The following is a 243875-nucleotide window of genomic DNA, read 5'->3' as shown; positions in this document are numbered from 1 at the left end:
TGCTTTTCAGAGACCACAACGATGTTTAAGAGATGCTTTCACATGAGCTCATGCCGGCTCCTCCTCACTCCCAGTTTGCAGATGAAGTAACTGGCTGGGCGTTAGGTTAAGTCTGGGCTGTAGCTGACCACTTCCGGGGCCACCTGGGTTAAAGTAAGTCACCCAAGAACTTCTTTTAAAAAACTGCTAATGAGACTATCACGCATGGTTATAATTGGCCTAACTTTCCAGAAACCTTTCTTCCAAGCTGGAACTTGATGTAGGTTGTCTGATCTTCCTCCTTCGACTCTGGGACAGACCACAGTGACTGGGGAAGGGGTTGAGTGGACAGACCTAGCTCCCCAGCCTGCTGGGAAACCCTGACCACCTTCCTCTATAGAGCATTCCCCACTGGACAGTACTCTGTCCACTGCGTCCCCATGTCACCCAGAGAAAAACTCCAAGTCCCATAGAGTCACCTTCCGGATGGTCCCATCTTCCTCGGACCCATCACCTGGTCTCCTCACTTCTGAAACACTGAAATATTCTTCCAGACAATCCCCAGGACCCTTTTCCTTCTTGTCCAAAGGTCACCTTCTCAATGAGGTCATCTCTCAGGACCACTTAAAACACCCTCTCTAGAATGCCAGTTTACTTTTCCTCTGTCGTTACTTTGAATTACTCTGATGAATTCTACCTAATTATTTGTTCCACTCCCATCCCTAACTTTTTATCTGTTTGCTCTCACTACTATTCAGGGCTTAGACTAGTACCTAGCCTACAGGAATGTAGCCTCGTGGTAGAATGCTCATCTAGCATGCACAAAAAACCCTGGGTTTGATTCCTCCATACCACATACAGAAAAAGCCAGAAGTGGTGCTGTGACTCAAGTGGTAGAGCCTGAGCCTTGAGAAAGCCCAAGGACAGCCCTGAGTTCAAGCCCCAGGACTGGGAAAACAAATAGCACCTGGCCCATTGTGCTTCATGCATGTAATACATGGGCTATCTTCATCCTCAGGACCACATCCCCCCTCCATGGCCCATAATTTTTCTACCACCCATGCATTCTGGCAGCTGGGCACATTTTGAAAGATCATGTTAATGCATAGCTCTGCCTCTCTGAAACTCAGGCCTGCCTTCTTATGACCCCTGTACACAGAGGTACACATGACAAGATCATCCTACTTGTCCAGTTGTATCACAGCACCAATTCCTATGTTTGGGAAATAGTTACCGTTTCTTGGAAACTGGGGTAGATTTACATTCCTTAGACTACTCTTACTTCTCTCTTAGCTTCATGTATCCTAATGTTCTTCTTGAATCTAAGGAGGGTGAATATCCTGCTGGTGTGGACTGCAGATGTCAGATGTGATGACACTGTAGTCTGCAGGGTAGAACAGTATTCGACATGGACGTAGGGCACCAGTGCATTAGGCAAAGTGCTTATGAGGACTGAATCTTTGCCCTACTTTCTTTTTTTATGTTCTCAGCTGTAGTCTGGCTCTCTGTAACAACCTTATGACCCAGACAACCCCTTTCTGGGCACTGATTCCAAGGGCATGATTTAAAAGAAGAAGAAAAAGCTATATGTACACAGATATTTATAGCTATTTTATTTATCATGACAAAAATACTGAAATCACCCAGCAACAGAAAAGTGGCTAAATATGGTATGGCTGTATGAAGAAATTGTATGCAGCATGAACATAAAAATGAAAACTATGAGGCAACTGAGGGAAATATTTCCAGAACATGTAAGAAAAGGGCCAGGGTGGAGCTCTGTATGGTAGAGCATTTGTCTAGTGTGTTGAGTTTAAGCCCCGGGGGTATGGGGGATGGGTAAGAGGGGCTGAGAGGGAGGTGGGAGGAAGAGAGAGGGGAGGAGGGGGGAGGGAGGGAGAGAGGGAAACAGGCTACAATATGTGAAAATCATTTGTATACCATGTTTGTTTTTTTTTAAGTATAGCTAACTACTGACTTAAAATTAGGAAAAGTACAAAAACTAACTTTGCATTTGGAGATGGTTTTGAGGAGAATTTTTAAAGCCTATTTTCTCTAATGATAATATAAAGTTTCAGAGTGAAAATTAGCAAATGATCTCAGCGACTAAAGATGGAGAATAAATGTGAGTCTTTTGCCAAGATGAGGACTTACCTATCTAATGTTCCCTTTCTTCCCCACACAGCTGACTCTGAGCTGGGCACACCGCACATGCTCAGAAATTGACAACTGACAACTCTCACCCTAAAACACAGCAATATTACCTCCAAAGCCACACTCTCTTTTAGCCACACTTTCCAATTCCCTCAGGCCCTTGATTCCTGCCCAGTGCTAGTAAAATGGCCCTAAGCAACCTCTGCACTTGTTTGCCTTGTTATTGTAATGCATTCCATGAAGTTTGTTGACCTAAACATCCTCATCAAACATCTGGGTGCTAGGGAGAAAGCAGAATGCTCAAAGATTGGAAGTAAGGGGCAGGAAAAGGCCAGAGTATCAGTGTTCCCGGAAGCCAGGAAGGTCAGTGGGTCCCCTCACTTTCACAATGCCGACTGGACAAGAAGCAGCTGCTGTTGGGGTTCCCAAGGGCCTCAGCCCCAGGCCTCCATAGAGCTGGCCACACCCGTACCCATGGTGCCTAGAAGGTCCTGACCCAGTAGGTGGAGGCTGTTTTCTGAAAGGACAGCCCCATTTCTTCCTTTCTCTTTTATGTTTTAAGAATTATTATTAAGCACCCTTGGTTATCTCATATTGGTATAGTATCTCACTTTGTTATCTGATATATTGAATTTATTTGTATTTGGTTATTTGAAATTTGATAGGGAAGGGGGGAAAACCAAGATGGGTGGGGGGTGAGGGGGGGAGGGAAATGGGTACCAAGACATGTGAAAGGGTATCAATGTATGTGAATTAATGCACCTTCTATCTGGCAAATATCATGTAACCCTTTTACTAATTACAATAAAAATAAATAAAAAAAGGAAGAAGAAAAAAAGAATTATTATTAAGCAATTGTACAGAGGGGTTTCCACCCAATCTGCCAGTTTATGAGTGCAATACTTCTAGATCAATGTCACTCCTTCTGTCCTCCCCCTCTTCCCCAATGTCTTTCCCAAAGCCTCATCTCTTTTTATTTTGTCAGTCCTGGGCCTTGAACTCAGGGCATGAGCACTCTCCTTGGACATTTTTTTTTTTTTTCTGGCCAGTCCTGGCCTTGAGCTCAGGGCCTGAGCACTATCCTTGGACTTTCTCAAGGCTAGAGCTCTACTACTTGAGCCTCAGCACCACTAGTTTTTTTCTATGTATGTGGTACCGAGGAATCGAACCTGGGTCTTCGTGCATGCTAGGCAAGCACTCTACCACACCCTGCATGCCCACCCCCTCTCCGTGAGGCTGAGTGCTTCTAGGTGGTACGTGAGACTTCTGGTAGGGACCAGAAGCTAGGGGCCCACCTGTGCTGGGCTACTGGATGATCTGGTGAGCGCTGGTCACCCAGCACCTCCCCTGTCCCCAAAGGATTGGTGATTGGTACCTGTGGTGGCTCCTGGCCAAAGCAAGTGGCAAGTGCCTTTCCTCTTGCTATAAAAAGAAACCGACACCCCTCCCCCCCCCCGTAAAACAAACCCATCTTTGCCCTAGGGCTGCTGTTCCCAGATTTGCTTGTCCTTTGCCCACCTGGCATTCCACAGAGAAATGAGAGGTGCTGAGGCAGTGCCAGCACCTGTGTGGAGAACTAAATTGTAAGTTCTTTTCTCCTCTTCACTGTTCTCTCTATTTCTCTTGATGGGGCCCCTTGGGATTGGGCACCTCTCAGATCAGAACTCCCTGATCCTCGGGCAGGGACACACATAGCCCAAACGTCAGCAACACAGCTAGACAAGGTCTTCTGGAGGCCTTTTGTCCTTGGATGAGGCAGAATTTAAGATAAGCTTTAAAAGTATGGGCAAGAGACAGGGACGGGTGGCTCACATCTGTGATCCTAGCTACTCAGAAGGCTGAGATCTGAGGATCAGGGTTCAAAGCTAGCCTGGGCAGAAATGTCCTTGCAGCTCTTATCTCCAATTAATCACAGAAAAAGCCAGAAGTGTAGCTGTGGCTCAGTGGTAGAGTGCTAGCCTTGAGCAAAAGGAGCTCAGAGACAGCATCCAAAGCCAGAGTTCCAACCCCAGAACGAAAAAAAAAAAAAGGCTTATAGGAAGGCCATTCTGAGTAGCAGAAACAATGCCCAAAGTTGTAAAAAGGAGAGAAGACAGTTTAGTCGAATAGCATAGTGGGTAATGGGAAAACTGGAAAGTCTGATGGGAGGATTCTGAATGCCAGTGATGAGGTATGGTGTACAGAGGCTTTCTTTAGTCCCACCTCGTTCCACTCATCCCTGCTTTCTCTGTAACTCTACCCTCCCTGGCCAAATCCATTTCCTCTCAGCATTGGCCTATGCTGCTGGCCTGGTCTGGCCATAGCTGATACCAAAGCTGACTATTTATAGCATTTGAGGACAGATAGAGTGGCAGAACCAGTTTCCATGACGCCAGAGCTCCTAAAGGGTGGCTTCCTCTCTGCTGGGTTCCTCCCCCACCCCGAGTCCATCTTTTCTCCTATGACTTTCAAAACCCTGCTTCTCTGTGTCATTCGTTGGGAAGCATCCCTTGGCTCTCTGTGGGAACAGAGCCAGAGGCCATCTAGCAGTGACAACATAGACTCTTAAGTATGACTGTCCAGGCTGGGAAGAGAGATCAACCATCAACAAAGGTGATATGGGCCTAAGGTCCTCTTCTCCCAGCCCCAGGCCTAGCTACCTAACCTCTGCCTTCAGTCACGACTACCTAAGGTTATGAACTCCAGAGGGAATGAAGACAGGACCGCAAAGGTCTGACAGTAGAAGAAAGTAGGAAAAAAACATTAAAATGGTAAAAAGATAGATTGGCTCTGCAAAACACCGAATAGGCTGTCATTTGTAAGTTGGGGAACTCTTGCAAGTTGGCCTATTAGGACTATTTCTTTCTTGTCCATTCATCTATGATTATTTATTGAACATTTGTTTATCGAACAACAAATGAAATAAAATTGTCCTTCCTCATGGAGTTTACATTTTGGTATGTTGGATAAATAACCAAATAATTACTTTGTATGTATATTTTGTGTATGTGTGTTTATGTAGGAATGTGCATGTGTGCATGTGTGCGTGCCTCTGTGTGTGTGTGTGTGTGTGTGTGTGTGTGTGTGTGTGTTACTCCCAAAAGCAGTGTCCAGATGTTGGTTTCTAAGTTAAAAGGAAATAGACTCCTCAGAGAAAGTCCCAGGGCTGTGTTGGGATGGCTTCAAGATGAGCCTGGAGTAATTTGCAAACCAACACAGTGCTCAAAAAAGTGATAGGATCACATACAACAAAGGAAACAGAAGTCTGCTTAAAAGCATTCCCACAGCCATAACTTGAACACTAAAATGTAATTCAATGGAAATTATAACTCACTCGGGTAAAAAAAAGAATCCACAAATCCATACAGATTGAGTGTGGATAGATGGAAGGATGGATGGATGGATGGATGGATGGATGGATGGATGGATTAGGAGAGTTCTTGTTTATAGTATAACTTGAATGCCAAGTAGAAAATATAGAGGAAATGTAGAAGTTTCTAAAACATTTTTTTCAACTTTCAGAGTAATTATCACTGGGTTGAAGAGGACTGAGATTTGCTAAGGACAGGATGCTGGTGTGGTCTCAGCATGTTGCTTATTAATGCAAAGGAAAGCCCAAAGACGAGGTAGTTTTTGTTTTTCTTTGGGTTTTTTTTGTTGTTGTTGTTTTTTTCCAGTCATAGAGATTGAACTCAGGGCCTGGGCATTATCCTTAGACACCTTTTGCTCAAGGCTAGCACTCTGCCACTTGAGCCACAGCACCACTTCCAGCTTTTTCTATGTATGTGGTACTGAGGAATCGAGCCCAGGGCTTTGTGCATGCCAGGCGAGCACTCTACCACTAGGCCAAACTCCCAGCCCTAGGTAGTTTATTTTTAAAAATAGAAATTTATTTCTCATATTTTGGAGGCAACTGGTAGCAATAGATGACACCTGTGTGCTGTTTCTTTACATGCTGACAAGGACAAACAAGCTCCCTTTGGGCTTCTTGGATAAGGTCATAAATCCCATTATAACATGGAGTCCTTGTTATCTAATCACTTCTCAAAGTAAGTGTCCACTTTAATATCATCACGCTAGGGCAGGTGTCAGTATATGAACTTAAGGGGCACATATTCTTTCTCATAGTCTGTTCCTGCTGTAATAACAGAATACTTGGAGGTTCAAAATCAAAGTACCAGCAGGTTGTATATCTGATGAAGATTAAGACAGTACCTTAATACTCCGTTTCCTGGAAGGAGGAATGCTAAGCTTTCACATGCCAGGAGGACAAAAGAACAGAAGTCTTTTTTAAGAACTGTAATCCTGAGCCAAGTGCTGGTGGCTTACACCTCTAGTTGTAGCTACTCAGAAGGCTGAGATCTGAGTTTAAAGTCAGTCTGGACAAATAAGTCTCCAACTAACCATCAACCAAAAAGCCAGAAATAGAGCTGTGACTCAAGTGGTAGAGTACTAACGTTGAGAAAAACAAAAGGCTCAGGGCAGTGCCGAGGCTCTCAGTCCAAGCCCCAGGACCAATGCATGCACACACACGCACACACACACACACACGCACGCGCACCTTTAATCCTATTCATAGTAGAGCAGCTCTCATGAACTACTCACCTCACAAAGGCCTTACTTATTAACATCATCACATTGGCACTTATGTTTACACACCTGAATTTTGGAAGGGATGCATCAAACCAAAACTGAGACCTGCTCAGGTAAAAAATTAGCATCACAAGTAAGGGACAGAAGTTGTGTGACCCAGATATGACACCCTTAGTATACAAGGTTTTATATGGAGCACTCCATTTCAGAATGCAAAACTTAAACCCCAGACCTAAACCCAATCATAAGAAATAGGGTATAACTTCCTATGAAATAAAACTGAAACTGAGAACAAGGGAAGGAGTGACTGTCAAAAAAATGTACTGACTGTAATCCCTCCAAACACCACCTTTATAATAATAATTTTAAAACATTTTAAATAAAAATGAGGCAGGGAGTTTGGCATAGTGGTAGAGTGCTTGCCTAGCAAGCACAAAGACCTGGGTTCTATTCCTTGGTACTACATACATAGAAAAAAGCCGGAAGTGGTACTGAGGCTCAAGTGGTAGAGCTCTAGCCTTGAAAAAGCCCAAGGACAGTACTCAGACCCTGAGCTCAAGCCTAGGACTGGCAATAAATAAATACATACATACATAATAAAAATGAATGGAGAGGGGGTACAACATTTTTCAAAAAAGCAGTGTCCTAAGGCAAAGACTGTGGAAATGTTTAAAGAAAAGAAAACACTCAGATAACCCATATGTAATATTTAATGCTGAACTTTACTCCTGGTTAGAAGGGGGAACGCTACAGAGGGTGTTATTAGGTCAGTTGACAAAATTGGATACAGATGGTAAAGTATCCTATCACGAATAAATCTGCATGGTAATAAGACTGTGATTATGTAAGAGAATATCTCTAGCCCTTAGGAAATTGAAGTCTTTAGGGGTAAAGGGTCAAAATATATGTATGTAACTTATCCTCAAATGCTTGAGAAGTTATGTGCAGCTGGATGTGGTCATACATGCTTGCAATCATAATACTCAGGAGGTGGAGACAAGAAAGTCAAGAGTTCAAAACCAGACTGAGATATGAAACAAGACCCTATCACAAAAGCAAACCTGTATATCTATCTATATAAATAGAGAGTCAGACAGACAGACAGATAAACAGACAGACAGATAGATAGATAGATAGATATATATGGATTGGAGTCAAGAAGCAAATGAAGCAAGTGGAATTACATAAGTGTTAATAATAGTGATCTTTAAATTTGGGTTAAAAGATACATGGGTGTATTTTCTTTTTGGTTGTAACTTTTTTGGTGGTGGTGGTTGTAACTTTTTGTCATCTTGAATTTATTTACAAATACAATCTCTTTTTTTGTTGTTGTTTTAAAGAGAAGATGATGTGGTATGGCAGATGTGTTAGGTCCTATGGGGGAAAAATAGAGCAAAGTTCTTCATGTCACCTGAGCAGAGAGATAAGGGGAGATTTCTGCAGGAGAGTGATTTCAGTAAAGACCCAAGCAAGGTGTTACTCAATCTATGCAGATATCTGCAGATAGACTGTCCAAGGCAGGGGAAAGAATAAGCTCAAGATGGGAACAAACCTGGCCTGGTACTGTTTCCCCCCACAAGGAGGGCAGTGGTTTTGGGGCTGAGCCAGGAGATGATGTCAGAGAAATCACAGCCTGTCTGGCAGTGCTTAAGGAGGCATTTGAGAAGGGGAGACTGAGGGAAGCTACGAGGGCTTTGTGCAGAGGATTAACACGATATGACATGTTTCAACACTCCGATGGCTGTGCTGAAAACGGATGGATGGGGAGTTGGGAAACCCAAGCAGGGAGCTGTAAGTGGGCTGTAGTAATCCAGGTGAGAGGTGACCACTGGCTTACACCCAGCATGGGGGCAGAGGCTTCTAACCTTGCCAGGATTCTGGCTGTATTTTAAAGCATTTGCTGATGGATGGGAGGTGAGGCACAGGCTGTATGTGGAGGATGACTCAGAGTCTTTGGCCTGACAAGCAGCTTCAGGCTGGAATTGCCATTAACTGAAATGAGAGGAAGCCTTCGGGAGAAGCAGCTTTGTGAGAGCATGGATGCTGAGGAATTTCAGGAAAATAATTAACTCTCAGATACCCTTTAGGTATTTTCAGTGGCCGTGTGGAATGAGTGAGTGAGTGGTTGTAGATAAGCACCTGGGTGGAGGGGAGAGGGCCTAGCAAGACATCAGCATGGAGAGGAGATTTTAAAGATATATGAGAGTGGATGGGGCAATCATAGTGGACAGGGAGAAAGGTCCAAAGATTGGGCCTGGGAAATGTGGAGCAACTCATTCACTAAGGGACTGACAAGGAACCTGGAGGTAGCTTGAGAGCCCAGGAGTCATTTAGTTTGAGTAAAGAAAGTGTGTGACAAAGAAGGAATAATCCTCCAGTATACTCAATGCTGCTGAAAGGTCAAGGACTGAGAATCAATCACAGGGTTCACTTGGGGCCCTGAAAAGAAGCCTGACTGCACTGGTCTCAAGAGGAACTGAGAGGAGAAACGTCCCACACAAATAGGCATAGGCTGCCCTTTGAGGGGAGTTCTGCTGTAAAGGGGTCAAGAGGAATTTGACAGGAGCTGATGGAGAATCAGGAATGAAAGAGCTCTTTAACTGAAAAGGGGCCTAGCTCCTCTGAAGGGTCATGGCAAATTAGCCGCATTATCTAGGGACACTTCGTTGGTTTTTGGTAAACTTGGCACCTTTGTTCCTCTTCTCTTTGACCTGACCCTGCTGTAGGTTGACCCTTCAACCTAGAGATTTAAGCTTAATTTCCAGTCTGTCATTTGTCTTAAAAATTGTATTTAAAATAAAAATCTTCCTGGGGGCTGGGAGTTTGGCTTAGTGGTAGAGTGCTTGCCTAGCATGCATGAAGACTCAGGTTCGATTCCATGCTACCATATACATAGAAAATGCTGGAAGTGGTGCTGTGACTCAAGTGGTAGAGAGATAGCCTTAAGAAAGATCAAGGACAGTGCCCAAGGCCCTGAGTTCAAGCCCTGGGACTGGCAATAAATAAATAAATAAATAAATAAATAAAAAAAAATCTTCCCAGAATCTTTCCTTTTGCTTGCCCCTGGCCTTTTTCTCCTGTCATTTTCCTGCAGGAGTTTTCTAGCTCGGTACCAACTGCTCCCATTCTTCCATACCATGTTTCTTCCCTGCTTCCCAATTCCTTTTCTTAATGAACCTCTTTTTAATTCTTTGGAATCTTTTCAAAAAATATTTAATTCATTTCCAATAGGACTGGCATATTTGACTGGCCTGTCATTTTGAGAGTGGGAAGATTTCGGGGGATGCTACCAGGTGAAAGAGGTAAAATGACAATTTTTTTTTTGCCAGTCCTGGGGCTTGAACTCAGGGCCTTGGGCACTGTCCTTGATCTTTCTTAAGGCTATCTCTCTACCACTTGAGCCACAGCAGCACTTCTGGCTTTTTCTATGTATGAGGTACCCAGGAATCGAATCCAGGGCTTCGTGCATGCTAAGCAAGCACTTTACCACTAGGTCACACTCCTGGCCCCAAGGTGATGACATTTTAAAACACAGGAAAGGCCAACCCCACAGTTTTGAATGAACAACTGATAGGTCTGGTCCTTAGTCAGATAATAAATATGAATGTGTTGAAATGCTTAAATGTAGTCTATCTTTGACCTAACCAGTCTGCTACTAGAAATTTATCTAAAGAAAGAAAGAAAAAAAGTAGTCATTGGAGATACTAAAACTTTGTAAAGGGATAGTCATTAACGAATTCTCCACAATGACAAAACATTGGACACATCTCAAGTGTCAATACAGAGTCTTTTTAAGCATGCTATGGCACAATTACACCTTAGAATAACATGAAATCATCAGAATGAAGAGGTAGAGATCAATAAGAGTGATAGGACTGATACACTGTGAAAAAAATGGCAGGTGTCCGCTTACAGCCTAGGTATATGTAGATATACGGAGGCTAGAAGATGACAACAGTGATTATGCACATTTACCTAAGTTTGCATCTGCTGGCGCCAGAGGGAGGGTTTAGGAAAGCAGCAGAGCTGGCATCCAGGAGGGGCTCATCGAGTGTTGTGTGGTCATTCCACACTTCCTTATGTTGTTGCATCTATGGGTTTATCTTGAGCTTTGTTGAGTAAGGTAGTCCCCTCATTGTGCTTCCACTCTCTAGTGTACCAGTTACCTACAGTCAAGACGGGGCTGTTCAATATGGGTATTCTGAGGCTACATGCACAAAACGTTTATTATAGTATGTTAGTTATAGTGATTGTTTCCTTAGTTACTGTGAATTTTTCTGTGCCTTTTTTTGCCAGTCCTGGGCTTGGGCTCAGGACCTGAGCACTGTCCTTGGGCTTTCTCAAGGCTAGAGTTCCACAACTCTACTTCTGCCACAGCACCACATCTGGCTTTTTTTTTTTTTCTATGTATGTGGTACTGAGGAATTAAACCCGGGTCTTCGCGCATGCTAGGCAAACACTCTACCACTAGGCCAAACTCCCAGCCCTCTGTGCCTAACTTTTGAATCACAATTTATGATGTAATCAATTTCACCTTTTCTATTACTCTCCCTTCTTCTCTCCCCCCAACACAATTGCAACCACTTTCATTGTTCTATGTAATCAATTCCACTCATATTCATTCAACTTCCTTATTCTTCTTGGCAGCCTACCCCCTTCCCTCTAGTACTCATTGACAGTCATTTTCTTTTCCTGTCCCTATAAGCTTTTAGTGAAGTTTTCTGTGTCATTTTCATATATACTTGCAATGTATGACAAGATTTTTCCTCTACATTTCTTTTTTACCTACCCCTTCCTCTTCTCCTTGTAAGCCCTCTCTTCTATAAATTGCTATCTATCCTAGTTATGCATAAATAGGAAGAAACTACAGTATAGATAGAAGTAGACCTATTACTAGCCTGGAACATCTACTGATCTTGGCATGTATCCCTCACAGATTAAAGGGAAGAAGTCTGCTGTTTTTTTTTCAATCCAGACCAATTTTCTCAGCTAATTCAGTCTACAATTACAAGACTGCAATGACTTCTTTCCCTAGTCCTGAAATACACAGGCTAAATGCTCCTGAGCCGGTCTTGAATTCTACATGCTAAGACTTGGCCAGTATACTCATTTACAACTCATCTAGACACTGTTGTTCCCTTTCAGAAGAGACCTGATATTTTTAGCATGGAATACAGTTGTGCTGTGCCCTTGTGGTCACATTGGCTCTATCCACTGAATTTCTGGATTTGCTCCTGTCTGAGGCGAATTCTAACTCCCTTCAGTATGTCTCCACAAATGCCAGTTGTGTTGGATTTCTACTACTTAATCATTCCAAGTACCTTCAAATGGAAGTCTCTGGGTAATAGTTACATTGTGATGAATCCACTCCCTGAAAGGAACGTGTGTTGGGAGAGAAGAAAGTGCTGAGAGTTTGAGAAACTGGATTGAGAAGGGGTTTGCTAGAGCCAAGGAACAGCATTTCATGGAAGTTGACAATGGGGTTGTTTTAATTGGGAGGTGGGAAATATTTCTGTGGACTTGGTGAGAGGTTCATTTGGTACTTTTAAAATAGTAACTAGACTTGCCCTGCTTCTGGAGCCAACAATCTGACACAAAGCAGCACTGTTTGCTGTGGTAGACTGTGATAATCTCACATATTGGCATCACCAATAGGCAACTGGTTAAAGAGATTTTTGGAATAATCTCCAAGTTCTGCTGCAGAGAAAAAGTATAAGACTAGGGAGAGAATTTGTTTTGAGATGGGTGTGTTTAATGTGCAGAAAGGCCAGCTCTGAGTACTGTACATGGGGAGTCAGCAAAGAACTCTGTGGGAAAGGACTTAATGACAATTCTTTCAATTCTTAGGTCTGTACAAGACAGCCTGAGACTAATTTTTGATGTTTCTGTTGCCATAAAAATGATATGTTTCTTTTTTTTGCCAGTTGTGAGACTTGAACTCAGAGCCTGAGTATTGTCCTTAGACATTTTTTCCCTCAAGGCTAGAGCCTACCACTTGAGCCACGGCATCACTTCCAGTTTTCTATGTACGTGGTACTGAGGAATTGAACCCAGGTCTTTGTGCATGCTAGGCAAGCACTCTACCACTAGGCCAAATTCCCGGCTGTTTTCTTCATTAATATAAAGTATTCTGAGTTCTTAGCTGGATATGATGGCATGTGCTTGTTAGCTAGTTAAAGTGTAACTGGGGGAAGCTGAGGCTGAAGAATCATGGGTTCAAGGCTAGTCTGGGATACCTAGTGAGATCCTATCTCAAAAAAACAAAGAATTTCTTCTCCTAAAGTCTAGCTTCTCTAGCCTTATGGGTTTGCTCACTCTTTCACTTGATTATTTGATTATCCAAAGGACTATAATCCATTGAACCTTCTTTTTGGTACAAATGGAATCCCCTCACAGATGCTACATGATAGTTTGAAAGACAAATATCAGGCAATGTTTATGCAGAAACAGGAGCATAGAATGTACCAGGCAAACTGTAGGCCCCTACTGTGTGCAATGTAGAGATAGCTTCATTGAACAGACAGAAGACCTAGAGGAAAGAAGCCAGGCAGCTCCCAGTACATGGAATAGTAAGCTTAAAGCCCCCAAAACTTCCATGTGCTTGATGAGTCTGGGACCACAGGAAGGCCTGAGGGCTAGAACAAGTGATGAGAAACTAGCACATCAGTCAGATAATGGACCATTATGTGATTGCAAGGAGAAACTTGTAGAGTTTTAGACCAAGGATAAAATGACGACTCTGGTTTCTCTGTCAAGATTGTTGGAGACGAGACAAGGTAGAAGCAGGGAGAGCAGTGTACCTAGGTGAGAGGACATGGTTCTGACTACGATGGCCTAAGTGGCTGGGTTCCACATAGTCTGAGGGATTTGTTGGATGCGATGGAGATACCAGAGAAAGGTTGGCAGTGCTTCCGATGCAGGTTTCAGGATGAAGATCAACAGATAACAGAAGACAACCCCATCCAAGGCCCATCTGAGGCCTAGGTCCCCTGTCCCCGAAGCCCACTGCCCAGAGGCAGTGTAGCAAACCATGCTTAGAGGAAGTGGCGGTCAGAACAAGAGAAACAGGATGGAAGCTTGGGCTTTCATCTTTATGGACAGTCTCAAGCTCCATGAGTGGCAGACCCTACCCCAGCACAAGACAGTGTGGCAGCTGTAAGATGCCAGGGGAGATGGATGCTGAGTGAGTTGAGGTAAAAAATAAATAAATAAAGCAGAGTAGCTCATGCCTATAATCCTAGCTACTCAGAAGGGCTGAGATCTAAGGATTGCAGTTCAAAGCCATCCCAGGCACAAAAGGCTGTGAGACTTTTATCTCCAATAAACCAAAAGAAAACTGAAAGTGGTACTGTGGTTCAAGGGATAGCCTTGAGCTGAAGAGCTCAGGGATAGCACCCAGGCCCAGAGTTCAAGTCTCATGACAGATTAAAAAAAAAACAACTCATAGATTTGCCTGCTCAAGCTGGCTTCAAAACCATGATCCTCAAATTTCAGCCTCCTGAGTAGCTAGGATTACTCATTACTCTGGCTTCCCTCATGCTCTGAGAAACAAACTAGAACCCCTTTCTCAGTCTCTCTATCTCTTCTGTCTGTCTGTCTGTCTGTCTGTCTCTCTCTCTCTCACACACACACATCATGCTTTATTAAAGATGCACACATTATTTTTATTATTTGTTATCAAAACAAATAATACATTTTAGAAAGGCAAAATGGTCAATAGTAGCCCATTTAGAGAGCGTCAATGAGTAAGGAAAAGAAGTAGTGCCTTCAAGGGAGAGGGGTGGGGATCAGAGTATGAGCAACTGAGAACAGATCATGAAAACCAAGCCTGACCAGAAGTCTCACTTGGGAAACTTGACAAAGGAAGTAAAGAATCAGTGAATGCCAAGAACATATGCCACACAATTCTGAACAAAGTTTATTAAATAATATGTACAGCAAAGGTAGTGATTCAACACATCTATTTATCAAATCAATCCACTGCAATAAAGAAAAATAAATGAACAGAAAAATCCGTGCCTGTAGAATACATGCACTCGGTGTGAAATTTTAAATGGTAATGCTTTAAATTAATTGGTTATATATATAATGTAATTTCTTTTAGAATATCTTTTTTTTTGGTAGTAGTCTATTCCAGCAACAGGATTTAATTCTACTGCAGAAAAAAAAAAGTTGTTTTTTTTTTAAACTGCAACTGAGATAATAGTTACCTTCCCTTTCCAGAAGAATTACTGTAAATGTTAAGTTTCTAATGGCAAATTAGAAACCAAAAGTGAATGTTCTGAAATTCCTTCATTTAAATAAAAATGCAAAAAACCTTCTGTGACTCCTTTATTTTACTCCCTTCAATTCAAACTTTTTAAAATTCTTTTTCTATACAAGGTAGGTACATGGACTATACAAAGTTAAATATACATATTTACACTCCCAGTTCTCAAGCATGATTTATTTTTTCCTTTTACTGATCCCAGAGAGATTGCAAAAGATACGTAGTTTGGGGCTGGCCTTTACCTGGAAGCATGGCTAATATATCAAAACCTGTTGCAAGACATGTCACCAGGTAGTTATACTTGCTATTAATAAACCTGTATAAACATTTCAGCATAAAAAATAGGTTAATTTATTAAATGTCTGAAGACAAAAGTGTAGGTGGGAACCTGTGTTCCTTGTTTTGTCACACCGAGTCATAGGAAGCTGAGGGATTAACATGATTTTATTAAAGAAGGGCAAGTTAGCGAGGCAACCCCTGCATTTGGGGAGATAGATAGACGCTGTGTGATGCTGGCATCAGGTGCAAAGGTGGCTTTACAAGTTGGTTTTACTTTCTAGCTGTATTTAAAGAGGTGTTCAAAATTACCTATTAATCAAGAAGCACCCCTCCAAAAAAGGTTAAATAAGATTGCATTATTAATCATCTGTACTTAAGAAAGACCAAGAAATACATTAGCCAATGTAAGAATTACATTCCAAAAGGGGAGAAATGCTGCCTGGCAAAATGCATGCGCACATGCATTTTTAATTCCTTCAGAGACAAAAGTAAAACAATCAGACTCTGGGCTCTGGTATGGTGGAGCAGAGCTTCCAAAGCGATAGGCCATACAGGTATGAGGTCCTAGAAAAACACCAAGAAGCTTCCTTCTACCACAAAACCTGCTGTACACTTTTCCTTTGAGGTTAAGGCTCCAATCTGTCTTAATTCCATACAAATGTTTCTAGAGAAGAGGCAACACAGTGCCTCTTATCAGTCATTTACAGCCCAGAAAGCCTCCTTGAAAGAATGTTAGGTAGAAAGTGAGGGTTCTGGAGCTGATTGGCAGGCGATGGGAAGCTGGCGGAACCCCTAAGATGGGTGTCTGGGACAGCTACTTAAGTAGAGGTACTAAAGAGCAGTTTTACCTACTTGTAAAAGATTCTAGATTTTGGGGCTGTAGTCTTAGGGTTATACTGACCTAACTGTAGAGAGCCAGGGTTTCAGTATACACCACTACCCCTTAGGATTGCTACTCCTATTTGTCACCTTGGAGGATGTGGATTTGTGGGGAGGATGAGAGTTTGGAAACTCTGGAAAAAATTCCAAGTGCTTCTACCCAGAATGACCCTGAGACGAGAGTTGTCTCGGTGTCGTCAGAAGTGAGGTATGGAGACAGAAACGCAGCGATACCTTCCAGGGTCCCTCCAGGGGAAACTCCTCTCTTCTCTCATACCTTTCTTAGCACGTACCACAACCTCTCTTTCCAGTCAGTTCTTTTTCTGTCTCCACACTCACCTCCAGTTTCTGGTGGGCAGGAAATTGGGGTGCTTCTATCTGAAAAGTCTAACAGAGAAACTGAAACATCTTTGTCATCGGTGGGTCAGAGTTGTGGCGAAGCAGCCACATGGCCCAGAGAGGTTCCCGCCTCAGATCCAGTACCCACACAGGGCAGGCTTCTGGTCACTGCTGGCTGTAGAAAGTTGCTGCTTACACTCAGGAAAGCTTCTGTAGGTGCATGAAGACTCACAACCTGGAAGGCCAACATTTTGAGTGGTTCTCGAACCACGTGGGGGAATAACAATGGAGACCTGGCATCCCCCTTCTCAGACCAGGGCCTCACAGGTAACCTAGTAACCAGAGCATGTCACTGCATGTTAAATAAACTCTGGATGCCATTCCAGGATTCTTGTGAAAATGGGTCTAGCAATCTCAGACTTTCCCCAGCCAAACCCAAGCCAGAAAAGAAGGCTAACTAAAAGAAGGCTAACAGAGCTTGGGTAAGTGCAGCTGCCCTGCCCTGAAGGCAGCTGTTTATAAAGTGAGAGAGAGATATGGGGAAGGAATAAGCTAAAGCACCACTGCCAGTGGCCTCTGAGGCTGCAGGGCTTCTTGACTTAAGTTACTTGGAAATAACAACCTCCTCTATTGGCCTTGGCCATCTGCTTTCCAATCTCACACAGGGCAGTCAAGGGCAATGCAGGCTGAATGCCAGGGTGCCTGGTTTGCCTCCATATCCTTACCTGGACCTCAGAAGGTCCCATAGCAAAGGGGGACAGTCTTGGCCAATTAGCCTGCCAAAGCAGTCTCAGCTTAGTTGCTCCAGGACAGGCTGGGGCAGTCAGTGGGTGCCCAGACTTGGGGCCTCCAGAACATGGCTAGGGATCCACCTGCCTAGTTCCCTGAAGGTTGTTCTAGGCTCAAGGACCTCTTTGAGATGACAGGGGGTAAAGGCTGGGAAGCAGGAAGCATTTCTGGCTAGTCTGTTCCTAGACTCCACTCCAGGTCATATTACCCAAGAGGCAAAAGGGAAAGGGAAGGGGGGGAGGGGAGGGGAAGGGAAGGGTGGAGCGGCTCCAGAAGCAGCTAAGTAAATACGATTTGCCTCAATTCATTTTGCCCAGCACACTGTTCAGCCCTGATACACAGTAAGTTCAGATAGGCTTGAGTTAATCATCACACTTCTCTGTTCCTTTTTTTTTTTTTTTACTTCTTAACTTTATCCACTGCATTCATTTTCCTATCAACTCAACATTTAAATAAACACCAGTTCATGAATTATGCTTCATCCTCAATAAAAATAATCTCTATGGTTATCAGTCTCCTTATAGATACAAAGGTTTTACATAGTTTCCTGGAAAAGTACCAAACTGCCTTGTTCTTCTTGAAGTACCTATAAAACAAACAAACAAACAGAAGCATGAGTGAGAAGACCCAGCCATTGAGCTCTTCAGAGATTTCTGCTCAAACATTCTTTGATAAGGACCTCACTGTTCATGAAATTATGTGCTCTCCAAAGCCCTTCTCCCCTAGCTTACTTAGGCTCCAAAATGATGGGGAATAAGCAAAGTAGGAGTTTGTATGATTCTCCCTATTCAGTGGAAGAACCCAGCCCTGGAGAGAATAAATGACACTTCTGAGGTTTCTCTGCTTTCATGAGTGTCAGAAGCGGAATCTACCCTGAGTCTTCTGAATTCCCGCTCGCTGTTCTTGCCTATACTTCCTATTCTGGAAGAATTAATTAGCACAGACAGCCAACACAAGAGGACACCGGATAACTGCAGGATTCTAACAGCCCATAACTATGACTATCTACAAAAAAGGGAAAGCCTGGGCCTTGAGGTCCCCTAAGCCATCTGGGAACAAAGCCTTTCCTAGATTGTTCCTCATCTGAACTGCTGGTCTGTAGCCAAGAAAGAAGTCCAGGAAAAGTTAGTGAGACCCACCATCTCAAAAATAAGAACAAAAGAGCTGAGGTTACTGGAGACATGGTTCAAATGGTGAAACACTTGTCTAGTATATGTGATGTCCTGTGTTCAAACCCCAGGACTACATACACAATTTAAAAAAAAGAAAAAAGTCTCTACCACTTAACTGTATTTCCAATCTTCTAAATTAAACTTTGATACAAACTTTTTCAAATTAAGCTTTAATAAAAGCCTACAATAACTAAGGTCTTTGGAATAGCCACATATAAATGTTTAATAGTAGAGACCTAGTCTTAAGTCAAAATTGTCTTGTGTTATTTGATAAAAGCTAATAAATTTTCCAAATTTGAACTAGACCTTGACACAACAGAAATGCAAGCGGAAACCCAGCTAATAACAATCATGAATTTGACAACTGCCTTTTTAGCATATTTGCTTTTTTTAGGCCCAGCATTGGTTAACATATACACTTAGTGGTCCAGCATTCCCAGTGGTGGAACAGAGTTTAAGACTGGGTTCTGTGCAGAGAACACTGATGGCTCACCATTCCATACCTACTGTTCCCTTCCATACACAGGATGAAAAACGCAAGGTGAGTCTTACCAACGAACCATCCGTCATCACATTTCTCCATGACATCAACGATATCACCATCACGGAGCTCCAGCTCATCATCATTTTGTGGTGTATAGCTATATAATGCTTGGTAGCTAAATCTATAAATGAGAAGCATGAAGGTAAGAGACTCAGATGTGAACAGGAATTAATAATGAGGGGTTTCGTTGCTGTTTTGTTTGGCTGGTTCTGGGGCTTGAACTCTGTGCCTAAGCACTGTCCCTGGACTTCTTTTGCTCAAGGTTAGTGTTTTACAACTTGAACCATAATACCATGTCTGGCTTTTTTGCATAGTTTATTGGACATAAGAGTCTTACAGACTTTCCCTCAAAACTGTGATCTTCAGGATGATGGATGTGATGCTGGGTGTAGTAGCTCACGCCTGTAATCCTAGCTAACTCAGGAGCTGAGATCTGAGGATTGCAGTTCAAAGCCAGTCCAGGCACTAAGGTCTGTGAGATTCTTATCTCTAATTAACCACTAGAAAATGGGAAATAGGACTGTGGCTCAAGAGGCAGGGTGGTAGCCTTGAACTGAAATGCTCAGGGACAGCTCCCAGGCCCAGAGTTCAAGCCCCACAACTGACAAAAAAAAAAAAATTACAGGTGTGAGCCACAGGCACCCGGCTAATAATGAGTTTTTAATCACATTTCTGTTAATATTTAAGAAATATTTCTTACTTGTTAGTATGCCAGGACTTGGATTTCAACTTATAGATATCAGACTCTTGCTTGGCTTTTTTCTTGAGGGTGGGGCTCTACCACTTGCACCAAACTTCCTTCCTTCCCCCCCATCTCTCTCCCTCTCTCTCTCCCCCTCTCTCCCTCTCTCTCTATCTCTCTATATATGGTAATTAACAGAGGAGTTAGTTATATTTGCCAGATAGAAGGAGCATTACTTCATACACAATGATACCCCGTCTCATGTTTTTGTCCCCATTTCCCTAGCCCCATCCCCTCCCCAAACCTCCACTTTGAACTTTTTGCTAGTCACAGATTTTTTCTGCCCCAGCTGGCTTCAGACCTCGGTCATCATCTCTCAGCTTCCTGAGTAGCTAGGATTACAGGCATTAGCCACCAAAGCAGTACATTTTTGAATGAATAAATGAACAAATCAACCTTTCCATTCACTTCCACTCAAAATTAACCACTTTTTTTCTGTAGTTCTCACAGCACTAGGATTGAAACCTATCAGCATAGCTCTCACTTTCTCACGTATGCCGTTTTCTCCTAGTAGTTCACAGCATTCTTCATTCACCTACCACCTGCCTTCGTAAGAAACATGAACTTCAACAGAAATCCTTAAAGAAGCAGGACTCATTCGCGTCAAGTGGCTGTAGTCCATGATCCACTTTCTAAGGCCATCTACTCAAAGTCTACCAAGAAATGTGAGAAGTGAAGTTAGCCAAGTGTACTTACAAATCTTGTGAGGTTTGACTCCTGTCTGGGGCGACTCTTCGCTGCTGGGCTTGAGGTTGCTGAGAAATGATTAAAGATGATTTATCAGAAGGGGATACCTTGTGATGCAAGTCAAGGGGATGAGAGACAGTGCTGCAGTAATGAACAGATTTCTCAGCAATGTTTATGATCTCATTGCAAACCGCTTCCTGTGAGGTGGCCCCGAGATTTCCAGAAACCCCCATAAAACAGTCAATGTGGGGACAGAGAAAAAAAAAAAAAAAGGAAGAAAGGAAGAGATGTAACATTCCAGACGAGGCACATTAAGTCCAAGGAAAAAACAGAGTTGAAGATCCAGGTTAAAAAAACAGAGATTCCAGTAGTGGAGTGCAGGAGGGATCCAGGCGAAAGCATGGAAAAACAGGTAAGATACAGAAGAATTTGGGATTTAGTATGAATATTAAATATAAAAAAGGGCAGCAGCATAAAAGCCTTTAATTAGTGAATATCCGTTACAAAGGGAATAATCTCAGGATTGAAATGCAAGTATGTATCCCCAGTCATGCATTAACAAATTAATATATTAATTTAACCCCACATGTAGGCAGAGTGGAAAAATTGTCTCTCAATCCCTCTGCTTCTTTAGAGGGGAGAGAGGGTGTGACCACCTGGCTCTACTACAATAGCCATGGAATCTTGTAAATTATGGCTCTCTGTGTCTCCCAGGCATCACTCTGGTCTAGACTTGAGTCAATAAGGATTCTCTTTAAGGAAGCTACAGTCTTAGTCAACAGGCATCTTACCACATAGCTCTTTTCAGATTCTGTGAGATCAGGTCCTGCTCTCAATGAATGATGAGAAGGCTGTGATCACCAAGCAAATCATAAGGGAGACATTTTTAGCAGATGTCACGTTGGGAAGGATTCAAAATAAAAGCATGAGCAAGTACACGTACCACACCATTGCACTCAGATGACACTGGATACTCACGGCCCGTGGCCACTGAGTTCCCACATGAGAAACTCACAAAACATGTTGGATGCACAGGAGAAAATGCAGATGTAACAAAGTTAGAAGCAAGCATTCGGGCAATGAAATGGAAACTTGGAAACATGGCTGCAGTAAAAGAATGAACAACATAAGATCACCAGATTGGCAGGAGAGACACATGACAGGGCTGTCTTTAGGACGAGACACGTATGTGTACGTTATGTGTACTGTTCCCCTTACTCTCAGCTAATAACTTTCTGAGGAAGGGAACCAGTTTCAGTTTTTGTTGACTGGGGGCTGATGAGAGAGTTGGCTCAGAAACTCGTCTACTCTATTTGAGTACCTAGTTGTAAATGCAGAATGCTTTTGAAATATTCCTGGGTAATAAAGTCTCAGAGAAGGCCATTCTCCTATAATAGCATCACCTGACATACTCCAGTGAGGTACAAAGCAAGGTGAGAGGGCACACGGGGCAGAGCTTGCTTTCAGAAACAGGACAGTGTCCTGACACAGATGTCCCTACCTTCATTAGCCCTAGGTGTGGAGACAGGTGCAATCACGCCCCTGTCTCCTGAGTGGGGCTCCCATTGTAGAAGGCCAGGCCCCTACTGGAAAACACTTTCCAAACAATTCCAAACTCCAAGAAATCTCCCTGAATAAACATCTGAAGACACCCAGGTAAAATGCAATTATTTTGTTAGGCCACAGCAACTCCAAGGCCTTCTAGAATGGCATTTAGAAATCTTTGGTATGGGACCCACCTCTTTCATACAGATGAAGAGAAGGAGGGAGGGAGGGAGGAAGGGAGGGGGAAGGAGAGAGGGAGGGAGGGAAGGAGAGAGGGAGGGAGGGAAGGAGAGAGGAAGGGAGGGAGGAGAAGTGGGGGAGGAGGAGGGGGGAGAGAGAGGGAGAGAGAGAGACACAGAGAGAGACAGTGTTAGGGCCTCCTCTGAGGTCACCCAAGGATTAAATATAGACCTGTCCCCTGGCTTGGCTTATTTTACTATCCTCCTCCTGGACCTCCTTTATCCTCAGACCATCCTCCTCCTTATCAAGTATGATTACTGCCAGTCATCAGAAACCACTGGAGTTAGCAGGGGTTAGTCAGCCTGTTTTCTTAAAAACCCAGAAAGCTGATGTTTGGAGGGGTTCAGTGCATTCTTTACTGTCACATAGCTGGTGAGAGGTGAACTGCTTAGTTGCTCTTTGTACCCTACCCACCTCCCCAGTCCCTTCCTGTTTATCTCCTGGTGGGTCCTGTATGTCCAATTTCCATCCTAGCCATCACTTCCATGCTCTTGTCCTTCCAGTTTTCCATCCCCTTTTTCCAGCCACAGCTACTCAAGTCATTCCCCTTGAGTTCTACCAGTAGTGAAGGAGATGACAGAATTGAAGGGTCATTTCATGCTCTTTCTTCAGTGTCTGAGGATCTCTAGACCTTTGCCAGCCTATAACCTGGCATCATAGGCTTTCTTTTCTGAAAAACGAATGGCACCTTGAATACCTCGGCAATAGACAGATTCTTACTTGACTGACAGAAGGAATAACCTAGAAGTGAACACTGTCCAACAAAAGTGGCTGCCGGAGAAGAAATGAGTTGCTGTTAGAGTGGCTGCTGGAGCTGAGGCAGCATTCGCTATTGTGTAGCAGCATTTGGGGATCTATAGATGACTGTGTCTGAAGGGCAAGCATAGATAGGGAAGTATCATCTAGCACCTTGCTAAGTGCAGAGTCTCTGCTTCAACTGAGGTATGGCAGACTACATTTCTAGTTGGTGCTGAGGCTGCTGGTTCTCAGTCTAACTTTGGGAACCACAGGACTAGAGAGATACCGATGGCCTCTTCAGGACCTTATTTACCATACCCAAGCAGAAAATAATCACCATCATGGCCTTAGCATCTGGATAATACAAACAACCACATTCCTAAGAGGTAGGGATGATGGAGTCCTCACTTCACATTTGCTGGATAAGTGAAGGAAGAAGGCAAAATAAACATTTATCTTATTACCTCAGATTCAGCTTCTCCATGTTTAGATTCAACTGAAACAACTTGTAGAGCTAGAATGTAAATCTGGACTTTTTGGAAGAGAGAAGAGTGGCATGGAGTGGACATGGAAATGGACATCTATGAATAAGGATGAGCCTTTCACTTCAAACACAATGGTTCCCTTGAGGGCTTTATTTCCCCCCAGTCTAGGGCTTGAACTCAGGCCCTAGGTACTGTCTCTTTGTGCTTAAGGCTAGCACTCTGTCACATGAGCCACAGTCCCACTTCTGGGTTTTTTTGGTGCTTAACTGGAGATAAGAGTCTCATGGCCTGGCTTTGAACTGAGAACCTCAGAGTTCTGCCTCTTGAGTAGCTAGGATTACAGGTATAAGCCACCAGCACCTCGCTACAAGGATTTCCCTTGAGAATTTGTTTTCTCTTCAAATAGATATTCCTCCTTCTCCTTCCTCTTCCATCTCTACTTTCTCCTCCTCTTCTTTTTTTTCTCCCTACCCCCCTTTTTTTTGGTTTAGTGTCATTTGGTGGTATTGGGATTTGAACTCTGAATCTTAGGCTTACTAAGCTGGCACTCTTCCATTTGAGCCAGACTTCCAGCCCGCACCATTTTCTAACCACTTAACAGCATCATCCAGCTCTTCTAGTTCTCTGTCCAGTAGCCACATGTGTCTGTTAAACATTTAAGATATGACAAATATGAAAAGAAATGGCATAGGTGTAAACATGTGCCCTGGACTGGAAACTTAGTACACAATAATGAATGTAAATGAACTTATTGAATAATGTTTGAATGTATTGGGTGAAATAAAATGTATGATGAAAATTAATTTCACCTCTTCCACTTTACTGTGGCTACTGGGAAATACTGAATTACATATGTGGATCAGATTCTCTTTCGATTGGCAGTGCTCCTCTGAACCCACCCAGGGCCTCCACACTTGTCCTTTTTTAAGCCTAAGAGAATAGACACAAGTTCTCACCAGCACTCATCCAGGGCTAAGAATAAAGGGAACGTTAGCTCATGCTAAGCACATTTTGGATGCTGCAGATGCATTCCATTTTTCCCACGTGTTTGGAAAAACAGTGACTAGTCCAATGTGTATGGGTGCATCCAGGCACACATACAAATCAACACACACTACATTCTTTTTGCCTCCCCCACCAATGGTAATCAGGGAATAGTTACTGACTCGAAGCTGATTTCTTGTGTGTTCACACTCAAGTTGCCCCTCCTGCCTATGGTGCTTGTTTTATTTCCCCAAGTGAGTAACTCTGCATGTGCCCTTGCTCAGCTATCCCATGTCCTTTATCTTCAGTTCTCCTTGGGTCAGAAATTTGATCTTAGCTTTGCTGGTGCTGTTAATCCCTCTGGATCCACAAAACACTTGGTGCTACTGCAGTTACTGAGTATCCTCTTCCAGCTTTGGGGGTATGCCAAAGCCTTGAAGCCCCAAATAAATGACAAAAGCTCAAACAGGAGGAAGCCTCAGAGATGAGGAAGGATAGAGACACCATTGTCTACATGGTCCCAGATTCCCTTCTAGAAACACCGTAAATCTCTGCCACTTTCCTGATTGGCAGAAGGCAGCATCCTTCTGTTCATCTTATGCCCCACCCCTAATGACTTCACAGACTCCCACCTCACTTTTTTGGTCTTCTCAGTGGAACAGTTAAAAACAATCTGGGTTCCAGGACAATTTCTACTACTAATTGATTTTCTTCTTGAGCAAAACATTTAACATTTTAAGAAGCAAGTTCTATGATAAATAAGAGGGTTGGATGTGGGCCTTGAACTGCAATTTCCCAACTTCCATCTCCTGAGTAGGTGTGATGACAGATATGAGTCATGGAGCCCATTTTATCTAATTCTTATACTGACTCAAGAAGGTGGTCAATATATACCACATTTATAAATGAGAAAACAAAGAGCCAGCATGCCTGAGTTGGAAATATGAAAAGGCAAGATTTAAGCACAGACTCCAAATTCTATGCATTCATTCTGCTGCATTTTTATCTTCTAGGAACTCTAGCAGGGAGAGATTTAAGACCAGCAGGGAACATGTGCTGATGGAGGGATCACCTAAACCTGTCCAGTACTGTGAAGCTGGCACTTGAGTTTATTCTGATAAGTACCATTTTTTCCTAACATCATTTTAGGGATTGATACTGAAGCATCAGATCTTGGTTCTTTAATATTTAATACTTTTGGGTTATTTTGGAAAAACTGCAGCCAGTGTTTCTCCTCATCCTGTAAATTGTTAACACCCTCTGTTTGTTTGGAGATTTCCCTTCTGAGTGAGTCAAAGGAAAATATTTCCCATTTTTGAGCATCCTAAGATTTCCAATTTCCTCCCCTCCCCCCCACCAATTACGTGTTTTCCTCTTCTACTCCAGATCTCAATCCTCCAACCTGGCCTCTGTCTTTGTTCTGATCTTTCTGGGAACTACTCCACTTTCCATCCCGTGAGGGAATTACCCTCTGACATCACCAAAGCACAGCTTTCTGTCTTCAGGCGAGTCCCTCCTCAGCGTTGTCTAATGCAGTATTGCAATAAGTGTTTCAGAAATAGCTGCACTTGGACAGACCTAGCTGTTGTGAGTACTTTCATTTGATAGTGCATGCCCTTAATACGTTATTGTTTGATTGGCTTCCTCCATGCTAGGAATTAAATTTATAACACAAAAGCCACTATTCTAGGAGCCAGTTTTCCTATTTCCTTGGACATGCTGAATGAGTTGGGAGCTCTTGACCTTGTGATCCATGGACAACATAGGAGCTCTCAGGCAGACTCAGGCATAGCTCTCTATAAACTTGATATAGAACTGTGTGTGCATGCCAGCTCCCTACAATATACTGTCCTCAGATCCTCTGAGGGTCCACGATACAGGAAATGTTATGAGTCACTGGGACAAATGATCTCTAAAAGATGAATTTTCATTCAGAAATCTATGGATGTATAGTGGCATCACAAATTTCATCCTACAGAAGCCTATGGATTCTATAAATTCTGCAGATTCTTAGATAACAAGCCTAGAAGGCAGGCAAGACAATATTTCTGTCTTGGGAAATTCAGAAAACACTTGAAGATGGAGATTTCCAAGATGATCTCTTTTCTTTTCTTGATTTATTTTTACCAACTTTGTTGGTGAAAATGAGACCCAACAGAATTCCAAGAGTGCTGTATATAATTCTGAACTCTTGTATATGTTTGTATGGGTTTGTATATGCTCTTGTCCAAACAAGTTGCACCCCCCCAAAAAAGAGGAAAGTTTCCCTTTTTCAATGGCAAAGGTCCGAAGGACCCAGCTGTTATATATGTTATATATGTGCTTTTCTTTCTTATTTTACCTGCAATTTATATGAGACTTTTTCCTAATCCTAGAATAACAAAGTTAAAAGAATTTCAGTGCCCATGGCCAGCTAAGTCTTTTGTTTGTGAACAAGGAAGGTGCTAGGAAAGAGAAGTGACTCATCCAAAGGCACCCGGCAACCTATTTCTTCCCATCTTGAACTTCCAGAAAGCACAGTTTGTGATTCTTTTTCTTCTTTACATTAAAACTGTTTACAAACAGGTCTCCTTTCTCCATTGGACATAATAAATTCTTTTAGCTGTGGTCAGTTACTTTTTGTTTTCTTTCATTCAACAAGTATTTACTTCTAGATATCAAATGTTATAGTCCCTAACTGTGGGACTTTATTTAGTTATTTTTGATAGTCCTGGGGCTTGAACTCAGGGCCTGGGCACTGTCCTTGAGCTTTTGTCAAGGCTAGTGCTCTCACACTTGAGCTACAGCACCACTCGGGCTTTTTCTATATATGTGGTACTGAGCAATGAACCCAGGGTTTCAAACATGCAAGGCAAGCACTCTACCACTAGGCTACACTCCCTGTCCAAACTGTGCAACTTTAATATTCTGAAGGGACATAGGCAGGCAAAGGGGCAAATACATGCTCATAGTTGGGGCTATGGTATGTAGGGGGTAAAGGGGTTGTCAGGAATGGATTCCTGGGAGAAGCTACATCTAAATGGAGATAGGAAGGGCAGGTGGGAACTTATCTAGACCAGCATGCCAGGGAGGCTTTAGCAGATGCATGTCGCTGGTTATCTAAATGACTAGATCGCATGGGGCCTTCTGAGCCCAAGTAAAGAGACTTTCTTGGGAAGAAGAGGAAATCTCTGGCATTCGGCCCTCTCACCCTCTTATAGCACATAGCACAGTGCTTGGACCACAGCAGAGAAGGAGTGAATGATCTTAGCATTTCAGATTATCTTTCCTTTGAGAGGTTCTCATGTAAAATCTGTCTCATTGATCACATACTCAACCAAGTTCCCTGCAAAATTAAACCACAATAAAAAAATTTTTTTGCTTTAGTAAGAAGAATAATGGCTGGCACTCTCCCTGATAAGCAAACAGATCTTGTCTGCATTTATCCAAACAGGTAACACAGCCTGAGAGCAAGTTGTCCTGACAGGGCAACTACAGAACAGCTGCCATGTTAAGTTCCTTTCTATCTTAGAAGGCCCAAGAGGCAGACAGGAGCCCCTTGTGAAGTTCCTACTTCCAGGGCTGCTTTGGGAGGGAAGGGGGTATCACTGGGGAGAAGGTGTGTGCACCACTACCTTTCCCTCACACCCCTAACTCTCCTAAAGAGAAAGCAGGGTCACAGCCTAAGCACACCCATGAGGAAGGGGGCTTGTGCCAAGAAAGCAGGAGGAAGGGAGGAGGCAGGAAATGGACATGGGTCCAGAGGGCCACCAGGAAAGGAAAATTGATTTCCAACAAGCCTGACTTTCCAGTTAACATGTTCTCGGTGGTTGCCAGCTACTCCACTCCTGTCCTTGTTAGGAAGCACGAAGTGTGTGCCCCAAAGCTCACTCAGCGCTCCGGCACTGTGCACAGTCATGACTCCCCACAGATAAGGATGCTTCAGGCATGTTGGATTGACTTGTAAGTTGTCCTATGTCAAAGGCGTTAAGTCCCACCCCCCCTCTATGCCAGTCCTAGGGCTTGAACACAGGGCCTGGCTACTGTCCTTCAGGTAGTGCTCTACAACTTAAGCCACAGCACCACTTCCAACTTTTTCTGTGTATGTGATACCAAGGAATCAAACCCAGGGCTTCATGCGTGTTAGGCAGGCACTCTTATCACTAGGCTACGCTCCCAGAGCAGAATCAATGTCCTTCAGACCTCCCTGAGACTGGTACCAGTGAGTCTTGAATTCATGCTTATAGATTAAGTACAGCTTCAAAGGTAAACTGGGTGGCTTATGTAAGGACAGAGCATAGTCCAACTGTGGGCATCATATGTAACAGATAATAAATGGTTTAAATGGCTAGAAAAACCATCTGGCTAGAGATTCTAGTTCCAACAACTCCAGATCTAAGACCTAAGACATAGCTTCCCTTTACCTCATTTTACAGATGAAGATGTGTTCAGAGAAGGCAAAAATTCAGAGAAGGCAAAAATTCTTATCATCACACAGTTCAGTAAGATGGAACTGGGTTCTCAATTCTGGCTACTTTGTAAAAGTTGCCCAGATTAACTTTCTGGGTAGTAAACAACATAGCCAAAATTAGAATCATGATCTGTGCAGTTGGAAATCTTTGGAGCTCAGAGAGAAGATAGGGACAGTCACTCAAATGTGGGGTACTCTATGACCTCAAGTACATCCTGGGGGCATATCTTGCATGCTCTCCCCAGAATCAGAATGCCTTTGGTTATGCTGAACAACAAGGCTCCAAACTTCCACACAAACATAAGACAGGATGAAGACCTGACAGAACTGAGCACCAGGAACACATCAGGGTTATGGGAACAAAGTGCATCTCACAAAAAAAAAAAAAAAAAAAAAAATCACACACCACACCAAAGCCTGGTGTTCGCAGCTGTGTTAGTCAGAGCAAAGCAAAGACAATCTCCATAGGCTTTTGTACCAGGCCAGGAGGTACCCGATGGGGGAATGCTTCTGAATCACTTCAAAGGACCAGAATATCGCTTGACCTTTCCCTCCAACTGTCCCCAACCCTAACATCTTCATTGATGTCCCCCCTCCATTCCTCCCGGGCCATTTCTTGTTACCAAGACAAACAAATCTCACAGGTTTGCACTTGGCCTCAATTGACAAATCCAGATGTCAATTGGTAGGTGAGATGCTTGAGCCACCCTGCCAAGTGAGACGCCAAGGCACCCAGTCATGCTGCAGGCCTACCTGACTCATACCACTCTGAGCGGCCTTCCTCTCAGCCTCGCCACCTCTGTGCAGCTCTGTGGGACCAGCCTCCCTTCCTGGAAAGGGGCTGCCCAGAGGCTTGCTGGGCCGGATCTCCTCAGGGGCATGGAGCTCTGGGAGTCTCTGCTCAGTACTCAGGCACCTGACCACGTCTGAAGGTTTCAAGCAGCTCTTCTTAGAGATCTTGGATCCACCAGGGCATCTCTCACCTGCCTCACTCTCTGTTTTCCTCTCATATTGTCCATTTTCTTCTTGCCAGCGCTGCCTCTTGCTCTGGCTGCTAAAGGCATCACTAAGCTCTGAGATGACCCTATCAGGGCTTCCAAGCAGAGGCTGGGAGAAGCTGTCTTGGTGGGAGTGGATCCCACCATCTCCATTGATGTGAACAGGGACCTGGGTACTAGGTGCCAGGGAGTAGGTTTTGTGGGGTGGAGGCAGGGCTAGTGGGGAAACCATTGAGCGGGGATTAGAACGATCTGACCAACTTGAATAGGGGAGGCTGAGAGGGAAGGAGGGAGGAGCCCTTGATGGCAGGGAGAGGAAGTTCATGTCATAGACAGAAGTCTCAGGCAGAGGAGGCAAGGGTGGAGTCAGGGCCAAAGAACGCCTGCCTGGGACCCCTACAGTCAGTGAGATCCATTCAGAGGTGATGGCATGCATCTCGGGGGACAAAGCCCGGCGAGGGTTGGGTAGAGATGAAGGGGCTGGCATGATGAGCTTGCTGTGACTAGGACACTTAAAAAGAAAAGGAGAGAGAAGAAAACAAAAGAAAGAAGCAAAAGATACAAGTGTCAGCATAAAGGAGAAAGGAGGAAAATAATTACAAGGGGTCATAAAGAAGAATGAAATGGAGAGGACGATTAAGACACTCTGGTGTCCAAAAAAGAAATCATCTGGTGATGCTTGAGAGAAACTGGGGTGTGAGAATGTGCATGAGTGCATGCAGGTATGATTAGGAGGGGAGTAACAGGTGAGTAGAAATAGAAGGGGCTCCCACCAGACGGCTGCAGATGGCACCAGACTGCTTTGTAGAATTGGATTTCCAGCCCTCAATTAGCTTTGTAACCAGAACCCTGAACCAGATCTATGGGGAGAGGTAGCCCAACACTGTCCAACATCTTCCTTTAGCTATTATTCTCTAGGGGCTCAGGTAAGTCTTCCAGGAAAATGTGGTCATTCTGTGTTACAATCACTCTTGGGTATAGTCAAGTGAAAACATTTTCCTGAGTATCCCTCATTCCTACAAAGCAGAATGTCTTGATCCAATCTCACACTTTCTCCTGTGAGATGACAATTATGGATCTCATTATGTAGAAAGAGCTCATTTAGGTGGGGTGTGGTGGCTCACGCCTGTAATCCTAGATACTCAGAGGTTGAGATCCTTGAGATCTGAGGATCGCAGTTCAAAGACAGCTGGGCGCTAGAACAAACATGAGAATCTAATCTCCAATTAACCACTAGAAAATGGGAAGTGGCGCTGTGGCTCAGGGGAAGGGCAGTAGCCTTGAGCTGAAGAGCTCAGGGACAGCGCCCAGCCACAGAGTTCAAGCCCCAGACTGATTTAAAAAAAAAAAAAAAAAAGAGCTAATTTAGTGCACTATGCCAGAACCCTCTATGGAGGTCAGAGGCAAGCAGGTGAGAGAGGAGGAAATAATTAGAAGAAGAAAAATAAAGAGGCATTACCCTGGCCCCCAGCTCCTTCCCACAATTTATACAGTGGTGAGGTTACTTTCTTCCACAGGATGTCTCTCCTATTGTGCCTCTCCTGCACTGATTTTTCTCTTGGCTCTGGGCATGTTTGTATTAAATTTTTGTTGTTGGAACTGGAGCTTGAACTCAGTGCCTGGGCGCTGTCCCTGAGCTCTTTTGCTCAAGCCAATAGTACTCTACCAAGTTAGTCCCAGCTCCACTTCCTTTTTTCTGGTTCATTGGAGATAAGAGTCTCAAGAACTTTCCTACCTGGGCTGGTTTATTAAAACAGGCCCATTTTAAAACAAGTTTGTTCATCTGGGCATTGGTGGCTCATGCCTTATAATCCTAGCTACTCATGAGGCTGAGATCTGAGGATCACAGTTCAAAGCTAGCCCAGGCAAGAAAGTCCAAGGGAGTCTTATCTACAGTTAACCCCACCAGAAAACCTAAAGTGGAGCTGTGGCTCAAAATGATAGAACACTAGCCTTGAGGGAAAAAGCTCAGGAACAGCATTCAGGCCCTGAGTTCAAACCCCATGATGACCACCACCACCAACAACCAAAAAGTTTGTTCATAATTAATGTTTATGCCTATTGGCTATGTCATTTTAACCCATCTATCTATAAGGTTCCTTTCTGACCTGATTCCAGTAATTGCTTGCAACAGTACTTTGGACCTGATCTACATGCCTGAAGATAAGAATGCAAAATACTCTTTCAGCTTTGGTCATCTGCAAGTCAATCTTGACAGATACAATTATAGAAAGGATTTTATGGTATAAGAGAGGTTTTCACACCACCATCTTCAATTTATAAAGGCTCTTGTTTCTCTTTTTCTACTCAACCTCACATCCTTAAGTTCCTCCTTTCCCCTCCCTTTCCCTTGTTACTTGTACACATGAAAACAAACTCAGGGGCTGCCAACAGTTCTTAATCACAGTGTTCAAGAACCAGGCCAGAGGAGCCATGTGCCACTGGCACATGGGCACTGCTGAGCACTGAAACTCCTGTGCTGAGTATTAAGAAAAGCAGTGATGAGAAGCTGAGATACCTGTGGGCTCGCTGTGGTGCTGCGACTTGGGGAAGATGAATAAGGCAGGTCGATGTAATCCACGGGGTTTTTCACCAGGGGCCTCTTGAGCACATCCACATAGGTGATGGGGAAGATGCCCTGACGGGATGTTCCTGGAATCCTCCCTTCGTACCAGTTCTCATCCACCTGTCGAAGCAGTGTGATCCTCTCACCCTGAAAGACACAGCAAGATAAGGGTGCTTGTCCCACACCTCAGCATACCCGAGGCCCCAGCCTGCACTCTGCACATCTTTTGCTCAGGTGAAACTGTCCCTGCTAGCTCTGGATGGAGTTAATACCATGGCATGGGGATGCAAATAGCATTAGACCTTTCTGAATGATACAAAGTTAAGCTTGATTTTCAAGGATTTCAGGAAAAAGCAGCAGAAAACCAGATCCCTATTCTAGAGTAGAAAATGTAATGTTTTTGAGTATCTTAAAGCAAAACAGACATTTAGTATTCGTCCATTAGGTAAAAAATTAGAGGATTATCTTTTTCTTTCTTCCTATACCTTTTTATTTTCATGCATTATTATAGAAAACTTAGAACACATACATAAAGCAGAAAATAATCCTCTATTAGATCATAATTTGGGGATGCTGGCTGATAAATGTTTTGGCTTATGAGCCCCCCAGATTTAACTCAACACATGTGAATTAAACTTACTAATATTTTTATTACTTATTTATTTCATATTATATTGTTCCTATGAAAAATGAGTACATATATATGCTATATTTTGCCTTTTCTATGTACTTTTTGGTACTTAACAATATATAGTGAATCTCCTTAGCTTTGTTTTTAGGTTATATATAATGTAATATAGTATGTATACACATATACCCCCCCCAAGCTGCACTTTAACTTGTGATGCTCTCGTGCTTCCCTCCAGATTGCTATTACAGGCATGTGCCACAATATCCAGTATAACCATACATTTATAAAGTGTACATTCTAATGGACTACTGTAAGACATTGTATGGTTTATACATATGATCCCCTGGTACTGGGAAATTAGGTTGCTTCCAGAATCTGCACCTCCTCCCCTTTTTGGAGGTGTGGGTAGGAAGCACCAGGGTTGAACTGAGGGCCTCACAGTTGTTTAGCTGGTGCTTTATCACTTGACCTCCTTCAGTCTGGCTTTTTGCTGATTACTTGGGAGATGGAGTCTTACAGATTTTTCTGCCCAGGCTGGCTTTGGCACATCTTTTTCAAGCCATGAATTGACTTCTCTTAATCCCCAATAAAATCAGCAATCTTTTTGTTTTTTGGTGGGTCATGGAGCTTGAAGTTGGCCTGGGTGCTGTCCCTGAGCACTTCAGCTCAAGGATACCAACCTACCCTTGAACCAAGCCCCACTTCCCATTCTCTAGAAGTTAATTAGTAGAGATAAGAGTCTCAGGTCCTTTTGTGCCCAGGCTGGCTTTGAACCTTGATCCTCAGATGTCAGCCTCCTGAGTAGCTAGGATTACAGGCATGAGCTACCATGCTCGGCAAAACCAGCAATCTTGATAACTCCAGCACCCCAGAGAATCGAAACAAAGTATTTGAATCACTGGCAAGCAGCAACCCTCTGCACAGACTACCCATGTGCACAATAAGCATGCTGAGCCCTCAGAGGCAATAACAAGTAATAATACTAGCATCTGCTGCTTACGCAGTAACAACCAGATGCCACATGTCATGCTGGTGGTTTCATATGTGTTGTTTAATTGAAGCCTCTTCCAAGTACCATGGGAGAAGGCCATTTATCTCCAAGTCTTTCCTCTATGAGACAATGGGGGCTCAGATCAAGTATTTAATTCCTCACAAGCTGCATCGCTGATAGTATGTGAATGTTGGCTTCCAAGCTTTTCAAACTCTTCCTGGTTCTTGGGTTTTATTTCCTGTCACCCTATCAATACCTTGGAAAGGTAATAGTCATCAACACAGTACAATAGGTACTCACTAAGTGTTGACTGGATAAGTTTGTAAAACATGACTGGAGCTTTACTCAGTAAACTCAATGTAGTTCAACCCCGACTACTCTAATCTTTGTTTAAAATATGTCATCTCAGAAAATTCTCCAAATGTTCTTATTGCAATTTCTTTTCTTTTCTTTTTCTTTCTTTTTTTTTTGGGGGGGGGGTAATCAGTCATGGGGCTTGAACTTTGGGCCTGGGCGCTGTCCCTGAGCTCTTCAGCTCAAAGCTAGCACTCCGCTGCTTTGAGCTACAGTGCCACTTCCAGTATTCTAATGGTTAATTGGAGATAAGTCTCATGGATGGGGCCAGGAGTATGGCATAGTGGTAGAGTGCTTGCCTTAGCACGCACAAAACCCTGGGTTCGATTTCTTGGTACCACATGAACAGAAAAAGTTGGAAATCGTATTGCAGCTCAAGTAGTAGAGTGCTAGCCTTGAGCAAAAGAAGCTCACAGACAGTGCCAAGGACCTAAGTTCAAGCCCCAGGACTGGAAAAACAAAGAAACAAACAAAAACAACAACAACAAAAAAAACCCCAGAGTCTCATGGATGTTTTTGTGGAGACTGGCTTTGAGCCATGATCCTCAGATAGCAGCCCCTGAGTAACTAGGATTACTGGCATGATCTACTGCCTCATTGCAATATCTATCTATCTATCTATCTATCTATCTATCTATCTATCTATCTATCTATCTATCTATCTATCTATCTTAAGACTATAGACTGGCACTCAATAGCAACATCACATTCCACAAAAAAAAGGGCACCATCCAAAAGCGCCAAAGAATAGCATGAGAAACGAAGCTTACCTTTCTGAAAGACATTTCTACTTGAGTATCACCATTAAAGTTATACTTAGCAACAGCTTCTCCATATTCCAACACCTGCACGGGTGTCAACTTTTTGGGCTGGGCTTTTTCAGCAGGTGGAAGTAGCTGAGAAAAGAAAAGAGGCAAAGAGAAAGAAGAAAGACAACAAGAGGAAAAGGAAGGAATACAACACACAAGTATTCAGTGAACACAGTATTTGGGAAATGGCTGGGATTTTTCTCAGAAAGACAAAGGGTTGCAGTACCTCGATATAGGTGCACGGGAAGATTCCCACCCGGCCATGGTGTTCACCTTCGTACCAGTTCTGATCAATCTGCTTGTAAATGTAAACAATGTCTCCCTTCTGCAGAGGAAGCTCCCTGTTGACAGAGGGTGGCTGGATTTTAGCAGATGGCTCTATATGTGCAAGATTAAGACGCTTATGTTTCTTATCAGGAGACTTCAAGTGGGGTTAAGGGAGACAGATTACAGAAGAAGGTGGCTCCATATTTGGTAGTGAGAAATGCACTCGTAAGGAAATTACATCACATCGGGCATTTTTCCAGTCTTCTGTGGGATGGGTGTTAACATTCAAACTGAATAGCATTCCAGATTGCTCAGAGGCCTAGATGGTTTGCTGGAGTTTTCTCAATGAATGTTTTGTGAATGCTATCTGAATGCTTTGAATTGACAAACCACAGAACCATGCTCCCAGCAGTCTTAACTGATGTTTATTTGAGGATGGAAAAATATCTCCTTTTGGATACATTTACTACCCTTTATGTGCTCCTGCAATAATGCCTGCATTGCTCTAAATTACTTGTGAATAATCTACAACATACCAATATCCTTCAATCATTTCACCATCAGCCAGCTGTCCACCCACTCATATCACCTCCATCTCTTAACACATCACAGTAGGGAAGATTCTAAAGTTAGGCAAGTTTGGGATTAAACTCCATTCTATGATTTACACACTCTCTGTCTCTAGAAAAGACAGTTATACTTAACTGAGGAATCAAACTCAGGGCTTCATGCATTCTAGGCAATCACTGTACTGTTAGACCACACTCCAGGCCCCCAAACACTGTTTCTTTATCTGATCACATTCGCTAATTCAAATTCGCACCCACCAATGCAAATGAAACACTTAGCCTGTTCTGGATATTCAATAAATACTCATTTCCTTCCATTTGAATATAGAGAAGGGCTCTTGGAAAGAAAAGGAGATTTTTTTCTCAAAAGGTCGTCATGCCTTTCTTGCATTTCTCCAAATCCATGCCTTGCCTCAATAATGACGATATTAACATCTAACTAGGACTCTTCCTTAAAAACAATGAGACATAAAAAGAAATTAACTCTTGGGGCCGGGAGTTTGGCCTAGTGGTTAAAGTGCTTGCCTAGCATGCACGAAGACCCGGGTTCGATTCCTTGGTACCACATACATAGACAAAAGCCGGAAATGGTGCTGAGGCTCAAGTGGTAGAGTGCTAGCCTTGAGAAAGTCCAAGGACAGTGCTCAGGCCCTGAGCTCAAGCCCAGGACTGGCAAAAAAAAAAAAGAAATTAACTCTTTACCTGACTTACGTAAGTGTAACCCCTCAACACATCACCTTTATATAAATGAGACAGAAAGTTAAATTATACATAAAATGAAAACTTCAGAGGGTAAAAATTATGGCTTAAAATTTTCTTGGGTGAAGAAAAATCTTTTTCACTTGCATCAAAGTAATACCATGGGAAAAAAGGTCTCTGGTTGTAATTTGGGAGGGATGTGCTGCCAGTTTTGTGTGTGCCAGAAAAGTCCCATAGTACCTGAAGGATGCCAGCTAAAGAATAGGGCACATCTGGAAAAACTTGCACTCAGCACAACACAAAGTTGGCTTTGTGCTGAATGAAAGCACAAGGCAACTGACTTCTGACTCCTGCACTGGGAACTAAGGTTCTAATCCTAAGCAGGCCTGTGAAGAGGATCTGGAGATTTTTATCTTTGAGAAAGAAATGTCTCTGATTATATTTTTTGCTATAGCACTCTGTGAGGTGTTCCCAGTTCTCCTTCTTTTACCCTTAACTGAAGGCAAAAAACATGAGCAAGACCCTTGACATGTCTACCTATGCTGGGTATATACAATAAGCTCCTAAGTCAGTGCTCCTGAAGGTTTCACAGCACAGAAGGCAAGTAGGAACCAAAACAACCCTACTACTAATACTAAGCAAACGAAGAAGAGAGAGGATCAAAAGTGAGATAAACAATGAGGTCTCTGGGGTGGCCATACTCCAGATATGAACAGATATGATGGTAACTATTGGGAAATAACAGCATGATACAGTTTTGGTCTTTTCTGGACTGTCACTGTCTACATGAACACAGCACAGCATGGAACCTGGCTGACTTTTTTTTGTTGTTGAACCATGTGGCTCAGCACATTTTCTTTTAAAGTAACATATGTAACTTTAAAGGATTGGAAATCTTTTTTTTTTTAATTGTCAGGGTGATATATAGAGGGTTTGTCAGGTAGTAGGTACTTTACAGGATTGGATTACGCAGTTACTGTTTTTGCTGAGTTCAAATGACTTTGTTTTGAAGGCAGGAGATCATGATAGATACACTGAGTCAGGAGGAAGGAACTAGCTCTCTAGCATTAACAATGATGATTCACCATTGTTAATTTTCATGGATCTTAGCCTTCTCGTCTCTTCTATTTGAAATGATTGCACATGAGAAAAAAATTATTTTAAACTCTTTTATGAAACCTAGGAAAATATATTATTGTCATTACACACTTCATGATACTCTTAGGTCTTTCTTAATTCAAAGGAAAAAATAGTTATCTATAGGATTAAACTGCAAATTAATTTATATGCCTCTGGCATTCTTCTTCTGACTAAAAAGTAAGAGGGAGAGAGATAATATACTTGAGCACTGATTCCTGATTTACTGTAAAACCTGTTTTCTTTTTTCTTTTGTCAGTCCTAGGGCTTGAACTCAGGGCCTGAGTACTATCCTTGGGCTTTCTCAAGGCTAGAGCTCTACCACTAGAGCCACAGCACCACTTCCAGATTTTTCTACATATGTGGTACTGAAAAATTGAATATGGGTCTTCGTGCATGCTAGGCAAGCACTCTACCACTAGGCCAAACTCCAAGCCCTATAAAACCTGTTTTACTGGTATTAATCTGGTTCCTCACAAGAGGAACCTGATGATAAGGAAAATGGGATGAGAGACTGATGGTTTGACTATAGTCACAGAGACAAAAGTAGCACAGTTAAGATTTTAAAGCTCAATCTTGTTGTTCTAACGGCTATCTCTAACAGCAGCCATCTCTTAGCTGACCAGCTAAAGAGTAGAGTAAAACAAAAAGCCTATGTCATCAGATTCACATCTACATTCCAGATACTGGCCTAGTTGCTTATTTGAGATTGGAGATAGGAACCACAGTTGAATGGCTTGCACACTGTGTTCCCTGTCATGTATAGATGTAAGCTGCTGACTATGGGCTTTTCAGCTGCAAATGAAAGTACATGGACAATTTTAGTCTATAGTTAAGTATAAAGCTAGTACATCCAAAGATATCTACAGCCATGAATATGCTAAATGCAAAGTTTCTCTTCAAGAATGGAAGTGGGGAGCAGCCATAAGTATACAGTGGTTCCTGAACTCATTTCTACAATAGGATTTTTGTTTTGAGAGACATAAATATGCACTCTGAGGAATGCACTTACAAATGCTACTTTCCTGTGGGTTTCTAGAGACCTTTATTCTTTTGGAATGCTGAAGTAAAACTGGTCAAGTTATATTCCAAGAGACTGGTTCCACATCTTTCCTGAAGTGCTAGGTCAGATCAAATCTCCATTTAATCAAGCAAACTGAGTACTAAACAGAAGGCTGGGGGCATGGTGCTTGGCATGTAAACTACTGTTCTGTTCTGAAGTCCATATTATTCTTTTTTCCAACTCTCTTCTACATGTTGTTCAAAGAAACAGTGAGGAATACAAATATGATGGGTGGTACTTACTTTAATGTCTGAGCTTTAAAGTCAAATTTGGCTCTGGCAGGTCTCATCTAAACACAAGAAACAATGACAAGTTAATATCAGGGATCATGTCCAATAAAAAGTCACAGGTTCCTAAGTTTCTAGAAAGCAAAGCAGAAAAATTCACTCTATCCAGTTCACCGTGGTATAAAAATCTGGGCCAAATTCCAGCATCTGACCTTATTAAACCCTTACATGAATGTTTTGTTACCTTGGCCATGCATGAGAATTCCCTTAAAGAGGACCAGATTTAGGGAAGAGATGGTTTGAAAACCCTCAAAGTTGAAGGAGTTGGGTTCTTCCCAAACTTGCTGCCCCTGGCTACCAACAGCCAAAAGTTCCAAGACATTCCTCACCTATTGACTCACTCCTTAGGACCATTTTCTATTTGCCTGCTTTAAATTTTGATCTGCAAATAGTTGAAACTTTAATTCACCTTTTCTGCCAGCTTGTACTCCATATTTCTTAGATTCTATGCGATCACCCAGAAAGCTACATAAAGCCAGTCCTAAACTGAGATAAAGCCATTTGTTGAGACTTGCATTCCTGCTGGGACAGCTCTCTCTCTCTCCTCCCAGACACACCAGCCCAGCTCCACATTCTCATCAATTTTGTCATTACAGGCCCTGAATCCACAGCCCCATTGTGGGTCTGACCTCTGGTTCCCCCAGGCACAATGCTGGCTTTGATTTTACCTACTCCATACCCGATCTACTGTCACCCAAGAGCACAAACAACATTCCTCAAATTCTTCCTCAGGTCACTCCCTTGCTTTGATGCTGGCAGCTCTCAACCCTTCTTCAGATCAATTCTCCACTTGCAACATTTCTCCCCTCTTACCTCACTGCTTTTCTTTTTTCCAATCCAGCATATCTTCTTGCTACACATCTGCTAAGTCCCCTTTTCTGTCTATAATTTCTTCTGCTCCAATTCTAGCAAGAAATTTACCTTTACTTATGATATCCATTTAATATCTTTATTTCCTACCTTTAAAAGTAGTTATTTTAACCAATCTTTTTTTTTAAAGGAAGATAATGAGGAAAAAATCAAGTAGTTACCAGTGTCCCTAAAGCCATGAGAAGCTCCAAGCTCTTCAATTGCTATAACTTTTGATCTAGAGAAACAATGTGATGAACATGAAATAACATGGTCTCTTCCTTATAAGAAGGTCTGGTTGGGCCAAGTAGAAGAAAAAAAAATAAAGGAACATTCTAGTTTAGAAAAATATTTAAAAGTCATCAAATTTAGTGTTAGATTTGACCCTTCGGTAGATACCCCTATTTCTATGCTTCTCAAGCTGAGGTCTTACAGGGTCTTCTTAGGGACTATGAACACTCCACAGGAATTTTGTTTTGTTTTTGGGTTCTGTTTTTGAGACAGGGTCTTGCTACATAGCCCAGGCTGGCCTTAAACAAAATCTTCCTGCCTCCACAGCCTCAAGCCCAGTATTATAAAGGTGTCCCACCATAGCCAGCTCCTTTTGTTTGGTCTTTGTATTTCTGTGTTGACATTTCCCTCTATCTATCAACATACATAATAGGGACAAACTGAATGGCCACTTTACAATTGAGTTAATGCCCTCCAATTGCAGTGGTTCAAAGCCAGCCCAGGCAGGAAAGTCCATCAGAGTCTTATCTCCAATTAATCACAGAAAAAGCCAGAAGGGGCACTGTGGTTCAAGTACTAGAGCTAGTCTTGAGCAAAAGGATCTTAGGGACAGCACCTAGGCCCAGAGTTCAAGGCCCAGGATTGGCCAAAAAAAAAAAGGATATAGAACTCAAGATAAAATGACACAAGTTCCTAAAAGAAGAGCTAATAGCAAAAACTACCAGTACAAAAAATTCAGTTTTACCAAAAGAAAAAAAGTGAGTGGAGCACATAGGTCACCCCACATCACCCTACTAGAGCCATGTAACTATTCCAATGTAGCATTTATACTTTGGGTGATATAAGTTCTTTCAAAATAATACAACTTATTGATTTAATAAAATTTATATAATTGTATAGTTTATTGGTAAATTAATTTACATACTATTTAATGAGTAAACCACTCAGGTCCATAATGGGGGATGGTCTTTCTTTCTTTCTCCATTAAAAGAAACTCATAAGCCTGGGAATGTGGCTCAGTGGTAGAGTGCTTGCCTAGCATGCAAGAAGTCCTGGGTTCAATTCCTCAGTGCTACATGGACAGAAAAAAACAGAAGTGGTGGTGTGCCTCAGAGTAGTTAGAGTGCTAGTCTTGAGCAAAAGAAGCTCAGGGACAGCATCCTGGTATTGAGTTCATTAAGCCTCAGGACTGGGGGGTAAGGAGGGAGAGGAACTTATAGAGACTGGGCACTGATGGCTCAGATCTGTAATTCTAGTTTCTCAGTAAGCTGAGGTCTAGAGGAATAAAGTTCAAAGCCAGTCCAGGTAGAAAGTCTAGCAAAAAGCAAGGCTAGAGAAATAGCTCAAGTGGTAGAACTCCAGCCTAACAAGCATAAGGTCCTGAGTTCAAGTTCTAGTATTGGTCAAAAGAGGAAAAAAAGAAAAAAGAAAAAATCCATATATTACTCAAAATTGAGAAATAAAGATTCCTAGACAAGACAGCTGCAGTTCCATCTCTGTCCTCCTCTAGCTCATCTTTGTTTCCTCTGGCTATCATTGTTATTTACTGTAGGATAGTGATAAATATACATGAAGAAGCTTCTACTAGCCCCCAAAGACTTTCCCGACTCTGCCTCGCACAGAGTCCTATAGAGAATTGGCCGCCACTCATCCTGTAGAGTGAAAATAAAGTGCATCTCCACACAGCCTGGCACTTGCTTGCTACTTTCTCACATCTACAGCAAAGGTTCTCCAAATGTGGTCACCTAAACTGGCACCATCAACATATCCCTAGCAACTTACAAATTCTCAGGCCATAGTCCAAATAAAAACTTAGTATATGGGGCCTGAGAAGCTGCATTTTAACAAGCTTTCAAGAGGCTCTGATGCTTAATCAAATTTGAACACCACTGTTTGAGGAGGGAGTCAAGACTTGTCCAGGAGAAAGTGGCTACCTCACCTGAGCTGCATCTTCCTTCCCTTGCATTGTCAGAATGCTTTTGCACTTTTTCATCTCTCCTTCCTCATTCACAGGTACACAGACCTGGAATGGATGAACTAATACCAGAGCAGGTCAGGTCAGGGCTATTCTGAGGAGGAGCTACTGTGCTGCAGGGAGGCTATCTTTCTCTTACAGGTGAGCAAGTGACACCTCTAACTTTTATATCCTTTTCCTGCTACATGCTCTTTTCTCCTACACTTTAGAATCTCCTTCCACTCCACTCCCCAGATTTCCTTCTTTAAGTCAAGGTCTTTTTTTTTTTTTTTCTTGGTGGGTCATGGGCACTGACCCTGAGCTCTCTAGCTCAAAGCTAGCACTCTACCACTTGAGCCACAGCCCCACTTCCCATTTTCTAGTGATTAATTGGAGATAAGAGTCTCACAGTCTTTAGTGCCCTGGCTGGCTTTAAACAACAATCCTCAGATCTCAGCCTCCTGAGTAGCCAGGATTACAGGTGTGAGCCACCATGCCCCGCTTGCTATACACCTTCTATTTCTCAAAAATGAATAAATAAATATTAGCTAATAATACCCATCTCACTCAAAAGATAGGAATATTAATATTCATTTACTATATTGAAAGTTTATAAAACTACATATTGTGGGTATCACTCCCCACTACCAAACACTCATATGCCACACCCCAGACATGTACACCCCAAAAAGAGACCATCTTCAGTAGAGCTAGCTAAGTGTCACATGGCAGAACATAAACTCTTAGTCAAGAGGCAGCATGTAAGTCAGCATAAGAATTCCAAAGTACTGACCTTAGTGTAGGCAGCCAAGAGCTGGATAAAAGAAACACTTCAAAGTTTTGTTCCTCAATCCTTTTATAATATTGTGTTTAAAAGCGAAGTATAAAAATGTCAAAAAACAATAGAACAAATGAAATGCCTCTTAGAGAAACCTATGGGTTTCACCTAACCACAAGTCCTTCAGTTGTTCAGTGGTGCTGAAGCAGTACTAAACAAGTTACATAAATAATCGGTCCACATATGCAGTATAGTTCTCTGATGCTTCCATGGCAATACCACCAAATTTGGAGGCCCTTATTGTCATAAAATATCACTAGCCAACCTCAGTGATACAAGTTTCATTAACTACTTCTTTAAAAGTGAACCATCACCAATGTGCATGGCCAAAGGTACATGGCTGCTAAGCAGAATGCACAGACAACACAGTATTATGATCAAAGGCAGGATGGAGAGGACTGCACTCATGGAGGCAGCTGATGCTCTAAACATGCATTAGGGCTATGCACAGCAGATCCCCGTCCCACAGCCAGGCATGCTTGAGCATATAGAGCACAGGACATAATGGGGCTCATGTCCATTCACCAGGCACAAAAGAACCAAAGCAAGGCTAAGTAAAGGAAGCCAGGATGACAGATGCTGTTTGCAAAAACTAAATTGGCCTACAGAGGGCAATGCTGAGGAAAGGCAAGTATTGCTTCGGGTCAAGCAGCATTTTGAGGTGACCAAAACAGACCTCTGACCCAGATTTCCTTTTTGCAGTATCGTCTATATTGAGAAGATCCCCAAAGCGCTCATTAGTGATAAACTGATGGTGCGTCGGGATGACGCCTGTGTGGCGTCGAGCTGCAATATCGGCCTCTTCTTGCTCACGCTTAAGTCGTCTCTGGTCCGCTAAAAGTTTCTGCCATGAAATTGCATAAAATGGGCAGTGAATAATCTGGTCCAGGGTAACGGAAAATGGCCAATAAAAGCAACTAAGAAGGAAGCATGGGACAAACAGGGAGAAGACTTTAAGTCAGAGGGGTGGGTGTTAGGGCTACCACTACTATGTTCCCATGGCAACTACCTTCCACACACCTATAAAGACAGAATCCTGCTTGGGAAGAACCTGGGGAAGGCTGGAATGTGGGAAAAGATGATTCCACGCTACCACATTGTCCAGCTAAGTATCTCTGATTGCTTTCTAGCAGCAAAGCTCAAGGACCTGGGGAGCACAGACAGGGCACTGCAGGCATGTTGGATTGGTAGCTAACAGTACTACGCTACCTCTCAAAGGTAGTGATAGGCTCCCACAATGTATTCCCAAGGTGGGACCAGTGCTGGCTATTTTTGTGCCTGCTCTGTCTGTCATTCTACTACACATTATCCACAGAGTTGATATGCCCTCATCAGAAAATGTGGACCCCCTTCTTCTAGGCCAACCTCCCTAAACACAAGATTTAGGAGGCCTTAGGATATGCATCAATGGCTCTTCATGTAACTAAGAGTCTCAGTTATTGTTTCATTGAATTACTTCATTAGGTAGAATGAAGCTGGGTTTAAGGGATTGCTGTGGAATATAAACACAGAAAAGAAACTTAAAAAATAATGGCACGTAGGGCCAGGAGTTTGGCCTAGTGCTTGCCTAGCATGCACGAAGACCCAGGTTCGATTCCTTGGTACCATATGCATAGAAAAAAGCTGGAAGTGGTGCTGAGGCTCAAGTGGTAGAGCTCTAGGCTTGAGAAAGTCCAAGGACAGTGTTCAGGCCCTGAGCTCAAGCCCAGGACTAGCAAAATAAATAAATAAATAAATAAAATTAAATAATAATGGTACCTAGGGTTAAAAGAAACAGCCTCTTTTCTATTAAAATAGTCACCCATTTCTGTTTTAAAGACCTTTTAAAAAATGCTTCATGTTGGAAGAGGTGACACTGATCAAGATCCTTTGTAGTGATAATCTGACTTGTTGAGCCTGCTTGTACGATTACGTTAAAAAATAACAATTCAAGTTGCTTTTCTAAAAATGTCTTTATAGGATACTGAAATGGCTCTATAGATTTTTAATATGCTTCCTCATACCATAGCAATCTTACAGTCCTGAAATTAACATTCCTTGTAGGAAAGCATTAATTAGATCTAATAATTCTTAGCCTCCTCAATAAAATAAATTTTCTTCCAGGAGGCAATGTAGCTCCAAGGGATGATGGGTCCAATTGTTCTCTGGGGTCTACAAATAAACTCATCAAATGGCTGTGAGATTTTCAGTATTTGGTAAATTGTTACAAAGAGTGAATGAGAGAGATGGCAAAGTGAGTTAGATGGCACAAGGCCATGAAAAGAGCACTGTCCCAGGAACACAGAGTTTTGGCTTCTAGCTCTGCCTCTGGTGTAAGTTTTCTTGTTAGGTGGTTTTCTGAAATTCCACTGTCATCATGTGAATAATAAAGCATCTGCACAAAAACAGAGTGTTTATTATCACCCCCCCCCCCCGCCATGCTGGGAATCGAGAGTCATTTCTACAGTGGGAACAGACTCGGTCTGGAGGCTTTTACAGTCTCTGCTCAACCCTACTGGGGCACCAGCCAAGGTTTAACATCGTAAGTGGAAGCAGACAACTAACAGAGTAAACTCCCAATCCAGTGCTCAAACCTGAGCTTTGTAAATGAGGCAGTTTTGTCATTTAACCATATAAGTTCCAGTCTGGGTAATGATATTCTTTTAGGTTCTGTGAGCCAGCATCATTCAGGAAGCAAGTTGCCCACTTCTATAGACTACCTTTTTTTTTTTTTTTTTTTTTCTGCCAGTCCTGGGCTTGAGCTCAGGGCCTGAGCACTGTCCTTGGACTTTCTCAAGGCTTAGCACTCTACCACTTGAGCCTCAGCACCCCTTCCAGCTTTTTTTTCTATGTATATGGTGCCAAGGAATCGAACCCAGGTCTTCGTGTGTGCTAGGCAAGCACTCTACCACTAGGCCAAACTCCCGGCCCCTATAGACTACTTTTAATGCGTCCATTGTTAAATCAAGTAAGTAAAATAGGCCCCTATACAGGTGAAGTTCTACCACAAGACTTTCCAAGTTGGATTCTAAAGCTCTCTCTATAAGTATTACTGAAATGGAATGCCACCTTCCTCTCATGGCAGTCCAGGCTTACACGTACAGGAACCTTGGGTCTTGGGACAGGAAATATGTAACAAAAAACAAGGAAATGAATCTATTCTGTTTTCATTGGTGAGTTTTAGATCTGGTTGTTACAAATTAATCTGAACATCAAAAATCAAATGCTTCCTCTTACTGATCTTAGTGAAAACTATTCCTGGAGGATAAGGACAGGCATGTTAATGAGTTCTCTCTTTCTCTTTCTCTCTCTCCCCCCCTCCTCTTCCACCTCTGTCTGTCTGTCTGTCTGCCTGCCTGCCTGTCTGTCTGTCTGTCTGTCTCTCCTCCTCTCTTTCTCTCCTTACCACCTGGCAGCAACGATTATAATCATACAGTTCTCATTTAGCCTTACCCTAAATCCTTAAGAAAACTCCACCTATACTCTGGAACCATTTAAGAGAAAAATCATTGGAAAACTGGATAGGATAGGGCTGTCAGTACATGCCCACCCTCCCTCACTGCCATCTGTTCAAAGACATTCTTCCATCTCTTAACTCATTGCATAGGAAAATGGGCATTGAACTTGTCTAATCTATTGAACCCCTATTTCCTGGGAATGAAGTCCAGAACATATGCATTGTAATGTTTTATCACTACAGAAGCTGATTTTGTGCATTGGGCTGATATGCAGCTCCACCTCTTCCAAGATCCCTGGGAGAATGAACTCTTGCAGGTCCTGGCAATCATATCACATGCAGACATTTTATTAACTGCAAGAAAATATCCATGTTCTGAAATTTGGGGGCTCCTTGTGTTCTTACCAATACTAATGGGCTTGTGTGTCTGAGTCAAAAGTTAGCAGAGTTAGGGGCAATTTCCTCAAATCATTCTATAAAATGTATCATCACTAATATTTTTCATTTTCCTTCTTTTCTGATTTGAACCATGCTTTGTGGCCACTGAGGGGTGGACAGTAGTGGAGAATGGGTGGAGACATTTCCTTACAAGTGACCAAATGGATGGGCTTGGAGGAAGGATAAAAGAATGAACACCAGTTCCTAGCTTCTGAAGCATTATTGTGTATCTTCGGTGCCTCCCTCCAGAGATGCTATCTGGTTATGGCAGGTGTGGAAAAGTGCCTACCTTTGGGAAAGTGGACTGTGAGAGGAGTAACTGAGCCTTTCTCCTGGACCACATCATCCCTGAGGCAGGTGCCTATGACATTAACTTCCTTCTTCCATGCTTCCCCCCCACCCCCCGCATTAAACTTATCTAAAAAGCTGAGATTTACCTCTTTATCATCATGTCGTCTTCGAATAAATTCTTCTGTTGATTCCAAGTAATCAGCTGGTATAAAATGTCTTGGTGATTCTGAATCTTCAAAAACAACAAAGTTGAATTAAAACAGGCAAAGACTTAGTGGGAAAATAGATAAGGAAAAGTTTCATCTCTCTTCTATCATATCAAATTTCATGTCAATAATAATCATTGTCAATCAGAGATCAATAATCAAATTCTAAATGAAAAAAATCCCAAACCCACCCTTCCCTTTTGCTTTTGGGATTTACTTGTGAACTAGTTTAATATGAAGAAGATTCATCAGAAAGCAAAAGGAGAAGACATTCTTTAAGTGTCCCTACAAAGAGGCGTGCAAGCTCTCACAGGGGCAGACTATACACGTACACACACGGGACCACGGAGAGGCTGCCTCTCAAAAAACCACAGGTGGGCCAGGGACTGATACAAATAGCAAAGGGTTTGAGAGTCCAATGAGCACATTTCTCAGATGAGCTAAACGGCCAATTTTTCTTTCGAAACAGTTTGGTGGTTAGTCTAAATGAGATGGGGGCTTTGTTTTTAAAGAAGTGCAGCCACTGCAAGCCATGGGTTAATTGCCAAGCAAAACAAACAGAAGCAAAGGACAAAGCAGAAAATGAGCACCAAGAGAACACAAGGAAGAAGGAACAAAGCAAGCAGAGTGGAGACGGGGTGGGGGGGGGGGGGTGAGACTGGTCAAACACACAAAATGCCACCTCCATGGGATGGTGCCAGTTCACTTTGTGGGTTGTTGTTCCTGTCCAGGTCATGGTCTGAGCACGGCACAGAGTTCCCATTATTAATGGCCCTTGGGCAGTCTTCCAAGACTCCTACAGGTCTCTCCTGAGGAGGTTCTGAACTGCGGCTAAGCCTGGCCATGGCGTGCCGGGAAGACAGGCGAGTGGGCACCAAGGGTTTCACTCCAGAAGGAGACTGGTCTTGATGGGGCTGTCTGGGGAGCTCTGGCTTCTGGCCCACTGAGAGTCCTGAGGAGGAGTCACCAGGGGGAGACTGTCTGGGGTGATGCTGGAGGGGCTTTTTCAATCGAAAAGGGAGGGGGCCCATCAGGTAGATGTTCCTGAGGAGGCTGCTCTTGTCAGCCCTGGGATCCGGACGCCAGTCAGGCTGCCTGGAGGACAGCTGCTGCTCATGCTTCCGGATGGTGGTGAAGCGGGTGTACGAGGCGGGGCAGGTGCCCTTGCACTTGTTGAGGCGATGTTTGGGGAAGTCTCCATGAACGCTCCCGCTGCTGCCCTCTCTGCTGTCATTGGAGACATTTGAACAGTGGTCCAGTTCATCCGAGCAGGTAGAGAGGGGCTCAGAAGGCACGAGGCCTCTAAAGCCCAAGGGGTGTTCTGCCATACTGCTACAAGTCGGGGAGGCATAGCCCCTTCCCGATGTCATCCCATCTATCTCCCTGGGACAGAGTTTAGTTGACTCCAGGAGGGACTCTGCTGAGCGGGCTGAGAGCAGGCCACTGCGGGACAGCACAGGGGTAGGGGACTTGCTCAGCCTGCCTGACAGGTCCAGGGATGGCATGGATCTGGACCGCTGAATGAGTTGCTCGAAGGCAGTGATGCGGGATGAGACTGTGTGCTTGGGAATGTGCTCTGAGCCCTCCTGGCTGGATCCCAGCTCACCCCTGGACAATGCCAGGTTACTTCTTTCAAAGTGGGAGGCAAGATCTCGCACACTGGAGGAGGAGATGGATCCCAGGGAGAGGCCGGCTCGGTTGATGTGGTGCATGTCCCGGTAGAACATAGTGAAGTGCAGCCCAGGCTTTTTGGAGAGGGGGCAGGGCCTCCTGGTGGCACTAGTGCTATACTCCTGGAGGCTCATGGTACTGCTGGACTTGCTGTCATAATCCCGCCGGGAGCGCATGAGCAGGTTCTCAATGCTCCCCCCCACCTGGAGGGGGAGGCCTCTTTTGGAATCAGTCAAAGAAACACAAAGGTTCTCACAACTCTGAGCCTTCTCTGAGGGCAACAGGACACTCTTCTGTTCCTGCAAAAGAGCGCTGGGAGCAGAGAGCCTGGGTTTGAATTTGGAAGGAAGGATCTCAGAAATGCAGGCTTTTGCAGCCGACAGGGGTTTCTTGTGTTTACAACCAGGGCCTAATGCACTAGTATGAAACGTTCGGCTATGAACTGAAGATGAAGAAATCATGTGAGCATTCCCACCTTTACGATCCACTGGTAAGCATGCAGAATAAAATAAACAGACCCATTAGGTTAAAGCTGAAAGCTGCTTCAAAAAGAAAAGAAAAAGAAAAAAAGAAAAGGAGAGGTAACATGCTCATTTATCATTAGGCTTAAAAAATATACTTTTTTTTTTCCTCCCAGTTGATGTCCAGAAGCAAAATAATCTGTGCTGCAAAGCAGGTGCAAAGATGCAAAGAACGAAATGGGCCACCTTGCCGTTAGGAAAGGCTGAAGCTCAGCTAACTGCTAAGAAAAGGGAATTAGAACAAAAACAGGAGAGAGATGCTTCGAGGGAGAGCAAGGTTGGGGTTCAGAGAGAAGGAAACCATTAATGCTAGAAAGAAAAATGGCCGACAAGAAAATAGGGGAGAGGACACCTGAGGGCTCAGAGGCCTGGGTCATGGATCTGTAAGTCCTCAGCAGGTCCCAGTTACTGGAGGTTCACCTGCTGTCAACACCCAGGTAACAGGTAGGGAAGACAGAGGACTGCCACTGCAGTCTACAAATTACCTTTAGTTGAAGCTGAGCTGGAGGGTCTCTTGAGCCCACTCAGGCCCTGAAGTGGGATGTCGCCACCTTCCAAGACACTTTTATAAATCTGTCTCTCATTCTCCAAGCTAGTGAGATCCCCGGGAGCCCCATCTGATTCCCTCTTCACTGCGTGGAAGTTGGAAGAATATACACTATGAACGAGGTCATTTTATAAGTGAGAAAAAAGGGGGGGGGAGATAAAGTATTAGCATTTTTAACATTGTCCTAAAAAGCCTTACATTACCCTATGAGGCAAAGAACATTTCATAATGTCCTATTCCTATTCAACACCTGTCCTTTTTTTGGGGGAGGGGGGGAGGGTCGGTCATGGAGCTTGAACTCTGTGCCTGAGCGCTGTCTCTGAGCTCTTCAGTTCAAGGTTACTACCCTAACCCTGGGCCTGGGCAGTGTTCCTGAGCTCTTCAGTTCAAGGCTACTGTATTACCTCTTGAGCAACAGTGCCACTTCTGGTTTTTTAGTGGTTAACTGGAGATAAGAGTCTCACTGACTTTAGTGCCCAGGCCGGCTTTTGAACCATAATCCTCATATCTCAGCCTCCTGAATAGCTAGGATTACAGGCTTACCCCCTGTCCATTCTAAAGAACATTCTCATTCTTTAACAGAATTCCTGTGGACAAAAGGTAGGTCCATATGGGCTTGGAATCTTGTCCAGATAACAAAGTTCTCTAGTTGAGATGATTTATGCTAAAATTTTTTTAAGCTGGGTGTTCACACCTGTAATCCTAGCAACTCAGGAGGCTGAAATATGGGGATCACAGTTAGAAGCTGGTCCAGGGAGAAAAGTCCATGAGAGTCTTATCTCCAATTAACCACTAAAAAGCTGGAAGTGGAGCTCTGCCTCACGGGGTGAAGAACTAGCCTTAAGCAAAGCGGGGAAGGGGGGAAGGGAGGAAAGGGGAAGGAGGGAAGGAGAGAAGGAGGGAGGGAGGGAGGGAGGGAAGAAAGTTAGGAAGGAAGGAAGGAAGGAAGGAAGGAAGGAAGGAAGGAAGGAAGGAAGGAAGGAAGAAGGGAGGGAGGGAGGGAGGGAGGGAGGGAGGGAGGGAGGGAGGGAGGGAGGGAGGGAGGGAGGGAGGGAGGAGAGAGAGAGAGAAAGGTAGAAAGTTAGGAGACAATGCCCAGGGACTTAGTTCAGGTGCTAGGATGGGCATTCGAGCACATGTGCGAAAGCGCGCCATAGAGAGGGAGAGAGAGGGAGAGAGAGAGAGAGAGAGAGGGAGAGAGAGAGACTCTGCACAATATTCCTAATAAAGATGCTGGAAGGAAGTGGGGAGGGAAAAGACTGGAGGGCCAAAGGCTATACATAAAATGGTATAGTTATGAATGTGCATGAGCAGCTGGGCGCAGCAGCTCTCACCTGTCATCCTAGCTACTCAGGAGGCAGAGAGCTGAGGATCACCGTTCAAAGCCAACCAGGGCACTAAAGACCATGAGACTCTTATCTCCAGTTAATCAACAGAAAAGGGGAAGTAGGCTGTGGCTCAAGGGGTAGAGCAGTAGCCTTGAGCTAAAGAGCTCAGGAGCAATGCCTAGGCCCAGGAGTAGGGTGGTACCCTTGAGCTGAAGAGCTCAGGGACAGTGCCCAGGCCCAGAGTTCAAACCCCCTGACCCGCCCCACCCGCCCCCCACACAAATGTGCACGAGCAGAAAACACATGGCTTCAATATGTGGTTAGCTAGTGTCAGCTACTTAAAGGCCATTTCCTAGGTTACTTTTTTCTAGAGGTTTGGCTCTACAAAAGGCATTAAAATCAGGAGATCGAGCTACCTTGGGTGTCCCCAAAAATCAGTAATCAAGTAAAATTGGAACCTGGGGACTCTATGTGTTCTTATTTATTACTTTTAGTATCACAGTCAAGCTGCCTAGGTTGAAACTAAACTCCTGGCTTCAAGAGATCTTCCTGGGGCTGAGAGTTTGGCCTAGTGGTAGAGTGCACAAAGACCGGGGTTTGAGTCCTCAGTACTACATACATAGAAAAAAGCCAGAAGTGGTGCTGAGGCTCAAGTGGTAGAGCTGTAGCCTTGAGAAAGTCCAAGGACACTGCATAGGCCCTGAGCTCAAGGCCAGGACTGGCAAAAAAAAAAAGGAGAGATCTTCCTGTCCCAGCCTCTCCAAGAGACTACAAGCACCATACTCAACTTTTCACTCATTTCTTACATTATGGTATGTGCATATATTAGGCACACAAGCTCTTGCCCATGTATAGTTTCCATTTATTTTTATCTTGTTAGAATACAGGTATTTTTCAAGTTACTACAAATTCTTTTTGGAAAGAGGCAGATCCCAGGATAGAAGCAACTGAAAGTACTCTGTCATCTAGCCCCTCCCTTCTCTAATCCTCTGTTCTATGCCTCTCCCCTGAGCCTCTGACCCTGACAGGTATACACACTTATCTGCACACTCATCTCAAAGAGAACAGTCTTGTTTTCACAGAAGTACATAGATCTCTACTAGGTCTGTGAATTCTGTTTCATTCAGTTTACTAGGATCATTAGATCCACAATGATCTGTTTTGGAGACCCATGAACCTAGATGTACAAGCCATACCAAGATGTACTTAATTTATACACATCTAGTCATCTGTCTCAACCATTCATCAGTGAGGGCAATTTTATACCTACCACCAAGCTAGCCATTCCTCTGTACAGATAATGACAGCAATACATCTACCTGCCACCCAGTGAGATGTTCCAAATGAGAGTCATTGTGCTAACTGCCTGATGATAATCCACTCTTGAATCCACACACAATCCTACTTGTCACTTTTCAGATGAGAAAATGTAGCACTGAGAGATTGGATGGCCTGTCCAAGCAGGCAAGGTTAGCAAAGGCAGTCAGAACCTAGTTCATGTCATGGAATGTTATGCAGATGGCACTTTCAGCCACTGGGAATTATCATCATCATCATCATTATTTTGTTGGTGGTGGGGCTTGAACTCAGGGCCTTAGCTCTTTGCTAGTTAGTACTCTACCACTTTGAGCCACAGTGCCACTTCCAGTTTTGAGGGGTTAATTGGAGAAAAGAGTTTTGCATGAACTTTTTTGCCCAGGTTATCTTTGAACATCGATCTTCAGATTTTAGCCTCCTGAGTAGCTATACCACCTGGTGGCTCAGCCACTGTTTCATGCATTAAGTTTCCTAGCTATGACACAGCAGTGGCAAATATGCTACAGGAGCCAGTGGGACTCACAGATACTTGAATGTCATGATAGCACTACCGCCGAGTACCACCTCTTGCTCAAGTGGCACAGAACCTAGGAATCAGAAATGGGAAAAAGGAGGAGCCTCTGTTGGAACACAGTGCTGTGTCCATCTTAGACCAGTTAAGTGCCTCTGAGTAATATTATCACCTCCAACACTGGTCACACACCTCACAGTAGCTGCCACTAACTAGCACTAACCACTCTCTCATCACAGGAGTGTATTCCATGCCAGCTTCCATCTCAATGCCCTGCAGTCCTGACTTGCCTTGCCTCAGCCAGAATTTCTAACCATCTTCTGAAGTTCTTCACTTCATTCTCTTGTAACTCTTAGCTACAAGTGGCTGCTTGACTCACGTTCTCTACCTCACCAGTCTGGCTATAATCCACCATTTCTTCCTGCTTCCCACAGACCAACAAACCATCATTCAGGAAACTGCTCAGAATAGAGTTACTACAACCAATTGTTTTCTTGCTGATAACAATGTTTTCTCCAGATGTGTGACATTCTGCAATAGAGGTTCCCAGATTTAAAAACAATACCTAGGGGCTCTGGAACAATGTTTTCTTAAAATGTATCATCTCCACCAGCTCTCCTAAAGATGGAGAGACATCATTCCATCCATTGTTTGAGGGGTAAATGAGGGCCAGAGTAGTGAAGGCATTAGCCCCAAATCACATTTCTGGGTCCTTGCTAGATTCAAGTAGATCAGAAAAGAGGAGAGGGCCTTGAGCCTCAGCTCATTCAGAAAGGCACAATCAGAATTAGCAGCTATGGACAGAAACAAATTCAAAAGCTCTGAGTAGCCTAGGTTGAGAGTAGGTAAGCCAGGAGGAGACATTGCCTCTGGTTATAGTAAAATTCAAGGCAGGCTATGGAATTTCAAGAAAATTCAACAAAAATACACTCACGTAAAGAAAAAAGACGAAGAGAATCCAGGAATGATCCTAAAAACTGCTTCCCCATAAGCTAACAGACAGGCTTTGGACAGTGGAAGAAGTCATGGAAAGTCAGATTCCAATAAGAAATGTGAGGCAAGTTTATGCTGTTTTAAAACATCCAAACAGGCCATTTCTCTGGGCCTCAATTTCATTTACCTGTAAAACTAATAAAATATGGTGAGACAGCCCAAAAAATCCACTTGTAAATCTGTTAATCTAAATATACCTTTCTTTGGGCTCAAAGAATATACATTCAACTGCCTTCTAGACAACTATCTCTACCTGGATGTTCTCCAGGGATCTTAAACTCGAAAATCTGAAACTAAATCAGTCAATCCTCATCTCCCAAGTCAGAAAGCCAAGGAAATTAGTCCTTTCTCCTTCTCCTAGCTCAAGCGTGTTCCGGCTACAGTTACCCCTTTCTTTCTCTACTTTCCCAGTTATCCCTATATGACACTACAAAAAGCACACCAGCTCGCCATCCTTTAGCCCTGACTCTCCAGGCATGGGTGAGCAATACTAGAAAAATAGCATCTACAAAAGGTATCATGTCAGTTCACTACTTGTTTACTCATTGTTTTCTGAGACCCTACTACTTGTCAGTTACTTCCTAGGTGAAGAGACAGCAGAAAACCTAAGTGCTGAAACTCCAAACTTCCTTCCTTGCAGAACTTATACATGCACTTTCAAACACATTTGGTGAACTCAGGGAAAACAGAAACTTAACTCATTGACTGTGACTTTGGAGCATAAAGTCTAGACAATCCTTTAAAATGGTTTTGTACTGAAAGAAAATGTTGAGTTTTTTTTTTTTGGCCAGTCCTGGGGCTTGAACTCAGCACCTGGGCATTGTCCTTGAGCTTTCTCAAGGCAAGTGCTCTACAACTTGAGCCACAACACCACTTCTGGCTTTTTCTGTGTATGTGGTACAGAAGAATCAAACCCAGGGCTTCATGAATGCTACACCACACTCCTGGCCCATGATTTTTTTTTAAAATATGTTATAACTATGAAAGTGTTGATGTTTTATCCTCAGCTCTATAAAGCTTTCCTTGACTTTTTCCTCCTCCTCCTCCTCCTCTTCCTCCTACACAAATAAAGAGGTGCTCACTCCCTCTTGAGTCTACCATTATATTTACCATACTGGATCCTGGTTATTACAAGTCTGTATTCTGTATTATATGTACCCTGAAATCATTATAGACAGGCAGTTTATTTTATTCATCTTTGTGTGTTAATGCCCAGCATAGTTGTTCAATAAATACTGTGAAAATAAATAACTGTAAAAGAAAATGCCTATATGCATGCACACATGTTTCTGATATGCATTTATGGAATGCAGAAATCTCCAGTGTTTCACATAGTTATTCAGGTTAGTATTTATAGTTTGTTCAGAAAGTACTCTGCTGAACAGCCCCATTTCCTCAACAGCTTGTCCTTCAGTGCCACCTGCTGGCCAAATAGAGGAAAGCTCTTTTGATTAGGCAAAGAAAGTATCCATGTTAATTTACGCTGAAATAGTAAACAAAGGTCTAGTAGATCCACAGCTACTAGATTCACAGTCAGTAAGAATAGCACTAAGAGTTTCCAGCCAGGATGATGGCTACATGACAAAGTACTGAGAAAAGTAATCTGGGAAAGAACTCATACAATGGCTTGAAGATTGGTGTCTACCCCATGAAACAGTGAATGGAGAAAGTATACACTATGCAGCCTCCTAGATAACAAATCCACATGTATGAGAACAAATAAGCTAGTCTCTTCTTGGTCCCACAGTCCCATGTCAGATCTGGCCTGAGGACCCACACCCACTGTCTCTATCTTTTATAGCTAGTTCAGCCCATCCTTGCCTCATTCCTTCTCTCCCCAAGAATCCACTTAGGAAGAACTTTGATTCTAAATGGAGATAACCGCATTATCAGAGGTAAAGATATCCCCATTGGGAAAAAATTTATTAAGAGTAGTAGCAAGAGGAAGAACATAAGAAAACTAATTTGAAGACTGCAATTAGGTTGCTACTTCTTACCAAAATACACATCATTTAGCACACACAAATGAATGCACACAGTGGATAAATAAGAGAGAAACATAAGCCTCTCTCATGGCAGTTCGAGCATCTCATATACTGACCACAAAGTGAAAACACATGACTACTTACTATCCAGGAGGCTCTGAGGAAATGTCTGCCATGGGGCTGAGTGCTGAACTCTGCAAAATTAAAAAAAAAAAAAAGGTAACACAATGTAGTGATTTGTTTGACTCAAGAGTTCAAGTCAAGAGAAAGAGAAAAGCGACTGCCTGTCCCTCATTTCAATAAGGGCCAGGATGAAAAGGTTTAGGTGCTGGTGAAGGGTGGGGCTCATCTTTGGGAAGAAAACTTGGGAATAATGGTGTCTGTCTCTCCGACTTTGATCTTTTGCCTCCCAGTAGCTACTGCTCTGTGGGAAGGACAGGAGATGGCTTCCAGTCTCACCTTGATCTTCAGTTGCAGCCCCAATGAGCCACCACTAGGCTACCATGTACAGCATGCCCTTCACCAGCGTTTCCCCAACCCTCAGCCCCCGCTCAGCCCACTGCAAGTCCCCTCCATGCATCCCAAATGTCACACCTCAAGAGTCACATAACACTTTAGATACCGAATGTACAACAGTTCATTTTGAAAGACCACACTGTGTTAGACAATCCATCTATTCCACATGAAGATTTAGAAGTGTGGAAATGGGGAGAAACAATATTTCACAAAACTCACTAATGAGCACGTCAGCATGAATGGGGGATGTTTTACTTAATTCACGCCACTACACAAAAGGAAGCTACCAAGAGCCACATGCAGAGAAAAAGCAATACAATGATGCAGTTCAGGATTTCTTTTCTTTTTTTTTTTGTGGTTCATGGGGCTTGAACTTGGCCTGGGCTTTTCAGCTCAAGGCTACTGCCCTGCCTCTGGACCTGGGCATTGTCCCTGAGCTCTTCAGCTCAAGGCTTCTGCCCTACCCTTGAGCTAAGCCCCATTGCCCATTTTCTAGATGTTAATTGGAGATATGAGTCTCAGGTCCTTTTGTGCCCAGGCTGGCTTTGAACCTTGATCCTCAGATCTCAGCCTCCTGAGTAGCTAGGATTACAGGTGTGAGCCACCGTACCCACGCCCAGCTGCAGTTCAGCATTTCTTTCACTGTCTTGGAGAAAGAAAGCTGTTAAGGGTTTATTAGGGTGCAAATATATCAATGTAAAAATGAATTTTAAAGATCCTCCCATATCTAAAAATGACCATTTTAAGGAAACTAAGCTATGTGCAGAAGACATTTAGGGTCAAAGGGGGTGGGGAGAGAAAAAGAAAGGGAAGGTATGAATGAGAACAGGAGATGGCAGGGAGGGAGAGGAAACATTCATTAGGGGCTTATCTACCTAACCCTCTACCTTGCCAAGACAACCACCTTCAATCTGTTAGGTTTGGCTCCTTCCATCTTTAACAGCCCCTCTGTCCCAGGATAAGGACTCTACTCTCCCCGGCCCCACCACTATTACTCATAAAAGAGGGACACTACTACTTCCTCCAGCCGTTCCGCTGTAGTGGTATGGCTTGCCCACTCCTTCTCCTCTTGACACCTGCCCCATTCTACCTTTGAAAACCTTGTCCTGCCTCCACTTTTCAATGACTCTGTGAAGTCCTCCAGGAATTTACTGCTAAAGTGTTTTTGTAGCAAATCTTTACTTTGTTTAATCAAGTTTTTCCCTGGTCCTGGAGCTCAAACTCTGGGCCTGGGCACTATCCCTGAGCTTGTTTATGCTCAAGGCTATCATTCTATCACTTGAGCCACAGCATCACTTCTGTGTGACCAATTAGAGATAAGAGGCTCATGGGTTTTCCTATTTCAAACTGTAATCCTCAGATCTCAGGCTCCTGAGTAGTTAGGGTTACAAGTGTGAGCTACTGGCACCCTGCTGTGGCAAATATTTTGGCTTGTATAACTAAATACAATTTTGTTTTTTCTGGTTCTAAGGCTTGAATTCTGGGCCTGGCCACTGCCCCTGGCCTCCTCAGCTCAAGGCTACTTCCCTACCCTTGAGCCACAGTGCCACTTCTGATTTTCCAGTGATTAATAATTGGAGATCAGAGTTAGTGTCTGGGCTGGCTTTGAACTGTGATCCTCAGATTTCAGCTTCCTGAATAGCTAGGATTACAGGAGTGAGCCACCATCCCTGGTACTAAGTACAATTTTTATTTTATTTTTTAATGCTGGTCCTTGGGCTTGAACTCAGGATCTATGCACTGTTCCTGAGCTTTTTTTTTTTTTCCCCTGAAGGCTAACACTCTACCACTTAAGCACAGCTCCACTTCCTTTTCTTTAGTAGTTGATTAGAGATAAGAGTATCAGTAGCTTGAACCTCAGTCCTCAGATCTCGGCCTCCTTAGTTGCTAGGATTACAGGAGTGAGCCACCAGCACCTAACTCTAGATGAACTTTTCTATACCAAGTCTTAGATTTATATAACTTCTTGCCTCTACTCTGCTGCCATAAACCTGGATTATATTCTTGCATATCTTTCCTTCTCTGGTTCTTTGCCATATATTCTAGCCCCAATCAACTATCCATCCAGCAACTTCCAACATCTTTTAAGACTTCTTAGGAGCCAAATGCACAGACCTTTCCTGGAAGTCCCATATTTTTAGACTTTTCTGATACACTTGGGTAGTTCTAATCTTTTTAATCATTTTTTTTTGGAGGGGGACAGTCCTGGGGCTTGAATTCAGGGCCTGGGCAGTGTCCTTGAGTTTTTTCAAGGCTAGCACTCTACCACTTGAGCCACAGCACTACTTCTGGCTTTTTCTGTGTATGGGGTACTGAGGAATCAAACCCAAGACTTCGCACATGCAAGGTGATCACTCTACCACTAGGCTACAATCCTGGTCTGGGTAATTCTAGTCTTTCCCTTCCATCAATCACTTCTCTGAACTGCTCCTGTGACATTTCAATGGAGAGATGTCAGTTCCTCTGCCTATTTTTTCTTCATGTGTGTGTTTGCTGAGGATGAAATACATGACTTTGTACATGGCAGGCAAGCTCTCTAGCATTGAACTACATCCTTTGGTTTGAGGCAAGGTCTTAAAATATAGCTTAGACTGGCCTTGAACTCATAATCCCTCCTGACTCAGTCTCTACGGTACTGAGATTACAGGCATGGACCACCAAACCTGTCTTCCTCCTTTCTCTCAATATGACCTCCTTCCATATTTCATCTACTTCTATCATCTTTCATCTTCACCCAGTGCTTCAACCAGATGACTAATTGACTTATAAGCCATTGTGCCTCTTTGTATAGCTCTAGCAGCTCAGGATATGCCCTACATAATACCCAACCAACACCTCAAAGTCAATTGTCTGAAACCAGCCCTCTCATTGTACATCTGTGCTGGTTTTCTCCCCATCTTTATATGACATACCGATGTTCTTATTCTTCCAACTGCCCGGCCTAAATTCCTGAGTTGTCTCCATTCCTTCCCCTAATGCATCCTTCTTTATACCAGCTAGTTCAAATGTCACACTAGTTCATTTGGTGATCTCACATCCATCCTTCCCTACCCCATGCTGGTACAGGCCCTCACCCCTGCAGGCCTAGACTGCTGTAGTAGCACCTTGACTGGAGACTCTCAGTTCAACCCTCTAGAACAAGGATACAAATCTAAACTGCTTCTTTTGTTACATCATTGGTAGAAGGGCAAAACTATCACAGTCATAGCCATTTTCTGAGCCTCTATAATCCAGAGCCAACTCTTTTCCAAAACTGCCTTTCACTGTTCTCATCTCAAATATCCTGTCTCAACAGAACCTTTCTTCCCCCCCCAAACATGAACTTCTGTACTCCTTTTTTGTTTTTAAACACTTTCCTAGTAGACACGCATGGACCTAAGTTCCACCTACCCTTTACCATCTTGACAAACTTCCTTGATTTCCCATAAGATTTCTCTCTCTTCTGGTCCTTAAGAGTTGATGTCATTCATTTAGCTATGGATGAGCACTACTAAAACTACAGTCGGAGGCTTTTACTTATCAGTGTGACTGACCTGTCAAGTTCCTAAAGAAAAGGTCTTTTCAGTGTGGGTCTAAGGCCTCTGATGCATGGCTCACACACATTTAGAGCTAAGGGCACCTGTCAACTGAACCAATGAAGACAGTACTGTTTATATCAGACTTATTTTGCCCATCATAAACCTGAGCAGAGTTCTGTACCTCAGAAACAGGCTCTGCCCTCAAGAAGGTAGCAGACAGTTTTAGCTACCTCCCATACTGGTTGCAGGTCTCTTTTTAGTTTTGGACTGCTTTGAAAGTACCTTCTGATTGATTTTGGACAAGCTGTTAAAACAACCCTCCCATCCAACCACATTAACTCTTATTCCAAAACTAGCTGTAACTACTTGAACTTCAGCCCTTCAATCTCATAGAGGCTAGCACAGGTTCTCCACTCCTTAGCTAGAAACTCAGTGCCCTCACTTGTCTTCTCATGTCCTTCATCACCTTTCTGTCTTAGTTGTGTGTACAGCAACTCAACTCTGATGTCTCCTTGAAGTTCTGAGGGAGAGTCTAGTCTGTAACCTGCTGCTCCCTCACTCTCCAGTGAGTTCCAGGCTTTCTGAATCCAAGAAATACTGTAAGCAGTCACAGCTCACTGGCTTCTGCCTCTCTCCTCCTAGAGCCCTGCTTTCTCTAGCTCTTGCTTAGTTTGAGACTCTGGAATTTACATGACTTCATACTGGACTTAACATGTGCTGGTGGTCTGACCTTTTGCCTTAGTTATGCTTGCACCTAACAGATCCATTAGCAATCTTCACTTTCCTGACAAGTATCTGTGGACTCTCTTCTTTTTTTCTTGCCTAAGCACTGTCCTTGGACTTTTTCCTCAAGGCTAGCACTCTACCACTTGAGCCATAGCACCACTTCTGGCTTTTCTATGTATGTGGTACTGAGGAATGGAACCCTGGTCTTTGTGGCACTATACCACTAGGCCAAACTCCCGGCCCCATCTGTGGACTTTCTTGGCCTCAGCGGTAGTGTCCTTATTTCTTTTTTTCTAAAGCTATCTTTCCTCCTAGTTTTGTCAGGAAGCCCTAGGCATACTTCTGAAAATATTTTATTTCCCCTTACAACTGACTTTCTCCCTCCCTACCACCTTCTATTTTTTCTTTTTCTTTCTTTCTTTTTTTTTTTCAGGTAAGGCACACTTTTGACATGACTCCCCATCAAAGTATCAGTGCAGGATCAGTTTCAAACACTTGCTTGTGTCCATGCCATCTGACTTTGAGTGCTCTTCTGCACTGAGAACCTTCTGACTTTTATCATTACAAATACCATTCTTCTGACAGTGCCCTGAAAAGAAGTGGCACCCTATCAGTGCTGCTGTGTTTTAAAAATAACCTGAGGTTGCTATCTTCCAGGACCACAAAAAAAAAAAGGACAAGGAATCGTCTTTAAAAAAAAAGCTCCATGAATATTCAGAGGCAAGGGGCCATGCTCTAATTTAAAAAAAAAAAAGGCAAAATAAGGCTCTGGTAGAATAGGGAAGAGTTTAAATCACCAGCATCTCTATGAATATCTTTAAAAAAAAATCCCTGTAGCTGGGCAAGGTGGCTCACACCTGTAATCCTAGCTACTCAGGATGCTGAGTTCTGAGGATCACGATTCAAAGCCAGCCAAGGCACTAAAGAACATTGAGACTCTTTCTCCAATTAACCACAAGAAAAGGGGAAGTGGCTCAAAGGGATAGGGCAGTAGCCTTGAGCTGAAAAGCTCAGGGACAGCACCCAGGCCCAGAGTTCAAGCCTCACAAAAAAAATTTCCCTCTGAGGAAGATACCAAGCTCAAAAGGAATCTAAACACTAACTGTAGGGTTGAGAAAGGTCTAAAACAGGAATCAGAAAGCCATGCAACTGAAAAAGAACCAGCATCGCCGTCTGTCACCTCAACTACAACAAAATCACAGTCGCAAATCAAACCAAGCTTCAAAAGGAACAGATAGTATGAGGAAGATGGGAAGAAGTACCTGTGGTGGGCTGGCACTGGGAGAATTAATCGTCTCCATTTTTTCTAAATCTGCCTCTAACTCTGTTTGGCACAGGTTGAGATCTTTTTCTAGATTAGTCTGGTTCAAGAAAGAAAAGATGAGAAAGAAACTTTTAGTTTAGAGGAAAGGAAGAAAGGATGGAAGGTTAAGTTTGAAAAATGAATTCTGTTTTTCGTGCCATACTTTAACAAGGCTACTATGCCAACCCAATCACAAGAGCTCACTAGAAATTAAAGACATGAAAGCAGAGAATGCAACATTAGGCATGTATACATTAGAAGTCCTGAGCATTAGAGCTGCAAAAATCTATCCTACATGCTAACAAAAACTATCAATATCACCAACACCTACCTTTAAGGAAAGGCCCACTTTCTCACTTGTTGGTATATGGTGACTGCGATAAATACTCATGTCAGAAGAATAAGTCAATGTTTTAAAACCTCTACACATTAGTAAATATCAGCCACTTTGTTAAATAGTTTTATCACCAAACCAAAAAGAAAATAAAAGTTATTACGTTAGAAAAAAAAAAAGATTTAAGAAAACAAACCCACACCACACTCACACCAACCAAAGCTAGAGAGCGCACACACACAAGTCACGGAGGAGCACAGCGGAATTACCTTTCTATCCTCTCTAGGAAGGATAGAGCAGTCTCCAGGAGTATAATCCCATATCTTTTTGGGAGGCTGACGGGAAGCAGAGGAGGAAATGAAGAAATGAGCATAAAGACATAAAGACAAACACGGAGGCTGGCTCAAACAAAGAGGGGCACACTGGGAGAACTGTACCAACATAGACAAAACTCAAAGCAAAAGGCTGGGGACTCAACTCGGGCCACAAAAAAGTGCTCCCTGGGATTGGGGAAGACCTGGCACCACTAACAGGGAAGTGGGTTTCTACTTTTATGTCTAATGAGCAAATCATCATTGCATTATAAATACTGAAACCTTGAGGAAAATAGCATATTAACACAACTTCCAACAAAATTACCAACTTTCAATTCTTCATTGTCCCTTTCAAACTAAGATTGACACTAGAGAATCTACATTTTGTTTTTGAAACAGCCTTTCCCCCTGTCAAATAAAGAAATCATTATATAAACAAAAGTGCCCACCTAGCAGCTTGGTTAACAGAGGGTAAACTGAACTAAACACATTTTCTATGGTCAGTAGCAATGAAATCTGTGTACAAAATGGGTTAATTTTATTAACTCTCCTTTTTAAGGTTTAACTTGATTTTGATAATGTTGCTAGTGGTAGAAATATACCTTCCATCGTTCATAGAGACCAGCTGCAACTTAACAGTATAAACAGTAGAATGGGAAGAAAAAAAAAAGAGAGAGAGAGAAGGAAAAGCTGCCACTCAGGTTTTCTGTAATGATCTATAACTCCACAGTGCGTTCACTTTTGATAGTAACAATAATAGCATCCCTGTATTAGTATAGTCTGCATTTGGGGAAGTGATACCAGCCATTATTATTCATCTTATAGCACTAAAATTACTTAGATAATTTGTCTGGGGATGTAGACTTAATCTTAGGTCATATGTATCACTCCTCCCTTCCCCCCTCACTTCTTTCTCTATCCTAAAACACCACAAGAAAAAAGCATTTACAAATAAGATTGGTTTTAAATGACCATCCTCCAAATAGTCCCTTGAGTCTTGAATTACTAGCTATTCTATAATAATAGAGCTTGCTGAAAAACTTTCAGTTTCATTTAGGTGATATGGAGAGAAGAGGACTGAAGAAGAAAAGTATAGTATCCAAGTTCTCAAAGGCTTCATTCAAGGGTAGCTAGTATAAACAATGTTTTTAAAATGCAGAAATGAAGATCTGTATGAGGAGGTACAAGTTTTACTTTCAGGTCACAAGTGTTAACTTATCAACTTGACTCTCATGACTGATTTGTTGTATGTTAGGACTGAAATACTCTTGACTACCAGTAACAAAAATTGTTCGCAATGATAGACTTAGGAAAACAAACCAATCCTAGATAGGAGAAAAAGTGACATACTTTTACCCTAAAAGTCAATATGTCAGATCAAATTAGTTAGTTCAGTTATTTAGTAGATGAGGAGAAATGTGTGGATGACTAGAATGGATAGAAATGTGTGGATCCTGAAAGGGATTTAAAAAAATAAACTAGTAAAGACTCTTTATTGAATATAATTTAAAACAAATAGAGTTTTCCTTTATGAAACTACAGTGTTGTTGTTACATATATCACACATGGTGTTTGTTGAGGGAGGGAAAGAAAGGGACAGAATTATATATCTTAAAAGAAGCTTTCTTTGTGCACTACTTAGTGGGTTCTAAGAAGAAGAAAAGGAAAGAGATTTGGTTACTATTTAGTATTTGCAAATAGTTAAAATGGGCTGAAGTAGAATCGATGTCCAAATGGTGAACAATAGAGAAAGGGAAGAAGAATGAGAAGACATGTGTGCACCAAAGCACTGGGTAGGGGAAGGGAAGGAGGGCAGTTTGGGTTAGAGGTTCCTCTCTTACTGTACACTAGGTGGCACTCTTCACCAGGAACAGCCCAGCTGCCCACGGGAGATGTGTCCCAGAACAGACAAATTGGTGTTCTGACAAGCAGGATCTTGCAAGTCAGGCTCTCCTAACTCAGAAGACATCTGAACTTTCAGCTCAACATCCCTAAATCAAATGAGTAATTCCATAGCACTATGTCTTCATTTTAAAGAAAACATGCAAAATAAAATTGTCATCTCAAACCTCAGTAATCCAAAAGCGGGGTTGAATGCTTAGTCTCATATAAACGTATAATAAAATGTTTCATTTTTCTATGCTTAACTCCTCCAGTGTAATTTTTTCTTGCATTAATAATAATTAAGACTTCTTTAAAGTTGCTATTTAAAATAACCAGAGTTTTAAAAAGCCATGTTGAATAGAAAGAAGAACCCAGTTTTCCTTTCTATTTGATACTCTTTCGGGGGCAGGGCTAAAAAAGTCAATCTTAAAGTACCATAACTGGATCATACCAAAGCCAACTCAGTTATATCAGTGTAAAGCTACTGAAACACAAAATGTGCTAGAATTTCTAGTCTCTATTGGAAAATGTTAGCCTAACTCATACAAATTATTCCATAAACGCTATCTGTAAGGCGGTTACATTTGTAAGTCATATTTCCATGAAAAGATACTATTCTTATACTTGCCTTGTATTGTATTAAAAAAATGCTATTTGAAGCAGTGGCAATGCTCATCTTTTCCATATGTGATGTACTTTCCTGCCTGTGTTCAGCAAGCACGAAGATTTGGGTAAAGGTAGTGAACTAATGGCTGTAATAATGCTGTCCACAAGGCATGTTATATTTGTTGTTAGTGGTCAGTGGTCCTAGGTCAAGTGGTGACTTCATTGGGTTTTTAGGGACTGTGGCAACCTGCACCTCCACAGATCACTATCTTAAGAAAGCTTCTGGGTGGTAGTGAGATGAGACAAGCCCACTAGTGCCAGCCAACACAACGGAGTTCCTTGCACATAGATCTGATTCTAAGTTAGCAGCCACAATGCATCAACAGCATTATTTTAAAAGGTGTAGAACCACTGAAGCTATTAAACTTACCGGTTTCCCAAACTCCAATTCCGAAAAGAACTTATACCAAGGTTCATTCTTTAAATCTATCTCTTCTGGGCTTATATCCCGACTCTATAGGGGTTGGTGACAGGGAAATGGAAGAAAGAGAAGGATAACATTATGCAAAGATTACAAAGGAACAGGCCAGTAGAGATGCAGTGGTTTCCAGGAATATACATATAGCAGCTGAGTTCAACAGCAGCAATTCTTCATTTTTACTGACATCAGCAAAAACAAGGAGCTAAAACATGGGAGACAGGATGTGTTTATAAACACAAGAAACCTTATAAGAGAAGGAGTAGCTGAGTGGCTCCTTCTTTGAATGGTCCAGAGGTAGATGGACAGGAGGTGGAGAACTATGCACCACCCTGTGGCACTTTACAACAGAGCTGAATACAGGCACAGCAGTATTCTTTAATGATTTAGTACTGGAGAAAAGAAAGTCCTTGTTTTCTCTTGCAAAGAAGTATTAGTTAGGAGCAGATAAACTGGTGAGCACACCAAACATTTCACATCTATGCCAGTTTAACAGAACACATAGTTTTTATGGGCTAGAACAGTTTTAGTGCTTATTTTGCAAGGCTGCCTTCAGGTTTTCAAAATAAACACAAACATTAACACCTTATAAAAAGCCAATTGGTTAATACTGCATCTTTAATGGCACATGAATAGGTGAGATACCATGTCCCATACACAGTCAAGTGAAAGATGATATAAGTAAAAACAGAAGACACAGTGAGAAACATTTTACACAAGCACCTGGTAGGAGATGAGTAGAGACAGAATATATTTTGTGGTCTAACAAATAAATGTTAAAGAGCTGGGAAAAATTAAGTGAGGGTAAAGCTGGATAAGACAGAAAACAACAGGGAAAGAAAACTTTTGGGTTATGTTCCAACATTAGATTTCTCACTTTAAAGTCATAGAGTATAACATATAGACTGATAATTTGATTCCATGGGATTTCATATTTAATGAAATATGTATAAAGGTCTGATACCTTATTATACTCTTGGGTACCTTATACTCTGGGGTATGACATGTATTTCTGGAAACAGTTGGAGAATGAGTGTCTGGGAAACAAATGAAGTTTTCCTTTAATAAATTAGATATGTTCACACCAGTCAAAAGAGTATGTGGTTTAATAAAATTAACAAACTTTTTTTTAATTGTGAAAATCACACACAAAAAAGAGCTTTGGTGATTTTTCCCCTTATGGCAATCTGAATTAGTAAATGTATATATTTTCTACTGAGACTGAAACCATCACACACTCTCCCAGGCTAAAACCGGAAATGAAAGTAAGAAAGAAAATTGCTAAGTCCCACGTATACATCTTCAACGCTCCCTCATCACTGAACAGTTCTTCTTAGAGGTACTTTTGTTAACAAATCACTTAGCCCTTTTGCAACCTGTAGAAAAGGTTGCAAACAGTCTTAGTTCCAGGCCCTGCTTCCAAGACACTTAGAAGACTCTTTCATTCCTTTCAGTTTCATAGGTAATACAAGATATTAATACATGGCAGAGTCCCGTCTTTCACAAAATGTTTAAACTAGATTGAAACCGAGGGAAATACATACTGAACCATCAGGTTCTTCCTCTTGCCTGCAGAAAAACCTCTGATTGTCTGGAGGGCTCTACTCTTACCCTCTGTACCATCAATGAACCCTGTATTTACTCAATGAAATGAACAACACAAACACACAACCACTTGGCAGTGAACATCAAGATATCAGGACATTCTAGGTGCTACAATGATGGTGGTTTCATGAAACCCATTCACATTTGCTATTTTTATATGAACTGTTTATAAACTGTTCCCTGGGAATAGGTTAGGCCTTAAAAATAACCAAAAAGCAAACAAACAAAACATCATAAATGAATAGGCTGAGCAGTGGTGGCTCACACATATAATCGTAGGAACTCAGGAGGCTGAGAACTGAGGATCACGGTTCAAAGCCAGACTAGGCAGACAAACTGGAAAAAAAAATCTTATCACCAGTTCATTATCAAAAAGTCTCAGTATGAGCACCAAAACAAAAAGTACCAACTCTTTCAAGAGATGCTCTAAAAGTGTTGGTACTTACAATTCTGAAGAAATTAACCCACTTGTTAATCTGAAGGCTGCTTACATATTGCTTGCTTAAGAATGTTATTGCTGTGTCAAGAACAAAATCAGGAGGTTTGTCAAACAATCTAGGTCAGAACCTGGGGTCCAAGAACCTGGGGTCTGAGCCCTCTGAGGTGCCTATAGGTAAAGCAGCTCCTTCAGCCCCATTTGAGTCTGCCAGGTATAACTCTGCTGAACATCTAATCAGGGAACAAACCAACAGCATAATCCTTCTGGGTGCACAGGGCACTTGTCCCAGCACTCTTGGAAAATTCCATATTATCAGACTCAGTTATTGCCTGCTATGGGCTGTTCTTTCCTGCAGTCGATAAGTCCTTGGAACATTCAGGTGACTTGCCAGAAAAATGCCAACTTGTCAAAGACACTTTTCTACTCAAATGAAGCCAGATACCAGCTTCAAATTTTAATGAACTAAATCACCTGAATGGGATATATTCATTTGTTCAGTGTTTCATAACGTTAATTGTTTTCTCACCCATGTTATATCATCCTTGATCACCTTCTGTGGTACTTCGGTAGGGTTGGAAGGACAAGTAATAATTCTATTTATGTATAAAAAAAACTGAGATTCAGGAAACTCAAATGACTTGCTTAAGACATATGGCAGAGTCAGGATTCATATCTTCTAATTCATGATCCAACTCTCTGCATATTACGTTATTTTGCACCTCTCATACTCCAAACAAGAGGGAAGCAGACCTGCTGAATTTTCAGGACTAGTCACTAGATTGATAGGCCAGAAAAGGAATTCAAAAACTGGCAGTGAATTGAGAGGAAACTATGCCGAGTAAATCACCTTGTTTTATAGTTTTGTTGAATCAAGACAAAGGCCTACAATAGAGGTTAGAGAAAAGTATAAAGAAACAAAGCCCAGAAAAAGCCATTTCTGACAAAGCAATATATAGACCAATTAATAGATCTCCAATTCCCAGAAAAGAAAATGGACTTTTACTCTGGTGAGTGATATCACTAATATTTACACTTTCATTGAGGTGAGTTGCTGAGATTTTTATGTTTGTTTGTTTGTTTGTTTGTTGTGTATGTGTGTGCTGGTTCTGGGGCTTGAACTCAGGGCCTAGGCACTGTCCTTAAGCTTTTTTGGTCAAGGTTAGCACTACTGCTTTTTGGTAATTAACTGGAATGCTTGGGCAGGCTTTGAACCACAATCCTCAGATCTCAGTCTCTTGAGTATCCAGGATTACAGGAGGAAGCCACCAGTGCCTGGCCCTGGGGCTAGAAGAAGGGGGTGAAGGGTCTTATGGTTCTGGGCAAGCATTTATATAGTCTCCACCCACCCCTTCTTGGTAGGAATGAATAACTATTCTTGTCTGCTTAATTCTATCACCTTTAGATGTTTACTGACAGAATTAAACAGACATGAACACCTCAGAAATAAGTCTTTGTCCCCAAGTGAGACAGTGCATATCTGAGCGCAAATTCCAATTCTACATCTATTGCTAGTTGGTATAATTACCAAGTTAACAACAAAGATTTTTTTAAAATAATTTTTATGTGCAGGAGGGACCAAAGACTGGCAACTAGTTACTGAATAACTAGAGACAATTAACCAGCATCCACCAAACCAGACACTTGCCAAAACACAAGTTTCACATATTAGAACTTACATTCTAACTTTTCTGTTCATGTTACAAAAATAGCCAGACAAATATCTAACATAAAGGACCAATTCAACCACTGTGAAGAGCAGACTGTTAAAAGATGAAGATTCAACTGAAATTCCTCTTTAAAAGTAAAATTTTCTATTTAGAACAATAGAGCTAAGTTGGGTGAAAGGCACTAAATTAACAACTAGGCAAGTGTTTCCTCCCTGTTCTGCCTTTGGTGCTTATGTTCCATCATGGATGGGCCTTGGGGCTGGCACAAAACAGAGGAGTTCCTGTGTATAACATCCAGATAAGACTCTGCTGATGGTATGGCCACCCCTACTCCTTACAGAACCACCCATGGGCCAGAATGTCATTTTCCAGCGTTGTTAAAACAATGCTAGTGATGCCAAAAAACTAATGTATGGAAAAAACTCAGACCATTGTGATATCATTGAGGATATAAGAATTAGGTTGTTGTTTTCCTAGTTATGAATGGTGGTTAAATTACTACCAAGGAAAGGAAGTGAAAACAAAGAAGAAATTCAGAAACAAACAACAACAACAACAAAAGGTAAGCCTTCGGTAAGAGCTATGGCACCCTATAAATGATCACATTGCCAAAACAAAAGCATCTAAAAGGCTTACAGAGTCCCTGAGATCATTTCATTAACATGCAATGGATGACCGAGGCTTATTATTTAAGTATCAGGAATACCTGAAGAACACAATTTTCTTCCCCCAAGTCCCCCTGTGGGAAAAGGTTCCCATCCATCTGTATTATATAAGAGATACTGTCTAAGAGGAAGAGAATGACATGGGAGCTGGAGGCCAGGTCCTCTGCTCATCTGAGCTTTCTGTTTAAAATAGCTGGTGCACAGTGAATACCCAAGAACGACAAGTCTAAAAGCATTTCTGTGAACTGTGGACCTTTTATCCTAATTAAAATTACTAATCCCTCTGGGCTTTTAAGGATGTCACATTTTACTTTAGTAAAAGTCAAATCAATTATTCTTTTAACACATCTAGAGAAGAAAAAGGGGGAGAGAAAATGATTTGAAGTCACCTTCAAAAGATGTGCTCCACACTTGGTGTAGAAACAGCAGTGAATAAAAACCCAATCCCTAACACCACCATCCACTCTGCTGTCAGAGCCCAAGGGCTCCAATGCTTACAGAGCTTTCTAGAATCTCTTTAACCATGATCTGAAGTTGAAACCAAATTTTCCCAATGAAGGATGAACGAAAGGAAACTAATCAGCCTGGAATACCCATGTAAGACCATTTTCCTACTTATACTTGCTTGAATTTATATAAAGAACTGTAACTTAGACTGAATAAGAAATTATCCCTCAACATTGCACTTATCAAAAAAGGAAGACCTAAAAGACACATTCAGATAGCCTGGAGTGTTTTCCCCCCTCATATTACAACATCCTATTAAGATCTTTAGCTTTTAATGATATACTAGTAATATCTACAAAATTTATGCATGTTCAAATAAGAGTCATTTTAAAAACATTCTGACTTTATCCCAGTCCATGACAAGGCTAATAAATTAATGGTCAGACATTTAGAAAATAAATAACAGAAATAAGCTCAATCTTTATGTTAGTAAAAAATTAGATTAGTTAAAACCATGCACAAAAGGAGCAACAGAGCCACAATAGCAGAATTCTTTAAAAGGAGACTATCAGGACTTATTTTATGAATACCTTTGAAAATGCAAAGGGAAAAATACTTTATTTTTGTATTTTCTTGCATACAAAGCAAGTCTATTTCAAGGGGGAAAGAATATAATCCATCTGCACAATGCATCCGGATTACCGGACATGGGCAGACGGAGACAAATGAACTTCATTATGCACATTACCATCTTTTCGTTGTTCAGTACAGAAGACTTGCCCGGCTGATATTCGTAAATACTTTTAGGCTCTGCACGGTATTTTCTTGTATCCACTTTCTTATCTGGGGGCTCCCAGTCGTTTCTGTAAAAAGAAAATCCTATTAGAGCTATTTTCATGAAAATTGGCATCCACTTCAGACACAGTCTGACTTTGGTTGACGGGTTTAATCAAGAAATTTTTTTTATATCTGAAGCATTAAAAAAAAATCAGAGTCAAGATGAACAATTTAGTTGTGCTGACTTGCTTCTCAAAACAAGCAATTAAGTCTCTGCAAAAGGTTTGAAGTGCCCTGCACTCAAAACCAGGCACTAGGAAATTGACAGGAAGAAAAAGAAGATGACTCACACATACTCGTGTTTTCCTATAAATCTGGTTCCATTAAAGTTTGCCCTGGGAAAAATCTTTCACTTCCAGTTTTCTGGTAGTTAATTGGAGATAAGAGTCTCATGAACTTTCCTGTCCCCACTTGGCTTAGAACCACGAACTTCAGATCTCAGCCTCTGGAATAGCTAGGATTACAGGTATGAGCCATCAGCATCCAGCAGAAAACTGCAATTTTTTTCATATATGAGTATTACTGCCCTTTGAATTGTGGTTGTATTCTGTCTTTCATGCATGCTACTAGCTTCCTGAAGACAGAACAATGACATACTTGCATTCTTATAGCACCTCTGGTTCATTGCATAGAAGGTACCCAGAGGGTGCGTGATGAGTGTACCTGGGTATGGGTAAGGTTCTAGGCTTCCTTTCATACTAATTATCAAATTCCTCACAAAAAAAAGGCCACATAGGCATGTGTGAGGTTTTTAAAGTAGCCTCTCAGTTGTCTACAAGGATGGGAAAGGTACGGAGGGGTTACACTGGATGTGCATTTAAGGGAAAAAAACGTGATATTATTATGACAGAGTCTTCTGTGAGTGGAAATTGGTAGAAGTAGCCAGAGACACCTGTACAGACAAATGGGATGTGTGCTTCAAGAGGCATATGTGCAGATGAAAACTCAATAAAAGAAAATTGTTCAGTGCAGGCATGAAGTGATAACATCATTAGAACAAGTCTAAGCCTTTTGTCCTAATAACACAAGTTAAATGGGTAAACAGACATTAAAAAGGGTGCCTTCAGCTGGGTGTTAGGGGTTCACACCTGTAATTCTAGCTATTTAGGAGATGGAGGTCTAAGATTATGGTTTGAAGACAGCCCAAGCAGGGAAGTTTATGACACTCTTCTCTCCAGTTAACCAGCAAAAAGCCAGAAGTGGAGCTGTGGCTCAAGTAGCAAAGCTCTAGCAGTGAACAAAAGAACTAAGGGAGAGCACAAGGCTCTGAGTTCAAGCCCCAATACTGACATTAAAAAAAAAGGGGGGGGGGGAGTTTGGCCTAGTGGTAGAGTGCTTGCCTAGCATGCACGAAGACCCGGGTTCAATTCCTCAGTATCACATACTTAGAAAAAGCCAGAAGTGGTGCTGAGGCTTAAGTGGTAGAGATCTAGCCTTGAGAAAAATCCAAGGACAGTGCTCAGGCCCTGAGCTTAAGTCCAGGACTGGCAAAAAAAAAAAAAAAAAAGTGGCTGTTTTAAAATTCTTTCCTATGAATGTGCAGAGTATGCCCAGAGAATATGGAAATTGGTGACAAATCTTGAAGTAAAGATTTTTGTTGGGAAAAAGTAGAAAATTATGTAATCATTAAATTAAGGCTAGGCTCTGGGCTGAGCATTAGTAGTGTTATATGGGCCAGGAGTTTGGATTAGTGGTAGAGTGCTTTCCTAGCATCCATGAAGACCTGGGTTTGATTCCTTGGTACCACATACATAGAAAAGCCAGAAGTGGTATGGTACTGTGGTTGAAGTGGCAGAGTGCTAGCCTTGAGGAAAAAGCTCAAGAACACTGCTCAGGACCTGAGTTCAAGCCCCAGGACTGGCACAAAAAAAGAAAGAAAAAAACATTTTGCGGGTGAGATGGCTCACACCTGTAATCCTAGCTACTCAGGAGGCTGAGATCTGAAGATCATGGTTCAAAGCCAGCCCAGGCATTAAAGTCTGTGAGACTCTTATATCCAATTGACCAATAGAAAATGGGAAGTTGAGCTGTGGCTTAAGGGGTAGAGCAGTAGCTTGAGCTGAAGAGCTCAGGGACAACACCCAGGCCCAGAGTTCAAGTCCCACAACCGACCAAAAAAAAAAGCATTATATATATTATCTCACTTAATCATTGAGATATTCTGATCAAGGAGTTGTGCTATTCTGATCTCCATTACAGATAAGGTCACTTGAGACTCCGAATAGTAACTGATGATGGTGAAAGAACGGAGATTCAAGCTCCTTATTTTAAGAAGGTTCACGGATTTCAATAAATGCTGAGGAAAGCAAGTGTCAGACAAAGATGAAAACAGTGAATACTTACCTCTCTGGGCTTGACTTGAGTGAGGAAGAGCGGGCTGGGAGGGGAAGCGTGGCTGATCTCTTAACCACCTTCTCACCATCAATATAGCTCATCTCACTTTTTGAGCGAGGCACAGAAAGGGGAGATTTTGCTGGAGAACATACACACAGAAAGACTTTGAAATCCAATGGAAACAAAATCAGAAGATGTTTACCCGAATCCACCTCCCTCCCCTGGGAAACTCAAAGTTACTTACTGTCTTCAGAAAAGGAGTATCGAGGAGAGTACAGGTCTGAATCATCATCTAGTGGGAGGAAAAGGGCATAATTAGGAGAAATGGGGAGAGGAAGGAGAAACAAGGTTCCTGTGCTTCCCCACTTCCAGTCAGTCTTGCACCACAGCCAGGCACACCAGGGAGGAAGGGCTAAAGCACTGGATGCCACACCACAGCAGACCAAAGTGGAGGGCAGTGAGGTGGGGCCAGTGCCTAACACTAGAAAATGTATGGGGACAAACAGCCAAGGTCTTTCTCACGAGAATACCCACTTCCAACACAGGAATTCAGGACCTAGAGTCTGGATAAGGAGGGTGGAGGGGCAGCCTCTGGTCTTACCCATTAAGGGCCCCAGGATCTTGCCAGGCCTCTTTTTAAGTCATGGGACTGCTACTGGATGGGATGTGGCAGGGGGTTGGGGGGGGGGGGGGCTGGACTAGATAGTATGACTGCTAGCTCCCCAAATTAACTCTGACATGTTTTATATTACATTTCTATAGACAACATCATTAACAAAAAGGCTCTGCAGCTAAGAGGAGTTTGAGAAAAATCAACATGGTAATTTGTTTTGATTGTTTCAACTCAACCTGGCTCCCTTGAGTAGATTTCTTTTCTTAGAACACAACACACCTATGGTTGATGTGGTTATATGATCTGCTCTTCTGATACTGCTTGGGGTAAATGTCTACTGACTCTGGAATAAATTAAACTAATTCCAAGGTGGTGGAAGCTACCCCCAAATAAGCCAAACCCTGGCTCTAAAACTGATTGGATCAAAATTAACATCTTAACCCTCATGGAAGTGGCTGTTTTTTTAAACTAAAAATTGGATCCTGTGCCCCCTTACAGGAACTATGCATTGCTGGATATTAAGTCAATATATCCACAATAGTCCTTCCAAAGTGTTATTCCAAAAAGAGTTCAATGAAAAATCTACCTTTCCTATTTTCTAGTATCTTGCTAATGTGATTTTTGCATTCATGCATACAGAATGAAGACCTAATTCTTCCATTAAATGTCTTTAGTGAAGCACATGACTTAACCAGCAAAGATGGGCCAAAGAATATATGCTATGTTAATAACAATGTTAATCAACTCATTTCCTTCCAAATCCTTTCAACTTTCAGAGCAGAAAGAAAGGTCAGAATACTTTTTGAAAAGTATAACCAAGATATTTTTTCACAACCCTTTTATCTTAAAAGGTAAGAATTAGGCAACATATAGTTGAAATAGGTATAGGTCTTTACAACACAGTATCTTGCTATATAGTCTAGGCTGGCTGAAACTTGATTATCCTTGCCTCATTCTTGGATGACTCATCATACCTGCCAATGTTTCACTATTAAAACTTGAATGTGTTAAACCATCATTTGAAATATGATGTAAAAATCAATGTTAATAAATTATTTAAAAAATGTTGCTTTGTAAAAAAAAATCAACGTTCATAAATTCTTTAATAAAAAAATTTAAAAAAAAACTTGAATGAAGGTGGCGCTGTGGCTCAAGGGGTAGGGCAATAGCCTTGAGTTGAAGAGCTCAGGGACAATGCTCAGGCCCAGAGTTTAAGCCCCATGATGAACAAGAAAGGGGAGAGAGGAGGTATATTTTTGGAAAAACTGAATAACTGTATTTATTTTCTTAATAGTACTTGATTCTTGTGCTCATATTATATCAAAGAACACTAAGAACCAGCTTTGATTTCAGGGATTTGATTAGTAAAACAAATGTGCTTCCTTAAAATGAAGTTAGCTCAGATAGAAAACAATATAGTATTACTTCAAATCCAGTCTAACATTTTAGCTCAAAGTCCTATACCTCTCTGAATCAAGGCAAAATTGAAGCCTATAAACAGATGGTGAAGTGAAAATAATTTATAGCTATCACCTGGGTCATAAGTCTGGGAGCAAAGTTATGAGTAGAGACATGATATTTAAAGTCAAAAATTAAGACTGGTTTCAAAGATCTGTTTCTTCCCAGAAATTTCTAATATGGAATTACTAATAAGGCTTATTAAGAGTCAACAAATATTTTTTTTCCTTTTTGTCCTACTACCAGGGCAATCTGCTGATTAATTTTTCTCACTGGCTTCAAACCAATCTCAGTCTCCTGAATAGTTAGGATATTAAGTATGAGTCATTAGCACAAGGTGAAATACCATTCTTACAAAATGAAAAATATAAGACTTCTTTAGAAGTCAGACTGAATGTTCTTTATTAGCTATTTCCTTGTTTGATATAAGTAGAAAAAGAAATTGCCACCCAAAGCTAAGACAGGACAGAGTATTTTCATTTCTCAGTGTCAATGGGAATTTAACATGGATTTCAGTTCTCAGCATTTTAGGAGGGCACAGTTGAAGTCAAATAGATTCTTCTGAACAAGTTAAGCAATTATGACAAGTTCCATTTATTCTGTAGTTTGTTCTTCTAATTTTGTTTTCTAGCAGAAAAAAAAGTTAGGGCTCAATGAGGATAGGAAAATTAGACAGCAGGAATCAACTCAAGTCTTTCTGACTTTATTTCTTCATGTTACCTCTAAATCCTGTCATAAGGATGGCTGATTCTTTTCTTTCACCCTAGTGTCATGTGCTTAATTCTGGGAAAGGCAAGAGATTATAGGCATTCAATTTTTTTTTAATTACAAAAGAGGTCCCAAAAAATACTGTCCTAAAACCCCAGCACATTGTTATCTAAGCCAATCTCTAGCCCTGGAAGACTTTGTACTATTTTTTCCAATCACCCCATATGGGTAATAGTTTAGAAACTTTTCTGAGCTACCATACTACACTTAGTTTTCTTCTTGCTGGCTCCAAAGACAATGGTTAAGAATCATTCATGCTACATGTTCCCCTGCTGATGTCTGAAACCTTCTCCCGATAAGCCAAGTCTATCCTGAGGAAGATAGATATGCCATTAGAAATGCCAAGGAATGGGGAAATTGAGTACAAGGAGTACCCTTCTGCATTTCTATATGACAGAGCTAATTTACTTTCTCTCTCTCTCTCTCTGTTTAATCATAGTTAAGAGACATAATAGGTAAAATGGTTCTTAAGCTGCCCATGAACTAGCACCAGAAAGCCTGCCTTCACTTTTTCTCCAGTGGCTCTTTAAAACAATGCCACAAAAAAAACAAAAACAAACAAACAAAAAAAACCAATGCTACAGTAGACTCTGCTGAGTTGGGGCCTTGTGATTCCTGCTCCTAGGGTAGCCACATGCTGTTTTTGCCCCTCTGGGCATCAAGCTGCAGACACTAAACCTTAGCATTTCCCATGTCAGGCACCTTGAACATAACACAGGACTTTCATCAAGTAAACCACTCGCTTCAGGACCCTGAAAACTCCTAGTGAACTCTGATGTTCACACTCCAGCAAGTCTCCCTTGGCAGGCTGCCCTTGGTAGCTCAATTTGTGAACAGACAGAAAGGTGCCAGAAACTACCAGAAGCCACATAACTGACTTTAAGTGAACTTCTCAATGACATTCCTTTAGGTTTTTTGTTTTGTTTTGGAAAGAATTTGTAAGTATTCAAGACAAGGGAGAAAGTATTGGTGGAAGATTATTACTCTGTAATTACTACATAAGCATAATTACTGCTTATATCATAAGCTTTCCATTTTATATACTTCAGATTTTTTTCTTTATTAAAATGTTTATTATCTTTACATAGTTGTACAAAGGTATTTTGTTTTGTTTTGTTTGCCAATGCTGGGGCTTGAACTCGGGGCCTGGGCACTGTCCTTAGACACTTTTTGCTCAAAGCTAGTGCTCTGACACTTGAGCCACAGCACCACTTCCAGCTTTTTCTGTATATGTGTTACCAAGGAATCGAACCCAGGGCTTAGTGCACGGTAGGCAAGCACTCTGCTACTAGGCTATGCTTCTATCCCAGGGGTTTTAATTTATTTATTTCTTAGCTCTTTAAGCCTAAAATTATTTCTGTAATATTAATGGCTCATTTTTAACATGGTCTTCTTCCATTGCTAAACACAGTTCCTCTCAGGCTTTTTCTCACACAAGTAGGAATTGCAAGGATAAGAAAGGAGGAAGGATAAGAAGGAAGGACAGACATATATACATATCCTATTTTAAAAAAAAAGAAGAAAATAAATCAAAGATAATGTGGAAACAGCAAAGTTTGGGATGGGAGAAAAAAAGCAGAAGTCCTAGGAACACAGGAGAAATTCACCAGGTCATCTGGGTTTTCATAAAAGACCAAGATAGGATACAGGGTAGCCACCAAAGAAAGAGAATAATGAGGACGAGATGCTGTAAAGCTAAAGGAGAAAGTCTGGGAGAACGTGAACAACACTTACCATTCTCAGCTCCTAGCAGATGCCTGGGTCCTGAATGTACAAGAGAATAACTGCCTTGCTTCTGAACTATTCTGTAGCCCAAAGGCTTTTTGCACTTGCTAGGCGGAGGCCTTCTGGGAAGTTCTCATAAGAAGAGCAAAGGTGACTGCTTTGAGCAGCTCAGCCCCTCCTCTGGGCAGGACTAACCAGAGTTTTGGACAGGAGGCACAAGTCCTAGCAGAACCAACAATCTTCACAAAAGAACAAATTGCTTGAACTCATGCAACATAAGGCTATTCTTAGAAACCCTACGAGGCAAATAGAGTATCATTTTAACTCAACTGTATCTGTACTTGAGAAAAAGTCTTTTTTTTTTATGGTGTCAGTCCTGGGATTTGAACTCAGGGCCTGGGCACTGTCTCCTGAGCAATTCTTTTTCTCTTTTCTTTTTTTTCCCCTCAAAGCTAGCACTGTACCATTTGAACCACAGCTCCATTTTTTTTGGAGGCTCATGGACTTTCCAGTTTGAACTGGCTTTGAACCTCAATCCTTAAATCTCAGACTCCTAAGCATGTATGAGCTACCACCACTCAGCTATCAGTCCTTCCTTAGTGAGGCCTCATCTAGGAATGAGACATACCACTGTGACGCCATAACTTGGAGGTGCATAGGGGTAGTAGTGGTAGTGTCCTGAATTGCTGCACCAGGACATCTGATGGTTATCACAGGTCACAGGGAAAAGCTGCTCCATGGGCTTCAACTCTGGCAACAAACAGCCCTTCTCATCAACATGGCCTGGTGGCTCCCCACAGACAATAGACCACACAGTCACCCATCAGTCACCTGAGTTTTCTGTAGATGATTAGGCATCATTTAACAATATCTTCTGTCTTCTTGACATCCAATGTGTCAAGTGAGCTCTCACACACGGGCCAGTGCTGAATGGGAAGACTCACTACTCTTTGAATCTGCATTTCTTAAGCTAATTCTGATATCCATTCTTTACAAACTAAATTTAACCAACAATCATAGCTCATTTTGGAGAGATGGAAAGGAGCAATGTTTCTCCATTCCAATGGCTCAATCCTGACTGTACAGACCCATCACCTGGGAAGCTTTACTTATTCCATGTTCACAGACACTACCTAAGGAGACCGAAGATTAGCAGCCCAAGGCAGGATTGACCCAAGGGAAGCTGAAGTAGGTTGTCAGAGATAGGCAAGGAGGGGATAGATAACCAAGAGCAGAGGATGTGTCAGGGGCAGAGAAAGAACAGCAGAGCAGTGCAGCTGAGAAAAAGCCCACATTTGGTGAATTTTCAGATTTGTTTGAGTTTGAATCCTGCCTCTGCTGCTTACTATGTAATGTTGTACATATTACTTAACCTCTGTGATCCTCATAATCTTCATCAATGAAATGAAGACTCACTGCAGTGGGTTACTGGGAGGCTGAAATGAGGTAATAGTGACATGCTTAGCACAGAGATTCATACTAGTGAAGAGCTGAATGAATGGTAAACATGTTACCATGGTGGCAGTCATGTCATCATCATTAGTAGGATCATGACCAAGAGCTGAAGAAGTATAAACCACCATGGTGACATCTCCTAAATCAGGACAGGGGTAAAGTGGGACTGACTGTATTTCTGAGTGCCTTCTCCAAAGCCAATCCTCTCTCCAGTTTCATGAAACAAAGGGTAAGCATATACAAGTAGTATCTCAGAGATGAGAGGACAGTTGGAAAGACCTACTCCTTGCTGGAATCTATATAAGTTTGTCTTTCCAAAGTACATTTTTAACCTCATTGATTGAGATATGATCATCCTGTTTATATCTCAGAAGTCTGGCCAGAAGTTTACTTAACCAGGCTAACTAGAGAGAAAAGAAGGTTATGTTCAAATGATTTCTTACTATTTAGGAGATTCAACTTTGAGATATTTAGATGTTTTTCTTTCCTTTAATGCTGAATTGATAACTACAATTTAGACAAAGGCAGGAGCTCTCAGACTAAGCTTTGATAAGTTTACTAAAGATAATTCTAGCTCTAAGCTTTGGGTTAAAACAAAACATTAGCAGCATTAACAAGTTTTTCTCCAGGAGATAAAACTCTGTACTGAAAATAGTTATTTATCAATTGTTTATTCTGTAATGCACATTAAAATCTATAGCCAAAGCCGGGCACTAGTGGCTCACACTTGTAATCCGACTAACTTAGGAGGCTGAGATTTGAAGATGATAGACTGGGCAGGAAAGCCAGTGAGATTCTTATCTCCAATTAACCACATAGAAAAAGCTGGAAGCAGTGCTGTACTTCAAGTGACAGAATGCTAGACTTGGAAAAAGGAGCTTAGGGACATTGCCTAGAGTTCTAGGCCCAGGACCCGCTCCTGGACTCATGGTAGAGTTCTTATCTAACAAGTTCAAGGCAATGAGTTCAAATCCCAATATCTAAAAAAAAGTAGGTGAGGGGCACATGCTACCTATGGGGAGACAGCACCACAAACAGAGCTGAGGAGATCCTGCTGGGACCCATAGACAACATCAAATCCACAAACCACAGATCTAGAAATCCAGAGAACCTCTCAAAAGTTAAAAAAATGTAAAAGGACCCAATTTCCTTCATTTGTGAAAAGCCTTTATATAACTAAATATATCAGTGATACATGCCTAGCTAGATATGTCATCTAGGCAGAGATGGGGGCGTGAGATGGAATCTACCCTATTTTTAAAGATCTCTAGGGAAGACAGCTTCTTTGGAACTTGTGTTACAGTCAAATCATCTTTTTTTATTATGCATTTTTAAATGTTTAACCTCATTTTTTGCTTTTTATCTTTCAAAGCTGTTTCTTCCTTTTTTGGTGTTTGAAAATTATGTATTAGGCTTATTTCTAAATATGTGACCAATTTGTCATGTCATCTCTTACCATGTAAACTTCTAGGGAAAGTATCCCTACTTCCTCTTTTGACATCCTTGATGTGTACCAAAATGCAGACACTACCATCAACCAGTGTGACTAGGTACGGTGGCCACGCGCATGGAGCTCAGTGTGAGGCCATGGAACCAACAGCCAGGCTCACTAAGGAACTCAAGGGTGCTGCCAGTGATATGAACAATCTTCTGGTCCAATGGGAGCCACTGTTTTCTCCACAGGACTTCTCCAAGAGGTTTCCCTGAACTCATCTTTTGTAAGATTCTTTGACACCTAGACTCTTAACCACTGAAGAGAATCTGTTAGATACAGATGTGGCTGTCTTCCCCAGCAGGTCAAATTAATACCCAGCACTTTCATGAAATGTTTTTCACCTTGATCCAAATTCTTATTTTCAGAAAACATTATATCCCACCATGACTGATGATTCACTCCAGGAATTCTCAAAGAAGGGCACTCTGAGAGTCCCTAACAGGAGGGCCCAGTTACAAATTGCATATATGGGAACCTGGTAATGTTTCTTTGCTAAGACTTTGTGGCATGTCTATCTCTTGCCCATCTACCACAATGGCTCAACTTGCTCAGCACACTAACATAACAGGACCTGGATAGTTGGTTCAGCCAGCTGTTCTCAGAGTCCCACATGTTCTGAACATTATAACTAAGCTATAATGGCTACTGCCTCATTAATCATGTAAACCCTAAGGGAATAGGATTAAAATATCATCTGGATAGATTTTGGTTATACAGCCCAAGAGGAGTGAGACACCACCACAAAACACAAAGTTAGAGGGAAGCAAAAGAAATAGGAAACAGCCCTTAGCCACCAAGGAAAAAAAACCAAGGTAAAAAGAAAGTAACAGCACTAGTTCAGCACACACTTTCCTTTAATTACCTTCAGATTTAGGACTAGGAGTAGATGCAGGAAACTGGTAGGTAGGAGTGTAAGGGTTGTCCTCTGCAGCAGAGAAAAGCTTGGGTTTTGAAACTACCCACCATGAAGTGGAGGGACTAACAGATCCCCAATTGACTCTTTCAAATACTTGTTACCTATTTTAGTGTTATTAAAGCACAAAGGCATCACACTTAAAATAGATAAATGAATTAGATAGGATTTAGTTATTTTAATATAGCACATCATGCAAATGAGTAAAATAAAATTGTCACCAGCAAAAACAAAAACAAAAACAACCTATCAAAACAAAAATCTAAAAGCCAAATTCCATTATGCCTATAATGGAAAGCTAAGAACTAATTTAAGGCTATGACAACAGATACACTGTCTAAATTGATTGTACCTTCAGAATTTTGCTGGATTTCAGGAAGTTCAGGGAATTTGTACGTAGGGAAATAAGGGTTTTCTTCAGGAGTGTCTAGGCAGAGGAGCAAGTTTGAGAAAGAGAATAGAAGAAGATACAAATGGAGACAATGAACGAATAGGAATCCACATACAATTTAAGGCTCCTTGAATTGTAGAACACAATAAGCTTCAGTAATCATATGAAAGAAATCCAAACTGTTTTTAGAAAAATCCAGTCTTTTGCCTGAATTATTGAGACATATCAAAAAAGGCATTATCATTACTTTTCTTGGACTAAGAATTATATATATTCAGGCTCCAATGAGCAAGAAGCATTTAGCATAAACCAAGTTTTCAATTTTTATCAGCAAGACTTATTATTAAGTCTGACAATAAGTCATGCATAGAGAAAACACTATCCTAAAAGGAATTTTGTTTTAAAATCAAAGCTTGTTCTGTGGGCATTAGAATCAAAGCAAACAAGTGGAATCTTAATTTCTCAAATACTTTTGACAACCATTAGAGCAGGTAGTTTTGTTTAGAAACTGTAATTTAGTGGAGTTAATAGCTATAATATGGGAAATCCAGTGCTGCCCATGGGGCAGAATTAGACATTTTGCACATAATGCATGCGCTTGTTCCTGCATTTAGACTCCTGAAGCTGAGTCTGAAGATGAGAGGGTCAGATACTGCTGGGGGAAATGGGAACTGACCTAGCAGATGACAACCATCTAGCAGTCAGCATCACCAGGAGTGAGCTTATCCATCCAACCATAGCAGATTTACTATCGACTCCAAAACACTCAACACTAAGCACCTCAATATTTAGAAACTGTTTGAAGAGAGGCACATCCTTGTTCTTTGTGAACACAGAAGGAACTAATTAAGAGTGATATTATTTGGCATCCATCCACACCTGAGCAGAAAGATTGGGTATTTGTGGACTTACGCGGGACTTCGTGTATCTTTTATGCCAGGTGACCAGACTGGATTTGGGTATAGGGAAGGGATGCTCTGCCTGCAGGAGGAACAGCATCCTTCTCTTGGTGCAGTGACATTCTTGCTGACTGTCAGGGATAGGATGACTGGCAGCACAGGCGGCAATGAGAGCTGCTGAGGTTGCGACTTGCCTGAGCATGGGCTTCCCACCATGCTGGGTCACTCACTGACAGCAAGTGGGCCACTGATTTGGTAACATCTCTCAGGCTAAGTGGGCTCTAGTGTGTCAGCTCTTGACTAATTCTCAGGGCACCTGTCAAGCCTGGCTCCAAGACTGAGAAGCTTATTTTTCATATTAACACAGTCCTAGAGATGGACTCTATTTCATAAGGTCGGAAGTGGAACCCAGACATCCCTAAGGATGGAAAGCAGAACCAACACAGCGATATACCATTGGCACAAGGTCATCTGAGTGCATGAGGGACTGAATCTAGGTGTGAACATGTTTTCTTAACTTCCAGCTCAGGGTTTCTTTCAACTGGCCCTGCTGACTTGGTAGTCATGGGCTGACACAGAATGTACCCAAAGCTGGAAGCAGGTGGGAGATAAAGCTGCACTCACCCAAAGCAGATACGTATGCAGCACGGATACAGTGCAAGGCTTGGCTTCCTGCATTCCACAACAGATGGGAGGGAGGACTATGAGCTGACCTCAAATCCCAAAGCTGCTACAGGCACACAGGTGTGTCCTCCCTCCAGTGATCTTAAAGCACATAGCTGGGCACAGGCAGACCAGTACCTAATAAGACCCAACTGCATAACCCAGTCCTGGAGTCCAGGCTAAGTCCACATCCAACAATTGAAATATTGGCACATAGCACAGCTTAGCTTCTACAAATGAAAATCAGTACCTCTGTTTAGTTTGTGGATCTGTTTAAACATCGTCTTGTACCAGTCTTTTGATCTCTCGGTATTCTAGAGAAAAAGAAAGACAGAAGATAAAATGAGATGGAACTTCTGGCACATTCCAGAACTTCTGCGATTACAAAATCAACAGCAAACAGGGACAATATTTTTAATTCAAAACTCAGCCACATTTGTATCTTTAAAAAAAATTAGCCAGGCACACCTGTAATCCTAGCTACTCAGGAGGCTGAGATCTGAGGACTACAGTTCAAAGCCAGCCAGGGCACTAAAGTCCAGTGAGACTCTTATCTCCAATTAACCACGAGAAAACCAGAAATGGCACTGGGGCTAAGGCTCAAAGTGGTAGAGCATTAGCCTTGAGTGAAAAAACTCAGAGATAGCTCCCAGACCCATGACTGACCAAACAAACAAAAAGATAAAAATTTGAGAAAAAACAGACAAACAAGAAATTTGGACATAAATCTGCAGAATAATATTTGGATAAAGGATACAATTTTTGAAAAAAAATGTGTCCATTCTTCATTTTCTTAAATTTCATTTTCAGAGAGATTATCTGTATATGTATACACTAACAGAAACAGCTTTTTCTAAAATCATGAAATGGAAAATACTTGTTTATGATGCTCTATCCCTGGCCCTTCTGGGTTATTCTGTATAAATATAAGTCACCTTGCACAGGCCAGATTTAGAATACATACATTAAAATGTAACCCATTATAGCCTCCAATGCAAGAAAATTTTCATCTTCACCACAAAGCTAGGCCTTTTTTTTAAAGATAAAAATAACACAAGGAAGGTGACACATAGCTGGTTAGAGCAGGTATTTTTATTCCCACTTTACAGATGAGAAAATGAGACAGGGAAAGTTAAAATTAGTTATCTGCGGCCATAGAGGTGAGTGGAAGGGCCACTTACCACGATGGGGGCAAGACTGGGAGAATAATGCAACCCCAGGAATCCTTGCTTCCTAATGGAAACAGGGAGGCTTGGTCCCCAAGATGGTGGTATGGGGAGAAGCCATGGATCCTGAGGAAGGTAGGACCTAGTAAGAGGTCCTTAGGTCACAACAATGAATCCCACAAGGGGCTGTGGGAGTCCACCCATCTTCCCTCTTTCTGCTTCCTGACTCATCTGTGAGCACTCACTCCCACATATATTCCTGTCAAGATGTACCTCCTTCATTAGAGGCCCACAGCAAGGTGGCCTGGACTTGAACCTCCAGAACTATGAGCCACAATAAACCTCTCTTTTATTTTATAAGCAGCCTATAGTGCTGCAAAGCTGACGAAAACATTCCTACAAAATGGAACCACTACTCACTCAAATGAGATAGTGTGACCCCCAAAGCCAAACTGTACTCATGACGAGCACTCTCTTCTTCTATTATTACTTAGAACCAGAGAAGAGTTCCTTCGAGGTTAAGTTCTAGGATGTTTCTATTGGCTTCCTTCAAAATGACATAAGAATGCCGGGTGTGGTGGCTCACCCTGTAATCCTAGCTACTCAGGAGGCAGAGATCTGAGGATAAAGGTTCAAAGCCAGCCCAGGCACAAAGGACTCTTATCTCCAGTTAACCTCTAGAAAATAGGAAGTGGGGCTAGCTCAAGGGTAGGATAGTAGCCTTGAGCTAAAGAGCTCAGGGACAATGCCCAGGCCTAGGGGTAGGGTGGTAGCCTTGAGCTGAAGAGCTCGGGGACTGGGCCCACATCGAGTTCAAGCCCCATAACCCCCCCAAAAAAAATAAGGCATAAAAATAATCCCTTCTCCAAACAGAAATCACAGAGGAACACATTGTAGCCAGTGGTCTGGTGAACAAAGGTTGAAGAATGGAATAAATCTGAACTCAGTTTCAAAGGCAACCTGGTAGAAAGCCTGGCTTGGCTAACAGACCCACTGTGTTCTGGAGGCCTTGGTGGGCTGAATCCTTTGTAGCTTCCTGGGTGTGTCCCTCTTGGAAGATGGGGAAAACCTCACCCACAGATGATCTTCCTGAATCTAGAACCAAGGACCACAGGTCTCAAACTCTCCCCAAGATGTCCTAGTCCTGGAGCAGGAGCTGCTGAATGGGCTTCACAGAATAACAAAGGATGACTGTCTAGGATACTCTGCACTGAGCATTCACAAGTCCCTGTTGTAAAGAAATCTCTCCAACTTTATTCCACCCAGATATTCCTTTTATCTGTGAGATTCATTAATATCCCACACTCACTTTCAGAGAAACTAGTGTATACCAAGTCTGAAACACTGCTTATCAAGAGTGTGCCACTTAGGGTCTGGCAAGACAGTGAAGACCCTCCCCCCTCTAGGCCTCTTATCTGTGGATGGGGTTGATGGGCACCCATGGCTGCACATTGTCATTCTTGTCTAAGATGAAGTGTAAGAAAGACCTGAGGTCCAACCCCTACCCGCAGTGGGATGCCCACTTCATCCATGGACACATTGCTTAGGTCCTGTGCACTCTTCACCACGCGCCTGCCATCATCCTTCACTCGTTTTTCAGCAGCCCTGCTGGGTGAGGTGGGTTTTTCCTGGGTTGGTACTGTGTCCTGCTCACCCAATCTTCCCTCTGAGACAGGATCTGGAAATGAAAAGTGGCCATTAGCTGAAGTTCTTCTGGCAGTACCAAAGCAGAGAACTCCCAGATAGTACAGCTAGAGGTCGGTGGTTGTTAATTCCCAAATGGCACTAATTTCACCTAGGGCAGGGGTCAATAAACTCCACGGGCTACCTGTTTTTAGGTTTTTTTTTTTGGTTTTTTGGTTTTTTTATTAAAGAGTTTATTAGCATTGATTTTTACATCATATTTCAAATGACATATTTAACAAACAAGTACTCAGGAAGTGAATCTCTATATACAATCATTGGCACTTAGTTTTTAGAATATAATTAAAATTAGGCTGAGGGTTTGTATGTCATAGATACATATTAATCTATGTAATAAAACATTAGGTCTATAGAGGTATAAGTTTTTATGTCTATGTAGTTGTGTTTATATTTCCAATACCATGTCCATAGCATTGGATATGCAAATATTGAGTCCTCACTCTTGTACTGTTTGGATCTAATAACCACATATTAAAGATACCATGCACCTCTTTTCCTTTGGTCTTGACTTGTGCTTTTATTTTATATTTATTTATTTATTTATTTATTTATTGCTTGCTTGCTTGCTTGCTTGCTTGCCAGTCCTGGGCTTGAGTTCAGGGCCTGAGCACTGTCCTTAGACCTTCTCAAGGATAGAGCTCTACCACTTGAGCCTCAGCACCACTTCTGGCTTTTTTTTTATGTATGTGGTACCAAGGAATTGAACCCGGGTCTTCGTGCATGCTAGGCAAGCACTCTACAACTAGGCCAAAAATCCCGGCCCTGCTACCTGTTATATAAATTAAGTTTTATTGGAACATGACCATGTTAGTTCATTTATCTATTATTTATAAATGGTTTTGTGCTACCATTGCTGAGCTTGGGTAATTGGGACATATGGCCTAGCAAGCCTAAATATTTATCTTTTAATTTTTAAAAGACACTTTGCTGACACCAGTTTTACAGATGTATGCTCACTGTGCTCTGAACAATCAGGTAGCTCTGATTATTGTAAAGATTTTTAAAAGCAGTTACAACTACAAGAAGTTGGCAAAATGTTACTGGAAAGTTCTTGCTTCATCTGGGAAAGTAATTTAACTTTTCTCCGTTATGATTTCTCACGGAAAACAGGGATACTACTTTTCCCCTGGCAAGCTCACAGTAATGTGGTGAGAGGACTTATCAAGACAGCTTAAGCCACAGTGCTCAGATCACTTAGCACATTGTTAGATGATCTTTATAGTTTAACTTGGTTCAAGGTTAGAAATAACAGAGAGCTAATAATAAGCACAACAGGTATGGTATATAGATTATACAACTACTTATAATGTGTTATTCTACTCTATGTTAATCACTGATTGGAGAGGCACTTACTAAGCACTACTTCATATGTATATGAATCCTGCCTATAGGCATGAGGATAAATATCTGAGAATCTTGGCCTTCAAGGAGCTTAAAGTCTAGTGGGCAGAAAGAATGAGTTAGCAATGAGAATGCAGGCTGATAGACAAGCCAAAGTCCAACTCAGCTGAGAAATGTAGATCTAGAGCCATCTTGTCTAAGGAGAAGCCAACCAGATGAAAAGGAAGTAGAGGGTGCTTCTGGAAGAGGGAACGGTACAAACAGATGCTTGGTTACTCTAAGCTAATTGTACTCAATTCTTGTACTCTGGGAAGACAGACAGTGAAATCAAGGTAGAAATTCCCAGGAGACCCCCTGGGAGAACTACAGAGGGATTGGGGTGAGACTCCTTGGCAGAGTGAAATTTTGGCAGCATGAAAGGGTGGTCAATGTCAAGATGTCAGAGCTCCACATCAAAGGGAGATAACAGCAGAGTCAAAGTCTGAAGTCACAAGCTGAGGGATGCCACAGATACAGGCTGAAAATTAGAAGAAAAGCGAATGTGGGAGTCATCTGGCGGACAGAATAAGAATCAGGACATACATTGAAGGGCCATGAAACAGATGAGAGAGTTCTAAGATGTGGGTGGTTAAACATGTCAGAAAGGAAGGAAGGAAGGAAGGAAGGAAGGAAGGAAGGAAGGAAGGAAGGAAGGAAGGAAGGAAGGAAGAAAGAAAGAAAAAAAGAAAGAAAGAAAGAAAGATTCCCAGAGATTGAAGCAGAAGAGGAGGCCTTAGATAAGCAAGAAGAAAGTCACAGAACACTCAGGCAGTGATTTTAGGAGGGCAGTGGGGGCAGGTGCCAGACTGCAGGGAAGAGGATAAATGTGGTATGCAGGAAGTAGAGAGGAAATTTAACACATAGAAAGAAGGGTATCTGAGGGTAAGTAGAGAGGTCAAAAATTGAGGCAAAAAAAAATTTAGGCCAAGGGAGCCTTCAATTCTATCAGTGAAATTCCTGAGGGGAGAATGGAAGGCCTCAAAATGAGCCCCAACGTCAGAAAGAGTTTATGGATTGGCTAAGGAGGGGTGCAGAGTGCTGCCCAGGGGACTAAACAGACAAAATAGGGGGATCAGGGAGTCCATGCTAAGTTTTGACAAAGTCAGAGGAGTCTGTGTATGGAAGGTGACCAGGGAGGTAGAGAGTGAAGTCAGCAACTGAGGTTTTACAATCTTCAGTCTATTCAACAGGGTAATTCTATGCCAATTTTTCTACTTCATCTCGGAGTGCAGAACTATTTCTAAATATTCTTTGGACTACTTCACTTCATGAGTACTCCAGAAAACCTGATCTCTGACATTATCACCATAAATTTCATAGACTCAAAACTTCGTGGCATGAGTTCTCATGCTCCCAGGAAATTCTGAAATGAGACCAAGGATTTGGCAGGAAGCTTGGACACGCATGGGGGTTTCAAGCTACCTGCATCTACCCTCAGACTTGGTTCTCTGATCACTCTTCTCCCACTAGAAAGGCTTTCACTAAGTGACACCAGGAAGGAATAGGTGATCTGGTTCTACGCTCTGCCACACCTGCTGTGTAGAAGCAGTCACAGGTCTCAAACTTTAAGGTGATAATGAAGACCAAACATACCTTTCTCAAGGTTTCTAGATTCAAGAGTAATTCTTTTAGAAAAATCGTTAAGACAGGTGACTCTAGCAACAATTTACTTGACTGCAAAACTCAGGCTGTTCATAGATTTGCTTGCGTTCTTTAGATCTATAAAAATCAGCCCCTAATTATTTTTGCTATGATTATTTACCTCATACCTGAATAGAGTCTGATGATACAGAGCAGTGAACTGCAGACCCTAAGGAAAAAAGTGCTATCTTACCTTACATAGTGCAAATCTAAAGCGAGACTTGGTTGTTCCACACAGGTGAGAGAGCCACGCTTTGGTGTCAGTGTTACAGTGAGTACCTGCTGTCACTTCTCTCTAGCCTGGCATTGATCCTACATAGGATACACTTGTGCATGTCCTTCTAGTTTTAAAAAGAAAAGTCTTGGACTAGTAAGCAAATGATAATAAAACGGCAGATGGGACAGATTTTCATCATTCTTAAAGCTTTGTGACTGAAGATGACAGCAACGATCACACTTTCCTGGATGAAGAAGAGTGGCTTCACTCCATCCTTAGCTATCCTAGCCCTCATCTTGAGTTTCTGTTTGTCTTCCCAAGGGGAATTAGAACCACACAAGTTCAAACACCATGTAGGTTCTACTCCTGAACTACAACAATGGGATTAATCTTTGCCTTTTTGGCAGTGCTAAGGTTTGAACTCAGGGCCTCATGCTTGCTAGGCAGTCACTCTACCACTTGAGTCTCATCCCCAGAATTGTGCTTTAGTCATTTTCTTTTTCAGATAAAGTCTTTTTTTAAAATTTTATTTTATCCTGGAGAGCCTGGACCGAGGCCCTCCTACCAATGTTTCTCATGTATTCATCAACAAACCCAGTTACTGGTAGAACTCATTAAGGCTGTGGCTGGCCTTAAACCAAGATCCTTCAGAGCTCTGAATCTTGAGCAGTTGGAATTATAAGCAAGAGCTACTTCGCTTGTGGTAGTTAATAATGATTGTCTACTTGACCGGATTGTGAACATCCTAGATTAATGTATCATACCTCTGAATGTGTCAGTGAGGTTGTTTCTAAAGATGATTAGATCATCAGAGCTCAGACTACTTAACAGTTCAATCTAATGATAGAGTCATAATTTGAATAGAATATGGGAAGTGGGGTAACTGTGTAATGTGGGGTGTAGACAAGAAGTGGAGGTCACTGGGGAGTGGAGGAGCTATATTTAGAGGCGAGACTAATGTGCTCTAAGACATAACAGAGTTTCAGCCCAATCAACAATCTCACTTTCAAAAGCTGGAAAAATGATACTTCTTTCCTTGTTTTTAATTCTCTTGAGACAGAGTTTCACTATGAAGACCATGATGGTCTGGAACTCTATATAATCCAGGCTGTCTTCAAATTCATGATCCTCTTGCTTCTCAAGTGCTAAATTACAGGATTACACCACCGTGCCTGGCCAAAATGGTATTTCCTTATAAATAGAAATTAATATTCAGTAAGCACTTACTTTAGGATACACTCTTTCAAATATCATTGGTCTCAAAGCTCAAGGCTGGTGATAGCATCAAGCTTGTTTTAAGCTGAGATGAGCTATGCCTGATGGCACAGTGGAGAAGCCATTAGATCATGGAATGTGCAAAGCACTCTCCCCTTTTCTGTCGCGTACAATCGGCTGCTACAGGCAGAGGTAAGCATATAAACAGCCCCACCCATTTCCCACACAAGGAAACTCTGGCTCACAAGTACCATCAGTTATCCAGCTCCAAGAACAGAGAGCCATGATCAAACTCTGAATCTACTAATATGTTGCTAGAGGCCTTTTTAACCTATTTCATGATTCTATTCAAACTCCTACAGGCTGGAATGAGCCCCAAGGACATCCTCCCTGTTATATCCCCTCCTCCAAAGCCACCTGGTTCAGCAACCTGGGCTGGGCCAAGGGAATGAAGTAGAGTGGGATGTGGCAGCTCCAGGATGGGCATTGAAGGGCACCTTGAGCTTAACCACAGCCTGTCTTGATCCTGTGGCCAAATCCTGATAAAGTTGAGAGAGTGTGAGAACCTTATGTTCTCCCTTCCCAGGCTCTGCCCAAATCACAAGGGCAGCAATAGGACAAAGTCATGCAGAAGCCATAGAGCAGCTGCTCAGAAAATGATGGCTTGTTATCCACCAGATCAGAAGTACTTAACCCAGGAATTCATCCACAGCATTCGCATGCATGTTTGTGAACATGTGGCTTCTGCTAGAGAATGAATCTACTGCTTCCATTATATTCTCACAGGGAGTCCACAACTCAAGAACAATGACAGATAAGCCATCACCCCACATCATTAGCTTCCTCTATGTACACCAAACTCCTCTGATACAGACCAGAGGTTGGCCCAGTATCTAGCACAAAGGAGAAACTCAGTAAATGACCAATGAGTCAACACAGGTCTATGACAGAAATAGTAGCTCGCATGTAATATGTGAGCTAGTGAGTACCAAAGCTCAGTGCACAGCTGTCTATTAGAAGACTCCATTGAGATCTTAAACAAGCTGCAAAACACAACTGCTTTCCTCTTCAGAATAAAAGCCCAAAGCCAAGTACTAGCGCTATGGTCTAACATGCTTGAAACTCCGAGGCTCTGAATTTAATTCTCAGTGTTGCATAAACAAGCAAACAAAAAAAATAGAAGTTGGGGGGGGAGGGAAATGGGGAGCATGACACGAGAAAGGGTATCAATGTATATGAGGTAATGCACTTCTATCTGGTGAATATAATGTAACCCTTCTATTAATTATAATAAAAATATATGGAAAAAATAGAAGTTCCTTGAATCCAAAGACATCATGTAATCTACATATAATCTATCTGTGATAGCACTGGGTGGTAGAAAAAGACTTCAACGTAAAGTGGCATAGACTGGGAAAGTAGCTCAGTGGCAGAATGCCTTCCTAGTATGTGCTAAATCTTGGTTCAATCCCCAGCACTGCCAGAAAAAATCAAATGAAGTAGAATGGCTATAAGAAATGTGCAGAAAATGGGCAATTCCTGGGTTTTCTCACAATTTCAGCCTCCACATTTGTTCCTTCCACATCCAACACTGGCCCATCTGGCACACTTTCTTTGGGAGTGAGCTCTGATATCAGATTATATTTGAAGTCATCAGAAAGGGAATTATTAGCATTATGGAGCAACTGGCTAGAAATACAAATTCATACCCATACTTGTTAATTCAGAGTTGAGGTCCAGAAGCCTGAGCCATAACATGAAACAAAAAACTGGCTTTGACAGCAACAGGATTAACAGGAAAATATATTTCTCACTTACCTGGAAGGCTACTCAGTCGTTTCTGCTGTTCTGTGATAAAAGAAAATACACAGTGTGAGATTTATGTAGCGCATGGTAAGGCTTTTGCTGGCATAACAAGTTAAGATCATGACCTGGTTCTCACTATTCTCTGGGCTTAGCAGCTAAGCCCAGAGTCAGGCTTAAAGATATGGCTCCTATTATCCAGGTGTGATGCCTCCCACATCCCCTGGCATCAGGATATAGGATTGCCAATATTTATGTGTCATCTCAAGATGATCTCCTTACTGACAAGGCCTCTCTTGACTCCTCTAGTTCCCCATGAACAGGCCTATATTGATTCTTCTTTTGCTACTTTTTGAGGAAATGTAATGAAAATCACAGATGTAGCAGCCACTATCTTCTGAGAGCGTGCCAAATTCCTGACCCTGTTTTAAGAGATTTTACACGTAGTACTTATGACCTTCACATAATCCTAGCAGTTAGGTGCAATTATTTTCTTTAGTTACTATAGCCATCTGGCTGGACCAAGGTAAAGAAGAATCTCTTTAAAAAAAGAAATCAGCATTAGCCAAGAGACCTCAGCTAACGGGCTGAAATGACCAAGATAACACTGGAAATCATAAGACTCTAGAATTAAAATCTTTTAATGCATAATCTAGACTTCTTTAAAATTCTACTCACAAAGCCCCTCGTTGGCCTTAACACCAAAGCTCGACTTGTAGCTCACACTCTGAGCAACAGTGTGAAGGGAAGACTAGTTACCCACTATGGAAAGTCCTGGGTGTACTTGCTGTGGGATAAACACAAAAATGACCTTTACCTTCCATAGCTGCTAAATATAAGTAGCCACATCGATAAAAATAGAGTATTTGCCAGCCCATGGGTGCTGTCATCATCCCCTCTGGCCACATTCCCACTCTCCCACAGGAATTAGTGTAGGCCAGAAGTAAACAGTGACGGGGGAGTTCATCGCTCATGATGTGGCAGTAGCTCATTTCTGATACATGGATGGGGTTCACACCAGTTGGACAAGAAACCCTAGAGAGCCCCAGGCTTTGCTTTGCCAGCACTTGCCAGATGACAATAGCTAATCAAATAAACTCTCTGTCTCAGTTTCCTAATCTGTGATATCAAGATTCTCTATATTAACAAAAGGGATCTATGATTGCCAAACTCTGTTCTGCAGGTTGTTGCCAGGGTCCTCACCAGCTGGCTGAACCAAGCGTTTACAGTTTAAACACTTATGTTGTTTTCACTTCTGGGATATGATGTAGCTTTCTTTTTTGGGGGGGAGGGGGGTGCTGGTTGTGGGGCTAGAACTCTGGGCCTGGGTGCTGTCCCTATGCTCTTCAGCTCAAGGCTACTGCCCCACCTCTGGGCCTGGGTGTTGTCCCTGAGCTCTTAAAGTCAGACTCCCACCCTACCCCTGGACCCTCAGTGCCACTTCCGGCCTTCTAGTGGTCAACTGGAGGTAAGAGTCTCACAGACTTTAGTGTTTAGGCTGGCTCTGAACCACAATCCTCAGCTCTCAGCCTCCTGAGTAGTTAGGATTACAGGCATGAGCCACTGCACCTGGCAACATGGCCTTTCTTTCATAGAAGCCATTCAGACTGTTGCTCAAACAGTTAGAAGTTAGCAGCACAAGGCAATTTCCAGACTGCTTCACATGTCCACTGACAACATGTGGGGACCTTCAAACACTTCCTCTCCAATGTGGTCCACAGCCAGCAGCAGCTGACACTTCCTAAAAATGCAGAATTTTGTTTGCCTCCCGAAAGCTCCTGAATTTGAACCTTGCGAAGTCAACAGGACTCAAAGGATCCAATGTACAGTAAAGACTTTGAAACCTTGAGGATAAGCACCAGGTGCCTCATTCAGTCTGGAGCATTTCCTGATTCAAATCCTCCTTTCCAGACTGACAACAGGAGATATCCTAATACAACTGTATGAAACCACAGCAGAGGGGAAGGAGCTGGGCACCAGTGGCTTACACCTGTAATAGCTACCCAGGAGGCTAAGATCATCGTTTGAAGAAAGTCCTTGAAAGTCCTATCTCCAATTAACCATCAAAAAGCTGGAAATAGAGATGTGGCTCAAGAGGCATAGTACTAGTCTTAATCCAAAAAGCTCAGGGACAGTACACAGGTCCTGAGTTCAAGCCCTAGGACAGACGAACAGACTGATGGATGGACGGGGCACGCGCACGTGCGCGCACACACACACACACACACACACACACACACACACGGAAGGAAAGGAGACTGTGTTGCTTACAACCATGAATGCTGACATAGAGCTCAGATCCTCCTCCCCCGCTCCCCTAACACATACACAGTCTATTCCTCATAGGAAGAAGTTGGCTTAGAGAGACACAGTTACTGTCATTCTGTACCCTGGGACAGTTTAGGGAAAAAAATAAAAATTTAAAAGGGAAACTTTTTAAGATGCCTAAACTAGAATTTCAGAAGTGGAGCAAAGTCCTCATTCCCTCAGAAAACTTTGCAAGAGTTAAGTAATTGTTTTTATGGGTACTGTTTGAGAGGCAAAGCAGAGCTGCCAGGTTGGGTAAATTCCAAAACAGTGCCAAAATGCTTGTCCTAAACCCCATTTATGATTAGTAACTAGCCAGGCTCCTCCAGTCTCTACTCCCTCCCTCCTCCCCCCCGTCCTACCTACAGGTGAACCCATGGTTCTGCTTTTTGGGAAGCAACCATTGAATTTCAACATCCTTTTCAGGAAGGATATGTCTCTAGGGCTACCCAATTCTGATTTTTAAACACAAAGGCGAAGTTGGCCAAAAGAGAAAGGCATGAACTAAAGGCAATTGGGTAAACAAGAGTTCATTTATTCAAGGAAGAAACAAAAAGGAACTGTAGGCATTGCTGTGTCCAAAAATGTCTCACTAGGTGTCATCACAGGGACTTGGCAGAAGCAACTGGCATGATATTTGGCATTTCCCAAAAAGCAAGTTGCCTTGGGAATAAATTCCATTTTTTAAAAGCCGCTTTTCCTTTTGGAAACTAACTTGCTTCTGCTTGACTAGATTTTTTTTTAGAAAGTCATAAAAAAGCTCATAGGGAGGCAAAATTTCACTTTGTCCTGCATTAAAAATACTCTCTAGGCAAGAAGAGTTACTGGCAATAAAAGGGATGGAGCAGCTAGAAGGAAAATGAGCTCTTACATGTTTATTGTGGGCCTGGGACCCTTTGTTTCTTTTAAAGAACATAGATTCATGAGAAAAAATTAATCATGGGAATTGCATAGAATGCAAAATAAATAATAAATACACAATCTTCTAAAGCAACTACTTACAGTTTGACTTGGAATATTTTAAGTGAGAGAAAATTTTATGTATCTATTCTTCAAATTAGATGTCAGAAACTGAAAATTCTATTTTGCATGGAAAAATAATTAAAAATAGACTCTAGCTCCATTTTCATCCAAGTTAATGTAGACAGGAAGAAACCAGGATGAGGAGGAAGCTATGAAGTAGGTGAGAAGGGAGTTAAGAAAAGGAAGATGTGGAACTAAGCCTGAGCTCTGATCAGAGTAAGTACCTCCATTTTTCTGTGAATTCATACTGAAAAGCCCTTTTTACAATGGGAGGCACTGTAAAAACTTTCATGCTACAAGGGGCAAGTTTATTCCTCAACAGAATTCCAAAAGGAAAAATGGGATGTAGGTCCATCATCTTAAAGCACAAGTGTCAACATATACAAGAACTGCCTCAAAGCTCTTGTGTTCATTCTGCCAACCATCAACTAGCCATTTAGAACTTCACCAGAACCAACCAGAGCAGTCAGAGAAACTGAAGAAACAATATGTGAAAACCCTACACAGAATCCTACATATAAGCCTTACAGGCCACAGGGTCCTCAGTTGTGGAGGGTACCACCAAACCACAGCCCAGTGTAGTAACTGTTCTACGAAGAGGGCCAGTGCATCACTAGGAGAAAACCCAATCATCCCAGTTTTAGTTAGATAAAAACATGTTTTATATTTTAGAGATTTTCTTCCTGCTATGTTTTCTTTATAGACTTGGTACTCAAAATTATGTTTTCTAGAAACTTATCATGTCGAATAGCTAAACCATTTGTGACACTACTTGAAAAGGGTATATCTAGACTTTCCAAACAAAGCCTCATTTGAAATCACAGAATAAAAACTTTTGGTGATATCATCTGAAAAACCATGATCACTGGTCCAAGGTATGGTTCTCATGATTACGCCTGCCCAGCTTTCCTACTCAAACATTGAAATCATGCCAAATTGAAATGTAGGAAACAGTAAACTTGAATAGGTAGCACAAGACAGAGCCATTTCTTGCGATGACAAAATTCTTGTTCCAGCTATCACAGAGTGCCTGTGTTGCATTGGGAGATGGGGCTACCGAAGGGCTCCCTTACCTCGATTGTGCTGTAAGAGTACAATGGTAGGGTTGACAATTGTGGTGGAGGGATAGGCAGATGATGGCTTGCTAGCTGGTGGAAAGGCTTGGGCATCAGTTCCAGTAGGGGAAGAAGAAACTTCATTTAATAGAGGGCTGGAAGCCTAAAATTGAAACAAACATAAATATAAATATAAGAAATAGAGAGTTAAAAGTTTTTTAAGAGAAGAAATGTACCTTAATTATAAAAGGAATTATCAGTAAGATATAATTAATTTCAGTTAGAAGTTTAATCTTTAAGTTTAATGCTTTTTCTCTTTGTTGGTATTAGTAAGGGGAAAGAGAGGGATGGTGAATGTTGCTGAAAGTCTCAGCGATATCATTCAATATTTTCACCTGGTAAGAGTGATGGGTCAATCTGGTTACTGAAAAAGCAAATTCCAATCCAGGTAGAATAACATGCAAAACTCATGCAATTCCAAATGCGATCCAAGAACAAGAGCTGCTTAAGTGGGGAAAATCAGGGAAGTTTAGTATACTGTATAGAGAGTGAAGAACACAAAATGTGAAGACACATATGAGGACACAAAATAATCATTGTAAGAACAAGGAATGACAGTTTGTTCGAAAGGCCACTCAGCATCAGAATCTCCAAGAAATTACACTAGGATTTGCTGCTGAGGTATCCAAATGATCCTATTGTGCAATTAATTTTTTTTCCATTCTAATGCTACAGTGACAAAGATTCGTAAAGTAAGGACTTGAAAAGATCCTCTCAAAATCTGAGATCTCTACCAGATGTGCTAATGAAATTAATCGATATTATTTTAATCTTCATGGGTAGGATGATGCCAGTTTCTTTTTTTTTGCCAGTCCTGGGCTTGAGCTCAGGGCCTGAGCACTGTCCTTGGACTTTCTCAAGGCTAGAGCTCTACCACTTGAGCCTCAGCACCACTTCCGGCTTTTTTCTATGTATGTGGTACCGAGGAATCGAACCCGGGTCTTCATGCATGCTAGGCAAGCACTTTAACCACTAGGCCAAACTCCCGGCCCCCTTTTTTTTTATATTTTGTTTTTTGTTTTTTTTTGCCAGTCCTGGGCTTGAACTCAGGGTCTGAGCACTGTCCTTGGACTTTCTCAAGACTAGAGCTCTACCACTTGAGCCTCAGCACCACTTCTGGCTTTTTTCTATGCATGTGGTACTGAGGAATTGAACCTGGGACTTTGTGAATGCTAGGCAAGCACTCTACCACTAGGCCAAACTCCCGGCCCGCCAGTTTCTTTAGAAAAAAAAATCTTAATGAAATATGAATATTTAATGGAATAAGAATATCCAGACAACTTCTTCCACTCTTACCTATATACTTTGCAAAGTTTCTACTATAGAAGTTATAGACCTTAAAGCCAAGATGACCTTCTTAAAGGCCTTAACAATGTTTTTATGAGTTACTATTGAAGCAATTATTATACTCTGTGTGTATATCTGCAGGACAAGGACCAAGTCTCCCTTTCCTTTCTGCTACCCACCCAGAACACTGCCCTGCAGATAGCAGGCACCAGTAAATGCCAAGTGAAGGAGAGGTGTTATCTCCCAGCAAGGGTATGTTATGAGTTAATCTTTGTGGCAAGGCAACATTTTCATCAGGAGAGAATGTGAATTCTTATAGCACCTGGAACAGCTTCTGACATACAGTGAAGGCTTTACTAACACTATTTTAACCAATCTCCCTGCCCTTTAGAAGTTTCCTCTATAGTCACTACTGTTGGTTACAAGCAGCAGCTCAGTTTCACAAATGCACAATGCATCATCTCAACTCCTCCATTTGCAAACTGAAAATTTCCTAATTTATCTCTGCTCCAGTTTAATAAGGAGAAATGTCATATTTTAAAGACCTGTAGAGTGTATCCAAGAAACACAAAATATCAGGCATATAGTTCTTTAAAGCAGAAAAGCTGACATAATGTCTGGGTAAACTGAGTGAACATTAAAACCATTCTACAACTTCGTGTCTTATTTCTGGAACAGCACAAAAACTATTATTGACTAAAATGAACTGGATAAATTCACATGACTCTACTCTCTCATGTTCTCAAATGGCTTCAGGTGGAGCAGGTATCAGCTCATGGCCCAGACACCATTCTCAAGGGCATTCAGAAAAGTTTCCTTTTCATCTTTTACTGTTACCTGAGGCCAAAAAGTAGATATTATCAGGCCCACTTTCAGGAAGGCTGTACTAGATAGAGAAGAGACTCCCTACTAACATGTCCCAAAACAAACTCAATAGGCAAACCAGAACTATGCAAATGCTACATTATAGGAGACACAACAGAATGTACCCGAGTGCATTACAAATAAGACTCACTCTACCTAGTGCTCTTGAGAAATAATATTGTACATCTATGGGAATATGTCTGTGTGCCACAAGCTAGAGTGGCTTCCAATTCTCCTAGAAATTCAAGTTGGGGGTAAGAGGATAGGGGGATCCAGATTCTTGAACTATATTGGGATTGGTCCTATATTTAGAGATGTAGTGCTACATCTAGAGGTTTGAGACAAGGCCTAATCTAGGATATAACAGTTCCTAGGTATAGTGTGCCTGATGCCTCTTTATAATTTCTCTAATAAGGCAAAGAAGTTTCCTCTTCTGGCTTCAGCTTAACAAGCCACATGAACAAAGCATTGCAGGCAAACCTCTTCACACAAAGGGATGTCTGTGAATGCTTAGTTCCATCAACCAAATACATGACTCAATAGCTGTCTGTATGTCCAAATTGGTGTGTGAACCTCTGGGGTAGCTGAAGTCAAATGAGAGTCCTGGGCCCTTCCCCAGGCCCAATCAGAAACTGTAGTAATATAAACTAACTTTATGACTCTCGGATGATAATTATACATTAACCTTGAGAATTGATATACTACCAAAAAGATCATTTCAGAGTAGGGACTCTGACTCATCTGTCAAGGTACCTAGGTATTTTGGTACCTAGGACATTTAGAATGTGGACTCAATGATTAACTCATCTGGCTAATTAACCAGATGTTTTAAATGACTCTGGATCCTCCTTTATTAGGGAATGTCCTTAGCAACACAGGTAACATTTACCAGGCACCTTCTCTGTGTCCAGCTCTCTCACTGAACTCCAAGGTGAATAGATGTCCGTACCCCCATATTAAAGCTCATATAGAGGTTCTTTTCATTCCTAAGACTCCTGAGGAGTCAGTTTTTCTCTCGGAAGCAGCTGTGTTCATCCATTTGCACACTCCAGTAAGAGATGTGGAGAGAGGTATCGAGACCCTTCAACTGTCCGTGATCACTGTTGAACTCATTTACCACAAAGGCTCCAGGCTTCCCTTTCAGGGTCCCAGCAACTATATATATATATATTTTTTAAAGAAAGTCCTAACATTTGTACAAGGCTTTGTTCAATTAAACTTCATATTTTCAAATCCTACTCACTGCTACTTCTGTTATAGAGATTTCTTATTTCTGAAATCAACAGAAGAGGGAATCCTTTCCTACCCCAAAACTCTGCTCTTTAGGACACTGCTCTTTATCATCACATCTCTTGTTAGCTTTGCACAGGACCCTTATGCTGCCTGGCTATGAAGAACAGGACTAGGCAAAGAAAAGGCCACAGATAATTTCTCAGAGGGAAGACCAAGCTCTTCCAAGAAGGCGTGCATTCCTGAGGACAGAGGAGAAGAGGCACTGGAGAGCAGCCACAGGTGACCCACAGGACACAGATGGGAGGCATGCACTCGAGGGGCAGCAAACATGAGTCTAGGCATCACATAAGCACAGCAGCGGCCAACACTTCCTCAGAACTTAGTACTTCAGTGAGAAAGGGAGGTTTTGCTGCTGGGGAGCAGCCATTCAGGAAAGCTATGGGGGAGGGAAGTCCAGCAAGCTTACGGTACTTGAGACAGCTCCCGTGAGGTCAGGCTCCAAGGTTCTGTGGAGGTCCTCCGGTATGGGAGGGACCAGCGGAGGTGGTGGTGAGAAGGATGGTGGTGTCTGGCTAATGGGGGAAGGGGAGCCACAAGCACTGGCTGGCTGGCTGTGGTGGGACCGCCTCTGCAGATGAGGGGGAATGAAATCATCTAGAGTCGGGAAGGTCAGAGGTGAGGTGGCAGGGGTGGTCGCCGGGCTAGTGTGATCGCAGCCAAGTGGCCCCAGAGATGCTGGAGGTGTGGCAGTGCCTTCTTGCCCTCTGTCAGTGTTAACCAGGTAGAGAGGGACAACTATTACCTCAGGCTGGGCTGGGCTGGAGGAAGTGGTGTCCTGCAGGAGATAAGGGGGTCATTACGTAATGGGGTACAGCAGGGGGGAAGGAATTCCATATTTAAACACTCGAGACTGGTCATGCACTGATGTGCCCTGAGAAATATTTAATCGGTGCCCTTTCCTCAGAGTACATGAGACAGTCGGTGCCGGCCAGCTGGCCTCCTGACACTCCATGACACAGAGGGAGCCCCATCCAAGTTTACTTTCCATCCATCTATTTTTGAATCCTTTTAACACTTTATGAGAGAAAGAAAGAGAACAACAGAGAAGACACGCAGGCTTTGTTGAAACCCACAAAACTGTTGCACAGGGCCTGAAGGCTCAGGAGTAAACACAATTTGGCACCTTGTCACAAAATACAAAGTGTTATTTCACCATATGATTAGTCTACAAATTCCACGCTCTGACATACTTATGCACTTACAGAAAAGAGTGGAGGGGGGAGAGAGAGAGGTCTGTGCTGAGGATGTTTAGAGATAACTGGGAATTCAAGCTGCAGCAGTATTAATGAGGACAGGGAGGGTAGGACAGCCCAGAAAACAAATGAACTGCTCTCATCAGTTTAGAGACAGTACAGCAGACACACAAATATTCCTCATTTCTTGCCTTGGCTGGATAACACGGCTGCAATAGGTAAAGTTCTTTGCTCTTCTGGCTTTCGGGATCAGAGGTAACCTGGGGACCTAGCACAGGTGGTCTCACTGCATCTGGGAATGAAGCCCAAGGCCCCAGGGAAGGACTCTCGCCAGGGTTACGGGCATCTTTACAGATGTGGATGTCACAGAATAGCTTGGGAAAGTCAGGAGAAGGAGCAGGAGGTGTTTTTCCTGTGCCGGCTGTGGCTATGTGAGGGACAAGGCTTGGAGCTGGTGCTCGGGTGCCTGCAGTCTTAGAGGGAGTGTCTTTGGCTGAGTCACGTGCAACAGGAGAGTTTTCCGCTGCCGCTCGGCAAATGTTATTGGATACACAAGGTACATATAAGCTGCTGATCTTTTTATTCCTGAAGGCCTCATGACATGGGTTAGAGCTCACATTCTTACTATAAACTAACCTAGTGGCTACATAGTGGTGCTGGCGTTGGGATGAAGCACTGGGGACCATGGTACCCAAAAGCAAGGGACCAGGAAACACTGCATCTTTAGGAGGCAACCTAAGTGCCAGCGGGACAGCAATGGACTGGGGGTGTGAATGGTTCTGCTGGCTGAGGGTGCCAGGCCGGACATAAGGCTTTGGGGAGCTCATATAGAGGGAATCCTTATAGGTACCATGGGAAGTGCGGGACTGCCATGCAAAGCGGTCCTCTTGAGGGAGGGCAGGGTGTGGGGTAGACAGAACCTTTAGCAGTATTTTCAAGACATAATATGAGAAGGGGGGTGGGGGAAGAAGAGGAGGGGAAATGGAAAGAAGGATGGCCATTAGAAACAATAGCATAATGTGACCTGAAGACATAACTCCACACATTTTTAAGCAAATGCTCATGGCACCCATAGTTCTCTGGGCAAAGCCAAGGACTGACTCACACTTACCTGCAGAGGCTTGCCTGGCTCTCATCCCAGGAAGGCTGAGCCCATCCTAGAACAGGCTGGGTTAACTTGGCATCAGTCCTTGGTTGGCTGCATCTTTATAAACCCCTTGATTTAAGGATACCCAAGGGGCCAAACACCAGTAAAGAGAGACCCAGAACCCCCTTTCCTTCCTCATCTCCCACTTCAAGATTTTTTTCCCAAAGCCTTTTGTTTAGAAAGTCTAAATCTGGGGCTGGGAATGTGGCTTTGTGGTAGAGCGTTTGCCTAGCATGTATGAAGCCCTGGTTTGATTCCTCAGTCTCACATGAACAGAAAAGGCTGGAAGTGGCACTGTGGCTCAAGTGGTAAGAGTGCTAACCTTGAGCAAAAGAAGCTCAGAGGCAGTGCCTAGGCCCTGAGTTCAAACCCCAGGTCTGACAAAAGAGAGAAGGAAGGAAGGAAGGAAGGAAGGAAGGAAGGAAGGAAGGAAGGAAGGAAGGAAGGAAGGAAGGAAGGAAGGAAGGGAAGGAAAAAGAAAATTCAAATAAAACTACCCTCTTTGTGTTCACAGGAGACAGATGTCTTCATTAAGAGTCAACCCTCAGCTCCATAAACATAACAAATTGACACTAAGAAGACACTAAGGACTTTAAATCCACATGTGTTCTTTTCTCAGAGGAAACAATATGATGGAACTAATTATTAGAAAGAAGGGAATATAGGGGTAGTTCAGTAGTAGAGTGCTTGCCTGAGGCTTAAGTGTTTGCATAAGGCACTGACTGGGTTTACACCCCAGTCCCACATAATAGGAAGGGAAAAAAGGAAGACAGATTAAAATGTAGGAAAAGAAAGGGCCGGGAGTTTGGCCTGGTGGTAGAGTGCTTTCCTAGCATACATAAAGACCTGGATTTGATTCCTGGGAACCACATAGATAGAAAAGCTGGGAAGTGGTGCTGTGGCTCAAGTGGTAGAGCTCTAGCCTTGAGAAAGCTCAAGAACAATGATCAGCCCTGAGTTCAAGTCCCAAGACTGGTAAAAAAAAATGTAGGAAAAGAAAGAAACATTGAAGAGTAAACAGGTAAGAGATTTAAAAACATTTTATGACTCTGGATTAGAGTATCAACCCAGAAACAGTAAAATAACCTATCCTCAAAAGGGCAGATGGAGTGGCTCATACCTTCCTGTATTCTCAGCTACTCAAGAGGATCAGAATTCAAAGATAGCCCAGGTAAAAAGTTAGCAAGGCCCTACATCAATCAATAGCTAGGTATGATGCACATCTGTCATCCCACCTATCTGAAAAACATAAATAGAAGGATTGTAATCCAAGCCATTCCTAAAAAAAAAAAAAAAACCCTTCATAACCTATCCCCAAAAGAGAATGTCTGCCCAATTAATGCAAAGCTCATCCAATCATCCAACCTCAGTGCCATAAAAATAAAATAAAATGAAAGTTTTCACAAATAACCTGGTAGAAAAAGCAGCTATTTGAGTATTCTCAGCAGATCATCAACAGATGTCTGTACTATGTCCTATCCACGGTACACTCCTGAAAGTTAGTGGGATATAGCTATATAACCAGCCAAAAAAAACAAATGAACAGCCTCTCTCTAGCTCTAGTATACAGCAAGAGCAAAAAGTTACTTGGCTCAATGAACTTGGACCAGAGATTGCAAATGTTCATAGAGTACATGATGCTGTCCAGAAACAAAATATTTGCACTTACCATACACCAAGGACTGTCAAGTAAGCTCATATTGGCCTAAGAGGTGAGCAAAAAAATCATTTTGATTTAGATTCAAATTGACTTTTACTTTGAGCTCTTTTCTTGCAAGTGATCTCTTCTTATTCAAGGATAAACTTTTTCGACAAGTTTTTAACTTAATTCAGCTATGGCCATACATGGGAACAGGATTGCATTACACCAGACATGAGCACTACCAGGGTTGTGACTCTGCAGAGAGGATACTTCCCCAGAGTATCCACAATGCACTTAGAGCCGAAGGACTTCCTGTCCTGTGGCTTCTTGTAAACCCAAAGAAGGAAGGGGATCAGGCACAGTGACTTGATACAAAAGCACTATTAGCTGTTATATTATAAATATTGCAGTAACCACACAGGCATTACTGACATGCCTACTAATAAAATTCCACTTCTCTGTTTTTAAGGTAGGTCAGTAAGTAAAAAAATGAAGCTTCTTGAAAACTTTTGTGTCTATGGTTTACATAGGTCTAGAAATACCAATCTTTTCTGCCACTTGGATCTACCATGCTGATGCCAATGTCAAACAAGGAAACTTTGGTTCCATGCTGCTGAATAGAGGACAGCAGCGTGTCCAGGTGATCAGGACACAGGATTCCCACTTGGCCAATAGGTCTTCTAGGCCTTAATTTACACCTTATTAGGAAATGTTCAGCCCACAGAGTTGTAATAGCTCTCTGCAGCTAAAATTAAGCCAAGGCAGTGCCCAGTCCAGCCAAGTCCACTTTAGTCAGTGCATAGTCACAGCACTATGAAGTCAAGAAGTCATATTTGGCTTTGGTTCAAGTGGTAGAGGACCTGCCCAGTAAGCACAGAGCCTTGAATTCTAACTTTATGCTTTTTTTTATTTTTTTTGCCAGTCCTTGAGCTTGAACTCAGGGCCTGAGCACTGTCCTCGGGCATTCCTCAAGGCTAGAGGTCAACCACTTGAGTTACAACACCACTTCTGGCTTTTCTATTTATGTATTACCGAGGAATCGAACCCAGGTCTTCATGCATGCTATGCAAGCACTCTACCACTAGGTCAAACTCCTGGCCTCCTGAATTCTAACAGTACTGTTTTCTAATCTGGACAGATCTGACTGCACCCATTCTTGAGACTGCTGAGAAGGAAGCATGTCCACTACAAGCAGCACATTTATATCATTGGAAAGGTCTCAGAACAGGAACTAGAAAGCCATTTCCCAGACTCCCAAGTGCCTGTGTCTACAGAAGACTTCAGGAGGCCAGGCACATTCACAGGACCTGTTTTAACCAGGGGCCCTGCATGCATATGGCTGTACTCAGGATGAGCTACAGCAGAAGGCAGAACAGCTCAGCTATGTTGCTCAGCATAAAAGGCAGACAAGCAACCTACAACAGGCCTGGGAAGGCAGAAGTCCAGAGAAAAGGAAAATGTGAGCTCAAATCTCCAGGAACCCCTTCAGAAGGAGGCAAAGGAAGGAGACCACAATGGGAATGTATTTCTGCAACAATTATTGAGTAGTTCCACTTCCTTTAAAAGAAGCCATGAAAGTGGTTCCTCTATGAAAAACATTCCTCATAGATCACCTTTCATAAACATGGCAAAGAATCAGTAGGGAAAGAAAGGAAGAAGATGGGGGTGGAACAGGACATCTAGGAAGAAAGACCTAAGCAAAATGTTCCCAATTGCAAGTTCCACACTTCTGGGGATTTTCTGCTGAAGGGAAGAACTGAGCTAGGAAAGCTGGGCTGTGCTACCATTCTGACTTCCATGTACAGGCTCTAGGGCTGCTGGATTTAGAGCCTACCAGACCTACCTGGTCTTAATGTATAAGGATATAGTTGCTGGAGCTGTTATAGTCCCAGCTCCAGAAAAATTAGTAAACACTAGAGACACTCTTCTGAATATTATACTCCAAAGAGTTTAAAAAGTTAAAAAGCCTCAGACTTTTTCTGAGGCTTATTAAAGGTTAAATGGATTCCCTCTTTCATAATATTCCCAGATACATGTCATATCTAGAAAATATTAGGTCTATTTTCAATACCCCAATATAGATGGACCACATCCCACACTTCTGTTTCCCATGACCCCCAACTCTCCTTCTGAGTTTAGTCCTTGAAGAACTTTTCCAGAGTTGTCCAAAGGCTTGAGAAGTATTTTCCACGAGCCAGATGAGCAAGGCAGAATAACAAGTCTAGGATACCAGATACCACTCTTGGTGCTCACCCTGCCCACCTCACACACTTACCTTGGGCTTGTCAGCAGAAAGGCTGGGATGCACACTTCTGTAGCCCTTGGCGGCAAGTGAAGAGGGCTGGGCATTCCCGTTGGCATCAGCATTGGAAGAAAGCCTCCATTCATCTGTGATGAAAAATAAATTAGTTAATTAGCTTAAAAAAAAAACCCTATTAACTCAGAGGGAATCATCCTCAACTTCAATCTAGTTCAGGGGAGCCTAGTGGAAAGCCAGAACAGCAAGAATAAAAAGTAAGCCCTACCTGCTGAAGAATCCTCTAGCTCCAGGCCTATGAGTGGAGCAGAAAGGATGAAAGCAGGAAGAAAAGGGGAGAAAAAGAAATGGTTACATCTGCGAGAAACAAGCATAAGAGAACCAGAAGGACGAAAATCCAGCACCCTGTTGTCTGACACAAAATGCCCTCAGTCACGATGGCCTGATTACCATAGGAACCCACTCTAAACCATGATGTGTTCACAAGAACTGACCTTTGAAAATACAAGGCTCTCATTCACAGGAATGAAGAAACAATTGTTCCTTGACATTCTTATTTTACAGAGAAAAAGGCAACTGAACTCTTCACTGTCCAGTCCCTACTCACTAACTCCCATTCCTCTTCTCCAAGCCTGCTATGGGCTTCAGAGGACTGTTCCTCATTAAATGGCAGGCTCGGCTAATAACCGGCCCTGAAAAGGTAATGGCTAGACCACTTCCAGGGTGTCGGGTTAGTGGTAGAATTTAAGTCCCAATATGATGGGATTTTTTCAGAGGGGGTAGAGGAAGGGGATCTTGCCTTTCCCCCTCTCTATTAAATAACCACATAATTATCCTGAGAGTTCATCGTACTACAAGGTACCCTTATATTCCTTCAGCCATTTTTAATAAAAAAATTGTTCTAAAGATGATGCGTGCAGAGGGGTTACTGTTACGTAAGTCAAATAAAGAATACATTTCTTTTTTGACTATGTCACCCTTTTCCTCAGTCTCTCCCAGTTTCCTTTCAGCCTTTTCGCCATTGCCTAATGCATTCAGATTCCTCAAACTTCTCCCAATGTGACCCACCCACTCAATACTAGTACCATGACACAGAACAGTGTACTGGAGATATATTATATATCCGACTGGTGAAAACCTGAACCTGAATGCAAATCTTGGCTTCACTACCTCAAGGCAAGTTATTAGCCTTAATTTTCCCATCTTAACAATGGGTATGCCTCCTTCACAGTGCTGCTATGAGAATCAAATGGCATAAACTATGTGAAATGCTTAGTGTAATACCTGGCAAAGATTAGTAAATGCTGAACATTTTTTCACCATTTCCTACATACTATCTCTTCTATAGTCCATCTACTCTGGAGATCTACAAACCTTTCTGTAAAGAGCCAGATAATACATATTTTTGGTTTTATGGGCCATATGGTATTAGTCACAATAAAGGTTGAGAATCCCTAATTTGAAAATCTACAATGCTCCAAAATCTAAAATCTTTTAAGCACCAATGTGTTATAAGTGAAAAATTCCACACCTGACCTCACAAGACAAGCCATAGTTAAAATGCAGGTGTACTAAAAAAAATTGTATAAAATTACATCAGGCCACATACATGAAGTGTACGTGGGACAAATGAATTTCATATTTAGAATGTGTTTCATTCTTGAGATCACTATTTTATATGCAGAATTTCTAAAATTGGATACAAATTTAAAATACTTCTGGTGTCAAACATTTCAAATAAGGGTCCCTTGGGCTTCAACTGACTCTGCCATCACAACTCACAAGTGGCCACTCTAAATGAACATGGGGATGTTAATGAACAATCAAATTTGAATGTCGTATAGCACTGCAACGTCTTTCTTTGTTTTACCAACTATCTAGAAATGTATAAATAATTCTGAAGTGGCAGGATATATAATAACATGCAAAGGCTGGATTTTGCACATGGGTGCAGTTTGCCAACTCCTTAATCTACCCTATATAGGCATAAAGAGAGCACTAATACTACATCTATCAAAGTCAAGCCTCTACTTTAATCTTTAATGTAGAATAGATAGGAACCTTCCTGATGTCATGTTGTACAAACAACAAATGCCAGATAGACATACTTTTATACCTATTTAATATTTCATTTAGTGTACTAGAAAATCTCTCTCCCATGAATGAGAAGGCAGAGAAACTAACTGGTTTGCCCAAAGTCACACAGCCATATACTGGAAGTTGTCTGCTTCAGAGCCACACCATCATCTATGAAGAAAAAGCTCTTCTCTAGGGAAGTGGTAGCAGCAAAAGGTGTCAGAACAAAAGTCAAAGCAGGGGTGAGGATTCTGAGGGACCAGTACCTAAGAGCTGCCTTGTCTAGCTACAGTGGAGTCATAGCAAAGTCTTGGGAAAACACAGATTGGGAGGGCACCCACTCCAGCCTCTGTGACTCAGTGAAAGTGATTCCCAAGAAATTGTATTCTAACAAATTCCCAGTGATTCTGAGAGGCTGGTGTTGACATTGATACTTGGTACACTCAAAAACATACTTGTCCTGGAAAATTCATTGCGTCCACCCTTTTCCCCAACATATCCTCAACGAAATAACTAGCATATATAGAGTAACTTGCCTGCTCTGTTAGTAGATGCCTGTTCTATATCTGTCCTCCTTTATAGAAAATTAATTACGTTTTATCTTCTCCCTCCATAACTACACTGTTGGAAAATGTACAGAATGTTTTTTGCTCATATTATTACAACATTCTGGTTTGTGTGACACCAAATTTCACTTTTCTCATCTGAATCCCATATACTACACCTCATAGGACTGCTGAAGAATTAAAAGCTCAGGTATGTGATGAGAAAGTGATTGAGTGGGGCCGGGAGTTTGGCCTAGTGGTTAAAGTGCTTGCCTAGCATGCATGAAGACCCGGGTTCGATTCCTCGGTACCACATACATAGAAAAAAGCCAGAAGTGGTGCTGAGGCTCAAGTGGTAGAGCTCTAGCCTTGAGAAAGTCCAAGGACAGTGCTCAGGCCCTGAGCTCAAGCCCAGGACTGGCAAAAAAAAAAAAAAAAAAAAAAGGAACTTCTAAAAAAATAAAAATATAAAAAAAGAAAAAAAGAACTTCTAAAAAAATAAAAAAAAAAGAAAGTGACTGAGTGTGTGTGTGTGTGTGTGTGTGTGTGTGCATTGTGCATGCACATGTGTGCCCGCATGCACGCATGTACACATATACACTTGTACTGAGGTGTTGGGGCCTGAACTCAGGGCCTTGCACTCTTGCTTTCTTCTACCACCACCACGACCACTACTACTTCTACTTCTTCTCCTCCTCCTCATAGTTGGCACTCTACCACTTGAGGCTAGCTTTAGTTCTAGCTTTTTCCTAGTTAAGTGGAGATAAAAATCTCTTGGGTTTGTCTGCCTGGGAAGGCTTTGAACCATTCAAGATCTTCAGAGTTTCCACCCAGTGGAAAGTGACTATATTTAACACTTACTGGTGTTGTCATTCCAGTGCATGACATACCTGGCAGGGCCTTGAACACAGATGACATATTGTGACAAAGTTCCTTCATCTTCCTTCACTCCATTCCATCCTTTTTAGTTGTTCAACCTACTCCATTACTTTGATTATACCATCTTCTACTTTGCTATTTCTAGACCATCTTTGCATATATACTATATATGCATATTATATATGTGTATATAATATATATAACACATATATTATATATGTTTGAGAGGCTCTTCAATAAAGGAAGTAAACTTTGATAATGGATTTGGGGACATGGTAGTTTGCCCACTTTTTGGTTCCCCATTGGGTTGGTTCAAGTGACCCTGGCAAATAGCTGAGTCATGGAAAGTTAAGATGTGGCTGTCCTTTCAAACCTGTACACATCGCAAAAGGACCATCACTGTGGTATCAGCTCACTTCCTGTGAGCCTACATCCTCCATCTTGTTAATTACATGTCTTACAGTGACATAGACATGACTGTCTTTGGGGTCATAATGATTAAACGAAAGCGTATGATGCAAAGTATGGGTTTTTTTGTGAAATTGGAATCCAAAGTCTAAGGAGAAAAATCCCTATAGCGGTAATGCAGTTGTAACCTTTCTGTTGAGACAAGAATGTAATATCCTTGAGAATCAATTAATTTTTTTTATCATTTCAAATCTTCAAAACTGTTCCCATTACTGTGAAAGGGTGGTTCCTGAACCTCTTTAAGTGGTTCTCTCTTTCTTGTTGAAAAAGAGCTAGTTATAACCCTTCGATTTCATCATCTCTCAGCTGTTAGCCTTCTTTCTGAACCTTGAAGGTTAGTAACAGCCCAGAGCCAATTGTGCCTGAGTGCACAGAATGTACACAGGATGATATTTTACATATATAATCATCAATTATTAACTCCAGATTGAAAAGACTGTCAAAATGCTTCTCTCAATAAAATGTTACCTTTGAGCTCTCCAGGAGGGAAGCACCTTTGGAAAGTTGGCTCATAAATAAGATTTTGTGCCCTAAAGACAATCTTCCTGCAAGAAATATATGCTTTATTTCTTATAGAAATATAACATTTCTTGCAGAAGTATTTATTGCCTTTTCTTCCATCTGCTCTTTAAATGTGATCTTCTCTGGCCTGTGGCTATAAGTTTCCTGGCTCTTTCTTTCTTTCCTTCCTTCCTTCTTTTTGCTAGTTGTGGGGCTTGAACTTGGCCTGAGCACCGTCCTTGGGCTTTTCTCAAGGCACTCTGCCACTTGAGCCACAGCACCACTTCCAGCTTTTTCTATATATGTGGTACCAAGGAATCGAACCCGGGTCTTTGTGCATACTACTCGAGCACTCTTACCACTAGGCCAAACTCCTGGCCCCTCTCTCTTTCTTTCTTTTCTTTTCTTTCTTTCTTTTTTCTTCCTTTTTTTTTTTTTTTTTTTTTTTGGGTCAGTCTTGGGGCTTGAACTCTGGGCCCGGGTACTATCTCTGAGCTCTTCAGCTCAAGGCTACTGCCCTACCCCTAGGCCTGGGTGTTGTCCCTAGGCTCTTCAGCTCAAAGCTACTGCCCTACCCCTAGAGCCACAGCCCCACTTCCCATTTTCTAGTGATTAATCAGAGATAAGAATCTCCTGGTCTTTAGTGCCCGGGCTGGCTTTGAACTATGATCCTCAGATCTCAGCCTCCTGAGTAATTAGGAGTATACGCATGAGCCACCGTGCCAGGCTGTTCCTGGCTATTTCTTTCATTTCATTATGTGTTCATTGCATTTTGGCTATCATCAGTTTACCTATCAATTGATAGATGTCAGTTCTGCTTGATATCTTAGGATTGTTTTCAGTCTCACTGTGTTCTGATAGAGCACTCAAGAGTTAGATGACAGGTTAAAAACAGGTTTATTGGTGCTCTAAATCTTATTTGTTTGTCTTTTATTGATGCTATGTAGTAGAGAATTTAACTTTACCCTAAAAGAAGTCCAGCCTTAGGTTTCTGGCCTTTGTCACATTCTTGGGATGGCACAATTCATAGGGATGCTTTTGTTTATCCAGGGAGTTAAGCCAGCAATGTGATTTAGCATTGAGTTTTAAGGCAACAGAAGCTTCACACTTTACTTCTGTGGAAGCCAGTCTGCCAGGTGGTCCATGGAGGATGTATTGGAGACCCAACAACTCTGGACACAAAGTCTTGGGTAAACTTCCTGTTGCAATACCTTAGGTGTAATGTCATATATCAATACTGGGAAATAACATGGGGAGAGGGCAAAAGGAAGCTCCAGGATTTCCTCTGACTATTGTGTGCACTGCTCCTTTGATTTTAATCACTAACCTTTTCCTATTATAAGCCAAAACTGCATCCTTTTAGCATCATCCCACTAAACCTAACTGAATTTGCAGTTGGGTATAAGAAGTGAAGGTACTTTTTTTTTTTTTTTGCCAGTCCTAGGGCTTGAACTCAGGGCCTGCACACTGTCCTTGGGTTTTCTCAAGGCTAGAGCTCTACCACTTGAGCCACAGCACCACTTCCGGCTTTTTCTGTGTATGTGGCACAGAGGAATCGAACCTGGGTTTTCGTGCATTCACGGCAAGCACTCTACCACTAGGCTAAACTCCTGATCCCTGAAGGGGGGTTCCCTTGGGGACTTTTCTCTCCAATTTCTCAGCTGATCTTAATTCTCACACATGTACTCACTCATAAAAGATTGATTTCATGAGTATAGGAGGTACCCTTAACTATGTTATCTGTTTGCTAATGCCACCCTGGGCAGCAAATGTGAGAGTCAAAGCAGAGGAAACAAATTGACTATGGACCCAAGAATCTTTATGTCTAAAGATAACTAACTCAGTAGTAGAGAATTAATAAACTACAATGGCTAAAGTGAACCTGGGTGTCCAAGTCAGAACACACAAGTTGATGTGTCAAACCACAAGGTCTCCAAGTTGTACCAAACAAGAACTTGATGTTACATTCACCACTAGTTCAAGTTCCCCATCTTCTCTGAAAACAACACACTATGACATAGGAAACAGAGTTGATATGAACTGACAGGGCTAACACTCAGACCTGACCAGCAACAAGATCAGCCAACCAGATTAAGTTATAGAATCTTCTTCCAGGAACAGGAAGTCCAGTATTAAGATTACTACTGTTCTTTTCAGATGATTCTGATCTAAGAACTACCACAATCCACCATGAGAGATGAAGAGGCTAACCAGGAAACTTTAGATCCAGTTACTACTTGAAAGCACTGAGTCTGGACAATGGGCTGAGCAACATGGCTCAGCAATCAAGAGTCGACTGACTAGCAAGTATAAATCCCTGAGTTCAAACCCCAATACTATCAAAACATAAAAAGTAATAAAAACAAACAACTGAACAACTGGGCCATCTCCAAGGGCTCCAAAACAAAGGTTTGACAATCACACTTGCTTTCCAAATTGGCACTAGCAGTCCATCTCAGTGGTCTCTTCACTTGGATGCCGGCAGCTCCCAAAGCCACAACCTGGACTCTAAATTTCCAAATATCCACGAGAAATTTTCTCCTAGAAGCTCTTCCCTTCTCAAGAAACTTAAAATGTCTAAAAATGGAATTCAACAATCCTTTCAACATCCTCCACAAATCCCTATCTCCACAAAAGCCATGAAGATACCTCCTTCTGGCCAGCCTGAATCCTAGCTCTCTTTGGGGCCTGTCATTTCATCTTCACAAAGTTATTTTTAACCTGCTCTTCATCCCACTGCTACCACAACTAGCCCAGGCCTTTCTTACCTCAAACAAACAGATTATTAAACCTCTACAAAGCCTCCTGATCTACAGTAACTTTATCCCTATGGGCCTGGCCCTGTGCTGAATGCTTTAGATAAAAGAACTCATCTAAACCCAAACAATTCCACTATGATAGTTTCCACTTTCAGTTGAGGAAACTGAACCTATATAGTCATATCCTCTACAATAAGTTTATTTCACCCCGCCATACTCCAGCCCCCAGCCCTCTATGCCACACTAGGCTTTGTAATTTTAATAACAGAATGTGATGTTTTGGTTCTTTCCTCTACTCAAAACCGGCTTGTTCCCTCCCCTTCAGACTTCTAGAGTATATCATCAGTCGATGAGATACCATTTGTGTGAGGTTAATTTCCAAACTTGCCAAAGTCATGAAGCATTTTGGCACCAGTAAAAACAGGCTTGAGAAACTTCTAGCTCATGCTCTCATATTTTTCATGGACTCTAAAAGCCACTGTGATTTATCACAACTGGAAAGGAGAACAGTGGTCCATAAGTCCACTCTTATCTCTTTCTCTATTGCACCCACTGCCTCTCCACCACCTACATACCTAGAATTACTCTTTCCTCTTCTATTCTCCCGCCCTCTGTCATCTCTCCCTCCTTTACTCAGTTCTCATAAGTCTCAGTGACGTGCTCGGCAGCTGGTATACAAGTAATGCTAAACAAATTCACACAGATTTGGAATCAATGATATAAGTCAGGCATGGCAGCTCACTCCTGAAATCCTAGCTACTCAGGAGGCTGAGATCTGAGGATTATGGTTCAAAGCCAGCCCTGGCACTACAAAGCCAAGAGACTCTTTTCTCCAATTAATCATCAGAAAATGGGAAGTGGGGCTGTGGCTCAAGGGTAGCCTTGAGCAGAAGAGCTCTCAGGGACAAATCCAGGGTAGGACAGTACCTTGAGCTGAAGAGCTCAAGGACAGCACCCAGGCCCACAGTTCAAGCCCAATCTCTCTCTCTCTCTCTCTCTCTCTCTCTCTCTCTCTCTCTCTCTCTCTCTCTCTCTCTCTCTCTCTCTCTCTCTCTCACACACACACACACACACACACACACACACAATCTACAAATAGTTTCATAGCTCAAGCCTGATTAGGGTGGGGAGAGCAGTAGTGCCTTCAATATTAGTGCCAGTTTCAACCACTAGAGGGAACTCAAAGCTTCCTCTCCTTACCTCCTCATTCTCAAGCTGAGGACTGGGGTCCTTACTGGGTCATGAGCTGCAGGTATGTCTTCTCTCTCTTTAGATCATCCATTAGGATTGTTGTTCCCTCACATGTTCTCTATCTTAGGGGTGACTATTTCAGTTAGGCTGCATGTGGCTAATTTAAATGAGCTTTAGAAAAAAAATTACTTTGTCTTCTCATCCCAATCTTACATGCTCCCTCTGCTGCCTGGTCTTTACCTCAGGAGTAAAGCCTGCCACCTCTGCTTTCCTGGGTGTTAGGTCCTGAGCTGCCCACAAATCTCAGCGCCCTGTCTTCTTCTCCAGCCAGGTAGAAACAACTGAGTCCCAGCCAGCCTCTCAGAACTGGATACAAGCTCAGAGAAGCCTAATCCTTAGTCATCTCACCTATGTGCTCCTCAGGTCATAAGCTACTTCTGTCCACACAAATACAGCCTACAGAGCATTGGCTCACAGAAAGCTGAAACATACCTGTCAGTCTAGAGTTTGAACCACTTCTCATCATAGCACAGACAAGACCTAACAGTCCCAAGATCCCTGAAGCCCAGCAGCCCCCATCCTTCCTTTGTTCCTCTGCAGTCTCAAGGACAGCATACCTGGCTTGCTTTCATTTTGTGGAGTTTCTGGAGGGCTTGCAGGACTACTGCTTGGGATTTCCTTGTATGAAGAGGAGGCCCGAAGAGTCACTGCTCCTTTCCCAGTGCAGATTTTTGTAGGATCCACATCTGTAAAGAAAACAAAAAGCCAAAAGAGAAGTTTGAGTCCACGATCTCTGAGATATTAAAACAAAGATCAGTTAACAAATTGTTATAGCCAAAGAATGAGATGAATCTGGTGACAGCTATATAAAGTCTTCAAACATATGTGGCTAATGAAAACTATTCTGTGTATGGTGGAAAAGAACAAATGACATTTTCACAGGTTTGCCACGTATCACTATGTTAGAAAGAAATAGAAGCAAGTGCTGAGTAAATGTATGCGTTACAATAATATCAGCTAAAAAACTTTTAAAATGAAAGCACATTTATTCCTCTTACTAAAAGCAATCTAGGTTGGGGAGCAAACATGGAGCTAGTTAGTAAGGCATGGGTCAAGAAAGCATTTATAAGCTTCTAGGCCATCCTTCTTAGAAAAGAGCAAGTTGGCCACATGGAGAATTAGAGGGACATTTTGAGGACAACCACTGGTCCTTGCAGTTCTCCAATGGAGAAAAAAGAAAGAATCGATCCTCCTGTCATCAGGCCAAGACCCCTGAAATGCTGAGACAGGAGGCACTGCTCAGGAGTGAGAGGTTCCATCCCAAATGCAATAGGAAACTCACAGTCAGAAAGTTGACAAGGAGGGCTCAGTCTCCCAATGGACAGTGTCTCCTGGACCTCTGCACAGGATCCCACCCTCCCCTGGAGCTTCTTCTATAGGCCATCTGTGACAGTTCCCTTGAGAAGATTTTCAATGTGTAGCCCCCTCATATCCAAAGTCGATGCATTCCAAAACCCCCAATGGATGCTTCAAACCATAGACAATACTGACCCCTAATATGTGTTGGACTTTCCTATACACATGTACAAACCTCAGATTAGCCTAACTTATAAATTAAGCACACAAAAGATAAACAACAGTAACAGCAAGTCACTATGCCGTAATTACACTGTAGTAAGGTTGTTTTTTTTTTAATTAAATTTTTGGTGGGTCATGGGGCTTGAACTTGGCCTTGGTGCTGTCCCTGAGCTCTTCAGCTCAAGGCTACTACTGCCCTACCCCTGGGCCTGGGCAATTGCCAGTGAGCTTTTCAGCTCAGCTACCACCTTAACCTTGAGCCAAGTCCCATTTCCCTTTTCTAGAGGTTAATTGAAGATAAGAGTCTCAGGTCCTTTTGTGCCCAGGCTGGCTTCAAAACTTGATCATCAGATCTCATCCTCCTAGTAGCTAGGATTACAGGTGTGAGCCATTGTACCCAGCATTAATAAGGTTATTTTAAAGTTATTTAAAACATGTGAATTTGGGCCAGGAGTTTGGCCTAGTGGTTAAAGTGTTTGCCTAGCATGCATGAAGACCCGGGTTCGATTCCTTGGTACCACATACATAGAAAAAAGCCAGAAGTGGTGCTGAGGCTCAAGTGGTAGAGCTCTAGCCTTGAGAAAGTCCAAGGACATTGCTCAGGCCCTGAGCTCAAGCCCAGGACTGGCAAAAAAAAAAAAAAAAAAAAAAGAAAGAAACAAAAAAAGAAAAAAAAACGTGAATTATTTCTAGAATTTTTCAATTAATATTTTCAACCCAGTCAAACGTGGGTAACCAAGACCACAAAGCAGTGACACTGCCATTGAGGGGCTTACTGGAAGCATCAGGACTCTCACTGAAAGAAGCCTAGAAATTGGCATGAACCACAAACTTCAGAAGGCCATGTGCACATGGTTCTCTATGTATAGCAAAACCAAGCTGAATTCCATACTTTTTTGTTCACAGTCTGGACCCTAATCTAAAATCTCCATGATTAGGATTGTAGGTTAAAGTTCAAGTGTATGTGTTTGGGCAGAATGAGGGCTTAACATCCAACTTAGCAAAACCTCTTTTCTCCTTGTTCTTCAGTTTAGCAGCCATTTCCCAACAAGTCACCAACTAGCAGTAGTGCTGTGGAAGAGAACCAATCTGCTCCTATCAGGCTTCTCCCATGGAAAGCAAAGTACAAACCCCACCATGCATGCCAGAGCAGGCAGCCTCAGACAGCATCTATGTCAAGAGGGCAAGTGTCTCGTGTCATAGAACTTCTAAGAAAACTGTCTCATGGTCATTTCAAAGAGACCCAGGAGTGTGGCCTGGTGGTAGAGTGCTTGCCTAGCATGCACAAAACCCTGGGTTTGAGTCCCCAGTACCATATACACAGAAAAAGCCAGAAGTGGAGCTATGGCTCAAGTGGAAGAGCACTAGCCTTGAGAAAACCCAAGGACAGTGCCCAGGCCCTGAGTTCAATCCCCAGGACTGGGAAAAAGAAAAAGAAAATTGATGAGAGGCAAAAAGCTGGGCAAATCCAAATAGCTGGGGTGAAACTTCCTGGACACAGGCTAGATTAACCCTATGTCTACAAGCATCATGGCATCTCCTGGTCCTATTTGGACAGAGGAAGCTGTGACCCAGAGCTGACATCTGTACTGCATGTGCCCCACCTCTTAAGAGAGGAAATGTAGGATGTGACTGTAGGTAGACTGTAGATAAAGCTAGGCAGAGCCAGAGATGCTCGGGCAAACAGGCCTGAACATCACAGAGAAATGTTGCTCGGCCTCCAAGGCAACAACTTCAAATTTAGAACATTCTGGTGAAGCCAGGTTAATCCTAGGAGAAACGGGACTGGTTTTTACTTTTACATATTAAACAAAAAGTAGAAGGCCATGCACTTCAGTGTTATTCCAGAGTGACTGCTCAGCCTCTGTACCAAACATTCCAAAGAAGAAAGGCCAATGCCATCATCATCTGTAGTTCTCCCCCTACTCAATGGCTGCAGGAAACACACACATACAAACAGACACAGACACAGACACACACACACACGTGTGCACAGACACACACACACGCACATACCTACATGCACACATTCACATGGAAGTGGGAGAGAGGAAGGAAGAAAGGAAGCAAACTAAGACGCCAAAGGGAATGCCCCCTAAACCTGCAAGGATTAAGTCTCCAAGTATATGTTAGAAGGAGAAAAGAAAGGAAGCCATGCATGATCTAACAAGTAAAAACAACAGTAGGACACCACCCCAAATGAGAGGTACCTGAAGGGAATACCAGGCCTGAGGTGTATTTCACTGTCTTCACAGGAATTATTTTAACAGCAGAAATAGAGCCTGTATGTAAAGGGTCGGCAGTAGCTGAAAACACAAAAGGGTAAATGGTGCATCCAGAAAGAACAGTTGGGAAGCCCTCAGGCAGTTGAGGAACTGAGTAGAGACAATAGGAGGAAATTGCCTACGTAGAATGAACAATACAGAGAGCAGTAGATGTAGTTATTAAAAATAACCTGCTTTCTCTCTTCAGAGTTCTGAGCCAAGGCAGCAGAAGCCTTCCTTCCAACCACTACCCAAATTCAGTTGGTCAGAATTTAGTGGTGCCTCCTGCCACACCAGGAGCTTGCCAAGGCTCCGGACAAAGAGATGTGCAGACACACACATAGCCTGACAAAGAGGACAAGGAGTACAATCGAGGTTCCAGGGACCCCTGGAGAGAATACTAGATGGTTTACTCAGTACTGAGGGCTATGAGGAGAGGGCTGTGACCCAAAGGCTCCAGACAAGTGTAGGAAGGAAAGGAACACATTCACGAGTTGCCTGGTCCCTTTAGCCCTCACAGCTGCTTCCCCCAGATCATATCTTTTGGGGGTCCTTTGCCCATTCTGACAACCATCGCCCTTTGGCCCTAAGCAAATCAGAGCCTCCATCTGTCGGGAAGCAGATGGTCTTACTTAAACCCACCCTTTCCTGAGAAAGAGGTGCCAAGTGTCCATGTGCATGCCCAAGACTCTGGGCAGCACCCCAGTGCCCAATGCTGGATCCTGATGCCCAGTTAAACTAAAGAGGAGCAGAAATCTCTGCCTAGGACACAAGGAAAGCTACAATCCTCAGCCCATCACAAGACTCATGCTTATTCATCTGCTCTGCCCCTGGGCTCCCTGCCTCCAAATCTCTCATCTCTATGGAGGCCACATCTCCATGCCTCTATAAGCCTCCCTCATCCTCTCTCACAGGGGCAATACATAAAGATGGGAGCTCTTGAGCTATGATGCCTAAGTTACTCCCATGTGTAACACCCAACACCCAGAGGTCTCGGGGCCCCAGAGCCACAGATTAATAAGCAGTAGTCCTGCTTGGAAATGATAGACTTTCCCTGTTAAATCCATGCTGGTGTGATTGTCAAGGTTAAGAGGGGGCCAGGAGGCACCCCAACAGTAAACAGTATCCTCCCCCTCCCCACTGTCTATTGCACTGTTGTTCCATAAAGAAGTCATATCAAAAGGTAAGCTCAGCTGAACACCAGTGGTTCATGCCTGTAAACTTTGCTGCTCAGGAGATTTGAAATCTGAGGATCACAGTTCAAAGCCAGTCCAGGCAGGAAAGGCCATGATACTCATCTCCAGTTAACCACCAGAAAACCAGAAGTAGAGCTGTGGCTCTAAGTAGTGGAGTGCTAGAGGCCCTGAATTCAAGCCCCACAAGATACAACAACAACAAAATAATTCCGTGCATAAAAAATAACTTTTACAAGAATCGTACTTACTATACCTTATCAAATGGGAAGTAGAAGATTCTTGTTACAGATTTCAGAGGAAGAAACAAGCGGAGGTCCTGGCTCTAGGTTCAGAGACCTCTACAAGCCACCTTGATGACCTTTAGTTTACACCTGCCCCCTACTTTCCAGCCAGCTAAAGGTGAGTCTTAACTGGGAAGCAAGTAGAACCCACTTTTGCATAACACTCTCCTCCCACAGCCTTAGTTCTCTTGTGTAAATGAATTTACAAGAACAAAGTGGTTAGCCCCAGAGCCCACACTTCTCATTGGATGCTTATGTACCCCCTACAGCGACTGCACGAGCACTGCTCCTCCATTTTCCCTAAGTGAATTTAGTTAGATTGTCCAAGATCAGGGAGGCAGGAAATGAGACAGGTAAGCCACTTGGGCTCACTGGTCTCCATCTCCTACTCAAGTGCCTTTTCTCCTTAACATCTTCCTTAAGAGTCCACAACTTCCCTTGACTCAAAAGGGGTACTACACCAGATAGAAGTTACAAAGGCCAAACATGTCAAACTCTGAAGAACTTTTAGGACCTGTTGTGTCTCCCCATGCTAATTTTGCCCTTCTAGTTGACTGTACAGAGGATCACTGGAACCAGGATAGAAAGCAGGAACACGTGCTGCATCATCAAACTGCCACAAATTCAGGTATTTATCTATAGATAAGAGGACTTGATCCTCAGAGATAAAAGCCCTCTTCCAAAAGTCTCCATTGGTCAGAAATGAAACCAGGATTGAACCTTATCTCATTACTACAACTCAAGTACCATTCTCCCACATGGCAAAAATGATGCAAGGACATAATGACCTCAAAGGCCATCTAAACCATCTTTCAGTTTACATTTATAGCTCTTATTATAAAATTTTAAAAACTGAAAATCTGAGGGCTGGGGTAATAATTCAGTGTACAGCACTTACCTATACACTGAACAACTATATACCAAAATACTGGCAACACAAAATATGAGGATATGCATAAAGTTAACACCACTAAAATAATTAAATGATCTGGAGTCATGTTTCACGTAGCTGTGAACCTGGTCGCTGTTTATTACAAGCCAAGATGAAATACTGAATAAGAGATTTTATGCTGGTGAGAGCCATAGGCACCATGAATAAATACATACTTGGTGTAGCAATCAGCTTTCCAGTTCCCAAGCTGACTATGCCAGTGATGTCCTTCCCAAGTAGATGAAGAAGCCCTTGCCCAATATATCCTGCACTTTCTAGAAATGCTTTTTTCGGGGGGGAGGGGAATGTGGGGAGGCAGTTCTAGGGCTTGAACTCAGGGCCTGGGCACTGACCCTGAGCTTCTTTTGCTCAAGGCTAGCACTCTACCACTAGAGCCACAGCGCCACTGCTGGCCTTTTCTGGTTATGTGGTACTAAGGAATTGAACCCAGGGTTTCATGCATGCTACACAAGCATTCTACCACCAAGTCATATTCCTGGCTCTAGAAATGCTTCTTAAGACCAAGTTGGGCTTCTCTCTTCAGGAGACTTACCTTTGTCTTGTCCATTGCTGCTGGATGCCAAGCCATTCACAACAGCTTTGGAAGTACCCACATCACATTCTAAAAAGAAAAAGAAAGAAAGGCATGAGGCTGTGGCCATGCAGAATATATATTGAGTCCTACAAGGTACACAGTACTGGGAACAGAGTAGAGAGCCCACAGAGGAGTCCTGTCCTTACAGTCCCCGCAGTGACTCCATCCACTCCTCCAGCCATCCCCCCCCCCCCACACACACACACTTCCCATCAGTTTTCTCAGGCCTGGGACAGGCACCCCAAGGCATCATGGGAGAGGTCTGAGGATGACCTGTGGCCTGAATCGGGCAGAATGTAAAAGCTATTTAGAGATGGAAAAAGTGCTATAGGTGATACAGATTCGCTTGGTCCCTGGTATGATTCCTTAGCTGACATTTAAATAAAATCACTCTCGCTCCCTCAAAATGGCAACCATGTCCCACTTGTTAAAGTCATCCTGTCCTACCCATGAAGTGATTTTAGACACTTCTCATCCTTTCCTTTGTCTCTTTTTATTAACTATAACTAAAGTAAAAGGAACTGTGAGGAAATGTTTAGAAATCAATAAACCAAGCCGGGTGCCGTAGCTCACACCTGTAATCCTAGCTACTCAGGAGGCTGAAATATGAGGATCAATGTTCAAAGCCATGCCAGGAACAAAAGGATCTGAGACTCTTACCTGCAATTAACCTCTAGAAAACAAGAAACAGGGATAGGATCAAGGGTAGGGTGGTAGCCCTAAGCTGAAGAGCTCAGGGACAGTTCAAGCCCCATGATCCACAAAAAGAAAAAGAAAGAAAGAAAGAAAGAAAGAAAGAAAGAAAGAAAGAAAGAAAGAAAGAAAGAAAGAAAGAAAGGAAGAAAGAAAGAAAAGAGAAGAAAAGGAAAGGAAAGGAAAGGAAAAGAAAGAAAGAAGGAAAGAAAGAAGGGAGGGAGGGAGGGAGGGAGGGAGGGAGGGAGGGAGGGAGGGAGGGAGGGAGGGAGGGAGGAAGGAAATCAAAGAAACTATCATCTCAAACTTAAGTCAGTATGCTGTTGTCCAGCAGCCTCTGCTTCCATTCCACGTCAGCCTAGTTGGTGGACCCCAGATTGGTAATTCACACTATAGGCTTTAAGTTCCCCATCCATATAATGGCCATAGTAAAAAGCAGTCTCATCTTGGGGGATTTTCAGGAGAATGATACAAGATCATATAAGTAAAGCACTTCCCTCAGTGACAGGCAGCTTCCAAGATGAAATAAATGTAACACATCAGCCAGAAGAGTGGCCTAGTGATAGAGTGCTTACATAGCATGCATGAAGCCCCAGGTTCGATTCCTCGGTATCACATACACAGAAAAAGCCAGAGGTGGCTCTGTGACTCAAGTGGTAGAGCTCTGGCCTTGAGAAAACTCAAGCCCCAGGACTGGCAACCCCCCCCCCCCCCGCCCCCCCCACACAATCATTTTCACACTGCTTTTTCAATAAAGACAGGGATAAATGCTTGCTATGCAGCCACTGCCTTTCCGAATACATTTTATAGTGGCATACCATCCAATCAAGTAAAATACACAGTGTACTTGTACTTTCTGCACCTTCACAGAGGTGCTATTTTTGTTTCCTTCCAATTAAGATGGAAATTCCCAAAGTGAGGATGATCAGGTCAAAGGCCCAGAGTTTTGGACTCCTACTAAGCAAAGCCTCCTCCCAACACCTGCCTGAGAGAAATTCTTCAAGGAAGTCCCCAGGGTATGGCTGCACCCAAGCTTTTCTTCCAGACCTGCCCTCCCTCCTCCAGCCTTATAAGTGCTAGCAGCAATGCTATCTCTATGCTAAACCTGAGATTAGAAGAGCAAGACACTTTAGGTTACACATCCAAAGTTAAAAAGCACTAAAAGCTCCAGCCTATTTAAACATCAATAAGGGGGGGAAAAAAAGGCTCCAAGCACTGGCTCACATCTGTAATCCTAACAACTCAGAAAGCTGAGATCTGAGCAGTATGGTTCCAAGCTAGCTCACACAGGAAAGTCTGTGGGGCTCTTGTCTTCATTTATTTACAAAAAGACAGAAATGGAGCTGTGGCTCAAGTAGTAGAGTGCAAGTGTTGAGCAAAAAAGCTCCACTTCCAGGTTTTTGCTAGTCAATTCATTTCAAGCATAGGAGGAGAGTGTGAATACTATTTTTATTTGTTTGTTTATTTATTTGCCAGTCCTGGGGCTTGAACTCTGGGCTTGGGCACTGTCCCCAAGTTTAAAACAACAAAAGCTGAGTTACAAATTTCCAAAGCAGTACTTGGAAGAGGAAGGGCATGTAGTCTCTTCATATAGATCCAACATACTCAGAAATGAGGGAGAAGCCAGGTCCCTGAACCCACAGATGGAGGACTCATCTACCATTCCTTATTAGGTACTGGGCTCAGCACATGAGGAGCATTATCTCATAAAATCAAAAATCACCTAGAGTGGAGGGCACAGTACTCAACCTCTTTGTTTCAGTTTTGTCACTTACACCAGATTAATGCCTTCCCAGATCTATTGCAGGCCAAGCCACACAGAACAGTATTAAAGGTTGGGCTAAGGCCCTGTGCTGCTCCACTCCACAACCTTCCAACCATACACAATCCTGCACAACTTAGGACTGTATGTAGGGAAGTGGAAAGGCTTCTTAATTCATAGAGGTTTCAAAAAATACTCTCAACACAATAGAGTTAAAAGATCCCCCCTGAATGAGAGACCCACACAGTCACTCTCCCATCCTTACCAGCTCCATGCAGGACTAAGCTAAATAGTAGCCAAACAGGGCTTTAGTCTCCAGATGGAAACTTCTATGCTGGAACACTGAGAAATCTTACTTTCACACCCAGCAGGGATCAGTTCCCCTCTGTCTTCCCTACCCTGAACTTTCCACCCCAGCCTAGGACTAAAAATACTCAAAACTAGTCAGCTGTTGAGATCATGGTTTTTAAAAGTATAAGCAAAGCCCGGATGAAGGAAGTATTAGATTAGTTCTCACCCTAGGTCCATTATGCTCAAAAATCTTGTCTACTTCTGCAGCGGCCACTTAGATTAAGAAATGCTGCTGAGGTATATACATATGTCAAAATTTATCAAATTTCATACTTAAAATATCTAGTTTATGGTGCACCAACTGTATCTCACTAAAAAGAAGGGGGGCTATTATAAAGATCAGCACATAGTGCTCACAATGTGTATATATAACATAAAGTACAATTCTTGACAGACAGTGAAGGTAATCACACCATCATTCATGATGGAGGTGGCGATAGTGATTCAGGGCAAAGTTTTGGTGCTCACCCAGGTTTTGAGAAATAAAATAAAACGCTACTGGGGACCTCAACATTATGTGGGAAGTCTGGGTAAAGCGTAGATGTGACCAATGAAAGGCAGGATTGAAAGTGACTTACCAGAGCTCATGATGGTGTCCAAACAAGTCTTCTACAACTAGGGCTCTGGATTGCTCTGCAGAAAAACAAACACCAGAGAATGGAATTGACGAATGGCAGGTTCATGATAAATCCCTATGGTTAGCATGAAAAGTGCAAACACTGTAACCCTTAATAAAACACAGCTCAGCTGGATGACACTTGGCCAGGCTCCTGGATTGTGGGTGGTGGCGTACTTTTGTGACACTGGGCATGTCATTCAACCTCCTTACCTCAGTTTTGCTATTCATACTGGATTTTGATGCCATCCCAGACTTCCTCCAGTTCTAAGTCTTATAAAAAAAACTTAAATTATTTGAATGCACATGACTCAAGAATAACATCAAGGAAAGTAAGAAATTCATTTCGGGGGAAGGGGGAGAGAAAAGATAAAATCACAATACAAATTCATCATCAGAGGTTTCTAAATAATAGTGAATGCTCATGTATCCTAAATGCTTTCCATGTTAATTCACCTGGTCCTTTCCCAAGAACAGATGGCTGGTACACATATAGGTCTATGTCTGGGCCGTTTTGTTGTACTGACCAATCTTTATCCAACAACTCACTGATTTGACAACTGGAGTTTTAAGTAATCTTGAAATTAAAAAATATGAGTCTTCCAACTTCATCTTATGCAAAATCATTTGGGCTATCTTAGGCCCTTGGTATTTTCATGCTTTAAATTGTCTTATTAATTTCTACCACTTTTTAAAAAGTTTGTTATAATTCTGTTTTGGTTTTGTTGACTCTGGAGATCTAGGCAAAACTAATACATCTAGCAATATTGAGTTTTTCAATTCATAAAGACTCAATGGCCTGTCTCTGACTTCAGCCAAGTCTTCAATTCTCTCAGCAATGTTGCATAGTCTTCCACGTAGAGTTCTTATACATAATTTGAAGAATGAGGCCTTACTGAATATATCTGCAGGTTATATAATTAGAAAGGCAACTCCTCAGAATATACAGAACCTTGGTTTTACTTATTTAGCCAGTACTGGGACTTGAACTCATCCTCTCATTTGGCTTTTTTTTTCCCCCACAAGGCTAGCACTCCACCATTTGAGCCACTGCCTCACTTCCAGGGTTTTGCTAGTCAACTGAAGATAATAGTCTTGTGGACACTGTTGCCCTAGCTGACTTCAATCCATGATCCTCAGATCTCAACCTCCTGAGTAGCTACAATTACAGGCATGAGTCGCAGCATTCTTCAGAACCTTGAATTTAAAGTACAGTCTGTGGAACAGCTGCACTGGCATTAGCCAGGAGCTTATTAAAAATTAATGTAGAGCTTCCACATCTCTTGAATCAGAATCTGCATCTTAACAACATCCTAGATTGTCTCTTTGCTCTTGAAAGTGCTGGCAACCATGATATAGGGGAAATTCCTGGTTCCTTTTTAATGGGATTGTCAAGATAGGACATGAGGGTTTGCATAGGAAACATACTTTAGTTTCCCTTTTTAACAAGCTGAATTTGAATATTGGTTTCTTTTTTATTAAATATATTTTATTATAATTAATAGAAGGGTTACATTATATTCACCAGATAGAAGGTACATTACTTCACAAACATTGATACCCCCCTTCTCATGTTTTTGTCCCCATTTCCCTCCCCTCACCCCCTCTTCTCATCTTGTTTTCCTCCTTGAATACTGGTTTCTTTTCTGGGTTGTTTTGCTCGCTGTCCTTAAGTCCCAAGTCCTCCCAACTTATATCAACAGTGACTTGCTTCTGTCATAGTCAAATATACCTGAGGCCCATCCATGATGTTCACCAGATGCCTCAGGCTGTTCCCTAAACTGTGAGGATGTTTGTTCTTTCAATCCAGAAACTCACCACCTGCTGTGTATTACAAAGCTTCCAGCCATAGTGTTATATGTTCAATTTGCCTCTCGAGATGGAAAGGGCTGGTTTGAAATCAGCAGCAAATGCTTCCATTTTAGCTGTAATTTTCATGATCAATTTTATGATGGTAAGGTTTTATTTACTCAATTTTTAAAGCATGGTTGAAAAATTCTTTTTGATTCAACTGTGAAGGTATCTTAAAGAAACTATTTTTATTCCTTTGCAGTCCTTTCTAAGCTTTAGATGCATAAATTACATTTACACAGTTGTAGGCCATGTGGACAGCTTTGTGATCTAATTTTTTTAAACAGCTATTCATGAACATTTTTCTGAGTTTTTGACACAGTCAGCAAATCTATTATTTTAATGGTTGTATACTATTTCATTTTAATAATACTCCATGGTCCATTTACCAATTCCCTCTGTAGAGTTTAGTTTAACTCATCTTCATTTTTAATATAAATACAAAGCATAAGGCAACTAAGGCTAAGAAATAAATGAATAGATATGATGTAGGTATCTTATGAACCATGCTACTTTTCAATACAGACAATACTAACTTCTAAGTACTAGATTCAGAATATTTAACCATCAACCTGGTGTGTGGCTATAATCGTAGTTACCTAGAAGTCTGAGACAAAGAGGATTCAAGGCCAGCCTAGGCAAAAAAATGTGCAAGACCTCACCTTAATCAACAAAAAGCTTGACACGGTAGCCTGTACCTTCCATCCAGCAGTACAGAAGTATAAATAGGAGGACAGTGGCTACAGCTATCACGAGCACAAAGCAAAACCCTTTTTTTTTTTGAAAAAATATAAAAAGCAAAAACAACAACAAAAAAAGGCTGGGAACATGGCTCAAGAGGTAGAAAAGTCTGCCTGGCAACTGCAAAGAAAGAACTGATTTCAAACCCCAGTTCTACCTACATATATGCCTATAAATATATACCATTATTTTGCCAGATACAAGCATGCATATATGTGTTTATATACACACACCATCATTTTTGCTATAAATATTCACTAGAGTAGATTCCCCATGTAAGTGTAATAGATTGTAGATGATGGAGTAAATTGTAGATGTGGCAGGCACTAACTACTTAGTGGTTAGATGGTAACAGGGTAAAAGAGAATAGATCTAGTATGACATGAAACTATTTCAGTATTTTAAGTACTACTATGACACCAGTAAGGGACAATGATAACACAGGTAAGCACCAGCTCTGCACAGAATTTTTTTTTTTTTGGCCAGTCCTAGGGCTTGAACACAGGGCCTGAGCACTGTCCTTGAGCTTTCTCAAGGCTAATGCTCTACCACTTGAGCCACAGTACCACTTTAGAATGGAAGAATCGAACCTGGGTCTTTGTGCATGCTGGGCAAGCACTCTACCACTTGGACAAACTCTTGGCCCAAGAAATAATTTTTAAGTAATAGGTTCTGTAGCACAGCTCCACTGGCAACTGAAACTAGTAGGTAATGCAGAGAAGCAGAACATAAAATGGAAACTAACAGTAAGGGCAGAAATGGCAGCTACACCACGACAGTCAGCCTCAGTCCCAGTAGTAACAGTAACATCCTACTCAGACTTCTCCAGCACCTGATTCTGGCTCTGATTCCAGCCACCTCAGCCCCCTTGGATCTCGCTTCAGTTCTGAGTACACCTCGCTACCCTTCTATGATCTCCTTAACTACGCAAGATCTTTCCAATAAGCCCTTTATTCAGATGGAGGTCATCCAAGATGGGTTCTGGTTATTTGTCATCGAAGACCCTTGAGCACTAAAAGATGAGGGAAGGAAGAAGAGTCCTGAAGGTCTTTAAAGACAAGACCCTTTTTCTCTTAGACATGAGGTTGGCCAGATCTCAGTCCCAAGGGACATGATAATGGTTTTATTTCTAGATTCCCCAGAAACTCACAATTCAGGCAGCAAGATGTGTCTAGGCCAAAATCCAGCCATGGGGCTTGAATTCTAGGCCTAGGCACTGTCTCTGAGCTCTTCAGCTCAAGGCTACAGCCCCATTTCCGTTTTCTAGTGATTAATTGGAGATAAAGACTCTCATGATCCGGGCTGACTTTGAACTTCAACCCTTAGATCTCAGCCTTCTGAGTAGCTAGGATTTCAGGCGTGAGTCACCACACCCAGCTTCCCTGTTGTTTCCTTAGATAGTACAAGACGTTACAATCAGATATGGAATTGGAGATTTTGTTTCACATAAAAATCTCTGACACATGATTTATTTTTAAATAGTGCTGCAAAGAATGTGATTGGTTAACTACATGATGTCACATTTTTGGAATGTGCAAAGGAATTAAGACATCACTGGGCAAAAGCCAAAATGAAGAAAGTGTCATCTAGTGGCAAACCACAGAACTACAAATAAAAGTTATCCCCTAGTGGATTTAAAGAATCTATATAGTGTCACAGCTAGGCTAGGACAGTGAGGATCAATTCATTGTTCAACACCTTATGCTGCCTGGCCTTCAAGTATTTGGTCAAAGCACTACAGCATCAATACTGACAGTCAATTGAAAGAACAAGATAAGAAGTGCCCAGAGGTGTAAAGAATGATATACATAGGGTAAAGTAATATTTCTTCCTGGTCTCTCCCTACTCTACAACCCTATACTTTTAAGACAAGTTCTGATCACAAAGAATGAATGATTACTACAAAGTAAAAGTAATAATGAGGTTTCCTGCTAAAGTAGGTTCAAATAACTGTGTACTGTTTACTAGTCAAGTAAAAAAAAGGGGGTCCTCACATGGATAGTTTGACTAGGGAGAAACTAAATTTGTAGAAATGAAGTTAAGGTCCAGCAATGATTCTTGTAAAAGAATGAGCCCTTTCTCTCCTATCACAGGATTACAATAGCGTAAAACTTAGATTCATAAGGTCACACAGGATGAAACTAAATGAAAGGATCTCTAGGATATGGAAACAAGATCTTTATCTTATGTGGTTGTTGTTCTTAATGTGCTATGTTACTTCTCTTCTCTTTTGTTGCCCTTTGGTTAATTTCATATTGTTACTATATCTGACTGTGTTACCTGGTATATTGTCTAGATGTTAGATTATTTGAAATAGGAAAGGGAAGGGGGGGAAACAAGATGATTTGGAGGGGGTGGGGGGAAGAAAATGGAAAGAAAAAAACATGAGAAGGGGTATCAGTGTGTGAGAAGTAATGCACCTACTCTGGGAAATGTAACTGTAACCACTCTATACAATAAAAAAAAATTTTAAGAAAAAAAAGTATGAGCCCCTTGCTGGGTGCCAGTGGCTCATGCTATTTAGCTAATTCTACCTACTCAGGAGGCTGAGATCTGAGGATCATGATTCCAAGCCAGTCCGGGCATTAAAGTCCCTGAGACTCTTATCTCTAATTAACCACCAGAAAACTGGAAATGGTGCTGTGGTTCAAGGGGCAGGGAAGTAGCCTTGAGCTGAAGAGCTGAGAGACAACTCCCAGCCCCAGAGTTCAAATCCTATGACCAACCAAAAACAAAAGAATGAGCCTTGAGCCTTTAGCTACCCTCTATGACATGCTTCAGTTTTTGTGTATGATGGTGACATCCTTCTATAGTTCCTCCCTGTCCCCAACACCAAGAGACCCTGTCTACCCTAGCCCTGAGTATGCATTGATACTCAGTTATGGACTTTACCCTCATCATTATTCTGCCCTGAGAACCTCATGCAAACAACCAAGATCTTCCTCAACTACATTGCAGCTGCTTAAAAGGGAGTCCACTCCTCACTGAGACAAACCCAGGATATACTCTCTCAGAAATCCAATCTAGGACTTCATTTTGTGGGCCACAGAAAAATGCTTGGCCTTGTTTCTTGTACATTGCTGATCCTACCAGCATAAGAGCCATGTTTCTCCAATTTTTCCACTGCTCCTTCTCAAGCCCTATTAATGTCATTTTACTTCAAATGCACTCTCTCCACTATTGGAGGGTGTGTAAAAGGCCCACTAGAGAGCCAAAAAGGATAAACACTGAATCACTGACACTTCCTTTCAAGGAGAAAGAGAGTAGGATAAACTTGACCCTGACATTAAGTTTTGTGTGGAATCCCAAGACACGGCTGGGGGTTCAGAACACAACAGGCTGATAGTTGCTCTGAACAGACTGATGTTTCTGGAGAGGGAACAAGAGGAAAATACATCCAAAAGGCCATCCCCCACATCCTCCATTTCCTCCTGGAATTTCTCCAACTCTGTTTCCGTTCTAACCAATTATCTGAAATGGCCTCCAGAAAGGCTTCCAGCCAACACACATGGCTATGTCCAACAGTTTCTGTACAAGTTGGAGCCCCATAGGTCTGTCTGGCCATTGTGTTTAAGACAGTTAACTCCTTCTAGCTCCTTACAAACATGTTTCCTAAGTATCACTGTGAGTTGACTTACATTGGGTGATGAGGAATAGAACTTCCTTTTATTTTTTATTTAATTTTTTTCCCCCAATCCTAGGGCTTGAACTCAGGGCCTGAGCACTGTCCGTGGGCTTTCTTAAGGCTAGGGCTCTATCACTTGAGCCACAGCACTATTTCTGGCTTTTTTCTATGTATGTGGTACCAAGGAATCAAACCCAGGTCTTCATGCATGCTAGGCAAGCACTCTACCACTAGGGCAAACTCCCAGCCCTTGAAGCCTCCTTTTAGAACAGGGCCTCTCAAGTTCCTCTAGTTTAAGAGCCAGTGGGTCATGAACCCTGCCACATACTCACTTGCTTTTGGTCTTCTGCTTTTTTTGGTGCCAGGCCTAGGGATGAAACTCGGGGCCTGAGCTATGTCCTTGAGCTTTTGTACTTAAGGCACTCTACCACTTGGGCCACAGATCCACTCCCAGCTTTTTGATAATTAATTGGAAATTAGAATCTCACTGGCTTTTCTGCCCAGGCTGACTTCAAACGATGATCCAAAGATCTCAGCCTCCTGAGCAGCTAAAATTGCAGATGTGAGCCCCTAGCATTCGGCTTCTGATTAGCTTTTTTAAAGAACAAATTAACAGTGTCTATTTTTTTCCCTATATCCAAATGTGAGTCCACAGATTAAACAAAAAATGAGTTCTAAGTGCTGACAAATACTAATTTATCCTACATAGCCAGTAACACTATAAATTGTTACCACCAAATGTGTTAACACCAAAAATCTGTGTACCTCATCTCTTGGTGCTTTAGGGGAAGCTAGCCCAAAGAAGGAATCTCATATGGTAACAAAGTCACACTCACAGAGGGGTTCTCCACAGCTTTATGAAAAACAGTACAAACCTTAAAATGCTATGGTGCTCAGTAATAGGACCAATTACCTGCCCCCAGAGCTCCTGGCACACTGAGGAACTGCTAGACAGTAGTGGTTACCTGTACTTCATAACCTGGGAAAAGGCTCATCAAAAGATTCAGTGAGCTGAGTATTAATGGCTCACCCTTGTAATCTTACCTACTTAGAAAGGCTGAGATCAGAGGATAAAGATTCAAAGCCAGACCCAGCAGGTAAATCCAAGAGATTTTTTTTTTCTCAAATCAACCATCAAAAAGCCAGAAATAAAGGTGTGTTTCAAATGGTAGAATGCTAGCCTTGAGTGAAAAAAATCTAAGTGAGAGCACAGGCCTTGAGTTCAAGCCCCAGTAATGGCATTTAAAAAAGAAAAGACGTGATTAGAGGATTATAGGTAACAGTATTTTTTTTTCATTTCTATTTTCTAAGTTACTTATAACATAGCTATATAAGTCTTATGTCCCAACTCTGAAATGCTTCAGGGATCAGAAGTATTTCAGATTTGGGAGTATTTTTTTGTATCTTGGAATATTTGCATATAAAGAAGACAAGATAAAGAAAAAATTCAGTCTTATAAATACCTTCTGCACAAAGTTTACAGGTAACTATCCAACATTTTCAATGTGCTTACCTTTTGACTGCAATGTGTCTCATGAGGTCAGGTATGGAATTCTCTACCTGTAGTGTCATTCTGGCACTTACGACAATTTTGGATTTTAAACCTTTTCAGATTGTAGACTTTCAGATTAGGGATATTCAAAATGCCATACATTTTTAAAATAAAAATGAATAGTAATAGTTTCTTATCTCATACTTGGCAGGTGATATACAACTCTGTAGTCTTTGAAACTTCCAACAGAAAATTCTAAAAGATTAGCTGAAAAATGCTAACATCTTGTCCATTAGGACACAGTGCAATCTACCAGAGGACCAATAGCAAATACCCTAAGTGTGGAATTTCAACATTAATCATAACAATTGCTTTTGCTTAATGAAGCCAAACTATTTCAGTACAGTACCTTATGAGGACAAGTGGGGGAGAAATAAAATGATTCAAATGTTCAGCCAAATTTCCTAAAGAAGCAATGGCACCCAAACATTTCATATTAAGTGTTGCAGGACTGCCAGGTAACAATACATAGTCCCTCCTTTACTCCCCAAGTCTGGTGCCTGCCAATTCTCTGCTCCTCCTGGGCTCCCTGGCATTCCAGAGCCCTGAGTGCCTTGGTAAGCTCTTTATATGTGCATCTTTGGGCACACAATGCTTTAAAACATGTATTGTTAACCAAGAGTACTATATGCAAAAACTGGTTCATTGGTATTTCCCAAATATGGTCGTGTCTACAGAACCAAAACAAAGCTGTCAAACTATGACATCCAGTACATTTAGAGCCCTCCACTTAGATGATCTAGATAATTCAACACAGGGCAGACTCCCAAATTCACTGGACAAAAGGAAAACATCTTAGCTCTATTTCAATTGTAAATCAATGGCCACAAAATAAAAGACAGCTGAGGAAAGAGACATCAGCCTACTGATTTTAAGGGGTAGCCATACAAGGTCTACCTATGGAGAAAGTATCTTGAATTCTCAGAAGAGTTAGGGCTGGGTCCGGGGCCACCACAGGTAGGTAAGAAAAAGAAGTACTGTGTGTAGATGAAAAGCCTTTGAAAGGGGGTCTGTTAGAGCTTAAGAACTAGAGAAAGGGTGGATGTGACAGGAAAGGTGTCTGCTGCTCTCACAGACAATTCATACATAGTTCCCACTCCACTCTTACACCACAAAATCCCTAAGGCCGCGTATTCACCACATCCTACATTATACAGACATTTATAGAACAGGCCCATACCATGCTCAGGAATGAGGGAACAGAGGCTCCATTTAGTAGAAAGACTTTCAGTCTTTTGCAAATACCTAACACTTAAATGCCCCAATTCATAATACTAACTTATTTTTTTAAGCTGCTTGTTTTTCTTAAGTTTTGAAATCTTACTAAAAGTACACTAACTTATCTAAAAGCCAAATACTAAAAACATCTTTTCTGAGAAAGCTTCTCTCCTCAGTGGTATTTGTTTAATAACGATATGGAACATATACTCACAGAGTGACAACCATTAATCCTTCAACAGGACTGTGGGGGCCAAGGATCCTTAGTGCCAAACTAATAAATGAGACCCTTGTTTCTATTTTTCAGGTGGTATTATATTAGCTACTTTTCCTGTATCCTCTTCCCTTTTTTGCACTCATTTTAAGACAGTTTTTTAAAAGGCATGAAGAATAAAAGTTGCATCCAAGCATTTGAGAATTCAATAAAAATCTCTGAAGTGGCTTTTCTTTAAACTAAGACAAAGACATTTGATATGGTACCAAGCGCACAGGAAGTATTCAACAGAAATTGACAGAAATAAATAAGCTGTCATCTAATATATATTTATCTACTAATATGCAAATGATTGTTCATGTATTAAAGCAATTCATGTATGTGGCAGGCAAAGAACACCCCTGGCTCAGAGGGTATCTAGTGCATACTTCTGATTACAGTGGCTACGCATGCCTGGTGGCTGCTGGGAAATAAGAAGCCAGGGCCAGAAGAACCAATTGTAATCCAAGCTCATTTATGCAAACTGAAAAAAATCCCTTAATTCTCTATTGACAATTGTCTATAAGGGAGAAATAATAATTCTTTGTTTAATAAATTGTTCTTAAGATTAAATTTAATAAATTGTGCAGGAAAGGGGGGAAAAAGGTCCAGCAAAGAAAGTACTGGTCTAGACCTTTTAATGTTCCCTTTCTTGTTTTAACAGAATGATCACTGTAGTCACACTATTCACCTTATCATGAGGTTGATATACCAAAAAAGGTGCTTTACAAACTGCAGCAGGATTCAAGTACCAAGAAATTGGTCTCCAATTCTATCAGGCAGTAAAGGACTCTTGGTAAAAATGTCTCATGAGAGTTTAGAGTTTCCCTCTCTTAAAAGTCAGGTCTCAAATGACACGTTTTCTCTGATATGTGGAAGTTAGATCTAAAATACACTGGGATATGATAAATTACACAGGACTCTAGACACGCATACACGGTGAGACCAAAAGAAGATACTCTAAGGGGAGAAATACAAAGGTGCAATGTCTATGTGCATCTTTATTTATATAATGATGTGTGCATGTATGTGTGTATCAAAATGAATTCTAAGATATGTAAACAAGAGGTTTCTTTTTTATATTGTTGTAGTTTTCTTTCTGAATGTGTCTATCTTTGAGGGTGAAGGCAGGCATAGAACTGGAGGGGAAAAAAGAGTGAAAAGTGCAGCAACCGTGCTTACTGGACATTTTGTTGAAAGAGAACTACATAGTTCATAGGTAGAGACAGGAGGGAGGGACTGGGAGAAAGTGAGGTAAGGGACGATACTGTAAAAAACAAATACACTTATTACCTGACTTATGTAACTGTAATCTCACCTTTATAATATCAATTAACCAAACCATCATTATAGACATATGTCTACACCCGCAAAGGTTCTGTGCTCACATAATAGAACAAGCAGCTGTGAAACAACCATTTTACCTATGTTATTTCTGATTCTCAGATATGAGGTTACTATACCTATTTTGCAAATGGAGAAATAGGCTTAATAAAAAGATGCTGGCAGTTCATACCTGTAATACTAGCTAGCAGGAAGATGGGATTGTGGTTCGATGCCAGTCTAGGCAGAAATGTCTGTGAAACCTTTATCTCCAATTAACTAGCAAAAATCTGGAAATGGAGGTATGGCTCAAGTGGTAGAGAGCTAGCCTTAAGCAAAACAAAACAAACAAACAAAAAGCCAAATTCAAGCTCCAGGATCAGCACAAATAAATAAAGACTTGTTCAAGAGTTTTGCAGAAGCAAATGGGAAGGCTTAAATATAGATCCTGGCTCTAGCTTCACCTAAACAAAACACAAAATAGTCCCTGCCTGAAGCAATGCTCCTATACAAAGCCTATTCAGAGTTTAGGACAAATGAATCATCTTAGAAAGTATTAATTACATTTACCAATCAAGATAAAAGCTGGTGCCTGCCCTCAGATACCTTATATTCTAGCTAGGGAGAAAAGACTTTGAAACTATGACAGAGCACTAGGAAGTGCATGGAAGAGTATCTATAGGCTGCTCTAAGAATCTTGTAAATAAAAGACTGATAAGTGGACCAGCCTCGTGGTAGAGTGCACACTCAGCGCACACACACAGTCCCGGGTTTGATTCTTCGGTACCACATGCACAGAAAAGGCCAGAAGTGGCTCAAATGACAGAGTGCTAGCCTGGAGCAAAAAGTGTCCAAAGACAGTGCCCAGGCCCTGAGTTCAAGCCCTAGGACAGGCCATAAAAAAAAAAAAAGCCAACAGCTCCATTATTCACAAAAGCCAAATTATGGATTCAGCCTAGGTGCCCCAAAACAGACAAACAGATAAAGAAATTATGGTGTATGTATACACAATGAAGTTATTCAGTCATAAAGAAGAATGAAATTATGTCAGTTCAAGAAAATGAATTGAACTGGAAATCAACATGTTAAGTGAAATAGGCCAGACTGGGAAACACAAATGTCACTTGTTTCTCACACATATGTGGAATCTAGTTTGCTTTAAATAATACATACATGAAAGTATGAAGGGTGCCTCCTTGGGAGAGAGAGCAGTGAGAAGCAGGAAGGACAAGAGAAGATGATAAGGGTGAGGAATGATCAAGTACACAGCATACATGCATGAAAATGTCCTAATAACACTTAATTATTTCTGCGATTATTGTTTAAAAGTCTATAAAAACATTTAAATGAATGTTAGGCCTCAAGACTTTCTAAGGAAAATTATCTAGATAGATGTTGGCCAAACTACTCTTCTGGATGCTTAAAATAACTCTGGAGGACTGGTGTGGTAGAGCATTTGCCTAGACCTGGGTTCAATCCCAGCACCTCAAAAAAAGAAAGAAGAGGAGGAAGAGAAGGAGGAGGAGGAGGAGGAGGAGGAAGAGGAAGAGGTGGAGGAGGAAGAATCTGTGATTCTTATCATATCAATTTCTATATAGAAAGAGCTCCTTAGGGGAAGTTAGGGCTAAGTAAAATCATATACAGTATTTTCCAGAAGAAACTAAGAAACACCAACAACAACAGCCATCAATCTCAGTGTCACAGTGAGAATTTAAAACACACACACACAAAGCAGCATATAGGGCCTGTTACATCAATAAGAAGTTTTCCATAAATTTTACCTGATTTGAGCATCATCATCATCACCAATAGCATCCAATGGAGACATTCAGAATGGCTTTCTCTGCAGCTGATAGCTCTAAGTAGCAGCAGATGTTCATTTTCATCTGCAGGGAGGTTAGTCTCTTTGAGGTAATTAAAAAGCATAGTCTTGGGCTGGGGTACAACTCAGCAGTACAGAATATGTTTAGGATGCATAGCACATGCTGGGTTCAGTCCCCAGCACAGTAATAATAATAACAGAACAGTCTCAGCTGGAGGCTGGTAGCTCACACCTATAGAATCCTAGCTACTCAGGAGACTGAGATCTCAGGACTGCAGTTCAAAGCCAGCCAAGGCAGGAAAGTCTATGAGACTCTTATCTCCACAGCAAAAAAGATGAAGTGTAGCTATTGCTCAAGTGGTAGAGTACTACAATTGTGCAAAAGATGCTCAGGGATAGTGTCCAGGTTCTGAATTCAATCTCCAGAATACACACACACACACACACACACACACACATATCTCAGTTTCCTCTTCTTTCAAGAGTCTACAGTGCCTGCTTCCTTCTTTCTCCCTTATGAGGTGACATGGCCTGTCTTTCCCCAAAAGCACAATTCTTTGGTAACTTTAAATTTTGTAGCAAGCAAAATAATTGATTTTGACATTTCTATATATGTATACAATATACCTTGATCTCATCCTTATGAGATGTTAACAGCAGGTAATATCTTAGATAAAACTTACAGTCCTTCCAATTGAGGAGATAGAGATCAGGAGAATGAAGATTCCAGGCCAGCTCAAATACAACACACAATTCACAACACACACACACACCCCTCAATCAACATGTCAGGCACAGTGGCCCATGCTAGGAATTTCAACCATAAAGACTAGACAACGTAGTTAGCCTCAGGGGGGAAAAAAAATCCAAGAGTCTACTTGGAAAATAACTAAAAAGAAATAGGGATGTGGCTTGAGCAGAGTTTAAAGTCCAATACCACCAAAAGCTAAAAAGTAAAAAAACTTACTGTTTTTCATTTCTTTTGGTAGTACCAAGACTCTGTCCTCACAAAGTGAGCCAGAGTTCCCATAGTTAGTTTCCAGTACACAGCAACAGTAGAGCAGGCCAGTTGATGGGAGGAGTTTTTACTGGAAACAGGGAAACTTACTGAAAGTTGATAGGGTCAGGGAAAGTGAGAGGGGAAGGGGGCAGTCAATCTGATTAAATTTATTATATGTGCATATCTGAAACTCCTTGGTGACTCCTTTCACCAATTAACCTATACTTGAAAAACAAAATAATACCTGAATGACAAGAATGTAAATGAAGTACTAGGAGGGAAGGGGGTGCAGGAAGACAGAGGAAGAGAAGGAGAGTGAATGGGGAGAAATACTTTAAGTAGGAGTGGGGAAATGGAGCAGTAAAACTTGAGATTGGCTTGAGAATGGGGGAAGGTGATAGACAGGGTAAGTCTTGTTATAAATACACACTCCAAGAACCACCAGTCAACAATGATAGGAAAACAAAGAACTGTCTCAATAAGGCAGAATTCACTTCTACAGAAGGGTGCCCCATAAGCACACAGAGCTGCTCCCTATTTATCCCCAACACAGCAGGCCCTGTCCCTCTGCTAAAACTGGTTGAGCTCAGATTCACAATCTGCTAGGGATTGGCTAGTCTGTAGAGGGTAAAATGTATTTCCATAAGGTGACCATTAAAAGACTTTGAAATGAAAAGCATATAAGCAATCTCAAAACATATCCACACCCTCTACTATTTCCTAAACAATCTGAGGTATGTCTTCTGTGGAGGGTTTTAATCTTGCAGCTCCCATTTAAGATAAAACCTTATCCCAAAGAAGTACCTCTCTTTCCCTCCCCCCACTTTCAGATGATGGCTTAGAATAATCAACATGGGCCAAAGCTAGGTAGGCCAAAGCAGGAACTTTTAAGTAACCCACACTGACAGAAATGACTGGGGTTTTTTTCCTCCTGCTGTCTGATCAAGGTACATTATATGAATATAGAGAAATGTCTAAATAAAACCCCCTGGTATAACTAGTTGGTGTTAATCTTAAAAAATGGGAAGAAAAAGTGAAATAATGTTGAGTAGTGGACCACATGCACATATTTTGTGGTCTGTGCTACAAAATGCCCTTGAACACCAGGTAATGTCATTCTATGCAGCCACAGGTAAGATCTGCTGAAGAAAAGTTTCCTAATTCGAAATTTGACCTTACTAAGGCATGTGGAATGCATAGAGCAGGGGGTCAAGAGTCAGGGAGAGCATATGGATGGACTTGACCTAAATCAAGGCAAAATGGTGGGAAGAGGTATTGATGCCCAAACAGACACAAACACTCACTCCCCCAACCAAGAACACCTTCTCTGCCCAGGATAGAAAAGCCTTGGTTGTAGCAGCCACAGGTGACAACTTCTAAATTTGTCTTTACTTGCTTATTTGTAGCAAAAAGTGTGGCACAAAAAGAACCTGATTCTCTATGCTGACTCCCTGAATCTCGTTCTTCCACTTTGCCCACAGGGAAGCTTGCTTTTTTTTTTTTTTCTCTTATTTTTGCCTGCCCAATTGCCCTTGTGACCAGGGGCCAGGAGTTTGGCCTAGTGGTAGAGTGCTTGCCTAGCATGCACAAAGACCAGGGTTCGATTCCTCAGTACCAAATATACATAGAAAAAGCCAGAAATGGTGCTGTGGCTCAAGTGGTAGAGCTCTAGCCTTGAGAAAGCCCAAGGTCTGTGCTAAAGCCCTGAGTTCAAGGCCCAGAACTGGCAAAAAAAAAAAAAATTCTGGGGCCGGGAGTTTGGCCTAGTGGTAAAGTGCTTGCCTAGCATGCACAAAGACCCAGGTTTGATTCCTTGGTACCACATACATAGAAAAAAGCCGGAAGTGGTACTGAGGCTCAAGTGGTACAGCTCTAGCCTGAGAAAAATCCAAGGGCAGTGCTCAGGCCCTGAGCTTGGCCAGGACTCGGAAAAAAAAAAAAATTCTGGCCAGGTGGAGTGGCTCATGCTTGTAATCCTAGCTACTCAGGAGGCTGAGATCTGACAACCATGATTTAAAGCAAGCCCGGGCACAAAAGAACCTGAGACGCATCTCCAATTAACCTCTAGAAAATGGGAAGTAGGGCTTGGCTTAAGGGTGGGGGGTAGCTTTGTGCTGAAGAGCTCAGGGACAGTGCCTAGGCAGAGTTCAAGCCCCATGACCTACCAAAAATAAAAAATCTGAGGAAATAAATGGTATCAAAATCCTTTAGAACTCAAAGAGGCCTACTAACTAAATAGGGAAACCATAATATAAACCACTAAAATAGACTAAAACGTAACAAAGATAGAGATGTTTAAAAACCACCCTTGGAATCTTTAACTCCCATTCATTTCCTGCATGGGGAGCAGGAAATGTTTTTCTTTTTCGATTTCACCTTAACTCTGTTGTACTAAAATAAATCCTTGCTAAAACTTGAGACAAAGAGACGGAGACATGGAATGGGAAGGGGAGGGAGGAAGAAGACAGATGGGAAGGAAGGAAGGGAGGGAGGAGAGGGAAAGGGAAGGCAGGCCATAAAAGAAAGTGGTTTGATCAAGGTTCTGTGCTCACGCCTATAATACTAGCTAATCAGGAGACTGAGATCTCAAGGACAATTCTGGGCCAACCCAGGTGAAAAAAAAAATATCTCAATAGACTCCATCTCCAAAAGTAGGTGTGTCAGGAAAACAGCTCCTCCAACTTTCCTCTTCACCAGCCAGAAACCAGTAATTGCCTGATGTCAATCACCTGACTGTGAGTCATCAAAAGACCCCGGACTCTAAGCAGACTTCCTCATCTGCTGAAGTCTTTAACAGAAACTCCACAGCCATGCCACCTTTGGACAGTGAGAGGTTCCCCGGGCTTTGAGATGACACCTGCATCCCCTGTGATACATAATCCCACTCCCATAGGTCTCTCCCTCTTCTTTCTTCCTCTCTTCTTCTCTGCCTCTCTTTCTCTCTTGCTTCTCTCTCCAAACACCTCCATCTCCTAAGGGCCAGCCAACAGTTTGCTCTCCCTCCAGTAAATTTTTTCCTGCCTGAACCTTGTGGCAAGCTCCTTTCACCAAACCTCACACAAATTACCAGCCCCCCAAAATAAAGATTTAGCCAGTTAACCACTAGAAAAGCAGGAGCGGAGCTGGGCGCGGTAGCTCACACCTGTAATCCTAACTACTCAGGAGGCCGAGATCAGAGGATCAAAGGTTCAAAGCCAGCCCAGGCACAAAAAGACTTGAGACTCATCTCCAATTAACCTTTAGAAAAGGGGAAATGGGGCTTGGCTCAAAGGTAGGCTGGTAGCCTTGAGCTGAAGAGCTCAGGGATAGCACCCAAGCTGAATTCAAGCCCGATGACCCACAAAAAAAAAAAAAAAAAAGAAAGAAAGAAAGAAAGAAAGAAAGAAAGAAAGAAAGAAAGAAAGAAAGAAAGAAAGAAAGCAAGCAAGCAAAGCAAAGAAAAGCAGGAGCAGTGAGTTGTGGCTCAAGGGGTAGGGTGGTAGCCTCAAGCTAAAGAGCTCAGGGACAGCGCCCAGGCCCAGAGTCTAAGCCCCAGGACCGACCAAAAGTGGCTTATAGCTCCAAATGAAATATTTGTCACAATTCATACCTTACATAAATATATAAAACTGAAACATAAGAGCTCTTGTCTTTCTACTATTCAGTGTAGAAATAAGGATAGTAGAGATGGATGTCTGATCTCTCCATTATAAGAATCAATTCTTAACACCAACTCCAGTCAACAAAGAGGTCCATATGCTTCAGTGACTCTGTAAAGCTCACTGGAGCTGTCCTAATACCCAAACAGGCATAGAACAGCACTAACATCCATATTGCGATGATTCATGGGGTCATTTGCCCAGGCAACACAGTGCTTAGCACAAAGAACTCAATAAATGAATGCCTATTGACATAATTGGTTTATTTCCCACTTGTCCCATTCTAACTCCAAAAATGGAGGAGAAAGGTGGGTGGAGATTCTGGTTAATAAAATGCTCTTATTAGTCACTCTTTTACTATAACAATTTACTGGATTTGGCATGAAGGAGGCAAAGGCACTGCCAGGAATGAATGCTTTTTTGCCTCAGGCAAAAAAAATTAACACAAACCTCTCGATAGCCCCACATAACACCTTACATTTTATAAAAGTTTGTAGGTTACACTATACCTTGGGCAACATGTGTGACACAGGTTGACCATTTAGTTCAACAGGAGGGAGGTAGTGAGGGAGGGACAATCCAAGATCACCATGCAAATTAACTAAAAGGTTTACTAATTATTCCATGAGTAAATGCTAGGGGAAAAAAAATCCCAGGGACCAGAAAAGTCACATGTATGTGTGATTTAAAAACATACCTATGGACCAGGAGTTTGGCCTAGTAGTAGAGTGCTTGCCTAGCATACGTGAAGACCCATGTTCGATTCCTCGGTACCACATACATAGAAAAAAAGCTGAAAATGGTTCTGTGACTCAAGTGGTAGAGATCTAGCCTTGGGAAAGCCCAAGGACAGTGCTCTGGCCCTGAGTTCAAGCCCAGATTGGCATATCTACGGCTGGAAGTTTAGTGCTTGCCTAGCATGCATGGAGGAAGCCCTGGGTTCGATTTCTCAGTACCATATAAACAGAAAAAAGCCAGAAGTGGTGCTGTGGCTCAAGTGGTAGTGGTGCTAGCCTTGAGCAAAAGCAGCTCAGGGACTGTACCTAGGCCCTGAGTTTAAGCCCCAAGACAGGCAAAAACAAAAAAATCTAGTTTATTTTTAGTTATACCTGTTGTCCAAAGAGCAGAGAGAAGAGCAGGTAGGCTCAGGAGAGGAGAGAAAGAGGAGGGGACAAAGGGAAGGAGAGAAGAAAGGAGAGAGAAGACGGAAGAAAGCATAATGCAATCTTTAAGATTTTACAGGGCCAAAGAACTCAAAGCATCATATATTTCAATTGCTAAATGGCAGGAGCCCTGAAGTCTGATCAGTCTTCTGAGATGAGAAACACAACATGAAAGCACACATCTGTCCTGAAAGGCAAAAAGCTGCCATTTTGCCAATCCCTTCCAATAGAGTAAGGGGTGACCAAATCCAAATCAGCAATAGATATTAAAGTGTATGTTGTTGTTTTTGTTTTTAAGCTAGTCCTGGGGCTTGAGCTCAGGGCCTGCTCACTGTCCTTGGGCTTTCTTAAGGCATCCTTCTGGGTTTTCTATGTATGTGGTACGAAGGAATCAAACCCTGGTCTTTGTGCATGCTAGGCAAGCACTCTACAACTAGGCCAAACTCCCAGCCCCTCCTTCTCTGCTTTGTAGACATTTGTATCTTAAGTCACAAGAACTAAAATAGTATTATCAATGGTTTTAGGGACAGGGTAACAGCACATATCTGTAATCCCAGCTACTCAGGAGGCAAAAGTAGAAGAATCAGGATTCCAGGCTAGGTAGGCAAAGTTAACATCCTCACTAAACAAACAAAAAGCAAAAGGACTTAAGAGAGAGGACTCAAGTTGTAGAGCATTAGCCTATCTAGTGTGAGGGCTGTGAGCACAATTCCCAGCACAGTGAAAAACAGAGGTCTTCTGAGAGGCAACACTCAGGCTCTGAGTTCCAGGACTGGGGGGGGGGGGGGGTTAAAATGGAAATCTGGATGTTTTTGGTTTTTTTGCCAGTCCTGGGCTTGAGCTCAAGGCCAAAGCTCTACCACTTGAGCCTCAGCACCACTTCCAACTTTTTTCTATGTATGTGGTACCAAAGAATCAAACCCGGGTCTTTGTGCATGCTAGGCAAGCACTCTACCACTAGACCAAACTCCCAGCCTTGGATAATGTTTTACTACATAGGTTAATATGTATCTATGACATACAAACCCTCAGCCTGATTTTAATTATGTTCTAAAATCTAACTGCTAGTGATTGTATATAGAGATTCCCTTCTTAAATACTTGTTTGTTAAACACGTCATTTGATGTAAAAAATCAATGTTAATAAATTCTTTAATAAAAAAGGGGCTCAATGGATTATATCTGTAATCTTAGCTACTAGAGAAGCAGAGATGAAAAATATAACAGTTTGAGGGCAGTCTAAGCAAAGATCCCATTTCTACCAATAACCTAGGTCTGGTGGTGTGCTCTTGTAGTCCTGCCTATCCAGTGTAGTCCAGGCTGCCTAATCAAAATTGTGAGACCCTACCTACAATGCTTGTCTACCAAGTATGAGACCCCAGTTTTCAAATACTACCATCACCAAAAGGAGGAGGAGAGGAAGAGAAAGAGGAGGAGGAGGAAGAGGAAGAGGAGGAGGAGGAGAAGGAGGAGGAGGAGGAGGAGGAGGAGGAGGAGGAGGAGGAGGAGGAGGAAGCAAGGAGGGAGAAGGAAGAGGAGGAGGAGGAGGAGGAGGAGGAGGAGGAGGAGGAGGAGGAGGAAGAGAAGGAGGAATAAGAGAAAGAGAAGGAGGAGGAGGAGGAAGAGAAGGAGGAAGAGATTAAAATAGAGCTAGAAAATAAAAATATAAGGTCTTATTACGTTTAAGTCCATATGTCTCTAGAAATAAAACTTTATATATGTGAGTACTAAGTTAGGAAATAAATGACTATTTTCCTTTATATAAAAAAAAAGTGTAACTTAAGTCCACAATTAAATTTTTGGTGATTCTAAATTAATTCATTTTTAAAGTTTCTTAAATGTCTCACTGTTTAAATTTACAGTATATTCTTCATATCTGAAAACTAAACCAACAAAAAAAAAGTCTAGCAGAAAAAAATTCCAACAGGAAAAAAATTGTTTTAAACAAGGAAATATGGGAAAGAGTAAAAGTTTCATACCAGAACCTCTTCAGAAAAGCACAGGTTTAGGTTAGTTCCCAATCTGCTTAAAGGGAGCTTTAGTGTGTGGGGAGTTTGATGAATGCAACATACTTCTGCAGGAGATCCAGCTTCACTAAAAAAAGACTGCGTGTTATGTAATAAAAGAACAAGGCTTTCTTCTATAACACATGTAGTCTAAGTAAATACACTAGCTCATAGTGGGGATAGAAGCTGAAGCATGCTTAAAGCTCTTACTTAAAACAAATGAAAAATACTTAAACTCTCAGAATGGTAATGAAGCATTTCAAATCCTCACGTGTTAATATCACAGTTCTAAAAACTAAACAGCAAACTGAACCACAGACAATCAGATGCAGCATAGAAATTGGATGACTAGGCAAGTTCACCTCAGGCTATAGCTACACTGTCCCCCACAAGGACAGGAACAGAATATCCCAGGGACTCCAAAAGTTGCATTGCGGTGTGATTTCAAATACACTGTAGCTCACTTCATGGTGACACCCAAGTGCAAAGAGAGATTGAGAAGCAGGGGTCTGAGGAATGTGTGAATACAGAAGGACTGAGGGCAATGGCCTTTCGTTTACCCTGCAGTCTGCACTTATTTTACAGAGAAAAAGTATCAGAGTCCTTCCAAGGAGGGAAACCCTTCCCTGACCACTTAGCTCAGCAATCTCATTAAATTCAGAATGAAGTCAGCTGCTGGGAAGGCATAGGGCAACCAGGCCATGGCTCTGGACATTCCTAACTAAGAAAATAAACTGAGTGCCTGCCTGGGTCATGGGAACTCACAGATCAGAATGCTAGAAGATTTTCAGGCAACAGCGGTCAGAAAGATAAGGAAGTCACTCTAGATGTTTGCTCTTCTAATCTGAAGACCCCTCCCAGTGCTGGGGCATAAAAATAAAAATGATGCCCAATTAAGTAATGAAGTGTGATTTCTTTGCAGGACACTCTAGGTTCATGTTCCATTGGGGGTAGGGGGGGAGGGGGAGAATGGCAGGGAGGGGAGAGAAAGGAGGGATAGAGAGAGGGACAGGAGGGAGAGGGAAGGAGGGAGAGATTGATTTCCTCTATAACCAAAATCCTCATAAGTGACATTACGAAGTTGTATGCATGGTTGTGCACACTGTAATCTCAACATTCAAGAAAGAGACAGGCAGGAAGATCAAAGTTTGAGGTCACTTGGATACACAGTGAGACCATGTCTCCAAAAAAAATTAAATACACAGATATACAATATAAATACAGATCTTATGTGAAATAATTTTTAGAGTAAAAGAAAATTTTAAGATAAAATGGTTGTTTCTCTCATGTCTTGACTCCCCCCCACCTTAAAAATAATTATAACTAAGCCAGGCCCCAGTGGCCTGGAATAGTTAGGATTTTAGAATCCTAACTATTCAGGAAGACGAAATCTGAGGATTACAGTTAGAAACGAGCCCAAACAGGAAAATCCCTGAGACTCTTAGCTCCAAATAATCACAGATAAAGTCAGAAGTGGTGCTGTGGCTCAAGTGGTAGAGTGATAGCCTGGAGCAAAAAGAGTTCAAGGACAGCACCCAGGCCTAGATCTCAAGCCCCAGAACCAGTAAAAACAATAATATATATATATATATATATATATAATTGTAATACCTTTGTATAGTGCATAGCCAGATTCAAATTGTCCTTTTGATTTTTATTTCATCATTTTTAAATGAAAGGCAAGAAAAGTCATTTCATGTATGTATGTGGCTAGAAAACTAAAAAAACAATCATTGTCGTTTAGTGGGGAATTGGATCCTGGCTTTACTTTTACAAAATATACCTATTAAATTAAATATTAGCTATGATTCCTTAATGTAACATTGGGCCTCTAACTCCTCTTCTCCAAATTCAATAATTTTCTCCAAATTTACTGTTGTATACATTCATGAAGAGGTTAAAATGGTCTCTCAAGTATAAGTTTTATTCTTATGGATATTGGAAAGGTATTTATTTTAAATTGCCATTGAAATCTATTAGTCAATGATTAGTCGATTCTCTAGTTGAGAGAATTCAGAAAAAACTATTTTTGTAATTAGTCTCACATGTGCCCATGTACTAAAGTTTTAACTGGTACTCCAAAAAATGTATTTCATTACACAAACTGAAGATACTATTCACAAAACTTTGAAGTCTCAATCTTACTCATTTATCACTAAAAACATGGATCCAAACACATCAGCTTTGCTCCCAAACATTTATTAAAAATTTTGAGCTCTGTGGATTAAAAAACATTCTCAATTAATCTATCTTAATCTTTGCAAAATGTTCCCACTATACCCAGAGTCTCAGGAAATACATCCAGTGATCCCCAGGGAGAAGGACCTGGTTAAAAATGCAGATTATAAAATCTACTCCCAGGGATGTTAGTGATTCAAGATGTCTCATGGAGAGCTTGGGAGTCTGCCCTTATGGCACTGGTAATTTTAAGTCTATCCTTTGAGAAACACCAATTAATGCAACCAAATCATGCAGCACCAAAGAGTAAACATTCATGCTCAAACCCAAGCCATAGCACAAAGCAGCAAATGCTGACACATTTGTTTCATCCATCTACATAAGAATTTATAATTTGATTTGTCAGAATTTCATTAAAGCAGGAAGACAGCTTTTCCTTCTTTTCCTACAAAATATTCACAGTGAATAAAACAATGTGTGAATGTAATTCCACTCCCAGGGCCTGCCAGTCAGACTGCCATCCCGTCTGCACACAGTCTGGCACCAGGTTTCCAAAGGAGGAATTACACTAGGCGTGCAATCATACATTAATTCAAGTATGTCCCAGATGATGTTTGGAAAAACAAGGAATTCAAGCAGACCCTCATTTGAGACTACTTCATATCACAAACCACAAAATAAATGAAACTTTACTCTGGAGTTTGAACTCAGGGCCTTGTGTTCTTGCTTCATTCTTCCACCTCAAGACTGTTACTCTTTGCCACTTGAGCCACAGCTTCACTTCCAGCTTTTTGCTGGTTAACTGAAAATTACAGTCTCACAAACTTTCCTGCTTAGGCTAGCTTCAAACCTTGATCCTCAGATCTCAGCGTAGCTAGGACTATAAGTGTAAGCCACTGGTACCTGGCTCCATTCATATTCTACCTTATCATATTGTTATGAGAGGAAGGTTTTCACCTTGCATCATACTCTACAACTCCCAAGTTCTCAACATGTTTTCACTAAATATAGTCCTATCATTCAACAACAGAAAATAGTTTCTTTTGGAAAAGAAATTAAAACAAAAAGTCCCAAAAGTGATTGTTCAAGTATCTCCCTTTCCTAAAATATGCCTTTTCATCTTCTTTCAAGAATGTTTTAGAACTTAATATGCTTTATTTTTAAAGTATTTTTCAAACTCCGAAAGAAATGTAAACACAGGACTAATTCTTTAAAAATTGAGTTTTAAGACCCATAATGTCACTTCCCTAATGTATCTCATGATTTTGATGAATTTTCTTAAAGACTTTAAATTATCTAGATAGCATGACAGTGTATGTTTATGTTTTCCCCTTTGTATGAAAGGTTTGAAATAAGGTTCTAATTTCACATCTTTTCTAAACCTAAAGAGAGGAAAGAGGTCTTCATACTCCAGACATTTCTAAGACCAACTTTCCATGAATTCCACTCATGCTCCAACTGAGACTGCTGACTACTTCTGCAAAATTCCACGTAGGAAATTATTGTAACATTTCAACATGCAGACTTTTTTCCTTGCGGTGGGAGAATAATATTCTCAAATTTTACTTCCTACTTCAGGTATCCAAATCTGATGTATTTTAACTCTTGCTACAGTAAAACTAGTTCTATTACATCTGCCTTTGTGGTGATTCAGAAAATGTGCTTAACCAATCAGTCAACACATGAACCCTGTACCTACATGGTGCCTGCTTCTATCGTTGTCCTTGAGAGGCTTACAATCCAAGGTACACCAGGTGCTTAACTGCAAGATAATGACTCTTTTAAAAGCCATGTGACGCTTGGATCCTGTCCACTACTGGATGCTGAGAGAGTGACAGTAAACAGGAGCCTGTGAGTGCTACAAGTGACCCCTTCCCATCCAAGAAAGAAGCTGAGGGCCAGTGAAGGACATTTCTCATAGGTCACTCTGAGCCTTCCACCAGATAAATTCCAAAGCTGCAATTTTTGGCTCTGCCAAAATTTACCAGAGAAGTGAAGCATTTGCTTGAAGTAAAACCATGTGTTAGAAAATGGGAAAGAATTTCTAAAAACCTTCCCATAGTTATACCACTGGAGTCACCTTCTAATTCCAATTGGCTGTTTGAGACCAGCAGTTTTGCTCCCTTGACGTGGCTCTTGTCAGCTCAAGTGGCATGCATGTCCCAAGTTCCAGTAAACACTCAGCTCTTTTTAGCACTGGCAGAAGTGCTAAAGGGAAGCTGGCAGGAGGTTTTACACTACATTTGAGCCAAAGTCTTAACAGAGAAGCAGTATTCTCCAGGCTTACAGGAAGGCAGCGGTAGGTAGATAATCAAGGTGAGAGAAATGTTCCCTTCTGCTTCCATACTTGGCAATGTGCTGTGCTTGAATGAGTAAGACCTTTTGCTTCTGAGAGATAGAAAAGGGAACTGCTAGGTAGACTGGAATAAAAAGTGGTGAATATAACACATGGCTAATAACGTGCCATTACGGATTTCTTGTTCCCATAGTGCCTCAGGCTTTTATGCAAAAGCTTCTACTTCCCATAATGCCCTGGGTGCCTGCTCAACTAATGAAAAGAGCCAGGGCGAGTGCACTTGCCCTGGGGCAATTAGTTTAAAGCCCAGGGGAGGAGATAGGGGAGGAGCCCCACACTGTAATAACTGCCCTCTGAGAAGACTCTACTGGACTTCTCTTTAGGTCCTTCTCCTGATGGAGAGTTTAGCTACTTTCTTTCACATCCTTGCATTCACTTTCAAATAAACTTCCTCTGTTTCTCTTACTTTCCTGCCTTTTAATTCTTTAATGTGTAGAGAAAATGAACCTTCCCCTATATGGCATCACTTCTCACTACCCATGCCTTCATCTCTCCTCAGAGGCATAGTGATTAAGAACTTACCCTCAAATTCAAGTATCAGCTCCATCACCTACTAGCTGTGTAACATGGGTCAAATTACCTGAGATTCGTCCTGTGTAAGCTGAGATACATACTGCTTTATCTCCTGTGGCAGCTACAAGGCTTAGTTGAGACCCTATAGACGAAGCACTTAGAAGCATCTGGCATAGAGACTGGCATGTGGGAGGGCTTGTGAAACGACAGCTGTTACTCTGGGCATTGCGATCTGCCCCTTTCTTTGTTCCAATGGATGTGAAAGCTTCTGTGACATTCATTCTTCCTCAAACCAGGATTTGTTCTGTGGAGGTAGGCCCAACACTTTATGCACAGTAGGGTATCCTGTCTACTCATTCAAATAAATGTTCTGAGCTTGCAGAATGGGATAGTAAATGTGTTTGAGGTTTTGTCTGGGTTTGAGGATTATCCAGCTATGAGTGACTTCTGAAACTCTCAGAAGATAAAGTACTTAGAACTAGCTAAGTACTTTAATTACTGGTACTCAAAAACATCCAAGTAATCAATAAACTTCATTTCTGGATTGGTTTGATTGGGGCTTTAGAAATAATCTGGTCTGACATCTTTGCTGTGTAAATGAGAAAGAAGTCTAACTATGAGAGGAGAAACCCACCCACACAGAGCAAGCGTGGGACATGGACAGGACCGGAACAAATGCTTCCACCTGCCAATCCAGGGCTTTTTCTCCCCAAGGGTTTGGCCCTGAATAAAGAGACAGAAATCTGGTTTCATCTTCCTACAGAACAGATGGGAAGGAGAATGATATGTTGAAAGAAGAGCAAATTTTAGCTGGGAGAGGTGGCTCACGCCTGTAATCCTACCTACTCAGGAGGCTGATATCTGAGGATTGCAGTTCAAAGCCAGCCAGGCATTAAAAAGTCCATGAGACTCTTATCTCCAATTAACCAACAGAAAACCAGAAGTGGCACTGTGGCTCCAGTTGTACGGCAGTAGCCTTGAGCTGAAGAGCTCAGGAACAACGCCCAGACCCAGAGTTCAAATCCCAAGGCTCACACACACACACACACACACACACACACACACACACACACACACACAAAAGGCAAAATTTATTCACAATGACTCAACTGCAGTAATGGGGCAATAAATATGTTATTGACTTGATCACACATAAAAAGGCAAGTGATAGCAGGAAATATAAACCCTCACTTTTGGTAATTTCTAGATAAAAATACCTGCCACCTACAAAGAATTAACAGAATATTCTAGACAATAAAATGTACTGATTAAATTAAGAAGTCAAACTTGTTAATTTTATTTTTCTATTTTTATGCCTAAAGTAGGACTTGAATTCAAGGCCTTGCATTTTCACACACACACACACACACACACACACAGACACACACTCAAGGTTGGCACTTTATCACTTCAGTGACATTTCCTCCTCCAGCTCTTTGCTGGTTCATTGGAGATAAGAGTCTCAGGGAGTCAGGCACAGGGTGGCTCACACCTATAATCCTAGCTACTCAGAAGGCTGAGATCTGGGGATCACAGTTTAAAGCCAGTCCTGGCATTAAAGTCATTAAAGTTCCTAAGACTCTTATCTCAAATTAACCACTAGAAAATGGGAAGTGGGGCTGTGGCTCCAGGGTCAGGGCAGTAAGTAGGGCAGCCTTGAGCTGAAGAGCTCAGAGACAGCACTCAAACCCAGAGTTCAAGCCCATCACCAACCAAAATTTTAAAAAGTCTCACAGACTTTTCTGCCTAGCCTGGCATCTCAGATCTCAGCCTCTTGAGTAGCTAGGATTATAGGTGTGAGCCACCAGTAACCTGCTTATAAAGTCTAACTTTTAAAGAATGAGGAATATTATGAAATAAGATATGGTAGTATCCTTCATGTGGTGACTCTATAAATACAAAGCATCAAATCATCTACTTTGGGCATTAATGAGTGATTCTAGATGGTACAATGTATTTATGGACAGTCCCAGGTTCAAATTTTTCATCTCTCTGTACCAAAGATGACAAATTTCCTCAAATTCCAACTTGAGACAAATTGGTAACTTGAGTAAACCATGTCAGTAAGTATTATATATATAAAAACAAGCATACATCTTACCAGACTGAAAAGACACAAAAGACAGGCTCACAGGCTTATTTACAGAAGCCTGTGAACATGAAACATAAATGACTGTGTCTGCAGCCACACATGTGACATGGACTTGTAAGAACCCCCGCTGTGGCACCAATGTGAGAGCAGCCTGAGTAGCAATGCAAATCCAACAAACAGAATCTTGAATTACACACATTCATGAGAAACGAACAGCAAGAAAAATGAATATCACAAATTTCTCTTTCTTAAAAATAAAAATCAACTTTCTTGGTGCTTTCTGAGATCAGAAAACACTGAAATCCTACACTTTCAATATTGCAATGCATTGAACCATCTCCAATAGTCTTTTCTGTTAGACACAGACAAATATGAGAATATCATATTGCTTAAACATGCAACATTATAAGAGAAGTTAATATCTCAGTCTTCAAATCCTCAAGCACAGTTTCAGGAAAATCAATTATTTTATAGTGACTTTTTTCAGTGAATTCTGAGGTTGAAAAAGAAGGAAGATTTAGGACTGAAAGTAGGATATTCCACACACACCCCCCCCCAAAAAAACAACCCTTCATTAAACAGAAATTTCATTTTCTACACATTTCTATCAATTTTACTATGTAATAATTTATGAGATGTCTGAGTAGTTTGTGACAGAAAAAAAAAAAGAATCTGACATTTCAAATTACTTTAAAATACCTCCCTTGTAAAAGAAGCCAAAGGTATAGCAAGTTTGGGCCTTGCTGGAGCCTAGGGAGAAGTGGAACCTTCAGCAGTCTGGGGCAGGGAACTGGCCCAGCTTCAAAGCTCCAAGGGCCTGGCTGGCTCTCCAAGCACCCTGAGGCCCTACAGGGCAAAGACAGCATCTCTGTTCCTATCAGGGGCCTTAGCCCTCTGTTTATCCTTCAAGGTTCCCTGCTGACTGAGAAAACATGAGAAATATTTCCATAAAGGGCCTGCTGTGTGGAAGCAACAGGAAATAAAGGTTTACTCTAGAGACTTCCCACTAACCAAGAGGTGGGAGTCCATCTGAGAATCACAGTTTTCCAAGGGACTTGTTATTTTTACCAGATGTTCCCCCCTGCCCCAAGATAGGTTTTGTGCACAGTATTTGAGAGGTGTTTTTATTTTTTTGGACTAGCAAATACTTAGTATGATTAGCAGGATATGGTGGCTCACGCCTGTAATCCTAGCTACTCAGGAGGCTGAGATCTGAGGATCATGGTTCAAAGCCAGCCCAGGCACTAAAGAATGTAAGACTCTTATCTATAATTAATCACTAAAAAACTGGAAAGTGGGGCTGTGGCTCCAGGAGTAGAGTGGTAGCCTTGAGCTGAAGAGCTCAGGGACAACACCCCAGAGTTCAAGCCCCATGACAGAAGAAGCAGAAGCGGCGGCGGAGGAGGAGGAGGAGGAGGAGGAGGAGGAGGAGGAGGAGGAGGAGGAGGAGAAGAGGAAGAGGAGGAGGAGGAGGAGGAGGAGGCGGTGGCGGCAGCGGCGGCGATTATAATGGAGGAGGAGGAAGAAGGAAGAAGGAGAATGATTAAGTTATTAACAACCAAATTCAAATCAACAGGCAGGAAAGAAATCTCCATAAACCTTAACATTTTCCTAGGCCTTAAGAGAAATGAAGTATTCAAATTATGTCAGAAGTACAGTTCTTTTTAAAAAAAAAAAAATCTAACCATAAGCTAGGAGTCAGTGGTTCATTCACCCTAGCTACTCAACAGGCCTCAGCCTGAGAATCTTAGTTCAAAGCTACACGAGGCTGACAAATCCAAAAGATTCATATCTTCACTTCACAGCAAAAAGCTAGAAGTGGAGGTGTGGCTCAACTGTAGAGTGCCAGTCTTCAGCAAAAAACCTAATGGACAATGTGAGGCCCTTAATATAAGCCTCAGTACTAGGTAAGTAAGCTAATTAATATTAACTAAAATAAAAACACAACCTTTACCACACTCTTAAGAGCTTCAGCTACAGAGATATATTAGGTCAACATGGCTCTCCATACGAACGCTAAAGCTAGTATCAGCATTATCAGCACCCTCAGATCTTATGATCTCTTCAATCAACTGCTTGCCCACCCACCACCCCTATCTCCAGTTGATTAAGGCACACTTTCATTCTACTCCCACTGTCAAGCCCTCCTGAGCTGTGCCACATTTTCTTAGCTACAAGCTCATTTGTCTTACTCATGTCCTTCAAATGTTTTCTATCTTCAAAAATATGCTCTAGCGACCGGGAGCATAGCCTAGTGGTAGCATGCTTGCCTAGCTTGCACAAAATCCTGAGTTCGGATCCCTAGAACCACATACACAGAAAGAGCTGGAAGTAGTACTGTGGCTCAAATGGTGGCAAAACTCTAGCCTTGAGCAAAAAGTGTCCAAGAAGCCCCTAGGACTGGCTTTAAAAAAAAAAGAAAAAAATATATATATATATATTCTAAGCCAGGTGACAGTGGCTTATGGCTGTAATCCTAGCTATTCAGGAGGTGGAGATGAGTATTGTGGTTCAGAGCCAGCCTGGGCAGAAAAGCTCATCAAACTTCTTTTTTTTTTTGGGGGGGGGGAGAAGTTCCCTGGGGCTTGAACTCGCACTGGACACTATCCCTGAGCTCTTCAGCTCAAGGCTACCACCCTACCCTTGAGCCAAACCCCACTTTCCATTTTCTAGAGGTTGACTGGAGATAAAAGTCTCAGGTCCTTTTGTGCCTAGGCTAGCTTTGAACCTTGATCCTCAGATATCCGCCTCCTGAGTAGCTAGGATTACAGGCCTGAGCCACCGGGTCTGGCTCCACGAAACTCTTATCTCTAATAAACTACTCAGAAAAAGTGCTCTACAGTGGTAGAACACTAGCTTTGAGCAAAAAGCAGCTCAGGGACTGTGTGGCTAGGATCTGAACTCAAGCCCCAGAAGTGCACTTGCACACGCATACAGCCACACCCATCCCACACACTATCTTTCCCTCTACGTGCGAGCGCGCGTGCACGCGCACACGCACAATTCCACAATGGCAACACATTCACCATGGAACTACAAATTCATCATCTTTATCACTACTCCCATATATGTAAATCTGCATACTTTTGTTGCTAATTTTGATGTTTGAGTAATTGCCATGTTCTCCTGTCTACTGATTGTCCAGTGAACATGGTTAGCTTAGAACATGAGCTTCTAGAAAGCAGTATTCTAGAAAGACTCAGGAGGAGGAAGTGTGAAAGGAGGAAGAGGTGTGCAGACTAAAGGAGCTAAAAGCACAGAACTACAGGTGGACCAAACAGACTTTGAGTTTGGTCTCCTCATGTCCCAGCTTCTTTGGATTTCTTTTCCTTTCCTGCAACATGTAAAATAACAACACTATCCTTAGGATGAGTATGATGATTGGATGTAATACACATAAAACCTTGGGTACAAGAAAGAATCAACAAGTCTTGAGTAATCCTTGTCTTTCTCTACCCACACCCTTTATAAATAGTTGCTTTATTAAACAGCCTCCTTAAGTTACCTGATTTGAATATGCTACATGTTTCCTGCCAGCCCTCTCTTATCTGCTCAAAACCTAATGTTTTCCTTTCTTCCTCTTCCCTATCTCCCCCAAGCACATCATTTAAAAAAAAAAAAAAGCAACAAAAAAAATCTTCTTTTAAAAATATGCTTGGGACCAGGAGTTTGGCCTAGTGGTAGAGTGCTTGCCTAGCATGCACAAAGACCCAGGTTCAATTCCTCAGCACCATATACATAGGAAAAAAGGCCAGAAGTGGTGCTATGGCTCAAGTGGTAGAGCTCTAGCCTTGAGAAAGCCCAAGGACAGTACATAGGCCCTGTGTTCAAGGCCCAGGACTGGATGGATAGACAGATAGACAGATAGACAGATAGATAGATAGATAGATAGATAGATAGATAGATAGATAGATAGATAGATAGACAGACAGACAGACAGACAGACAGATAGGTGACTTTGTTCATCAGTGTTTATTTACTTCAATATCATATCAATGTTCATCCTGCTCTATAAATTTGCCTTATAAATGCTGGCATCCATTTCTGACTTAACCTGTACTGGAAGTTTCTGAATTTTTCACTGATTTACAAGGTCATAAAATATAAAGACTCTGAGATCACCCTGAGACTACCTACGCCAGCATTTCCCAAAATACGTTGCATAAAACACCGTTTCAGAAAAGTTAGTGGTGTTTGGCAGAAAAGGTATTCTAAATCCTAGCAAGTTTGAACATACTTCCATAGAGACTCTGAAAAGATACAATCTGAAAAGTCTTGACATAAAGAATCCTTTATAAGACTATTTCACTGGTAAATACATGGAATTCCAATCACTCCGAAGGCTGAGGTGGGAGGATCACTTGAGTCCAAAATCTAAAACTAACAAGACCCATTTTTTTCCCCAGTCCAGGGGATGGAACTCAGGGCCTGAGCATTGTCTTTGGGCTTTGCTCAAGGCTAGCGTTCTACTACTTAAGCCACAGCATGATTTCCAGCTTTTTCTATGTATGTGGTACCAAGGAATCGAACCCAGGTCCTTGTGCATGCTAGGCAAGAACTCTATCACTAGGCCAAACTCCCAGCCCTAAGACTCAATTTTTTAAAACCTTATTTGAATTAATTACAGCAGCTTTTTGCTGACTTACTGTGCCACAGAACCCCTCAACTATCCCACTGACATCTTAGAAAAAAGATTTCTACAAAATGCCCATAGAGAGAGAGAAAGGGAAATCTCAGAGTCCCAAGGTCAGTTGAATTGTAATGGCCAACAAGGCTTGAATCCCAAGTCTCTGGGGCTCCCTAGTTCCTTTTCTCTTAATAGTATGCCAGAGGTTCTCAAATATTAGCCTACAGGAGACTCACCAGAAGCTAAACCTACTCCAGACTTCTAATTCAGTGTATATTTCTAGTTAGTTTTCTGGCAAAGCTACTGCTTACAGAACTGTTGAACTATACCCATCTGCAATAGTGACCTAGGGAATAGTGCCTTGCTTAAAGAGTAAAAATTCAGTGGGGAACCAAGACATAAAAATGTAGAAATGACAATGGAATTCTACACAGCCAACAGACAAGATAAAATAATGGCATTTGCAGGAAAGTGGATGAATCTAGAGCGAATCATGTTGAGTGAGACAAGTCAAGACCAAAGGAACAAAAGGCACATGGTATCCTTAATATGTGGCTATTAGATCCAAACAGTATAACAGCAAGGACTCAAAAGTTGCATACTCAATGCTATGGACATGGTACTGGAAATATAAACACAACAACATAGACATAAAAATTTATGACTCTATAGACATAATGTTTTACCACACAGATTAATATGTATCTGTGACATACAAACCCTCAGCATAATTTTGATTATGTTCTAAAATGTAAGTGCCAGTGATTATATATATAGATTCCCTTCTTGAATACTTTTTTGTTAAACACATCATTTGAAATATGATGTAAAAATCAATGTTAATAAATTCTTTAAGATTAAAAAAAATGTAGAAATGAGTTGTGACAGCAGGTTCAATAAAACACAATTCTGACTAATTGCCAAAAAGTCCAACTTCAAAAATAAACTATAAAAATCAGACGGGGTATTGAGCTAGGCCTGAAAGGATAGGGAGCCTGAGGAAAAGAGGAAACAACAGTTCCCATTGTATCTTCATGTTTGGGTCTGTAGAGTCAGCCTTCAGAGCAGGAAGGGACCCTGTCTTCATGTCTCTAGAGAGGTCTAGGGTTGTCACTTTAAAAAAAAAAAAATCATAGCTAAACTCTTAGTGCTACATAGTCATTTGCTCTCCAAGTAAGTGATATAGAGGAGCTGGGCAAAGTCTTCTTGCTCTCTTTCATCTGTAGTTTGCTCACTCACTGGTTGCCCACAGGCTCATCCCTAATTCAGTGACCAAGGACCAGACTACACTGGCTACCACCAGGTCTGTTAGACATATGGTTTGTGTTTTCCCTGAAAAGAGAAATGTAAATGAGTCAGAATGGTCTCTTGATTGTGCCATTCTAATAGAGATTTGTTTTGTTTTTCTGATCCTAAGGTTTGAACTCAGGGTCTGGGGTGAGTCCCTGAGCATTTTTTGCCCAAAGCTAGCCTCTACCATTTGAGCCACAGCTCTACTCTAGCTTTTGGGTGGCTAATTGGAGATAACAGTCTCACATCCTTCCTGCCCAAGCTGGCTTGGATTGTGATCCTCAGATCTTAGCCTCCTGCGTAGCTAGAATTAAAGGTGTAAGCCATTGGCTTGGACTATTATTTTTTAATCATCATATCCTAAAAATAAAGTAATACACTAAATTTCAACTATACAGTCAATATCGTTTATAGTAAAAGAAGAAACTAGGAGCTGGGCAAGGTGGCTCATGCGCTTGTAATCCTAGCTACTCAGGAGGCTGAGATCTGAGGATCACATTTCAAAGCCAGCCCAGGACGAAAAAGTTCGTGAGACTCTTATCTCCAATTAATCACCAGAAAACCAGAAGTGGTGCTGTGGCTAAAGGGGTAGAGTGGTAGCCTTGAGCTGAAAAGCTCAGGGATAGCACCCAGGCCAAGAGTTTAAGTCCCATTATTGATAAAAAAAAAAAAAAAAGAAGGAAGAGAAGGAGGAGGAGGTGGAGGAGGAGAAGGAGGAGGAAGAGGAGGAGGAGGAGGAGGAGGAGGAGGAGGAGGAGGAGGAGGAGGAGGAGGAGGAGGAGGAGGAGGAAAGCCACTAGGCTATAGAGTTCTGCTTACATCACTAAGATAGGCTATCTATCCTACAGCAGATGTACATTGTTTATTATACATACCATGACTTTATGGGCAAAAGATTACAACAGTCTAAGTATTATTCATAAGTAATTGCCTGGCTATTTTGACATATGTAGTGGATAGAAAACCAGCCAGAAGTTAGAGAATAATGTAGCTCAATGTGAAATCCTACATACTCCATGAATAGAGACAAACAGGTATCATATCATATGACTGCTTGGAGAAAACATAAATATGCACACAGATTCACAAATATAGAGAAAATCTCCAATATTCCAGGATAGTAAACAAGGATTGCTTCCTGAGAGATGTCCAGATATAAAAAAATCTTCTAATCTTTCCATAAGGAAGTTGATGCCTGTAATTTTTCATAGTAGAGATTCTGAATGCTCAGAATATAAATATACATACCTATATATGCCATCTACTTTCTTCAAAAAAGACACTTGTTTGTTTTTTTTAGTATAGTAGAAAAATAGCAAGAAGTCTGGAATTTGGCCTAGTGGTAGAGTGCTTGCCTAGCATGCACAAAGACCCGGGTTCGATTCCTCACGTACCACATACAGGGAAAAAGCTGGAAGTGGTGCTGAGGCTCAAGTGGTAGAACTCTAGCCTTGAGAAAATCCAAGGATAGTGCTCAGGCCCTGAGCTCAAGCTCAGGACTGGCAAAAAAAAAAAAAAAGAAAAAGAAAAGAAAAGAAAAATAGCAGGAAAAAAATCTCTGTATATGTAAGACAAGGTGTGTATCAGTGTCTGTATAGTGGATGTGAGAATGCCAGAAATTCTTATAAAATAAAAGAAAAAAGATGCAGGTAATGAAATAATACAACTACTGAATAGCTAAAATAGAAACGGGTATAGCACTGCCATTCCACCAAAGAAAGTATCTCTCATGTCCTACAAAACATGCAAGGCATCTTGCCTCACCAAATTTAAACAGGAATTATTTTTAAGCTACTATAATTAGTTCCCATTTGTCTATGAATCAGCCTTTATGAGGCAATAGCATCTAATCCCCATCAGATGAAACATGAAGCCATATCATGTCTGTTTATTATTTTGAAATGAAAAAGAGGTGCCAAGTTTCCTGCAACACCCAGCTCAAACAGTGAGATTTGGAGGACAAAATGTCCTGTTGTCCACATTTGAAGATAGGAATATATTTTCATCTAATACAACAGGTTCAGCTGGCAATAGGAAGGAATTGATTCCAGAACTCTAAATTAGAATTGAGTACTAAAGTACCTTTCATTGCTCATAGAGGATAATATTTCTATTTAACCCATCATGTTACAGCATTTTTAAAGTATATATTTGTGAGCAACTGTCAAAGAATATTCTTCAAACCTATCTAAGCAATAAAAGAACTAGTGAGTGTTCATGCCTATAATCCCAGATACTCAGGGAGCTAAGCTCTGAGGATCACAGTTCAAAGTCAGCATGGGCAGTAAGGCTATGAGACTGTTGCCTACAATTAACCACCAGAAGGCTAGATACAGAGCTGTAGCTCAAATAGCTAAGGGATAGGGCCCAGGCCCTAAATTCAATCCCCAGTAATGACAAAACGAAATCTATGCGCATTTTAAATGCTGTTTTCACATTTCCCAATATACTGCTTTTGTAATTAAGTTTCTCACTAGCAATGAAGAGTTTCAATCCAAAATACAAAGATGTGGGAAGAAAGAGCCTTACCAATTAGCCTGGCTTCCTTCAAGTGAAACAACTCTAAGGGGTTATGACACCAGGTCTCAAAATAACAATTAAAAAAAAAAATCTTTTGGCCTCTAAAGGAAGTCGAGCCAGAGGGAAGGCCCTCACCACGAATCTGAAAGTTTAAACTGGCTACCTGAGTAGCCAGAGATTCCACTAGAAAGTACTAGCTCAAAGCCATAATCCACAGGAAAAAAAATCAAACAGCTATAGGCCAGCAATGACAACACAGGTGAACAAGGTGAGAGAAGCAGAGTAGATAGGGGGACAGGCTACTTACTGGTCTCCAATTGATGGTAGTGATGGTATTTTAATGAGTGCCCAGCTGCCCTGGATAAATGTGTACATATATGCCTGCTGCTACTTTCAAAGCAAGTATCATGGATACTGGTCCCAGCTCCAGTATTTATTTGTCATATCCCTTCAGTAAGCAATGGTAATTGATCTGTCAGAACGTAGTTATTTTCCCTCCAATGCAAGAACAAATGGAGATGAGGGAGTTGACCAAGTAATATTTGACTAGTATCCAACCTTTTGAGAATTCTGTACCAACCAAAATAAACTAATAATATTCTTATAGTTTTAATTTTTTTTTTTTTTTTGTCATTTGTGACACTTGAGCTCAGAGCCTGGGCACTATCCCTGCACTTTTCTGCTCAAGGTTAGCCCTCTACCACTTTGATCCAAAACTGCACTTTCAGTCTTAAGGTACTTAATTGGAGTTAAGAGTCTCACATCCTTTCCTGCCCAGGTTAGCTTTGAATCTTGATCCTCCATTTCCACCTCCGTGTAGTTAGGAATATAGGTGTGAGCCACCAGTGTCTAGCTTAGTTTGTAATTTTTAACAAACATGTACATAATGTTTCTTATGACAGGCAAGGATATCTTACTTTTAATAGCCCTCTTATAAGGGCATTATTATTATTACTGTTCCATAGATAAGAAAATTAAGGTCTAGAGAAATTCAACAACTTTCCCAGACTTATGTATCTAGTAATATAATTTGAAGTTAGGCAAGATATTATATTGAAAATAAACTATGTAACTTGTGGGTAAACGGGAAGGAAAAACAGGGAGAGAGGGAAGGAAGGGATAACACTGTCCAAAAAGAAATATACTCAATACCTGAGCAATGAAATGGGAGAGAGGGAAGGAAGGGATAACACTGTCCAAAAAGAAATGTACTCAATACCTGAGCAATGAAATGGTAACCCCTCTGTATATTACCTTTATAAAAACAATTTTAAAATATGTTTAAAGCAGCATGACTCCAAAATGCATGTTATCTACATTATATATGCAGCATATCATTGGAATTATGTTAATATTATAACTATCCTTAAGATTAATCCCAGTATCACAAATGAGGAAAATGAATTTCACAGAGGTAAATCATAAGGTAATATCATATAGCCAGCAAATGGCAGACAGCCAAGGTTTAAAACTGAGTCTATGTGACTCCAGACTCTTAAGCACAGTTAATAAACTTCAGTCTACAAATATTTACTCTGCATCAACAGTGCTTCCAGACTGTGCTCTAAAATACTTTTTAAAAAAGGAGGGAAAAAAGATAAGGTAACAGTTGTTCCACTGCAGGAAGCTGAAAGGTTTTCACATCATCTCCTGAACAGATCAACACACACACACACACACACACTCCACTCCCCAGGGTAAAGTCCAAGCCAGCAGGTGCCCATTATAGCTGATGCCAGTAAGAATAATGGCAGAAATACTTTAAACACTTGGCTATATATTCCAAAAGGAATTAGATTGCTCAATTTGGAGGGGAAGAAACCTTACACATAGGGTAGAATGTTAACAAGTTCTAAAGCAATGTGAATAGGTATAACCTTTCTCAGTGGATAGTGTATTTCTGGTACTCTGTTCATTCCTACCAACCTTTGGACTCCTAAGATAAGGTGACTACAAACTCAACTAGGTTCTCCCAGTAATTCCCCAGTGGTGTCATATCCCAAGAAAATCCTCAGACAAGCCTCATGATCACCCTGGAAGGCAAGTATTAGATTTTATCCTCGTCTCTCCTCCCACTCCCCACTACACACAGTGGTTCTAGCCCAGAAACTAGCAAATAAAAGGCTTGCAATATGTCTTAGATGATTAGATGGATGGAACAATATTATTTTCAAAGTACGCTTTCTTCCACTATGTAACTGTTGCCAAGCAGCAGTCTCTGCACTGCAGAAATGATGATGTGAGAATCATTTTAATTAGCATTTTCATTGTTTGTATGCAAATGTACATTCCTAAAGTAGGTTCTTCAAAAAGCTGTCCTTAAATCAAACATCTCTCTCTGTGATTTCTCTCTTTAAATCCTTTTCTATAGACAGTAATGTGAGACATTTCAATACAGCCTGACACTTAATGGTCCCAAATTGGTAATAATGGCATTGAGATGCTTTCCTCTACAAGGATGACAAGTCTGAAATGAAGAAATGTGATGGTACTGCCAGGCACGGGGACTGAATTCCTCCTTGGATTAAGTTATCCCAAGATAGGATAGGCAACTCCACAGTGCCAACACCAAATTGCATAACAGTGGACAGCATGGCCTGCCCAGGTCTCACAAGATTGCAGACCTGAGTGTCTTTTCCCATCTGACTTTCCAACCTCCTTCTCTTTTTCTTTGCCCAATATTATGCTTCCTATTCAGGCTCCCAGCCTATGCTTGGACTGTTATACTCTGAGATGGCAGTTGGATCCTAGTCCTGTGCCTCAGCTCAGGGATCTTCTAGGAACACTCCACCCTGGTAGAAGTTCTTAGTGCACTTCTGTGGCCTGGCCTGGCCCAATCCAACCTAACCCAACCTAACCCAGCCCAGCCTAGCCCAGCCCAACCCAGACCAGCCCTGGGTGTGAGTTAAAGAGCTGGTCTCTTGGGGAATAAGAGTGAGAAAAAAAATTCTGGGTGGTCAGCAAGGCTAAATCTTATTGTGAGTCACTAACCTTGTTTTGCATAGTTGTGCCAAGCAACCTGGGAATCTAGTCATACAATTAGAGAAAATACAACTATGACCAGCAAATATCTTAGAAGGGCAGATGAGGAGTCAAGATTATCTGAGTTAAGAGAAAAATTCTGTACTCCAAAAAGGGTAAGGAGATGGAGAGCTAGGAAAGCTCTGCAAAGTCCTTTCAAATGCTGTAAAGCACCCTGAGCATTGCAATGCTCAGAGTGTCTCTCTGTGCCTCTGAGCCACAAGAAAAGGAACACAGTGAACACTGAACAGTTAGCAGTTTTGTTGCTCAGAACATGGCCCAAAAAGCTAAGGTCTTGGGAAGAAGTAGCATGTCAATAACCGTCAGGGGACAGAATATTTTATCTTTCTGTTATTGCTGCTGTTTTAAAGTTATAATCAGTGGCAAGAAAAAAAGTAAAGAGGTGACAGTCTGCCAGTGGAATGTACAAGAGAAACCATCCATGCTATTTCCCCTTCCTCCATCTAAGAGAAGGAGCTGTCTGGAAAGGATAACTCTGGTAAGAACAGAGGGAAGCAGAAAACAGGTGGAGCCAGAAGAAGGGTCACAGCCACTTTAAGCAATGTTAGATTTTCACACTTGGATGAATCACATCCATGACAGCTAAAACAAAGTGCAACTGTCACTCATGAATCACTGTCAGTGTCCTTCAGGAACCTCTGAGAAGAAAAATGGTTCTACAATAAGGAACTATATTAACACAAGGAAGTTTCCAGAGTACCTAACAAGAAGCTTGTCATTAATGTTAAGGAAAGTTCTAGTCTGAGGAATTACATAGATGGGTATCTAAGAAGAAAGCATTGTAACCATCACAAACTGATATGAGTAAGAACCAAATAAAGTTAGACTAGACCAATAATGAGCACATTAACACTTACGCCATACTTTTAAAGAGTTCCACAATATTCTGTGGATATGATAAAGAAATCTGGGCAACTCAGCAGATTAAGGCATAAATAAATAAAATACAAAATTCATCCTAAATGTCACCATCATGCTATAGATATCCAGACTGGACCTCATCCTGTTGATTCTGGTAAACAATTTGTGTTTTTAGATGACAAATGAAGGAAGAACCACTATCATCACTATCCTGATTTAACATAAAGTCTACATGTTCAGCAAAACTAGCAGAGGAATAGTGTTCTGATTGGCCATAACTCAAGCACCCTAGGTGGGCTCCTGGGAAAAAGAAGAATAAGCCATAAATATATCCATATCCTGATCCTGATCATCAGTTTCCGGACAAGATCCCAATACTACACACTTCTCAGAAACACACACGCTCACGCACGCGCGCACACACACACACACACACACACTCCTCCTTCTAATTCTACCACTTCATAACCATAGTTCCCTAGTACCACACAGAAAAATCACATGCTCCTAGAACAGAGACAGCTTAAGGTTGGGGACCAAGTGAAATGACCACTTAGGACAGTTCTTCAGATCAGAGCCCAGCAAGCAATGTGATGGCTGTTACTTTAGAACTCCCACTATCTACAAAGATGGTTCCATCTTAAAGCTGTCATTCTTATAACCGGTCAACATAAGAATAACTCCCAGATGTGAGAAGCATTTTATGGTGAGTGGGTTCTTCTCACCCAGTGACATGTGGCTGACAAGTTATAATCTCTGAATGGAAATGCCTGGCTGGACCGCCTTCTTAGCTCATCAGTCAGTAAGGCATTACTTTGGAGTTATTTTTCCAAGGAAGGGGACGCCCCTAAAAAAAAAAATCAGTAGATGCCAAACAGAAAATATAGCAAATCAAAGTACTTCCTGATACAGGCCAAATCCTTGGCTGGTATACTTCCAGTTCAATGCCTGGAACTGAAGACTAGCCTAGCAGAGGATCAGAGGCTTCCATGTGGCTGGAAGCCAAGAAGGACCAAAGTGACTTCCAATATTCCTAACACCAAAGACACTTGGCTTGCTCTAAACCACAGGTTTCTGAACTAAAGGACACATTATACATTATGTAGTTCTTGCTTTAAAAAAAAAAAAGCATACAGAAATACTGAAGGATGCAATGATGCAGAACTCCTTAAAATATTTCAGAGCTCCAGAAGACTTTTTCCAAAATGGAGACAGTCTCAGCCACATGCTATTTTGCTAGTTAACAGAGGAGCCCAAAGGTTCAAATCAGCACCTCTCCCAGTGCTCAATCCCAGGCTGACCGAGTACTCTGGACTAGGGTGATGAGGAAAGGAGAAAGTTCAGATGATCCTCAATGATCTGGAACCAATCTGACAACACAGTGTCAGCCAGAGACAAGCAAAGGAATGACTGCACCCTAACTTAACTCCAAATAGAACATTCTAAAGTCATATTGCCCAAAAGCTCAGGAATGACTGGTGGAGATGAGAAAATATACAAATAAGCTTTTCTTAACACCCCATAGTTTATCTGATTCTACAGGGTGGGTCTAAAAGTCAACATACTTACATTTTTCTTTTTTTTCTCTCACCAAGGACAGAAAACAGTTTGCACAGAATGACCCACCTCTCCTCTCCTGAGAGTTCCCTTTTTCAATGGGTTTCCAGTTCTTCAGTTTGCATCAAGAAGGAAACCTTGATTGCATACTACTAGTCTTTAACACATACCAAATTAAAGCAATTTAGAAACAGAAGTAGCAATGACAGCCACCAGAAAGGGACTGATGGAAGCAAAAGGCACTGAATATTTGACATCATTACCCTTGAATGTGCAACTCCTCTATTTGCTTAGAAACAGTTGCTGATGCTTATCCTACACAAAGATAAACTAGGACAGATCAGGAAAAGGAAAGGGAAGCAGTGAGGTCAGGTTGTAAATGCAGACCACGCAGAGGAAAAAGTTCCTCACATTGTCAGAACATGACTTCGCCCCACCAGAAAATTTAGACACCCTAACACTATGAATAATAACATCTGATTGCAACCAGACACTTAGCAGAGGACTGCCCTCCCCCACACTTAAAATATACAGGAAGAGCCTATCATGACACAGTGGAGAAATCTGGTGGTGGGGCTCAGAGAACATGCATCTAAGTCCTTGCTCTGCCTGGAAGAAATTCTGTTTCATCCTATCTACATATTTCTCTGTGAACTTCAGGTGAACTGAGTTAGACTAGCTGACCTCAGTATTCTTTCAGCTCTAACACTGTTGTTCTAACACTGTAGCAAAATAGTCATGCATCAACCAGCAAGCACTTACTAAAGACCACCACCTCCTTCCCACTCCGTGTGCCAGGTACTCTGCTATGTACTGGAGACAGTCCTGCACTCAAAGAATGCCAAATGCTAAATGCCAGAGACACATAAAAAAAAAATGCCTCTACAGTGCAGAAAGATATATGTGGACAAGGTAAAGGGCTCCAGTAGCGGACTAATCAGAGACAATCTGAAACAGCTTTCCCAGGCAGGATGACTGGGCCAGCATTTGAAGAAGGAAGGAATCATGCTAAAGAAAAAGGAAAAGGAAGAACATATGAAATTGGCCCAACATGGCATGCAAAATGTGGAAATGCCCAGCATCCCTTGGCTCCTCTCCTCCCCTGCTCTTCACCTCAACAGCTCCATATGTGGCTACTTGCTCAGGGTCAGAAACAGCTCCTATCCCAAATCTGCTATGTCAACAGACCTACAAATATCTGACCTCTGCCCCCTCCCCACAACTTCCAGCCCTCTCCTTTTGTCCCCAATCTCATCTGGCTCCAATTTTAACACTGTACAGGCAGACCACACCTGCTAACATGAAGGCTTCCTCTCAGGCACCCAGCAGGCCTTCCTTTCAGTTCGTTCTTAGCTCATGGTGCTCAACTCCTGTCAGCTGTTCCAAATAGTTTCCATCTTCCTCAAAGCCACAACCATATCCCACCCACCCCACTCTCACACTCATTAGAAGATTCCCCACCTCCTCTGTTCCTGGGAATGGCTATCTAGCATAGCTCCCATGGAGACCTTTGTGTCACCTACCTCAAGTTCCTTCTTAAATGGGCCATGTGGAACCATAGAGTTCTCTGTTCATAAGTACAGAAGAAGGAAAAAGGAAAGACTTTATTTAACAATACTGATTGGTTGGGCATAGGGACTCAAGAGTCTAATTGTACCCGAGAAACCAGTCTACAGTCATAAAAATGGTCCACACATCTATCATCATCAGTGACATGGGAAAGCACAAACAGGAGGATCACAGCCCAGGCTGCCCCAGGAACTGGAGGCATGACTTAAGCAATAAAAGCACCTGACAAGCAAATGTGAAGTCCCGAGTTCAAATCTCAGTAAGGAAAGAAAAGAAGAAGTGGGGGTGAGGGGAAGAGAAAGGAAAGGAGAGGAAATGGGGTGGGGGGAGGAAAGGAAGCAATTTCAGCATTAACCAATGTCAGCCATTGCCCACTCATGTGACTGGGCTCTGAAATCAGCACATTTAAATGAGAAAAGATATATAAGTGTATTCAACATGTCAAAAAGTATGACACAAATACTACTAGCTACTCCATAAATGATGGCTGAATAAACAAGTAAACAAATTATGAACTTGATATTAAAGAGTTGTAAAATACAAGCCATCATCTGGCACATGAACCAGGAATGTAACCTGGAATTTTGCCAAGCAGATCCTTTCTAAAATATAATGGCAAGGCCTTTGTGCGACTGATTTCTGGCCCCTCATTTGCTCCTACACATACAGCCCATTTAATGTCAATCAAGGCAGCATTTAAGTCATTTTAATGCCTTTTATTCTTGAAATAATTTCTTAAAACAGATTTAATACATTGCATTGCAGAGTGTGTGTGTGTGTGTGTGTGTGTGTGTATGTATGTGTGCGTGCATGCATATGTGTGCATGCGTGCGTGCACATAAACCTACCTTACTTATGGGTTTATTACAAGCATTAATTTGTTTTGCTGGTACTGGACTTCACACTGAAAACCTTGCTCTTGCTCAGCTTGCTTGCTCAACTGGTGTTCTACCACTTGAGCCACACCTCTAGCCAAGCTTTTTGCTGGTTATCTTAGAGATGGAGTCTCATAAACTTTTCTGACTATGTTGGTTTTGAACTTCATTCCTCCAGATGTCAGCTTCCTCATTAGCTAGGATTACAGATATGAACCACTGGGAGCTGGCTTTACAGTTTTGACCAAGTAATATTTCCTGTGACACATTATCTAGCCCAGTTGATAATGAGAAGCTGTCAGTCCTAAGTTACTGTCAGCTACTGTCCTAACCATTCATAAGTTCTCCTCAATAGCAATGTCCTTAGAAATATATGCCCATAGGAGTGGGGAGCATGGCCTAGTAGTAGAGTGCTTGCCTAGCATGCATGAAGCCCTGAGTTCCATTCCTCAGTACCACATACACAGAAGTGTATGCTGTGATGCTGTGGCTCAAATGGAAGAGTGCTAGCCTTGAGAAAGCTCAAGGACAATGCCCAGGCCCTGAGTTCAAGCCCCAGGTCTGGCGAAAGAAGGAGGAAGGAAGGGAGGGAGGGATGGAGAGAGGGAGGAAAGAAGGAAAGAAGGAAGGAAGGAAGGAAGGAAGGAAGGAAGGAAGGAAGGAAGGAAGGAAGGAAGGAAGGAAGGATAGGGAGGTAGGCTCATGGATACAAAGGGTTTACTGTGTATTTACGTGTGTGTCTACTTAACATAGTACATATATCTTTCCATGCTTTAAGTGCCATTATAAACTCATAGCCCGTGATTACTCATGTAGACCCACAGCACAACATCCTAAGTAGCATGCTAATGCCTCTCTGATGTTTGTTTTTTGTAATTTTAACTTATCGTGGTCAAGAGATGGCATGCAACTGGTTTTAAACCTGCCACAAGAAAATAGATGAAAAACATCACAAAAGATGGTAAATATGCAAGTATTAGGATGGTCTGAATCTCGTGAGTACCAGCAAAATTGGGTCAACATCCAGATACTTCTAGATCTCTATCGAATGCCAGGAAGCTAAGATACCTGTTGGCTCACTTTTGCTCGGCCTACTACAGAATTCTCTCCTGGTGCTGCTAGTAGAGAATTCTACCATGAGATAGTTAGCATATAATTCATGATTCAGTTCTGCTATGTAGTCATGTAGAATATGTTGAGGACAATGAGCCTTCTCCATTGCAACTCTACCTTCCATCCACAGACAGTAGCTGGGTACCAGGTTTCCCATAACTCAACCCCATCCCTGAGTAGGTGTTGCATGTGAATGAACAATGGCATTCTAGACTGTTAGTCTCATTATTCTACCAGAAATGGACAAAGCCTAGGTAAGTCTGGCTGTTTTAGAGTAGGCAGAGTTTTATGTGGCCAAGTTTAAGAGTCCTTCATGCACTATCTAGCATATCAAGTCTGATAAGCTGTCACCCCAAAACTAAGGATATTAGTCCAAGTTAAAATGGATGATAGGCCAGGCACAGTGACTCATGCCTGTAATTCTACCTACACAGGAGAATGAGATCTGAGGATCACGGTTCAAAGCCAGCCCCGCCATTAAAGTACAGTGAGGCTCTTATCTCCAATTAACCACTAGAAAACGCTCAAGTCCCATGACTGACAGGAGGAAAAAAAAAAAAAAAGGCTGATAATACTGTCTCTATTCATATTAGATTTTGCTCTTACTGTTGTGAACAATATTTCTATAATCCACCAGATATTTCAGGAAGCAAAGGCCTCCCAGAACTAATGACTCTGTGTGTCATTAAGATAGGAAGAGGGCTGGGAGCATGGCCTAGTGGTACAGTGCTTGCCCAGCATGCACCAAAACCCAAATTCAAATCCTCGGTACTACATACACAGAAAAGGCTAGAAGTGGTGTTATGGCTCAAGTGGTAGAGTGCTAGTCTTGAGAAAAACCCAAGGACAGTGCCCAGGCCTTGAGTTCAATCCCCAGGACTGGCAATCAATCAATCAATAACTTCTAATCTTCTATAACATGGTAGGATTGCTATGATTAATAACAATTGAGTATTTCAAGACATCCAGTACAGAGAATTCTGAATATTACCAAACTCAAAAGAAATGACACATACCTGAATCAGCAGAAAGCTTGTTATCCTGATGATTATTACATATTATACTGTACCTACAAATATGTATGACTATTGCTTATCCAAGAAAAATAATATATTTTTTAAGATTTTTGTGGCCTATACCTGTAATTCTAGCTACTTGGAAGTTGAGAACAGGAAGATTAAGGTTAGAGAGACTCCTTCTCTTCTCAACCCAAAGTCTGGGCATGGTAATGAATGTCTGTCATCCTAAACTGTTTGGGTCAATGAGATTAAGAGGACTGTGGTGCCAGGCCAGCCCAGACAGAAGAGTTCGCAAAACTTTCTCCAGGGAGAGAACCTGGACATGGTGGGACTCCCCTGTGAGCAGCAATGATAGAAAGCTTCAAGTAGGTGAATTGCACCTAAGGTATATACCAAAAAGAAAGTCAAGCCCTATCCTAAAATGTAACCAATGAAAACGGGACTGGAAGTATAGCTCAGCAATATCCTGCCAGTCTAGCAAGTACAAGACTGAGTTCAAATCCCAGTACTATCAAAATGTTAGCGACTTCTGTTGTCCAGTTTTATTATTTTTGCCTACTTTTCATAGGAGGAAAAAAATCCCTAAGAAATGGTCAACTTCCAGGTTCAACAGTTCAGTTCTACTTAAAAGAACTGGAAATATTTAATAGCAAACATAATTAATAAACTTGCATAAATATTTCAAACATGGTAATTTTACGAGCAAATCATATTATACAGAATATATTATATGTTTCAAGACCAATATAATGACTTGGTATTTATAAAGCATGCATAAAAATTACATTATTGGGGGCCGGGAGTTTGGCCTAGTGATAGAGTGCTTGCCTAGCATGTATGAAGACCCAGGTTCAATTCCTCAGTAACCACATACATAGAAAAAAGCTGCAAGTGGTACTGTGGCTCAAATGGTAGAGCTCTAGCCTTGAGAAAGCCCGAGGACAGAGCTAAGGCCCTGAGTTCAAGGCCCAGGACTGGCAAAAAAAAAAAAAGTATTCTCTCTACTATCCCAAAACTTTTACTTCCTATTATTTTAAATTTGTTTTCCCTATTTAAATAGAGGTCAACGGCCATAGCACTTCTGGGCATCTTCCCTGAACATCATGAATCAGGATATGATAAAGACACCTGCACATCCATGTTCACTGTTGCACTATTCACAACAGCCAAGATATGGAAATAGCCCGGATGCCCCATAATAGATGAGTGGATCCAAAAAATGTAGTACCTATACACAATGGAATTTTACACAACCATTAAAAGAATAAAGGGGACGGGAGTTTGGCCTAGTGGTAGAGTGCTTGCCTATTATTCACAAAGACCCCGGTTCGATTCCTCGGTACCAAATACAAAGAAAAAAGCTAGAAGTGGTGCTGTGGCTCAAGTGGTAGAGCTCTAGCCTTGAGAAAACCCAGGGACAGTGCTCAGGCCCTGAGTATTCAGCCCCAGGACTGACAAAAAAAAAAAAAAGAATAAATTAATGTCATCTGCAGGGAAATGGATGGAACTAGGGCAAATCATGTTAAATGAGATAAGACAAGCTCAGAGAGACAAACAGCAAGTGTTCTCTCTGATGTGTAGAAATTAGATCTAAAATGCACTAGGATATGACAAATTACATAGGATTCTAGATATCTGCATAGAATGAGAACAAAAGACAAAAGAGGATCCTGTTAGGAGAGAATCACAAAGGCGCTGTGCCTAAGTGCCTCTTCATATTATATAAAAAACACACATACGGAAATAATTCGAAGATATGGAAGTAGACCGGACATGGTGGCTCACACTTGTAATCCTAGCTTCTCAGGAAGCTGAGATCTGAGGATCAAGATTCAAAGCCAGCCGGAGAACAAAAGGACCAGGCACAAAAGCACTGGAGATTCTTATCTCCAGTTAACCTCTAAGAAACAGGAAATGGGGCTGAGGCTCAAGGGTAGAGCAGTAGCCTTGAGTTGAAGAGCTCAGAGACTGCACCCAGGCGGAGTTCAAGCCTCATGACTCCCCCCCCAAAAAAAAAAGAAAAGAAAGAAAAAGTAAAGCAAGAGCGAAGCTCATCCAGACTGAAAAAAAGTGAACTATACAACTCATGGACAGAGATGGGGGAGGGGCAGGAGTTACTGGATGAAAATAAGGGAACAGAAAACACTGTGCGGAGGAAATGTACACCTTTATAATAACAATAAATAATAATTACCATTATTACTAATAAATAAAAAGGTCAGATACTGATGGCTCAGATATATAATCCCAGCTACTCTGGAGACTGAGGTCTGAAGATCATGTGGTTAGGGTTAGTCTGGACAAACAAAACTTAAAAGACTCTCATTTCCAATTAACCAGCCAAAAGTCCATAAGTAGACGCATGGCTCAATGGTAGACCACCAGTCATGAGCAAAAATAAAAAGCTGAGTGAGAGTGTGAGGCCCTGAATTCGAGCCTCAATCCAGCACATCCACGTACACTTGCAAAAAAAGAGGGATTCCAAAATGTTTTGCTGTACCTCAAGATTCCCTGTTATTTTTGTTTTTAGGATAAGATGTTATAAGTGCTTCAAGTCAGGGGTTACAAAACCAAAACCTGTTTTATTATAGATCCAAACAGGTCAGAAGTAGATGGCACTGGGATACATATACTGATCCACTTCTGTCCACTGCCCCATGCAAGAATACCACCAGATGTTCTCATTTTTCAAGAGTGAAATTTTCTAAGAGTAAGGAAAGAGGTGGAGAGGAGAGGGATGGTTGAAAGAGGTGACACTGACCAACATACATTGTATTTATAACTGCTTTGTTAAATGTCAACTCCTTTGTACAACTACTTAAGGATAATTTTTAAAAGAGAAAGAAATTTTCTGATTTTTTTTTTAAATTCTGGTCGTTAAAACACTTTAAAATGCTTGTGTTTGTGGGCAGCTAAAACACTGCAAACATGAACTTGGGGAACAAATACAATATCTGGAGCCATGAATTCTGTTGGAAAAGAAAAGTGAGCCTATGTAATATATGTATGTACATATATACACATATACACGTGTGTACATATACACACATACTACACAGAGAGACTTTTCGCTTGGCTAGAGAAGGGAGTAGAGAATGAAACTGAGGAAAAAAATGAAATTGGCCATTCAAAAACAAAAAGAGTAAAGGTACTTTTGTTTCCTTTATGATTCCATTTTGTATGAGAGAAGATGTCCAGCTTCTGAGTCTATTCTAGGACAATCCTGGAAGCTACAGGAGCTGGAGCTACCCTCCTTTGAAGCACAGATATATTCTCAATTTTGCTCTATGAAATCAAGAAAGCCATTTTAGAGAGAGTGCTTGCCAACACAAAGCTATCCAAAAGAGGTCACATTTAGAATGCCATGACATGTGATAATTTGGCAGGGAAGTGTCACCTTCTGAAAACATATAAATATGCTATATAGAAATTATATTTGCATGTACATACCTTAAAGGAATTCCCAACACCTCCAAAAAAGTTTTCTAGGAAGCAATCCCTAACCAATCATAACAGTGAAACTGAATTCAACAAGCACAAATAATACAGTTGTTTTTCAAGTATACCTCTGCAGAAACCACATATTATTTAATCATTCCCTAGTCAGTAGAGCAGTGACATCCTCTCGAGTGAGAGGAAGAGTGAGTGAGTCATCGCTGTGTTGATAAGGAGATTGCAGGATGCAGGCATTGCTGTTAAGTCAGCATCAGATGGTGCCTTGTTTAAATCAGTCCATGGAACAATCTGGATGATTTCGTCCTATGACAACCATTAATCACTGGAGATGAAATAGACCTTCTTGTTGTAGGTGACAACTCCACACACAACCTAATATTTACTTCCTCAAACCAAGAAGGTGGGGGAGAAAAGACAAAAAATATATTCCACTATTTGTAATCACTAGATGGGAGAGAGGAAAATATCTTGTTTTCACACATGACCAGCAAATGTGACACAATTTCCTGCCTGCTTAAAAAGCGTAAAATCCAATGTGTAAGTCTCTTGGAGAAATAACAACACCTAAGAATTCCACTGCTGTACAAAATGGTATCGTATCTTGGTAAGATGCAACTATTTTGTTCAAAAAACAGCCTTTAACATTGCTACTGCTAACATAAATAAAATGGCAGCCCAGAGAGATATTTCAACACACTGTGGAGATCAGCAACCAGTGTTCTAGTCACTGAATTGTACTCTTCATGTTCAGAGAGGTAATACTTTATGCAAATTCCAATTTGAGAATTTTCCTATGATAGCTGATTTTTTTTTTCTTTTTGGTCGCTATCACTCTATCACTTGAGCCACAGTGCCACTCCTGTTTTGTTTGGTTTTGTTTTGTTGGGGGGTGGGGGGTTTCTGGTGGTTAATTGGAGATCAGTATCTGTCTCTCACAGGACTCTGGTGCCTGGGCTGGCTTTGAACAGGGATCCTCAGACCTCAGCCTCTCGAGTAGTTAGGATTACAAATCTGAGCCACCAGTACTTGGCTAATAGCCAAGATTCTTAAGACAGAGAAGTACCAAGACATGTAAAAGGGTATCAATGTACGTGAATTAATGCACCTTCTATCTGGCAAATATCATGTAACCCTTTTACTAATTACAATAAAAAAATGCCAAAAAAAAAGACAGAGAAGAAAACTGGGGTGACTGACCTCTAAGATTAGAAACTACAATAGATTCTAAATATCCTGTTCTCCTGTTCTGGGTTACAACATGGTAAAAACCTGAGTCTACAAGTCTGTGTGATTTTAAGTCTTCACTTAAAATCCTTTTCTGCCGGCTCAGTAGCTCACACCTGTAATCCTAGCTACTCAAGAGGCTAAGTTCTCAGGATCAAGGTTCAAAGCCAGCCCTGGCACTAAAGACTCTGAGACTCTCATCTCCACTTAACCACTAGAAAATGGAAGTGGCACTGTGGCTCAAGGAGTAGAGCGGTAGGGTAATAACCCTAAAAAATATAAAGTACAAAAGAGGGGAAGGTAATGTCCCCCACACACACACTGAGGCCTTCTCCACAGAACTACTCAGCTTAGGCATCTTTTTGCAATGGTCTATTATAACCAATGCCCCATTACTGCAAATCTCCTGTGGCATAGCAAAGTTTTATCTTTTGGGGGGGAGGGAGGGACGCCAATCTTGGGACTTAAACTCAGGGCCTGAACACTGTCCCTGGACTTTTGTCAAGGCTACTGCTCTGCCACTTGAGCCACAGCGCCACTTTCGGGTACCGAGAAACTGAACCCAGGTCTTCGTGCATGCTAGGCTACCTCTTGGCCAAACTCCTGGCCCAGTTCTATCATTTTTTAAAACTGTTCTTGAAATTACTTGGTGAAAGAAGAAGCAAGTGCAGAAAGTTTAATTCTTTTGATATTTTCTTTTTTCTTGTTGGTGGTGGGACTTGAACCCGGGACGTGGGCTCTATCCCTGAGTCTCTTTGTGCTCACAGCTAGCCTCCTACCACTTTAGCCACAGCACCACTTCTGTTTTTTTTAAGTGGTTAAATGGAGATAAAGAGTCTCAAGGAAACTTTTCTGCCAGGGCTAGCTTTGAAGCACAGTCCTCAGATCTAAGCTTCCTGAGTAGTTAGGATTATAGGCATGAGCCACCAGCACCCAGCTTCTTTCAAGTTTTTATTTAGGTTCTGTTCTATGAGAAAAGTAGTCAAAGGAAAACCAGGGTGGGTACCAATTTAAATACCATTTCATTGTGCCCTGAACCACTGGCTCTAAACACAGAACACAACATTTTCCCAAGAGGAGATGCTCCCAAAGTTATATTTAGAATATTTGCCCTGAACTCTAAGAGTACTGAAACACATGAAGAATCCCATTGTGCCTGGGACTCAGGGTGTTGCACTGGTATCTCATTTTTCTGCATCACTACCACCTGGGTAGACTAGGTAGGATACAGAGGGAATCCAATATTTCCAAAGAAAGCAATCTGAGACTCTTCACAAGCCTTGGGGGTGGAAGGTGGAAGGCAGAGGGAAAGACTGAGGGGAGAGGAAGACAGGCTTTGGAGCAAATGATGGTGGTAAAGGAACAGAATTGTTCAGGGTTGGGTGAAGCCTAAAGAAATGTACTAAGTAGCCTGAAATGGAAAAACTGAAGAGACTCATGAGACTATAGAAGAAGCTCAGTAGAGTAATTTGTATAGAACATGGACAGAAATAATCTGCTGCATTTTATTCGGAGGTCAGAAATAGAATACATAAAAATATGTAAGGAAATGGTGCTATGGCTTAAGCAGTAGAGCACTAGCCTTGAGCTAAAGAGCTTAGAGACAGTGCCCAGACCCAAAGTTCAAGCCCCACAACTGACCAAAAAAAAAAAAATTAAAAAGACTAAAAATATGTATGGTTCAGAACTGATTTTCTCCTATCAGTCAATAAAAGCCAAAGGAGAGGGGAAGAGTGGCACATAAAACTCGTACATCTACTACAATGTAGACGTGCACAACGTAATTTTTCACAATATATTTTTTTAGCTATCCTTTATCTTTAAGACCATAACATGATACTTTGAAAAACCCCTTAATTGTGGTCCTGCAAACCATGATTCTTAGAATAATTATGGCCCTGCAAAAACAAATATTTCGCCTTCTCTGTAGAATTACATCACATCTAACTTTCACTGCAAAATGAGTGATTTTTCAGACATGTTCTGAATTTTATAAACCTTCTGTTAATGAACATTTGGGATGATATTAATAGACTAAAAAAAAGTAAAATGTATGAACAGTGAAGTAAAAGCAGTCATCAAAACATCTTGTCAAAGTTCCAGCCCACATAAAGGACAATGCAGTTTATAGGTTATTGCTGGTCTTTCTGCATGACAAGCAAGGGAGCTGCTACGTGCCAAGTGCAGAAATGCAATTCACAATTCACTCAGCCAAACAGATCTAAAATTATTCAACTGTAAAACTATTTTTTTAATTTGAGTGAGTCAGAGTACGTCAAACTTTTTATATAAGGTAAAGCCTTATTACTATTTTTACATCACATCCTATCTGTATAATTCATATGTACACAAATAGAATCATGTCATATTCATTAGCATGCTATTCATTTCCTTAGTAGGGATTTTATCTGGAAAAGCTACCATGTGCCTTCTTTCTTTTTCTGCTGAATACTACCTACGCACTTTTTCTTTCCCTACCTAAATGATCTCAGCCAATCTGAGCTATAAATAAATATATCTGATTATCCAATGTACCATTTGTTGCTCTATCCAGCTGTACATCACTATGAGAACATCAAATGGGCATCTCAAATTAACATGATTTAAAAAGAACCTTCAGCCCCTATATACTCCTCATCACAATGAATGGCAATATCATTTACCCAGGCAAAATACTGTATTTATCTTTGACTTTTCTATATGCTCATACCCAAAATCAATGCTAGCAAGCTCTACCTTCAGACTGTATCCTGAGCGTGACCACTTCACAGCTTCTGTCAGCACTACACTGAGCCTGTACCTTTATACCTTCCCCAGACCACTGAAAGAACTTTCTATAAGTTAGGTGAATATCTTCTTGTCCTCAAAACTTATTCACCACTCAGGATCCAGAAGAATGACCTTAGAGAACAAAGATGATACCAACTATAGTATTCAAACTTTTTAGAGTAAATCCAAACGCATTATTATCATGACCTTTATACTGACTCCTATCAACAAACTGATCTCATTCCAAATCATTCTCTCTTCCCACTACTACCTTTAGCTAAAGTCCAGAAGCTGGCTGCCTTCCTATTCCTCTATCAAGCCAAAAAAACATCCTACATCAAAGGCTTTTCTTCTCACTTGATGTTCCTCTTCCCAAACACTCCTCCTCCTCCTCCTCCTCCTCCTCCTCGGAGTCCCTAACTCTATTCAGTCTCTAAAAACTCTCCCAACCCTGGGAGTGCAAACTTGTTCAACCACTATGGGAAGCAGTATAGTGGTTCCTCAAAAGACTAAAACATAGAGCTCCCCTATGATTCAGCTATTCCACTCCTTGGCATTTACCCAATCAGCCAGAAACAGGAAATACTAAAGCCACTAGCACAACGATGTTCACTGTAGCACTATTTACCATAGCAAAGATATAGAACCAACTCAATGGATTATTGGATCAACAAGATGTGGTATTTATACACAATGGAATTCTATGCTATCATCAGAAAGAATGACATCACCCAATTTGTAAGGAAATGGAAAGACTTGGAAAAAATCATATTAAATGAAGTAAGCCAGACCCAAAGGAACATAATAGGCTCAATGGTATTCCTCATTTGTAATAATTAGTACACACCTACGACTCTCCTAGAAGAAGATTACAATAGCGCAAAACCCAGATATATAAGGCCATATAGGATGAGGCTAAAGGATTTCCAGGATATGGAAACAAGAGCTTTATCTTGTGTGATTGATGTTCTTAATATACTATGTCATTTCTCTTCTCTTTTTTTGCCCTTTGGTTAATCTCATATTGTTACAGTACCTGACTTGGTTACCTGGCATATTGTATATACGTTTATTTTAAATAGGAAAGGGGGGAAAAACAAGATGATTGGGAGGAGGTGGGGGGAAGAAAATGGGGACAAAAACATGAGAAGGGGTATCTATGTGTGAGAAGTTAATGCACCTACAATCTGGCGAATATAACTAACTCCTCTATACATTACAATTAAAAAATTTAAAAAAAAAACCTCTCCCACCTCTGAATCTATCTCTCTTTCTCTCTTCTCTCCATCTTTCCTCTTTCTCCCTCATCTTGTTTCATAGCACTTATTACTACTTGAAATTACACTTTCTATTATTTATCCATTTGTTTATTTCATTCACAAGCCAATAATATGTACTTATCAGGTAAATTGGTATTCTTCTAAGGACTTGAGATATATAGTAATGAGTGATCTGGCAAAGATCCTAGCCCTTGGGGGACTGTATTCTTGTTATCCTTGTTCAAACCTCAACACTAGGGAGTAGACACAACTGTAACCAAAAACAAATCCCTTACAGTACCTTATACTGACGTAGGTATTAACAGTATGCTGAATAGATGAAATGTCATGCCTGCCACCTGCAGCTATCTGTTTCCCAAAAGACTCTAACTATAGAACTCTTCCTTTCTACCAAATGGGATACAAAGCTGGGATCCACCAAATCCCATTAAGACATAGCCAACTTCTGTAGTTCTATTGGGTTCCTAGCCTTGAGTCTGCTTATCCTGATTGCCCTTTCATATAACCTAAAAAAGTTCACCCCCAATGACTGTGTCACTAGGCTGTCTCACCAGGTCACAGGAACACTTGATCCACACGGTGGGAGTTGACCAGTCAGTCATTATTAAACAATCCAGCTTATGGCTGAGATCAAGATGTATGGGTCATATTTTCTCCTTGGCTTATGGCAGTCCTTTCCCTTAACAGTTGGCATGAGACCTTTGCTATCCATTAGCTATTACACCTTCAACAACTCTTGTCTCAGCATTGAACACAATGTTATGAAGGACATGTTTGCCTTTTTCAATTACCATGGAGGCCAGACATTTGCCTACTATGTTGATAAAGTTCCTTGCAGAGAACACTTGTTCTCTGTGAATGATCTGATCTCAAATAAAAATGAAAGTAGTCATGAGATACAGCTCTTCTTTCAAGAAAATGGAAGATACAGTAGTAGAAACAAAAGGTAAAAGAAAAATACATATCTCTTAAAAGAACTACTCTGGAGGCCTTCGACTATAGGTATTTAAACATACATAGGTATTTCTAACATACATGCATGTGAAAGTAGTGTTCACATTTTAGTATATCAAGTTAGATGTGCTCTGCCTTCTCATGAGGGAGAGAGGGAATAAAAAGTTAAATTTAAGAAAAAGAACATAATAAAAGCCAAAGGAAGAAGCTTCCATTTGGTAGTCATGGGCTGAATGTGGTAGCTATTTCTTCCTACACCTGAGATTCCAGCTTGAAACAGTGTGCTAATAAGGTTAAAAAGTGAGCTACATTGGCAAGCCAAATAGTATCATGTCGTGTCATAAGATATCATATCACATCCATATCATGTACTTGCCCAGCACTTCATTCCCTTTGAAGCATGTTTACATACATTGTCTCCTCCAGGAGATAGGATATTGACAGCACAACATAAACAGGAGGTATAAACAAGGCAGCATACTTCTTTGAAACACTGTGAGGTCAATTTTCCTAAAATCTCACAGTAAAGATGGCAGAACCTATATTTGCCTTGAACAGCCCATGGCCTTTTTCTCTGTAAGAGGAAAGGAAGCATAGTTCTGTAAAACTTCCATTCTACGGCCAACTGAAAATATTTCCCTTTACTGCAACAGAAGGTGGGGGAACACATATTTACCAGTGGTTTAAGGTGTCAGGAAGATGCATTGGGCCTGGAGCTCTAGGCAGAGAGGCTTTTACAAAATCTTCCAAGAGATGTCAATTCCTGCAATGACAAATAGACAAGATATCTGGTGTGAATCAAGAACACACAATGGCCTGACTTCAGTGGAGCTTTCTCAACATCAACTGCAAGGTACCCCACTTCAGCTCAAAGCCCCTATCCTCCCCTTTCAGCCAACTCCCTTTCCCCACCCTGAATTTCCCACAGAAGAGCAAACTCTTTAGTGGACAAAACAGAATATCTGCTAATGATATAGCAGTTTCTTTTCATAGGCAGGCTTGATACCTCAAAAGGCCAGAATCTTTACCAATCCCCATTTCTTTCTATTTATTTATTGTGGGGCTTTTACTCGAGACCTAAACTTTGTCACTCATGGCTGACATTGTACACTTGAGTCACCTCCAGTACAAGATTTTTTGCTGGCAAACTGGAGATAAGTCTTAAGGATTTGCCTACACTAGCTTTGAGCCATGATCCTCAGATCTCAGCCACCTGAGTAGGATTATAAGACACTAACTCCTAGTTCCTATTGTCTTGACACAAATAAGAACTGTTGTTGCCATTTGCCATCACCTCTGCATTATTGCTCTTTTTTTTGCCAATTCTGGGCCTTGAACTCTGGGCCTAAGCACAGTCCTTGTGCTTTCTCAAGACTAGAACTCTACCACTTGAGCCACAGAACCATTTCCAGGTTTTTTCTATATATGTGGTACCAAGGAATTGAACCTGGGTCTTTGTGCATGCTAAGCTAGCACTCTTACCACTAGGCAAAACTCCCAGCCCTGCATTATTGTTTTATAGCACTTATGTATTTTCCACTACTGAGATTCCAACAAAAAAGTAGGAAAATGAAAGAAAAGGGGGCCAGGTTCTGAAGGAAAAAAATAGTAAAGTGCATACAGCAACTAAAGCTAACAGCCTCACATCTGTAGACATTAGCAATCCCTGAAGAAGTAGAAGAGTCAATTTTTCGCAAGTTAGGTGTAGGCAAGAATCTGGCTTGCCTACTCCCACAGTTAAAAACATAAGCTCATCTAGTACTTAAATCTCTCCCCTGATAGCTTGATAGTGTATAGCAATAATACACACACAAAGTTGAAAAAATACAGTTGAAGCATACCACTCTTCCTACTAAAATATTTACTATTGCTTTCTGTATCACAAAAGAATATAATAGTAAATCATCAGGTTCTAAGGGCTTATTTCCCAGAAACTATTTCTCAATAGTTTCAACTACTTTTGAGAGAGAGATACAGAGACACAGAGACACAGAGACACAGAGACACAGAGAGACAAAGAAAAGAGGGAGGGAGGGAAGGAGGGAAGGATCAAAACATCACAAATGTCATGCAGTCATTTCCTATGGTTTCTAATGTACTTAATGCCTCAAACTGTCCAAAACACTCTATGCTAGAAAATTCTCCTTTGGTATACATCAGAAAACCTAAGACTGTAAGGTCACATATGCCTATAATCCCAGCACCATTTAGGAGGCTAAAGCCAGTGATCTGGAGTTGAAAGCCAGCATGAGGTACATACCAAGAGACTGTCTGAAATTTAAAAAAAAAAAAAAAAAAAAAAAAAAGGATTGGAAATATAGCTCGATGGGAGAATGACTGCCTAGTATCCACTGGGTTTGATCCCCAGTACCACCACAACACACACACACACACACACACACACACACACACACACACACACACACACATGACTGCTTTAAAAATGCATAAAGAAACTAGTAATAGTGAGCAATGTTCAACTTTAAGATGGCAGAAGTGACAGGCAAGTGACAGTGTATTTATAATTCTTACACTCCAGAAGCTAAGAAATACAGACTGAGAGTTGAAGACCAACAAGATCCTGTCTCAAAAAAAAAAAAAATGTTGGGAGTTATCTGAAAAGAATTTATTGATTCAATCACTCAATAAATATTGACTGAATCCTACCACATACATAAATGTTAAGGGGAACATTAAACAGCGGTACTTAGTGCAGAAAAGCAAAATGACATTTCTTCCTAGCATGAAGAGAGGCCAAGGAAATCCAAAATTTGGTAGGGAAAGAACCATAGAGAGTATGACAGAGGAAAGACAGAAATCCCAAACCATGGGATTTTGCCAGAGGAAAAAGCAGAGAGGTCTGACAATTCCTTCAACTTGGTCTTATCCAGATCTTGGTTTCATTTATTTTTTCTTTTACCAGGACTAGTGCTAGGAATCAGTGCCTCATAGTTGCTCAGCTTGCTTAGCCCACAGCTTGCTTAGCTCCACTACTTGGGCAGTATCCCCCAGCCCAGGTTTCTGCTAATTATTTTAGAAATGAAGTCTCAGACTTTTCTGCCTAGACTGGCTTTCAAACTGTGATCCTCCAGATTTCAGCATCCTGAGAAGCTAGGAGTACAAGGAGCTCCCAGCTCACCCACATCTCTTATTACATCCTGTATCTTAAAATTCCTATACTTTCTGCTGGGACCTTTGTAGAGGTTCACAATGTACACACTCAGAACTACATCATGCCAAATTTCCATAACTTAAATACAGCCCACTTCTCTGGCAATGTCTATTTATGACATCTTTGGAATGATCGATATTGTCCCAGAGTCTTCTATGACCTAAGAAAAATGGTAATAGAAGTCATGACCCTTTTGGGGGGGGTCTCAAAGAAGAGAATAAATCAATAAAGATTTTTCCTTGAACAAGCCTATCTCCATCACAATTTTATGGATTTTCATACCCACAAACTACTATTCAAGACTCTCCAAGCAGGATGTTCATGAAAAAGATCCCAGAATAGTCATCTGTCACTATCCACAAATAGAATTTTTCTTCATATGTAAAAAGGGATAAGCCAAAGCCCGGTACCAGGGGCTCACACCTGTAATCATAGCTACTCAGGAAACTGAGATCTGAGGATCTCAGTTCAAAGTCAGCCTGTGCACTAAAAAGCCCGTGAGACTCTTATCTCCAATTAATCACCAGAAACCCAGAAGTGGCCCTATGGCTCAAAGGGTAGGTTGGTAGCCTGGAGCTGAAGAGCTCAGGGACAACACCCAGGCCCAGAGTTCAAGTCCCACAACCAATTATTTTACATTAATAATATTTTAAATAAATTCAAGTGGCCTAGTTGTACAGAGCTCACATAGCATGCACAAAGCCCAGGATTGGATTCCCTGGTACCACATAGTACACAGAACAAGCTGGAGGTGGTGCTATGGCTCAAGTGATAGAGTACTATGTCGGGGTCCTTCATCCCCAGTCCCTCTCGACTAGTAGGAGGGAGGGGAAAAACACGCCCCGACCAGGACGAGCCAAGAGAGGAGAGGGCCCACTGACCTCCCACACTCAGCCTACCTTCCTTGGAGCACGAACAGAGAGGCCACACAGCTTCATCTCTCTCTAATAAACCCCCCTCCTGAGGAAGTCCCTCCAGCTAATATATCCTCACTCTCGGGCCCAGCAGAGAGTGATACACATTTGTAACCAATGGTAATCAAGTCTTGCGCCCTTCCTCTTGAGCCTTGCCTTGTCTCAGCAGAAACTTATTATACATGGGGTTAATTGGCCCCCAACAGTACTAGCCTTGAGAAAGCAAGCTGGGAGTTCGGCCTAGTGGTAGAATGTTTGCCTACCATGCATGAAGCCTGGGATTCAATTCATCGGTACCACATATATAGAAAGAAAAAAAAAATCTGGAAGCAATGCTGTGGCTCAAATGGTAGAGCCCTAGCCTTGAAAAAACCCAAGGACAGTGCTCGGGCCCTGAGTTCAAGCCCCAGGACTAAATAAATAATAAATAAATACAGAGGCTGGGATGTAGTTCAATGGCAAAGCACTTGCTTAGCAAGCAATGTTCTAGGTTCAATCCCCAGTACCAAAAAATGACTGCTATTACTACCACTACTACTAATAATAATACAGTTAAATAAATACAAAACAGAATGCCAGCTTCCAGAAAGACACTCAAGTACATGGAAAGGATCTTCATATGCTCAACATCAGCACCCTTAGATAAACAGGGGACTGTCTCATGCCAGAAGCAGACCTACATCTTAATATACCTATGCAGGCTGTCTCTGGCAGGACAAAGATCTAGGGACATCTAGTCATCAAGATGGCCTTCGAGGAACAGCTTCAAGGCCCATCAAAAGTCAGGACATTGTAGATCAATGCAGTGAATGGACACCTGCCAAGCCAGTTGAGTACTTCTCCTTCTAGATTTTCACTTGTGGTCAGGTAACAGCTTGAGCAATACCAAGCCAAAAATGGAAAAGTAAATGTGTGGGTCACAATGATGACAGATCAGAGGAAACTGCTTCTCTGAATGGACCAGCCTAAAAGATCACCTCTTTGACCTCACTAGATGCCACCAAGTGACCTTCAGAGACTCAACACTGGAAAAATCCATAGCTGCCTAAGGTCAGCCTTCCTGATCACAAGGCCTAGCAGCAATCCATACTACCTTCAACAAGAGAGCAAGGAGTCACCCAGAGGCAAACCCTTAAGCTAAGGACCCCCTATTTGAACTATAAAATATACTTCGAAGAGCATGTATGAGGCAAGGAAGTGGTGGCTCACACCTGTTATCCTATCATCTCAGTAGAATGTGAGTTATCTCCAACTAATCGGCAAATTTTTAAAACCCAAAAGTAGGGCTCCATTCAACGCGGCACTATTCCTGAACAAAAAGGTCAAGGGAACAGTGCCCAGGCCCTGAGTTCAAACCCAAGTACTGTTATTTCCTAGCCTAAAACAAGATCTTTCTCTATTGCTCCAAAAGATATCAATTTTTTTTTGTTAATAACCTGTCAGAAACCTTGAGCCCTCACCTCTCTCACCCCATTTCCTACCACATCCCAAAGGGCTATTGTGAAAGTCACTTTAGCTACACTAATTTCTATCAAAACTCAATCCTGATCACTTAACCTAATCTGGATCAACATGGTGCCCTTATACTAATTAAATGTTCTCACAGCATCATGCATCTCTCTTGCACAGAAGAGATCACTTACATTGCATTTTTCCCCAAATCTACAAAGACCAATGGTATTTTTGCTTTGCTTCTTTGTTGCTGCTGGGTTTAAGTTTTAAAAAGTCTCTGATGGCAAATCATTATAGCCCAAAATAGTGTCCTGGAACTCTTCAATTCCCTTATAAAGCCAAATTTCATGCCACCCAGCCCAGAATTGGCCCATCTCTCTTCATAATCCAAGGCCCAAGATGCTTCCCTCTCTTCTCTCCCAATCCAGAAATTCCAGCTCATTCACCAACAAATCCAGAGCGTGTGGGAGAAAAAAATCTGCAACTAACCTTGAAGCTGATCAAAGTAGAGAGGAAACAACTCAGAGTAATTACCTTTCAACTCCATTTTTTAAAAATCACACTGCACTACTTATTGTATTGAAGATGACAAATGAATCTCTTTTTGACACTCAAACAAAATTTCCTTGTTTCCCAGAACAAATCCAACTGAGGCTAGGACCACCGCCAACACCCTCAGGACTTGAACCAACTGAAGCTTTCATGATGTTCCATGCCTGGGTGGCCCCCACTTGGGAGCACCAGCCTTCCTTGTCCTCCTACCACGCCACACCCACTAGCAGAGAGAAGTGAGGCTTTGGGAGCTTTTAAAAGCTCTCCCAGCCTACTCCACACATTCAGTAGGAGGAGGACGAATTAATGTTTCCAAGTTCTCAGAATGACACAAAACTCATCAAGTACAACAAAATTAGTTGGAAAATAGCAAAAATGATTTTAGCTTCCCTTAAAAAAAATACAAGCACACCTACTTTAAATGATTTGTGGTGATGTCATACGTTTCTTCTACTACAATATGCATTCCTTCCTCCCAAGGGGATGATTCCTACCCTCTCTCTCTATCCTAATATCTTTTAAGGCCATACCTTCACATTTACCTGTTCTAACATTCTAACAAAGCTGATCACCTACAAGGGTCTTCCCCTCAAACTAGATTAAAGTAAGGTTGAAAACTAGATTCATCAGACCACACTAGTCCTAGTCATGTTACATAAACCTCAAGGGAGGTTTGCTTGCATTTTTTTGCATTAGGTGATAAAATGCATAGGTGATAAAATTACCCCAGACTATAAACACAGCACATACAAAACCCCATGGATAAATAAGTAATGTCTAGAGATGAAACAAAGGTCAAATTGCTGGCTCTCAGGCTACTAGTACAGTTATCTAAAATAACACTACTGGGGAAGCTGAAGGAAAGGCACAAATGTCCCCCTGGCCCTTTTTTTACTGGTTGGTTGGCTTTTTCAACTGGCTTCTGAATCTACAATTATTTCTAATTTTTTTATTTAAAAAAAATTATTGGAGGTGGCTCACATCTGTAATCCTAGCTACTCAGGAGGCTGAGACCTAAGGATCACCATTTAAAGACAACCCAGACACTAAAGTCTGTGAGACTCTTATCTCCAATTAACCACTAGAAAACTGAAAGCAGTGCTGTGGCTCCGGGGATAGGACAGTAGCCTTGAGCTGAAGAGCTCAGGGACAGCGCCCAGGCCCAGAATCCAAGCCCCATAACAACAAAAAAAAGTTATCAACTCGAAGATTTCATTATTTTACAAAATGGATTCTCCTTAAAACAAACAAGACACAGTAACCCTGAGTCTGAAGGAGTACTGGATAGCTTTGGGTAGAAGCCATTTTCTCTAGATATATTCGTGGCAGTTATGCTCATCTGGTGTCCACTGCCATTTACTATAGTTGCATGTACTTTTTCTTCCAGAAGAGAAATGTTTCTCTATTGACACAGAAAAAAAGAAAGTCAAGACTATCTTATGTCTCCTCCAAAAAGGGAGACCACAACATTTTTATTAAAAAGGAGAACATTCCTTCCAGTGTGATTTGCAATCACTCACCCTACCTCCTGAGCCATCTACTTGACCTCTGAGGCATTTGAGATTTAAAACCCCTTAGGCCCAGTTTTTTGTTCTAAGTCAGCAAATAAATTTTAAAAACCAAACCACTGGAAAGAACACAGCTTAAGCACACAGTATCCCATTCTCCTAAAATATTTTGGCTCCTTGGTCTCACCTAGTGCTGTACCTACCAAAAGGCACCCATTATGCCTGATCACTACATATGCAGGTTCTTTTCTCCATCTTACCTGCTGCCTATTTAGGAAGCAAAGAGACCATAGGGTATACATTCCCCCACATCACCATATCTACCCCCAAAGAATGTGCTTGGGATACAAGAGTCCCTAAAAGCGGGGAGGGGCATAGTCACTCAGAAGTCAAGTAAATTTCCCCAGGAATGTTTGCTGGACAGCCATTTCCAACCAGGCCATACAGAAGGATCACAGGCTCCAGCATGAGGGAGGAATTATAATATCTTCCTCCTCCTCAGGTGACACATATGCATACTATCTGGCATTGGTCCATCCTGAAGTGATCTGTTAAGTTGTAACTATTTGTATCCAATATAGGAGGGTAAGAAAAACATGTCTCTCTAATCAAGTGATGCTAAAGCTGAACTGTCCTGAAAGGTAACCAATCAGCTCACGTGATCCTTGAATGTGGTTAATGAAATGTGCTGGATGGATAATGTACATATTGGATTTTGAAGATGTGGTATTAGGAGAACATAAAGTATCTCATTAAAATTTTATATTGATTATATTATTAAAATAGTTGTTTAGGGCCGGGAGCGTGGCCTAGTGGTAGAGTGCTTGCCTCGCATGTGATTCCTAGGTACCACATACACAAGAGGAAGCCAGAAGTGACACTGTGGCTCAAGTGGTAGAGCATTAGTCTTGAAGAAAGCCCAAGGATAGTGCTCAGGCCCTGAGTCCAAGTCCCCAGACTAGCTGTGTGTGTGTGTGTGTGTGTGTGTGTGTGTGTAAGCATGCTGAAATTAATTTCACCTGTTTCTATTTTTCAAACTTGACTACTAAAAAATTATAAATTACAAGTATAAGTTTTATTATCTTCCTATCACCAGTCAGGCTAGAGTCACTCCTCATTCTACTGTGGGGATTACAGTTACATGAAAGGGCAAGAACATAGGTTGGCCAGGCTTGCATCTCTCTACCAGTGACAGGATGCTAAGCAAGGTATCCTTCTCTCTGATATTCAGTTGTTTCCCCTCTATATGGCCTGGTAAGTATATCCTATGCATGACTTCAAGTGAAATCAAAATACAGCTCAAAGCACCTACCACACATCTTCTCACTGCTGATCTCAACATCTCTACATTGTCCATTCTTCTTTCCTTCCCTGTTTTAGTTTTCTTCTTTTTCCCCTTCTAAGACCAAGTTTCCCTAGCTATATAGCCCTCAAACTCATAATTTTCCTACCTAATCCTTCCAAGTGTTGAAATTGCAGGTGTATACCCCCAAGTCTAGCTCTTGACTTTCAAAAGAAGACAAGAGATGGCCCAGCAGTTCTCCATCTACAGGAATCACCCAGGAGCCTGACCCCTCCACCTTCGTGTGTGTCCACGGGCCTGTGGGTCTCTTACTCTAACAGACAATGACAAAACTGAGAAATTGTGATTGCCACCATCAGGATTGCCTTGGACTTCTCCAGCACATATTCAGATAAGTCAGCTTGAAGACGGGAGGCATAGTCTATGGAGAGACAAATAAGTGGTCACAGGCCTTTCCTTAATAAAAGGATGTTTGGGGGGAGATCTTTTAAACCTAAAAGGGAAGTGACTGTTGCCCTAGGCATTGTTGCAAATATCAGAAGGGAATTGACACTTCCTGTCTTCATACAAGTCACCTTAAAGTGGTCTAAAAATATGGACAGGGAGCTGGGAGTATCATTCAGTGCTAGAACACTTGCCTAGTATGGGTAAAGCCCTGAGTTCAATCCTCGGAACTGCAAAAAAGAAATAAATAACACCCAATAGCTTGGCAATTGGGCTGACGAGACTGTGCTGCTTAGTGCTCTGACCAGCACATGAGAGGTTCTGGGCAGGTCTACTCTCCACCCTTGTTTGGCATCCAGTGGTACAAGTCTTGTCATTGCGAAAGCTCTGTGGCTGCTCTTCCAAGAGCCAACAAGAAAGGACTTCGTGCAAAGCCCTGCAAGTCCTAGCAGCCTGTTTATTCTGGGCCTGTTTATTCTGGGTCGTTAGCCTCTCAAAAAAGTCACTTCACAGAACATGAATGTTGGACAGGCAGCATAGATCGATTAGACCCCCCAGGAGGCTGGCTGACAGAAGAAAGCACTTTCTTTATCTAAGCCCAACAGTCGCTGTTCCTTCCCTTAGTCTAAAAACCATCTGTGTGCAAAAACATCTCCATCTCAAACCAGTACAAAAGAGCAATTCATTGAAGAACAAGAATTAAAGTATCAAAATATCCCTCCCCCAAAATATTTTTGTCTATAAAATATGGCTTAGAAACTCAAATCCTTTCTTTATTCCTTAGAACAAATTTCCTTTCTACTTACAGGGGGAAAAAAATACAATCCAAATGAATTGGTACATTCCCCCCACTAAATCTAAATTGCCTCAAATTATTTTTGAAAATAGGATACAAAGTGAATTAAGTGCCAGAACTCTGACATTAATGTGTTTTAAATACAAGAAAACAACCTGGGGGCCTAGTGGTTAAAGTGCTTGCCTAGCATGCATGAAGACCCGGGTTCGATTCCTCGGTACCACATACATAGAAAAAAAAAAAAGCCGGAAGTGGTGCTGAGGCTCAAGTGGTAGAGCTCTAGCCTTGAGAAAGTCCAAGGACAGTGCTCAGGCCCTGAGTTCAAGCCCAGGACTGGCAAAAAAAAAAAAAAAAAGAAAACAACCTGGGTTTTTTTTTTGGGGGGGGGGGCAGTAATACAAGCTACACACAGCCAAGCACACGAATTCTTTATCATCCTCTATCATCCCAATGTCATCTTCCACCTCCCAAAAAATACATGCTAGTGAAACTAAACAATAACCAGGTTTCCAATATCCGAGTTTGAATTCTTGTCTTCAAAGTTCTTCTTCCTTCTCTACCACTTGCTGCCCCATGCACACAGAGCAGCTGCTCCCCCAAGATTCCACCCTCATCCCCCACCATACACACACATATCCCAGCTCATTTACATGCCTCTTTCCCTCCTCCTTCCTTTCACCTGTTTTTCTTTCCCCATAACTACTGGGCCATTCCAGACATATGTACAGCCCCTCTTTGAACACATTTACACATACCAGCTCCTCCAACTTCTGTCTCTACTTATTGCCTTGACTCTATATAAGTAAAGCCAGAAATTTCTCCTTAGAAGGTAGAGTGGGAAAGCTGAGTAAAAGATAATGGAATTCTCTTCATCAGAGAGAAGAGGAGGAAATTCATGGACAATAGGTAGTGACCGCTATATAAGTTATTTATAGCCTAGCTTACTAAATGGCCACCACTCAAACTAACTGGGCTCAGCATCCAAAAAGATGTTCTTGATAGCTTGGTTAGATCTAGAGAGAAAACCCCAGAATGGGTCATTAGTAAACTATACTACTTTGGCTTCCAAAAACTTTTCATAGCACACTTGCCTGATGTACCCACCATTACCATAACTAGGGACAAAGCAGTAGTATCTGAAGAGGGGCATTTCTCAGATTTTGGTCTACAGTAGAAATCCATCCCTCTGTTTGAAAAACTTAACATGGATAAAAGCGTGAGGATTCCCCACCCTATCAGAACTTTAGAGAGGGTTCTGGTAGTTACTTATGTAAATCCTTCACGCACATGCACTAAGGCCAGGGGGAAGAAATGAGGAGGAGGAGAAGGAGAAGAAGGAGGAGGAGGAGGAGGAGGAGGAGGAGGAGGAGGAGGAGGAGGAGGAGGAGGAGGAGGAGGAGGAAGAGGAGGTGGTGGTGGTGGAGGGGGAGAAACTGCAGGAGAGGACTCAGCCTCTACAATCATGGAAGCAAGCAGAGGGGATGAGAGCCATATAAGGTAAAAAGTGATTCCCAGTTGTATCTACTTGTGAAGAGAGTTAGGAGAACAGATAAAAGCACAGCCTTGTGAGCCACAGGAGAAAGAATGTTAACCTAAATTCTGTCCCTGCTATGTATTAGCTGTGAGTTCTTGGGTGAGCTCTGGCATCTCTCTGAGCCTATTTCTATTTCTGCAAAATTGACGAGACAGCTATAGATGATTTAAACATTTTTTCAGCACTGATATTCTACAACTCTATGATTTCTGGATCCCTTCATCTAAATGGAATTATGTACATATTGTACTTCAAACAGGCTATTTGCTTGTGGCCACAGTGAGGGCATATTAAGAACAGTGACATCTGCCCAGTATGGTGAGAATATTTTCACCTTAATCAAGGCCAGTGTTCATCTGCCCTGGTTTGCAGAAAGAGACAGGTTCAGAGCATCTGGCTGATTCCTCCAAATCACAAAGTTTGACAGTAACAGGGGCCAGAGAAAAGCCCTGATTGTATGACACCTCACTGAACATTCAATACTAATTACATCACTGTGTGTGATCCTACAAGGAGGGGGAACATTTACAAACACCACATAAACTCACCCAACTTATCTGAGAGGAGGGACACAGGAAGCCAAGAACAGCCTTTCCATCGACACCCAGGTATCACCCCCAAGACATCCATTTGCTCTCTGGTTACAAATTCCTGACTATAAACCATGCAGGTGGTGGTTCCCACTCAAATACTGATTATCTTAACCTGTGACTAAAGTCTTATGCAAACTCCTTCACTTTCTAGATTTACATGTGTATCTATGTATAAGTCTTAACATCTCAATGCCTCCATTTACCCATCTGTAGGATGAGGATAACAATGGGACCTATACCTTATAGGACCTATACCTTATGAAGAGGATTAAAAATCTAATTGTTTAGAACAATGCCTGTAACCTAAATCTTAATTATTATCATTACAACTTCTCTTGGAAAAGATTTCAAATCTTTAATCAGGTTCTCAAGAACTTTGTAACCCCCCAAAAATAACAATCTTAAGCCAGGTGAGGTGGCTTACTCCTGTAATCCTAGCTACTCAGGAGACTGAGATCTGAGGATCAAGGTTCAAAGCCAGCCCCAGCACAAAAGCACCAGAGACTCTTATCTCCAATTAACCTCTAGAAATTGGGAAGTGGAAATGTGGGGCTGTGGCTCAAGGGTAGGGCAGTAGCTTTGAGCTGAGGAGCTCAAAGACAATGTCCAGGCCCAGGAGTAGGGCAGTAGCCTTGAGGTGAAGAGCTCAGGGACAGCGCCCAGGCCGAGTTCAAGCACCATGACCCATTAAATAAATAAATATTTTTTAAAAAAATCTTAAACTAGGCAGGCTAATTCATCTGTAATGTCAGCACTTAAGAGGCAGAGACAGGAGGAATTCAAGTTTTGAGATCAACCTGGGCTACATAAACGAGACCTTCTCCCTAAGGGGGGAAAAAAAGAATTCCTATGCTGTCCCCCATTCTTGGTATAGAACTCAGGCCACCCTGTAGAATGCGCAAAGCCTCCCTAGCCTTGAGTTGGGATGTGAAGATAATCCATGGCAGAGGTCCTTGTCTGAAAAGAGCCGATTAAAGAAAAAGGTACAGAAGGGTTAGGACACAGGAAGCAATTTAAACCCCGCCTTTGCTGCTTTCCTCCTGTATACCTAGGATATACTCAACAAAGGAGAGTATCTGTAGACATTTAACTAAGTGTCTGGTACACAGTAAGTGCTTACTTCATTGAGGCCAACTATTATTACTACTATAGTGATTATAACAATAACAGGATGAGGCAGCCAAATGTTAGCATGGTCACTGAGACTTACTTCATTTTTGGTGTTTATATGGTTTAGATGGTGTTACAGGTCAACACAGGATTATGTGGAGAAATCTCAGTATTCATTGGAATAAAGGGTCTTGGGTCCAAAACCCAGCTCTTACTGTAGAAGCTTAAATATGAATCCTCAGCCCTGAAAGTTCCACACAAGTAGTTATATAAAGATGGAAAGAGAGGCCAGGAGTTTGGCCTATTAGATGGGGTCCAATTCCTCAGTAACACATACATAGAAAAAAGCCAGAATTGGTGCTGAGGCTCAAGGCTCAAGTAATAGAGCTCTAGCCTTGAGAAAGTCCAAGGACAGTGCTCAGGGCCTGAGCTCAAGTCCAGGACTGGCAAAAAAAAAATGGAGAGAGAACACAGAAAAGTGCCACAGAAAGGACAACATCATCAAGTCCACAAAGCAGCCAGGTAACTGTTAACAAGCAATTAAATCTTCTTTTGATTTAGTAAAGAATATATTATTACTTAACAACTATGGTGTTCGGTTAAGAGGAATCTTTCAAAGCATAAAATATTTAGGAGAAAAAATAAATAAGCATAAAAATAATAAAATGACATGTTTGATGGCACAAGGCTGACTGGAAGCTCTGGCTCCCGGTATCTCTATTGTCCCATCTGCTGTCCCACCTGCATTCTCCACCTTGCTAATCCTTTGACAAACAAATTGAATTTGCAAACAGATAACGATTTTCTCTATTTTTTTTTCTAGTACAAAAGTAATATTTGTTCATCATGAAAATCTGGGAAAATAAAGTCTCAAAGGAAAATCTTAAGATGATCCACCACCATCTTAAGGCAAATCACTTTATCATTTAAAGACTATGCTTTATATATAGGCTAGAGGAATGGTTCAAGAGTGCCTGCCTAGCAAGGATAAGTCCCTGAGTTCAAACAATGGTCTCACACGGACGGGGACACACACACACACACACACATACTATGATACTAATTTTCCTAAGGTAGAAATTATTTTTAAAGATTCAGTAAGTGCAGAGTCAGGAAAAGTTTGGAACAATGCAAATATGCACACTTCTGCATATGGCCCACAGCATACAAACAAATATAAACGTGTGCAAGTCTTGTCTCTTAGAGCCTCTCACAATACAGATTGGCTACTATGGCCATTCCTAAGCTAAGTTTAACTTAAAACATTAAAAAAGAACCCCACCCACTAAAACAATGCTCTCTAAGTATCAAAAAGTCTAGCATTTCAAAGGAACATTTTTTAAAACATTTTTTTAAAAACCCAAAACTGAAGTGTACCTTGGCATGAATCTGAGTCAGATCCTGATAGGGTTCCAGGATAGAATTTCAAAAGATTTTTAAAATTTATTCCTCATGTCATTGATAGCATTCTATCAGACTCGAATAAATTGAAATCATAATAGAAAAGAAAAATAAAACTGAACCTCTAGTAACATACTCCCCACTTAAAAAACATGAGTTTATACCAGCTCCTCTTGTTACATTTGCCTCAAAAAGCATTTCTAATACCATTTATGTTGAGGCAAAAGGAATAATAATTTGCTTAACAGTCAATGGACTGTACCCTAGAGAGTTTTCCAAAGAGTTAAAATACAAAGTACTTTATGGCAATCATACAAAGAAAAGCACTGGAAAACACAGAACAACACGTAATACTTGCTTGTCAGTTCATCTTTGTGATGCTATTTGCATGTTGTGGGTTTATTTTGAGACAGGGTCTTACTATGTGATCCAGGCTCACCTCAAACACAGTCCAGCAAGGCCTTGAATTTGCTGACTCCCAAAGGCTTGGATTTTAGCCATGCTTTGCTACTACTCCTGGCTGTTCTTTGCCAAGATTCAAATACACACTTAGAAAATATTTTTTAATTAGCTGGGCGCCGTGGCTCATGCCTGTAATCCTAGCTACTCAAGAGGCTGAGATCTGAGGATCAAGGTAAAAGCCAGCCACAGCACAAAAGGACCAGAGACTCTTATCTCCAATTAACCTCAGGGGAAGTGGAGCTTGGCTCAATGGTAGGGTGGTAGCCTTAAGCAGAAGAGCACAGGGACAATGCGGAGGCCCAGGTTAGGGGGATAGCCTTGTGCTGAAGAGTTCAGGGACAGCGCCCAGGCCAAGTTCAAGCTCCCTCCAAGGGAGGGAGGGAGGGAGGGAGGGAGGAAGGGAGGGAGAAAAGGTTTCCTAAGTCAGGCAAGGTGGCTCACGACTGTAATCCTAGCTATTCAAGAGGTTGAGATCTGAGGATCAAGGTTCAAAGACAGCCCAGGCACTAAAGAACATGAGACTATTATCTCCAATTAATTACTAGAAAATGAGAAGTGGGGCTGTGGCTCCAGGGTAAGGTGGTAGCCTGGAGCTGAAGGCTCAAGGACAGCTCCCAGGCCAAGTTCTAGTCCCATGACCCACCAAAAAAGGAGAAGGAGGAGGAGGAGGAGGAGGAGGAGGAGGAGGAGGAGGAGGAGGAGGAGGAGGAGGAGGAAGAGGAGGAGGAGGAGGAAGAAATTTCTTTCTGGTAAATACAAAACTGGATTCATTCCCCAGCCATATCTTGAGACACTGGTTGGAGTTGGAGGCATGGCTCAGTTGTCAAGCGTGTCAGTCAATGAGCAAGTGTCAGATACCAAGTTAAAGTCCCAAAGTCCCAGTCTCAGACCAAATAAGAGGGGGACACGGGGGTGGGGGGGAGGAGTGTGGATTGGGGAGCAACCTATAGGTATTTAGAAGTGAGGCCTAGATAGTCACTGAGTTCGTAAGTAAGCCACCATCATCCTCATAATCTGTTCATAATCATTAAGCTGTCTTTTCATCCGAGGAGCCAAAACCAGAACCTTCCTTAGGAGTTAACAAAATATGAACTCTTCCTCCTGAAAGATATCAATTACTAAAAAGAAAAGTAATTTAGTATTCAATTTCAGAATGTCAAAGTTATCCTGGCCTTGTTCTTGCTTAGTATTTTCCTTCTGAAAAGATTTTAAAGCTAGGTGTGGTGGCTCACACCAGTAATCCTAGCTACTCAGGAGGCTGAGATCTGAGGATCACAGTTCAAAGCCAGCCCAGGCACTAAAATCTGTGAAAGTCTTACCTCCAATTAACCACCAGAAAACTGAAATGGTTCAAGGGGTAGGGTGGTAAGCCTTGAGCTAAAAAGCTCAGAAACAGTGCCCAGGCCCAGAGTTCAAGTCCCATGACGACAAAAAAAAAAAGGATTTTAAAACTAAACACAAACCCAATCACATATAAAAGGATAGGACACAAAGAAACTAATGGTATCCAAGGCAAAACAGTTGATGGTCCAAACTATTCTTGTATTTCACTACTTGACACTTTTGTGAAATAAAGATTGAATGTGGTACTTTTCACCATTAAGTGAAACTCCAGGAAACTTTCCCAAAATAGGTTTCTGCTAAAGGTAGACTAATGGAGTACACAATTCTAAAAGCTCACAGTCAGACTAATGGTGTATGTACTTAATCCTGAAAGCTCACAATCAGACTAATGCTGAAAATTCAGCTCTCAACATAGAAGTCCATCCATGTTTCTTGTATTTGCACAAAACAGTGCCTGTTACTTTTTCCAAAGTGCATCTATTATTAACTACATCACTCACACTAGAGCAAGGATAACTTAACTTGCTGGACAAGCTGCACCACTAAGGATGGTCTTATCCCTCCTACATGGATGAAAGTCCCAGATAAGAATATCAGCTCAGCTGAAAAGAACTTTCCAACACGGACTAGAGTAGATTCTTAAAGAGAATGCACTCTTAAACAGGGTGCTGGTGGCTCATACCTGGAATTCTAGCTACTCAGGAGACTAAGATTTGAGGATAGCATTTTAAAGTAAACCTGAGAAGAAAAATCCTTGAGACTCTAAGATCCAAAATATCCAATTAACCAGCAAAAAGCTGGAAGTGAAAGTGTGACTCAAGGAGTAGAGTAGTACCCTTGAGTGAAAAAGCCACGTGAGAGTGAGGACGTGAATTCAAGCACAAGCATGGTTTGGGGGGAGGGGGGACAGAGACAGAGAGAATAAATGTATGAATGCTCTCTCTTCACTGCCAGAAGTATGCAAGCAGAGCTATACAAACTACGTGGTTTCCAGCTGCCCTTACAACTTTAAGATTCATAGTCCTCAAGTTGTACACAGTGGAAACCACAAGGGCAATGCCCTATTGCCTCCCCTCATTCCTTACTAATAGAAACATGGTAAGATCACTGACACAAGTCCTAGTGAAGTCTTCTCTACAACACAGAAAGGCCATAAATAGACAGGCAAACAGCAGGCGGTGGGAGTCAGTCAGGAGCCTGGAGGAAACAGGATAAGCCTGGAGGAATGGCTTCTGGAAATGGACAAAGAATTCATAGATGGCTGGGGGTGGGGGGGGGCAGTAATGAGGGTGGCCCTGGGAATTCAGATAACACCCCACATGCCATACCTCTGAAATTGGATTTTGGCAGCACTTCTGGAAAAGGTGGCACTTTTAAGACTTTCATACAAATCCCAACTGGGTCTCCAGAACCCACTGCCCCCAACACTAGACATTGCTAGTCATAAAACCAACAGAAACTAGCTCCTTCAGAGTGTCATAGAGCTGAGTGTTCAATGAAGGGGTCTTCTAGGAACCACTCCAAGTTAATCAGAGTCCAGTGAACACTTCATTAGGTTGGTATTTTTTTTTCCTACCCTTTGCTCTTATGATAAAAGGCAAGGATAACAAAATACGTTCATATTTAAAATTTGATCCAAAAAACACCCTCCAGAAAAAAAGCCTATTCAAACAGGCTTGATTTTGTTTGGTCTATGAAAAGAGTAACAATATATAACCCAATTTAAACCTCTAACTTCAATTTTGGGAGAGACTCTAAAAGTCTTATTGACAAAAATCCCAGAAAGCTAAAGTCTGTGCATAGTGCTCTACATAAGAAAACCCTGCCCCCCACTGACAAGGCATAATACACAAGACTTTCCCTAAATAAAGCAAGACATGATTTTCCTTCCTCCAACAACAAAAGAAAAAGGAGGAGGGAGGAGAGAGAAGGGGGAAGATAGGAGGGAGAAGGGAGGAGGGAGGGGAGGAGGAAGAGACAAATCCTCATTATGTAAGGAAGAATATCAATAATGTCAAATAGAGATTACCTTCTTGAATACTTGTTTGTTAAACATGACATTTGAAATATGATGTAAAAATCAATGTTAATAGGGCCGGGAGTTTGGCCTAGTGGTAGAGTGCTTGCCTAGCATGCATGAAGACCGGGTTCAATTACTCGGTACCACATACATCAGAGAAAAAAGCCAGAAGTGGTGCTGTGGCTCAAGTGGTAGAGCTCTAGCCTTGACAAAGTCCAAGGTCAGAATTCTGGCCCTGAGCTCAAGCCCAGGAAAAAAAAAAAAATCAATGTTAATAAATTCTTTAATAAAAAAAAAGTTACTTAAAATGTGGAAGTAAACACCAAGAAAAATCAGCTGCCAATTTAAAGGGGTATGGAGAGGTTACAGGAAGGACCTGATTTCTGAAATTATATGCATATGTAACTTGGTGGGGGGGGGGGAACTTTTTTGGGGGGAGGAGGGTGGAGGAAGCCAGGCTCCAATGGCTAGCTACTTGAAGGTGAGATCTGAGGATCAAGGTTAGAAACCAATCCATGCAGACAAATCTGAAAGACTCTTATCCCCAACTAAGTAATGAAAAGCTGAAAGTAGAGCTGTGACTCAAGAGGTAGATTGCCAGCCTTGAATGAAAAAGCTAAGTACTAGCCCAGAGTTTAAGCCCCAGTATAACCACAAAAGAGACAGAGAGAGAGAGAGAGAGAGAGAGAGAGAGAGAGAGAGAGAGAGGAAGAAGGAGGAGGAAGAGAAGGAGGAAGGGGAGGGGAAGGGGAGGGGGAGGGCAGCAGCAAAGATACCCTGAATATTCTAAACCTCAGTCATAAAAAAGTAACACTTCAAGTAAATAATATTTAAATAGTTTCTCTATTTTCCAAACACATTATAGCAACCTTTACCCCAATTAAAGTAATACTTCTCATTGTTTCAAAAATTTAGGGAAAAAAAACAAAACAAAACAAAACTCTGCTCTAAGGAAAGAAAAACCAAATAAATTAGTTCTCAAATCATATGTATATTCATATATAGACTTTTCTTAAACTCTTTGGATTCATTCAATGATAAAGCTTTTGCTTTGTTACAGTAGGAAAAGAGGTATTTCATTCTGAAAGGTATTAAATAAATTGGACCTTGCTTCTTTTTTTTTTTGCCAGTCCTGGGCTTGAGCTCAGGGCCTGAGCACTGTCCTTGGACTTTCTCAAGGCTAGAGCTCTACCACTTGAGCCTCAGCACCACTTCCGGCTTTTTTCTATGTATGTGGTACCGAGGAATCGAACCCGGGTCTTCGTGCATGCTAGGCAAGCACTTTAACCACTAGGCCAAACTCCTGGCCCTGGACCTTGGTTCTTATACCATTAGTCAATGTCAAAAATTCCTCCTATAAGAATAGGCATGTCAAGTTGTCATATTTTGACAGCCTGATGCATTCACAAAATGAAAACAAGCAAACTAGGAAGAAAAAAAAACCTTTTTGAAAAGTGATAATGTAATGCTTCAAGATTCTTAAGATATTAATTGAGTCAATGCAGTGCGGCCTCTCTTTGCAAATTTATTTTGCCTCTAATGGTATTATGGTATTATTTTCTCACTCATTTCTCTTGGTGCACTTTGTCTTATCTCTCCTTTGTCTCTGCTTGTCTCCCTTTATTTCTTCATCCTTCCCTATCCTAACCTTCACTCACTCAACTCTACCCATGCTTTCTGTTTTATTATTTTACACTCACTCACTGGTACTTTTGTCTTGCCATATGGAGCTACAATCATTTTTCTTACATTACATTTTCTTAGTATAGAAGTATATGTTCAGTAAACTTAAACTTGAAATACAAAGTATTCTTTTCATCTCTCCATTTTCTTTTCTCCCCCCCCCCCGCCCCCCCTGCCCCCCAGACCTGGGCTTGAGCTCAGGGCCTGAGGCACTGTCCTTGGGCTTTCTCAAGGCTAGAGCTCTACCACTTGAGCCTCAGTACCACTTCCAGCTTTTTCCTATGTATGTGGTACCTAGGAATCAAACCCAGGTCTTCGTGCAAGCTAGGCAAGCACTCTACCACTAAGCCAAACTCCCTGCCCCTCATCTCTCCATTTTCTAAAGCCAATGATGCTGCTTGTTTGCTTGTTGTTGTTTGGTGATTACTTTTAGTATCAAAGGCAACTGCATCTCTGGAACTTGAGACCTGAATAAAAAACCCTCAGAAGAAAAGAAAAGGGGGGGAAAAAAAAAGCAGAGCCCTAGCCCATGTCTGTAGAAGACAGAGCGGGGTGCACAGAAAGAAGAAAGGAAAAGGGCTAATGTCTGTTCCTGGGACACCAAGCACATTGTTCCACAGGGAGAACTCAACAGCTCCAGAAAACAAATCTCAAACCCCCATGATGTCCAGTCAAAGAGCTACCTGCAACAAAGGCCTCTTTCTGATCATCCACATTCTTGAGTCTTTCTTTTCAAATCAGATTGCTCTTGCCTTATAAACATACGATTTTTTTTTTAACAGAGATGTTAGACACATCATACAAGAGTTTTTTCAGTCCTAATGAATCTTTGAAACATAAGTATGATTGTGTTCTGCATGGCTCACGCTCTCGCTCTCTCTCTCTCTCTCTCTCTCTCTCTCTCTCTCTCATATCCTTGCTCTTTCTCTCCATTATCATTCATACTCTCAACCTCTCTCTTTCTACCAGCTGAGAGATCTGTATACCTCATATGGCTGCCTTCCAGAACTCTAAGTACCTCGTTACAATACCAACTACAACGAGCTCAGTTTTGAACCTAAGTCTCTATGACAGAGCTCCCACATCAGAATGTAAATCTGATCTGGTAATTCAGTCACTCTGACTCTACCTACAATCTTATCATTTAGGCTCCATGTCCTAATTCAACCATCGGCTCCTAATAGGAGGTTTGATGCTCTAGTGAGCATCATTGGACATCTTGGTACTTCACTTACAACAAATTCCTGAAACAGGATTATGAGCCTAAAAGGTGGTAGATATTGCTAATTCCAGCTCTCAGGAGCCTAAGGCACAAGGATCATGAACTCAATGTTAGCCTTAGAAAGAAAAAGAATGGGAAAGAGAAGGAAGGAGAATAAGGAAGGAAGCAAGGAGAAAAGAGAGAGAAGGAGGGAGGGAAGAATTACATGCCCTGTGACTGGAGCACACTGCTGCTCTCTTCTTGGTAACTATTCCCAAGCCATTTCCTGATGAAAAAAAAAATAAGAAAACTGAAACAATGGCACAAAAGACATAGTACAAGCCCAGGGCAGTGGCTCACGCCTGTAATCCTAGCTACTCAGGAGGCTGAGATCTGAGAACTGAGGTTCAAAACCAGTCAGAGACAAAAGGACCTGAGACTTATCTCCTATTCACCACCAGAAAACCAGAAGTGGTGCTGTAGGAGTAAGGCAGTAACCTTGAGCTGAAGGGCTCAGGGACATGCCCAGGCCCAGAGTTCAAGCCCCACGACCAACCAAAAAAAGAAAAGAAAACACAGTACAAGTATTTCCTCAAGAAAATCAGACAAGTCCAGTTCAAAGAATTAAACCAATAAATTTAGAAACAGCAATTTCCTATAAATGATAGAAGCAATAGAGAGGGAGGGGCAATTCCCAGAGAGCAGCAAGAGGGTGGGAGTTCTTCATAACCTGATGTTTGCGGGATGATTCCCTGAAATTTAAAAAAAAAAAAAAAAGTCCTTATATTAAGAGATTAAGGCCTGGTTAAGAAGGATGAGGAGCCTGGTGCGATGGCTCACACCTGTAATCCTAGCTACTCAGGAGGCTGAGATCTGAGGATCCCTGTTCCAAGCCAGTCTGGGCACTAAAGAAGGACATTAATCATTAGAAAAGGGAAGTGGGGCTTGGCTTAAGGGTAGGGCGGTAGCCTTGAGCTGAAGAGCTCAAGCGCCCAGGCCCAGAGTTCAAGACGCATGACCCACAAAAATTTTTTTTAAAAAAGAAGGATGAGGATTCCAGCAGGAAATAAGGTACCCACAAGTCACCTTTACCTAAACACGCGAGTCAATTCCTGAGCTTGCAATTGGTTTTGACTCCAGTGACACCTCACCAGGAGACATGAAGCAGAAGATTCGCATGACACTGGATGGGCAGGTGTGTGCTGTAGTTAAACTCAACTACATCATGAAGTCACAGCTTTAAGAGCACTGAAATGCAGTACTTCATTCAGCAAAGGACTGGAATGCCAATGCTGGCTTCAATCAACACCCATAAGCCGCAGGGGGAGGCAAAATGTCCTGAACAGCAGTTGGCCAAACATGCGTGAGGGAGGTGCAGCTGCCGAGCTTTTCATGTTTACCAGGAAGAAAGAGTGTTGATTTTGCAGATTTTTGATAATGCTTTCACAGCCAGTGTTATTCTCAACCCATTTCAAAATGCAATCTAAGCAACACCCCTTTCCTCATCAATGTGCTTGTACTTAGATCATGCCAACCACCCTTGGCACCTAGAATGCTTTCCTCTCTGTTAGCCACATCTCAATACAGCCAAGAGGAAGGGCGGTGAGAAACCAAAACCTCATGGGAGTACAGGACATTAATTTCAGGTAGGGGTCACCTGGGTATAGGACCCTGATTCCCAAAGAACTGCAGAATCCCAATGATCCATAAGACCATTTAGAAAGGACTCTGTGTGTGTGTGTGTGTGTGTGTGTGTGTGTGTGTGTGTGCGCCCGCGCGCGCGTGTGCCTGCCTGCCTGTCTGTCTGACTGTCTGTCTGTCTTGAGTATTGAGCTTTATTGCTCAAGACCAGTGCTCTACCAGTTGAGCCACAGCTTCTTTCTGGCTTTTTGTTGGTTAATTGGAGATAAGAATCTCATGCAGGGGAGGAGAGGGGAAGGGAGGGCCTACATATGTTTTAGCTCATCAATGTATTTTTCTGCTCTGTGGATGGAACACAGTAGACACTCAACCAATTGTAAAATGACTCATATCAGAGCAACTGAGCATTGGTGGGTAAAGGAGGAGACTGTCACATGCAGCTGGCTGTATGTTGTGCAGGTAACTCCCAAGTTGGAGGTCTGTAACAAAGGAGCTACCTGGAGAAGCACACAGGGGTTTTTCTTTTCCTATACTATCTCTGCCATCTCAATTAGCCAAAATGGCTGATTATTAAATTCACAAAGTAATAAACCCATAGGCATCCTCTTCCAATGAGTTTCTTGCAACTCACTAGGTCAATACCATAACTAGCTTCAGCACAGCTGGGACACTACAGCAAGACATAGAAAATAATGTCTGATTTACCAAGTGTCAAAACTTAAGAAGCTGGAGATGTAGCTCAGTGGCAGCCCACTTGCCTTGAATGCACAAGGCCCTGGTTTGATCCCTAGCACCAAAAATAAAAATCCACATGGCTATTAGAAAGGATACTCAGAGCCACTGATCCCATAAAAATGACTGTCAGCTAAAAACTGTCATGAAACCACATTCTACCTAGTCCAGGACCCAGGCATGCTAACCACTCAGCTCTTTCTCCTACCAAAATTAGAGAACTTGGGCTTCCTCAAAATGACAGAGGCCCCAGAAATTGGTTTGGAATGAACTACCAATGGGCAAGAAGGGGTCACACACATTTAAACAAACCTAAACCTAAACCTTTCCTGTATCATATGCTGCAAGAAAAGAAATGTGTCTGTCTACAAATCTCTCTTTGATTCAAACCTATGCGTAGTGTTCCATGCAGGACAATCCCCTATAGGTTGTGTCCAATATACACCCAAGACAATGTGCAGAGCAGCCTTCAGAGGCCAGCGCCATCTGTCCAAGGAACAGATTATCCCCTCACTTCAGCCTCTGCACTGCTGTAGAGAGTGATCTGGAATTTACTGTCTCTTCTATACAGCCTTACAAGGTCAAAAAATGTTTGAGCTGTGAATTGCTATGATGAAAAGGCTGTAGAACAGCACAGGCTACATGGCAAATGATACTTCAGAAGCCAAAATCCAATAGCCAAAATACAGAGGCTTTAGTGGGCAAGCCAGAATCAAGGAGATTGGTGATGGCTGGGCTTCAGCAGCACTCAGGCCTGTGCTGCCACCATCTCTTATGAACATTCCATTCCCATTGCCTGCCAGTCCCCATCAAAAGGGATGGGGATTTCAGTCCCCTCCCTCCACACCACCAACGCCTTGCCCTACTGCATAAACACCACATCAAGAATCATAAAGGAGCTGACATCCATTTGCAGACAATGCATGAGCAAAGTATGGACAAAATGGCCAAAGACATAAAATGTTTTTCAAAATAACTTTCTCACTTTAGGCTGCACTCTACCACTTGAACTACAATTCCACTTCCTGTTTGTTTCCTAGTTAATTAGAGGTGTCTCATGACTTTGCTGCTCCTGCTAGCTTGAACAGTGATCCTCAGATCTCAACCTCCCAAGTAAAGTAGCTGGGATAAAAGGTAGAAACCATCAATGTGTGAGTTAGACTTTTTATTTAGAATAACAGAATAGCTGGGTGTGATGGCTCATACCTGTAATCCTAGCTACTCAGCCAAGATCTGAGGATCGAGGATCAAAGCCAGGCCAGAAATAAATAAAGCTGTGAGACTCATTTCCAATTACTCACTAGAGAATGGGAAGTGGACCTATGGCTCAAGGGTAGGGGGGGTAGCCTTGAGCTGAAGAGCTCAGGGACAGTGTCCAGGCTCAGAGTTCAAGCCCCATGACTCCTACACACACACACACACACACAAAAAAAAAAAATAGAATAAAGTAAGCACCATGGCTTCACAAAGAAAGAGCATGAAAAATACTACTAGGATTTGGCAGTAAACGCCGCTGAGCTAAAAAGAATATATTAAAGCTGGATCTATTAGATCCAAAAGTGTAGGTATGCAAATTAGGGGAAAGGTAATAGGCAACTAAAACTAAAATGGACATTTCTGGAGCCGGGAGAGTGGCCTAGTTTTAGAGTGTTTGCCTAGCATGAACAAGGCCCAGGTTCCATTCCTTGGTATCATATATACAGAAAAAGCAGGATTGGTATCATATATACAGAAAAAGCAGAAAGTAGTTCAAGTGGTAGAATGGTAGCCTTGAGAAAGTTCAAGGACAGTGCTCAGGCCCTGAATTCAAGCCCCAGGAGAGGTAAAAATAAAATAAAATGGATATTTCTGTCAAAAAAAAAGTTTTTCTGGGCACAAATGGCTCCCCTTGTAATCTCCTAGCTACTCAGGAGGCTGAAATCTTAGGATCATCATTTGAAGCCGGCCCAAACAGGAAAGTCCATGAGACTCTTATTTCCACTAGAGTACCAAAATGGTCAGAAGTGGGGCTGTGGCTCAGCTGGTAGAGTGCTAGTACAAAAAGCTCAGGGAGACTCCACCCAGGCCCACAGTTCAAGCCCCAGGATCAGCAAAAACAACAAAAAAGTTTTAAGTGTGTTGAGTTCTCTGAATAACGTTACCATATTTTTCAAATACATAAAAAAATAACACACAGAAAGAATGGGTTCTACCTATGCCCTAAATTCAAAATAATTACCATAGAAATTAACACAAATGTGTACGATGCAAATTTTATAGGAAAACATGTCTGACTGTACAGTTTTTCTGCATAAAATTATTGCACAAAAAATGAAGCAGGCAGGGCATGGTGGCTCACGCCTATAATCCCAGCTACTCAGGAGACTGAGATCTGAGGATCAAGGTTCAAAGCCAGCCAGGGCACAAAGAGATTCTTATCTCTAATTACCTCTAGAAAAGGGAAATGGGGGCTGGGAGTTTGGACTAGTGGTAGAGTGCTTGCCTAGCATGCACAAAGACAGGGGTTCAATTCCTCGGTACCACATACATAGAAAAAAAAAGCCAGAAGTGGTGCTGAGGCTCAAGTGGTAAGTTCTAGCCTTGAGAAAGTCCAAGGACAGTGCTCAGGCCCTGAGCTCAAGCCCAGGACTGGCCAAAAAAAAAGGGGGGGGGAGTGGGGCTTGGCTCAAGCGTAGGGCAGTAGCCTTGAGCTGAAGAGCTCAGGGACAGCCCCCAAGCGCCCAGGCCAAGTTCAAGCCCCATGACACCCCCCCCCCAAAAAAAGAAAAGAAAGAAACAGAAAAGTAATTTGTTAAACACCTACTAACTTCTAAGCTAACAAGATTCTCTCTTTGCCCGGCCCTCTTGTCTACCGAGTCCCCAAACAGCAAGCCATGTTAAGAATAGAGAAAAAGGATAGAAGGTGACATCAGCTGACATTTAACAGCAGGCAGAGGTGAATGGTATATATAGAGGGCTCAGTGTTCATCACAAGAGAGGAACATGTCAACCCCAATTTATAGCTGACTTTCTCATCTTAAGAGAATGACAAAGGACGACTAGTTAACTTTCACCATACTTTCTCAGGTGGATTTTAAGTCAATATTCCCACCCTTCAGGCCTTATTTATTGAGGGCAGTACTTTCTCCCCTAATTTTATTTTGTTCTGGTCATCAGTAAGATTGAATCTGGGATTCATCAAAACCTGAGAATAGAAGAAAAGGTCAAAGTAGGAATGTCCCAGAAAAAAAAAAAAAAAGGGCGGGGGGGGGGGGATGAAGCCACATCATTTAATTCTAAGAAAACAAGTTTTCTAAACCCAGAGCCAGGCCCGGTATGCAATTATAGTCTAGAGAGACAGGTTGAACTTGGACAGTCACAAGACCAGCTGAAGGTTCCTCCTCCAACACCACCTCCACCTACTCTTCCACCTCCTCCTCCTCCTCCTCCTCCTCCTTCCTGTTTTAGACTGCTCCTTGTCTTTCTGCTTAGTTGATGCATATTTCTTAAGCTCTTACTTAACAAATGTATGTTTCTCAGTTTAATGCTGCCTTCATCAACAAAATGCCATCCAGCATACACAGGACCTGACATTTCAACAATTCCACCCTTTGGGGATCCTGGAGAAAGTCTTCTATGAGAAAAGATCTCTGAAGATAAATGTTGCCAAATATTTTATGTTGTTAGACCACAAAGCTCATAAGTCCCTACACTCCACTAACTTCATGACAATATTCAGAATTAGGGAAGGGGGGGTAACAAATGGAGGGCCAGAGGTCTTTCTGCATGACCACCTAGAGGCTCACAAGAGCCAATTATAAGGCTGACACAATCCAACAGGAATGACTGACACCACAATGCACTGAGCACTTCTTTATAGGTCAGGCATTAGAGTCATGCTTGTATAATGAAAGGTTAAGTCAATCCTTACAACTGCATTGTTAATTTTACCATTCAACATAATAGAGGGGGGAAAAAAAACAAGATCAAATATTTTGTCTGCAGTCACACAGTGAGCTAAGAACCAGCATCAAAATCTAAACCCATAATTATCCAACAACATGCCCTCGTTGTAGAAAGGAGGGCTTCAGAATGTCTGGAGATGCTCCCCAGTCCCGGATATGGCAAGTGAGAAGTCTGCATGACTAAAGTAAGCATGTGAACACTATCTATGACTCCAGTAAGGAGACTTACCTCCCAAACCATTACTTATGCTTCTGCACTTGAACATTTTAAAAGCAACCTATTTCTATCACATAAAAGACTTCAGCCCAGAAGAGTAAGATCTGACCCTATCAGGCTGGGCTGAAAAAAAAAAAAAAAACAACAATCTGAACTATTTTATTCAAGTTACATTCTAAGACGTTCACAGTTTTCAGGTTGCAAGCCTAATACCTTTAGATGCCTCCCAAATCTGACTGTCAGAGAGTTGTTAGTTGCTCATTCCTTCCTTCCTCAGCTACCATGGTACAACATGATTCACATGAGAGATACAATCCCAAGCTCCCTGACCAAGCAGGCTTGCAGCCAAGCTCTCCAACTTTTTGAGTTCCTGAAGACTGAGGTGTATATGCAGAGTTGCCAAAAATAATTACAAAAGGCAATAGACTGTCACTTGGAAAAACCAGAGACTATAAAGCCACATCATTCAATATGTCTACCACAGTACTATTTGAGGACATTTCCTTACAGTTTTTCATAAGCATTTAGTACATAGTTGTGACCATTAACTTGTACAAATGCTGCTTTTTCTTCTTCCAATTCCTATTCTTGTTAAGTAGGCAGAAAGGGTCACCAGCTCTATGATACCTCTGTCAGCCACCCTCTTGGCTCAAGGGAAACAGATCCCTTTTTTTCTTTGCCTACACTATCTTCTAGAAAAACACTTGGGTCATACCCTTCTAAAACTTCATTAATTAGCTTATATATCAGGCTCTCCCACTAAACCACAGCCCTTTCAGAGCAGTGTGATTGTAAGCTTTGATCATTTTTCACACAGATGGCAGAAACAAAACCAAAATGTTAATGGAGCTGTGTGGGAGCAGCAGCATCATGACTGATTCATTATAGCTATTCTTCTAGTTTTTTACATGACTTCAATTTTTCTAAAGACAACATAGAATTTTTCTCTTGAATATTTAACTGATAAAAAAAGTTGCATAAAAATTACTACTAAACAATACCAAAAGAGTCTCTGGGCAGGGATGTGGCTCAATGTACCAATAATGTAGAAAATAGTGTGTGAGGGGGGAGGAAAATGGGGACAAAAACATGAGAAGGAGGGCTGGGAGTTTGCCTAGTGGTAGAATGCTTGCCTAGCATACGCAAAGACCCAGGTTCAATTCCTCGGTAACACATACATAGAAAAAAGCCAGAAGTGGTGCTATGGCTCAAGTGGTAGAGCGCTAGCCTTGAGAAAGTCCAAGGACAGTGCTCAGGCCCTGAGCCCAAGCCCAGGACTGGACAAAAAAAAACCATGAGAAGGGGTATCAATGTGTGAGAAGTAACACACCTTCTACCTGGTGAATATAACTGTAACCCCTCTATACATTACAATAAAAAAAATTCAATACCAAAAACAAAAACAGAAATAGTGGGGATCATGAATTCTACACATAAATAAGCCTAACTAAAAAGCAATGATAATTTTTGGTAACATTATACAACAAACACTTTGAAGACATTTAGAAAAGAATGTGAATATTGGGAAAAGGCAGTATGAATACACAAAGACAAATTCACTAAAAATCAACTGATTTTCTCCTGGAGTGGTTATCAAGCAGGTAGATCAGGTGATGCAAGAGATACTAGGCATCTTAATTTCAGCAAAGCATAAAAAAGAGTCTTCCTATGATTCACTCGTCGATAAGCTTGTGAAATACTGAAGTGGTTTTCACTACTGTTTTCCTGAGATGTTGATAACTACCTCCACTGAACATCCATCACTCCCTCGGTTGGGCTGCCTTTATACTTATACATGCCCTTCACTTGAGATACTTGTCTGTCTTCTTACTAGACCAACAGTCAGCAGACTGTGGTCCAAAGGCCAGACTCATCACCTATCTTTCTAAAGTTTTATTAAATCATGCCATTTGTTTACATGTTGTCTGTAGCTACTCAGACAATTACAATGGCAGAACTGACTAGTCACAACAGACTACTAAGGCCCACAAAGCTGAAAATATTTACCATCTAGCCACTTAAGAGAAAAAAAAACTTGCCTACTTCTGCACTAGCTAGTTATTCTTTTTCAGGCTGGAAAGTTGCTTTACTTCTGTGCCCTCAGTGCTAGCAAGCTACTTGGCAAACAATGGGCATACAGTTAGCATCTGAGGAGTAAATGCAGACACTGGCATCATTAGTGGCTTGATGACAAGCTGGAGAAAGGTTATTGGCAGCATAACATAGGAATCGATTCTTGCTGCACCCTGTGTTTTGAACAATAATTTGGCTAAAGACACAGGAGGCTGGCTTATCAAATCTTTAAATGGCACAAAAGGGAAGACGAGCTAATGCTATAGATGACAAAATCAAGATTCAAATGATCCTGACAACCTAGCATTCTGGGCCAAAAACAAAGCCAGCTGAACAAGTAGGTTGGGGTAGATCTCAACTTCCCTGAGCCAAAAAAGCTGCCCAGGCGACTATTCATGTGGAACACAGCAAGGCACTGTCACTGACCACAAGGTCTATCAGAGCCACAGTGCCGAGTAATGCAATCTACATCACCAAAAGTAGGACAGTGTCCAGGTTACAGAAAACCAGTAACAGTCCCACTTTAACCACTGCCATCAGGCCACAGGTGGAAGAATGAGCTCAGGACACCACATTATTTAAATGTAATTTTTAATGGATTCTAATAATATGAGTGAAAAGACAAGCAGTGGCTTATACTGAAAATGTCCAATTCCACACAGTGCAGTAGTTACTCAGTGCTCAGTTCAGAAGGAACACACATGACCTGTTTTGTATGTTCTTCCAAAGGTGCTGTATCCCTATACAAGTAGACAGATTTCTTCCTCTCACTATTTGTAGTTCACCATATACAGTTCTATTTCTGCTTTTTTGCCTAAAATCCACACCCCAAGAGTACCATGTCAGCACTTGAAGAGCTGTCTCACTATGTTCTTCAGCTGTAAAGTCCTCAACTGCACATTCCACACTGATGGATATCAGGGTTTTTCCAGCCTTTAGCTACTACATACAATGCCATAAGGAACATACATATGCATGTACCCTTTCTCATATAGGGACATATATGTGTAGGACAGAGTCCAAAAAATGAAATTATATGGAATTAAAATAGGTACTTCTGTAAACTGAATTAAGATTGTAAAATTAAACTCTACCTTTCAAAAATGTATATTAATAAATAGTATTTTCCAAAAGAGGAAACTAGAAAGGCCAGTACTTGCAGATTATACCTGGACTACTTAGGATCCAGGTTCAAAGACAGCACAGACAGAAAAGTCCTTGTACTGGGGCTTGTACTCAGGATATGGGCTCTGCCTCTTAGCTTTTTAGCTCAAGGCTAACACTCAATCACTTAAGCCACAACTCCACTTCTGACTAGAGAGAAGAGTCTCAAGGACTACCTGTACAGGATAACTCAGCACTGAAATCCTCAGATCTCAGCCTCCAGAGGAGCTAGGATTGTAGGCATGAGCCACCAATGCCCAGTTTCCCTGAGCCTCTTATGTACAATTAACCAGCAAAAATAAATAAATAAATAAATAAATAATCAGAAGGTTTACTTTCCTGTTCTAAAGTGTGAGTCGTGAGAGAAAAAGCCTAGTGAGAAAGCAAGGCCCTGAGTTTAAGCCCCAGGATGCCAGCACCAAGAGAGGGGGCATGAGGGGGAGAAGCTTAATGTAAAGAGGACTGTGAGGAGAGGTGAGTACTAACACTTTTTACCACATGCTTGACATATCCTGGAGGTTTATTATATGCATCATCTTCATTATGCAGATAAGGGAATACAAACCACAGTTCTCATGCCAAAGGACACAGTCTGAAGTAGCAAAATCTAGTCTCAAACCATATAGCCAATTTGCGGCTCTGCTCCTCACCCCACAACCCTGTCTCTGCCTGTTGGCCTTCAGGCCAGAGCAACATTCCTGGCTGCATCAGCAATCACCTATGTGGCTTCCACTATACAGGCCCTGCCCCAGATTCAGGTCTATCTGTTCAGGAGGCAGTAGGCAGTTTCCACCTGCTCCCTCTTAGACAAATGTACAGACAACGCTAAGAACCATTACTCTAATCCACTGCAGTGCTTTTCTAACTAGGACAGACACTATAGGGATACCTGTGGCACTGGTAAAACTGATTCGGGGGCCCTACTCCTTTACTTTCTTCAGCAGTATATCTGATGGGGCTGGATAATTAACATTTCTAACAAGTTCCCAGGTAATGTTAAAGCTACTCATGCAGGACCAGACTAGAGAAGAACTACTCTCTAGAAGAAAGAACTCCTACTACACTCCGTAATTAGGAATTAACACTTTACAAGGTACATTAGCCCAATGAATTGGCATTGCTCTGGAAGGTCCAATAGGAATAATATGCTCCATAAAATAAAGGAAAAACAGATACTCAAGTATGTTTGCACAGGTTATATGTGACAAAATCCTCTTTTTTCTTTTTTTTTTTTTGCCAGTCCTGGGGCTTGAACTCCGGGCCTGAGCACTGTCCTTGGGCTTTTTCAAGGCTAGAGCTCTAGCCACTTGAGCCACAGCACCATTTCCAGCTTTTTCTATATATGTAGTACCAGGAATCAAATCCGGGTCTTCCTGCATGCTAAGCAAGCATTCTACCACTAGGCCAAACTCTGAGCCAAAAAAATCTTCACTCTTCATCTTATGCTCAGGTCTTCTAATATATCCTTTGTCTACTATACCAATACCTGACTTTAAAATCCAAAACTGCAAGAGTCTTGCTACCTTGTATCCTCTTATTCCTTCTGAGCTTAAAAACAGTGTAAACACAGTGAGAGGCTCTCACAAAGAAAATGGTCATATAGTCATCACAGTTAAACTTTAAGTCATATGAAGAAATCTTAGAAATAAAACAAAACAAAAACAACAACAACAAAAACAGCTGCCTTGGTGAGTGGAGAGCTCCTTTTGAGGAGGAGGAAAAAGGCAAAAGCCAAGCAGTTGGGACAGAAATGTCACAAAATAACTGCAAAGTAATATGTAGTTGACCTCCAAAAATAGAGCACTGCTACCACTACTGAAATTCCAAGGGTTTTAGGTGTTGTATATTAGTAATGGGGGGCAAAACTCAAATATTATCATATCCCTGTATCCACTGAGTTTTGTTCTAGGACCTCTGACAACTTAAATCCTTCTTGACTCTTCCAGGTCTTCCCTACATAAATTTATACAAACTTCTGTGCCACTGCTTCCCAAGACACAAAATGAAATGAATGATCAGTTTCTTGGGATTATCTTACCAAATGACTGACAAATAATAAACAACTAACAGATGTACCATTGTACTTAAAATGTGTATATTTTCTGCCTCCTCTGTCCTACAACTGATCATGCATCTAGTTGATATTTCCACAAAAAATAAACTTGAGGGAAAAAATAAAATCACACCGATCCACAATTCAAATTCAATGTTTTTATCACCTTCATAGCTGGCCTAGCATAATAAAAAAAATAAAATAAAACATGATATTCTGGCTTAGTGGCTGACTGCTTACTCGCATGCATGAAGTCCTGGGTTCAGTTCCTCAGTACCACATAAACAGAAAAAGATGGAAGTAACACTGTGGCTCAGGTGGTAGAGAGATAGCCTTGAGCAAAAGAAGCTCAGAGATAGCCCAGGCCCTGAGATTAAGCCCAGCTGTGAGTTTAAGTCTCATGATTCCCCACTCCCAAAATCCATAAGGAAGAAACTTGGAAGTAAAAAATAGTACCTGGTTTGTGAAGTGATGCATCTTCTATCTGGTGAATATAATGTAAGCCTTCTATTAATTACAGTAAAAATATATGAAAAAAATAGGTATCTGGCAGTAAAATCCAATTCCTGAAGGCCATGATCAATCCATAGGATAGCACATGACAAATGAATGCCTTAAACAGAGCCTCTTACCAACACAAGCCCTGACATAGGGTCCTGAAAGATCATTACCTACCAATAGCTGGATTAAGTAGGGCCCCCCTGTGTTGCCACAAAACTGTTCACACTCCAATCACATTGTTACCTGCACTATCTACACTATTCATCTCTGCCTGTGAGCACCTGCTGGCGCAGACTGAATGCCAGTCATCTCTGCATCACCACTATTACATGGCAAATCTTCAGTCTTGTTTATTGCACAAATGAATGCTGTTACTACTTCCTCCTGGAACGATTTTCAAACGCTACTCACCAGGCACACTTCCTGTCCAGCCCAGCCCAGCCCAGCTTAGGTGCCACCTCCTCACACCAGACACAACCTGTGTTTTCTCCTACCTCTCCCACAGGACCCTGTACAAGCATGTAAGTGCTTCACACTTTATAATCATCTCATGTAACCTACAGGACAATTCCTCCAGGAAAACCTCAGCCTCGAGTTCAACTTACATGTAGAAGTTGCTTAACAAACATTTAGAAAGTGTTCAATAAGTAGAAATGATCAGAAAGAATGGCAGGGAGAAGCTAATCTTCACTAGACTCAAAGTCCTATGAAAGTATGTATACATATATGTATATGTATACATATATTTACACACACACACACACATACATTCTTCACAGGGGATGGACAGCAGGAGTTCTGTTATTTCCTATCCTGCATTTGAAATTGCCTCTTCAGAATTACTATGGCCAGGCACAGTGGCTCACACCTGTAATCCTAGCTACTCAGGAGACTGAGATCTGAGTATCACGGTTCAAATCCTGCCAGGACACTAAAGAATTTGAGACTCTTATCGCCAATTAATCACTAGAAAATGGGAAATGGGGCTGTGGCTCCAGAGGTAGAGTGGTAGCCTTGGGCTGAGCTCAGGGACAATGTTCAGGCCCAGAGTTCAAGTCACATGATGGACAAAAAAAAAATTAAAAAAGAACTATGATAGGTAGTAGTGCTAACTACACTTGGAAAGAGTCTCATGTGCCAATGCTCCCCGTGAACCCCCTCTGTGATGCACCCTCAACACAGTTCTCCTCCTCCCAGCTCCTCCAGAGCCTTCTCAGTGATGTGGTCTCTACCCTCAGCTCTGAACGCTGGCTCTTATCTCTCCCTACTTTGTTTTTCTCCCTACAGGCCTCTGAAGAGATGGAAGTTTCCTGTACCATAGTCCCTAAATCATGGGCCAATGGAGAGACTCCAAATAACCACAGCTAGACAAAAGCTTTTCAGGCAAAGGTAATTCCAACTTAAGAAAAGACCAAAGCCAGACTTTTGCCCTCAGCTACCTCTGTCATGCCCCTGTGCTCTGGGCAACTAACAGGTCACAGCCAGGAAGAGCTGTGCTAAGCTGACAGCATGGAGGTTCACCTTGACATGTCACTTCTGCACACCTCTGTACACCCAGCTAAGCAAGGTGGCTCCACCATTCACCTGTCTAATCCCTCTGCTTACTAGGCATGTTGCCAACCCAAACACTGTTTGTTTTTTGGGTTTTTTGTTTTGCCAGTCCTGGGGATTGAACTCAGGGCCTGAGCATAGTCCTTCGGCTTTCTCAAGGCTAGTGCTCTGCCACTTGAGCCACAGCATTTCTGGCATACACACACACACACACACACACACACACACACACACACACACACATACATATATATATATACATAGTACCGAGGAATGCAACCCTGGTCTTCGTGCATGCTAGGCAAGCATTCTACCATTAGGCCAAACTCCTGGCCACCCAGACCTGGCCCCCCAGACCATGTTTTTAACATGTAGAAACTGTCCAAAAGGCCAGCAGCAAAACAGAAGCTCATAGAAGGGTCCAGATGTCCTGCCTAGCACTACTCACTGCTGCTCCACTGCCCACACTTACCACATGCCTCCTGAATCCAGCATGGTTTTCTAACCCACAATCAAAGCCTTCCATTTTCAAAGCCAACAACTCTTTAAGTCTTTCTCTATTCCCATACCAGCTGCTATATGACAGCAGATTCTTGTGTTTTGTATGCTGGTTACTTTTCCTAATGTCCTGAGAATTATTCCCATAGGAAACACTCAGCTCTCTTGGAACTCATGTGACTAACACTGAAACCCCATTCCCTGAGAGACACCCACTTTGGGGGTATAAAAGGCTGATGGCCACTGATAAACCAGGAGAAGCAGCACTACTGGGAGTCACACAGTCTGCTGTTCTGGTTGCAGCACGAATAAGCTGTGCAGTCCATCTCAGGCCAGATACCCTTTCTGAGTCTCAGTTTCCCTATCCATATATAAAAAATATATATATATGTATATATATTTAAAGCCTACTTAAAAGGTATTTGAGGCAGGATTTGAGGCAATGGTGACTAGTTCAGAGGCTGATGAGTTGGCTTTGCCCACAAAATAAAAGCTGGTATATTATTATTCCAGTTGCTTTCAGGCACAATTACCTTGGAGGTGGAGGAAGCACACCATATTTACTCATGCCTGTGGATTCTTCTCCCTGGGAAATGCTGGGGAAGCCCTCTTGTCATGATAAATTGCAGTCTGGGAAAGAATTAACCAGCTGTTCTGACACCTGAGGAAGGCAAATGCCTGCTCTCCAAGGGCTGAAATGGCCTCTCAAACCCCTCCCCACTCCTACCCCCTCTAACCCCTCCACGGGTGTGTTATCTAAGGCAAGTCACTACACCCCCAGTGAACCTTCATTTCCTCAGCTGCAAAACAGAGATAACCTTTCCAACAACCTCAACTATCTGGGCTGACACTGGCAGTGCTTCTCCCAGTGTGCTAGGCAACTACCTGGGCCCAAGCCCTGATGGGAGCTTCCCAGCCTCTGGTCCTGCTCCTTCCTTCCTGAAAAGGCTTCTGCTTTGTTCCATTACTGCCCCTCCTCCAGATGACTCCAGAAGGATAACCCCTTCTAGACAACCATGTAAATATGTAACAAAGTATGACTCTCATGAGAGGTGCCTCAGAGGTGCCTGACTCCTGAGAGAAAGCCCCAGACTATGTGTCTCACCAAGACATCTAGGAATGCTGACGCCAGCAGAGAAAGCCAAGGCCAGTAACGGCACAGATAGCAAGGAGCTGGGGACTTACTATCATCACCAAGCACTGAAAAAATGAGCTCCAAAGCCCACATTATGTCTATACCCAGAATCCTCCATGGCCTGACACCAATCACTCAACCCTGTAATCCCAGCTACTCTAGAGAGGCACAGTTTGAAGCCAATCTGGACAACAAAGTCTATTTCCAATTAACCAGCCAAAAACTACACATAGAACTATGGCTCAAACAGTAAAGTGCCAACCTTGAGTAAAAAAGCTAAAGGACAGCACCCAGACCCTGCATTAGTGCTCCATTACCAGCACAAAAAGGAAAAGAATTCCTCATACACAACTCCAAAGGGCATAGTCTTCACAAACCATTCCTGTGAGAGACAATGAATTTCCCTATTGTTAGCCAATCTGACACCATATAATCTGCATAATCTAGGGAACGTGTTGAAAACACAGACTCTTGCATCCCATCAGGGAGTAATATACATTATTAACAAGCATTGCAGAATTCTTACACTTCTTAAAGTTTAAGAACAACTTAATGGAAAGTGAAGGGAGACACCTAAAGCTGTGTTAGGCTCACAGTCAGTACTCAAAAGCATCAATCCAAATGGACTTCCCAGAGAAATACCCCCCAATTCCCTACTTTCTGTGAAAAGCTACTTCAGAAATGACCAGAGAAGGTAGGTAATCACTTCTCACCTCATCCCCCAAAAAGGTCGCTTCTGCACAATTTTAAGAAATGTCTTAACTAAATCTCCTAACATTCGACCAATAGCCTCTCCCATGACAACCCAGCAATGCCACTTCCTTTGCAGCCTCTGGGCTGGTGACAGCATGGGACCTTTGCCCTGTGCCAACCACAGCCTGCAGCATAGAGGCTCCTGGAGACACAACTAGCCACCCCTCTTTGTGGCCTTTTTAACTATATTATAAAAGGTCACTTTCCTGGCCGGGCTTATTCCTTATCCTGAATTGATCATCCCTTTGGCACCAGGAAACTGCAAAGGAAGCTAGAGTTATTAAAAGATAACAAGGAGGCATTGAGCCACCAAGCTGACGCTCAAATCATTGTTTTAGGAACATCAAGAGTGCAAGGGTCTCCTGAGATCACAGCCACCCCCTTCATTCCAAGGGGGAAATTAAGCCTAATGGCAAGGGAGGAAAAGGCTCCTCTTCCTTCACACACTGCCAACATAATAGGGTTGCATACTATGGCAATGCTAATAAGTGACATAGATTGAGACCTCCTTGGTAGTCAAGAGGAAACTAAAGGGAATTCATGCACTACTTAAGTGGAGCCCAGAAAACCCACACACACACCCTTCTCATCTTGGTATTAACATGCTTGAGGCTAAGTTCATTTCATTAACTTGGGCTTTTTCACTTCATTCAATAAATATTTTGAGTGGGTATAAAATGCAAGAGATGCAACACGAGGAGTGACAACAACAGAGGAGGGGGCAAAGCTAAAGGTAGCACGGAAAGGCAACTGCCACATCTTGGGCCCTCCAAAGCTCAATGGTGATCAGGGAGGGACCAGTCACCTTATTTAGAAGGTATCATTAAAGGCACTGCTTCCCACATCCCCTGGTTGTTCTCTCCTGGGTCTCTCTGACTCCTAGGGTACACAGCTCATCATCTTCATCATTACACATGTAATATAGGATCTAGGGTGCACTCAGTGAACACTGGCTGGTGTAATGAATACATGAATGGCAGATGAGTGGATGCCTGAAGATTCCAAGAATTCAGGCCAGTAAATAAAGAAAGCCTTCCTGAAGGCCTGTGCCCAGTACCATATTAGGCACTAAATTGAGAACTAATATATGCTTCCTGGATGAGTCTACTACTGAACTCACTTTTCTTTTCTTTTTGTCAGTTGTGGGGCTTGGACTCTGGGCCTGGGCACTGTCCCTGAGGGATTCAGCTCAAGGCTACCGCCCTACCCTTTGAGCCACAGCACCACTTCCGGTTTTCCTCACAGTGGTTAATTGGAGATAAGAATCTCCTGGGTCTTTAGTGCCCAGGCTGGCTTTGAACCACAATCCTCAGATCTCTGCCTCCTGTATAGGTAGGATTATAAGCATGAGCCACCACAATCAGCTTGAGCTCATTTTTTTTAAGAAAGAAGCTTCATTTCCATGGACTCTTCTCCTTATGTAACAGAAACAACTTCTAAACCAAAACTAGCTGGTAAATCAAGGGAAAGACATCTGTCTACAAATACTAGCAAAAAGAAGGCACTTCACTTCCAGTAAAATAAAGAATTTCCAGGATCATTTCCACACTGTTTAGTGACAAAAGCGTTTATGACACCTCTTTGCTCTATGTATGAATCCACCTGTAGAAACCTTGGAAGGATACACAATAATTGTTGGGTAAAGTATAATTTATCACTTCTGAGAATGAAAGAGTGTTAATGATCATTCACTGGGACAAAGACACAAACTGTATTAGTCCTGGGGAAACTGGAAGTTATATTCACTCTACCTACCAGGGACTAGAGGTAGAATGAGAGAGTAGATACACAGAGACGGGAATAAAAATTCAATGCATCCATTTTTTGTGTGTGTGGAGGTCATGTGGTTTGAACTAGGCCTGGGCGCTGTCCCTGAGCTCTTCAGCTCAAGGCTACTGCCTTTTCCTACAGCCATGGCCTACTTCCCATTTTCTAGAGATTAGAGATAGGAGTCTCAGGTCCTTTTGTGCCCAGGCTGGCTTTGAACCTTGATCCTGAGATCTCTAGGATTACAGGTATGAGCCACCACACCCAGCTGATTCAATACCTGCATTTTTGTGTTTCAATTTCTGAGTCATGTGTGATGTTTTAACAATTATTTTACAAGTTAATAATTGCTAGGCAGCAATTCATGCCTGTGATGCTACTCAGAAGGCTGAGATCTGAAGATTATGGTTTAAAGCCAGCCTAGGTTCTTACCTCCAATTAGCCAGCAAAAAGCCCAAAGCAGTAGAATGCTAGCCTTGAGAGAATAAGCTAAGTGACAGTGCCTAGGCCCAGAGTTCAAGCCCCAATACTGACACACTGATATACATATACATTCTCTCTCTCTCTCCCTCTCTCTCACCCTCTCTCACGCGCACACACACGTTAATAATCTTTTAATGTAAAGAAAATTTTAAAATAATTTACTTTTCAACACTCCTAGATAAGAAAATTATTTGGAGACACCCTGAAGAACACCCTAAATATGAGATAAAATCACCCAGCACTGATCGCACAACACTTACAGCACATAAGAAAACAGCCTGAGGGAAAAGGGCCAGTTGTCCTTGGCCTAAAAAGGCCTGGAGTTGGTGCAGGGCTGGTCAAGATGGGGAACACTGGGGAATATAAACAGTGTGAAACAGACATAAAGCAGTTCGGGTTTTATACAATCATGGCAACAGGGTGAGATTGCTTCAGGATTGAATTAAGCTCTTTATATTGTTTCTACTTAAAAAGGAAATGTATTGACTACGGTCCTCTTTACAGATTTATCTTTCCTGACATCAAGCACATTCACAGCCTATTTTAAATTCCAAGGAACAATACAGGGTTTAGGAGAGAAAACAGCAGCGGGTTTCACCAGGCCATTTAGAAGGCTGGACCGAAGCTTCTCTGACTTTTAATTGTTCAGGAAATGGGCACATGGCAGTTTTGTTTCGTTCTCTTATCAGTCATAACTTCCAGTTAGAAAATGCTTGTCCAGGATGCCTGAACCTGAGATGGATTTATCTCTTGGATGAGCAGCTGTGATGCCATTTTAGGGTCGCCATTTTAGGGTCACTTCAGCCTTTAGTCTTCCATCGCTATCGCCTCCTTTCAGACATCCCTGGGGCCTCATAGGCCCATGACTGAACTGCCCAGCCTGGAGTATGTCTCCTCTCCTGCCTCCATGCTGTATCATACACTATGGGTAGGCTTTCCTGTGGCCAGCTTGACAGGACCTGCAACTGCAAAACTTTCACAGGCTCTTCCCTACCCTACAAATATCAGGGCATATAACTCATCATCTGCATGGAGACATTTGAGAATGGCAGGAACAATCACACTGGGACAATTGGCAAACTCCACCCCACAGGAAATTGGAACATGAGATCATCCTACTATAGGATAAATCCGAGACTTCTTACTGCCTGGCCCCAATCACCTATCCTGTCTTTGAACCCTGACAATATTATATGATCCACTCAAAGTGGGCTGCAGTTGTCCAGCATGCCTTGGGCTTTGCTGCTTCTGTGTATTTGCTCATGTCATCTCCTCCTTCTCCTATCACCTGCCATCTGTAATGCCTTTCTCACCCATCTACAAAAGCCTAAATCCTATCCTTCCCTACAAACACATTCATTAGTGTATTAATTCAATAAATACTTATCACCTGCATATTATATGTCAGGCACATAATAAACAAGACGGAAAAGTTCTACCTCTCATGGAACTTTCAGGGTGTGTGCATGTATATACGTATGTGCATACACATACATACACACATACACATACATACACACACACACACACATGATACATGGACACCCCTATGATAACTGGTCCTAAGGATCGACAAAGTGAGGTGATGAAGAGTAGACACACCCACTACCATACAAGACCATGAACTCAACGAAGGCAAACACACACGCACGCACGTGCGCACACACACACACACACACACACTCCCTTGAATAGAGCAGTCATCAACAAACAACTGCTAAGAGGAAAATTAATATTAAAGATGTTTACTTATTTAGTCCAAAAAGTTTCCTAACGACTCATTCTGGTTTTTCCATGAGTCTATGTGAGACCAATAGAAGCAGGAATTTTCACTGATCTTTTCACAGCTCTCCCAACAAAGGTTTCCATTATTGCCTAAAACCAAACCTTCCCACAGGGAGATTTATAATAGCCACCAGGACAAAGTCTCTAAACTCTTCTAGCTTTCATCTCCACTCTGCCCCTAACCTTATCACATCTTTCTCCTTGCTGGGCCTCAGTTTTCCAATCACATGTAAATATCTGATGTGTTCCAAGCATCTCTTATCAATAGTTTCCAAGATTTTTGTACTGTAGAATGCAGCATGGACAGAATCTGGATCCACATTTTAGTTAAGTGTAGAACTTGGAGAAAATTGTCACAAAGGTAATCATTCTTTTTTCCTCTATATTTCTCAGAGAGCCAGTAAAATATAACTGGGAAGAATGAGGATATAAGTCAGTAGAACACTTGCCTAGCACAGGCAGGGCCCTGTATCCTACTCCCTGCATCAGGAGAAAATATAGTATATAGTAATACAAGTGTTTATTGTCACTGCAGTAAGAAATCTGAATAACACAAAATCTCATCCCACTGCTGAGATCACAGGCATAAAGGTTCATCCTCTCAGGCCTGCTGCCAAATCTGCAGAACAACAATAGAGGCAGAAATTACTAAAAGATTATAAAGCATGTGGTACAAAGCTGGTATACATATCAAGTAGTCAAGAAAATATGCCTTCCTTCCAAGAATTTCTACTGTAAACTCATTACTAACTCATTGTCATTCTTCTCTAAAAAGTCCTTCTCTCTTTTCTCTTATATCATTCATCCTTCAGGACTCTGCCCACATCCTCCTTTCCCAGGTACCTTTTCCACTTCCTAAAGGACCAAAGCCTTTAACTTCCCAAAGATGGCTGTGAGGGAATACTGTAGTTCACTACTTCCCTGTCCTAAGAATTTCCTTTATGCTCTACATTCTGCTCTACCGTAAAACGGAGTATCTACTTCAACATTGAAATGTTTTGTACCCACACTATGTCAGAGTCCCAAAAACACTAAAAATGGGTAAGATAAGTAGACAACGTCCTCTCCCAATCATGGGTAAGATAAGTAGACAACGTTCTCTCCCAATCACTACCTTCCCAGCCTGGGCACTCCAAGTGCCCTTTCCCTAAAGTGCCTTCCAAGTGCCCTGTCCTCAAGTTCTTGACTACTCCATGAAAAAAGGAAGAGAATTATGTGGTTCTTCTCTTACATCATTAGGGCCACGGAGGCCATACATTTCAGTCCAGAACATTTCCATTGCCTGAGCACTAGGACTGTTCAGTGTTCAGAGCCTGACCACAAAGGAATCGACTACAATGGACAAGAAAATGACAAGAAGGGCCAAGACTTTGGCCTAGTGATAGAGTGCTAGCCTAGCATGCACGAAGACCCAGGTTCAATTCCTCGGTACCACATACATAGAAAAAAGCCAGAAGTGCTGAGGCTCAAGTGATAAAGCTCTAGCCTTGAGAAAGTCCAAGGACAGTGCTCAGGCCCTGAGCTCAAGTCCAGGATTGGGAGGGGAGGGAAGGGGAGGGGATGGGAGGGGAGGGAATGAGGGAGGAAGGAGAGAGAGAGAGAGAGAGAGAGAGAGAGAGAGAGAGAGAGAGAGAGAGAGAGAGAGAGAGAGAGAGAAAGAAAGAAAGAAAGAAAGAAAGAAAGAAAGAAAGAAAGAAAGAAAGAAAGAGAGTGACAAGAAGATGGATGAATTGAATTGGCCTATAGTCTTTCACTGGCTCAGAGTCAGGGCTAGAGTCCCACCAGGGCTTTCTGAGCTGTTAACCACTAAGTCTCTGTCCACAACCTCTTTTCCCACCAAGTGATTCCCCTTCCTGTCTCAGGTATCTATATATATTCTTCTAGGTTAGGCTCAGTTACCTCCACATTGTCCCTTCCAAATGTCTTTTGACCTCTCATCAACAATACTAGTAATTCTTTTATGGTAAAGGCCTCCAGGTGGTCCCCTCCTTCCAAGCAATGGTCCCCATCACTTCATGCCTAGAAGTGGTGGCTGAACTCCCCAGAAGGCTGTTCTTTGTCCTTCAACATGCCTTTCTCATTCCATTCTCCCACTAAAATCCTGCCATGCTCTTCTGTGCCCCTAGATCAAACCTTTACTGTCCAACATCCTTAACCCCACCCTCCAGGAATCAGTCTCATCCAAGCTGCTTCCCTATGTCTGACCATCTTCTCTCTGTTTTCTCTCTAGGCCTTGGCCTATATCATTCCTCTTCCTTGTATCCCTTCTCCCTTTTCTCCTTTCCTATTGGCCCTTTAAGAGTCTTCTAAGATCCCTCCATAAGGAAGCCACCTCTGACCTCCACAATCTTACTCCTTTGCACAGTAACCACTGTACTGTTGAGGGCCTAATCCTATTGGCCTCTTTGGCCTGCACTGTCACTATACTGCCTGAACTGTATGAATGTAACCTCCTCAACCAAGCCACAACATGACCACCTCAATAACACATTCCCACCTTGACCTGACATTCATCCCACAAATACTATAAGTGTTTCTAACGTGCCCAGGAAGTTCTTGTCCTTACTCCTGAAACCCTCTTGGCCTTTCAAGGCACAATTTAAATACTACCTAACCCAAGAATCTCCCAGTGGCCCCTAATATACACATATACACAGTTGTCTTCATGCTCTGCTTTAGTACCTCCTAGTTGTTCTCAAAACATATGTCCCCTCACACCACCCTGAGATTCAGGGCTTATGTTTCTTCCTCAGAGCTGTGCCTCCCACAGTACCTGGGATGAAGGCCATGCTCAGTCAATGGCCTTCACAGTGAACTGAAACAGAATCTGCCTGTTTCAGGCCAGTCAGGGCTTCTGGGTGGCCTCAAGCTCCCTACATCCAAACGACCTCTTACTATTCTTCCAAGATTGGACTTGAGCCCAGTCTGAGTCAAATGACCTCTTATCAGTCTTCCAAAATTAGGCTTTCCTCTTTAATTACACCTTATCTAGCCACACTCAATGTAGATTCTAATTACCTAATTACTTCAAGCCTTGAGACTTTGCAAAAAAAAAAAAAAGAGTGCCTAATTACATAGGTAAACACACCAAATATGGACATTTACATATACCATATGCCATTTCTTAGTTTGTAATACAGTAGTGTCCCATAAACTATAGCCTGAGGAGTCTAAGTAAATCAGATAAAACTTTACTGGGTAGAAGTGGGCCAAGGAGAACTTTGTGGCAAACTCTGAACAAGGTCTTAGAAAAAGTCAACCCCTTCTATAATGAAGAAAGTGACCTGTGTGATCTTGGCATGTTAGATTTTTAAAACACAATGAGACCTGATCCCTCCCTCCTAACTAAAATAGGCACCCTCTTCTGCATTCCAAGTAATCTCTGTACTTATCTTTTCTGGGTACATTAGCACAGTTCTCCCTTTCCCTACTAGACTAGGTCAATCCCCCTCAGTTTCATCCACCCATCCATCTATCATTCTCATTCTCAAACCCTCACACCACAGTAGAGGGCCTTCCTCCTGCCTTTCTACTCCAGCCTTGTTAAAGTGGTCGTCCTTCATCTATGACACAAAGCCTTCTTTGTCACCATGGCTTTGCAGGTGCTGGTCCCTTTATCAGAAATGCCTTCCTCCTGCAGTTCCAGTCCCCTCCTATGTGTCCCTATGCTGCCCTTTTTCTATTACACTGTTCATCATACTGTGATCTAAAAACCTTTACATGGAAAATAAAGGGAATGTATAGCAAAAGGACATCCTGAAGGTTACCTGTATTTGGGGTAGGACTTCCCCTATTTGCCTACTTTCTGAGCTGGGTGAATACATGTGGTGCTACAAGACTTGACTACATGTATTCACCTAGCTCAGAAAGTATAAAATCTGTGATAAGAACCATCATGTTGAATTTTAATTCTCATTTCCTACATGGAAAGCAAGAAATGTTTCTCTTCTCCATTTTCCTTTACTTTGATCCTATTATACTACAATAAGTCCTTGTTAAAGCCTAACAACAACAATAACAACAGCTTTTCATTTACCTATAGAGCTCTCAGAAGAGTCAACAAAATTTTTAATTGCTACCCTTCTATTAGTAAAAGGGTTTTGAACATATTTATGTATGCATTAATTATAAAATCTGTAATCATAGAAACAGAAAGGCCATGAATTTCTTTTTTTTTTTTTTTTTTTTTTTTTTTGCCAGTCCTGGGCTTAAGCTCAGAGCCTGAGCACTGTCCTTGGATTTTTCTCAAGGCTAGAGTTCTACCACTTGAGCCTCAGCACCACTTCTGTCTTTTTTTCTATGTATGTGGTACCAAGGAATCAAACCCGGATCTTTGTGCATGCTAGGCAAGTACTCTACCACTAGGCCAAACTCCCAGCCCCAAGGCCATATATTTCTTTTAAAGAATAAATAGACCCGGCTCCGTGGCTCACCCCTGTAATCCTAGCTACTCAGGAGGCTGAGATCTGAGGGTCAAGGTTCAAAGCCAGCATGGGCACAAAAGGACCTGAGACTCTTATCCCCAATTAACCTCTAGAAAATGAGAAGTAGTGCTGTGGCTCAAGGGGCAGGGCAATAGCCTTGAGCTGAAGAGCTCAGGGACAACGCCCAGGCCAAGTTCGAGTCCTATAAGGAGGACTACAACAACAACAACAACAAAAGGCGTGCGGGATGCCATATGTACCATCAATCCAAGGCTTCTAGGCAGTTTAATTTTTTAAACAGAGAGTTACTTCTCTAACAGAATTCTCTTTTGCTGGCCTATGCTTAAAAAGAATATGCCCTATACTGCTGAAATTAAGGATCCATTCAAAACATATGCCAGTCTTTAGGATGCCCACAGAAGTCTTCATTCTGCCATCAAGGGCACTGTAGGTTTTGCCTGGCTGCAGTATGCATATTCTTGAGGGAGCCACTAGGAAATCCAGAACCACAGGCCACAAAACCCCTTCTCTGCCAGAGCTCAGGAAAGGAAAGTTATTCACAATGATGCTTCAGGTGAGTATTTAAATAGCCCAGGACTTTAATAATTAAAGATAAAACCAAGAGCATGGACTATAAAGCAGGCTGGCATCCGTGGGGCTTCCTGCAGCAGCTGTCTTGACAAGGAGGCTCCGTATCTTCTATCAGTATACAGGCATGACTAATATTTCCCAGTTCCCAGGGGGCCTCGCCCCTTTGCACCTGCCAGTGCTGGCTTACTCATGTCTACCATACTCAACCAAGCAAATACAAAACAATCCAAAAAGGCTTAAAACTGCTTTGGTCAAGGTTTCTGGGCCTAGCAAATTGATTTTTTTTTGGGGGGGGTGCACTGTTCTTAGATTTTCTCAAGGCTAGAACTCTACCACTTGAGCCTCAACACTACTTCCAGCTTTTTTCTGTGTATGTGGTACCGAGGAATTGAACCTGGGTCTTCGTGCATGCTAGGCAAGCACTCTACCACTAGGCCAAACTCCTGGCCCCGCAACTTTTAACAACCATTACCAGACTGCGTTAAAGCCTAGGCTCTCTCAGATCCTCCAACTTCTCTAACTGTCCTGTGGGGATTTTGTTTTCTACAGGGCCTCTATTCACTTTGTTCTATTTAAATGCAGTTCCTACTCTGGCCTTGGCCTCTTCAGATAGATCCCCACTGGCCAGACCACCGGAACAGTGACTTAGAGCTCCAAGTTCCAGTTCCCACCTTTCTTACCTCATCCCTGGCTTCAAGACCTGCCAGTCCCGTCAGAGGTTGCTGTGTACACTGTCTAGAAAGCAAGGCCAAGCACAGGAGAGTCCGCAGTGCCTATGCTGCAGCAGCGTTGGAAAGATTTCCCAACATCAATGCACCAAAAAAGTTCCCATTTCCCACATCTATTCATTATAAACAACTCTAACACATGATCAATGCGCTCTGTGCTTGCAGAAGAGAGCTAAGACTGGTTCAGCATGACTAAAGACAAACTCTAAGTGGAGAAGAACCTGCAAATAAATCATCTATTTACAGATCAGCCATGGAAATTGCTCAAATGCAAAGCCACCAGATTTCTCAAGGCATGTCCTTGTGACCTTTTATATCAGGAAACCAAGCTCAAAGGTCAGTCTATGGGCTGATGTCAATAATCAATGCAAAAGCATTATATAAATGAATAATGAGACTTTGCATTGACCTGCAGGCAGAGGGCAATTCCAGGATCTACCAAGCACTCATTCCTGTTACCACTGTCCTCTATGAGCAAAAACAACCCCCTAGTATTAGAAAGTCAAGACTCAAGTTGGAATGGATTGACAAAGCCAGTTACAGGTCAAGTTTCCAGTATTCAATATTCCTGATCATTCGCACTCAGGCAGAACCTGTATTCCTGTGCTGCATTGAGAACCAGGTTGCCAGAAACAGTCACCTTACTGGTCTGTCCTGAGTCAGCCATTTCTAGATGTTTGACCTCAGATAAGTCAATGGACTTCACTATTTGTCCTGTGTGTCACATTAATTGTCTACTCATAGAGTATCCTTATTACCTGTACTTCCCCACACTAAATAAGAGCCTTCTTACTTCATCACCTGAAATACATGGCTGACTTCCTAATACAAAAGATGTGAATCCTGCTCTATGTCAATGAAGAAACAAATTTTGGGAAAGCAAGACCCGTTGTAATACCCTTATCTATTTGTGCTTAATGAATAAAATGAGACTTGAGACTGCTAGTAAAGCATTTTTTATTCTTTTAGATTTGTGAGACAGAGTCTTACTATATTGTATTAGATAGCTCAGACTGGCCTGGCATTTTGCAATCCTGTTTCTGCCTTCTGGAGTTGGAATTACAAGAGTGTGCTAGCATGCGTGGCTCTAAAGTAAAGTTCCATATGTAAGCAGAGCTCTGTACCTGTCAAGTTCACATCCTCCCATCCCTGAGATCAACACCAGAATTTTCTTTCTCTTCATCCAACAGAAACATCAAGGTGCTCCTAGAACATTGTATACTTTAGATGGAGCAACAGTGGGAATGAGATCACTAAAAACTAAAAGACCAGGTCCCAACTGTGAGCTAGAAGACCCAACTTCTGCCTCTGTCTTCTTAACTCCTGGTACATCCCTCTGCTCCAGGGGAGGGACAGTCAATGTCTGTAACAACCCCACACCTCACTGAGATATATAGCTGGGGAGGGAGTATTTGGGGGCAAGAAAACAAGGCAGCTTAGGAAAATACAAACCAGGAAGAAAGAGACAGCAAAAGGATCCTTGATCAGAATACGAACGACCAGTATAGAGACTCAGATGATTTTGTACATTTGATAGCATTTACATATCAGCTCACATAACCAAAGCAACCTCTGGCTTAGAAGTATTCAGTTTTGTCCCATTCTAGGTGGCTTGATAGCTCTACAAAAACAACATGACCTGCCAATATTCTTTTTCTTCTTTACAGTCTCCTGGCGGAAAATGTCTCCTTGGCTCTACCAATAACTTCTGTCCCCATCTCATTCTTAATCACAGTGACCAGCATTTATGAGTGATTGCTAAAGGCTGGGCATAATCCAAAGACTTCTGCATTTCACAGGTAAGGCAACTAAAGCATAGAGTTCTAGGACTCAAGTAGGATTGTAGGAAGCAATGTCCTTGGGATGTGAACCAGGCAGGCTGAGAGCAGAAACCACACACCTAGTCACTATACACCCCTATCTTACTCCAAGAGAAGATATCTTAGTCATCCAACCATATAACCTCAAGCAAATAGCTCTTCCATGGAACAAGACTAGATGCAGGAACAGATATATAATGTAGGCTCCAGTCTTAGCTGTGTAGTCTAGATTGCCTGATAGAACTGCCCAAAATGAGGGAAGAATTTCAGATCTATGCTGTCCACAGGGCAATCACTGAGAACACAGACACTCAGCACTTGAAATATGGCACGTATCATTGACACCTCAAATTTAGTAAGGTATTCCATTTAAATTAACTGAAATAGCCACATGCAGTTACTGACTATCACACTGGGCAGCTTGGCTCTAGACCAAGAAGGCAGGTTCCATTTTTCTTTGTTTACCATATACTCCTAGAGCCCAGCCTAGATTGTGGTTCGTGACTGTTGCTTAATAAGTCATTGCTGAGCTCCTACAGTGCTTCTTTACCCACACAGGCATTGATTCTGCAGCCTCTCTGGCAGGCAGGCATGAAGCCATGGTTTAACAAGGAGCTCCAGGTCTCCCTATGGGCCTGCTCACCACAGAAAGGTCTTTTACTGGTCTAAGTACAGCCCTATATATAACCTCCACACACTAGCTCTGGCACATATGCCCATAGGTTTGAGGAAATCAAATTAAGTAATGAAAAACCAATGAAGTGTTACTGAACACTTTAAATGTAGCATTTTATCTATAATTTATTTTCACAGGTAAAATGGATTCAATCTTAATTTGTAACAGTATAAAGACCTATTTAACAAGTGTGTGACTATGACTTGTTTGAGGAAAACAACTCTAGGGTCAGAGCTGCAGTCTTGAACTGTTATCTCCACTGACCTTTGTACCAGCATACCTGAACCTCAGAATTCTATGAATGGGACAAAAATGTACAACCAGCCACAAAAACATTTATGCCTTGTTCTCTGAGCAATCTCTTGAGATTCTAGCAGAGTTAACCACATTGTCATAATTACTTAAAGGGTGATCCTTTGTGGAAAAATCCAACATTTATTATATATCTGAAGACCACGGAAGATGCTATGGATTTAAAATGAGTATGAGGCAGTCCTCACAGTGTCTAGTGTAGAAAAGAAAGTGACTAAATATGCAGAAATATGACTTTGTATAAAATACTGAACCAAACTCAAGAAAAAGAAATATAAACCATTAGCTGGCTGCTTTAGCGGACACTCCTAGGAGGCTCCTAATACTGAGCTTGGCACACAGCAGCAATGGCTCAATGCAGAGAATTGAATCACACCTTGACCAACATGTCATTCTAAGGCTAAGGAGACTGAAACCTGGACAGACAGAGGAACATCTCCAGGTAAAGCATATATTAGTGATAGGGCTGGATATAGCCAGTGGACCTCACCATTCCAGAACCCACCCGTCTATGATGCTTCTTCTCGGGGATTCTTCTATACCATATGGGAAGAAAAGGCAGGCTCTGCTGCCTGTGATTATGTCTATCTCATAATAAACAATGGAATTTATTTTTAAGAATGTATGTTTGTAGGCTGGGAGTTTGGCCTAGTGGCAGGGTGCTTGCCTAGCATGCACGAAGACCCGGGTTCAATTCCTTGGTACCACATACATAGAAAAAAAGCCAGAAGTGGCGGTGAGGCTCAAGTGGTAGAGCTCTGGCCTTGAGAAAGTCCAAGGACAGTGCTCAGGCCCTGAGCTCAAGCCCAGAACTGGCAAAAAAAAAAAAAAAAAGTATGTTTGTGACTGTCTTTAAACCTAATGATTAATTATCTGCATATCATCTTACAACATGTATTCCAAATTTTAGCAAACATCTCAGGAATAGGGTAATAGCAGACTGGTAGCGTATACATCTAGCATGTTTATGGTCCCTGGGTTTATTCCCAGAACCACATTTTTAAAAAAAATCTCTTGAGTATATGTCCTACATCAGGTATATATTCAAGACCTCAGATAGAAAATTTAAAAACTTCTTTTTTTTTTTTTTTTTGGCCAGTCCTGGGGCTTGGACTCAAGGACTGGGCACTGTCCTTGGACACTTTCTGCTCAAGGTTAGTACTCTGCCACTTAAGCCACAGCACCACTTCCAGTGTTTTCTATGTATGTGGTACTAAGGAATCGAACCCAGGGTTTCATGCAGGCTACTCAAGCAGCATTCTACCACTCCCGGCCCAGAAAATTAAAAACTCTTCTGATCAATTTAGAGGGCTGAACACTGTGTTTATCTCTGCTCTCTCCCAGAAACCCACTAAATAGATCCTCCAAAACAAACAAACAAACAAAGGAGAGTAGCAGTATGGTTTAAGTAGCAGAGCACCAAGCCAACAAACCTAGCAAGGGCAAGGCCCTGAGTTCAAACTCCAGCCATGACTACATAAATAAAATAAAAATTGTTTCTTAACAAAAAGGAGACAACAGTCCCCACAATACGTCAACAGAACTCTGGGAGACAGAGGTGACCTCCTGACAGAGATGACAGGTTCCTGACTTGCCTGCTCTGCTAAGTGAGAGCTAGAAAAAGAAATACTAAACAAATCGCCAGCTCATGGAGAACCTGGAGAAAGCTCAGAACCTGGGGATGTCAAAGACTCCAAGGACAGAGGCAGGATGAGGCTAAAAGAGTGGAGCCTGTTTTCTGAAGGCTAGTGCAAGGAGCAATCAAATCTAAGTTTCTCCCTGCAATCTGTTCATCTTGAAGGCTTTCCCCCAGCCAGCATAAAGTGGAGGTTCAGTAGAACCTCAGTTCAGACAAGCTGAAGGATGCAGGGAGGAAGGGAGGCAACAAATGAACTGAGTAAAACTGCAACACAGACATGTCACCAGCAGTCCTCTTCCCCCTATAGCTTTTATACACTCCACCCACCCCCAAGCAATCCTACCCCTCCCCCAAAAAATCATCTCTAGAAAAACCTCCAGGAAAAATGCCAAAGATCTACTGATATCTAGGTTTCTCCAGTGTTTGGGGGGGGGGGAGCTCTTTACTGAATGACCATACAAGGAAATTAACAATCTCTTTCCATATATGTCCTAATCAGCACTTGTGTCCAGTCTTAAAATATAAAAGAACAGACTAGGATCATATGCATGGAAGGATAGCAAAAAGAGGACTCAGAACAAACAAAGACAATAAGAAAACAGCAGAAAAATGAAAAAACATGTTAAGCATGTTGGTACATGCCTGTAATCCCAACATACTAGAGAGACGAGGCAGGACAATGGAGAGCTTAAGGTAAGGCTGGGGTATATGACAAAACACTTCAAAAACAAAAGAGGAGGAGCTGGGAGCATAGCCTAGTGCTTCCCTAGCATCTATGAAGCCCTGGATTCGATTCCTCAGTATCCCATACACAGAAATAGTGGGAAGTGGTGCTATGGTTCAAGTGGTGGTGCACTACTCTGAGTCAAGCCCCAAGACTGGCAAAAATAAATAAATAAATAAATAAACAAACAAATAAATAAATAAATAAATCTCTTCAGTCACCGCTCTGCCAGTTCTCCATCTTCAGCCTCAAGGAAACCCTCGTCTTGCTGAGAAGCTGCAGCTTTATAGAACTTTTGCTGACAAGCCCTAAGGTGGGAGACTGACTGGACGACTATATACTGCTTATGGCAGAACAGTGGAATTATGGGCATTTTGCTTTTTCTTCTTGATTTCTAATTGTGTTTCATGTGGTTATGTTACTTCTACAACAGATACATAAACATTTCTTGGCAGAACTTTATTCCACAGAGCCCCAAACTGGAAATAACACAAAGAAGTCACCACCGGAGGAAAGGATGAACACGTGGGATGTGACTAGAATATGACAATGCAATGAGAGGAAAACCATTGCTAGATGTGGTAATATGGATAAAAGTCAGACATGAGCAAAAGGTATATACCATAAAAGTACAATTTGAATGACTCCATTTCTGTGAAATTTAATCAAAGTAATTGAATGTGTCAGCAGTCAAAAAAGTGGTTGCTGAGGGCCAGGAGTGTAGCCTTGGGGTAGAGTGCTCACCTAGCATGCACGAAGCCCTGGGTTTGATTCTTCGGTACAACATACACAAAAAAACTAGAAGTGGCAATGTGACTCAAGTGACATGACAGAATGTTAGCCTTGAGCAAAAAGTGTCCAAGGACAGTGGCCAGGCCCAAGTTCAAGCCCCAAGACTGGCAAAAAAAAAAAAAGTCCAAGTACTCCATTCACTAGTGTTGACTATGAAGAAAAAGAGGACCTTGAGCTAAAGATGAAAAAGCAGCCTCTAAAAGATGCCACACACAGGCCAGGAGTTTGGTCTAGTGGTAGAGTGCTTGCCTAGCATACACGAAGACCAGGGTTCTATTCCTCGGTAACATATACATAGAAAAAAAGCCAGAAGTGGTGCTGTGGCTCAAGTGGTAGACCTCTGGTCTTGAGAAAGTCCAAGGACAGTGCTCAGGCCCTGAGCCCAAGCCCAAGACAGGCAAAAAATAAATAAATAATAAAATAAAAATTTTAAAAATGCCACACATGAGGAAAATAGGCCCTTCCTAGAAGCAGAGTAACCCTGTTAAAATCTTGATTTTAGGCCAAGTGAGACCTTTTTCAGACTCTTAAACTCTAACTTACATCTAGGTTGCTATATGCCACTGAGTTGGTGGTACTTTGTTCCTCAGCAAGAGAAAACTTCATTCAATGACTGACTTGGGGAAAAGGGCACAGGAGGAGGAATGACATGGCATTCTGTATAATTCTTGATATGTGCCTCATAGATTGACTTTTAAAACTGGATATATGCATATAGACATAAAACTCTGATGCAATTAAAGTTTAGCTTAAAATATAATGAAATATAGATTTCCCTCTCCTCTCAATTCTTACCTGTGAGGGAGGAAACAGGCAAGGGAACTAGCAAGAACAGAGACAGTGAGCTTCTCTCAAATATGAGGAAGCCAGGAAAGGGAGTATTACCTCCCGTGAGGGAAAGAGAAATAGAAGACCCTGGTGTTTCAGCCTTTGGCAGAAAGCAGATATAGCTGGAGGTGTTTTACCCTCACATCCCTGTAGGTCTAAGGTCTGCTCCTTTTCTGGCTTCTCTAGCTGGAGTATAGACTACACACTGGAGAAGGGCCCAAAATAAACACAGCATTTTACTGGACCACCAGTTGTAATTCAACAGTTAAAAAAAAATGAACACTTTTATATTAGAACCAGCTCATTTATATTACAGAGAAAATTATAAAACCTGAAGATTATTCATATTTAAGCTGGAACTGCCAGGGGCTCAAGCCTATAACCCTAGCTAATTGGGAGGCAAAGATCAGGGATCACTGTTAGAAACTAGCCCAGGCATAAATGTTTGGTAAGACTCTACCTCAACCAATCACTGGGCTCACTGGCAAGAGTCTATATCCCAGCTATAAAGGAAGCATCATGGCTTGGGGCAGTGACACACCCTCATGTCTCCATTGACATGGGAGGGGTAAGGGGAGGAGAGACAGGTAGGAGGATTGAAGCCCAGGCCTGCCTAGCAACCATGAGACCCTGAATTCAATCATCAGTAACACACACACACACACACACACACACACACACACACACACACACTACTGAGGAATTCAAGGTACCATTTTTAAATTATTTGGCAGTCAGTGCTGTAGTCTGAACTTAGGGCTTCACTCACTCACACCTCAAGACATTTTGTTCTTTACTTTCTAAGATAGGGTCTTCTGCCTTTGCCCAAACTAGCAATCCTGCTGTTTCCCAAGAAGCTGTGATTGCAGATATGTGCCAACATACCTGGCTCTAAGATGCCTTCTTACCTATCTGCAAGGCCCCCTCTAAGCTGACCACTAAGCATCAAGACTCAGTCCTTCTCTGTAATTAACCTGGGCCATAAGGAAATTGTGAAGCTATGCATCATACCTCCCTCAAAGCATCTAGAATTTCATACCAGCAACTATTGGTGGTTGCCTACCAACATTAATCTGAAAGATAACAAGCAGCTCATTTTTTTTTCCATAGGGGTCTGGGTCCTACTACAGTCTGTTAAGTTAGCATAGTCTGGGGAAAGAGTAAACCATCAATGCAAAAATTTGTTATGCGGGGCCGGGAGTTTGGCCTAGTGGTTAAAGTGCTTGCCTAGCATGCACGAAGACCCGGGTTCGATTCTTTGGTACCACATACATAGAAAAAAGCCAGAAGTGGTGCTGAGGCTCAAGTGGTAGAGCTCTAGCCTTGAGAAAGTCCAAGGACAGTGCTTAAGCCCTGAACTCAAGCCCAGGACTGGCAAAAAAAAAAAAAAAATTTTGTTATGCATGTAATCTCTTGGCTATATCCAGCCAGGTTCACCCCTCAACACATTACCAGAATGACAAGAGCCCCACCTCCACCATCAGCACCCCCACCCTCACAGTGTATGCCTCATGAGAGAATACAATAAAGACATGCTTTCCATGGAAGGAAGTCAAGAAACAGGACACATAATCTCTTGGGAGAGAATATCCCTTGTGTTCACAATACAAGGGTGGAAACCTTTTCTGTTATAGTTGGGGGTTTTTTTTGTTTTTTAAAACAATAACCACATGACAGAGACCTGTTTTTGCTTTGTTTTGTTTTGCTGGTTTTTTTTTTTTAATCTATAAAGAGCCACTGCTGACCACAGAAGAGAAGGGGGGGAGGGAATCAATAGAAGGCCACACAGAAGTAAAAAGCAACTTAATTGGATTTGGTTTTTGTTTTGTGTGTAAAACACATACACATTCAAAAAGACTAAACTCAACTGGTTTAATTAAGAACAGAGAACATGAAATTTTAATGACACAATAAATGTATTAAAGCAGACTACAAAGCTTTATTATTTAAAGTTTTTTAAAAAATGTAGGAAAAAGGCAAGGATGAAGATACAACAGGAGAAATAAAGAAATGGCTAGAGGAAGGAGATGCAGAAAAGGATGGACACGGCAAGACACGGGTACACAGCATAACTAACCATACCCAGAAAGCCAGAACTACTAAAACAGCCACAGTTATTTCCTAGGACCTGAAGAGCTGACCAAGAAAATTATACTGTTCATGGCTAGCTTCTGGCTTGGGCTACAGACTTCAAAGTATTATCATCTTTTTATCCTTGCCTTTGAATGGTTAATGCTCTGGTTAACCACTGCTCACAGCTCTTTAATTGCTCACTGAAACTTTCTGAAGCTTAGCTCAGGTCACAGGCCAGCAGTTCCCCCAGATGAGCTATGGTTTAATAATTCAGTCATTTCCAAGTTTCTCCTAAAAAAAAGGGAGTACATAAAATGCTCTCGTAATGTGTTTAATAAAAGTCATAGGTCAGGACCAGGAGTTTAGTCTAGCGGTAGAGTGCTTGCCTAGGGTACACAAGGACCTGGGTTCGATTCCTCAGTACCACACACATAGAAAACATCAGAAATGGTGCTGTGGCTCAAGTGGCAGAGTGCTAGTTGTGAGGGAAAAAAAGCCCAAGGACAGCGCTCAGGCCCTGAGCTCAAACCCCAGGACTGGCAAAAAAAAAAAAAAAAAAAAAAGTCATAGGACAATACACCGCTTGAATTAAAAAAAAAAAATCCATGGAAATATTTTTTTTAGTTTTGCATTAAAAAAAAAAAACTGAGCTGGGTGCTACGGCTCTTGCCTGTAATTCTAGCTACTCAGGAGGCTGAGATTTGAAGATCAAGGTTCAAAGCCAGCCCAGGCACAAAAGGACCTGAGACTCTTATTTCCAATTAACTACAAAAAAATGGGAAGTGGGGCTTGGCTCAAGGGTAGGGATGTAGCCTTGAGCAGAAGAGCTCAGGGACAGTGCCCAGGCTGAATTCAAGCCCAAAGACCTACCAAGAAAACAAAACACACACACACACACACACACACACACACACACACACACACTGGGACTTCAGCAGAATTGGGCCCTATTCCCCATTCACTAGTATCACAACCAGCACAACACCCCTGACTTACCACATGTCCAAGTCCTGTGTGCCCCAGTGGAGCTGTGGGCCTTACATGGCCCTTTACTAAGCAGCCTCTCCACAGCACACTCAACATGAGCATCCCCACAAGGAGATTCCAAGTCAGCACAGAGAACTCTCAATCTACCATCACCCTCTCTACACCACCACACTTGCTGTGCTCCTTCCTTTATTCCAAGGGCACAGAAATGTCCCGCTCTTTGTCCGACACTGGTGGTGCAAATCTATAATCCTAGCCATTCTGGAGGCTGAGATGTGAGGACAGCAGTTCAAGCCAGCCCTGGTAGGAAAATGAGACTCATCTCCAATTAACCACCAGAAAACTAAGAGTGGTGCTTTTGGCTCAAAGTGGTAGCGCACTATCCTTGAGCAAAGGAGCTCAGGGACAGTGCCCAGGCCCTGAGTTCAAGCCCTACAAATAACCAAAAAAAAAAAAAAATGTTCTGCTCTTTTGAAGGTGACAGTCTCCCCTTTCAAGTTCCATTCCTTTTTCCTCCCCACTTGGTTCTGGGTTATTTTTCCCTTCCCATAGGACTTGTCTTTAAAGATTAAAGTTCTGGAATCTCCAGCCATCCCCTCCTCTGCTCCCTATATCATTTTCTCACTTTTCTCCTCCCCATTTTGGATTCCTCTCTCAAAGGAAAAGAAGGCTTAACAAATATATCTAGAACACAGAATCTATCCTCCAGAGTTGCTTCCCTAGCTCTGCATCTGCTGGTTGTGTGACCTCAGACAAACGGCCAAACCTCTCAATACCTTAAAATTTACAGTGACAGGAAATCTATCAGTCAATCAGAGAGGTCTCCTATGATCTCAATATTGAAACATTCACCTGTACGATCTAAATAAAACAGTAAGTGATACATATACTGGAAACAAATGAATTATAGAAACTGCCTTTCCTCAGCAATCTGTCATTCCACCTTCATATTCCAACCAATGGGTCTAAAGTCTATGCCTCCGAGTTCTGAATTATTTACATATAGTCAAACTACACAAATCAAACTAATCAAAGAAAAGGCAGCTCTGAATCTAACAAAAAGGCTAAGTTCTATAATGCTTCTTCTATACCACGCTGTGAACACCAGGTTAACAAACAGGAAGCAATGTAAAAATGCCATCAAAACTTATGAATTCCTGTATTTGTGAATCAAATAAGAAGAGTGCTATAGAGAACCCTAGAAAATCATCTGTGCTCTAAAGCCTTCCACTTTACAGCAATGACATGGGCTCTCAGAGAGGAAGTCACCTAGCCCAAGGCACAGAGAAAACTGGTGGCCAAGACCAAAGCCAACCAATCTGCCTCTGGTCCAGAGCTCCTCCATCAAATTTTTTTTAAAAGAGGCAGTCTACTTAAATCCTAAATTACTAGTGAGTGCCCTCTACAGCCAGTCAGCTTCAATGTCCAGGTAAGGACTTGGGATGACCAAGTGATTATAAATGCTTCTCCCCCCCCCCTCCACCCAGGCCTTGATCTTTCTCTGAAAATAAAGTCCAATTATTCCAGACACTAGTGGCTTATGCCTCTAATCCTAGCTATTCAGGAGGCTGAGATCTGAAGATCTGATTTCACAGACAGCCAGGGCAGGAAAGTCTATTGGACACTTACTTCCAATTAACTAGTAAAAAGCTGGAATTCAAATGTGAGAACACCAGCCTTGAGCAAAAAAGGAAAGCATGAGGTCCTGTGTTCAAACCCAAGTACTGATGCAGGCATACACACGACGCACACACACTAATTTTTTTTTAATTAAAAATAAAGAAAAAAAACACTGTTTTGAACTTGGTTTTGGAGAGGGGGGAAAAAAAGAAGTATCTTCTCATTATTTCCCATAATTCCATAATTCTGGATCTGCCCTCCCCAATGTCCCAGTCACCTAGAAAGTTTACAGAAACTCTCTACAACAAATGAAAGCAGATAAGAAGAGACAAAGGGGAAAAGTGGAAAAGGTATTGTTTGTATGCAAGACCACAATGACCTCCCATCTCTTCATCCCACAGAGTAGAAAGCACTTCATCTTAGCAGCTAATTTCCCACAGGAAAGTCACCAGAGCCAGATGTCACAGGTCCTTTAACTGACAAATGTGCTTTCTATGCAATCCAAGGCGAACTCTTTCCCAACCATCCAGAGGTGTTCAGGGCACAGATGCCAACAAGACCAGTCCTTCCCTCCTTTCCCCTTAGTCTAAGAGGGAGACCTCGGGGCTGGGCTATTTCAGAAGGAGGGTGGGGCAGAAAACTGCTGGCCACCTCTTCCTTCTCTACTCCTCCCCCTCGCAGCCAGCAACTCCATCTCACTCCATAGACAGCCATCCAACTCATCTAACTCCCTAATGGCTGAAGCAGTGGAGTCTCCCAATGTCCACCATGTGTTTTCTGTCATCCCTCCTCTGCTCTTCCCTCAGTTACCCCTCCCCACTTTTTACTCGCCCTACAATCACCACTAAGCTACCTTTCCTATTTAAAAAAAAAAAAAAAAACCTGAATCTAAATAGAGTGGCTCCAAAAACACAGAAAGAATGGAGACAGGCATGCCGGCCTTCACCTAAGAGACGATAAGAGGCACCCAAGAGAGGGGCGGATAGGGAGATGCAGCCAGAGGCCTGGCGTGCCAGATAGGTTCCATGATGTCGCTAAATGAACTGACAGTGAAATCAATTCGAGCAATTTCAGTAGGGTCGGCCTTGTGACACCAGGAGAATCCCAGCCCTCAATGTGTAAAATAAAAATCCAGAACGTGCCGGGAAACCCCGGGGACTGGATGAAACGAGCCGGGCTCCGCGGGATTCCTTGTGCTTTTAGGTAGCAATGTACTCGCTTAACAAATTCTGTATAACCCAGGAAAGCATGCACGGATGAATGTCAAAGCCATCTTACGACAGCGGAGGCACCGGGAGGCAGAATGTGAGGGCACGTTTCCCACCCCCCATGAAAGAAACATCGTGACTGGAAGCCTCTTCTCCCCTCTACCTGGAACGTGCCACCGCCACGGCTGGAAGCAGCAGCGAGGCAGCAGCCGGGGATGCCCGGGGAACTGGGAGGAAGGCGGTGCTTTCCATGGCTCTCGGCGGCCGGCTGGAAGCCCCTCGGGAGGACGAGGGCGGCCGGGCGGGACGGGCAGGCACGGGGTCCCCGGACACACACGCGCGCGCGCGCACACACGCCGAGCTGCGCGGGCGCGGGCGGGTCTGCGCCAGACCCGGCGTCCGGGCGCCCCCCGCCACCGCCGCCCGGGGCTCCGGGGCGACGCCGAGCAGCGAGCACACCTGGGAGGCTCCATCCGGCTCTCCCCACGGGCTGCGGCAGGGCATTCCCCCCGCTAAGCTTCACTTCACAGCACCAACCCACCCGGGCTTCCACGTCTTCTCCGCCCGCCCAGACAAGCTCGGCGGACGAAGGCCGGGGTCGCACTCCACTCCCTATACCTCCCTCCCCCCACAAGAAAATAATGCAATAAAGGGAGACCTGGAAACCCGCCCCCGACCCCCGCCAGGTCCTCCACATCCTGGGGAACTTTCCCTGCAGGACTTGGGGCTCCACCGAGCAGACAGGGAGGCACGGTTCGGTCCTGGGGAGCCCCGTTGTCTCCGTGACCACGAGGAGATGCTCCAGGGGAAAGAGGGGGGTCCCCCCAAGTCCTGCCAACAGCTGGCCCTTTAAAAGCACCTCCTCGGAGCGTGGAACAAAGGCGCCGCCGCGGAGTGGGGGGCGGCTGGGTGCACCCCGGGAGCGCCGCCGCGGAGCGGACGGCGGCGGCCCCCGCGGACGGGCAGGTGGGCGCGCGGCGCAGGCTTACCTCACGGGTCCCGGGCGGACTGGCGGGCGAGCTCCGCGCGTCCAGCCCCGCTCGCACTACACGCTGCCGTCGGCCCCGCTCTGTTTTTCTGGGACTAGGCGCTGACTTCACCGACACTCCGCGGCCGGCCAATGGGCTGCGGCGACCGGCCCCTCATTAGCATACCTCTGGAATCGTCCACTCTGGCAGCGCCCAAGGGGCGGGGTCTGTCCGGCCGTGACAGGAAGGGACGTGTACGCCAATGGGAGGCGAGGAAGCGCCCGCCACCCCGCCCGCCGCATTGTGATCCGGGCGCGGGCCCGCGGATCTCCGCTGATAACGCGCGCGCTCGCACCGGATAACCCTTTCAGTTCTGGGCAGGAAGACCTGGCTGGCCTCGAACCCTTCGGGTCCTTCTGAAGGGTCGCCACTGGGAGCTTGGAGGGAACCTTAGATACAAAGTGACAGCAAGTGTGTCTTGACTGCATGTAGGTTATTTAACCCTTGCGCTCCAATTTGCACACCTATAGAATGGTACTGCAGTTGGCATTTTGTAGGATGTAGTGAAGATGAATTAACATATGTAAGGCTAATTTAGGTGACTTCCTGACCATCGTGCTATTTAACCGTGCTACTATAGTTATTAATTAGGCTCTACAACAAGGTGCTTAAAGTTTCCTACTTATTCTCTCATCTTCATTAAAAAAAAAAAAAAGACTCTATTAATAATCCCTAACTTTCAACCAGAAAAACTGAGGTGTGTTTGAATGGCTTGCCATGAAATGCAACCAGAGGTCACAGGTCCCGAAGTGTTCTCCATGCAATCCCATGTATTCAGGGTTCAGCAGATGTAGACAGAGATCTGGGGTTCCCAGCAAAGCTCCTA

At 42.0% G+C, this 243875-nt stretch overlaps 1 protein-coding gene across 18 annotated transcripts; it reads right to left on the bottom strand.

Moving 5' to 3' along the window:
* Positions 1–14600: 14600 nt before the first annotated feature.
* Positions 14601–243099, bottom strand: Sorbs1 (sorbin and SH3 domain containing 1). 18 transcript variants are annotated; one of them, XM_090346194.1, is made up of 34 exons: positions 243011–243099; positions 182490–182576; positions 126290–126344; positions 122864–122932; positions 119849–119944; positions 116678–116806; positions 107910–107936; positions 107660–107772; positions 102787–103515; positions 101809–102177; positions 97917–98061; positions 93529–93558; positions 87059–87231; positions 84638–84701; positions 82787–82861; positions 74252–74299; positions 74017–74146; positions 71585–71699; positions 65966–66049; positions 63001–63066; positions 62357–62455; positions 56479–56528; positions 50139–50311; positions 48144–49619; positions 47402–47487; positions 43767–43934; positions 39174–39220; positions 35423–35537; positions 35158–35283; positions 32364–32558; positions 29601–30356; positions 20415–20602; positions 18985–19097; positions 14601–17846 (listed from the first exon to the last, which is right to left on the bottom strand). In XM_090346194.1, exons 3-34 carry the CDS (start codon positions 126297–126299, stop codon positions 17779–17781), a joined length of 6132 nt encoding a protein of 2043 aa, XP_090202320.1. In that variant the 5' UTR covers positions 126300–126344; positions 182490–182576; positions 243011–243099; the 3' UTR covers positions 14601–17778. The 18 variants fall into 18 exon arrangements, with proteins under 18 accessions (XP_090202320.1, XP_090202304.1, XP_090202305.1 ...); XM_090346178.1 differs by lacking the exons at positions 29601–30356; positions 48144–49619; positions 62357–62455; ... (1 more) ...; positions 102787–103515; positions 119849–119944 and adding an exon at positions 21197–21256 and having other exon boundaries at positions 20415–20473; XM_090346179.1 differs by lacking the exons at positions 29601–30356; positions 48144–49619; positions 62357–62455; ... (1 more) ...; positions 102787–103515; positions 119849–119944 and having other exon boundaries at positions 20415–20473.
* Positions 243100–243875: the final 776 nt, after the last annotated feature.

The sequence above is a fragment of the Megascapheus bottae genome, chromosome 15 (assembly GCF_031878675.1).
Source record: "Megascapheus bottae isolate mThoBot1 chromosome 15, mThoBot2.hap1, whole genome shotgun sequence".
NCBI classification, from domain to species: domain Eukaryota; kingdom Metazoa; phylum Chordata; class Mammalia; order Rodentia; family Geomyidae; genus Megascapheus; species Megascapheus bottae.
The sequence above is the reverse complement of the archived record's forward strand: the minus strand, read 5'-3'. Positions and strand labels throughout refer to the sequence as shown.

What these genes read in the sequence shown, in the direction of transcription:
- Sorbs1 (XM_090346194.1), bottom strand. An exon ending in TACTGAACAACGAAAAGATG is followed by an intron (nt 66,050 to 71,584) that starts GTAATGTGCATA and finishes CAACCCCTATAG; the next exon opens with AGTCGGGATATAAGCCCAGA. An exon ending in TTTAAAGCTCAGACATTAAA is followed by an intron (nt 35,538 to 39,173) that starts GTAAGTACCACC and finishes CTCTGTCAACAG; the next exon opens with GGAGCTTCCTCTGCAGAAGG.